General features: G+C 37.1%; 1 long non-coding RNA gene and 1 other non-coding gene across 2 annotated transcripts; one reads left to right on the plus strand and one right to left on the minus strand.

Moving 5' to 3' along the window:
- Positions 1-27,799: 27,799 nt before the first annotated feature.
- On the minus strand, positions 27,800-190,643 carry LOC130830166 (uncharacterized). Its single transcript, XR_009047741.1, has 3 exons — positions 190,304-190,643; positions 186,614-186,724; positions 27,800-27,867 (listed from the first exon to the last, which is right to left on the minus strand). It is a non-coding gene; the product is annotated as an uncharacterized LOC130830166 (long non-coding RNA).
- LOC130830664 (small nucleolar RNA SNORA18) lies at positions 134,288-134,417 on the plus strand. The gene has a single exon (XR_009047836.1). It is a non-coding gene; the product is annotated as a small nucleolar RNA SNORA18 (small nucleolar RNA).
- Positions 190,644-288,358: the final 97,715 nt, after the last annotated feature.

Below are 288,358 nucleotides of genomic sequence, written 5' to 3' on the forward strand. Positions count from 1 at the left end.
TAGCTAAGTTTGGTCATTTATAGTTTTAATTGAATATTAATCCTTAAAAATTTCAGAGTATGTTTTTCAATTACTCAAAACAGAACATCAAAAAAGCCTCACACTAAACACATTGTAAATGGCTGCTTTGCCTCAGAAGCCATGATAAAAGGCAAGATAGAATCACACCTTTAAATGCTAAAATCATTTACCACACGTTGAGATGCTCACATTCAGAGTTACAGGGAACTAAGATCAACTGAAGGATATCAGTTTGATGTTGTCTGTCTCACACTTACATAAAGTCATAAATAAATTCATTGACTGGAATAACAGGAAGACTGTACATGCTATTTAAATTAATTGCATTTCTCTTTTTTCTCCAAGATTATATAGTTGAATTTGTTGATGATAAATGCCAGTTTGATGCAACTTCACTAAGTGCACAGAATATGTGTTTCTGAATACGTGTTTCTGCCCTCCAAAAGTTTTTAATCAAAAGGGAAACACTTCAGCTTCATAATTACATTATCAACATTAAAACTTCCAGAGGTTAATTTATGAAGAACATCTTCGTGACCTTGGGATAATTAAAGATTGCTTTACGACCTGGGAGAATATTTTTATGATCTTAGGGTAATGAAAGATTTCTAAGGAAAAAACATTGTTGTATCATTACAAATTATAGGCTGGGCCTCCCAACAACTTCCTTCTAGAGGCTTACTGAGATATTTTTGTTTTCATGTTGCCCATTAATTCATCTAATGTGACATTTATGCAACATACACTAACATACCTTTGAATAAATATAACCATAGGCTTGGGCTCTGGTTCCCATTTCATCACTAATTGTCTGTGGTCTTGAGGAAGTCACATAATGTTTCATACCCTCAGTTACCTCATGTGTAAAATGAAGTGTTTGGCTAGAAATGACTGAGATGACTTCCAGTTATAAAGAGCCAGTGAATGCATGATGTTTTAACAACTGTAAGAGAATACAGTGATAAATTCCCCAAAGCCTTCTTTCTAAAATCACCTCCCTTATCAGAATTTAGGCTTTACTATATCAGGAGGATTTAGAGATCTTTTCCTGCCTTTTCACTCTGTCTATGACAATCAATGAGGTGGCGAATGTCACAACTAGAACACCCTCACATCACCTATCTCTTATCATTTTATAAAAAATAAAACCTGCAAGAAGTCTCACAGCCTAATCTCAATAGTGTTAAAAAAAAAAAAAAAGGCAATAGCCCTTCCACTTTTGAACAGCTCTGTCTTTCCACAGACAAAAATGGTAAAATTAAAATTACATGAAAAAATATAAATAACTTGCTATTGGTGTTATACTTTTATTTATTTCTCCTTGCATCTATATTTTTGTTTGTTTGTCAAAGGTCTCAAAAGCTTTTAGGAAGCGATAATCACAAAATAAAATAGGCTGCTGGTGATTTATAACAGTACTTTGTTCTGCCTCAAATACATTTTCAACCCTGTTCTCATTAACGTTCATAATTTCTTTTTGTCATGTTGAACTATTTGGGGGATGTAATATTAACCTTCATGACACCACTCTGAGGAATACATTGAAATGAACAGAGCTGCCTTTGTTTTTTAGATGTGAGAATTGATGCCAAGTGGCTAAAAGTTTTTCCTAGGTAGTGCATGCTTGTAATAAATAATATAAAAGGAAGTAACTAAAAGCAGTTCCAAAAGTAATAATTTCTAATATCTCTAACTCAGCTATTTGCTAACAACAAAATTGTGTCCAAAAGTATGACACTTTGGGACATAATGAAATAAGATCCACCAAAGTTTTAGCCAGTTGGATCAAGTAGCATATACATACAAAAGCATTACTCAAGAATTGATGTTGAAGTCAGGGAGAACCTAAAATTTAAATCCTTCTATTTAAGAATTTCAATAAGTACCACATTAATTGTTTCTATTTTATGAATTTAAAAGGTTATTCAGAGATCACTGGAAGTGATTATTATATCAAATCCTTACTCTGAAAATCAGTAATTAAGAGGCAAGAATTATTGGGTCATTTGTAAGACGTGGATGGACCTAGAGGGTGTCATACAGAGTGAAGTAAGTCAGAAAGAGAAAAACAAATACCATATTTAACGTATATATGTGGAATCCAGAAAAATGGTATAGATGATCTTATTTGCAAAGCAGAAGTAGAGACACAGACGTAGAGAACAAATGTATGGATACCAAGGGGGAAATGCGGGGTGGTGGGAGGAATTGGGAGATTGCGATTGACACATATACACTATTGATACTATATATAAAATAGATAAGTAATGAGAACATACTGTATAACACAGGGAACTCTACATAATACACTGTGGTGACCTAAACGGGAAGGAAATTCAAAAAAGAGGGGATATATGTATTTGTATAGCTGATTCATTTTGATGTACAGTAGAAAATTAACACAACATTGTAAAGCAACTATACTCCAATATAAATTAATTTAAAAAAAAATAGGAAGAGACACCAGGTATGCACCATTCCAGACAGAAGAACCATGAGGACACAGGGAGAAGGTGGCCATCTACAGGTCAAGGAGAGAGGACTTAGGAGAAACCAAACCCACGGCACCTTGACCTTGGACTTTCAGCTTCCAGAGCTGTGAGAAAATAAATGTCTGTTGTTTAAAAAAAATAAAAATAAAAATAAAATAATGTTAAAAAAAGAGGAAAGAATTAAGCATTAATCCTGACTTTCAAGGAGTAGCAGTGTTTCTGTTTTAAAATGAAACATCAAAAAAGTTTGTGTGTATGTAGGAAATATGGAAAATATTAAAATTATGCTATTATTTCTATATCTTGTGTATTTGTAATTTACCATAATAAAAACTCAAAATCAAGGGACCTGTTGGTAAATTATTCTAACTGTGATAACTTGAGTAACTCACTTTGCTTCTCTTGGACTTCCTTGTTATCTGTAAAATAAGGACCTACATGATCTAAGTGACTAACTAAAACTGGGTTACAGAACCGTTGAAAAAGGACATTTCACCCTTTATGTAGTAAGTTATGGGGAAAAGGCAGAAATCAGCCTAACATAGGATGAAAGTCAATGATGTTAATTTGGAGAATGAGAGTTCTGAAGGGAGGGACAGTTATCACTTCTTAAGAAGATAGCTTATGAGCTTTTGTGTTTTAAATGAGAACATAATTCTAACAAAATTATAGTCCTGCAATATCCAGGGTTAGGACTATAAGGCATAATTTTAAACACAATTTTTCAGCTCTCGCTCATAAACCAAAACAGTCTCTGGGATCTGACACACGAGACAAGCTCTAGAGATGGCTCTGGGCCACAGCAGGCAAGGCAAACTGTGCTTACAGTGGATCTCAGACAAAAGTAAGTGAGGGGAAGGAGGTGAGAAAAAGGATGTATCATCATGGATGAGATGGCAGACAGTGTTTCATTGTAACTAGTACAGTAGGACCTTTGGCAAATTTAAACATAAATCCTCAGAGGCACGGAGATCCCACCTGTTCAGACTATTTTGGTTAATAGCCTATCAAGAATAGTATGAAAACCAAAGCTCATTGTGACATAAATGTCTCTGACCCAAAGAATCACACAAAATGTGTCATCCAGCAATACATACTTAATTGCTAAGTGAATTTCAATGGGTGTTTAGTTTGGTCCATTTATTGGATGATTCCATGAAAAAGATAAAATATAAATGGGATTTGAAGAAAAGGTGGGATTAGAGATTTCAAAAATATTAAATAATCTCATTTTGTCCTACATGTGATATTGGAAAATCTAAATAGATTAACTCTCTTCACTAAACACAAATCAAAACAATGGAACAAAGAACAGCTTTGTTTTCAAGCTATCTGCACACCCCTTGAGAGCTTTACTGATCCCCTTAGGAGGATGTTATAATCCACAGGCTGTGCTGAAAATCATGGGTTTAGATTAGAAAAATCTTTTGAAATAATTATTGTGCTAGTATATTAGTTTAGTGGGTCAAGAACAACATTTCTAATGAAATAGAATAGGATGGGCTGTATAGGATGGAATGGAATAAACTATTTTTGTAAAATGTATATGTGCTATACATGTATGGATGGATGTGTGTCTACTAAATGACAATGTAAACTATCTGACTATGAGTTATAGTCAAAAGTTTGAAACCCACTGGATTAGAACAAGGTAGAAACATGGTAACCATGGGCTAAATGTCCCTACTTGCAAACATGTTTTGATTGGCCCCAGAAAAAGAAACAAGCAAAAGGAAAATAATAATATAATGTCTGGCTAAAGAATGGGGAGTGGGCTAGAAAGATCAAACTCCTAGCCCTGCTTTGTTGCATCAAACTCACCAGCCATGTGAACCAATTGATCACAGAGCTGGGCAGCACAAAATGAGAACTTTTGAAGGTATCAATATAAATATCACTACTCAAAATTTCATGTTCAGATCTCTAGTTATCTCTCCGCTACATGAGTGAGACTCATCCAACTTGTGAATTTTGTGCAAGAAATTGTAGACTAGTTTCCTCTTGCTCTGTTACACCATCAGAAATCTACTCTTTTAAAGTTGGTGTATGTTTAAAAAAATGATCATTTTAACTTTTAATGGAAATAAGAAGGTGTGTTTACAATGAAAAAAATCTAAAAAGAAATCATTGCAAAACCAAATAAAACATCTGAGGTTAATATTTTGTATCCGTAGCAGAGTTGTCTGAGTAAACCTGAGGCGTTTTAAGAAATACAGAAACCCAAATCCCTCCCTCCACCAATTCTAATGAGTAATATCCAGGTTTGAGAACCATTGAGACAGAAGAATAAGGTTTTGCTACAGTTGAGATTCCATTTAGAGTTGTCTTTTTTTAATTGGTAAGCATATTTTTTTTTCTTCACCATGGCTCCACAACAAGAGTCTGAAAATAGAACCTCCAAGGAAGGACAATGCTACCTGATGCTACAACATGGCAGCTCCTGTCCGCAAGAGTGAGCCAATCAGCAACATAACACATTTGTGAAACTACAGAAACTGAGTTAAGATTAAGTTTTTGTTGCTTTGATATAGTTCTGACAAAGTGAAAGATATTGAATCGGAAGCAAAGCATTATAGGAAAAGAAGTAGGGAGCCTTTTTCCCACTGGGAGACTTTATGCTCTTGCGGCTCTTCTCTGGTCAAATGAAGTTGGATTTTATTTTCCCTCAAATAATCATGACACGTCACACCATGGCTGATGAATTCTACAAACTACCTGATCATATGTCCCTGTTCAAAATCCTTCAATATTTGTGACAACTTCCAGGAGAAAACACAACTCTACATGACATAGTAAGAAAAATCTCCCAAAATGAGATTCCTACTCACCCACCCAACTTCAGGTCTTTAAACTCCCAAACCCAACCTACCCACTCTAGCCTTTGTATAGTTCCCAAAGATAAGAAGTTATTTTACAGAGCCATGCCTTTGCTCACTTTGCTGACTTTGTCTGGAAAGCCCTTCTTTCCAGCTCCATCCTCTCCCTAAAGGAACATCTCCCCATTCAGCCTTTCAAGAATCAGCTCAAACACAGCTCTTCTTTCAAAATATTCCTCTATCAAGACAACCATTCTTGCTTGTTGAGTTGTCAAATTGACCACTTACGCTTCCGTGTTCCCACCAGAGTCTTGTGCATCATTCTATAAAAAGAGTTCTAAAAATGTGTTACACTTAGATCAAGGTTTATCAAAGTCAGCACTGTTCACATTTTAGACTGCATAAATTCTTTGTTGTAGGATGTTTTAACAGCATTGTAGGATGTTTAATAGCATCCTTGGCTTCTACCCACTATGTGCCGGAAGAACTCCCCCTTAAGTCACGACCACTTCATATCTCTAGACACTGCCAAATGTCTCCTGGGGTCAAAATCACCCCTAATAAACCTGTGAGCTTCATGAAGGCAAGAATTTTATATTCACCTTTGTATTTAGGACTTAGCATAGTGCCAGGTCCACTATAGATTCTCAAGATATGTTTGTTAAATGAATGACTATCTTGTTACAAAAGGGATAGTAACACACTGTCAAAATGTAGAAGATCAGGTATATCAACGGCTATCCTGATGATGATAATGCTTCGTTTTTTTTAAGGATTACATCACTATTGAAATTAAAATTTTCAATTCCATCAAAACATCATTTAAAATCCTCAAATCCACCCACCCATCACTAGAAATCATTTGTATTGATTTTTACATGGTTTTAATACAAAAGAAAATGAGATTTGGGGTCTAGAACTTGATTGTATACAAAACTCTTAGAGTAAAAATTGCTTGAATTTAGTTGGTTAACTGATTCTGTTTTTTAAAAAAATGTTCAGCTAATATTTTTACGTTCTCTGAATAGCTTTAAATTAATTACTTCACTTTTTAAAAAAAGTCCAGCTAGTACTTTTATGCCCTTTAAATAATGTTTTCAATTTTTAAAATTTTTACAAACTAAAACCCATCAAACTTAAATATAGCCCCTTCCTAAGTTTCCTTTCACTCCACTAACATTGATGGAACACATTTCTATGATAAAATTGATAAAGCAAGGAATTTTAGAAGCCAGAAATACATTACTTTAATTTGAAGTACTTACTCAAAATAAGTTCCTAAATAGAATTGCTGTGCCAAAATTCAAATATGTGAGCACAAATACACATAGTACACAAATACACATAAGTTTTTTGTGTATGTAATCTATGGATGATTTAAAATCTCTAAAAGATTAGCATTTTAAAATCTACCAATTATTTTAACTTCTTATATCCAAATTATTATGAATTACATTTAAAATAAAAAGAAAAGTTAGTCATGAATTCTTTCCAGTTCCATGATATATCTTATCTAGAAAGAAACAGTTTAATTTGAAAGTACAATTCATGTAATATACAGAAGATTTTCATTCAGCACTTTAATGATGGTGTGTTCAACTAAGAGATAGTGTGGTTATATGAACTCTGGCTATTTATTACATAAGCATATTTGAGTAAATATCATATTTTAAATTCTAACAATTTGACAATAAGTGGTCTTCATTCTTTCTTATTTTCTCTAATGATGTGATTTCATATTAAATGATTATAATGTTATTGAAAATTTAGTTAACCTCATTTTATAAAGAATCTTAACTTTACAAATAAAGCCACTGACATTTTCATTTAGTCTCACTTACCTTTTAACCATACTAAAAATATCTTGTGTATTCAGCACCTGCATTTTTCACACACAGAGCAATAGAAATAACAAAATATCATATTAATCTATCTTTAACTTTGTTGTTCTTGAGGCTTAGCAGCTGCTTTTTTTCTTCTTCTTCAAAGTTTGGCTCTATATCCTAAACAATTTTGTCACTTTAAAAAAATCCATAAATATCCATGTACATAATTTTGGTTTTTATATTTCTTGAGGTATTAGTACATACAACCTACTGTGAGTTCTAGAAAACTAATACTTTAAACTGGGGCTCAGTAAACTATGGCCTGCGGGCTGAATTCTACCCATCACCTATTTTTGTAGAGATCATGAACAAAACAGTTTTCATGTTTTTTAAATGGTTGCAAAAATAACATTTCATGAAAAGCCAAAATTATATAAAATTCAAAAATTCCTGTGTCAGGAATTCCCTGGCATTCCAGTGGTTAGGACTCTGAACTTCCACTGCAGGGGCCATGGGTTTGATCCCTCGTCAGGGAACTGAAATCCTACATGCCTCGAGGCATGGCCAAAAAAACCCAAAAAACAAAAAGCAAAAAATAAACCAAAAAATTCCAGTGTCTACAAATGAAATGTTACTGAAACATAGCTACACTCACTTGTGTATGTATTTTTCTAAGGCTGCTTTTGAGCTACAGTGGCAAATTTAAGTAGTCATGACAGAGATCCAAAAAGACTAAAATATTTACTATCTGCCCTTTACAGATAAGTTTGCAGACCCTGCTTTAAACAATTAGTATATGACTATCACACACACAACATGTAAATCTGGGGAATAGGACACAGTATGTTTCTGAGGGCATTTCTTTCACCCAATATCATTTTCTCAATGATATATTTTTCTGTAAACCTTGGTAAAGGCCATTGGTCATTAGCAATAAAATACTTACTATGATGTTCTTAAGATATTTGGAAAAGTACTACTGAACTCATCAAATTGATCATTTATTTTTTTTTGAGGCATACATTTTTTTACCTCCATTGAAATCTTGAGAGTTTGGAATTCCTATAATTCCCCACTTGAAATCAGATTTGACATCTAATAACAGTCATCATTGATTCTGAATCTGTAAAACTCAACCTAATGTTTACTTGATCATATCTTAGCAAAGCTGTTATGCCTGGCTTCCAGCTACACCGTTTCATAATGAACACAAAACACAGCAAACCAGATCAAGTTTAATTTATAGTCTTGACCCAGTTTACATTCCAGCTTAAATACAGGGGGAAAAAAAGCACAGAAATTTGGTAAATTAACCAAAAAATTGAATTCCTTGCAAGCAAACATTGCTAATAAGTGTTTAAATGATACAAAAAGACTATCATTCTCTACCAATGAACTTAATGTTATTCCAGCTTTTGAAAAAGCTAAAAAACATAAATCATCAGTAATTCTGTTTGATGCCTTAACTAAATAGATAATAGTCTCAACATCTGCTCATGGTTCAAGAGTTACCTTTAAAATAAGATTTCCTAGCAGAAAAACTCAATTTTTTATTATCTCTGCACATTATTATAGGCCTTCTTTAAAGCTAGAAAAAGGTTTAAACGTTTTGAAAGTAATGTAGAATTTGCTGTAATATTTTGCATGATCTTGCTACTACATTACATGACTATAAATAATTATGACTATATTTTATTTTGAGGCCATTTCTGAAAATCTCTAAAATGAATGGACATGGAGCATATTTCTAGGTTTTCATATTTTGCTAAGCATTATAATAATCAGTGAAGAAAAATAAAAATTCGTTAGGGACATTAAAAAATGATAACTAGGAGCAATGGTTCAAATAGTAGTTCTGATATGTGCCTCATAAGAGGGCTAGTGACTGAAAAATAAAATAATAAAGAGAGATTTTCTATTATGTATTAAAAGAAATATTAGGTTTTTAACTGCATTCAACTCTTTTGTTGTTGCTACCAAATTTATTTAAACTGACAAGTTCAGAATTGTTTTTCTTTGGCCCCTAAAACAAATGATAACAAGCCAATTTAGAGTAGCAAAACAAATAATGTCACACTCCTAAGAACAAAAAGATTATTATCTCCAACACATGAACCTAAGAAGTCAGGTCTCTTTCTTAACACCTCAAACAACTGGTTTTACCAAAGGCAATCTTGGAAGGAAGGAGCCTTAGAGATCACCCAAGAAATGGAAATCACAATGTTTCCTCTAAGTCATGGATGACTTCTTCCAGGTTATGTGAGATTCCATGTCAATTCTAACAATACTAGGCTCATCTTTAAAACAATTTTCATTTACAAAAAAAACAGATCATAACTATTTTCAATTATCATATCGTCTTTGTAATTAGAGATGATGCCATATTCAGCCAGCTTTTCTGGTATGACAGAACCCTGATAAGAAATCTCAAATATAAATTGTCTGTTTGCTTCCATTAATGGAACATCTGTGGGCTGAAACTGACTGGTGGCAGACCGTGGATGGGACTGGAGTCTGGAATACAGTGGTGGGGCAAAACCTGTATAACATTTGACCTCGAGCTCTATCCTTAGCATTGAAGAAGCTGCCCAAAGAGTCAGTCCATTCTCCAAATCTAATCAAAATATTTCAGATGGGACTACAATTCACAAAATAAAATTTTGTTTATACCTTTCTGCTTCCAAATATGGGAAGATGTTTTTCACTTCCTTTTGCTACATTTAATTCCCAGCCCAACCGTTACCCGTAACTGGAACCACACAACCAGAAATTTTACTGGAGGCTGCCTTACGTCATAAAAACATTATTAAATTAAGATGAATTTCCCATGCTTACTAAAAAGGAGCATTTGCAGTCACATTAGGTGGCTTCAGTGCTGGGCACTTACCCCAGTCCCTGGTTCTGTGGAGTCAGCTGTCCTCCATGTGCGAGGCTCTGTCGCATGTGACTGAGTGTTCAGATGCCTGGCCTTACCACACTTTTTCAGGAAAGATTCGATACTTCAAATGGGAGATGAGTTGTTCATTATGAGAAGTCTAAGAAAAAAAACAAAAAAACAAAAAACTGGATTTTAGAATTTTAGACAACCAAATGCTTCCACAGGACCCAGAAGGTTTTGCAAGACTAATCATCACCAACATGAAACTTGAGCTCACCTTTTATAGACTTTTGTTTCCATCCAACTACGTCTCTTTCAATTTTCATTTCATTCCCTTACTCTTTTTTTTTTTCCTACCTGCTTTTGATCTTCTATTTTATACTGTACAGAAGTCTTGAGTGGTATGTGTGAAGCGAGCCATCGTCAGACTGATGAGGGAAAGCCTACTGGTCTAGAAAAAAATCATAAAGTAAGAAACAAGGCCTGAGATTGGATCGGGAGTTAATCTGCATGGTTATCAATGTCCTGTTGTGCTTCATGAAAGATGCCTGGTCCTTTCAATACTACATTTCATGTAGTGATGAAAATGGGATATGGAATATCATTGTGAAAACTGGTTTGATTGGGATAATAATGACTAAGAAGCCATCAATGCAAAAACCCAACAGGACCCAATTGTGAAGAATGAGCGAGACACTGAAACTGCTTCATAATCTCTGCTTTTGTTTAGAGGCTCCACCAGCCTTTGGAACCTTGGGATGGGTTTGGATGTCATCTAAGCATTCCATCCCAAAAGCTATTATCATTTCTCATTGAGAAGAAAAGTGGGAAGCTGGGGTTTGGGTGCCACAGGGAAAGCTTTCTGAGATACTTTGACCAGAGTAAAGCTTTCTTTCATGCACTATTTACTTAGGGATGACTGTGGGGAAGATTGGAGCCCATTGTATAGATTTATGTTACTCCATCGGCTGTTTAATAATAATTGCTATCCTGAAAAAGCACATTATTTTATCAGTAATACCACTAGCTCAAACCTTTATAAAATTTCATTTTATTCAGTTGGCTCAGGGTACTTTAACAACATTTACTTTCTCAACTGCTTCTGTGATAGAGGCAAGTTGCCTATGGCTACTGTGAACCGAGATTAAAATACAAGAGTTCAGCCCTTTAAGATTTCTAGTAAATCCCCTGCACCAAACTCTTTCCCTAAATGGTAAGTGAATTTAAAGCTAATACAACTACTTAAAAATAATAGCCAGAGGCTATTCATATTCCCTTCTATCTCCTATTTAGTATTGAAAGAGAGTTTGGTGCTTTCTACACCAGACAAATTCAGGTTCATGTTTTTTCAGGGAAGTGTCACCTCCATAAACAAGCATAGTTATAATACCATTCTACTCATGGGTAAATATGAGATACACGAATCTACCAACATTTTGAATACCATCAATATAAAATTCTTTGCATTTTCTTGGTTAAAAACATAAAAACAAATCTAGGAAACTTCTTTTTAGGCCTTTCTAATTACGCTGACAGAACTGCAGCTTTATTCTCCAGAGGCTGTTTTACTCTATAATGAAGCTTTTGAGCTAGATGTTTTCAAGCGATGTTTCAGGTTTTACTTTGAATGCATCTCTGCCATGTTTTCTACCATGTTAAAAGTTAAATAAAAATGCAACAGGTTCAAGTACCAATTAATAAATTCTGTCATTTATAGCAAAAAATCAGTAGCGTCTATCCTATGAGAAAATGAGCATTTCATAAATATTGAATACCATTACCCACATACCCTACAAGTTGGTTAGCTAAAAAGAGAGTAATTCCATTAGAGGCTTTCAGCAAGGAAAATATAAAATAGTTGAGATAAAGTAGCTGACATTATTTGTTACTACTTTGCTTTAAAAATATAGTGAACAGCAATTTCATACATTACACAAACTTCCAGGAGAAAATTTTACTAGTTCTTTGAAAACTCTGAGCCCTTTATTGAGGGGATTTCTTGTCTTATAGGCTGTGTGATTTGGTTGAATATTTGATTAGTTGTACATGTAGCACATGCTTGTATCAAAGAATAATTTTAGCCATGTAAAATATTCATCAGTATCTGATAGCACCAGAAGTAGAAATCTGACAGTCATCCTGTCCAGAAAAGGTTTTACTTAATGTTTTATAATCAGAGGAAGTGACCAGTGCCCTTTAGTTCCTAAAAAGGCTGAATTTAGACTAAGAAGGTACACTGACTTGTAACTTTTTTCTCAAACTAGGTGGCTCACTCCCAACTTCCTTTAAAAATCATATAACTAAAGCCATCAATAACTGAATTCTTCCAGCTAGAAAATGAAAGTAAAAAGCCCTCTTTGTCACATGGAGAAATAATAGAGCATAGTTCGTAAGTCAGTACTTTAGGATCCTGTTTACGGGAGAGTTACGTTCTGTCATTTAATAAAAGTATCTTTTTAGTGTGGGACATGAAGTTGAGATTTTTGTTTTTTTGTTCTTAGATTCAAACCTAGAATGATGAAATTGACATTCACCAGCACTTTGTGTATTGGGGAAGGGATAAAAGTTGATTTCCACTGTAGTCTCAAAAAGTTCTCTCTCAGTGATGGAACTGCCTCCAGGGCTCAGTCTTTGCCCTCTTCACCTTGCTATGTACAATTGCCTCCTGGATGAGTCCATGTCATCCAGTTTTATAGCACTTATTTTCTAACAGACTATATAACCTAACATTTATAAGTCTTTTCCTTCCAGACACATACCTGAATGAAATCCCTGTTGTGGGTTCTTCTTTTTCCCTAATGTCTCCCTAGTACTCAGAAGAAAGCATGGCCTATAAGAGGGACTCAATAATATATTTTGAATAAATGAATGAATGAAGAAAGACAGTGACAAATTACAGAAAATGTATTTGAAAGTAGGGAAATATGTTTTTCTCAAAGTTAAAGGAAGAGGTAAATAAGACTAGTTTCAGCATAATTTTCTATTAAAGCAAAATTTTCACACTGAAGAACTGTATTATAAAATAAATATGAGAATTTTGTAGCTCCAAACCTCTGTGCTTGATAAAATTTGTAGCATCCAAATGTTTAGTCTCGTTTTCAGAGTTCCTTTTTGTTTTAAGATGGGCCTGAGCTCAATATATAAAGGAACACTATATATATACATATATATACACACACACACATATATATGTAATATATATATAACACATACGTGTGTGTGTGTAGAGGGAGAGAGATTTTTAAACTTTGATTGATATACTCAATTAATCCAGCAGCCAGAAAATAATTTTTTTTTAACTTTTTTTTTATATTGGAGTATAGCCGATTAACAATGTTGTGGTAGTTTCAGGTGCACAGCAAAGCAACTCAGCCATAGATATACAGCTATTCATTCTCCCCAAACTCCCCTCCCATCCAGGCTGCCACATAACATTGAGCAGAGTTCCCTGTGCTATGCAGTAGGTCCTTGTTGGTTATCTATTTTAAATTGGAAAGTAGTTTTTGACATCAGAGATTATCCCCCACAAATTTACATTACTTTTCATTTTCAACTGGCATGTAGGCACCTCATAGACACGCCCTAACAGGTTTCTTACTGCAGAGCTGGATTGTAGGAGTGTAACAGGTTTTTTGGGTACTAACAAAAGCAGTTGTAGCCCATATACTCTTATACACAAAGAAATTGGCTCTATGTCCTAATGGGATTTCAGGCCATGCAGCACTGTAGACAAATTATAATACAGACTCAGCCGCACTTGAAAGAGGACCCAAACAAGGTTTATACATAAATGCAACAAATTTCCCAACTCAACAAGTAATTTAAGCAAATATTTTGAATCTCAAGAGTCTAAAAGCCAAATAAATTAGCCTTACTTCTTGATCAGCATAAATTGTTGGTTGATAAGTTAGCAAGCAGCTACAAGGCTACACTAAAGCTTTATTGTATTGAAGGCATTATTGTACCACAAAAGGGGAAAGTGTTATTAAAGGAATGTTGAATTTATTACTTTAAGACCAACAGTGGAAATACTGCTATATTGCTGCTCGTCTATCACATGATACTTAAACTCTGTTTGTTTTTTCAGGTATTTTTAGAGATTTCCCTTACATACAAAATTTACTAATATATTCTAGATGCTTTCAATGAAGAATGCATGATTATTATAGTATTTATAGTACTATAATTTCTTGGTAGTTATTTATTTACAGATTATCAATTCCAGGAACTAGTTTTACTAGGTATCTGATATTGAATAACTTTAAGAAAGGTTTTAAATCATCCTAGATTTGTAAGGCATTCCCTTGTTTCTTAGATTACTTTGGCACACTCATTTCTGGAAATGCCTAATCAAAAGCATTAAATTTAAAACAATTGTAATTTGGGGTGCCAATGGCTATAAAAGTGCAATTACTGTATCAGTTTACCAATACAGCCCTATTTGCCAATAAAAGCACTGAAATTGTGGTTTGTATTTCCAGCAAATCTGTGTTGAAAGCCACAAATTACATAATGGTAGGAAAAATTGTTCTGATCATATTACTACTCTCATAACAAGATAGGCCTATTCCTTTTATTTTTTTTTAATTTTTATTTATTTTTTTTAATTTATTTTTGCACTGAGTCTTTGTTGCTGCGCATGGGCTTTCTCTAGTTGTGCCAAGCGGGGGCTACTCTTCGTTGCAGTGCGCAGGCTTCTCAGTGCAGGCTTCTCTTGTTGTAGAGCACCGACTCTAGGTGCGTGGGCTTCAGTAGTTGCGGTGTGTGGGCTTGGTAGTTGGGGCTCTCAGATTCTAGAGCACAGGCTCAGTAGTTATAGTGCACGGGCTCAGTTGCTCCATGGCATGTGGGATCTCCCTGGGCCAGGGATCAAACCTATGTCCCCTGCATTGGCAGGCGGATTCTTAACCACTGCGCAACCAGGGAAGTTCTGGGCCCATTCCTTTTAAAACCAAGGATTCTAAGAAATTTCTAAGCTAGAAACATAGTCTACTGCAATAGTTCCAATACACATTCGAGGATGGTGGGTGTTTGTTCCGAACTCTTTAGTTAAATTGAACATCCCCTCTTTTCTAAGACAGGAAACAAACTGCAAGGACTACAAGGGCTAGAAGGTAATGTAAATAAGTGATGTGAACCACCTGGTGAATGGGCACATGGACACATTGAGAAGCTGGAACTGTGTCTAATTAGAGGGCACAAAGCGTTCCTCAAGGCAGCAATGGCTACACTCTTTCAGGAGACTGTTGCCATGTGGGAATACATTGCTCAACATTGCCAGACATTCCAATTTTTCAAGAAAAGAGTAGATCAAGGTTTTTATTTGCAACCACCTGCAATTTTATGTGCTATCTCGTGTTTTTAAATCATTTTCACATATTTGGACTGGATTAAATCTTTGCACTACTAGTTTGCCACCTTATCTAGAAGTCAGAAGAGTCAGTGGTATTTTCTTACTAGAAAAAATTGAGACAGTTTCCTGCTTAATATCTTTTAGACAGTACTGCCCAATTAGCCAGTAGTGGCATTTTCCTGAGTCACAGAGTAAATCACCTATGCTAATTTATACACTTATAATACTGAATGTCCATGAGGCCCAGCATCACAGTTTTATGTATATATTTTTATCATATTAAAAAGTACCACCTTGTGAAGGGGAACAATGGTAAGCCCAAAGGTTCCATCCTGATGTTAGTTTTATTAAAATTCTTTCAAAGTAGATTGGTCATAACATCATAGTTAAGTTTTTGACATATTCAGGAAGGTATTTTGTGGCATTATCCTAACAAAACAGAGGATAGGAAATAAAGAACAAAATTAACTTTCTAGTTTTTTAAACTTATGGTTTTGACCTACAGAAATATATCAATTATGAGTGAAAATACAATGTAGCCATCTGCATGTCTTCTTTGGAGAAATGTGTATTTAGGTCTTCTGCCCATTTGTGGATTGGGTTATTTGCTTTTTTGGTATTAAGCTGCATGAGCGGCTTACATATTTTGGAGACTAATCCTTTGTCTGTTGCTTTGTTGGCAAGTATTTTCTCCCATTCTGAGGGCTGTCTTCTTGTCTTATTTATGGTTTCTTTCACTGTGCAAAAGGTTTTAAGTTTCATTAGGTCCCATTTGTTTATTCTTAATTTTATTTCCATGATTCTAGGAGGTGCGTCAAAAAGGATCTTGCTTTGATGTATGTCATAGAGTGTTCTGCCTATGTTTTCCTCTAAGAGTTTTATAGTATCTGGCATTACATTTAGGTCTTTAATCCATTTTGAGTTTATTTTTGTGTATGGTGTTAGGAAGTGTTCTAATTTCATTCTTTGACATGTAGCTGTCCAATTTTCCCAGCACTACTTATTGAAGATGCTGTCTTTTTTCCATTGTATATTCTTGCCTCCTTTGTCAAAGATAAGGTGCCCATATGTGTGTGGGTTTACCTCTAGGTTCTCTATTCTGTTCCATTGATCTACCTTTCTATTTTTGTGCCAGTACCATGCTGTCTTGATCACTTGTAGCCTTGTAGTAATAGTTTGAAGTCAGGAAGCCAAACACATGAAAAGATGCTCAACAACACTAATTATTAGAGAAATGCAAGTCAAAGCCACAATGAGGTATCACCTCACACCAATCAGAATGGCCATCATCAAAAAATCTAGAAACATTAAATGCTGGAGAGGGTGTGGAGAAAAGGGAACTCTCCTACAGTGCTGGTGGGAATGTAAGTTGGTACAGCCACTATGGAAAACAGTTTGGAGTTTCCTTAAAAAACTAAAAATGGAATTACCATATGACCCAGTAATCTCACTACTGGGCATATACCCAGAGAAAACCATAATCCGAAAAGAAACATGTACGATAATGTTCATTGCAGCACTATTTACAATAGCCAGGACATGGAAGCAACCTAAATGACCATCAACAGATGAATGGATAAAGAGGATGTGGCACATATATACAATGGAATATTACTCAGCCATAAAAAGGAATGAAACGGAGCTATATGTAATGAGGTGGACAGACCTAGAGTCTGTCATACAGAGTGAAGTAAGCCAGAAAAAGAAAAACAAAAAGTATATGCTAACTCATATATATGGAATCTAAAAAAAGAAAAAAAATGGTACTGATGGCACCCAGTGACAGGGCAAGAATAAGGGTGCAGATGCAGAGAATAGACTGGAGGACACGGGGTTGGGGGGGCAGGGGGTGAAGGGGAAGCAGGGACAAAGTGAGAGAGTAGCATAGATATATATACACTACCAACTGTAAAATAGATAGCTAGTGGGAAGTTGCTGTATAACAAAGGGAGATCAGCTCGATGATGGGCGATGCCTCAGAGGGCCAGGACAGGGAGTGTGGGAGGGAGTCACAGGAGCGAGGGGATATGGGGATATATGTATAAATATAGCTGATTCACTTTGGTGTACCACAAAAACTGGTACAAGAGTGTAAAACAATTATATTCCAATAAAGAGGCAAAAAAATAAAAAATAAATTTAAAGAAAAAAAGAAAATGCAATGTATATGGAAAAGTATTCCCTCCCTGAACTTCATGAGTGGAAAAATAGTAATCAATTTCTCCTCATCATTATCTCTAAAATATTTTAAGTGTTCTACCTTCTAACCCCTCTCCATAGAGCCAACAGTAAATAAATATGTAAACTATATATACTTAAAGAGAGAGACAGAGGGAGAGAGAGAATATACTCTACTATTGGTCCTGTTTCTTTGGAGAACACTGACTAATACAGTAAGCTAATTTTATACATGTTGCTGCTAAATTCCATCTCCCATATGTTATAACTTTACAGATTTTTTTTTCTCAAAAGTTTTTATTTGTCTGAACTCAAAAATGAAGGACTTTATATTTATTTACAATAGACATTATCTTATTAGAGTCAACCCATTATGCTTGGCTGAATGATTCTTTTGGAGACTTGACACTGGGCTCCCATATATTCACTGTCTGCCCAGGTTTATCTCACATACAGAGGATAGAATCACGCTTGTGTCATTAAGGCTAGTTTTTGAAGTCACATCAGAGTTATTTTGCTTTCTAAGGAAATGGTCTACACCAGCCATAGCTAATATGACTGTTGGACACTGTGTTGCTCTTGTTTTTCTCAAGCATAAAAAGCTGCCTTAATAACTCTTTTGAATCACACTAGACAAATTATAATGCTCAAATTGAATCACACAGTTTATTCTTACCTAGCTTATTAAATTCTCAGGAGAGACTAAACCCTTTGAATGAATAATCTCAAATCAGTATTGAATTGAGCCCATGTACCCCAAGGAGATTTAGACCATCTGCTAATTCTGCTCAGCAAAGGCTTTCTTTTCCATTCTCTTCGCTTTGGAGAAGTGGAATCCAATTTGCCTCCAGCTCTCATCTTCTCATCCCATAGTTGAATACTTAGTCTATGTAAAACAAACTTTTGCAACCACCTTGTGTTATTTGAACCCAATGTATTCCTTTCTCGCAAAGAACATAGATGGATGTATTAAGGACACTGAAAGAGGATTTTGTAACCAAACACAATTCTTTCTTAGGATCTGGTATCCTTTAAAAATTATTTCCTGAAACATGTGTTAACCTTTATATAAACAATGATTAGGTCAGAAAATTCTTTCTTTTTTGCCCAATAAATATTTTGGAAGGTGAACATTATTACATTTTGAAATGTCACAGAAATCTATTGGTACTGCTATCTGATCACTATTCCTACCCACCCCCCACCCTCTCTCTGAACACAAGCATGTGTAGCAAGCCTTTCACAAACAAGGAATCCATTCAGGACTTCGATACCTGTGCCAATTTCCACTCAACAGGTTTCCTATGCACTTACAGGTGCCAAACAGCAACTCTTATGTTTCTCCAAAAGAATTCTTAATAATAAGAGGGGATTAAACTCTAAGTGGCTTCCTGATTTCACCATTTCTGAAGCCCAGTGTTAGGCTGCTGAAAGTTCACTTCATTTGTACCACCAGGAGCCTAACAGGCTTTAGAAACTGAGTGAGTGATGTAATTTTTTATTTTGTATGTGGATGAAATGTTGGAATAGCTAGCAGTCTGTTGCATTAAAGGCATATACACATTTTTGAGAATACCTTTTTTAAAAATATTATTCTTCTGCAAAGTTCTGAATGTCAGGTTTAAATGAAGACTGTGAGATGAAAATTATTATAACTTTAATAATAATCTGTATGCAACATAAAGACAAAAGTAAAGAAATGCATGTATTTGCCCAATACTGATTCTCAACTCTTCTCTAAGCAAGTATCTACTCATTATCTGAATATAAAAATTAAAATGACTTCACGGTGGTAATGCACTGATAAATGTCCAGTCTGTAAATGCCAAAACCCAGATTGTAGGAATGGTTCCACATACTCATGTGCAGTCAAACCAATGCACAATCAAGATGAAAAAGGTAACATAATGCATACTAAATGGGGAAATTTCCAAATTATCAAGCATGAAATTAAACAGGAGATAAAACACTACAACTATTGCCTTTAAGAATATAATTAGTCATCTGGAAAATGAATTTTATACAGATATAACGAGTTCCTAAGAATAATTTGTGCAATGTCAAATCAGTGGTGTTAGGCTTGTGTAAACTTTGCCTAGTGCCATCCTGGTAGTGACTTTTTCGTCGTAAGCATTGTCCAACATCTCCTGTGTTAGCTAAGGCATGAGACTGCTAAATATCCACATCTGAACCACATGATCAAGCAAGATTTTTTGTGAAGATTTATTTTATTTATTTGTTTATTTATTTATTTATCTATTTGGACCCACGATTGAGCTCTCACTTGAAATCAAGAAGGGGCATGGCTGGAATAAACAACTTTGGTGGAGTCAGTTTATAATCACTACTTCAGTGATATGTGGAAATTCCATAGGCAAGGGCTATTTACTGATATTTATCCTAAGTAATTTTCCATCTCATCAAGGAGGTATGCCTTCCTCCAGTTTTAAGAAATGCAAGCTATAAAGATTCAGAAGAGTCTCTATATAATCTGAAATAGTCTATATAATCTGAAATTAAGGGATAAAATTAATATATTTGATAATTTAGAATGTTTTAAAATTAATTTTATTTTGTATGATTTCTATATTACAAGGATAATAATATTCTGGCCAATGATATTTGGATCTGATTTTGTCAAAAACCATGTATTCTGTTTACTGAGGACTGACCCCAAGGTCCATTGCACTAGATATTTAGTTAAGAAAATCTCTTAAGGATCAAATGCATTTTTCTCCAGACTCACTATATTATTACATTTGTTTATTTTTTTTCAGTCATGATTGAAGTAAGTGGTTTCTACCTACTTCTAAATTGATTTAAGGGATATAATAAGTAAGAAACAGATATAAATATCTGCTTGATAATCAAGCTATTATAGAAATGTAAAGAACAAGAGTCAAACAGTGAAAGAAGGACTTAGTTTAAGAGTCCATTAAGGAAATCTGCCTTGGAAAATAGGCAGATGGAACAGGTCTTCAGATAGTTAGATGTTTTCAGGAGCTGATTTTATGAGCCCAACCCTTGCATCTCCTCATATCTAGAAAAGCACTAAATCCCTACATGGTGACATCTGCTCCTCGTGACTAGCAGAAACCCCCTACAAAAAAATGTGTTTGATGGCATGTTCTCCTCCTTTACCAAGAAAACATATATACTAATTTTGCCCCCTGCCTCTTTGGAACAGTTTCTCAGAGCTCTCTGGGATGCTGTCTCCTGGGCTGTGGTCCTCATCTTGCCCCAAATAAAACTTAACTCCTAACTCTCAAAATATATAAATAAATAAATAAATAAATAAATAAATAGTCCATCAAAGAGCATTAACTAAAATATGAGCACTCCCTTCAATAGCAACTTCACGGAAAATGAAGAACACAGACATTCCTTTTTATACTGTTTTTTTAATCACTGCTCTTAAAAAAAATTAAAGTTGAAAAGAAAAGGTTAAGTGATAGGAATTTTTTCTTTTCTGTTAGTCTCAATGGTCTTCCGAGAATTTTTCTTTCTTTCAAATCTTAGTTCTCACTTTCTATAGAAATCATCCTGTGCCTGACAATTTTAATCACCCTTGAATATCTACTCACTCCATCTCCTTTTCTAAATGAATACAAATTAATTTAGTGGGTAATGTTTCTGTTTAAAAATACTTAATTTTCCACACTCCGTGAATCTGAAGATGGGCATGTGACCAGTTCTAGACAAAGACATGTACGCAGCAGTTAAGGGTTGGGCTTTTCAAAATGTTGACTTCCTAACAGACTGAGCAAACCTAGTCAATGTATCTTTTACCCTTTCCCTTTTCCCTTTCTTTTTTCCTAGAATTGAAGTGATATCCAGAAGGGCAATAGCTTTTTTTTTATAAATATGAGGAGAATGGCCCTGCACTAAGGATGACAATGCCAAAAGGTAGGGAGAGGCTGGGACCTCTATGCTGTCGTGTCACCATAACTACAACCCTGGGTTATTGTCTGCCTCCAGACTCAACGTTACATGAAAAATAAAAAAAATCAAGCAAAATAAAATAATAAAACAAGCACATCAACTGAACTTCCATGGCATAGCTGAATACCACATTAACTCTCAGACCTCCTTTATGAGTACCTAGATGCTCCTCTTTGTTTCCATGGCATTGCCCACAATCCCAAACAATATTTTCTGCCCTTCATTGCAACATAAATTTCAGGAAGACAGAAATCATGTCAATCTTTCAATCAATGAGGTCCTAGAACTTTGCACATGTCTACTTAGCACATAGTAGGCACCCAATACACTTGATAAATGGGGAAACAATGAAGAAATGACTAAGTACAATTTCAAGTTCTCTATATCTACTATTAACAAATAATCCAAAACTCTTCTTGTTTTCACTTAGACTATTGCAGTACCTTCCTCATGGTTCTCTCTGTGTCCCCCTTGTTTAAAAATCCTCCCATAGCATCCCATTACATTTATAATTTAATCCAAATCCTTTACACATTCTGTGAAGCCTAGTATGATCTGGCTATCCTCAACTGCTCTGAATATACTTCTGTTCAATTTTCTTCATTACACTCTAACCATGCTGGCTTTCTTTTTGTTACTGAAACATCCCCAGCTCATTCTCACCTTAAGAACTTTATGCCAGATATTTCATTTCCACAGATGTTCACACAGCTGACTCCTTCTTGCCTTTCAGATCTCAGCTCAGATCACTTCCTCAGATAGGTCACTGACAACTTAACTTAAAGGAACTCATCAAGCACTCTATCCCATAGCCCTCTTGTGGGACTATTGAGAAACCATTTTTGTTTTTGCACAGTTAGGGCTTTCTGAGAAAATTGTACTGAAATTTGGGACCTGGGCTAAAAGGCAACCCTTGGAAAGTAATTTATGACTGAATAAATAATAAGAACTCCAGAGAGATTTACTTTTCCAGACGTGTGCACATTTCAAAGGGAGCTGAGACCAAGGACCATGGAAACATTTCAAAAACTGAGGACCCAGGATTCTCCCCATTACTTTTCCAAGGAAACTCTTTCAAAAGAGGAATGAAGACAGCTGCCCCTCTCTCCTATCTCAATGTCCAGATTCATCTCCTTTTGGGGAAAGAGCAGGGCTTACTCACCTACAATTCAGACCCAGTAAATGTGGAGTGACATCTGGCTCTCACTGCATTGCCCTGAAGGGAGGAACCTGTAACACAAGGGAAACGGCACATTATTATTTGCTATAAATATGTAGTAGTAAATCTTCTCTGCTCTAGAAACATCATGTTGGCATTCAGGGTAATATTAATAAAATAGCATAAAAAAATCCTAATATCTCCTTTATTCTTTTATAGTTCCCATCATCTGATACTGGGTATCCACATTACTCAAGGTGGTCCACAAGTTCAGAGTTTTTGTTAGGTTTACAACTCATGCCTGAAAGAGGTCCTAGTAGGAGATCAATAAGTGCTAGCAGAATGAATAAATGAATCAATCACTGAAATGACAACTTTTTGGAGAACTGGATTGTATAGCTTTCTACTGATTTGACTTAAAGCAGAGGGAGATTAAAAATTTTAAGAAAAATAATTGTTTATTTCAGATGACCTGCTAAAGCATAGTGTATGTAACATATCCTTGAAAATTAAGGTTTTTATAAATGTCTGAAATGAAGGCATTCTGGATTTTTTTAACAAACTGATTTCCTTATGACTTAGCTACTGGCGGGGTAGTTAATGAGATTTATACTTTATACAAATATTTAATAATGTATATTTTATATAAATATTGAATAATTTATCTGTATTCCTGCCTGGCTGCACAGCAATTGAGATAAGAAGGACCAAACCTTCTCTCAAAAAGCAGCTTTAGTTTCTCCCAAAGCTCTGAACAAAAACACAATTAACTCCTCAGAGTTCTGTGTCATAAGTTAACTGGAAAATTTTAAAAGACTGTACTTTAATAATTCTCAATCTCTATCACATGAGTGCTGACAGCAATTTAAATTTGAGGAAGACTACACCTTAATGGCATTTCAAGATAAGTTACTCCCAAAATACACTCAGCGGAACCTGTAGAGTAGACTCACTAAGCATCATCCATGGGAATATTGAGAGATCTTCAGAAAACAATTGTTTTCATTTTGGTGGAGGTGATATTTAGCTCTTACTTCTGATAATACTTGCACAATTTGTTCAAGCTGATCACCTCATTGTAGAAACAAAACAAACATTGAGAGCATAAACTTTTGACAAATGGAATTTTTGAAGATTTCTTTCAAAGAGAAAAATGGGCTCTGAATTATGGTGGTGGATTCAAGAATGGCTAAAACTAACTAGGCATTCTCTTTAAACTTTAAACATTTTAAACCATGGGTTATAGTAAAAATCATTTCTTCTTTAACAACAGCTGAATGTAGTAAGCATTTTTAAAATTTTATGTCGCTTGCAATTACATAGAATTTGAGGAGAAAGTAAGCATAACATAAACTTCTGAAATTTAAGCTAACCATAACCAACACATCTCATCAACTGTTTAGAGAGGTATCCAATCCAAATGATTATTTACAAATGTGTTGCCACTGTGACTAAGGGTGTACAGACCAAAATCTCATTGGGAGGATAAACTATGATTGGACATTGTGAGTCTGCAATACCCAATGCCTTCAGAAGGGTAAAATCTGCATAAGCAAGAGTTAAGAATTAAATATTATATAGTTGTGTCTATTCCATAGAACAGGGTGACCTGATTGGCAGGCATGAGCCTCTCAGCAGGTATATTCCTATAGTAAAGAAGGGTGCATGCCAATCTATTAATGCTGTTTCCAAAAATCATCTAAATAATTTTTTTGAGTTTTTTTTTAAACCATCAGATTTCCCAAATAAATCTCTCTTTTGAGAAGAAAACTCACTGATACCCCAATATCAGTATTTCCAACCACTTACCAATTCAAAACAGATTAATTCATAAGGCTCTTATAGTTTGGTAGACATGGATCAGTCTTTCAGAGGCTTATACCTACAGAGAAAAATAAAATCATGTTCCTGAATCTACAAAATTGAGAAATTAGACTTGGACTCATAGTGATATCATAAATATCATTACATTATATATATAATTATACTTTATCCTTTATAATTATACTATATACTTTATATATTATACAGTATATTAAGCAATACGGAAAGGATCATGCTCGTTAATTTCCAACCCTTGCAAAGAAAGATGTCTTTGAAGGCCTGAGGCAAGGGTTGGATACATAATTTGCAGGCTCAGAGCAAAATAAAAATGTGGACTACTTGTTCCATAGATATGAAAAAAAGTTTTTTCTGTTCTGCAGTCTCTGAACCTGTCATGGTGATTTTCATCTGCTTTCTTGTGTCCTGCTCCCTTGGGAATGAGGATACTGGCAGGGCAAGTATAGACCCTCACAAGTGTCCTCTCCACATCCATCACTCAGCCCCCCACAGGGAACATAGGGCAGCAGAAGTCACTGGGTAGAAGTGAGGGAGTGGGCTACTGGGCATCCGACCAGGGGAGGTAGGGAGGTGACAGAAGGCAGGACCACGTGAGTAGAAGCTCCAAGACCCCAGTGTATGCTCTATCATCCCACGGGATGATTTTGACGACAAAATACATATGTAAAGACAAAATTATTAAGAATTTTATGATGACCACATTGTATTAAATCCTAAGCATTGGCCCTTGTATAATTGCCCTAGTCACAGGCCCATAAACCTGGCCCTTCCTAAGGCAGATGTAGTTACACAGTCTCCCTGTCCAGGCTCTGGCTCTAACTTAGTCTGCCTCATCTATTTCTACCATCTACAGGCTGGTCTGGTTGCTTTCAGGTCTCTGTGCTGATGTGGTCTTGGCAGAGAACCCTAGTTTTTTGTTTGCCATTGCTCTGCCAGTTACCCTCAGGTGTTCATATAGTTCTTGCTACAGAAATTTACGTTCTTAATTACTACATCACAAATTTCCACAACTTGCCAACAGTAGAAGATACAAAACTCCTCTGAAACCCTGATCAAATATTAATGTTCCTTTCTGGTCACTCACAGTACAGGAACGTAGGGTTTGAGAGACCTCTATGACTGAAGTCACATCCAGGCTGAAAGCAGCTTGGGAAAAATAGCCTCATGACTCAAATATCTTCTCCTTATCTCTGACTAAAAAGGACACCACCAAGAAGGGCTATACTGCTAGTTATTGATAAAACTGGGATGTGCATTCAAACAGCTGCCTGAGTTACGATAAACTATAAATGTAAGAAGTCTGGTCTGAGGGGTTAGAGAGACTTCATCTATCTTGATCATCTCTTCAATGAAACAGAGTCTAAAATGTCATGCTATTAATTAGTCCAATTATGACCTTGGACAACTCACTTCATATATCTCTCATTCTCTATCTGTCAAAAATTAAAAGGTTAAAATTAAGTTCTCTAGGTCCTAACCAGTTTCAAAAGTATTTAATTCCATGAGAGAACATAGAAAGAATAGAAGAAATGTAACCAAAAGTCCCTTTTCACCAAAAATAGAGCTACCACATGATCCAGCAATCTCACTTGCGGGCATATATTCATAAAAGATGAAAACTCTAATTCGAAAAGATACATGCACCCCAATGTTCATTGCAGCACTGTTTACAATAGCCAATATATGGAAGCAACCTAAATGCCCATCAACAGATGAATGGATAAAGAAGATGTGGCACATATATACGATGGAATATTTTGCAGCCATAAAAATGATGAAATAATGCTATTTGCAACAACATGGATGGAACAAGAGAATATATACTAAGTGAAGTAAGTCAGAGAAAGATAATTATGATATGATATCACATATGTGGAATCTAAAAAATAATGCAAATGAATTTATTGACAAAACAGAAACAGATTCACAGACATGGAAAACAAACTTTGGTTACCAAAGGGTAAAGGTGGGGGGATGGGAGAGGGGTAAATTAGGGGATTAACAGATATACACTACTATATATATAACAAATAAACAACAAGGACCTACTGTATAGCACAGGGAACTATATTCAATATCTTATAATAACCCATAATGGAAAAGAATCTGATATATATCACTTTGCTGTACACCTGAAACTAACACAATATTGTAAATCAATAGAAAACAAACAAACGAAACCAAAAAGGCCCTTTTCAAATAAACCTGAAAATGTATCTTTCAGTATATTTGTTTCACCTTTAATGTGGCATGGATCCCTAATGTGTCAGTTCAGATCCTTTGGGAGGAGGTGTTGCGATGAAGTGTGAAGTGAAGAGAGCAAGAGGTCCACTGGGGTTGGGGGGCAAGGGGTGGGCAGTGCCTGGGAAAGACTAAAGAGGAGGAAGCAGAAGTGAGCAGGAAAAGCTTTCAGGCACAACACGGATCCAACACTAAGGACCGAGAAAGCCTCAGAGTGCTACAAACCTGAAAAAGTCTTAAGGAAACCCAATGGGGAGCTCCAGAGCAAAGACGGACCTTTGGAGAGTACTCTTGGGTAGGGTACGGGGGATCACCTGGGAAGACTGGCCTCAGATCAAACACTGAGAGCATTCCTGAGGTCCTGTTGCTAGAGGTGGTCGTCTAACTTTAAGTTCTTTCATGATGGGAGATCCATGGTGTACAACTCCATGACTGCCACCCCTGATCATATTAATTACAAAAGCAACCCATAGATGTTAGGAAACCAGGCATTTTTGCCAGATCCCATCACAGAATTACATTCATAGGACTCAGTTCTAGCATTTTTAGAGTGAGGGGAGAGTTGATCATCATTAATGAGTAATGTATAATTAATGAGGATTAAAATAATTTTTTAAAAGGTGTGGAGTAGGGAAATTTAGAGTTAGAAGTAATCATAAAAATTATTAGCCCAACCCCCTTCACTTGACAAAGGGAAAAGTGAGGCCCACAGGGACTAAATACCCAATGTTACCATTGAGCTAGTTAGTGCCAGGGCAGGAACAGAGCCCTCGCCTTCTCACCCCCAACTCAGTCCTCTTTTTTTAAATTTTTATTTATTTATTGGTGCTTTGGGTCTTTGTTGCTCCACACGGACTTTCTCTAGTTGTGGCGAGTGGGGGCTTCTCTTCGTTGCCGTGTGCAAACTTCTTGGTGTGATGGGTTCTCTTATTGCAGAGCACGGGCTCTAGGCGCACCGGCTTCAGTAGTTGTGGCTCACGGGTTCTAGAGCACAGGCTCAGTTGCTCCACAGCATGTGGAATCTTCCCAGACCAGGGATCAAATCCGTGTCCTCTGCATTGGCAGGTGGATTCTTAACCACCGCGCCACCAGGGAAGTCCCAGTCCTCTTTTAAAGGAGCTGAACAAAACGAAAAAAGAGAAACTTTATTTCATCAACAGTTCAGACTTTAAAATAAAATATATTCAGAATTAGGAACAACTGTTCTGTTGCACTGATGGAGCAGGCTGGTAAAAGTTTAGAACAGAATTCAGCACCACAAAAGCCATATGAAGTGAATCATATCACAGTTGATCCTTGAGCAATATGAGTTTGAACTGCTCAGATCCACTTATACACATTTTTTTTTTCAATAGTAAATACTACACGATGGATCTGCAGTTGGTTGAATCTGTGGATGTGGAATCTTGGATAAGGGGAAACAAACTACGTACACGAAGGGCCAACTATAAATTACAGGGCGATTTCCAACTGAGCAGAGGGTTGGTACTCTTAGCCCCTGCATTGTCCAAGGTCAACTGTCCTTGGGTTCCAATGAATAAGAAGCTGACACACTGATGAAAATTGCTTTAGCGTTTATTTAACACATTTTATCTTCATGGATTTGAATTCACAGACCCCAGAAGATGTTCATCTTGTCCTAAAAATGTAAATCCCTGTTCCTTTCAGCAGACAATCCCAAGTCTTCTGTTATTTGTCTTTGCTTACTGCTATTGGTAGTCAACAAGGCTATCTGATTTAACGTAAACATTTAAGTAAAGTAAACATTCTGCTTCCATGAGGCAGAGATTTGTAACAATGAAAACTGAGAGACCATCTTGATCTTTGGACGCGTATGAATAGGATCAGGTAAGCCAAAAACCTTGGGGAGCTGGGTAAAAGAGAGGAATGTACTCCATCCTTTCCCTGCAAACCAGAGAATAAGCCAAATGAGTAGGTCTCAACAAGCTGTTTCTTTAGAGAAATGTACAGACTATAAGATAAATAAGTATGACACTTATTTGGGGATCACCATAATAGTAAATGCTGTTCTCATGCGTCGACTCCAGTTACAATATTATAATACAGAAATAGTAATCCATCATCATTATCATTTTCAGGTAAATAATTATTATGTGTTACTAGCTTGAAAGACACTGATATCTTCCTAAAAATACCTAAAAATATTTTGCTGAAGGACTAAGAAAAGTATATTCTACTAAAGCTAAGTGGCCTTTGAGGGAAGGGTTCTGAGACTATTACAGCTTTGATACGGTACCTTCTGTTATATAAAATGTGACCTTATGCCTCAGAAGATCCCTTGGCTGGAGGAGTTCTTCCTACTGGCACGCTACTATACTGGGTGCTGTCTCTAGGCAGAAAAGTAGAGAGCAACTTTCTTCTATCAAAGCATTTCTAGTTGGAATGCAAATAAAGACCATATATATAGACGATAGCTGAAGGGTTAGTATATCATGCTCTGTCTTGGCTCTGGTCTCCACTTAGAGCTGTGTCACTGCTTAGGTCTAGATCAGTTGAGTTTTGTTGATAGTGACAGAGAGAAATTCTCCATCATGTTATATCGAATCCTAACAAAAAACTCTGGAGCACAAAAGCAAAAGCAGATTTACTATCAACTCACCCTTACCTAAAACATTATCTCGACTCTAACTTTGGTTATCACAAAGTCCCTGGCTTTGTTCTCCGGGACAGTTCCCACACCCTCTAGAATTTAGAATTTCTAACTGAACGCCTGCGTGAGGGCAGAGTACTCAGGCAGCCTGTGCTTCAAAAGACTCAAAATGAAAAAGGCACAATAAAATAAATCAGTTGGACTACTTGGTGGTAAATGCCTTATTTTCTCGTTGTGTTTACCCTTCTGACCCAACAGAACAGTAATGTATATCCTCTCACTGTATTCTTAATAAGGTTATTTACACTGCGTATCCAGTGAGTTTGTGCCCTATGCAATAAACTCTCAGCTCTGAAACGTGTCTGAAAATGTAGACATCATTATTAGAAGAATTAACCTTGTAAATGAGTAGCACGCTAATTGAAACTCTGGGTTTTGATTATTCAAGAGTGACACAGGAATACAGGCAGTTTTATGCAGAGTTATAATGATCAGCCTTGCAAACAGTCACTGATGATGAATAAGTACTATCTCTTGGCAACAAGTGAAGACTTCTGACTTCATTTTTAAAATATTTCTGTGTTGGTTTGTAATTTCCAACGCCAGCATACGAAAAAATATTGTGTGTATCTCCAATGTATAGAATTATTATTTATCAGTAGTGATTGTATTTTGAACTTGAGCCGAACAAAGTCAGAAGGAGGAAACACAGTGTAGAACTTTTTCAAGCCACACTACTGCTTATCACCTCTAATATGCCCCAGATATTCTTCTATGTCTCACCCTCCACTCAATCACATTGATGTCACTTCAACAACCACAGCTAAGACATACCACAATAAATTAGAATTTTACCAATTTCCTGATTCATTAGGAGGTTACAAAAATCCAAGGGTAGGGTAAAGCTACTAAGTTATAGTTCAAAAACAAAGGATCAAAGGAAAAACAAATATTTTCTCAGTTAGGTAAAAGCCTGAGATAGATCACTTGACTTTAACTGATTAACATGGGACTTGGAGGTTCTTCTTCTGCTTCTCCCTCCTCTAGTTCATGATAGCTATCTCCTCTTCCTTGTACCTTGAAGAGGCACAAGGGGATGATACTTCAGAACCTATAATGGAGAAGAATATTAAAAAGCTTTTAGCTTGGAAGCAAAAGCTCATTCATCTAATGTCCTTCAAGCCCATGTATATGATCCTACTGTCAGGTCTAAGCATCAGGGAGAAGACTGAGGGAGCATTTCCCTCTCTTCCATATGAATACCTACAGAATTTATAGCAGTCACAATAACAAATACAAAGCCTACTGCTGTTCATGGTATAGGTGGAGTTACAAGGGTGTACTTACCTGTGAAAACTGTACAGCTAAGATTTGTGCATTTCAATGTCTGTAAATCATATCTCACAAAAAATAACTTCAAATACTACAAATAATAATTTAGTAGGGGTGGGGAGTGGGTGGAAGCAAAGATAAAACAAGAATGGATGAATATTGATATCTTAAGCTGGGTGACTGGCACAGAGGGGTTCATTATACTATTCTATTTATTATGTATGTGTTTGAAATTTCCCATAATTAAAGGTTAAAATGTTAATTGTTTCAACTTTATCACCAGTTCACAGCCACAACTTTTATCAACATGAGGATCGTGATTAAAATACACTCATATGTTTGACATTTATCAATGCGGGATGAAGGCAACACCTTCGCACAATCCAACTTGAAGGAAATAGCTTGATGCTTTTTTAAAAAATTCTGAGTGTTTGCTTGAATAAAGATGGGCATTAAATAAGCTTGTTCATAATCATCAGATCGCCTATTGCCTCGGGAACCAAGGAATACCAAATGAACGGTTCTGCACAGAGTTTTTTCGGTCTGCAGTGTTGTATGTATTCTTTACACCACGTATGGATTTAGCAAAATCCTCTCACTACTCATGTAGCCTTTATTTTTTCTACTATCTCTAACATCCCAGATTAGGAATACTCAGTTTTTGTACCATTACACAGCATCCCATTTGACATACTGAAGTCTTTCTAAAAATATTTACTTGATGTTCAAGCACTGGTACCATCCCAAGCAAAGATGAAACTGCTTTATCAGGAGGCATATTTTCATATTACACAAGAAAGGGCTAGTGCTCAGTAAATGTGAATTGAATGAATAAATGGTGGAAGAGAGATATTTAAACGATTAGAAGAATTTTATAATGGACTTCAAAGACAGAAGTAAAGAAAAGCAGTAAAACACTTAACAAAAGCAAAGCATTTGTAAAGACTTTAAAAATTAAGTTCATTTGAAAGCATTTATGGAGTTACTGTGAGTCAAGAAATGCCCCAATATACTGAGGCTTTAGAAAATTACATATAGTTATCTTTACTCCTAAAAAGGACTATTGGTTTAAGAGCTGCTAAAAGAAGCAGTCAAATGTCTAGGGAAAAAAATTGCCTTTGCTAACAATACATTTATTACAGGGATAACCTTAGTTTCTTAAGTTTGACTGTGGATAAAAGTGGTTTCGAAAGATCTAAACTTCAAAACCTAAAATGAGACAAAAAAGGTTTGCGGAGTCTAAATCACCTGAATAATTACTTTTTATCACCCCTTTACGACAGCCTGCATGTCAAATATTGAGCAGTAACAGCATGAGAACTCAAATAATTCTAACTACTCATAAACAAGGAGATACATCAAATCTGTGCTAAGCCTTCTACACAATGGCTATCTTTGCATAACAAAGAGTTAACAAAACAATAATTACCAATATCAAAGGTCCAACTTAATAAATTAAAATTTAGGCAAAATCAACTAATTTTGGTAATGCCGTGGCTTATGGTACCTAGATGCCTAATCCCTCATTTCAAAGAGCGCTAGATACAGTCAATGCTCTCTTCCTAGGAACAGGCCAAAAGAAGTACCTGCAGCCTTTTAAGGGATCTCTCAGAAACAACCTGTCAATCAAATGGACTGGGTGTCCATAATATGCAAAGCTTCCAGAAAAAATCAGAACAAAATCTTTCTAGAAGTGTATAAACTGTTGAAACATTTAGCTTTGCAGCAGCAAAAAATTGTGCAGGCTTGCCAAACGCTACTGTGCCAGGATATGAAAACATCAATAATGACTGCAACTAGAAATTTAATTTCAGCAGTCTTTTGAGATATATATAAATATAAATATATGTGGATCATATATAAATGGATCACTGCATCGCTCATTATGGAGGAAGCGTACTGAGGCTGACATGGCAGATAGACTGACCATATAACCCCAATTTTCTCTCACTGGCAACTTTATGATGCTTTTTTCCTCCAAGGCTATAGTTTGTTTTCTCCTTAGAGTCAGCTTAACAGTGAGCTGTAATGGAAATTTTGCCCTAAAAATGTTTAGTCATAGGTTCCGTTGGTTAGAAAATAGCTAATGAAGCCAAGTCACAGGCCCATCCTGGAATGAGATTCATATAGAAGGAAAATATTCCACACCTGAGATCAGCTTCTGCTAAGGGCCAGCAGCCTTCTGCTGGATGATCATAGGCCAAAGAGGTACAGATCCTATCAGCTGTTGTGGACAGTCAGTAAAACAATCATTCTTGCTTTTTGTACAGATCTTATCAGCTGTTGTGGACTGTCAGTAAAACAATCATTCTTGCTTTTTGTACAGATCTTATCAGCTGTTGTGGACAGTCAGTAAAATAATCATTCTTGCTTTTTGTACAGATTCTATCAGCTGTTGTGGACAGTCAGTAAAATAATCATTCTTGCTTTCTGTATTAGAATGAGTGAGTTGCTGAATGAGATTTGGAAATAAAAAGAGAGTCCTGCCCTTGAGCACCACACAACCCAACTGAGAGAAGAAAAACATATAAAAGAGATAAATATTATAAGGTATAGCATATTTTTAGGACCAAGTAAATGGTATAGCCAGTAAGTGTGGAAGGAGTGAAGAAAAGGGAAAGACTGCCTTTTAAAAAAGTGTAGGTAGAAGAAACACGAGGAGGTAACCTCAGTGCTAGCCCTTCTGAGCATGGAGAAGGCAGAGGGTGTGTATTCAGTCAATGGAACCCCCTTGCTCATCCCCATAGAGAAGCTTGGGACCCTCCATCCAGGCAAAAATACAGCTCAGGCTTTCCAGTGTGCACAGCAGGAGATGGACTCTTGCTTTTAGGCCATACCACTAAGGCTCTGGCTCATCCTTTAGTTAGTAACAAGGAATGCAGAAGGCTATGTTCAAAAAATAACTCACACCTAGAGACCTGCTGAGAAAAGTGCACATCAAGGAAAATCACTGAAGACAACCAATCCTGAAGGCTTTCTAAGCTCTATCCTTAGATCAAGTTAGAGCTTCATAAAGCTACACATTATGAGTACCTTAGCTTAGCCTTCAAAAATGTCCTTCACTGAATTATGCTTTAAAATTAAAATTTCTGAGTAAAACAGTAGTTAGCAAGGACTGAGTGGGAAAAATGAGGAGACGTTAGTTAAAGGTACAAACTTTCACTTATAAGATGAATAAGTTCTGGGGATCTAATATACAGTGTGATAATTATGGTTAATAATACTATATGGTATGCTTGAAATTTACTAAAAGAATAGATCTTCTACATTCAAACCACACAAAAAAAAGTAAATATGTGAGGTGATGGATGTGTTAATTAACTTGATTGAGATAATTGTTTCACACTGTATGCCTATATCAAATCATCATGTGTACATCTTAAATACACAGTTTTTATTTGTCAATTTTACTTCAATAAAGCTGAAAGAAATAAAATTAAGTAAAATCAAACTCTCTGGCTTGGCAAAATTTATCAAAAATAATCATCCCATACCCTTTGATCTAGGAATCCCAATTCATGCAATTATTTCTATAAATAATCTCCTTGGAGTGTGTTGATATGTACATGTAGTCATTCATATTGCAGATGTGTTTTCTTTTTTTGTAGTCAGAAAACACTGGGCAGAACCTGAATGCCTATTGGTAGGAGACAGGTTAACTGAGTTGAGTTGTATCCATATGATAAATACCATGCAGCCATTAAAAAAAAGAATGGTGCATGTTTACACATACTGGCCTAGAGCTAGCAAGCTAGGAGCTAATATTTGAATGATGAGAAGGGGCTATTCACATGGAGGTCTAGGGGTAAAACATTCCAGGGTTGGGTAACAACAAAAGCAAACCACCTGGGGCAGGATGTACTATTCTAAGAAGGTCACCAATGATTGAAGAGAAGTAGATGAGAAAGGGAAAGAGATGAAGATTGAGATGTGAGTGTGAAACAGATCACATGTAGCCCTGAGGTCATGGTAGAGAGGTCATAACATTGTACCTAAACATACTGGGAACCAGTAGAATATTTTAAGCAGATGCCATGGTTTATGTTTTAAAATATTCACTCTACCCTCTGTATGGAACTTGAACAGTGTAGGTGAACAGTGGAGTGGGAATACAAAGGGAGATGGCCACTGCTGCAGGCCACACAAGAAGCTTGGAGTTGTGGCAGTGCAAACGTAGTAAGTAAATGGTTTGGGGATACATTCTGGAGATAAAATGCCTGTTTACTTCTTTTACATAGGTCTTGTTTTTTTTATTTCTAATGCAATGGTGTTGTTGTACACCTGAATTTTATTGTCCCACATTGTATCTTATTTTTTTAATAATGTATTTGTTTATTTATTTATTTATTGGCTGTGTTGGGTTTTCGTTGCTGTGCCCGGGCTTTCTCTAGTTGCGGTGAGTGGGGGCTACTCTTCGTTGCAGCGTGCAGGCTTCCCATTGCAGTGACTGCTCTTGTTGCAGAGCATGGGCTCTAGGCACGCAGGCTTCAGTAGGTGTGGCTTGCAGGCTCTAGAGTGCAGGCTCAGTAGGTGTGGCACACGGGCTTAGATGTTCCACCGCACGGGGGATCTTCCCGGCCCTGGGCTCAAACCCATGTACCCTGCATTGGCAGGCAGATTCTTAACTACTGCACCACCAGGGAAGCCCTGTTGTATCCTTTTTGAAAGCAGGTGGGGCATAAATATAAAGTTCTAAAGAAAAGATCATATGTATGCGTGCATTTGTGTGTGTGTGTGTGTGTGTGTGTAAAGGTCAGAGCTAAGTAGCAACAGCATGAATATGCATGTGGGAAGAGCAAAAGCCAAGAATTCAATGGGTCTGTCTTCAAATTGTGCTATTGAAGATTTTCTTTATACTTAAAAGGGTGTGAGCATTAATAGCTATGTTCACAGTTGTCTGAAGACTAAGGGTTATTAAAAGTACACAGCACAATGTCTGGCATATTGAAGATGGTTAGCAATTGCTTGGGATTAAAATGGGGAGGACTTTGGATATCATACCATGGGGAAGGTATAGGAATTTTTGAACAGGGGGAATGGGTGCAAAGCAGTGTTTTTCGAAGTTAGTACATAGGTAGTTTCAGGAGGTAGTATATAACTGGGAAAGGTCAGTTAGCAGATTATTGCATTCTTCACAACATCTATATTAGAAAGGGAAAAAAAGAGATCTCATTATCACCATTGACAGACAAAGAAGAGAATGACTCACTTCAGGTCAAGCAACAAATCAGGGGCAGAAATGAGTCCAGGCTGGAAAATCACCCTTCCTCATCTAAGTATGATAATTCTCTAGACCCCTGCTGCCTACATTATTCAAATATGGTACATGAGTCTGACCTTTTTCAAATATTAAAGTTCGCTGCAACCCACTAGATAAATAATATACCAAAGGTCAGAGAATAGCAAAAATAGTGGTTTCTCCCAAGTTTCTAAAATTTTTCCCTTCTTTGAGATTTGTCTCTAATTTCCAATTTTCTTCTAAAATCAAAGCTTTTATTTAAATGGCGCCAAATTACTCCTCTTTGCTCCTGCTGGATCTACATGTATGTGTGTCTATGTAGCTTGTGTGTGCATTCACATACACATTTGTTTCTAAGGTAAAATGATCCATCAACATTAACTCAACCGTGCAGAAAAATGCTTCAAAAGGGACATTTGAAAGAGTTTACCATATCTTTGGAACAAGTAAAGGTTTTTACAAATACATCAGAGGAAGTGTTATAATCAGTCAATGTGAGAATTTTAAAGCCTTATTGTTTAGTGAAAGGGACAGCCTACCCTATAAAAACAAAACACACAATTTTTTGTAGGCCTTGTGGAAATAAAGAAGGCCAAAAAATAAAAAATAAAAATAAAAAATAAAAACACAAAGTCATTTAAGATTCTTCAGTAAAAAAATATTGCTATAATTTCATTGAGATCCAGTGCCTATTCAGATCAGGAAAATGTAAGTGAGGTAGTATCCAGAATAGGTAGTGAAAAATGTCATCTTCTAGATTCACCCAGCCATAAGAAGCTGTAATTCACACAGGCTCCCTGCAATTGTGTTGCCCCAGACCTAGAAACGTATCTTTTGGGACGGACTAGAGGGACCTACATAACAAAGACCAACTATCCCTGCTTTTCAAATTTTTAGACTTTTAATCCTTGAAATACCTCATCAGAGCTCTCCTACTCACTTCCAAGTTACAACTGAGGGAGATTCCTAGATTACTTTTGCGCACGAGGGCAAGACTGATTGGCACACTGATTGGAGAGCCTCCTATCAACCCTCCTTCTCCAAGCATCATTTACTTGCAAAGATGGGGGCTTATATAAGTCTACCCAATAACGGTCTGTCAACAAATATTACATTAACTAAAGCAGTAAGAGGAAAGAGAATATGGAGAGGAAAAGAGGGCCTTCCCTCACAGCTGGCCACTGATTGCCCCCGACAAAGACTCTCTCCTTGACCAAAATTTAGTTAGGCTTCTCTGAGCCTTTTTCTTGATATGGCCTTGACCTTGGCCTTCCATGTCCATCCTTGCTAAACCCAGTTTTAGTGAGAACTCTACTAAGTCATTCCTGTATCCTTGATATCTGATCAGTCTTCATATCTGATCAAGTTCTTATCCCTCACTTTGATATCCAATCATCTTGCCTTCAGCAAGAATCTTATTACGTTGGTTTAGCAAAAATCCCACAACCCTTGATGTCTCCTCTTCGTAATTTTCCACCTATGACCCTGCTCACTCTGCTTTTTGGCTGTAAATCCTCACTTGTCCTTATTGTAATAGAAATTGAGCTCAGTTCCATGGTGAAGGCTCTTTTCCCCTATTGCGAAAATACAGAGTAAACTCTGTCTTTACCACCTTTAACCAGTGTCTGGCTCTGTTTTTTTTTTTGACACCATGTAGAGGCTCTCGCCATTACAAAGCATCTTTACACTTCTTGTAGCACCATTAATTCCTTTGATGTTAGTAAAACTAGCACAAAGCTCATGGTCAAAATATGTTTCCCTACTGTCAATGAATTGAAGGGGATAAAAATTTTATGCCGTGAGAAATGGTAAAAGTTGTTGGAAAGAAAGAAACATATGTGTCATTCTTATTTTCTTCCTCTTATCCTTTTCATTAAGTATAATTTCTTATGTCCCTGGCATTGTTGCTAAATACTTGATTTGTATTATTTCACTTAATTCTCACTGCAAACCTATGAGATATAAACTAAGTAATTTGCATTTTAGAAATGAGGCCGCTGAGGCGTAGTTCGTAAGTGGTGGGGCAGAACTCTAGTCACTTAAGCGTAGGACACATTTCCTTAACTACTCTGCTTAGAGAAGTTGCCAGGTAGAGAAGTGGAGACCATGTGCCCAACCACACAGAGGCTGCAAAGAAGACCACATGTTGATGAATCACCAAGAAGTTTACACTAGGTTGTGAGAACAAGAGAGGACATGAAAGGTGCAGTGGTTAAAAGCCTAGGCTTTACAGAGAGAGAGAGCACACTCTATATGAATGCTACCTCTGCTACCTGCTTTCTTGGGAGAGTTATCTATCTTCTCCCAGCCTCAGTTTCCTCATCTGGATTGTGCTGTGTTAGCTATTCATATTATTACCACATTTCCTGGATCCCAAAAGGGCAAGTTTTTTGTCTGACGTCTCTAAAACTCAAGATGTATCAAATAGTCAATGTAAAATAATCTCAGCTGAAAAGCAGAGGAGTAAGATGTAACCCAATTGTTTTGCCCTGAGTATAGGAAACTAGTCTGCCTAAAAGGTATTTATTCATTAACTCATTTGAATTCTTGCACGGGTAGTGTTACGCGCAATGAATTTTCACTGAAATGTGGATCTAAAATTGTCACTTAAATGTCTTCAAAACAGATTACACTATGAGGCAGTTTGAGTATGCAGAAGACTGTCTGTCACATCCAGGTAATGCAATTAGAGACAAAAGACATTGCCAGTGTTTGAGAATAAATCATAAGACCTTTAAAGGCAGTGAAGCATAGCATGGCTGATTCATGCATCATGAGGACTGTCTCTGGGGCACCAACATCTGCCTGACAAATGCTTCTACTAGAAGCTATTAAACTTCCAACAACATGTAATTCAATTAAAGAAAAAAGGATCTATGAATTAACAAGAAGCAAATGCAAACAGAACACCTCGAAATGACAATGTCTGTCTCTAAAGAAATTGTGAGCATGGGTTGTGAAAAGCAGCATGTCAAAATCAAACTACACAATTTCCAATTGCCTAAAGAAAATCAGAAGAATCTTTAGATTCTGACCATAAGGAAAGCTTGGTTATATTTGATTATATTTAAAAGATAATATTTTTCATTACATTGATTAAGACAAGCAATTAACTCATAAAACAAATGTTTGTGTTTTGTGCCCACCTCCAAGTCTCTTATGAAAGTAGTTTTTTTTGGGGGGGGGGGCGGGGGGGGATGAAAGTAGTTTTATGTCTTACAATAGATGGCATCTTTGAGACAAAGTAACGTTTTTATTATGAGTATTTAGAGGTGTATTAGTTTCCTTATTGCTGTTGTAACAAATTACCACAGAACTGGTTGCTTAAAAACAACACAAATAGGTCAGAAGACCAAATGGTTCTTATGGGGCTAAAATCAAGGTATCAGCAGGACTGCCTTCCTTCTGGAGGCTCAGAATCCATTCCTTGATTTTCCAGCATTTAGAGGCCACCTGCATTCCTGGGCCTACAGCCACTTTCCATCTTCAAAGCCAGCAATTGCATAACTCCAATCTCTGCTTCTAATGTGTGTGTCCTTCTCTGACTCTTCTGCCTCCTTAATTTAACCACATCTGCAAAACTTCTTTTGCTATGTACAGTAACATACACGGGTTCTGGGGACTAGGACGTGGACATCTTTGGGGGTCCATGACTCTACCTAACACAGGAGGTAAACTGGGGAAGACTCTGTTTATGACGTTAGGCATTTGGACTTTACACTGTGAGCAGCAGAGTATCAATGAAGGTTGTCACCTGCTTCCTTAAATCCTTCTTTTCTTTACCCCACTGATGTCTTTGCCATTATCAATTTCTCTGATTTAAATTTATATTCCATTTCTAATCTCACAGCCCAGGTGTTTTTTCTACTGCTGTGCTCTGCGTGGATAGATTTTTACCTATCCTCTCCCTTTTAATTAACCTTAGTAGGAATACTGTTTTGAAAGGGAGTTTCTACCCTCTTAAAAAGCCTTCCTCAAGTCAAAATTTATTAGATGTGGACATATAAATACCTCATATTCCTTTTCAAGTTGTACTTTGTAAAATTTAGAAATTTACAAACATGGCACAGAGTCAATTAATTTAGGGAAGGCAGCTCCATGTTGAAATGAAAGGGTCAAACCACAATATCAGACCCATGCTCAGAAACATGGAAGACCACATCCTGAGGACTGTGGTGGTGATTCTGGTTAATTTTACCAGTCTAATTTTAAAATCACTTCAGAAAGCTCTATGGTGGCTGAGAGTAACTCTCAGCACTGTTAACAACATCAGGGATCAATGGACAACTTTTTCTTTTTTTCATTTTCTTCAAAAATAAAGGAAGGAAATGAAAAACAAAAATCTATGTCAATGTAATTTTAAAGTTTCCAATTTAAACATAAAAGCCAGGAAATGCAACTTAAGTATCTCAAGGGAACATTAGCCTGTTCATATTTCATGTGCTTCATTTTAAGGTATAACACTTAACAGTATAATTAGCAATCAAAAATATTTTATCTGTGCACTGTGGGTGTTTGATGTTATTATGAGATCCTTGATTTTTGCATTTCCTGACTTCTGTGTTTAAATGTATACCCTTAATGTTGCATTACTGTTGTGTCTTACATTAGCTATTGATGGCTCGTAAATGAAATAGATGCCCTAGCAGGTCTTTTCTACCTCCAACTTCCGTAGATCATCTCTGTGCACATTTTATGAACCAATATTACAGAAGCTCTAAAAAAACTGTAATGGAAAACAATACAATTCTTGCTGAAATGTATGGGGGGTTCTAAAAGGTTTTTCACTTTGTAACAATTATGTCCAATCTCTTTGGAAGGTTGTTACTTGTTCTGCTTCTTTATGTCATCACATCTATTTTATCTTTTGCTGAAAACATCTTTCAAAAATTAAAGCTCCACAGCAATTTCCAACCTATCAAGAGCTTAAATGCAGCCTTATAAGATCTGCATTATGTTGTTCTCTCTAAAAATCACTGAGACCCCTGGTAAAGGACAGGGTGAGCCAGTACTTAAATGTATGCTAATTGTGAAAATCATTTCTTTGATATTTGTGATTTTCTATTGACACATTTCATTAGCAAATGGCAAACTGATGGCAATTTAAATGCCAAAGATACTTCTAATTAAAATGCTTACCAACTCAAATCTCTAGCTTTCAAACACAGTAAGTAATTTTATCAAAAAAAAAAAAAAAACCCACAGAACAGATATGATGTGTGGATATGACTCCATCTCCTTATATGTTGAGTAAGAAAGATTTCTGCCACATCTACTTTTTCCCAGACAGCTTCCCACCCACTACCCCCAATTCAATGGACAAGGCAAGCAGAATTCAAAACCCAAAATTTACATTATTTTCCTGTCTAATAGTACACTGATAAAAGTTTGGATACCAGCAGTCATTGAATATAAAATTAGAGATATGATGAAAATCTCTACTGTAAGAGCAATTGTGAGCAAATGACTTTTGGCCCGATTCTGTGATTTTACTGGAACATTGAGCCCATGGAACAGCACAGCTGCTTAGTACAAGTCTGGACTGGCAGTTGATTTTGACATGGTGTCTTCATTTATCAATTCAGTCACCTAAGAAGAAATGCTAAAATTTTTGGTGTTATGTGTTTACATTTTCTAGTTCAATTTCAGTCTTAGAGACCTTTAGTTCCAATACACTATCATAATATACAATACAAATATCCTTCCCCTCAAATTCATATTATTTCAACCTCAGATAAGAAGTTATAGATGTACCAGATGTAGTTATAGATGTAACGGATGTATGTGTTTGAAAGGAGAAAGAAGAGGGTAGTATGTCTATTTCTAAATTTTCAACAAATGTTTTCCAAAAATTGCTCAATGATTTACAATTCTGAGGTATATAACACCCCAAATATATTTTCCTGAACTATGGTCTATTGTATCTTAATGGGGAAATCAACATATTTGCGTGAGGACACTCAAGAAAATGTGCAAATGCTTTTGAAGTTTAAGTTAGCTGTGGGAAGAAGGCTATGGTAGGCTCCTTAGAGAAAGATTTCTGAGAGTTACTACTGCTGCCAAGTTTTTCTTCCAGCACAAAACCAGTGGCACTAATTCACACTAAGTACCTGAAAGAAGGCAGATTATTAAGAAGCAGAGGCCATCAAACTTTTTCTGTCAAGTGTCAAATAGTAAATGTTTTCATCTTTGCAGGCCACATATAGTCTCTGTCACATATTCTTGGTGTTTCTATTTTCTTGTTTGTTTTGCGTTTCCCTTTTTGATAACACTTCAAAAATGTAGAAACCATGCTTAGCTATGGGCTATGATTTAGCCTGCAGAATGAAGTTTGCCAACCCCTGTTACAGAGGAAAGGAACACTGACAAATTTAGGTCCCCGTGAGGTCAAGTATAATTCCTTGGCACAGTGATCTGCGCTGCCTAACAACACTCCCAAAGTCAAAAATACAGTGGTAATGGTTGATGTTGCTCACACACCTGCAATTTGTACCCAGCTCAGTGGGGACAGCCGCTGCACCGCACCACAGGACTGTGAGCTGGGGGGTGGGGGGAGCCCATCTGAACTGGAGGATCAACCTCCACAGCGGCTCATTCGGGGCTGGTGAGAAGTTTCAGGCTATTGGTTTCTTTCCAGTGAGCTTCTCCACCGAGTTGCTTGAATTTCCTCCAGCACAATGACTATATTCTAAGAGGGAGCGTCTCAAGAGAACTAAGCAAAGCTGTATCACTTTTGACAGCTAGCTTCCCTGCATCATCCCCGTTGCAGTCACAACAGAATCAAGGGGAAGGAACATAAACACCCATCGCCTAGTAGGAGGACCATCAAAGAAGGGAAGGTGGGACAGGAGACACTGTTGTGGCCCTTTTTGGAAGGTACAATCTCACAGTACCCAAGCAAATTTTTCAAAAAGATATGCTTCTTCCCTGGCACCTTCAGATGAAGTTTCCTCTCCTTGCTTCTAGTGTGAAGCAGGTTTAGACAGAGTTAAGTAAATTAAAATATACCTCTACAGTCAAAATTAGAGAGAATTTTCAAGTATTTTCATAAAAATTTCTGCAAGTCTAATGTATTTAGTTGCAGGATTTAAGTTTGGAAAGTAGATGCCATAGCTTCTTTCACACACACAACGAAAATGGAGGAAGTTCAGCTCACTGGCTTGTGTAAAATGAGTGAAGGAAGTCAAGAGAGACCAGCACACCAAAAGAGAATCCTGTATTTAGTGGACCCTTTCCTCTTCTGGATGGTTTCCCAAGGAGACTAAAAATGTACTTAATTAATCTGCAACTTTAAAAGGACATGGGGTCCCTTTCTGACATTTTTACTTGGGAGTCTAGGATATCACTGGGCTTACACGTTTATTATTTGAGATGCTTTTCAATTTTAGCAGCTTAAACCAACCTTTACATTGTTTCACTTTTCAACAGCCCAATAATCTCTTATGTGTGGGATACTGATCTAAACAGATGGCTAACTATGGAGAACAGTATGGAGATTCCTAAACAAAACTAAAAATAGAACTACCATATGACCAAGCAATTGCACTACTTGGAATATACCCTGAGAAAACCATAATTTAAAAAGGTACATGTACCACAATGTTCATTGCAGCACTATTTACAATAGCCAGGACATGGCAACCTAAATGTCCATTGACAGATGAGTGGATAAAGAAGATGTGGTACATATATACAATGGAATATTACTCAGCCATAAAAAGGAAAGAAATTGAGTTATTTGTAGTGAGGTGGATAGACCTAGAGTCTGTCATACAGAGTGAAGTAAGTCAGAAAGAAAAAAACAAATACTGCATGCAAACGCATATATATGGAATCTAGAAGAATGGTACTTATGAACCTAGTGGCAGGGCAGGAATAAAGATGCAGATATATAGAATGGACTTGAGGACACTGAGGGAAGTGGAGGCTGGGATGTAGTGAGAGAGTGGCATTGACATATATATACTACCAAATGTAAAGTAGATAACTAGTAGGAAGCTGCTGCATAGCACAGGGAGATCAGCTCTGTGCTTTGTGAGGACCTAGAGGTGTGGGATAGGGATGGTGGGAGAGAAACTCAAGAGGGAGGGGATATGGGGATATGTGTATAAATATAGCTGATCCATTTTGTTGTACAGCAGAAACTAGCACAACATTGTAAAGCAATTATACTTCAATAAAGATCTGAAAAAAAAGCTTTGATTTGATTTTCTCTTGCTCAAGAGGGTGCTGACAGGCTTAATGGAGACATCTATGTCATGGTGAACGGTTAGGGTAATCCAAACACCTTAATAACTTGTTGTTTGCTCTAAATATCTGAGCAAGCCAGAGTTAACTGAATTAAAACTTTCAAGATATGTTTTTATGGATTTTAAAACACATATGCCATATTCTCAGCAGATCGTGAGTACAGTTATGCAAATAAATTGTGATTTATGTTATTATAATTTTTCCATTGATAATATGGTAGTCCTAACAAATTTTCTAAATAGGAGGGACTTACGGGTAGAAATCAGGTTTGGGGTAGAAGTTGGGAAACTTCTTTGAAACTACTTAGAACAGAAAGCACACTTTTCTTATATTGTATGTTTATTGCTAGGGCTTAAAATTATCTTTGTGGGAAAAGTACAGGGTTTTAAAATAGATTGTATATTTATTTGGGGTAGCTTGGGAAAGTCTCATGGAGACTTTTGGGACCTAATTCATCACTTCCATCAAGTCATGCCTTGGCATCTCAGGGGAGGAAAATAATTTTTCTACTACCCTTCTAAGTTCTCACTGGGGCCCCTCTAACAAAATACAGATTAACAAGAGAAAAACAAACAAGTTTATTAACGTGTAACACATGAATACATAGGAGATCCCTTGGGGGTAAAAATAAATAACTTCTAGAGGTGGCTTAGAATTCAGGCTTAAATACCCATCTTAATACAGGAAGGGGAAGAGAGATGCAGGTCTCTGAAGGGACAGTCAATTATTTTTAGGAAAGAGGAATGGGCCCTTAGAAAAATAGATTAAAGGTAGATGGTTTGTGACAAAGTTTATCTGGGCATGATGTCAACTAGTCTCTTCTCCTGTGAAGAGTCAATCCTCCCCCATCCCCCACCCCAGGATGGGGTTCATGATAACTGAGTTCCTTTTAGAGCATTTATCTTTAAGTAAATAAGTGGAAATCAGAGAAAGCCTTTCCCTGAATTTGCTGTTTCTCAGGTGCCTACAACTCAAAATAATCAATAAACAAAGCAGAATATTTAGGGGTGGCATGTCTTGAACTCCTACAGTCATATTTTGGGCTCGCATATTCTGCCACCCTTCAGCATTAACTCTGAAAACTGATAAACTGGCCAACAGAACAAGAAGGGTGTGACAAATTGTATATCACTTTTGGTCTGGTTTATAAGCATTCCTTCAGAGCCCTTCCTCAAGTCCAAATTACATTTACATTTTTTCAATATCCAATATGCTATCAACCCTACCATCATCACATAATGCAAACAATTCTCAATAATTCTTTCTTCAATCAACATCAGAAAACCATGACATTCAAGATCTCATCTGAGAATACAATCATTAATTTTCTGTTGCTTTATCTAAAGGCCTGGCAAGAGAAATGATATCAAAAGTGACCACCACCAAAGAATATGCCATCCATCTGATTCTCAGATTATATATTACACTCAGTCCTATCTTTGGATCAAGTTATGGAACTAGAAAGCTATATAAATGAACGACATTAACCTAGACCCATGAAAAATCACTTTCCCTGAGTTATGTCTCAATTTTCAACCCTAAATTTATGCCTAGGATCCCAATGAGAAAGAAACATGAAGCATGCTGCCATGGAACTGTAAAATCAAAGTAAAATTACTGCCTTTTAGATTATTCAGAGCCTCCTACATTGAAATTTTTTAAATAAGAAATGCGATGTTTGATTTTTGATGTGGTTTGAGGTTGGTCATACATGCCAAGGACATGATTTAACCTAGAATATATATTCATTTAAGGTAGTTTGGAGGACTCTGATGGAAAGTAATAGGACCTAAAGCCCCCCCAACAAGAAATAATACATTTCTTTTAGAGTTTAGTACCTAGAAGGACCCCTGAATCAACATAACAGGCCAACCATATGTGTATATCACTTTGCCTCTGGAAAATTCACTAAATTAATTGTAAAAAAATAAAACATAATAACTGAAACTGAGTAGTGGCAATATCTCCATTCCAGGGCACATCAAGTCCATTTTCAAGGACCATCTTCTTCATTTATTTAATTACCTGCCTGGGCCACATTGGCATTTGGGTGGGCAGCCTGTGTCCACAAGGAAAGAATCACAAAGGGAAGGAAGTGCAACAAAAATGATGTGGGAAAAAGAAGTCACTGCTCAGGAAAGCAGGCTTGAAAAGAGAGACAGCTGAGGGTAGACATTAGGATTTTCAAGCCCTAAGACAAGGGTAAGACTTGGGGGTAAAACTAGGAACATTAATTAAAAGTCAAGCTCCCACCTCTCTTTATTGTCATCTGGCACCCAGATGTCTATTGCTTGGACAAAAAAATCAAGTCTCTTCTCTAAAGGATTTCCTGAGCCCCAGAAAAAAATGTCTCAATTTCTGACATTACTGTTCAACCTTTTCAAACAGTTGTAACACTCACATATCTGCCCAACTGCTCTAAAATAAGCCTACCAAAAGCCCCAACTGTGAACTGAATTATGATGTGTTTTATATGGTTTTATTTTTAAATACGATTAGGCAACAAAGCATAGTGAGATCTTTGAGATAAAGTTGCAACATGAAACAGAGAAATTCATGTTAAATAGAAAAATTTTATTTTAGAGGAAATGGATATAATTCAGGGAGTAGAAGAGAATATTAAAATAATGGAAATAAAATTCTCAAAAATAAATTAGTTTATATAGAAATAAAGATAATAGGTAGGTAGGTAGGCAGATAGATAGATAGACAGATACACTGTTGAGGGGGGAATCCAATAATATCTCTTGAAGTTAAAAAAATTAGCTTAAAAAGTTAATAAAAATCATTGAAATATTTAAAAAATTTAAATAGTACCAAAAAAGCAGTAAAAAGACAGAAAAATAAGAAAATATTAAAGATACCAAGAGTATATCAATGCATTACCCAAGAAGTCCAACATCTAATCAGCTAGAATTCAGATACTCAGACCAGAGTGCACAGAGACAAGAAAAACATCAAAGGAAAAATGAATGAGAATTTCTCAGAACTAAAGGACATGATCTCAGGGTTGAAACAGCAGAGTAAATGTTCAACATAATAAATCAAAAAATACCCACATCTAGACACTTTATTGTGAAATTTTGGAATTCTCTTTGGATAAAGAGAAAATCCAAAAAGCTTCAGAGGAGATTAAAATTTACCTACAAATAAAAGAAAATTACTAGCAGGAGACATCATCAATACTACATGCTAGAAAATGAAACACTAATGCCTTCAAAATATAAGATAAAACAATTCTTAACCTAGATGGAAGTTCCAAGATTGTAGCTTGGAGTCAGGATTTAGTCAAGATTGTTAGAGCAGCTAGTGATTGAGGGTTGTGGTATCTGAAAAAGGGGGCAAGAAAGAATATCAAATATAAACATTTTCCAAATGGGATTTCCAAACCCTAAGACAAGGGTAAGATTTGGGGTCTTAATTTTTTTTTTTTTTTAATGATGACAAGATACAAAAAAAAAAAAAAAAAAGAAGAAGAAAGAAAGAAACAGTGAAGAAATGGGAGCAGAGCAGTTGATGTACAAAAGCCTGATTGGCTCCTCCATTTACTATTCTTATATAGTCAGAATAACGTGAAAATGTCTATTAGCTATCAAATTTTAAAACTAATCTATATGCAAACAGAAAATATATATGTTATAAAATGGAATATGTTTTGTCAACTTTGATGATGCAAAAAGTGAAAATGACAGAAGTTGGGAGATGCGGGAGAGCTGAAGAGAAGGGCATGGGTACTAATATCCTCATCTTATAAAGTGAGGAATCAGGAGATACAGCTCATAGGTAATGTGGAAGAAAAAATGATGCAAATACATAAAGTAAAATTAGAAAAGTAGCCAGTAGAAGATTGAAAAATAATAATGTAATTTAACAGAAGGATGGAGGAAATATTGGGGGAGAATAAGAGGCTAAATTCTTGCTATCATGGCAGAAAATAAATAGAAGATGTCAAAATATAATTTATCAAGAAAATAACAGCATAATCATATTATTTAGAAATGCTAAGATGACAACTGGGACAAACAGTTGAAAGAATTAAAAATGGATACTTCTGGAGAGGGAGATTGGAATAAGTAAGTCTTATTTCCATAGTAAGTAATTCTGCATAACTTTATTTTTAAATAAACATATGTATCTCTTTAACAACTAAAAATAAGATCAATTAAATACAATTGCCAAAATGTAATAATAAAAATACTAACATTTAATATATTAACCTTTAAAATATTGTGATTTCAACTTGTCTCCCACATTTACTTCTGAAGCCTAACTTTCAGGCTATGAGACCTATACACTATTTTTTAGATAACATTTTATCCAACTTATTTCTAATACCTAGGATGACACAAACAACCTCTTAGGTTCTGAAATTGCTGATCAAAAATGTTTCCAATGGTGAATATATTTTTTTTCAAGAATTTTACAAACTATTTCAGAGATTATAAAAATAAATTCACCTATAGTGAAAGAATGAAAAATACTTATGTGTATCCATAGAATTATAGAATGAGGTGTAACTCCCTGGGTAGTTCCTTGAGGAGAGTTCTCAAATTTGGCTACACAACAAAATCAACAGTAGTTTTAACAATATACTTTATTAAATCAACTCCCTGGGATCCACCACCAGGCACATGTATTTCCAAAATAGCATCCAAGTGAATTTAAAGTGCCTCCAATGTTGAAAACCACTATCTTAAAAAGAGAGATTATTTCTTAGTGTTTCCATAAGGAATCCCTTCCCAGCACTTCTGGAGTAATTTATATGTTTCTTTGGGATTAGGAAAAAACTCAGTAGAGAAATGGAGACAACGGGAAAAGGTATCATAATTCTCTTGTAAGAATTAAAACACAACGGTCAACACAGAGACAACAATAGTTCAAAGAAATCTAATTGAGAGATTGGTAGCAGGAAACAATGACAGGAGACTCAGAAGTTGAGGTTGACATTTTTGGGAACGGAACAGGAGCAGGAGGAGAGAGATTTCCTGATCTAATAGGCAATATTGTTTGTGCCTGTGACCACATTCTAAGTGTATGTTCACAGCCTTGTTTGCCACTAAAAATGAATCATACTTGCAAATAAAACAAATATTAATCAATTTACATGCATAATACAATTTAAACAAATCCTATGAATAATGCCCTAAGAAATAACAAGTTTAGGAAGCAATATAAGTCCTTACATTAGCTACTTTGGCACATGATCCTGTACAGTGAGTGACATCAACTTTGCTAGGATTAAGAATATTACACTATTTCAAGATAACCTAACATTCTTCACTGATGTTTACTAGTGTTTAAATATGCACTGTGGCTACAGTTCTTTGTAAATGCTACTAAATCTAATATTTCATTTGTATTTGTAATAATTTTCTTAGATATCCATAAATACAATGAAGAAAGTTGGAAATATTTTAAGAATCATTTATGCTTTGTATAATTCCAAAGAATTCCAATTTCTCATTTGCAAATCCCAAAGACTAATGTCTGTCAGGAATTTGGAAACATTACACCTCTCCTTTATACTAAAAGTATAAAAAATAATAAAAGTATAATGTGATGAATGCTTTAAAAAAATAAAAAGTCTTCACACTTTTTTCAGGTGGGGAGGACTTCTTAACCAATGAGAACAATGGACTTTGGGGAGAGAAAGATGTGTGTGTTGGTGTGGCGAGAGGTAGTATTGATTGAGCATTGGTATCAGATCAATGAGAAAACATCTGGACAATTTCAGGGACTGTTGGAAAAGGTCTGCGTGGATGCAGTGACAATGAAGAAATCGAGGCAAGAAAACAGCAGTTCATCCCACTGAATTCATAGAACTGAAAGAAAACATGTAGCAGCCATTATCTCACTAGTCCTCCATTTAGTCAGCTTTTCTTTTTCTACTATTGCTACAATAAAATAATCTCCAGTGCAAACCTTGCAAGAGTGTTCTAGCAAGATTCCCTTTATTTGTTAACAAAGTGATGGCTATATCTATAGCAGCGAAATGTTCATCCATTCTTTGAGGAGCATCCCTCTTCTCTATTGAATTTGTAATTAAATCTTAATTAAAATTTTAATGAAATCTGAGATATAGAAAAAGAGTAAAGATACTTAATATTTAATATTAAAAACACTAGTACAGAAAAACTTGGTGAGTTCTATTTTCTTTTCTCAAATATTGACAATAATATAACCTACTCTGTTTATCTTGCTACCTCATCCATCAAGAATCTGAGAGCTAAGTACTACAGTTAATCACAGTAAACAATATTAGGCATTTGTTTAGCCTGCTTTACTCTCTTTTTTATTATTTGTGTTTTGATAGTTCTGGTCCAAATGTTTGTTTTATTTCTGTGTTTTGTAGTAAGCCACCTCACTGTACTAAGGAGCAGAAGAGAACACACATTTATTGAAAACATATAAGGTTCCATACAATTTTCTTACTTTACTTAGTAAATACTAATAATAATAACCCTATGAGGTTCGTATTATTATTCCCATTTTACAGATGAGAAAACACATTCATTTGGGTTTAATGAATTTGCAAAGCAGATTAGAGCTAATTATCTGTGAATCCAGAGCTAGAATTTAAACCTAGATGTTTCTTACTACATAACCTAAATTTTTCTACTGTACCACAACACTTGTTCTTTCCACTGGAACTGCAGTTACTGCCAGAGAATTGATGAAGGATGTCTTCCCTGGCTGTGATTACAGTATTATTAAAGTAGACAGCTATTTCACTCACTCACTTGCTCACACACACACACACACACAAGCCTAGACTCTACAAGATGCATGAGCAAAGACAAGGCACAAGAAAAGCAAAACGTTCACACAATTGGTTGTGAGCCCCTGCTTGACTCCTGCTACAATGACATTTCGTTCACTCTTATATCAACCTAGGAAAGCTGTATAAGGTCCAGGGGACCATGCAGAGCAGAGAGAAGGTGAGGGTCCTCCCCATCTATACCCTCTGAAATCAGAGCTGGAGGAGTAGAGAGTGGGATAAGTATAAGTTTTCCCCCAAATTCTGGCATAGAAAAAGACCGAAATCTTTTAAAATTTTCTCTACAATGCTGTGGATCTACCCGAAAAGGAAAAAATAGGAAAATTTCTCTCTGCTGCTTTATTGCCAAAGCTGAATGGGAATATTAAAATTTGTGAGCAGGCAATCAGAATGGGTGACTGTGCAAAATTAAACTGTGAAGAAATAAATCTGAAATGTTATAGTAAGTGAATAAGGGACTATAAAATACAAATTTTCTACAAATGAAACTTTTCCAGATTCTGACTATTATGGCCTCTTCCTAGGGACAGAAAAGGAAACCACATTCACGTAGCTTCAATGATCTTTCACGTTATTGAAAAGATACTGTAAGGTAGATATTAGAGCAACCTGCTAACTATGATAATGATACAATCAAAGCAAATGCTACCAAACACAATGAAAAGTTATAAACCATGGTAATTAGAGAAGCACAATTTAAATAATCCATAAAAGTTTTTAAAATGATAAAACTATTCTTATAGGATTTACAGCTCCATTTGTTCCTCTTCCCCCCTAGCTGGTAAATTTGTCTAGCTACTTATTTATTTATTAAAGTGCTTTAATCGAGGGAACTGCTCCATCGTCACATTTCATTAAAGGTAGTCTTGAGCTGAGCACAACAGAAGGAGGTCATGATTGTGCTGTGGAGCTTCCCTATAATTAGACACTCACTAAACTGAAATGACTCCATCACTGATTAAATAGATTCTTATAATTAAATAGGCTTTACTTAAACTAGCAAAACTGACTGAAAAAAATATGTTCTTCTGCCTTATTCAGCAGTAGCAAGTCCCTGTTTACATCCTGAATTTTTCAGCTAACTATTTTTAAACATTTTAAAAAATTGTGATAGGTTTTTCCTATATGCAGAGCAATTATGTATTTTAAAAGTACTCTATAAGGAAGGCTCAATTAATCATTTTTAGGGGCTCTTCTGAAAAGTAGGTCAAGACCACGCTTTCATTTTCAAATGGAGAAGAGGACACACTAATTTCAAGTGAACCGATCAAGGTCCAATCATAAGAATAATTTATGAATGGATGTTTTTAAATTCCAGGATGCTATCAAAAAGTTTAAAAGAAAGCATTGTGTGAAATGAAGCTACTTCATTTCTCTTCTAATGAAGATGTTTAGTATGATGCCTCAGAACCAAGAAGCTGAAGATAGCCAAAAGATGTGAAAATATGAGAAATTACAGGATTGATAATCAAATAAACTTTTGGCAACTGCAAAGACCAGAACTAAAATACAGTTCCCTCCTCAGGGCCATGGCTTTGTTCACAAGCCATACTTGCATGGTCTCCACATGTATTACTCATTTAGTAGCTTTGTAAGTCAATTTATAGAATACATTACCTATAACTTAAACAGCTCTATCAATGTTGTTAGCTTACACATACGAGTTTTTTTCGAAATTATTCTTATTGCCAGAAATAATGAATAAAATAGTATACAGTAAAGGATCTTGCAGAAGCAATGAAAGCTGTGCTCACCCACCCAAATATGAACTCTGTATTTCAGTATGCTTCTCAGTACACATCTCAGAGAAGTCTTGCTGATCATATCCTGTAAGGGAAAGCAGCCTGTTTATTGATTCATCTCCCAAACTAGCTCCAATTCTTCTGTTAACAATTAGAGCCAACAAAAAGGTATGTAAATTATTGACAAAGAGTGTAGTCAATCCACTAATCCAGGGTTTAGTAATTCTTTAGTGCAGATGAAAACAAGCACAGAAATTGGAAAGATAAGAAAAAGAATGAAAGGCATATAAGAAAAAGCAACTGAAAGTTTTTTTAGATGATTCATTCATTTGCCCCATGAATGAATATTTATTGAGTATCTCTTTTGTACTAGGCACCAGAGATACTATGGAGAGAAAAAACAGGCATGGCCCCTGCTTTGGTGGGCTTACCATTGAATGCCAGAGAAATATTCTTTAATTCCACTTAATTGCTTTTGAAATTACGAATACAGAAGAAAATATAACAAAGGCAAAATTTCACTCCTCTTTCTTTCCCTTTCTTGCTAGTCATCTGAACCCATTGGGAGTGACCTCTGTCAGTTACTTAACTTCTATGTGCCTGTGTCCTTACAATAAAATGGGAGGAAAAATTGCACCTATCTTAAAGGGTTGTTCTAAAGATTAAATGAGTTAGTCAATATAAAACACAATGTAGGACAATGTGTGACATATCGGAGGACTCAACAAATGTTAGCAATTTGCTGCTATGATATTTGTTGTGGTTTTTAAAAAAATTTCTCTGACACATCCTTAAATGCAAAATTCACAAGAAATAGTAACTACCTCAATGTTACAAAGCCCTGGTAAGTAAAGAGTTAGCTCATTTATAGAAATCCCATATCAGGGATCTTAGCATGTGCAGAAAAGGGTATGTTTTACTTGTCAGAGAATTGAGAAAATTTTTCTGGATAACTGGTGGCACAGAACAGCCCAGGGTTATTTGCCGAGGAGGCTGAGAAGCACTTGCAGGGGAAAAAGTAACTCATCATTAGAAAGAAGAACGCTGAGTCCATTTGGTGCAAATCTACTGGGCCAGAATAAGGATGGTGAGGCAATGTTGAGCATTGCAAATATCTCACTCAAATCGCTCATCAGTCTAATCCCTGGGCTCTTGCTCCAGTCTTAGAATGGGATATACTAACAGAGAGAGTAAAACATAAATTTTCCTCCCCCCAGTTGGATCTCCATGAGAAAGTTCAAGGTGTCAGCAATATCAGAATAAGCAGATTCCTCCAAGACGTGGATGGACACTATGGACAGTAGAGGGGCCCTTTGCAGACCTTGACTGGTCCAAACGCTGCTTTCGGTTCTAGAGCCCACAGGAGCTCTTCCACAACAAACCAGTGCTGAGCAAGTACTCCCATGGTGACCAAGAACACTGGTTCCCAGAGGCCGTATGAAACACCTTCTTTGGGAAGCCCAATACATTTGGGTCTAGACTTTCTGCAAAGTAGGCATAGTTTATCCACAAAAATACCAATTTGTGTCTGCTACTTTGATGCTGTTGTTACCCCTCAATTTGTGTGGTTTAGGATATTCTAATTCTACTGCTCTTCAAAAAGCACTTTACAATTTTTTTAATGGGTAAACATTTAAATATGCATTATTAAAGTGTTTCAATTCCTACCTAGTGTTTGGAAGCAGCAATATTTTTCTCATTTATTTTCAGTAGAGAATAAACCTTACTTCCTTTCCTGGGAAGTAAAAAAATTCTTTATGTTGTTTTTTTACATAAGATAAGCTTTCCTGTTGTGAAGCAATTCCCCATCCTGCATCATTTTTGGTACATTGATAATGCTTTTAGTTTGGGTTGTGGCTTAGTAACTATAAGCACAAATAATGTTGCTTTCTAATATTTGTCTCCAGGGTAAAATAAATTAATCCAGGAGATGAACTCTATCCTTGAGCAAGAGATGGCTACTTCTAGACTGGGGGAAAATTGAAAGTTAAAATTAGACACACTCAGCTCAATGCCTAGCTTTTGGTCTCCTGCTAAAATGAGTGATTTTTAAGTAAGTGAATTTTTAACAAACACATTAAAACATGGTTCCCAAGTAAGTGCTTCTTAAAAAATTTCATATATTTGAGAACTAACCGCTTATTCCAATACACATTTTTGTTACTCAAACCTTTATTAGAACTCATTTTGGTAATTTTTAGTGCTAGTTTACAAACTATACAAAGCACCAGACTCATCAATATACATGATATGGTCCATCCTGATCTTCTATTTAACTATCAGATTTAGTTCAAATCCCTTCTGACCTCTTCAGAAGCATGGAACCCACCTAAGTAAGAAAATCTTCCCTGAAGTTTTTCAGGAGGAAATTCCCTGAAAGACATAACTAATGAGACTTGTGGCAATGTGTTGAATAATAATGAAACAGTTATAAATGTTTGTAACCTCCTGATAAATTTTAAAAGTCAAGATTCTCATTTGTACAAGCTTAATGTGCATTACAGAATATGCAATTTACAAATTTCTATCAAAAACATGAGTTTTGGCAAGGCTAAAACAAAAACTTGTATTTTGGAGTTGGTCATTTTGAAAACTGTGACCAATCAATTTTAAAAGTTGGCACCTACTCTACACAAGCCCTTTGTAAAACTTTTTTCTGTGATTAAGTTTTGCAGTTGGGTGTTTTCTGGTAAAAGAAAAAGTCAAACCAGTGACCTACCACTAGCTCTACCCTCCTGTCCACAGCCCTTCTTGACTTCAAGTTTGGTAGGTTGGATCTTGTTAGTGGATTGTCTATGCACGGTGATCTGTGTACAGTCGGCCCTTCATATCTGTGGATTGTGCATCTATGGATTCAACCAACATTGAATTTAAAATATTTGAAAAAAATTCAGAATGTTCAAAACAGCAAAATTTGAATTTTCTGCACACCAGCAACTATTTATACAGCATTTACATTGTATTAGGTATTGTAAGTAATCTAGAGATGATTTAAAGTATACAGAGAGTATGCATAAGTTATATGCAAATATTGCACCATTTGATATAAGGAACTTGAGCATCTGCAGAATTTGGTAATGGAGGGAGCCTCTGGAACCAATCCCCTGAGGTAACCAAGGGACAATTGTATAAATAGAATTGTAGCTTGAGTTAGTTTTTAAGTTTAAATGTTTTCATTTACTTCTAAAAATCCTGATACAGATAGATCCAAGTAGGCTAAAAATCAAACTGACTACAGAAGTTATATTTTACCAACACATTAGATGAACTTTTCAATCACTTTTAATGGGAAAGTGATTCCCTCAACTGGGATACAGTGTATGTACCGACCTGCGTTAGTCAGGAAATGCAGAAAGCCATATTTCTGATAAAAGTCGCATTTTCTTAGAGAGGGGCCCATTCACAAGGAACCTGAATAGACATTTTTCCAAAGAAGACATATAGATGGCCAACAGATATATGAAAAGATGCTCAACATCACTAATCATCAGGGAAATGCAGATCAAAACCACAATGAGCTATCACCTCACACCTGTTAGGATGGTCATTATTTTTTAAAAAAACTTTTATTGAGATACAGTTAACAGAAAACAAGCTGCATATATTTAGAGTGTACAATTTGGTATTTTTTTTCTTATTGGTAATGTATATATGGCAATCCCAATCTCCAAATTCATTCCCCCCCAACCCTCCCCGCTTTCCCCATTTGGTGTCCATATGTTTGTTCTCTACATCTGTGTCTCTATTTCTGCCTTGCAAACCAGTTGATTTGTACCATTTTTCTATATTCTGCATATATATATATTAATATATGATATATTTCTCTTTCTGACTCACTTCACTCTGTATGACAGTCTCTAGGTCCATCCATGTCTCTACACATGTCCCAGTTTCATTCCTTTATACAGCAGAGTAATATTCAGATGGTCATTAATAAAAAAAAAAGAGAGAGAGATGACAAGCACTAGCAAGGGAATACTTATGCACTATTCATGGGAGTGCAAATTGGTGCAGCCACTATGGAAATCAGTATGGAGTTTCCTCAAAAAATTAAAAATAGAACTACCATATGATCCAGCAATTTCACTTCTGGGTATTTACTCAAAGAAAACAAAAACAGCAACTTGAAAAGATGTCTGTACCCCAGTGTTCATTGCAGCATTATTATTATTTTTTTAATTTAAGCTCTTTATTGGAATATAATTGCTTTACACTGCTGTGCCAATTTTTAAGTTACACCAAAATGAATCAACTTTATCTATATACATATCCCCACCCTCCCGTGACTCCCTCCCATCCTCCCTATCCTGGCCCTCTAAGTCATCACCCATCATCGAGTTTGTTTCCTTATGTTATGCAGGAACTTCCCACAAGTTATTTTACATTTAAACCACACATTTTTAACTAGTCTCCCTTATAAAAAAATCCTCCTCAAAATATCCAGGTTTGATGGATCTGTTTCCTTTGGGGACTAAGATTAATACAGACCCATCAGGTATAAGGAAAAAGCTGGATTCCCCCATTGCTTCCTGCCTATACTGGCAAAGTTTTAGAATAGGACAAAGGAAGAGAATCCAAGAAAATAATAATAATAGTAGCTAATATCTACTGAGTACTTAACTATGTGCCAGGCACTCACTGCAGCATTATTTATGATAGTCAAGGCATGGAAACAACCTAAATGTCCACCAGTGAATGAATGGATAAAGAAAAGAAATTATGATATATAGACATGTCTCTTTCACACACACACACACACACACACACACACACACACACACACACACAATTATTCAGCCATGAAAAGAAGGAAATCCTGCCATTTGCAACAGCATGGATGAACTTATAGGGCATTATGCTAAGTAAAATAAGTCAGACAAAGAAAGATAAACATTATATGATCTCACTTATATGTGGACTATAAAAAAAAATCAAATTCACAGAAACGGAGAGTAGATTGGTGGTTGCCAGGGTCAGGAGAATGGGGGAAATGGATGAAGGTGTTCAAAGGGTACAAACTTCCAGTTATAAGATGAATAAGTTCTGATGATGTAATGTACAGCTTGGTGACTATAGTTAACAATGCGTATTGCATATTTGAAAGTTGCTAAAAGAGTAGATCTTAAAAGTTCCCACCACAAAAAATAAAAGGTAATAATGTGAGGTGATAGATGTGTTAACTAACCTTATTGTGTTAATTAGCTCACAAAATGCATGTATATCAAATTATCATGCTGTACACCTAAAACTTACACAATGTTATATGTCAATTATATCTCAATAAAGCTGAAGAAAATAAAAAAAGAAAGGGGCTCATTCATATATAATAAGGGAGAAATAATAACTTCGGCTTCTGCCACAGTCTTTGGATCAGGCTGTCTGACCCAGAGGTCTGATGCATAATAGCTTTATTACAAATAGCAAACTCTCCACCATTTGCCCATGAAAGTCAGTGGATTCTGGCTGCACACATGAAAGCAGAGGATGGGCAGTCTACTATTGACATATGGAAGATGTATGAATGCAGCCCCCGATGATCAAGAGGAAAGCAGGAGCTGGAAGACTACCGAAGGCAAACAGCTTTCCTTCTCCCTGCAGGCCTATACGCAAAATAAATCATTCCTGAGATGGTGATCAATGTTTTATATTTTTCTACTTCTCCTTCCAATAGAATTAAACTAACGTACCTCTCGTTACTTATGAGACAGTTCTTAATACCTTCTCAAAGGCTAGTTTACTATTTATGAATGAGGATAGCTGCTGTGCTTTTTACATCTCTTTAATGGCCTTGATAACGGTGAAGACATAAGACGTTACTGTGTTTTCTCCATTTAGTGGGCTTTATTTATCTTAAATGTCCCTGAGATGTGGGTGGGGGCAGTGATCTGATAAACAGACCCATTCCTGTGCTCCCCACTCCTTCCCTTCCAATGGCTGGTAGGAGTATAGTCCCTACTGCTTTTAACAGAGCGGTCCCATGTGAACTGTGCTGTTCATCAGCTGACACATTGATTGAGATCAATTGAGATCTTTGATTGAGAGTAGAATGCTGTTGGCTGTTCTGCCTCATATCTTTATGTTGCTTTATACACCATCATTTCACCTACTTGATAATGGTACTGAATCATAATCACCTCCAGATTAGATCCTGTTTACATATTTCTAACATAAAATGGTGATATGTAGATGTCCTCAATGTTAATAAGTTATCACCAAGCCTTATTCCTTGGCTCTGTGTTTTGAGTGTTTGAGGTAATGATGTAAATCATGTTTAAAATAAACAAAAACAAAAACTATGAGAGTCAGGCAAAGTCCCAGGTCCCTCCGTATTGTCTGAGTTATCTGGTCAAGATCTTTAATCTCTCTAAATCTCAGTTTCCTCATCTGTAAAATAATTATCTGCCTCATAGTGTGGTTGTGGGGATGAAACAAGTTCACATAGTTAAAACACCTAACATGTAATAAACACTTAACAAATGGTAGCCACCATTAAATATTTTTAATTTCACAACTACTGATATATCAATAAACTGACAAATTCTATACAGCTAATCTTATATTTACTAATATATTGAAAAATTAGTAAGCTCTATAACCTTAATTCATTATAAGTGATATATGAATTCATTGTATACTTACTCAGCAGTCACCTAACTCAGACAAAAAATAATTAAATTGCATTTTCTTAAATGTGCTTTTAGTAGATTGCTGGCAATAGGCATAATGTAGGAAAGAATGGAAATAGCTAAGAATAGAAAGTAACCCAGAGATATGTCTAGGTGTTATCAAGACATGAATCCCACAAATGCTCAGTTTTATAAAAACCAGCCATGACTTTGAACCCATTATGGTGGCAATACATACATAGCTATTGTAAATGGGAAATAAAATTACTAATTTCAGAATATAAGTTTTCTTCTGTATCATCTTAAGACATACTTTTATATTTTCAGGTACCAGATTTCAGTATTAGGTTTTACAGGTTTTCTTATTTTTAATCTTTCTCTAATATTGAGATTTTTATATAGTTATAAATAAATATAATTATAATATATAATTATGATAGTTTGACTAAACAGAACATATTGAAGACTTTGTCAATCTAATAAATGCGTCCTAGGTAATTTTTATGAATGTGTTTTTCAAAATTATGAAAAATAATAGTCCTTGTACAAATAAACGAAGCAGTCAGTATGTTGATATTTCAATTTCCTCTGCCAGCATATTTTCAGGGCTTCCTGAGCAGGAAGATACAAACTGCTATACCCTTCTGGAAAAGGTTTCTTTTATTGGGATATTTTTACTTCAATTTACGCGGCCACTTAGGCAGCTAAAAATGTAAGACCACAGACTTGAATTTAAAGAACGACAGCTTAGTAACAAGACAGACTGAAATGATTCTCAGGAAGATGGATAGTTCTCCTGGCTTGAATAAAAGGATAAAGATTCTTCTAAATCAAATTCCATTCCAGGAAGAAGACAAGGTCTTGCCCACCCAGCAAGTGTGCATCTTTGACTTTGGTGAATAACAGTAGCCACTGATACTCAGATACTAGACATTATCAGAGATGGGGGACTCATGGAAAGCATAGTTGTATGGATTAAGAAGAGGGTGAGATAAGAGTGGCAGGAAGAGCAAAGTGGGCATTCTTAATGATTCTATTCTTTGATGAGTTTCATGAAAAGAAGTTTGTCTCTATCTCAGGAATACATTTAAATTGCTGTGAAACATGATCCACGATCAGTGTTTCAACACATAAACTAAGATATATGTTCTCATATCTAAGGTCTAATCAGCATGGTACAGTTGTGCATTCACAGTAAAACAAGTGATGGGACCTGACACAAAATCCACAGATCTGGGCAAGCATGGACGAATGCTTTGAGGGTGTCAGGATCTGGGAAGGCAGGGCATGGCGGCCAAAAGATCATGCAATCTCAAGCATAATCAGGGTATTAATAAGTACTCAATTTCTAAGGAGTATGAAATGTGTCAAAAAAAAAAAAAAAAGGTGGGTGGAAACCAGCAAGAAGAGAATTCAGGGATAGTGATATTCTAAAACCCAGATTGGCAATAGGCATCAAGGAGGGCTGCAGGATGTTAGGAGCTGGCCTCCAGAGCAAAGCTCCCAGGCTTTAAAGGGTCTCTGGGGAAGATGCAGGATTTTGGCATAAAATGTGAAAGTCTGGGATCAATGCAGAAGCCCATAACTATAAATTGGGGCATATAGAATGATCTTGGATTCAGGAAATCGACTGCAACAAACCTACTTATTCTCTGCAGAGGGAAATGTGATGTAAGAGCCAGGAGAAGGCCCTAGTAATCAGAGAGAGAACAGATGTTTCAGATGAATTAGGCAGCAAAAATGGCTCAATGACTGTATCCTCAGTCAGTGCAGGGAAAGGGTGATCCATTGCAAAGTCCCATCCAAACTGAAATGGATAGATTGGAACTCTTTAAGTTCTTTCCTAATTACAGCATGTGTTTATCAAGGAACCTGGATATCGCCTCTATGGGAAGGTAGGCATGCTAGCTAGGGGCTGAGCAATCTGAAGCAAACAGGGCAAATAATAGATTTAAAATGCCAAGGTCCTGTAAGTGGCAAGATCAGTAAGCTCACCTGTCAAGAAGTTAGAGCAGGCAGAGGCAGGGGGATTGAGATGAATATGTGGATTTGGCAAGAATACATTCCCAGAAGTTTAAGAGCTGTAACATGCAGATATTGTCCCTTCCCTTCTAGGAGCATCGTAGCTAACCCTCCAAAGCCTGTTTCTTGGTACACGCAGCCTATCACTTCCCCATCTTACAGAGAACTTGGAGCTTTACCATGTTCTCAAGGTCTCCTTCATATGACACCACTATGTGTGTGTGTGTGTGTGTGTGTGTGAATTGAAGACTGCCACTGCATGTAGCATTTAGCTTCCATAATTTTTGACAATTGATTAATACTATTTATAGAACCAAGCTTGTATATTGATAGGTTTCTGTCAATATTAATGATCAGAGCAACAAAACCATGCCTGAGAGTGGAGACTAAGAGACGGTAATGAAATCAAAGTGGGCACCACCATAGAAGCCGTTCGGAATGAAGAGAACTTCATTGTATTTCAATGGAGTACTTATCTTATTTGTCACTTCTAATTAAAGCACTGAGAAAGATGGGCAATTTTTCCCAAATTGCTGAGACATTATAACCAATAAGGCCATGTTAATCACCACCTGAGAAGATGCAAAAGCATTCAAAACTCAATGCTTTTTTTTTCTAACTTAAACGTGTCTCTTTGTCCAATGGCATCTTTATTTTTCTCTACACTGATATTTATCTTTGATACATTATATCCTCCCTTAAAAACACAAATGTTAAGAGTTTCATCATTTTCATTATGTTATTGACCATCAAGAGATTATTCAAGTTCATCTGCTTATAGAGGCCATTCTTTCTTTACAATATACAGTCTGTCACCAAAAGTGTTAAAAAAATAAGATTTGGACAAATGTAACAAAGAAGGGAACAGGTAAAGTTTAGAAAAGGAAGAGCTTATTTGTTTTAAGGTGAAATGTAAAGGGAGGTAAGAAAAACAATGATTGAAGTGATGATATACCAGAAGTTGCTATGTTCCTTTAATTTAAACAAATATGCATTTAGTCATAATGTAATATGGAATGAGAAGAGGATATTAGGAGAGAAATTGAAGCTACTACTATGCACTCCTTTTAAAGAAATTGGAGAAAATTTGAAATGATTACTAAAATATACCCAGTCTATATAACAGATACTATGTAGCAGATACCAGATCAGGATCCCTATATTTCCTGGAATTGGAGGCAAAGTCTTCAATACACCTTCAGAGAGAAAAATCAAAGTGAAAATATACCAGAAAAGGTATATAAGAACTTAATTCACACTAATGAGGAAAGACAAGAAATGAGTAAGCAGAGATTAAAGGAATGAATAATGGGGGCAGAAGCCCCATGAAGAGTATGAGAAGGAGGATCTCTACATCAAGGCAAATCTCACCTACTTTATCATCTTATCCTGGGCTGGCCAGATGACCTGGAACTTAGGGGCCTTAAGGAGCAATTTTCAGTAAAGGTGGACACATTTGGCAATAACTGAATTTCTTAAATGCAAATAAGTAACGTTATTTCTGCCCACATACTTATTATTCGTTCACTTAACCATGAACAAGGATAGAATCCATTTCTGACATGAAAATGTATTTTGTTTACTTTACTTTTTAGTCAATACCTCTCACTACAAAGTTCCTAATAGGAAGTCTAGCTTGAGTAATTACTGGGCTAGAATTTGTCGCCATGCAGAACTTGAACGTGCAACCATTACATTTTTAATAAGCAGTTTTAATGTTAAGAGAAGTTTATGATAGTTTCTCAAAGCAATGTACATTAGAATTGCCTCACAGGCACAAGGGTAAATTAGATTAAACAAACAAACAAACAAAATCAGTGGAAAAATAGAATTCAAGTAAATATGGAAAATATGACTTGTAAAACTATTAATCTTTTTTTTCCAAGATGCCTGGCAACTGTTTTACTTGTTGGAATAATTGGTCAAGGAATCTGTAAGATGACAGTTTTTATTTTAAGCTAACAAGTGGTTAGAAATATATGAAATTTCATAATAGTTCCCTTTTTGTTGGCATACACAAGCAACAGAATCAATATGGGCCTTTATTTCTTTAGATTACCCTGAGGAATTCTTTCACTCAACCCTTTTTGCTGCAGAAGGCTTGGACAGAATTAGCTAGCAGTGGGTCACAGATTCTACTCAATCATTTTATCAATGGGTGTTAATTGGGATGATGCCTAGGTTGCTGTATTCTTTAGAGAAAGCCTTTGACAGGTTACACCATGACAAGCACGTGTGAGATGCAGATCACCCATATTTCTGGCTACAAGTACAGCGATATAGCCTAGTTGTGTAACAACTCAATTCCATCAGATAATCTCTTAGGAAGTGCTAAGGATTCCAAGTTCTCTGCTATATGTGAGTTCTACAAATCCTGAGGACATCAGGAGACTCATTATTCAAGCTTATAGATTCTGTTGTTTTTTTTTTTAATGTAAGATATGTCTCTTGATTGGAAAGGAGAAACTAATTTAGTCCACCAAATAGAAATGAAATAAAGAGTGGTCCACTGATAATACTTAAGCCCCCATTCAGATGAAATGCTCCACTGACCTGAGGTACTTGGAGGCAATATGGTTGGTTAGCGTATGAACAAGGACAATTGTGTTAGCAGTGTCGACTCAGGTCAAGTCTTCTGATATAAAGAGTATTTGAAAAAAATAATAGCTTTACTTATGAAACTAGACAATTTACTTTCCATCTTTAATCTCCAGCTTCCTTATCTGGAAAATGCAAGTAATGATACGGCTGTGAGGCTTAGAAATTCCAATCAATGTTACTTACATATATGAGAAGCAACACAAATGCAACACAGATAATAACGAAAAGGAAAAAAAAATTAGATAAAATGTTAGGAGGCAATAAAAAGTAGGACTCCAAAGACTCAATAATATCATTAAAATATAGAACTAGTGGTTAAAGAGAATTGAAAAAGTCTAAAAATGCATATTTTCCTGTTAGAATGAAATTTTCTTTATTTCTGATCTCAAGCCCAGGCTCACAAGGATACATTTGGTTGGAAGGTACATGGTAGTAGAAAACTAAGTAGCATGAATTCATCTGGCAGAGCCAAGGACAAAATCAGGATAATGTATCACTCATCTATTTCCCCAACTACAAGAATAGAGGCCAATTAATCAAACACTCAACAAATATTTAATACCCACTGTGTGTTCAGAAATGCAAATTAGCAGATCACTACCTGCTCCAATTTTAACTCATAGTCTATTGGGAGACAAATAAGATATTTTCTGGTTGTTGACTTTCAATGAATTTATATATTTATACCTACAGGAAGAATAAAATCAGCAATTCTATTCTTCAGCCCACATCTGATGTGATTTAACATATGTGCTGTCTCTTTCATTTGGAATCCTAGGGTTATACAGGGTGTTTTAATGCCATATGGTGTGTGGAAAGAATGCATCTATGTTTCAGTACTCTATTCAATAAAGAAAAGTCCATTTATAGCTCAAAGATAAATCTAACACTGGACTGCAATGTGTTGGTTTTTAGCTTTGCTATGACAATTACCCTTCATTGTGAAAAGGAAAGAAAAACTTAAAAAATTCTCTTGCTGAATTATAAATGAGAATAATTCATTTTCAATTGTGTTCTTTTTGAATATAGTGGCTTATAGAAAGAACAAAAAGTATCCACTTGGCTTACATTAGCTATTGATAAAATTAAATAGATCCATTTCAAAGTAGATTTTCCCATGATAATCATCGGGAACAGTATAAGTCTTCCTGCTAAGTGGTCACCAAAATTGTAAGATTGAAAAAGAAGGAAAATTACCCACGGCATGAAATAATAGCTCTTAAAATGCAAAAGCAGAAACTAATTTCTTAGAATGTTATGAAGACAAAGCAAAACTGGAGAATACAGTGTTTTGTCAAACAAAAGCAAAAATTATCAGTTAGTTGTTTGAATGAACATGTCCAGTGGGATATTGTTAATGGAGAGAAATGAAGGCAGTTTAGAAGAAGAAAACAATGTCTCCTTTGCAGATTTAGAGCATGCTAAATAAAACGCAGATGAAAGGAGAAAGAAGAATTTTAAAATTGACCCTAAGATGAATATTTAAATTTAACATCTCACCCTTCCTTGAGCTTCTTATTTACAGAAAATATAAACTCAAAACATATTTTTCTTTAGAAATATTTGGGGAAAACTAAGGACAAAATAGGATTTTGATCACTATAAACAGAACCCAGCTTAGGTTAAACTTCAACACAGCCAAAACCTAGAGAAATACAATAAAGTAGAAAAACAAACCAGATATCCAACTTGGCCCTCACTATGCACCATTCTTTTTATTTTTATTTTTTTGCATTAAAATATTCATTTATAATTTTGTTCATTGCTGTGTTCATATCGTTCAGGTGTTGTGTGTTGTTTATTGTTCAACAATGGTCAAATTTCTGGGCAAGCTTTATAAACTATGGAAGAGTCAGAAGCATCATAACTTAAATGGGCCTTACACCTCAAATGCACAATTGTTTATTCAGATTTTACCTTCACTAGAGGCCAATGGTGACCACCCAATTTAATACCGTAACTTGCGCCCGCCTTGGCATCTCAATAACTTTATCCTAATGTTCTCTATTTTATTTCTTCCAAAGCATTTGTGAATTGAGACCATCTGCATCCAAAGAGCTTACTTATCAGGAGTGAGAACTGAGGCTCCAATGTGAACATGACACAGGACATTTTTGCCCCAGAAGATAGGCTGTAATCCAGTAATTAACTTCCCTCTTTGCTTCAGGAAATGCAAACTGATAAAGTCAGACAATTTACTCATCTTGTCAATTCTCTCTCCTATCAGGCAATAGATTGTTCACTCTTATCAAACAAAGGTTTACTTTCCAAGAATCTCTCCACCAATCCTGTTATATTAGAAACTCTGTTCAATCTCAGTGGATTCCCTACCTTGAAAGACATGTCTTAAGCCACTTGATCCCAGGCACCAAACATTATAACCACTCTTTATGGATCTGCCACTTTTTGAGATACTACCAAAACTGTATCAAGGTGGTACTCCCCCTAACTACAGTAAGGTCAAATAAACATAACTTTACTTAATCAACAGGTTTTCTGATGGTCTTTTGGAGAATCAAGAGTCAATACATTTATCACTTTGAGATACACTATACATTACTTACTTATTTTATTGCTTATTTGAGATCAACCCCCAAATGAGTTCAATGAAGGTAGGGATCTTTGCCTGTTTTGTTTATTGACATTTTCCAAATATATAGAATAGTGCCTGAAACTTAGAAGGTACTTGACATATTTTTGTTGACTAAATGAATAAAAGTATAAATGAATGACAGGCATATATATAACATTCCACTCAACAGCAGCAGAATTCTCATTCTTTTCAAGCACACATGAAACATTCTCCAGAATAGAACACATGTAAGATCACAAAACAAGTCTTAACAAATTTAAAAAGATTGAAATCATAACAAGTATCTTTTCCAACCACAATGGAAAACTAAAAATTAATAGCAGAAGAAAAACTGGAAAATTCACACATATGTGAAAACTAAACAACATGCTTTCGAACAACCATTAGGTAAAGGAAGAAATCAAAAAAGAAATTAGAAAATATCTTGAGACAAATGGAAGCAAAAATACAACTTACCAAAACTTTTGTGACACAGAAAAAGCAGTACTAAGAGGGAAATTTATGGTGATAAATGCCTACATTATATAAAAAGAAAGAACTCAAATAAACATCACTTTATACCTCAAGGAACTAAACAAAGAATGAACTAAGCCCAAAGTTATAAGAAGGAAGGAAATAATAAAGATTAGTGCAGAAATAAATAAAATAAAGAATAAGAAACAATAGAAAATAATCGACAAAACTAAGAGTTGGTTTTCTGAAACAAAATTGACAAGCCTTTAGGTAGATTTACTAAGAGAAAAAGAGAAGATTCGAATAAATAAAATCAGAAATGAAAAAGGAGACATTACAGTTAATGCCACAGTAATAAAAAGGGTCATAAAATACTCCTATAAAAAATTATACTCCAATAGGCAAGATAACCTATAAGAAATGGATAAGTTCCTAAACAATCTACCAAGACTGAATCACAAAAAAACAGAAAGTCTGCACAGATCTACAACAAATAGAAACTGAATCAGTAATCAAAAACCTCCCAACAAAGAAAAGCCCAGGACCAGATGGTTTCACTGGTGAATTCTACCAAACATTTTCAGAAGAATTAAACATCTTTCTCAAACTCTTACAAAAAATTGTAGAGAAGGAAACACTTTCAAACTCATTTTATGATGCCAGTATTATCCTACTACAAAAGCCGAAGACAAGACACCACAAGAAAAGAAGACTACAGGCCAATATCCCTGATACACATATTTGCAAAAATCTTCAATAAAATACTACCAAAGTAAATTCAGTAGCACACTGGGAGATTCATACACCATGACCAGGTGAGATGTATCCTTGCAAAGAATGATTCAACATATGAAAATCAATTAATGTGACATCAAATTAATAGCATGAAGGATAAAAATCACGATTCCATTTCATTAGAGGCAGAAAAAATACTGACAAAATTCAATGCCCTTTCATGAGAAGAACTCTCAACAAAGAAAATAAGAAAATTACCTCAAAGTAATAAAGGCCATATATGGAAATATTATACTTGAGTAACAATTCAAAGCATTTCCTCCAAGATCAAGAACAAGGTAAGGATGTCCACTCATCACTTTTAATTAACGTAGTACTGGAAGTCTTAGCCAGAGCAATTGGGCAAGAAAAAGACATAAAAGTCATCACAATTGGAAAGAAAGAAGTAAAATCATCTCTGTTTCCAGATAACATGATTTTATATGTAGAAATTTCTAAATACTCCTTTGAAAAAATTGTAAGAATAAATAAATTCAGTAAGGTTGGAGGATATAAAATCAACATACAAAAAATCAGTCACATTTCTATACACTAACAAGAAACTACCTGCAAAGGAAATTAAAAAAGCAACCTCATTCACAATAGCATCAAAATAAGAAAATATTTAGGAATAAACTTAACTAAGGAGACAAAAGACTGTACTTTGAAAACTATAAAATACTGATGAAAGAAATTAAAGAAGGCACAAATAAATCTGTGTTCATGGATTGGAATTCTTAATATTGTTAAAAAGTCCATACTGCCCAAAACAATCTGGGGATGAAATTCTTACTAAATTCCCAATAGTATTTTTTACAGAAATAGAAGAACAATTCTAAAATTCATATGAAACCACAAAGGATACTAAATAGCTAAAACAATCTTGAGAAAGAACAAAGTTGTAGTCATCACACTTCCTGATTCCAAAATATATTACAAAGCTACAGTAATTAAAAGAGCACAGTACCGCCAAAAAGACATACTATATGGAACAGAATAGAGAACCCAGAAATAAACCCATGCTTATACTGTCAACTGATTTTCAACAAGGGTGTCAAAAATACACAATAGGGAAAAGATAGTCTCTTCAACAAATGGTGTTAGGAAAACTGGATATTCAAGTGCAAAAGAATGAAATTAAATCCTTATATTAAACCAAACATAAACATCAACTCAAAATGGATTAAATTTCAGTAAGACTTGAAATTGTAAAACTTCTAGAAGAAAATGGGAGAAGCTTCATAACAGAGGTCTGACAATGATCTCATGGATGTGACACCAAAAGTTCAGGCAACAAGAGAAAAAATAGGCAAGTGGAATTAAAAAGCTTCTGTAGAACAGCAACAACAACCAAGAAAAATCAAAGGAGTGAAAAGGTAATTTATGGAATGGGAGAAGATATTTTCACATCATATGAACTCTGATAAGGGATTAATTTCCAAACTATATAGGGAATTCCTACAACTCAACAGTAAAACAAACAAAAAAAATAAAAAAAACTAATAACCTTTTAAATGGACAAAGGAATTGAATAGACATTTCTCCAAAGAAGAGAAATCAGCATATGGAAATATATTCAATGTCACTAATCATCAGGAAAATAGAATTTAAACCCACAATGAGATACCACTTCATACATGTCAGGATGGCTAGTATCAAAAAGACAACAAATGTTTGGCAAGGATGTGGAGAAAATGGTGCTTGCATACTATTAGTCAGAATAAAAAGTGGTATAGCCATTATGGCAAACCATATGTATAGAGGCTTCTCCAAACATTATAAATAGAACTATCACACGATCCAGCAATGCCACTTCTGGGTGTTTATCCAAAATAATTGAAATCAGGATCTTAAAGAGATATTAGCAACCCCATATTCATCACAGCACTATTCATAATAGCCAAGATGTGGAAATGACCTAAATGCCCATCAACAGATAACTGGGTAAAGAAAATCTTGTAAATGCATACATTGGAAAGTTATTCAGCCTTAACGAAGAAGGAAATTCTGCAATATGCAACAACGTGGATGAACCTTAAGGATGTTATGCTAAGTGAAATAAGACAGTAAACAGGAGTGCAAATACTTCATGATTCCACTTGGAGGTATATAAAACAGTCATACTCACAGAAGCAAAGCAGAACAGTGGTTACCAGGATCTGGGGGAGGGAGAAATAGGGAGTTGCCGTTCAATAGGTATAAAATTTCAGTCATGCAGGATGAGTAAGTTCTAGAGATCTTCTGTACAACATTGTGCCTATAATTAACAATATTGCACAGTAAAATTTTGTTAAGAGGGTTGATCTCATGTATGTGTTCTTACTACAATAAAATTAAGTTAAACTTAATTTAACTTTTCAAAAAAAGAATAAATGGATTGCCCACCTATGGCACTGTGCTTCAGAGAGATGTGCAAAATACGTAGGCAATATTGTCCTTGTCCTGTAAAACTTACCATCTATTTATAATAGCAACTTGGACAGTGTTTAATGGGCACCAGGTATTATTCTAAATATATCAACATATATCAATTCATTTAAAACTCATGGCTCTAGGGCATTTAGTTGTTTCCAATTTTTGGCTATTATTGGGTTGACCAAATAGTTCGTTTGGGGTTTTCCATAAGATGCAATGGGAAAAACCCGAACGAACTTTTTGGGCAACACAATACAAATAAAGGTGTTAAGAGCATTCTTGAAAGACGTAATTTTCATTCCTTTGGGAGTGCAATTGCTGGGTCATAAGGTAACTGTACTTTCAGTTGTTTAAGAAACTGTAAAATGGGACTTCCCTGGGGGTCCAGTGGTTAAGATTCCGTGTTCCCAATGTGGGGGGTGCAGGTTCCATCCCTGGTCAGGGAACTAGAGCCCATGTGCTGCAACTTAAGTCCCAGCACAGTGAAATAAATAAATAAATATTTAAAAAGAAAGAAAGAAAGAAAGAAAGAAAACTCACGACTCTAAAGAGGGTAGTATTAAAAACATTTATTAACATATAACATCATGTCCTGTGAGGACAGATGCTGGGCATAGTGCTAGGGCAGGATCCTGGAGGCCCTCCAACAGAGCAAACAAGCCCTTGCAGAGCCACTGGGAAGAGCAAAATTGCACTGAGGCAGTGGGGAGAAAAAGAGGCCTTCGGGGACTTGAGGATGCAGTTAATTCCAGTCAGTGTGGAAGCATTTCAGTGTTTTAGCAGATGGTACACAGGTATATATCAGCTGAATATTAGCCCCTTAGGTTGGCAATATTATCATCCCCATTTCATAGATGAAGAAATAAGGCCCAAGAGACTTGTTCAAAGTCACAGGGCCAACGAGCAGAGAAGGTAATATTTGAACTTAGGCAGTCTGACACCAGATCAGGTTCTCCTGACTGCTATGTTTTACTGCCTCATATTTATGAAGAAAATAAATAGTTTTAAAAACACTGAATGGTTATCCAGCAACTAATGAATTCCAGGCACTGTGCAAGGCAAGATGCAGAGGGATTCAAACATAAATTAAGTAAAATTTCAGAATAGGTAATGGCTCTAGCAAGAAGTGCTAAAACTCAGGAAAACCTGTAACTAAGAGATGGAGATTTTTCTTCAATAAACTGAAGGTGAAAATGTACTGTTTGCACATATTATCTGAATAATTGCTCCAATTTTCCATTATGTTGTATCAGAAGACAGTAGTTTGGAAACAGGAACTTGTAAAGTTTCCAGGACCATCCCCAGGGATGCAGCAGCAGTAGTTCCAACTGCACCTTGGCCAATTCTCTTTTCATTTTGGAAGTAGATGATTTGCCATGATTGGCGGCAATCGCTAATGACAACAGGGGAAAACTGGATCGGTCATGCCAGGAACTTTCCTAAATCCATAGTGGATGAAAGCAGATAAAACACTTTTCCCTTGTTTTCTCCAGTCCCTAATCTTCCCCACAGTGGCACTCTTCCTGGTGCCGTCTCCAACCACCTGGTACTGGTCCACCAAAAAGCATGTCCCAGGATTTGTGTTCAAGGCTAGCGTTTACCTAAAATAGATTGGTATCACCATGCAGATATAAAATGTGGCCACTGCTGTCCATTGCTAGATTAATCTTTTATTACAGTTAAAATGGCAGTTTGGGTTTACCATACTTTCCTTCCAACCATTTTAAGGTGATGACAGACTCAAGGTGCTAATGACACTGACTTTCTTCCAATTAAAAGAAATAAAAACTACAGACATGATTTCTTCTAGTAGTCCTGTGACATATTCAATAGAATATCATTGAAGCCAAAAGTTATAAAAGTTTATATTAATATTTGTGTTTTTCAAATAGAAAATGACATAAAAATCAGATGAATAATAATTTCAGTAAGATGAGCAATTTGATCAACATGTAGTAAACTGGAAAACAATACCAACTGGAACTGAGAAACTAAATCCCATAACACTAGCTTTCACTTCAAATCTTCTCCAGGTGGCTGTTAGCCAATTTGCCACATGAAAAAGCCTAACACTTGTCAGAAAACAGACTCCAACTATTTTAAAAAAAAGGGACACTCAGTAGAGAATAGACAATGTTGTGCTAAAAGGCTATGTTACTTTGCCAGAGAAGAATTCAATCTGTGCTTGAAATACCTCTTCCCATGTCTTTTGATCTGATGTAGCACTTGTCCAAATGGATGGGCTCCCTAAAGGGAAAACCCATTTCAAACACAGAGGAGATGGAACAAATGCGAAGCACTCAACCTCAGGCTTAAATATCCCAAATGGTCTCTTGCTGGTAACATGAGAACAAAATCAGTGTTTCACTCAGAAAACAGCTTTCCTGGCTTTTCTCTTATGTTCCATTTGTGCATTGATATGAAGATCAGAGTCGTTGACTTGAATGTGATTTAGAATCTTGATGCAAACAATGAGACATTAAACATTTTCTGGCCCTCTAAAATTTGTATTCAGACTCTTCTCTTTTCAGGGTATAATCACAATCCCATCAGTATTCGAGGGATTTGCGCACCCAGGCTGCCTCTGTCAAAATTGTAGCAAGTTAATGTATTCGAATATAGCTTGGTTGTGAAAATTATCGCCCTAAGAGGAAGATGTAACTTGGTATTTTGACATATGCTGTTTTATATGGAGCACGATATCTTTTTTTAAAACAGCCTTTTGGTTTCAACTTAGTGGCTTGAAGATTTGGAAAATTAAATTACACTTTAAAAAAATAAAAGAAAAAACAAGCATGGAAATGGTGATCTAAAGTCACAAAGAAAGGCAGAGACCAAAATCAGCATCGTACTAACTATGGCCACGCAAGAGAAGTGAAGACTTTAGTTCTGAGGAGCAAAGACTTTGGACTTGACTTCTTGTCTTTTCAAACTGACAAATAATGTTGCTAGCATTTATTCATTTCCTGAGACTTAACAACATGTATTGCTTTCTGTCATCACTTTGCCAATTTTCTTCAAAGAAAATTACTACTTCAAACTCTTCATAAATCCTGTAACCTCTGTAAGCTTAGTTTCCTTATGGGTAAAATGGGAATAACAATGCCTACTTTGTGGGGTCAGCGTGAGGGTTAGAAATAATACATGAAAATCACCGAATAGTGCCTGGAACATAATGGAAGCCGCCACAATTATTATTACCCAAAAGCTATATCTGGACATGTAAATTGGAATAAAACACTAAGGCAGTTTTCATACTAATTCAGACATAAGAACACATTTTCTTGCAGATTTAAGGTAATTGAGGTAAATGTTCAAACATTTATTTGAATTATCAAGATTCACAAATTGTTTCAATTTTTCACTTTCTGTATCCAGATATGGCTTTTGTGCATACCCTGAGAGTAATCCACAGATTTGGGAAACTTCACCTATTACTGAAAGCCCTGAGCATTAGATTTAACCAAACGTATACATAGCTGCTGATAGACTGCAGGACAGACTCCATTTTCAGAAAATATCTTTGTTTTGAGTCACTGTAATATAACTTTCTAGGGCATCCTAAAAAAATTGGATGAAAATTTTTTTCAGGGAGGAAAATAAAATCTGTAAGAAAGAAATTAAAGGCGAAAATGACTTTACCTTCCTAAAATTAAAGAAAAAATTCTCTGTTTTTGTCTCTTCAAACAATCTTAACAGTTCTGGGTAAAAGGAAATGCAGTAAAAGCTCTTCTTAAAAAAGGGGGGGATTTTGAAAAGAACATCTATTTGCCTTTTTATGTGTAGGTATTCATTATCAAGTTAAGTTTAAAAGCTATAATATATTGTGTATATATGAAAAATTACTGAATAAAATTTGACTCTGAAAATTACCAACACTGTATTTATATCCTAAAAATAATATCAGAGCAGCAGCACAATCTTAGGGAATTTGTGCTGAACCAAAATCAGACTGTTTGGACATCAGTTCCTACAGGGCACTAAGAAATCTAGAGGGTCTCATTAATCTCATCTATAATATGAGAGGATCAGACTAAATTGGACTCTCCTTATCTCTTCTAGCTGTAACATTCTCTGAATTCTTTCCCATGTGATTCACTTTTGGTCCAGACCAAATAATCATAATACAAATTTAATTTTAGAAACACAATTATTTTCATTACTGGATTGGGTTATGTTGGGACTCCTGGATTATGTCACCAGGTGTCAAATAAGTGAGGGCAAAGCTCAGCTCCACAAAGACGGGAATCAAGGATGGAGGGAAATAGAAAAGCTCCAAGAGAAAAAGGAGCTCAATAGGAAAGGACAGTATGGTTGGGGCAGGTCATATAGGAACCACCAAAAAGAGTATACTATAGTCCAGAGGCAAGTCAGCTGGAAAAGACATGTAAGACAGAAATACATACTTTTTTACACAGTAGATCATATTAGTCTTGCAAAGAGATTTTATTTGGTAGATACTGGGGGAAATCTCTTAGAAACCACTAAGTCAGAATTTAGGTAACAGGAGAATAGATTTGACTTTTACTAAATGTTGAGTTAGTCTGAGAACCAGCAAGCAAAGACTGAGTAGCCCAAACATGTGTGTGAAATGAGTGATCTAACCAACCTGGTAAGAATACTAGAGTATCAGCCTAAGAGACCAGCTACTAAATAAAGTCAATTCAGATTAATTCAAATCATAGATAGTACAGTTATAACATCATGTAATCTACTTCAAATCTTAACACTCAAGATTCTCATTCACATTTCCCATGTAACTTACCCTGTATTTTTATATCTGAGGTTCCCATTAGAACCAGCTGATTATCAGATTCAAGAGAAGTAAAAGAAACAGAACAGAGTTTCAAGAGAAGAAATACAGCCTGTTACCCTTATGCCCTGAGTAATGACAATGAAAAGGAATCAGGAGCACAAAGTCTGCTTGTGGGTTTTAGAGATGTAGTGTCTTAAAGGTGAAAGTGAACTTAGTGAGACCCTAATCCATTCCTGTTTATTTTACATACAAACCCAAGTATTCAACTCCATGCTCTCAAAGATCATCTTTCTCTTGCATCTTTCGGCCTTGACTATTAAGTTACTATAGCCATCCATTCACTAATTTTTTTCAAAATAAACTTTATTTCCTTAATGACAAATAGCATGTGTCTTTTGTTAATAAATTTATTTATTCATTTATTTATTTATTTATTGGCTGCATTGGGTCTTCATTGCTGCACACAGGCTTTCTCTAGCTGTGATGAGTGGGAGCTGCTCTTCATTGTAGTGTGCAGGCTCCTCATTGTGGTGGCTTCTCTTGTTGCAGAGCACAGGCTCTAGGCGCACAGGTTTCAGTAGATGTGGCACACAGGCTCAATAGTTGTGGCTTGCAGGCTCTAGAGCACAGGCTCACTAGTTGTGGCACATGGGCTTGGTTGCTCCGTGGCATGTGGGATCTTCCTGGGGCAGGGATGGAACCCATGTCCCCTGCATTGGCAGGCGAATTCTTAACCACTGCACCACTTAGGAAGTCCCATTCATTAATTTTTACCACTGGTCATGGAAGTACCAGAAGATACATAAAAGAATCCAGAATCTCATGGGCTTCACTCTTCCTTACCACTATTGTTAGTAGCAATCTGTTTCCTCTTTATAACCAGATCAGTCACCCTAGTCAGGAGAGCATCTCCCATATTTGCTTGTTGATTTAGTGGCCTGAGGAGGCTAAAGGTACCAAATGGCAATCTCACTTCCAGTTAAATTGAACCCTTTTTTAGTTTCCTAGTGGGATCATTCCCTTCTTGAGAAATAAGATTTTTTTTATACCAGTGGAACCAAAACATGCAGGAGAAGGAAGTATAAATTTTGTGAGAGGATCTTTTGGGGTAAAAGTGAATAAACCCCCTCTACTTAAATCCTCAGATCCATAAGGATTGTCATGCAGGCAGCTTTGCAACTACAATATGTATCGAATAGGCCATTCCACTATTCTGTTAGGCCCACCTATATATATTTGGGGGTGAAGAGATACATGATAAAAACCAGTGCCTCACCCCCATGAATTTAAGCTCATTGCCTCTATTCTTTTATTGTACAATAGCTTTGCTAGTCAAAAGTAAGTTTACGTGGGATACGTTGAAGCCACTCGGTTAGTCCTGGATAATGGTACTGGAAGAAGCGCTGAAGGCGAGAAAGACACTCTGTTTTCATGAGGACAAATTGCTGCTCCCTCCATGATGGAAGAGACTCACTGTGATTAATATGCCACCTGGTGGCTGCCTGGTCTCCACAAGCAATGGTACATTATCAGGGGGTAAAAAATGAAGCCTGTTGTTGGCAGGCTAGATACTCAGCAGCAATGATTGCCAGCTCAGCCTTGGTAAACGTAAGCCCGTAATTTTGAGCCCATGAATAATAACTTCCCCCTGCAGCCACAGTTACTTTGTTCATTAACTCACTGAGCAAGCACAGGATAGCTAGAAAAAAAGACTGACATCCATGGACAGATCATCTTGATAACCAAAAGCCTCATTTGCAGGGTTTCCCTTTGGTGGGCACTCACATGTGATATAAATATTCTCTAAGTCTCTGTACTATTCTGGGTTCTCTGGAGAAGCAGCACCAATAGAAACAGAATCAACAGAACCAATAGATAGATGATAGATAGATAAATAGATAGTAGATAAATAGATAGACAGATAGGGATTTATTATAAGGAAATGGCTTACAAGATTATGGAAGCTAAGCCCCACTATCTGACTTTTGCAAGCTGGAAACCCAGGAAAATTGATGGTATAGTCCTAAGACCTGAGAACTAGGAGAACCAATGGTGTAAATCATAGTCTAAGTGCAGGAGAAGATCAGTGTCCCAACTGGAAAACATTCAGGAAGAGAGAGCAATTTCTCCCTATTCCACTTTTCGTTCTACTCAATGGATTGGATGAGGCCCACTCCAATTAAGGAGAACAATCTACTTATCTCAGTCTACAAATTCAAATATGAATCTCTTCCACAAACACTCTCACAGACACATGCAGAATGGCCCAATGAATTTGACACATAAAATTAACTATAACTGTCCCCATGTACAAAACCAGTCCCATTTCAAGAGTCCTATTCACATATTCTTTCCCTAGACATTTTTGTCAGTAATTCTCCATTTTGCAACCTCTGAGTTCCTGACCATCTAAACACACTCTTAATGAACTGCCCTGTGGTCATGCTAGATATACACCTTTGGCTATCCATCTTTTTAGGCAGGTAAAACAAAGTGTTCTAAGTTCGGCCCACAGTGCTCAGGGGACATTGGTGCTAAAATAGTTGACTCTTAGTTGTGTCAGCATATTATCAGACAGACCTGTAAACAAGGTCAATTTTTTTTTCTCTGTCATAGGAAATGCCCCATTGGGCCACAGGTATGGGCTGAGGGACAGGCAGCAACGCAGCAAGAGTAGGAGCTTGAGCTTCTGAGCCACCTGCTCCTGCCACTTACACATGCTCTCAGGACACACCTGAGCCTGATGATTGCATATGCGTGATGACACACATCTGCTGCCCAAGCCAGAGTCATGACTTTGGTAGTCATATGACACACAGGGAGCAGTTTTGGTCCCATAGTCTTCCTCAGAGGAAAGCATGAAAGTTTTTCTCAAAGCCTCCAGTTAATCCTTTGCATTCAGCTGCCCGAAAGAGTAACAAGACTATGGAAGATCACGTGGGATATTTTAGGGCCATGGTGGTGTCATATAAGACTATTCCCACATTTCACTTGCCAAAACTTATTTTCAAGGCCCTATCAAAATATCAGTGTCCAATAAATCTCCAAACTACCAGAGTGTCCTTTCTCTCCCCCCTCCCCCCTCACACCGCCTCCCAAACACAGCTCTCCCAAAGACAACCAGAAACAAGACAACCTATCAGTGGTTCTCAAAATGTGATCCCTGGATCAGCAGCAAAAGAATCACCAGGAAACAAACTCCTATGCCACATGCTGGAATTACCAAATCTGAATCTCTAGGAATGAGGCTAAGCAATCTAGGAAGTCTTCCATGTGATTTGGAAGCACACCAATGTTGACGAATCACTGGTCTGAAGCCAAATGAAGAATAAGACCAAACTTCACATTATCTTAGTAGTTTTCCATAATCCCCTTCCAGCCTCCCAGAATTAATGCATGATCCCATTGCCGGGCAAGTCTTTACAATCCTTCCTTTAGCTACCATAACCCTAAGGGAAGCCCTGTTAGGGCTTAGGCAAAGATCTGCATCCTCTTTAGTTTCTGCTCAGCTAGAGGGAAAGGAGTTTTTCTTATGCTTCAAGATACATCACACTCTTCCAGTGACAGTAACCAAAATCTATTTTCTTAATGTAGAAATGAGTTTAGACTAAGTTAATAATATCTGTCATGGGTGGCATAATTTTAAAATCTAAATATCCAAGGAGTAAAGGCTGGTCACCTCAATGTGGCAGAGCAATAATCTCAATTACTCTAAAATTTCATTTTCTGTTGCCTTAATTTAAAAACCAGCCTAAATCACCCCTGAAATTTTTTTTAATTAAGTGTGGTTTCTAAGCTATAATGACTTTGAACTATACTATATATTTTGAAGTTCAAACTAAAGATTACTTGTGAATATTAATTTGAATTCATTTTAATTTCTATTTGCTTTTTCATTAATAAATTCAACAATATAAAATTGACCTTTCATACTTGAGAAGCAATTAAATTTTATTAAATTATGAAATTGCATGTTTTAGTTTGATAGCTAGATTGATGTATATCATAACTTCATTCAAAGGGCTAGATTTTTTGAGTAAGTAAACTATTCTATGGATATAAGTTGGAAATTAAAACATACAAAGTTTTCAGAAATCTTGGTTCTCAAGCAGTCATTAATTAGTATTTCAGTGAAACTGAAAAATTGAGGTGATCAATTTACAATCAGGAATTATTCACTTACTCATAAACTCATGTCTTATACATTTTAGAGAGATCATATATATTGGCTATTTATTTCTGTGTAAGAAACTACCCCAAAATTTAGCAGCTTAAAACACTATTTATTATTTTATAATATCTGTGGGTCAGGAATTCAGGAGTGGCTTAGATCAGTGGTCTAACTCAAGGTTTCCCAGGAGGTATAGTCAAGAAGGCAGCCAGCATACGGACACCAAGGGGGGAAAGCTGTGGCGGGGGGGGGGGGAAGGGTTGGGGTGGGATGAATTGGGAGATTGGGATGGCCATACATAATTACTCATGAAGAAAAAAATATCAAATTGTACACTTTAAATGTATGCGGTTTATTATATGTCAATTATATCTCAATAAAAGTTCTAAAAAAAAAAAGAAGAAGAAGAAGGCAGCTAGGGCTGCAATTTCATCTGAAGACCTAACTAGGGAAGGATATGAGTTCAAGCTAACTCATGTGGTTGTAGGAAGGCCCCACTTCCTTAGTGACTGGTGGCCACAGGTCTACATTTCTCTCTACATGGGCCTCTCTGTGGCTGCCTGAGTACTTTCACAGCATGTCGAACTGGCTTGTCCCAAACTGACTGATGAGAGAGAGAGAGAGAGAGAGAGAGAGAGAGAAAACCCTATATGTACAGAAGCCGCAGCCTTATGTAACCTAATCTTGGAAATGGCTTACCCTCATTTCTGCCATATGCTACTGGTCACAGGAAACAAAACCAAAACAAAAGCACTGCAGAAGGGGCCTTCACAAGGATAGGAATACAATTGGGGGCCATGTTGGAGGCTGTCTGCCACAGCGTAAATACAGGATTTGGCCAACGGCATATTTTTCATACAATGTATTTACCTAAGATAATTATTATATAATTCTTAAATGCAACCCAGTTCATGCCTAGGTATATTCTGAAAACATATTATACCTCTGAAAAGCTTTTTGTGAATAAAATGTTTGTTAACGTCCATTTTTCCATCTCTGTTCTCCTTCTTAGACTGTAAGTTCATCAGGGAAAGTACCCTTTCTTCATCACGTTCATAGTTCTGGCTCCTTCAACAGTGGCTGAGATAGAAGTGCTTGGTAAATACTTATTTTTGTACTGAATTATATTTTAATTCTCAAATTAGTTTACCTTTCTCTTACTTTTGAAAATTAAGGTATAATTTACATAAAATAAAATACCCAGACCTTAAGTGTTCATTTTGGTAAGTTTGGAAAATTGTATACACCTATGTCACCCCAAACAAGATGTAAAACACTTCCATCACCCCTGAAAATTCCTTGTGTCCCTTTTCAGCCTTTTTTCCTTCTCCTTCCACCCTCAAGCAATGTTTCCAATTTCTGTCACCATACAATAGTTTTATCTGTTCTTGAACTTCATATAAATGGAATAATTTTATGCTAAATACTACATGTACTTATGTGTGATTTTTTTCTTAACATATATTTTTGAGAAACAAATTGCTGTTTTATGTATCAGTGGTTCACCAATTTTTATTGCGGTATAATACTCTAGTGTATGAACTGGCCTCAGCTTGTTTTTCCATTCTTCTCTTGCAGGACATTTGCATTGTTTCTATGTTTGGCTATTCTGAATAAAGCTGCTGTGAATATTCTTTTACAGTTTTTTTCTGTGGACACATGATTCCATTTCCCTCATGTAAATACCAGACAGTGGGACTGCTGGATGCCATTGTTTTTGATTAATCAAAAGGCTTCTTTGTCTTCCAGTCTGTTTAGGAACTTAAGACCCAATTTTTTAAAAAATCAGCTATATCTAATTCCCAGAGAGAATGGAGAGCAAGCAGAAATGGAAAGACTAGTTTTCACACTAAGTTTCTGGAGGGACCAAGAGCAACAGACAGCATCCCTTTGTACCAAGGTTGTGTATAAGGTTGTGGGATGAATTCTCCATGCTACCAGAAAGACACCTCTGCAACATGCAGAGACTAGGAGAACTAGGGGAGCAGCACCCTGAGAGAGAGCAAAGCAAGAACAAACTATGGAAGCAGAGACAGAGGTAGACCTGCTTTCCATTCTCCTTGGGAATTAGACACAAGTCAGTGGTGGTTGTTCTTCAGATTCATTTTGTCTATATCCCAGTTCCAGGCCTCTTGACAAAATGTCTCCTTTCTATCATCCATATGCCTCCTAGAGCTCTATATCAGTCCACTCACTCACTCATCTATTTAATAAATATGTATGTGAACATTTACTATTTACCAGGGACTGTTGTAGGAGCTGGGAAAAACAAAACAGACAAAAATTTCTGCCCTCTGATAGCTAAATATATTTGCATACATATAAAACCAAATTATATATTTAACTTGTATTATATTTTTCATCTAATGGATTAGAATCTTAATATATCAAAATATATTGGGATATTAGATCTAGTGGCTGTCATAGCATCTCTCACATAATAGTGCTCATTACATGTCTGTTGAATGCATGAATGAATAAATGTTCCAAAGTTTGGGGAATGAAATAGTGATTATTGTGTAATAAAGATTCATTAGGTGGGTGTACAAAGTAGAACTTTTCAGAAGGTTTTTCAGTAATATATTCAGTAATTCTGTACCAAATCCTTTTTGGAAGTAGGTGAGCGTTACTACAATTTTGTCACGTAGTACACAGTCTCAATCTCAGCTAAAGATGAAGTTTACTTTTCCAAGAAAAGTTAGGCCATATTCAAAATGAAACCAAAAAGCAAATTTAACTTAATAATGTCAGTCATTTATCAATAGTTTAGTAACCAGCAAACCAGATTACTTCATACATGGCTTGTGGTTAAACCTTTAGCACAAATACATTTCTAGATACAAAGGGAAAATAACATTTTACAAAATGCACATCTGATTTTTCAAAAATCATGTCTGAAAATTACTCATCTAAGAAAGCTGCAAACCCTGGACTTGCAAGGTCATGCTGCTTTCAAAGTGAATGGGATCAAAGGGTCTAAAGAACACAAGAAATACTTTCAGACAAGAAGACACCACATCAAGAGGCTATCACAAGTGACCACTGTGAGAGGATAAATCATCATCGCTAAACTGAGCTGTCTACATACAACTTTATTTCACTTTTTTTGATGATAAAAGTAACACTGTTCATTGTAGAAAATCAGGCATATAAAATTGTAAAGAGAAACACTGAAACCACCAGGCATAATCACTAATAAATGTTGGTCAATTTCCTTCTGATTTATTTTCTCAACATATGTTAGTTGAGCTCTTCTATATATAAAAAAAAATTGTACTGTTTTTAATATCTAATACTGCAACACAAGCTTTTCCTTTAGTTTACTAAAAATATCTCATTAATGATGAGATGACATAATTTTTCACCTCTTTACCTATTTTGACTACTGACGTTATTTTCATTTTTTTACTACTTTAAATTACTGCTACTTTAAATGTTTCTGAAATTTGAAGAATTTGTTAGTTGTGTTGGTTTTTGGAGATTGGGTGGATAGTTCAGATTTTTTACTTAAGGTTTATTCTCAGGAGTGAAATTAAACAGTATATATTGCCAATTACTATACAGCCTCATAAATCTGACACATAAAGAGATACCCACTCCCCATCCCATGTATAGAATACACTTTGAATACCAATTCACCAGATGAATGGATAAAGAAGATGTGGTACATATATACAGTAGAATATGACTCAGCTATAAAAAGGAATGAAATTGGGACATTTGTAGAGACATGGATGGACCTAGAGACTTTCATTCAGAGTGAAGTGAGTCAGAAAGAGAAAAACAAATATCGTATATTAACACTTATATGCGGAACATAGAAAAATGGTACAAATCAACCAGTTTCCAAGCCAGAAACAGAGACACAGATATGGAGAACAAACATATGGACACCAAGTGGGGAAAGCCGGGGTGGGGGGCGGGGGTTGGTTGGAGGGGATTGTATATCAATAGTATCTCAATAAAAGTTCTTAAAGAAAAAAAAAAATCTAAGCTAATCTTATCTAAAGTCTAATTTGTTAATAGAGGTCCATGTTCAGGACACAGTGAAACTACAAACCTGTCCTTACAGACTGAGGAAGGCATAGCTACTGAACATTGCATTTAGAATTCTTGAACTACCCTAAGACTTTAAACAGGAGAAACCATGAAGGGAGCACAGCAGGTACAAGAAAGGAGAGTTAGTGAAAAAGTAAGACAGATGAGCACGCAAAGTCATATACCTAGACCAAAATCTTAAGACATTTTTCAGACCTAATTCCAACAAATTGAGGCAATGGGAAGTATTTTTTGGGGGTCATGTTTCCTAGAACTTCATGATGGTTTTAATGCTCGGGTTTTAAGAAATCCTCATGAACACAGTGGACCCATTTAAAACATGTGATAAAGGACTAAAACATGTAGGAATCACAACCCCAAAGCCTTACCCTACAATTTGTAGGAAGTTGTTTTGTGTTTCTTCTTGTTTTTTGTTTGTTTGTTTAATTTGACAGACATATACTGACCACTACCTCTGAGCTAAGTTCACTGCTGGGTACTGAGGATACAAAAATTGGTTAAAATGTAATCTCTTCCTTCAAGGCATTTATTATTCAGCACTGTTTTATAGCTTAAAATAATAGCTGCACTATGACCAATTGGGTATTATCATACATATTTCAGCAAATGTCCATTGATAAGTGGAACCAAAAGATATTTAGTACATACGTAAATAAGTCAATCCATACTGACATTGTCTTACTTAATGCCCACGATAACCCTCAAGAAGTAAATAGTATTGTTCGCATAGAGTAGATAAATAAACACAGGTTTGAAGAGTTATGTGGCAAGTGCCAAGAAGAGCTAAGATTCTAGGCAAAGCTGCATTCTGACAGTGAACCATAGTGCCTGAGATTCAGATAATTACTTCAGTCCATTTTGCCAGTGGAGACAAGTCACCTTTCTGACATTGGAACCACTAAAGTTGAAGATGCCTTGAAAAGTAATGCAATTAAATAGCCTTAATGACTGGGACACATAAAAACATCATCTCTTCTAAACAGTTATTTTAAGCCAACACAGCACCTTCCTCATCATCCACCAACAGCTGAAGAATTTACTCCCATGGTTCTCCCCCCTCTTTCCTGGATTAATATATCCCCTTTACTCATTGTTCCTATCCACAATGACAGTTCTTTCCTTCCTCATTTCTGATTCACTTTCAATCATTTCTAACCTGGCTTTCATTCCAAGCACTATAATTCACTTGCTCTATCAAGAACCAGTAGATACTTCTATGTCTTCATCTTATTGCCCCTCGGGTGCCTTCAACAAAGCTATTCATGCCTTCCTTGACTCACCTTCCATGTTCTTCTTCCACAGCTCTGCCCAGTCTCACTCTATCCTGGCATCCTTCTCCATCACCTTTGATAGCCTTGCCACTAAACATTAATGACTCATTTTTTGGTCCTGAGTCCTCTACCTTTTTCAGTCTATACCCTTGTTCTATATAATCTCATCAACATCTGTAGCTTTATGTGCCATCTTTATGCTAATGACTATGAAATTTATGTCTTCAAAAGGCCTCTCATCTGAGTACCAGATATATATAGCCAGTTGTGTACTGAACATTTCCATCAGGCTATTGACCGAGCATCTTGATTTCCACTAACTTCTACCCCAAAACATGCTTCTCCTCTTAACTTTCCCATTTTAGAAAATGATATCATAATTATATACAGTTGTTAGATAAAACTCTAGGAAGTCATTCTTGAGTCCTCATACATCCCACTTTTCCCACATTCATCTCGGCAGCAACTACCATGAATTACATCTCCAAAATAAAGTTTGAATTTTTCCATGTCTCTCCAACTCCATTCGTACCACTCTTGCCTAAAACACTATATTTATACACACACACATATATATCACATAGATTCTTATTGTGATTTTTTTCTGATCTTATTGCTCTACTTAAGCCTCATCTCGCCCCCCCCCAAAAAAATCCACTGATTAATTCAACAATATTTATTAAAATATACTATGTACTAGGAACTTTTCCATCTGCCAAAGATACAAAAATGACAAAAATGCCAATCCTTGTGAAAAGAACTTGCATTCTAGTGGGAACACAATAAACAAAAAATAAATATATAAAGTATGTTAGATGGTGACGAGTACTAAGGAGAAAAATAAAGCAAACAAAGGCAGTGGGAAATGCCAGATGAGAGTAAGTTGTAATGTACATAGAGTGGTAGGTTTTTGATACAGTAGATATGTGGCTGTAATTTCTTTTAGTATAAATCAGTTTATATCACCGCATACCTTAAAAATCTTCTAATGAGTCACATTAAATCTAGAGTAAAATCTAAAAATCCTTACTTTGGTTTAGAAGATTCTTATACTCTGCCTCTTGTCTACCATTCCTACCTCTCCAGTCACTAGACTTCAGACAGCTCCATTCAATTTCTCAGCACTCTAAATGTTTCTGCCTCAAGGCCTTTGTACTATTTCCTCTTCCTGGAACATTCTCTCTCAGCTCTCCTTTCAGCAAGCTCCTTGTCTTCCTGCAGGCTCAGCTCATATATTACCTCATAAGAGATACCTTTTCTGAGCATTCCATCTCAAGTGGCATCACCATCCACCAAAGCTTTCTTACCTTATTTAGTCCTATTACAGCACCTACCACAATTATCTTGAATACATATTTTCTTACTTTTTATTATCTATTTTTTCCTACTAGAATGCATATTGCTTGAGGGCAGACCCTCATGCTTCGTCTAGTTACTGCTTTATCCCTAACCTAGAGCTGTGTCTGGCACCAGGAAGCACTCTGTAAATACTTGTTAACTGATTGAATGAGTAAATATAAATTCCAATTCCAATTGTTTTTATTCACAAAAATGTACTGAACATCCACTGTGTGCCAGACATTGGCACAATTCTTGACATTTGACTAATCTGTAGAATGCAGGCTAAATATCCTATCTTATTTGGAATCAGAGAAATATGAAATTTTAGTGATAAAAGGACTTTAAAATGACTTTAAGCCAACTTCTCCAGGAAACTGAAACTAAAAGATGTTGAGTCATATGTCCAAATCACATAACTAAAGAGTACAGTAAAATGACTTACGCTAGTTGTATATGTCTCACTCCCAGCACCTTGCCTCTTACATAATGAGAACACTGTAATGAGAACATGAGCAGAAAAATGTCTCAAGCTTCAAAATGATATAAATCTGGGGGATGTCCACACAGAGTGTCAAATGATATCAATGTTAAACATAAAGCATAGATTTCTACGTATATTTTAAGTAAAATGAAAGGTAATAAGTTTCATTTGCAAAATTTTGCTATGAATTTCTGAATGGATATACTTAAAAAGCATTGTGGTGATCAGGTTTTCAACTAGACCAGGTAGATTGCTGATGCTCAAGAACAAAGCTTTGAAACACCAAAAATTTTATGTTTAGAATTACAAGAGGATGGAGGGAGAAAAAGATGGCAGCGAAGTAGAGGGACGTGGAATGCATCCCTCGCCACAGATGCATTGGGAATGCACCGAAGGACACAATAATTCCCACAGAGAACCAGCTGAACACCAGCAGATGGCCTCGGACACCAGAAAGGACTGCAAGGATCCTGACATAACCGGTAGGGAGGCATCTACCATGGCTCAAAGAGGGTGAAGCGGCGGAGCTGTGGCGAATGGGAGGGAGTGAGAAACATACGGAGGGTCCGCATCGCAGCTCAGTATTCCCGGACCAAGACATCAATTCACAGCTGAACAGTGGGTCCGGGAATGGGAGCAGGAGAACCAGGGAGCTGGGTCAGGGTGAGAAAAATTGTAACCAGAAAGGTGACAGACAGAGAGAACAGGAGGGAAGAGGTCTGTGGCAAGGCGTGCCTGCCCCTGAGAGCAGCCCAGCCATGATGGCGACTGGATGCTGCAGGCTCATGGGCGGGGGGGGGGGGGGGGGGAGGGGGGGTGGGGCAGGGAGGAGCCATGCGCATAGCCTCTCTCTTTCTTTCGGCACCTGCAGCGGGCAGTGGAGAGGTGCCCTGTGGGCCACCTAAGGCGCTCAGGGATAACAAGTACCCTCAGGCACTCGGGCAGGGCTAGATTAAAACCCCTTGGAACTCTGGCAGCAGGGAGGCTACCGAGAAAAAAAAAAAACCCTGAGAGAGGCCCAACTCTGAGACTTTCTGTTTACAGCTGAGGCACTGGCATCCCTCTGCAACAGGCATCTCCAAGCCTGATTGAAACAACAGTGCACCACTGCTCACTCACTCCCAGGGGAAGGATCCACTATTGTAGCCTCTCCCTCCCCACACACCGACGCTTACAGATGGACAATAAAGGAAGCTCTGCTGGTCACAGAATAATACAAAAAAAACCAAGGTGAGTAGAAGGACACTTACAGCTGAGACTCTAAGGAAACAGAAATATTAGTATCAATTCTATTGAATTGGTCCATTCTGGGATCAGTTCTGGATTTTTTTTTTCCTTTTTTTTTTTTCCTTTATTAATTACAACCTTAGTCCTAAGGGATCTACAAGTTTTATAACATATTTTTTTAATTCTATTTTTTATTCTATTTTTTTTTTTTGCCTTTTTATATACTTCTATTTCTAGCTAAGTTTTTGGTAGTATGGACTATATATCTCTCATACTTTCCTTTCATCCCTATCTTTTATACATTTCTATTCCTTTCTTTTTATTTGCATATTTCCAATCACACTATGCTCTTCTGTTCCCTGTCTTCCATCCATTTTTAGTTTATTTTATCTTAACATACTTATAAGCAACACTATTGATCTACTCAGACTCCTTGCTCTATTCTCCAGATGACACACTGCCTTGGAATTTAATGTTAGGTTTTTGTCTTTATCTTAGTTGTTAGTACAATTGTCTAATTTCATTCTGAGAATCTCCATTCTGTCTGGTGGTACTCTAGCTCTTTTTTTAAATTTGATCCTAGCTTACAAAATCTCCGTGGATTAGTGTTTGTATGTGTAAGGTGTTATTTGTTTGTTTGTTTGTTTTTGCTTTTGTTTCTGTTCTGTTCTGTTTTGGTTGTCAATTTCTGTAGGGTTTCTCTTCGAATATCTGATAGCATACTGGGGTACTTCTGTCAGGTCTTTCCAGAGCCTCATGTCCTAATGGATTCAGTAATCGTGTGTCTTATACATGTATGTGTTTCCTAGACTTAATATTCGTTTAATCCAATACTTGGACATTAGTCTGAGGCTTGGACAGTCTTCTATAAACACCTCTATCACCAGGACAAGCAACCCCAAAAGTTTGGACAACCATGAGGAAACAAAGAAACACCATGCAGGCAAGGAGCAGGAAAAAATCCACAAGACCAAATAAATGAGGAGGAAATAGGAAAAATGCCTGAAAAAGAATTCAGAGTAATGATAGTGAAAATGATATAAAATCTCGATAACAAAATAGAGAAAGTACAAGAAACAGTTCATAAGAATTCAGAAAAACAAACAGCAATGGATAACAAAATAACTGAAATTAAAAATACTCTAGGTGCTATAACCAGCAGAATGACTGAGGCAGAAGAACAAATAAGTGAGTTGGAAGATCAAATGGGGGAAATAACTGCCACAGAGCAGGAAAAAGAAAAAATAATAAAAAGAATAGAAGACAGTCTCAGAGACCTCAGTGATAACATTAAGCATACCAACATTTGCATTATAGGCATCCCAGAAGAAGAAGAAAACAAGAAAGGGGCTGAGAAAATATTTGAAGGGGTTATAGTGGAAAACTTCCCCAACATGGGAAAGGAAATAATTAACCAAGTCCAAGAAGCACAGAGAGTCCCATACAGAATAAACCCAAGGAGAAATACACCAAGGCACATGTCAATCAAACTAATGACAATTAAACACGAAGAAAAAATATTAAAAGCAGCAAGAGAAAAGCAACAAATAACATATAAAGGAAAACCCATAAGGATAACAGCTGACTTTTCCATAGACTCTGCAGGACAGAAGGGAATGGCAGGATATACTGAAAGTCCTGAAAGGGAGAAACCTACAGCCAAGAATACTCTACCTAGCAAGAATCTCATTCAGATTTGAGGGAGAAATCAAAAGCTTTCCAGACAAGCAAAAGTTAAGAGAATACAGCACCACCAAACCAGCCTTACAACAAGTGCTAAAGGAACTTCTCTAAGGAGCAAAACACAAGAAAAGGAAAACACCTACAAATAGAAACCCCAAACAATTAAGAAAATGGTAACAGAAACACACATGTCAATAATCACCTTAAATGTAAATGGATTAAATGCTCCAACCAAAAGACACAGACTGGCTGAATGGATACAAAAACAAGACCCTTCTATATGCTGCCTACAAGAAACACACTTCAGACCAAGGGATACATATAGACTGAAAGTAAAGGGATGGAAAAAGATATTCCATGCAAATGGAAGTCAAAAGAAAGCTGGAACAGCAATACTCATATCAGACAAATTAGACTTGAGTAAAGACTATTGCAAGAGACAAGGAAGGACACTACATAATGATCAAGGGATCAATTCAAGAAGAACATATCACAATGGTAAATATCTATGCCCCCAATATAGGAGCACCTCAATACATAAGGCAAATGCTAACAGCCATAAAGGGGGACATTGACAGGAACACAATAATAGTGGGAGACTTGAACACCCCACTTACATCAATGGACAGATCATCCAAACAGAAAATAAATAAAGACACACAAGCTTTAAATGACACATTAGACCATCTCGACTTCATTGATATTTAGAGGATATTCCATCCAAAAACGATGGAATACACTTTCTTCTCAAGTGCACACGGAACATTTTCCAGGATAGATCACATTGTGGGTCACAAATCAAACCTCAGCAAATTCAAGAAAATTGAAATCATATCAAGCATCTTCTTAGACCACAACGCGATGAGATTAGATATCAATTACAGGAAAAAAACTGCAAAAAATACAAACACATGGAGGCTAAACAATTCACTATTAAATAACCAAGAAATCATTAAAGAAATCAAAGAGGAAATCAAAAAATATCTAGAAACAAATGACAACGAAAACACAACAACCCAAAACCTATGGGACGCAGCAAAAGCAGTTCTAAGAGGGAAGTTTATAGCAATACAGTCCTACCTTAAGAAACAAGAAAAATATCGAACAAATAACCTAACATTACACCTCAAACAATTAGAGAAAGAAGAACAAAGAAACCCCAAAGTGAGCAGAAGGAAAGAAATCATAAAGATCAGAGTAGAAATGAAAAAGAAAGGAAGGTAGCGATAGCAAAAATTAATAAAACTAAAAGCTGGTCCTTTGAGAAGATTAACAAAATTGATAAACCATTAGCCAGACTCATCAAGAAAAAAAGGGAGAAGATGCAAATCAACAGAATTAGAAATGTAAAAGGAGAAGTAACAACGAACACTTCAGAAATACAAAAGATCATGAGAGACTACTACAAGCAACTATATGCCAATAAATTGGATAACCTGGAAGAAATGGATACATTCTTAGAAAAATACAATCTTCCAAGACTGAACCAGGAAGAATAGAAACTATGAACAGACCAATTACAAGCATGGAAATTGAGGCAGTGATTAAAAATCTCCCAATAAACAAAAGCCCAGGGCCAGATGGATTCACGGGCGAATTCTATCAAACATTTAGAGAGGAGCTAACACCTACCCTTCTCAAATTTGTCCAAAATACTGCAGAAGGCGGAACACTCCCAAACTCATTCTACGAGGCCACCATCACCCTGATACCAAAACCAGGCAAAGATGTCACAAAAAAAGAAGATTGCAGACCAATATCACTGATGAATATAGATACAAAAATCCTCAACAAAATACTAGCTAACAGAATCCAACAGCACATTAAAAAAATCATACACCATGATCAAAGTGGGGTTTATCCCTGGGATGCAGGGATTCGTCAATATACACAAATCAATCAATGTGATACACCATATTAATAAATTGAAGGATAAAAACCATATGATCATTTCAATAGATGCAGAAAAAGCTTTTGACAAAATTCAACATCCGTTTATGATAAATTCTCTCCAGAAAATGGGCATAGAAGGAAATTACCTCAACATAATAAAAGCCATATATGAAAAACCAAAAGCCAACATCATTCTAAATGGGGAAAAACTGAAAGAATTCCCTCTAAGAACAGGAACAAGACAAGGGTGTCCACTCTCACCACTGTTATTCAACATAGTTTTGGAAGTTTTAGCCACAGCAATCAGAGAAGAAAAAGAAATCAAAGGAATCCAAAGTGCGAAAGAAGAATAAAATTGTCACTCTTTGCAGATGACATGATATTACGCATAGAAAACCCTAAAGACTCTACCAGAAAACTGCTAGCACTAACTGATGAGTTTAGTAAAGTAGCAGGATACAAAATTAATGCACAGAAATCTCTTGCATTCCTATACACTGACAATGGAAGAGCAGAAAGAGAAATTAAGGAAACTCTCCCATTCACCATTGCAACAAAAAGAATAAAATACCTAGGAATAAACCTGCTGAAGGAGGCAAAAGATCTGTATGCAGAAAACTTTAAGACATTGATGAAAGAAATCAAAGACAACACAAACAGTTGGAGGGACATACCATGTTCCTGGATTGGAAGAATCAACATAGTGAAAATGACTGTACTACCCAAAGCAATTTACAGATTCAATGCAATCCCAATCAAATTACCAATGGCATTTTTCACAGAACTAGAGCAAGAAATCTTACGATTTGTATGGAAACGCAAAAGACCCCGAATAGCCAAAGCAATCTTGAGAAGGAAAAATGGAGTTGGTGGAATCAGGCTTCCTGACTTCAAACTATACTACAAGGCCATAGTGATCAAGACAGTAGGGTACTGGCACAAAAATAGAAAGGAAGATCAATGGAATAGAATAGAGAACTCCGAAGTAAGCCCAAACACATATGGGCACCTTATCTTTGACAAAGGAGGCACACATATACAATGGAAAAAAGACAGCCTCTTCAATAAGTGGTGCTGGGAACATTGGACAGCTACATGTAAAAGAATGAAATTAGAACACTTCCTAACACCATACACAAAAATAAACTCCAAATGGATTAAAGACCTACATGTAAGGCCAGAGATGATAAAACTCCTAGAGGAAAACATAGGCAGAACACTCTATGACATCCATCAAAGCAAGACCCTTTTGGACCCACCTCCTGGAATAATGGAAATAAAATCAAGAGTAAACAAATGGGACCTCATGAAACTTAAAAGCTTTTGCACAGCGAAAGAAACCATAAACAAGACTAGAAGGCAACCCTCAGAATGGGAAAAAATAGTTGCCTATGAAACAACGGACAAAGGATTAACCTCCAAAATATACAAAGCAGCTCATGCAGCTTAATACCAAAAAACCAAATAACCCAATCCACAAATGGGCAGAAGACCTAAATAAATATTTCTCCAAAGAAGACATATAGATAGCCAACAAACACATGAAAAGATGCTCAACATCACTAATCATCAGAGAAATGCAAGTCAAAGCCACAATGAGGTATCACCTCACACGGATCAGAATGGCCATCATCACAAAATCTGGAAACAACAAATGTTGGAGAGGATGTGGAGAAAAGAGAACTCTCCTGCACTGTTGGTGGGACTGTAAGTTGGTACAGCCACTATGGAAAACACTTTGGAGGTTCCTTAAAAAACTAAAATTAGAACTACCATATGACCCAATAATCCCACTACTGGGCATATACCCAAAGAAAACCATAATCCGAAAAGAAACATATACCGTAATGTTTATTGCCGCACTATTTACAATAGCCAGGACATGGAAGCAACCTAAATGCCCATCAACAAATGAATGGATAAAGAAGATGTGGCATATATATACAATGGGATATTACTCAGCTATAAAACGAAATGAGATGGCGCTATATGTAATGGGGTGGATAGACCTAGAGTCTGTCATACAGAGTGAAGTCAGAAAGAGAAAGACAAATATTGTATGCTAACTCATATATATGGAATCTAAAAATGGTACTGATGAACTCAGTGACACGACAAGAACAAGGACGCAGATGCAGAGAATGGACTGGAGAACTCGCGGTTTGGGGAGGCGGGGGGGTGAAAGGGAAGCTGAGACAAAGTGAGAGAGTAGCATAGACATATATACACTACCAGCTGTAAAATAGATAGCCAGTGGGAAGTTGCTGTATAACAAAGGGAGTTCAACTCGAGGATGGATGATGCCTCAGAGGACTGGGACAGGGAGGGTGGGGGGGGTGTCGAGGGAAGGAGGGAATATGGTGACATGTGTATAAAACAGATGACTGAACTTGGTGTACCCCCAAAAAATAATAAATTAATTAATTAAAAATAATAATTATAAAGATAATACTGAGAAAGCAAAAAAAAAAAAAAGAATTATAAGAGGACATATCTGATTCAATATTGACCACTATTATCTTCTTTCTCTCCCAAGACCATAGTAAATTAAGGTATAGAAATGAAAAAGGTATAAATATCAAAGTTAAGAGAATGGGGTTGCCAATAGAGAAGAGATTGCAAGAAGCCTCTAGAACATGAGGCGTAGATGAAGGTGCATAGCTAAGGAAGGGGGACAGAGGAAGCATGGTATGGAATGCTCCCTGAAGAGCACATAGGAGAGGGAAAACCACTTTCCCTGCAGAATCCCAGGAGGCTGGCCACTCAGAAATGTCAAGACCTCAGGAAGGCAAAGGTAAGTATTGAGGCTGAAAACTGAGAGATAAACTGAGAGTTTGTATATAAAGGAGTTGACGACATCTAATGGTCAAAACTTACCAACTAAACTTCTCCCAGGCAATGAACCAAAACTTTCTTCCCTAAAGAAATTGAAAAGCTCCAGAGACATCCTGACAGGCACAGAGTCCCGCAGCAAAACAGGCAGACTGCCGCTCCGTCCTCTGAAATGACACCACCAGGGGAAAATCTAATCTACCTACAATTGACCAATATCAGCTTTTTATTGTTTCACTTGTAAATATGAACAGCCAAAAGTTACCAAGCTTTTGGGAGAAATCTGCTTGATTTAAAAAAAAAGAGAGAGGGACTTCCTAGGTGGTGCAGTGGTTGAGAATCTGCCTGCCAAAGCAGGGGACACAGGTTCGAGCCCTGCTCTGGGAAGATTTCACATGCCACGGAGCAACTAAGCCCGTGCACCACAACTATTGAGCCTGTGCTCTAGAGCCCATGAGCCACAACTATTGAGCCCATGTGCCGCAACTATTGAAGCCCACATGCCTAGGGCCCGTGCTCCACAACAAGAGAATCCACTACAATGAGGAGCCTGTGCACCACAGTCAAGAGTAGCCCCCACTCGCAGCAACTAGAGAAAGCCCGTGTGCAGCAAAGAAGATCCAATGCAGCCAATAAATAAATAAATTTTAAAAAATAAAAAAATTTTAAAAAAGAGAGAGACTGAAATGAACCGATAGGGAAAAAATGACTCCAAGGAAATAGAACAGTTAATTCAGCAAACAAAATAAAACAAAATACATACATAATTTTTTAATAGTAATATCTTTAGACAGATAAGACAAGCATAATTATGAATGTTATGGAAAAGTTATCCATTTCTTAGAAATAAAAATATCATCACCCAAATTACAAATTCATGAATAAGATAACAATAAAATTGAAAACAATCTCCCTGAAATTAAACAATAAGAAAAGGAGATATAAGCTATCTTTTCTGACTATAGACATAAAGGATTAACCAGGAAACCTAATATATAAATAATAAGACTTTCAGGGAGAGAAGATTAAAAAAAAAGAGAAAGAGGAAGTTATTACAGAAATAATATTTAGAACCGAAGGACTTATTAAGACCCTGCAAATGAATGAAAATGAACCCGAACTGAGGCAAATTTAAGTGAAATATTAGACTACCAAGTATAAAAAGATTTTAAAGGAATCCAGAGGAAAATTAGACCATCAACAAAGAATCATCAGGAAAATGACAGAAGTGTTTTCAACAGTAATACTACATGTTGGAAAGCCATTGCTTTGAAACAATGCCTTCACAGTTTTAAGGAAAAATGATGTGCAGCCTAGACCTCTGCATCTACTCAAACTATTAATTACATAAAAGAGTAGAATGAAAACATTTTTAAACTCAAAAAATTTACCTCCCTCCTGACTTTTTTCAGGGAGCCACTTAAAATGCATCTTCTGCAAAAGGAGAAAATAAACCAAGAAAGACAAGTAAATAGTGGATCTAACCCAGAAAAAATAGAGACATTGTGCAGCACATATAGAGTTTAACGGTGCAGATTGTAAAAAAGCAGGAGAGGATTCCAGGATCATGGAAAAATGTCGTCGACACAAAATACTACCAGATATAATGAGGATTCAAAAAAGCATAGGCTTCATAGTGAGCCTGTGAAGAAAGGCAGAGTGTAAGGTTAAAAAAAAAAAAGGTGATTGTGAACTCCAGAAACAAACAAAAACCCCACAAGAAAAGAAATGTTATAATAGTATTTATTTTTTCAATAAAATATTTATATATTCATAATAATATATACCATTTATCAACTTCACAAAACATAAATTGTATATCATATGAGCAGGATAGAGGACTATGCTAGGATATCTGGGGATTAATAGACACTATTTAGATTGATAAAGAAATGCTTACATTAGCACACTAGTAAAAGATATGGCAGTAAACAATACAGTAAATAAGTAAAAGAAAAATATCTCTGGACAGTGAATCTAAAGGAAGTAAAAAAGCAGGGTCATTTTTCACTATAATTCATTAAATACAGCTTGTATCATCATGCAGATTTATTGCATTTTATACAAAAACTATTCATTTTCCCCAAAAAGGCATGTATTTAAAACTTTCACTTAATCATATACATAAAGGATATCATTCTGCCCTCCCCATTCCCACTTAGTGTCACTTGGAGAGCCACCCACCAAACTCTCTGTGGATATGCTTCCGAGGGAGATTATCTCAGCTCTAGTTTGAGACCTGGAAGTCAGATTAACAGTATCTGGTTCAGGGATCAAACCATGGCTCAGTTGGGGACAATGAGATCACAGCCCAGAATTTAACTGGAAAAAAAATGTAGTTTTAATCAGGTGAACTGCAGGTTTGGACTGATAGTGGCCAACTTTTTCACCCTTTGGTAAAATGAAGCCAGGGCAAAGGAAAGCAGAGTTTAAACATGGAGGAAGCCAAAGTCCTGATAACCTCATAGGAGCACCTGGATACAGATGGGCTTTTAGAGTTACCCACGGAGTTCAGAGAGCCAATTAAATGCATGTCTTGTTTAATGAAAATGTTTAACATCATAGAACAATAATACAATATGAGATAACTTTTCATATTTTAGTTTCATTCTTCCCTATTCTTATACAAATGGGTTATAAGTTAAAGTATTTTTAAATAATAGCAATAAAAATTTTAGAGGCAAAAACTTATGTAAGACAAGAGCTGAGAGAGAGAAAGACAAACCCAGTGGATCTAAAGTAGAGGCATGAGGGAATCAGAAAAGACGTTTCTGAAACATCAGACTAGGAACAAAGAAATGAGGATAACTGATGACAATGCCAAATTTTGTCTGAACCCTGTGATCCTGGAAAACAGCAAGAGTTAAAGAAATTCCTCCACCTTTAGTATTCCAGAAAATGTCTTATTGCAAAGGAACACCCTTCCTCATATGGCTTAGATCTGGCTCACATATGCACCCCTTGTCTACCTATAACAAGACAAGACACAGACCCTTCGAATTCCCACTCTTTGTCTCATAAATGATTAGCTGAACTTTTCACCCCCACTGATAACTCAGAACAAAACGCTTGCTAACCAAATATTGGTGAAATTTCCATCCTCCACAAGAATATACAATGGGAAAAAGACATTATCTTCAACAAGTGATGTTGGGAAAGCTGGACAGCCACATGTAAATCAATGAAGTTAGAACACACCCTCACAAAATAAACTCAAAATGGCTCAAATACTTAAATATAAGTGACACCATAAAACTCCTAGAAGAGGACATAGGCAAAATATTCTCTGACATAAATTGCATCAATGTGTTCTTAGGTCAGTCACCCAAGGCAATAGAAATAAAAGAAAATATAAACAAATGAGACCTAATCAAACTTACAAGCTTTTATACAGCAAACAAAACCATAAACAAAATGAAAAGACAACCTACAGAATGGGAAAATATATTTGCAAATGATGTGACCAACAAGGGCTTAATTGCAAAAATATACAAACACCTCATACAGCTCAATAATAAAAAAACAAACAACCCAATCAAAAAACAGGCAGAAGACTTAAATAGACCTTTCTTCAAAGAAGACATATAGATGGCCAACAGGCACATGAAAAGATGTTCAACATCACTAATTATTAGAGAAATGCAAATCAAAACTACAATGAGGTATCAACTCGCACTGGTCATAATGGCCATCATTAAAAAATCTATACATAGCAAATGCTGGAGAGGGTGTGGAGAAAAGGGAACCCTCTTGGATTGTTGGTGGGAATGTAAATTGATACAGTCACTATGGAGAACTATACAGAGATTCCTTAAAAAAACTAAAAATAGGGACTTCCCCGGTGGTCCAGTGGTTAAGACTCTGTGCTTCCACTGCAGGGGGTGCAGATTTGATCCCTGGTCAGGGAAATAATATCCTGCATGCCGCATGGTACAGCCAAAAAAAAAAAGAAACAAAACTAAAAATAGAGTCGCCATATGATTCAGCAATCTCACTCCTGGGCATATATCCAGATAAAACTATAATTCAAAATGTTACCTGCACCCCTATGTGCACAGCAGCACTATTCACAGTAGCCAAGACATGGAAGCAAACTAAATGTCCATCGACAGATTAATAGATAAAGAAGATGTGGTGTGTATATATATATACACACAAATATATATATATATATACATACACAATAGGATATTACTCAGCCATAAAAAAAATGAAATAATGCCATTTGTATCAACATGGATGGACCTACAGATTATCATACTAAGAAAGTAAGGCAGAAAGAGAAAGACAAATATCACATATTACATGTGGAACCTAAATATGACACAAATGAACATATCTATGGAACAGAAACAGACTCACAGACATAGAGAACAGACTTGGTTGCCAAGGGAGAAGGGGTTGGGAGGAAGGATGGATTGTGAGTTTGAGATTAGCAGATGCAAACTATTATATATACAAAGGATAAACAACAAGGTCCTACTGTATAGCACAGAGAACTACACTCAGTTTCCTGTGGTAAACCATAATGGAAAAGAATACGAAAAAGAATATATATATATATATATATATATACACACACACACATATATACATATTCATATATATGTATGTATGTATAACTGAATCACTTTGCTGTACAACAGAAATTAACACAACATTGTAAATCAATTATACGTCAGTAAAATAATTTTTTAAATAAATTTCCATTCTCCAGCCATTGGCTTTTGATTCACCCCCACCTGAGCTAGCATAGAACCCCTTCTTAATAGCCCTTCCTGAGAATACACTAACTTCAGGGTAAAACATTCTCTAATCTCCTGTCTTTTCACAGCAACTCTCACTCATCCCATTTCCCCAATCTTGTTCTTTCTAGCCTTGTTTATTCCTTTCTCTAAAAGGAAAGCCCTTTCTGACTAACTAATCTTTGAGATGCTTGCAGAGCTTAGGGTCCACATATTATCCCTGTTGCAATATTCTCCCTTCCTCTGTTGCAGTAGTCTCTTTCCTTCCTCTGCAATAAAGTCTCTCCTTAACTAAATCTGGTTTTGTTTTTTTTTTAGACTAATTTGGTTCTCTGGAGAGAACCTAAAAATAAAATCATAAAGAAGTGACAGAAAGAAGACATCATCCCTCAGCGCAACTGGAAAGAAGACAGAATCCCTCACCCCAATTGATGTGTTGGGGAGGGAGGGAAGCTTGCAAAGTTATTGAGATTTCAAACTGATATCAGAAAAAGCATACTGAATGCCTACACAGAACAAAAGTCTTCCTGGACCCCTTGATAAAAAGTAAGGCTAGAGATAGTAGTTCAGTGCAGGATAGGAAGAGAGAAGGTAGGTCAATGGTCAAAGGAAATACAAAGCCAGGGCCTATGGGTAGACCTGGAGTCTACAAATGAGTGACTGTGGGTAGCATCTGAAAAATACTGCACTGAATGTTAAAGCAACACCATCGCAAAAGCCAAAATCCAAACTGTCAGTTCTTGTTAATCAAAATAACTGTCAATCCTCTCCTTCTAGGCAAACAACACAACAGCAACCTTAATGAGAGCCTCAATGTGTGCAGAATCTGAAGCTGTACAGGAGTCATAAGGAAGAACATCTTTTAGGCTGCAATCCTTAAGGTATTACTTCTTAGTAAAAATTGTGAAGCCTTAGGCACAGAAAACTAAGCTTTTCCTTCTGGTCATTGAATATTGTTAAGGCAACTCTGCAGGGGAGTTCCTGATCTTTTGTCCTGGGACACTAATTCAAGAAAGGGGGAAGCAGTGGCCAACTTTTAATGACATGCATTTGCAGCAATCCAAGTAAACTCGGATTATCATGATCACCCTTAGTATTAAGAACAATGCAACAGAACCTTTGTTCTCAGATCTAGTGATTAGCCTAAAGCAGTAATTCTCAACTAGTAGGTAAGGAGAGAAGCTATTCTTGACAGGATGCTCAAGTAGGGTGGATGATTGTCATAATATACCTAATAATTCAAAACAAAATGTATCCATTTCAGGGCCTTATGTCCTTTCTGTTATTTTATGTCATTAAAGCTTATTATAATGATAACTGTAAAAAGAAATCTGTTCATTGTAGGTTATTTACATTTTGAAAATTTAGAAATAACCAATTTGGGGTTGGTTTTTAAAATTGTAATACATAAAATATAATAATAATAAGATACAGTATTAATATATTAAAATTTTTTACTCTCAAGTAAATATGTTGATATGGCAAGATAGTTGCAACATGTTCTTGAGAGTACAAAATCGAGTTACAGGATCAGATGAGACACACAAACAAAACAGATATTGAGCCATTAATTGTGGTTCCCTCTAGGAAGAAAAATTATGGGGTAGAGAAGAGTAAGAGTATGACTTTTCAATTTTTATGTTTCACATATTACTGTATTCTTTTTTATAATAAATGTGTGCTACTTTTATAATTTAAAACCATCAATTTTGATAAAAAATAAATAAATGTCTAAGAGCAGACAAATATTTTTCTCTGAAAGAGTGGCCAGTTTGTATTCAACATGGAAACCCTTTTATAGAGTGAATGATGGGTGGCATAAAATATATGAATCACTGTTTTACAAATATTGGAATAACCACATCAACAAAACAATGAGGACACCACAATCTGGGGAAACCAGCAATAACAGAATTTTAAAATATCCTTTGAACTATGCCTCAGTCTATGAAGACAAAAGCCACTGGCAGTCATGATTTGAAAGAAAACTATATCAGGATTTTCTGTCATGTTTAGAAATGCATTGCTCTTATTTTCTTTACTCTCATTTTGTTATTTATTACACCTCTCCTCATACACATGCTTCATTATCTCCTCAGATCTCACTTACAAAACACAATTTCAAATATAAAATTATTAAGAATTTCAAGAGGGCAATAGCAGATTTTTTTAACAAGTAGGGGGCCCATATGATCATCTTGATACATGCAGAAAAAGCTTTTGACAGAGTTCCACATCCATTTATAATTAAAACTCTCAACAAAATGGGTATAAAGGGATTATACTTTAACATAATAAAGGCCGTATACGACAAGCCAGTGTTAACATCATACTCAATGTTGAAAAGCTGAAAGCATTTCCTGTAAGATCAGAAACAAGACAAGGATGCCCACAGTTTCCACTTTTATTCAACATAGTATTAGAAGTCCTAGCTACAACAATCGAAAGAAAGAAGGAAGGAAGGAAGGAAGGAAGGAAGGAAGGAAGGAAGGAAGGAAGGAAGGAAGGAAGGAAGGAGAAGAAAGAAAGAAAGAGAGAGAGAGAGAGAAAGGAAGGAAGGAAGGAAGGAAGGAAGGAAGGAAGGAAGGAAGGAAGGAAGGAAGGAAGAAAGAAAAGGAATCCAAATTAGAAAAGAAGTAAAAACTGTCACTGCAGATGCCATAATACTATACATAGAAAATCCTAAATACACCAGCAAAAAACTGCTAGAACTCATCAATTACTTCAGTACAGTTTCAGGATACAAAATTAATATACAGAAATCTGTTGAGTTTCTATACACTAACAATGAACTATAGGAAGAGAAATTAAGAAAGCAATCCCATTCACAATCACATCAAAAAGAATACAATCTCTAAGAATAAATCTAACTAAGGAGCATCTGTACTTGGAAAACTATGAGGCACCTATGAAAGAAATTGAAGAGAACACAAACACATAGAAAGATTCATGTGCTCATGGATTGGAAGAATTAATATTGTTACAATGACCATAACAGCCAAGGCAATCCCCAGATTCAATGCAATCCCCATCAAAATACCAGTGGTATTTTTAATAAAAGTATACCAAATAATTCTAAAATATATATGGAAACACAAAAGAACTTGAATAACCAAAACAATATTAAGAAAGAAGAACAAACCAAGAGGAATCATGTTCCCTGATTTCAAACGATACTGCAAAGTTACAGTAACCAAAACACAAAAAAAGACACATAGCTCGATAGAACAGAATAGAGAGCGCAGAAATGAACCCACACTTACAGGGTCAATTAATCTCTGACAAAGGAGGCAAGAATCTACAACAGGAAAAAGACAGCCTCTTCAATAAATGGTGTTGGGGGAACTGGACAGCTACATGCAAAGGAATCAAACTGGACGACTTTCCCACACCATATATAAAAATAACTTAAAATGGATTAAAGACTTAAATGTAGGATCTGAAACCAGAGGAAGCATATTCTTTGACATAGGTCTTAACAATTTTTTTTGGATTAGTCTTCCCTAAGCAAGGGAAATGAAAGCAAAAATAAATAAATGGGAATACATCAAACTAAAAAGCTTTTGCACAGTCCAAGAAAACTATCAACGAAACAAAAAGCTGCTTAATGAATGGGAGAAGATATTTGCAAATGATATATCTGACAAGGGGTTAATATCCAAAATGTACAAAGAACTCTTGCAGCTCAATATCAAACAAACAAAAAACTCAATTACAAAACAGAAGACCTAGACAGACTTCTAAGAAATCATAAGATGACCAACAGGCATATGAAAAGATGCTTAGCATCACTTATCTTCAAAGCAAATCAAAACCACGAGATATCACCTCATACCTGTCAGAGTGGCTATATCAAAAAGGTAAGAAATAACCAGCGCAGGCAAAAATGTGTAGAAAAGGGAACCATTGTGAACTGCAGGTGGTAATGTAAACTGGCACAGCCATTATGGAAAACAGCATGGAGATTTCTCAAAAAATTAAAAACAGAACTACCATACGATCCAGCAATTCCACTCCTAGGTATTCATCTGAAGAAAATGAAACAGTAATTGGAAAAGATACATGCACCCCTTTGTTCATTACAGCGTTATTTACAATAACCAAGATACAGTATTCAAGCATTATTTACAATAGCAAACCTAAGTGCCCATCAATAGATGAATGGATAAAGAAGATGTGGTATACATATGCAATGGAATATTAGCCATAAGAATGAAATTTTGCCATTTTCAATAATACATGGACCTAGAGGGTATTAGGCTAAGGGAAATAAGTAGGAGAAAGACAAATATTATATGAATTCACTTATATGTGGAATCTAATTTAAAAAATGAACAAACATAAGTAAACAGAAACAGAGTCATAGTTACAGAGAGCAAACAGGTTGTTACCAGAGGGTAGGGAGCGGGGAGAGGAGAGAAATAGGTCAGGGAGATTAAGAGGTACAAACTTTCAGTTACAAAATAAATTAGTGACAGGTATGAAATGTATAGCGGGGAATATGGTCAATGCTCAATAATTCTGCAATATCTTTGTATGGTGACAGAAGACAATTAGACTTATTATGGCTATCATTTTGAAATGTATAGAAATAGCAAATGATTATTTTGTGCACCAGGGACTAACATAGTGCTGTAGGTCAATTATACTTCAAAAATAAACAAACAAGCTCATAGAAAGAGATTAGATTTGTGGCTACCAGAGAGGGTTGTAGAATTAGAGGAAGGTAGTCAAAAAATACAAACGTCTGGTTGTAAGTACTAGAGATGTAGTGTACAACATGATAAAGATAATTAACACTGCTATACATTCAAAATGAAAGTTAAGTTCTTGTGATGAGGGAGTTCTCATCACAAGAAAAAAAATTTTTCTGTTTCTTTAATGTTGTATCTATATGAGATGATAGATGCTCATTAAACCTATCGTGGTAATCATTTCATGATGTATATAATTTGCCACACTGCCGTATAGTAGGGTTTATAGGAAATGTAGGAATTTATAGGCTAGGTGTAATGAAATATGGATGGGAACACTACAGTCACTGTGGGTGGGAAGTTTATTACATACCTATTTGTTTTGTTGCTTAGTAATTCTTTTTAGTTTGTTTTTCAATAAACCATATCATTGACAATGATTTGGTGCGTAAGTACACGTTTATATTTTAAAATAAGTACTAAAGTTCTGTTTCTCAAGAAAACTGATAGTACTTGTATAATTTGTAATGTGTTTGTCAGTGTTTACCATTTACATTTCTGATGGTGATACCATTGACTCCTTAAAAACCAGACGATGTTAGAATCTACAGAAGCAGCATCAGTATCCACTTCAAAAGTTAATAGCTGTTTTAAGAAAAATCACTCAGAGATAATAATAATTTAACATGTGCAGCTGTACCACTCTATTAAGCATAACTTTTCATTAAGTTCAAAAGATTATACTTATAAATTAATTTTACTTATTTTTACAAACTTATGAAATGTGAAATGGAGCTGTTAGCGAGCTGGCTCCATGAACTGTAAAACTTTGTAAATAGTTCAATGACACCAGTTATACATGACTGTTATCCATATGCTACAAGCAGAAAATCAGTTAATTCCAATAATGGCTTAATAATTTCATCCAAATCATGGAATCAAAATGAAGTTTCTGTAAGTTCTTTCTGTCAAAGGTGAAACATTTGACCTTATTGTAAATCAACTTTGCTAAAGTAAAATTCAAGTCTAGTAACAGTCACCCATTTTAATTGTATTGACAATGAATTTTGACAAATATGCACACTTCAGTACCCATCATGCTCACAATGAAAACATAGAACATTTTCATTATCCCAAACCATTTGCTACTAATCTTGGAAGTCATCTTCCAGGCCCCAGGAAAGCACTGATCTGTTATCACTACAAATTAGTTTTTCTGTTCTAAAATTTAATATAAATGGAATTATACAGTATATACTCTTTTGTGTCTAAATTCTTCTATCCAGCATGATTTTTGAGATTCATTTATGCTGTTTCGTGTATTCTTTTTTTTTTCCTGAATACTATTGAATTGTGTAAATACACCATGATTTGTTTAGCCATTTACCATGTTGACATTTGGATGTTTTTAGTTTGGGGTTATTATTACTCAAGCTGCCATGATTACTCTCATGCAGATCATTTTGTGGACATATGTTTTATTTCCTCTTGGTTAAATACTTAGGAGTGGGGTTTGGGGGCCATATGTTAAGTGTGTGCTTCATTTTACAAGAATCCAACAAAATGTTTTCCAAAATAATACATTTTTATACTACCACAAGCAATGAGTGCGATTTCCAACTGCTCTACATCTTTATCAACACATTAAAAAATCCTCTTATTATTGCATGAAGTGTATAGTTATATCTCACTGTGGTTTTAATTTGCATTACCCTGGGGACTATGTATGCCCTTCTTACATGCTTATTGGGCATCCCTCTATCTATTTTGTGGGGTATATATTCAAATATTTTGCCAAATTTTGTTGGATTGTTTCTGAGTTCATTATCAAGCAGCAAGTGTTTGCTATAGCCTGCGTATAGGTCATTTATCACATAAATATATTGCAAATATTTCCCCACTTATATTTTTTTTCTTAATGTTATCTTTCAAAAAACAAAGTTTTTTAATTTGATGAACCCAATTTATCAATTTTTTTGTTTGTTTATAACTAGTGAGGGGGTTTTGTATACTGGTTAGAAATATTTATATACCCCAAGGTCATGAAAAGTTTCTCCTATTTATTCTTCTAAAAAATACTGTAGTTTTAACTTTTGTGTTTAGACATATAATCCACTTTGAGTTAATTTTTGTGTGTAGTGTATGGAAGAGTTTGGGGTTAATTTTTTTTCCATATGGATATTCAATTGTTGAAAAGACCATATTTCTCCCTCATTGAATTACCATGACACTTTGACCTTATATGCATGGGTTTATTTCTGGACTTTCTGTCCTATTCCATTGATTTATATGTTTATCTTTTCCAAAATACCACACTGCCTTGATAACTGTAGCTTTATAGTAAGTCTTAAAACCAAGTAGTGTATGTCCTCTAACTTTGTTCTTTTTAAATTTTTTGGCTATTTCAACACCTTTGCATGTTCATCTAAATATTAGCATCATTTGTCCACTTCTAAAAAAAAAAAGAAAGAAAAAAAGTCCTTCTGTGATCTTAATGGGGTCTATCATTCCATTATTAGGTCTTCTTTAATTTGTTTCAGCAATGTCTTAGACTGCTTTTCATGAACATTCGTATATTTTGTTAAAGTTTTTCTAAATATTTTATGTAATTTGATGCTATCATAAATGGTATTTTAAAAATTTATTTTCCAATTGTTTGTTGCTAGTATTTAGAAATACAATAGAATTTGCATGCTGAACTTTCATCCTGAAACCCGTATGAATTAATGTATTAGTTCTAGTAATTGCTCTGCAGTCATTAGGATTTTTTATGTACATGATATCATCTCAGAATAGTTTTCCTCCTTACTTTCTAATATGTATTTTGTTTTATTTTTTTCTTTCTTTATTGCAAGAGAGTGAGCATCCTTGCCTTGTTACTGAGCTTAGGGAAAAGTATTCAAGGTTTTGCCATTAAGCGAAAGTATGGTGCGAGCTAAATAAATCTATTAACATGGAATATAAAAAAACATACATTATCTTAATTTTTTCCCACCTTTGTTATTTTTATTCAGTGATAGTTTTCCATACTGGCAAATTTAATGTTGTTTTTATATCTACTGTAAATACTCAGAAATTTGTAAATGACATGTCTAATTTGTTATAATACTCAAATCATAAGAACCATTGATTGAAAAATTATATTGGCCAGTGTACTTACTTCCAACTAATAAAGTCAAAGTATAAGCTATAAGATTTCTACTATTCTCTTTGAAAGAACTTCTTTAAAATGAATATTTCTGTACACACCACTCTGAACAAGAGTGAATAATCTGAAACATACAGAATATAAAATGCCCATCATAGTTGCTGGTATATAGTCAATGTTCAATAATTATTTAATTCTCACCTGTGTTTTAGTAGGTGAAATACCTTGTGATATAGTCAATTCATTGCTGACAATTGCCTTCAATTGGGGGGAAATCTGGAAGGTATTGAGAAGAGTCTTTAAGGGATACTCCAGTCATATCTTCTAATAGAATGTCTTCAACTCATTCATTGTTTTCCAGATGGGGTAAAATAATGCACCATATTGTTCCTGTCTTAAATGTGTAAAAAGTAACATGTTGTAAGTACTTTCAATTTATTTCTCTTTCATCTCTCCTGTGTAATGAAAATCATGAAGCTCCCACATAGGTGATTTGCCATTGAGTTTGTCTTTGTGAAACCAACAGATGTTAGAATCTTAGAAAAAAGATTACATTTATCTCTGGTAAAAATGAGTGTATCTTAATTTTTATAAAATTAAGAAAGTTTCATTCTACTTCTACTTAACTGAATATTTTTATGATGACTTGGTATTGGATTTTGTCAAAAAAATTTTTACACATATTAAAAAGATATTTTTTCTCTTCTCTTTTTTTTCCTATTAATGTAATGCATTACATTGATTGGTTTTCAAATTCTAAGCTAGACTTGTTTTCTGAAAATAAATTATGGTGTATTGTGCACTGCATATATTTTTTATTTGATTTGCTAATACATTTTTAAGGACTTTCGTATCTATTTAATGAGGAATATTGGTCTATCACTTTTTGTTTCTTATAACACATTGGTTTTAGTACCAAATTACCCTTGTCTTACAAAATGAGATGGGAACTATCGCCTCCTTCTTTACTTTTTAAAAGAGTTAGTATATGACTGGTATTATTTCCTCCTTAAAATATATATTTTAAGTCACCAGAAAAGCAATCTAGACTCAGAGTTCTCATTCCTGGAGATGCTTTCATTATTAATTTAAATTATTTAATTAAAATAGGGTTATTCAGATTATCCATTTCTTCTTGAGTGACTTTTGCTGATTTGTGTCATTCTAGAAATGTGTCTATTTCACCTGAGTTGTGAAATTTATCGGACTAAAGATGCCTTTAATATTTTATTGTCCTCTAAATTTCTGTAGAATATGTAATAATGTTCTCCTCTCTTGTATTCAACATACATGACCATTTCCTTTTTAATCAGGAAAAAGAATTTTTTTTCACTCAATTTACATTTTTCTTTATTCCTCCCTAAATACAAACATATTATTATCATAGTATGAAGTTTCATTGTAATATTTATTAATATTTTATCAGTTGTTTTCAGTAATTTTCTCTACCAAGATCCTTCTCAATGGAGACTACATCTTTTGTTTGTTTTAAACAAAATACAGTTCTCTTTTGGTTTTTACAACAGCTGTGTTAAGACATAACTTATATACCATTAATTTGCTCTTTTAAAGTGTAGTATAAAGCATATTTCAAAGTGATTGTTGTTATGTTCACAGAGGCGTACAAAACATCACCACTATCTAATTTTAGAACATTTTCATCATCCCAAACAAAACTCTGTATCCATTAGCAACTATTCCTTATTCTTCCTTCCCCTAGCCCCTGGCAACCATTAATCTATTTTTTTGGTTCTATATACAAGGGTGAGTCAAAAATTATCTGCACTCTGGCTGTAGAATTTATTTTCAATAACTTTTAGGAAAGACAAATACATCATTTTTTGACATAATCTCCTTGCTTTTCAATACACTTTGTCCGTCTGTCAACGAGCTTTCATATTCCCTCATTAAAAAATGTTTTAGGCAGAGCTGAGAGCCACAAATGCACCACTGTCTTCACTTCTTCATCAGAAGTGAATCTTTGTCCTCGTAGGGCTGCTTTCAGGGGAACCAAACAGGTGAAAGTTCGATAGAACATGATCAGGACTATAGGGAGGATGCTTTAACACCTGAAAACGAAGTTATGGCAGAGTGTCAACAGTGTGGGCAGAAGTGTGCAGACAGTCATTGTCATGCAAGATCACACCCTTGGACAGCAGTCCTCTGCATTTAATCTGAAGTTTAGGCTTCAGCTCTTCCATAAGCATCTCACTGTAATGAACACTGTTGACTGTTGAACATTTTTCCTGGCAATGTTCCAATACAGGCCCTTCTGAATCCCAGAAAACTGTAAGCATCAATTTTCCAGCTGATGGTTGACTTTTGAACCTTTTCTTGGTCAGCAATTGAGGATTTTTCCATTCCATACTCTGGCATTTACTCTCAGGCTCGTAGTGATGAATCCTCTCTCATCACCAGTAATGATTCTCTTTAAGAAACTTTCACCTTCCTTAGAATATTAGTCCAAATTTTGTTTGCAGATATCCAAATGCTTCTGTTTATGTTCTTCCATGAGTTGTTTTGGTACCCATCTAGCACAAACTTTGCAAAACCTAAGTCTGTTGTGGATTACTTCATTTTGAGGTGTTAAAGCATCCTCTCTACAGTCCTGATCTTGCTCCATCAGACTTTCACCTGTTCGGTCCCCTGAAAGCAGCCTTATGAGGACAAAGATTCACTTCTGATGAAGAAGTGAAGACAGCGGTGCATTTGTGGCTTGCAGCTCCACCTAAAACATTTTTTAATGAGGGAGCATGAAAGTTCCTTGACAGACGGACAAAGTATATTGAAAAGCAAGGAGATTATGTCCAAAAAATGATGTATTTATCTTTTCTAAATTTAATGAAAATAAATTCTACAGCCAGGGTGCAGATAATTTTTGACTCACCCTCATATTTGCCTACTCTAGGCACATCATATAAATGGTATATTACAATATGTGGTCTTTTATGCCTGACTTCTATTACTTCTCATAATGCTTTTAAGTTCTATCCATGTTGTAGCAAGTTTCAACACTTCATTCATTTCCATCACCAAATAATATGCCATTGTATGGATATACCACATTTTATTTATCCATTTATCAGCTGATAGATATTTGGATTGTTTCCACTTTTTGGTATTATATATGATGCTGCTATGAACAGACATGTATATGTTTATATGTGGACATGTGTTTTAAATTATGTGGGGTATATACCTAGGAGAGGAATTGCTGGGCAATACATTAACTCTACATTTAGCATTTTAAGGAACTGCCAAATTGTTTCCCAAAGTGGCTACACCATTTGACAATACTGCCAGCAATAAATGGGGGTTCCAGTTTCTCCACATCTTAGAGATCATTTGCTATTGTCTGTCTTTTTGATTTTAGCAATCCTACTGGGTATGAAGTGATATCTCATCATGGTTTTGATATGCATTTCCCTAAGGAAACAAATCCATTATATATCCAAAATAAATTAAAACACTCCACACCTAAGCTTATACACGTCCATTCATAGTAGCATCATATGTAATACCAAGAAGTGGAAACGACCCAATATCTATCAACTGATAAATGGATAAATAAAATGTGGTATATCCATACAAAAGAATATACCATTCTTGGCATTTCTTAGATCTTTTTAAATTTTTTGAACAATGTTTTATAACTTTCAGTGTATAAATTTTGCATTTTTTTGTTAAACTAATTCATAAGTATTTCATTCTTTTTAATACTATTGTAAATAGATTTGTTTCCTTAATTTCATTTTTGTTCATTGCCATTGTATAGAAAGACAACTGATTTTTCTATATTGATCTTGTATTCTTTAACCTTGATGAACTTGTTTATTAGCTATAATAGTTTCTTAGTGTGTAGTACAGTTTTTAGGCAAAGCTGTACAAAAATTTCCTCCTAGCAGGAAGCAGTATTAAGAAGAAATACATATACAATTTAAGTGAATGGCACCACATGTGTTTGCTCACTCAGATATTTTTCAGATCTTTAAGATAAAATAGAATCTCATGAATCTTAAAAAATAAAAGTAAAAAGTCATAATCAAACCAATGCATATAAATGGTTTTGACATCGTTTTTAAAATATTAATTTTTGATACAAGCTGTCATTTCATTTTTTTAATTGAATGTCTTTCAGAAAAGCTCTTTGCCTCAAGTTCCAACACAGAATAAGAAGTTATTCTTTTTCACTGACATCCATTAGAGAACATTTGATAGTGCTTCACAAATATCAGCAAGCTGACTTTTGATATAAAGTAAATTAATCACTTTTAATAGATAAGGGAAATTGAGCATTGAGTTTATAAAAATTGAGTTTTCATAAATTGATCTACATATCAGTGCACTAACAACACATTATTTAGAAAAATTCTACACTAAATCCATGTACAGATGGAAAAATTATTATGAAAATTTGATAATCATTTTCCATTTTATCCATGTTGCAAATTAAGATTTTCATAAATGGAATTTTACTTAGTGTAAGGTATAACCTTAGTTTATATGATTCACTGACATTTTCATCACTAAGAATTCTAGAACTTTCTACAAATATCATTTGTTTGAGATATGTGTGTCCTTCCACATGAATGTAGATATTTTTGATGTTTTATATGTATTTTTAATACATGTATAAAATGGTCAAAAATGAAAAAATAGAATATAAGAAGGGAGATCCAACTTTTATACTGACATTTTTCTGAAAATGATAGCTAGCTGATGATAGACAGGCTACCTGGTGAAGTAGTGACCCCCCTACCACTGGAAATGCCCAAGTGAAGTCTCCTTGACTTTGGCACTGTAGGGACAATTTAAATGTATGACTTCTAAGAAAATATATACTAAGACTGAATACATTTTACTGAGGGTCAGTTTTTTGTCATCTAAAGTATTTTGCCCTCCCAAATAAACAATGTAACCTTACACCTAAAAGAACTAGAGAAAGAAGAACAAACAAAACATAAAGTTAGTAGAAGGAAACAAATCATAGAGCTCAGAGCAGAAATATATGAAACAGAAACAAAGAAAACAGTAGCAAAGATCAATAAAACTAAAAGCTGGTACTTTGAGAAGATAAATAAAATTGATAAACCTTTAGCTAGACTCATTGAGAAAAAGAAGGAAAGGACTCAGATCAATAAAATTAGAAATGAAACAGAAGTTACAATGAACACTGCAGAAAAAAACACTACATAAAAAACTACTACAAGCAACTATATGCCAATAAAAAGGACAACCTAGAAGAAATGGACAAATTCTTAGAAAGGCATAACCTTCCAAGACTGAATCAGGAAGAAATAGAAAATATGAACAGGTCAATCACAAGTAATGAAATTGAAACTGTGATTAAAAATCTTCCAACAAGCAAAAGTCCAGGACCAGATGGCTTCACAAGTGAATTCTACTAAACATTCAAAGAAAAGCTAACACCCATCCTTCTCAAACTCTTCCAAAAAATTGCAGAGGAAGAAGACTCCCAAACTCATTCTACGAGGCCACCATCACCCGATACCAAAAGCAGACAAAGATACTACAAAAAAAGAAAATTACAGACGAATATCACTGATGAATATAGATGCAAAAATCCTCAACAGATTAGTAGCAAACAGAATCCAACAACACATTAAAGGGATCATACACCATGATCAAATGGGATTTATCTCAGGGATGCAAGGATTTTTCAATACCCATAAATCAATCAATGTGATACACCATATTAACAAATTGAAGGATAAAAACCATATGATCATCTCAATAGATGCAGAAAAAGCTTTTGACAAAATTCAACACCCATTTATGATAAAAACTCTCCAAAAAGTGGGCATAGAGGGAACCTACCTCAACATAATAAAGACCATACCTGACAAACCCACAGCAAACATCATTCTCAATGGTGAAAAACTGAAAGCATTCCCTCTAAGATGAGGAACAAGACAAGGATGTCCACTCTCACCACTACTATTCAACATAGTTTTGGAAGCCCTTGCCACAGCAATCAGAGAAGAAAAAGAAATGAAAGGAATCCAAATTGGAAAAGAAGAAGTAAAACTGTCACTGTTTGCAGATGACATGATACTATACATAGAAAATCCTAAAGATGCCACCAGAAAACTACTAGAGCTAATCAGTGAATTTGGTAAAGTTGCAGGATACAAAATTAACACACAGAAATTTCTTGCATTCCTATACACTAGCAATGAAAGATCAGAAAGAGAAATTAAGGAAACAATCCCATGCACCATTGCAACAAAAAGAGCAAAATGCCTAAGAATAAACCTACCTAAGGAGGTAAAAGACCTGTATTTAGAAAACTATAAGACACTGATGAAAGAAATCAAAGATAACACACACAGATGGAGAGATATACCATGTTCTTGGATGGGGAGAATCAATATGGTGAAAATGACTATACTATCCAAAGCAATTTACAGATTCAATGCAATCCCTATCAAATTACCAATGGCATTTTTTACAGAACTAGAACAAAAAATCCTAAAATTCATATGGAGACACAAAAGACCCCGAATAGCCAAAGCAATCTTGATAAAGAAAAATGGAGCTGGAGGAATCAGGCTCCGTGACTTCAGACTATACTACAAAGCTACAGTAATCAAGACAATAGGTACTGGCTCAAAAACAGAAATATAGATCAAAGGAACAAGATAGAAAGCCCAGAGATAAACCTATGCACCTATGGTCAACTAACCTATGACAAAGGAGACAAGGATATACAATGGAGAAAAGGCAGCCTCTTCAATAAGTGGTGCTGGGAAAACTGGACAGCTACATGGAAAAGAATGAAATTAGAACACTCCCTAACACTATATACAAAAAAAAACTCAAATTGGATTAAAGACCTAAATGTAAGGCCAGACACTATAAAACTCTTAGAGGAAAACATAGGAAGAACATTTTTTGACATAAATCACAAGATCTTTTTTGACCCACCTCCTAGGGTAATGGAAATAAAAACAAAAATAAACAAATGGAACCTAACGAAACTTAAAAGCTTTTGCACAGTAAAGGAAACTATAAACAAAACAGAAAGACAACCCTCAGAATGGGAGAAAATATTTGCAAATGAATCAACAAAGGCTTAATCTCCAAAATATATAAACAGTTCATGCAGCTCAATATCAAAAAAACAAACAACTCAATCAAAAAATGGGTAGAAGACCTAAATAGGCATTTCTCCAAAGAAGACATAAAGATGGCCAAGAGGCACATGAAAAGCTGCTCAACATCACTAATTATTAGATAAATGCAAATCAAAACTATAATGAGGTATCACGTCAAACTGGTTAGAATGGGCATCATCAGAAGGTCTACGAACAATAAATTGCTGGAGAGGGTGTGGAGAAAAGGGAACCCTCCTATACTGTTGGTGGGAATGTAAATTGATATAGCCACTATGGAGAACAGTATGAAGGTTCCTTAAAAAACTAAAAATAGAATTATCATTTGATCCAGCAATCCCACTACTGAGCATATACCCAGAGAACACCATAATTCAAAAAGACACATGCACTCCAGTGTTCATTGCAGCACTATTTTCAACAGCCAGGACACGCAAGCAACCTAAATGTCCATCAACAGAGGAATGGATAAAGAACATGTGGTACATATATACAATGGAATTTACTCAGCTGTGAAAAGCAATGAAACTGGGACATTTTTAGAGACATGGATGGACCTAGAGACTGTCATACAGAGTGAAGGGAGTCAGAAAGAGAAAAACAAATATCGTATATTAACACATATATGTGAACTATAGAAAAATGGTACAAATCAACCGGTTTGCAAGGCAGAAGTAGAGACAGAGATGTAGAGAACAAACATATGGACACCAAGGGGGGAGAGTGGGGGGGCTGGGGTCGGATGAATTGGGAGATTGGGATTGCCATATATATATTAATATGTATAAAACAGATGACTAATAAGAGAAAAATATCAAATTGTACATTTTAAATATATAGTTTATTGTATGTCAGTTATATCTCAATAAAACTCTTTTTAAAAGAGAAAAAAGTGTTTTGCCAAATTTTATGTCATCTGTGAAGTAAAACTGGAAGTCTGCATTATGTGGTTACACACGCATAAAAATATGCAGGTCCATTCTAATGGGGTAGAATTGATTTGTGTGTTTGTGTGCGGGGGGGGGGCGCGGGGGGAAGTGTTGTGCAATATATGTCAAATATGTCACATATATGTGCATACATAGACATTTTTTTCTCATACTTTTATCCGTGGTTCAAGATGTATATTATTTCCAAAAGAAAGGAAATACTGTGAGCCCAAGAATTTATTTTAATTTAAAATCATTGCCTCGTTTTCAAAGGAGTAAGAAGAAACTGTTTTCTTCATAAAGATAGAAACTTCTGAAAACTAGGTTTTAAAGTAGAAATACCAGTGTACCTAAAGCACTGTATTAAAAAGGGTTATAAACAATGAAAGAAATTCACTCACATGAAAACTCAATGGTTCCTGATCTCAAACAGCCAAAATAGAAACCAATTTTTTTTTAGAGAGGTGCTAGCTATTGAGAAGTCTGGTTTAAGTACCACCAATGTACTCAACACTGTGAAAGAAATATGAGTATAGTCTGGCCTTACATCTCCTGAACTTCGCTGATTGCATCATATGGAAAGATGCATCTGTTCCTCTCTTAAAACAGAAAGTGGTATCTTTAACAGGGCTCTCAAGGAATCTGCAGGGATCCTGAGGCAGGACTGTTAAGCACAGACCTCAGTGCATGTGGCCGTTTGCTTAATGCTGTGCGTGCTATGCACACACTGCTAACGTGCATCAATGCCATCTCCGAAGCAAGGAAATTGAGGCTTCATTTAGTGCTAACAGCGGCAACATTTCAAAGCCAGATATTACTGAAGATAAATGGACACTTTGTCCTGAAATATTGAGCTTTCAAAAAAGCATTTCTTCCCTAAGCTGAGGCTTGCTTATCTGTTTACCTTTAAGAATAAGTCTAATCTTCATAATACTCTTTAAAGTGAAATGAATATGTGCAATAAAATGAGAAGTCTACAAGGGTTTTTGTGGGATCCCGAGGTTTACTCAGTTTTAAAAAATGTATTTTCTAGAGCTGTACTATCTTACACCGTAGCCACTAGCCACATATGGCTATTTAAATTAAATTCTTAGTTCCTCGGTCGCACAAGCCATATTTCAGTGCTCCATACCATATGTGGCAAATGGTGACCATATCAGACAGCACAAACACAGAACATTTCTGTGACAGCACAAATTCTGTTGGACAGTGCCATTGTAGAGAAGAGCAATCAATGTGCTTGTTACCCAGACTTCAGTTATGAAAGCAACACAAAGAGAAAAGTTGAAAACATTATCAAATATATTTCTCTAAAGCTCTACTACTTAAGGAAGGGAGAAATATTTGACCTCAACTCTCTAAGTTTACTCTTCATAGTTATTAGATTTACTTGATTCTCCATAAAATTGTGGAACAGACAATAGGAAACACCACATAAAAGGGCATCGCACAGATCACAGTCAGCAAAAAAGCTCCCACCAAAAGCGAGACATTCTGAGTAGTTACAAGTGCACAAAAGAATACAGGTTAGGAATTAGCAAGGCATTCTAGAAATAGAGGAGACCGGAATCTTGGGTTTTTTCTTCACTATGAAATAATCTCTATACTTATCCAAACTAAATTGAATCCCAATCTTTTGAAGACATATTGTAATTATTCATATTTCTGTAACAGGAAATAATTTGTATGAAAGCAGCAGTTTACTGAATTAGGTAAATGCAGAAAAGAATAGGACAAATTTAATTTTTTTTTTTTTTTTACCACTTACCCCAACTTGATCTTCTCCCCCCTAAATGATAACTTTGCTAACACCTACAGCTTTTCTAATAACTTTTAGGCAACAAAAAGTCCTAATATAACAACATAACTTTATCTATCATCCAATTCAAAATTCTCCCTCCCTTCCAACTAATGGCCACTTAGGCAGAGCTGAGTGTTCCCCACCTTGCTATTCTACTTCTTCATCTTGTTTCACTAGACTGAACCTAGTCCCTCTAATATTGGAACAGGAGAAGGTAAAGGAAATAAGGCTCAGAAAGTTCTTATCTCACAGAAGCTGGGCATTTTAGATTTCAAAGGTTGGCTTTCTTTTTCACAGAGTGGCTTGTGGGTTCTTAAAAGATACCTACACTATTACTGATCTACTACTCTTAGCTCTGCTAAACTTCCTAGCTCTACAGCCAGCCATTGTCACTGTTTCTGCTTCATAAGGAAACACATTGGTCTAGTGCTAAAAACAAGAGATTTGGTACCAGACCAACAAAAGTTAAAAGCTCTTCTCGTCTACTTCCTACCTATTGAGACTGTGCAATCATTTCACCTGTTTATACTTTAGGCTTCTCTCATATTAAATGAATATTTTAGGGGTTGTTGTGAATTGTAGGATTATTATAAGTATGATAAATAAAACAGTTTCTGTATAATAAGTGTTTACTTTCCTTTTCGTCTATTCTCTCCCTTTTCATGGGCTGTGCTTTGTGTCATATCTAAAAAGTTATTTCCATACCCAAGGTTATCTAGGTTTTTTTCATGTTACCTTCTAGGAATTCTATCATTTGCATTTTACATTTAGGTCTATTATTCATTCTGAGTTAATTTTTGTGAATGGTGTAAGTTCTGTGTCTACATTCTTTTTTTTCTTTTTTCTTTTTGTATGTTGATGTCCAGTTGTTCCAGCACCATTTGTTAAAAAGACTATCTTTGCCCCATTGCATTGCCTTTATTGCTTTGTCAAAAATCAGTTGTTATATCTACATGGGCCTATTTCTAGGCTCTTTATCCTCTTTCACTGATCTCTTTGTCTGTTGTTTTGCCTGTACCACATTATCAGGACTACTGTAGCTTTATAGTAAGTCTTGATGTCAGGTAGTGTCAATCCTCCAATGCTGTTCTCCATCAATATTGTGTTGGTTATTCTGGGTCTTTTACTTCTCCATATAAACTTAAGAATCAGTTTGTTAACATCTACCAAAAAAAATTGCTGGGATTATGATTAAGACAATGTTAAATCTATAGATCAAGCTGGGAAGTAATAAAATCTTGACAAGTATCAGAGTTCCTATTGATGAACATGGAATATCTATCCATTTATTTAGTTCTTCAATTTCTTCTATAAAAGTATTGTAGTTTTCTTCATACAGAACTTGTGCATATTTTGTTAGATTTATACCCAAGTATTTCATCTTTTTAGTTGGAGAGGAATGTTCACAGCAGCTTTATTCATGATAGCCAAAAACTCTGAGCAAACTAAATGTCAAATGGATAAACAAATTTAGTATATCCACACAATGAATTATCACTTAGCAAAATAAAGGGACTGTTTAGACAGGCAAAGCCATGAATGAATCTCAAAATAATCATGTTGAGTCTAAGAAGTCAGGCAAAAAGAGTACATACTGTATGGTTTCACTTATATAAAATTCTAGAAAATGCAAACTAACCTATAACAACAGAACCATGGTGCCTGAGGAAGAGTGGGGGAAGGAAGGAGAGTCAAGAAAGGTGGAAAGGAGGGATAACTAAGGGACACAAGAAAGCCTTTGGATGTGATATAATGTTCATTATATTGATTGTGGTGATATTTTAATGGATGGATATATATATATGCATATGTTTGTCATAACTTATCAAATTGAGTATATTAAATATGTGCAGTTTATTGCATGTTAATTATACCACAATAAAGCTGTACAAAATAAAGAGAAAAATTAGTCTTACAAACATGCTGATGTGATAACAAGCACACTCTAAACTATATAAAAATATTTATTTCTCAAAATTAAAAAGTTTTTGGTGCCTTGAAAAAATAATTAAAAATATTTAATACAAGATCTCAACATTGAGACTTTTGTCGAGTTAATTTACTTCCTAGACCCTGAGTCAGATTTAACTATTTAAACTTAATAGTTTTTATTATTTTCCTAAAGTTTTAACATTTTAGTGGGAAAATATTATTCTTAATAAATCCAAACACGATGCCAAGTATCAGTATTTTGGAAGTTTGGCAACTCCTTCTTCTAGATGTTTGCAAATGAACTTCTTTTCTCCTGAGTAACCCGCATTTTATATACCCAAAATTCATTTGAAATTCTCATTCTCCAATTCACTTTGCTTTGTGAAAACCTAATCAAATATTCTCAGTTAAATCAAAGCAAGTATGCAAGTAAATAATTTTATCTCTATTCTCATTTTCCAAAATCATAAGTCCAGGAAAGTACTATATCAGAAAATTGTCCAAACAGTTTATCTTTTAATAAGAAGCAAGATCTTAAAATTATTAAGTTAAATAAAAAGCAAAATCTTTTATTTTATGATCCCTTTTCATGATCCCTGCCATTTACAGTAATTCTTCTTTCAAAGGATATCCTTTCTTTAATGAATTCAGCATCATTATCTACACTTCCATTCTTTATTATTTCCCACCAAAAACATGATTAGTGTGTTTCTCAACTATCAGTGACTCACAGTACGAATGTAGAACACCGCACCTCAAACCACCAGGAGTAAGCTGACTATTCGTAGTCAGATTTTTTTTAATTCTTTGCCTAGAGATGATCTGTCTTGCTCAACATTTACTATGACTTCAGTTACATTGAAATGAGTAGTGTAGACAATTGAGTAGCTTGTAACAGTCCTAGTATATTCTGTTTTACAGAATTAACTCATTTTCATCTTTAAAAGTAGGTTATCATTCTTTCTCCCTATTCTAATTGAAAGCATTTGTAAGACAACTAGCTCAAAAGTCTTGGATGAATTGGGAGATTGGGATTGCCATATATACATTACTAATAAGAAAAAAATATCAATTGTACACTTTAAACATATGCAGTTTATTGTATGTCAATTATATCTCAATAAAAGTTCTTAAAAATATAAATAAATAAATAAATAAATAAATAAATAAATAAATAAATAAAATAAAAATTATTCTGAGGGAAAAAAAGCCCTCAAGCTCTTTTTAAGATTAACTTTTGTTGGGCCTGCGGTAAAAATAGGAAAACTAAATAGTGGAGAAGTATAATGCCCTGAATGACTAAATCAGGTCTAACACTTAGACCAAAGTTTGCAGAATCCAGCCTACCAATGTGTATTATTTGACAAGTAAATGTTTTAAAAGCAATTTTAATGTAAAGATCTTCAGGCAGACATGAATTCTCCAAATTGCTGTGTCTCCAGCACCCTCTATAGTTAACCAGCCATTTTACACATATTTATTACCTAGCTGGCTCCCAAAGGCACTTAGGTTTTCAACATCTAATTTACAAAGCTTAAGAAGTTTTAGATAGAATTTTAGAGTTTAAAGGATCTTAGAAATATATTGCCCAATCTTACTTTACTAGTGAGCCACAGATAAATGATTTGCTCAACACTAAGCATTGAATTAGTAGCAGAATAGCAGGAAAATCAGACTTACTCCTGATATTGCTTTTCCATTTCAACACTCTGTCTTTTCTTTAAATTTCTCCCCAATATAATGTAAGCCTCAAGAAAGTAGGGCCTTTTAGGTCCTGTAAAATGATGTATTCATAGATACCTATGGACCCATTACACATAGGTAATAGATGTTACCATATTACCATGCTGTCTTAAAATAAAGGAAATAAAATATGATATAGAGAGATATAATCCTTGTCTATCTTGTCAACCCCCTCATTCCCCAGAAGTAGCTAACAGTCTAAAGTTGGCATGTATCTTTAGCCTACATGTTTTAATATTTTTATTACATATTTGTATATGATTTAAGAAATGTATGTATGGGACTTCCCTGTGGTGCAGTGGTTAAGAATCTGCTTGCCAAGGCAGGGGACATAGGTTCCAGCCCTGGTCCAAGAAGATCCCACATGCCACAGAGCAACTAAGCCTGTGCGCCACAACTACTGAGACTGAGCTCTATAGCCCTCGAGCCACAAATACTGAACCCATGTGCCACAACTACTGAAGCCCATGCACCTAGAGACTGTGCTCCACAACAAGAGAAGCCACCACAATGAGAAGCCCACGCACCACAACGAAGAGTAGCCCCTGCTCACTGCAACTAGAGAAAGCCCATGTGCAGCAACAAAGACCTAACACAGCCAATAAATAAATAAATAAATAGAAATGTATGTAAATAGTACACTCTGTATATCCTTTGGCTAGTGGGAAGCTACTACAGAGCACAGGGAGATCAGTTTGATGCTTTGTGAAGACCTAAATGTGTGGGATATGGAGGTTGGGAGGGAGGCTCAAGAGGGAGGGGATATGGCGATATATGTATACATACAGCTGATTCATTTTGTTGTATAGCAGAAACTAACACAATACTGTAAAGCAATTATACTCCAATTAAAAAAAGAGTACAGTGTTAACCAAATCGGTTGTAATGACTTACTCTCTCAACCACAGTACATGAGGGTCACCTTTGCTCCACAGCCCCACAGATTGATGTTATCAGAAATCTATTTTTCTAGGTCTATTGGGTATAGAATGTTATCTCATTTTTATCTTAATTTGTATTTACCTGAGATTACACGTATTGGCCACTGAAATTTACTCTTCCATGAATCACCTGTTCATAACTTTGCCCATTTTTCTTAGAGAAACATTCAACCAGGAGGTCAACTGCTTTGGTATTATGCAGAGCTCTGGGGTGAAGGTAGACTAATTTTCATAGATAGTCCAGGTTCCTTCCAGAGGGAAAATAATGGAACCTTTAAGCTTTGCGACACAGAAATCTGGCAATATTGTTACACTTTTAGAAATGATTACTATAGTACCAATAGTAGTAGCAGTCATAATGGTAGCAGGAGCACACATTTTCTACAGAATCTTGTAGGTGCCAGGTAGTCTGCTGGTTGTATGTTGTCTCATTTAGTTTTCACAACAACTATGTCAGATAAATTCTATTATTATGTTCATTTTATAGATGAGGAACCTGAAGCTCAGAAAGTTAGATAACTTGACTCAAGTCATGCAGCTAAAAAGAAGTAAAGGCATTCAAATCTAGTTTGCATGACTCCAGAACTCAGAATCTTAATGTATTGAACCCAAGAATGTAGGGAAGTCAAAATCTGCAAACAATAAATGCTGGAGAGGGTGTGGAGAAAAGGGAACACTACTACACTGCTGGTGGGAATATAAACTGGTACAGCCACTTTGGAGGTTCCTTAATAAACTAAAAATAGAGCTACCATATGATCCAACAATCCCACTCTTTGGCATATATCCGGAGAAAACCGGAATTCAAAAAGATACATGCACCCCAATATTCACTGCAGCACTATTTACGATAGCGAGGATATGAAAGCAACATGAATGTCCATCAACAGAGGACTGGATAAGATGTGGTACATATATACAATGGAACATTTTTCAGCCATAAAAAAACAAAATAATGCCATTTGCAGCGACATGGATGGACCTAGAGATTGTCATACTGAGTGAACTTAGACAGAGAATAACAAATATCACATATCACTTATATGTGGAATCTAAAAAAATGGTACAAATGAACTTATTTACAAAACAGAAATAGAGTCACAGATGTAGAAAACAAATTTATGGTTACCAAGCGGGGGGTAGATAATTTGGGAGACTGGGTTTGACATATATACACTACTATATATAAAATAGATAACTAGTAACCTACTGTATAGCACAGGGAATCTCTACTCAATACTCTGTAATGACTTACATGGAAAAAGAATCCAAAAAAGAGTAGATATATGTATATGTATAACAGATTCACTTTGCTGTATGTCTGAAACTAACACAACATTGTAATCAACTATTCTCAAAAAAAAATTAATTTAAAAAAATAAAATAAAATCCAAGTTCATGTTACAGGGGGGGAAAAACAGAATGCAAGGAAGTCAATGTAGGAACTAGAAAGGAATTACCATCAAGTGACAAACAACTACAGTAGTGGATAAGACCAATGTTCAAAAGTGATACCACATGCAATGAGAAGCCATAAGGAGAGGACCAATGTAAACTTGCAGTTATCTCTGAAATATCATTGACAGTCTCTGGTATGAGAAAGCCATCTGAACAACTTGGAAAGTAGGGAAGGAGAAGCACTCAAATGGAAAATGCTAGACTTGCCGCTAATAAAGACATGTTATTGCTTGAATAATTATCTGTCAAAATAAAGAAGATATGATATACTGCTACTTCTAGTTGGTAAAGTGAATCATTTTGTATACATAAACTTAACATAATGTGCCGAGACCAGCTCGGCGACTCGAGGCGAGTGACGGGTGCCGCAAGCTTGAAGAAGACACAGACACAGACTGAAGAGAAAAGTGGGACTGGGGGGCTCAAGACCTCTCAGATAAACCCGGTGACTCATCCCAGGTTGCTTTTATTGAGTTCGTGGGCTAACATTCTCAGGTTACACTCATAAACAATCAAAGGCCTCACATGACTGAGGCAATTATCTTTGTTTACTTCCTGGGTCTGAGTTGAGCAGGTGTGGATTTGAGCTGGGGGTGGAGAGCAAAACAGCCCTGGGGGTAGGAGACCTCTCTCAGATATTGGGGGTCTGTGCCCCACCCGTGTTGGCCCCTCTGCAACTGTGCCTGTCTTAGGTTGTTCCTCCCTTGAGGAATCTTACCCGTCTCTGGCTAACCAGTCATCCTCCAGGGCCAAACACGGTGATATAAGGAAGGTTCTATGCACCACCCCTGTTGGCCCCTCTGCGGCTGTGCCTGTCTTAGGTTGTTCCTCCTCTGAGGAATCTTACCCGTCTTTGGCTAACCAGCCATCCTTCAGGACCAAACAGGGTGATATTAGTCTCCACGCCCCGCACCCTCAGCTCCTCCACTGCTCAAGCAGGACATTCTGAATCCCATCGCTCGGCCCACATACTTCAACATTTTCAAGGTTACAAAAAGGTTCCCGAATGTCTTCCCACAATAATGTGTATTCATATACATTAGTGGATTGTGGATTTATAATTTCTTCAAGGAAGAAAGGTAAAGATGTTTGGAACACGGCCATAGCCTTTTGATGATTGTTGATAGAACAAATGGTAACTAGATGGGAATGTAAATTGATACAGCCACTACGGAGAACAGTATGAAGGTTTCTTAAAAAACTAAAAATGGAATTACCATATGACCCAGAAATCCCACTACTGGGCATATACCAGAAAAAATCATAATTTACAAAGACATATGCACCCCAATGTTCATTGCAACACTATTTACAACAGCCAGGGCATGGAAGCAACCTAAATGCCCATCAACAGATGAATAAAGAAGATGTGGTACATATATACAAATGGAATATTACTCAGCTGTGAAAAGGAATGAAATTGGGACATTTGTAGAGACATGGGTGGACCTAGAGACTGTCAAACAGAGTGAAGTCAGAAAGAGAAAAACAAATATCATATATTAACACATGTATGTGGAATCTAGAAAAATGGTACAGTTTGCAAGGCAGAAATAGAGACACAGATGTAGAGAACAAACATATGGACACCAAGCGGGGAAAGCATGGAGGGGTTGGGGTGGGATGAATGAGGAGATTGGAATTACTATATATACATTACTAATAAGAAAAAAAATCCAATTGTACACTTTATGCAGTTTATCATATGTCAGTTGTATTTCAATAAAAGTTCTTGGGGAAAAAAAGAAAAAAAAATGGTAACTAGGCTCTGCCATAGTACAATACAGGAAGTACTGCCAGCTAGAAAGGGTACATCTTAGGGCAGGGCCACTATGATATTTCTTATTTTCTTACTTTACTATGTCACTTTGAATCAGAGACTAGTCAGTGACTTACAACCTATTATAAGCTTTACAGCCTTTAGTTATTTCTATATGTAATTTATCTAGTATTGATTTTAAAACATTTAAACAGCTTGTTTTTCCTCTTTGTTTGAAAAGAACATGAGTTTGGAATGAGCTTTACAATTTTACTCATGAGCTCTATCCATCCTGACATCAATAGTAACTAGTCAATTATAATTAATCATTTTAGAGAACATGTTATTGCTTCTTATAAATCAGCCACTGCTCCTAATTTTACAAAATGCATTTCAATGAATTCCCATCTGTACTGTTGTCATAGTTCCATTTTTTTTTAATTTCCTTCTTAAATCCTTAGGGTTGAGAAGAATCTTAGAGATCCTCCAGCCTAATTTTAATGATAAGAAAATTTCACTCAAAAAAGTTAAGCAACTTATTCAAGATTTTATCTTTTATTAGTGGCAGACCTAGGACAAAAGCCAATTTCTAGACTATTCCATCAAATGTTCTTTTCACTACTTGTAAAACTTTGTCCTAAACACCTACCTAGAATCAGAAAAAGCACATCTCATTCACAATTATGCATTCATCATTTTATTTTTTACTAACTAAAGATAGGAGATATACATATAAAATATCAAGGCAAATATAGTTATATAGATAGAGACAGATATAGAGACAGATGATAGAGGTATGGGTATAGATATATTTTCTTAGATTTTTTAACACTTTGCCTCTTTTCACCTCCCTCCCTTAGTTGTTGCAAAAAGGGAAGGGTAGTCTCAATTCTAAAATGGAAGGAGGATCCCAGCATCCCATCCTCAAAGGATCATTCTGGTTAAGGAAGGTTCTCTTTGAATGAGCGAAAAATAATTTATTATTTCACCCCACGTTTAAGGGCAAAGTATTTTACAAACACTGCTTGGGCCCTGTGGGTACTAGTGTGATTGTAATATCTACACTGTTCTCAACAAGTCCTTTGTCTTGCAAATCCTCATGTATGTTTTGTTTATAGGATTGTCCCCCCAGTAACAACTATGAAAGAGGTAGATTGGTGATGCCATGTAGCATTGATGGACCTACTTCATTACCCCTCCCTATATTCACATCCTTTGCCATATGACTTTCTTGTCTCTCCTTTGGCCTTGTGAGTTGGTGAATGGAATGTTAATAGGCATGATGGGACAAAAGGCTTGAAAAGAACTTGCACATGTGGGCGTGTTTGGGTTTGCTCTCTGTGTCTCTGCCATACAATGAAAAGGCCATCTCCAAGCTATCCTGTTTTCCCAAGGGGAGGATGAAAGACGTGGAACTAAGCCATCCCACCCCAGCTAGAGCAAAGCCTCAGGTGACCCACATGCATGAGAGCAAATGATGGTTGTTTCAAGCCACCAGGTTTGTTTTATTTTTTTATCTTATTTTTTTGTCTTAAGAACATTTAACATGGGACCTACCCTTTTAAAAAAATTTTAAGTGTAAAATATATTATCGTTGACTATAGGTACAGTGTTGTATAGTAGATCTCCAGAGCTTATTCATTTTGTTTAATTGAAACTTTATGCCCATTGATTAGTAACTCCCCATTTGTTCCTCCTCCCAGCCCCTGGCAACCACCATTCCATTCTTTGATTCTATGAATTTGACTGTTTTTAAATACCTCACATAAGTAGAATTATGTAATAGTATCTTTCTTCCTGTGACTGGCCTATTTTACATAGTGTAAGTTCTCAAGCTTTATCCATGTTGTTGCAAACAAGGTGGTTTGTTCCACAGAAGTTTGTGACTATAGGTTACTGATACTTCAGCGTACACCAGATATAAGAAACATATCTGACACAGATTGGAAAAATGTCTGTAAACTGTATAAAAAAAAGAATATTGGGTTTTCTCTTCTATGGGCTCATTTTTGAACAATTTATATTCCAATAATGAGTCAAGGACATAACATTTAGTTTTGCAATTAAGAGAATGGCTGTGAAGTGAGATTGCCTGGCTTTGCCCCTCGCCAGCTGATGACTTTGGGTAAACTGCTTAATCTCTCTGTCCTCGGTTTCCTCATGTATAAATGGAAACAGTAATAGTACCCATCTGGAACAATATCTGGCATGTGATATGTCCTCAAATAAGATTAGCTATTAATAATAGTACACTGTCTGACTATATATTCTTGGGTTGTTATTGCTATAGTCTTTATTGATTATACAACCAATTTTTCCCTTTTCAGCTTAATTTCTCACTTAACATAGTTTTTCTTGGCTTATATTTTTAAAATACATCAACCTTTAGATGTGACCTTAAACACAATAAGATTTTATTACCAGGAATCTCCCAAATGACTACATTAATATTATACTTAAAATAATTCTTCTAATGCTTTTATGCTTCTGTTTTAGGAACTCTTTCTTAACTCTTTCTGCACTGAACTCAAACCTAGTTTATGTGAACAGTTCATGACTATTCAGACATTGATATCATATTCACTATTCAATACTCATCGTTTTCTTTTTTTATTTCCTTTTTCATTTTGCTAGAGAACATCCTATAGCAATTTTTTTCTCAAAGAAGGTCAACTTCCCATGTTTGCAAGTGTCTTTATTTTGTCCTCACACTTGAATAATAGCTTGCCTAGTGGAAAATCCAAAATTTAAATCCCTTAGGATTTTATAGATATTTCTCCATATTTTCTGGCATTGTTACAAAAAACTGTCATTATGATTTTCCTTCCTTAGTGGATCACCTCCTTTTAATCTCTAAAATATTATTAGATTTTGTCTTTCTTTTAGTGTTGTGTTGGCCAAAAAGTTCATTTCTGTAATCTTACGGAAAAACCCAAACAAAATTTTTGGCCAACCCAATATTTCATAAATTTGACCCTGATAGTCCTGGGTGGTTTTTTTGCTATACTGTTGTTTTGTATCCTGTGTACTTTTTTTTTTTAACTAGACACCTAGCTTTTATTGAATATTGACTCTGCAGGAAAGTGAATTGCTAGATCAAAGAGAAAATGCATTTTAAATTTTAATATATGTTTCCAAATTAGACCATAGAGTTGTATTATTTCTATATACTATTCCATTAAATAAAATCCTCAAAGCAATCCCATGAGGTAGTTACTATCATTATCCACAATTTACAGATAAGGAAACTAAGAGATTAAGTGATTTAAGTACAAAGAGACTGACTTGCCCTAGGGCACAGACCTAATGAGTGGTAATATCAGGACTCAGATGCAGGCCCAGATTCTTTTTTTTTTTTTTTTTTTTTTTCTTTTTTCTCTAGTGGGATCTTCCTGGAGCAGGCATCGAACCCGTGTCCCCTGTGTTGGCAGGCGGATTCCTAACCACTGCGCCACCTCGGAAGTCCCTAGGCCCAGATTCTTATCCCCGCTGCCACGCCTCTCCTTCGTGCTGCTTTCTGCAGCCATCACCACCATCCATCCATCTCCAGAACATTTTTGTCTTCCCCAGCTGAAACTCTGTACCCATTAAACACTAATCCTCACTACCTCATGCCCCTGGCTCTTGGCAAGCACCATTCTACTTTCCACTTCCATGCATTTGACTACTATAGGTACCTAATATAAATGGAATCATACAGTATTTGTCTGTCTGTAACTGGCTTATTTCACTTAATATAATATCCTCAAGGTTCATCTACATTGCATAATATGTCAGAATTTCCTTACTTTTTAAGACTGAATAATATTCTATTTTACATATATGCCACATTTTACTTATCCATTTATCCATCAATGGACATGTGGGTTGTGTCTACCTGTGGGTTAATTATGAATAATGCTGCTATGAACACGAGTGTACAACTATCTGTTCGAGTCCTTGCTTTCATTGCTTTTGAGTATATATCCAGAATTAGAATCTCTAGATCATAAGGTAATTCTATGTTTAATTTATTTTGAGGAATTGCCATACCATTTTCCACAGCAGCTCTGCCATTTGACATTCCCGTCAGCAATGTACAAGGGTTCCAATTTCTCTACATCCTTGCCGACACGTTATTTTCTGTATTTTTTTTAAATCAAAAGACAAATATCTTCTCTCAGCTGAGGAAAAAAGTATTCTATTATTATTTTGATTATATCATTCCTTCCATTCTCTCTAGTTTCTTCTTACAGCCATTTTGCTAGGTAGATATTGGGATTTCTGAACATCTCACATGCCTTGTGAATATTTATACCTCATACACTGAGTGACATCCTTTCTTCCAAGTTTCTTCCACAGTTTTCATCTCTGTCTTTTTGTACCGCATTCTGAGAAAACTTCATGGCTTGATCTTCCATAAAACTGACGTGGTATTCAACCGTTTCTATTCTACTATTCAGTTTTTTTTTTAATGGAGATTTTTAGGTAATTCGTGTGACTTACTTCAACAGTTGGGGTTTATGAATTTAGTCACATCTTTTGTATATTTTCAATTGCTTTTTAGCTGACACCCAACAACACTTTCTTGAGGCAGCCCTTTTTCTCTCTAAATTTCACAAGAATCTAGAGTTTGCTCCAGTCTAAGGTCTTAACCCTTTTGTCAATCAGCTGATAGAGAAAACTTAACTGTGATGAGTCTGATAATACTACTGCTTCTGTCACTGACACATGGGAACACTTTTGAAAACTATTCTTTCACCTTGTCCATCACTGCAGTTATGCCAGCAGAAGTACAGTTTCCTGCACAAGTTTCACTGATGCACTAGATTTAAACTCCAAGATACAGGTCTTTCAGCTCACATTCAAGCTTAATCATTACTTGTCTCCATAACCAATATGCCCAGATGGTTGGATTTATAGGTATTTCTGGTCTCAGCTGCATTATATCCCATATTCAAGCCTCTCCAAGTTAATCTTTCACTTTAATAGTGACCCTTGTTCACTCGTCCAATTCTACCTTCTCCTATGGTGAGGTCCTCCCTGGGGACATTGGAGTCCTTTATGCCACTGTTCTTTTCACAGACCTGGTCAATCAGAGTGGTACTAACAACACTGAACCTCAAAAGGGAAAGAGCTGATTTTTCCCCTTGGGTAATTCTTTCTTCCTTAGGCAAATATTCCCATCTCCTCTCCAGTAATCAACTCAGCATTCCAGGGTCAGATTAAAGGCAACTTATTTTTAGCTAAAGAAGCTTGTATTGTCTTCTTTCACCTGGGCAGTGAGTTAATTGTGTCTATTCAAGTGGCCCTTTATTTAATAAATATTTGTTCCAGAGTGACTGGTCTTGTCCATAAGTATGAAGAAGCTTTGGGGAATTAAGAACTTTGCATTCTACATCATCCGTTGCACTGTCACATTTATTTCAATAATCATGTAGGGGTTTTTTAATTTTTATCAATTCTCTCTTACACTTTGCCTTTTCTTAGCAGCCTGTTCTAGCTATATGAATGTAGTGCCCCCCCCAGTCTCTCTGAAGATACTAATTATTTCAATAGTTTCTATATTTCTCCAGTAATTAATTTCCTCAAAAATTACTTCAATTTGTTCAGTTTGGTAATTCATTTTTCCTTAAAAATCTGGAGATTATTAATTATAAGCAAGGGTTTAAGATGATTAATGTAGGTGGCCAATGTGAATGTCACAGTTCCCTTGTTAGTAAATTTAATTGCAAATAACAGACGCCATGCCTATGGTGAGTGAACCAGGATCTGTCATCAACGATACTACTCTGATAGGGTGGATAGGAGCTTGCTGTCAGGATGTGGGAAGGTTTACCATGTTGGCCCCTAATAGTATATAGGAGCACCACCCAGCTCCTCTTTTCAGCACCAATACTCACTTTAAATATCACCTATCCATCCTCAATGGCAGAATCCATTCACCTCTTTATTAGGTCTCAAATTGTGCCAGCTCCGTGAGAGCTGGGTGGCTATGCCTTTTCCAGGTGTCTGGAATGTCCCAGTTTTTTTGGTCTCCCTGTGTCCAACAGATGATTCCTGGCCTTAGCTCCTAATGATTATGATCTTGCAGTTTTTCCAAATTTCTGCTCAAAAAAAAAGAAAGAAAAACAACTGTCTTCTTCCTCCATTTCTATTCTCTTTTGTTCGTATTAACTGCATTCATCAGTTCTATTTGGTTATTCTGTTGATCCAATACCATCTGCTTTATATCTTCCAGAAAGTTGTTGCTTCTGCTGGTCTAACCCTTCACATTTCCTAGTGCTGTTACATTTGTTTTTCTTATTTTTATTTTTATATGTATTCACCCTTTCCAATGGAATTTTGGGGATAGAATTGTGTGTGTGCTTAGTCAGTCATCCAGACGGCACTTAGCTCTCAAATGACTTTGTCTCTTTGTTATTTTTCTTTTTTCTTTTTTTCTTACTTAGTTTTTCATTGCTCTTCATTTGGTTTATTTTGTTTTATTCAAATGTATTTCAAGAAGCAGGATAGGTGACTAGAGCACTGGAATAGGAATTATGATTCCTTTATTCTAATCATGTTTTTGCTGTTATCATTGCCATTATTAAACAGTGCCTGGCACATAGTAGGTGCTCAATAAGTATTTCTGAACAAATGAATGAGCGAAGTCAATTAACACCCCTCTGAAGACTTCAATTTTCTCCAATGTAAAATTGGAGGCCTCTGTAAGTAATAGCAAGTTATGATTCTTCTTGGGCTGGATAGAAAACATTTATCATCACTTAAAAGGAGGCACCAAGAAGAGAGAGGCTCCCAGTATATGAGCAGGAATGTAGGGGGCAACCTAAGACAGAAAACTGTGATCAAAAACCTAAAAGCAGACCTTTGACATCAGAGTCTTAGGGAAGTACAAAGTAATCATCATTAGGCTTAACAACTGACTCTCAGGGGACTGCAGAACTGTGATCAGGCCAGAGGGCATCTGAGCACTGAATTAGCCAAGAGCTAGATCCAAACACAATCTGCCTTTAGAAGGGCACATGTTAACACCCTCTCGCTTTTGCTAAACCCACTTCCTAAGAACCTAACCATAAGGAAAAGCTTCTGAAACCACAGGGCCCAACAATCCTGCCCTGAGAAATCCCCCAAAGTCCTGCACCTTTTATCCAGATTTAAACACCTGCCTTGTTGTCCACTGGCAGTAAGCTTCCCAGGTAAGGTGGTAAGTGTCCACACAAACACACATAGGTGGGGGAACTCTATACCACATGTGGTCATCAAAAACAATTCATTAGCAATGATACTGCTGGGCAAAACTAAAAGTCAGAGTCATAAACAATGTCTTTAGTGGGCTCTTTACATTTTGAATCACCTTGTTACTAAGATTAAAAAATTATTATTCTATTTCTGAGAATATAAAGAAACACAAGAGCTTACAAATTTCACATCTGCTTGATATGCTTTCTGCAGTGGTCTTCAAACATGGTCACCTGGAGGGCTTATTAAATCTCAGGCTGCTGGGTCCCCCACCCAGAGTTTCTTTTTTTTTTTTTTCATCTTTATTGGAGTATAATTTCTTTACAATGTGTTAGTTTCTGCTGTACAACAAAGTGAATCAGCCATATGTATACATATATCCCCATATCCCCTCCCTATGGAGCCTCCCTCCCACCCTCCCTATCCCACCCCTCTAGGTCGTCACACAGCACCGAGCTGATCTCCCTGCGCTCTGCAGCAGCTTCCCACTAGCCATCTATTTTACATTTGGTAGTGTATATATGTCAATGCTACTCTCTCACTTCATCCCAGCTTGCCCATCCCCGCTGTGTCCTCAAGTCCATTCTCTACATCTGCATCTCTATCCCTGCCCTGCCACAGAGCGAAGTAAGTCAAAATACAGTATGCTGATGCGTATATATGGAATCTAGAGTTTCTGATTAGACACATTCAGGGTATCATTCAAGAGTTTGCGGTTCTAACATGGAAGCAGATGCTGCTCATCCTGGGACTACAATTCCAACATTTCTGAGTCTGAGTCTGATGTTTGCTTTGACTCTTTGGTCTGTTTTATTTGGGGGAGGGAGGATGCTGCTTTGTTTTGTGCCTTTTGGCATGCCTTGTAATTTTTTATTAAAAGCTGGACATGATGTATTGGATAATGGGAACTGAGGCCTTTAGTGTGAGGTTTCAGGTTTATCTGACTAGGAGTTAGGCTGTGCATAATGTCTGCTATGGGTATCAGTGTCAGAGGTTTCAATTTCCTTTAGTGAACCTGTTTATTCTGCCCCGTTTTCTTTGAGTTTCCCTAGAATCTCCTCTTCAGATAGAGTCTGTGTCTTTTAGCTCTTTCAGTTGTAATTCACTGTTACTATACAGGAGCCCTGTTGATATGGTGCTAAGGTCCTGAGAAGGGAGTACATTTAATCATCTATATCTTATGATTAAATCCCCATTTTTTAATGGGCCTGATGCTGCAGCATAAACTAGTTGAGATGCCCCCATTGTGTTAACCCTTATTCAGTCCTTATTCTTTCTGCCCATTTTGTTGGTCTCCTATAGATGTTTCCCCCGCTCTTTCTTGTTTAATTGTCCTCTGAAAATGACTGCCCTCTAGCTAAAGTTGTACTATGCAGCTGATGTTTACTTCTCCAAGACAACACTCCTTAACACTCCTTTCCTTTGTGAGCGTTCTTCATTCCAGAAGGAAGGTCACTGGACAATAACCTTGAGGACCACCAGAACCCCTTCCAGAATCACATGACTCCGGCCCTAACGATCTCACTGTCTCCAGGAGGAAAGAAGAATGCAAGACATTAGCCCTGATCCTTACTTTACAGCCCTATTTTCCATTCTGAAACTATAAGACCCCTTCCTATTTCCCAGGAAGTGGGGTACAGTCTTGAGAGCATTAGCCTGCTGTGGCCCCCTTTGCCTGGCAAAGTAATAAACCTACTCCTTTCTACTCCTCCAAAGCTCTGTGTCTGTGTTTCTATTTGGCACCGGTGAACAGAGGCCTGGTTTTTAGGCAACACTGAGTCCCTGAGCTGTGGCTTTCAGAAGTGTTCCTTGGGCTTTTTTCCACTCTTATGTGCGGCAGAAAGGTTATGGGGGGTCCAGCTGTCTAACTGCCCCACTCCATGTTAGATGATGCTCTGGTAAAGCTGTTTTCCTGGATGGTAAGACCTTGCTATGGCGGACACTCTAGGCATCTTTCAAAATCATTACTCTTGCCCTACCCAAAGCACAAAGGGGTTTTTCTCTGATCTTCACCATGAGAAGTTGGTGGGGTTCCTACAAGTAAACTTCATGAAAGTGTGAGGGGTCCCCCTAAGACTGGGTCCCCAGGAGTTTTAACTTTCAAGCTCATCCACAAGCAGCCTCTAGAAGTTTATCAATTACCATATAAATGTTTCTATGCATAACTGGCTCCAGCAGGCTTGTGCTCCTGCTGAGCTGTGATTCTCTGTATTCACATGTCTCTCCAGTTTTCTAGGTGGCAATTGGCCCTGTCACCTCAATTCTGTGAGGCAGGGGTCCCCAGCCCCCAGGCCGTGGACCAGTAGTGGTCTGTGGCCTGTTAGGAAGCGGGCTGGAGATGAGCCTCGGGCGAGCAAGTGAAGCTTCATCTGCTGCTCCCCATCACTCACATTACCACCTGAACCACGCCCCCCCCACCCCTCACACACACACACACACACACACACACACACACACACACACACACAGGAAAAACTGTTGACTTCCAGTTTGTCCAGCTTTTTTCTTGATGTGAGGGGAGGAGTGACAGTTGCTAAGCACACTGAGAAGGAAACCAGGAGTCAGGACTTTGGGAGACTATTTGAGAACCACTGGCTTAGTGAGGAATTAACCACCTTCAATCAATCAAAGATTATGTGGAAGTCTAAGGCTCTATGACATAGTAACTCTAATACCCACATTAAATAAATAAATCTTTGTAGCATTATTTGCCTCCAGTAAATGCCCTTCATATCAAAAACAAGGCAGTAGTATCAGAGCAGGGAAATAAAACCCGCCACCCATGACTGGGAAACAGTCTCATAGCGTACACAATTGAGCCACACCCTCAGGTGTATCTGTTGAGATGCTTTTTGCTGCAAGGATTAAAAAACCTTACTCCAGCTGAAGTCTATCCCAATGGGGCTTTTCTGAAGACCCACATCATTGGAAACATCTCATAGAGTAAATATGTGGTTCTCTTTACTCACAGAAGTATGTATTAGATCCGTGGGAAAGAACCACAAGGCAGAGCTGCAGAAACTACGAAAGACCTAGCAGTCAAATCTTAGGGGTTGGCATATCCAATGATCTGTACTGCTCTAGGATGTGACTGCTTAGAAGTGAATATAATTTCAACTTATTCATGTTTAGAGAGTGTCTGCAATTGAGAACCTGGCATGTCCATCTACTTTGACCATAAACATGGCTCTAAAGTACATTGCTAAAAAGAAATTAGACTCCAAAGAGTACAGGTGGAGAATGTTTTAAGTAGTTCCATATCTAAGTGGAGATCAAAAAAGCTCAACTAAAAGAATTGTGGATGGACATGACAATTGTAGATTAAGCCAAAGTTATTTTTCAAAGGTCTATCTTGAAGATTATTTCTCAAAGTTTAGAGGATCTAACATGACTGGCTGTGGAAGGAATCACAACATGTGAAATTTCTTAAACTTTTATTGACATAATTTTCCTGTGTTACACAAAATAAAAAAAAAAAAAAAACTTTACAATTTAAAAAAAAGACTCACTCCAAATGGCATGAACAATAAGAACTGTTCTAACCGTGAGCACTGGCTAACACAAGGGGAAGTCCAGAGGCATAGCGGACTTTAGAGCAATGGACTCAAAGTCTCACTTATGTTGTCAAAGATCTTCCTACATTTCTTCCTACTATCTGCACTGTTCACTTCATCCTAAGGTCAGTTTTCTTTGTTTCCAAGATGTTGTCAGTAGCAATAAAGGCTATTTGCTTCCCTATCCATGTCCACTGGAAGGAAGAAAGAAACTTTTCTAAGCTATCAAAGAAATACTTTTTGTTTTAGACTGATTGGGACAACTTAAACCATATGCTTAGCTCTAAACCAATAACGGATGCCAAAGGAAGCAATGGGCTGATTGGCTTAGGCCTAGGCTGCTCTCATTTCCAAGAGGGATGAGGTACATGACTGGTTTTAGCTAATCAGGAACTTACCAAGAATTCAGTCAATTCTGCAAACTACAAACGCAAGGAAAGAGGAGTGGATTTGGCAGGGGTGAACTCTAATGTTCATAAAGCAGGCAAGATTTGAAAAGACCTTTAGGGCACAGAACTTTTCACATAATCTTGACATATACTAACGTGAATCTAAATTTGAGAGTACATGCAATAATTCCAACGACTCACCTCTAAAACTGCTGGTATTAAATACACAAAGTGCCTTGGACATGACATCTGTGACCCCCGCTGAAGATATTCCTCTAAAGCCATCCTTATATGAAATGAAATCCCTTCTCCTTCCTTCAAAATAGTCAACTTACTGACTTCACAACTATTTAGCAGGAGAAAAAGCAGATAAACTTGAGCATTCCTTTCCTCTTGGACTCCTTTAGAAAGTTGTAGAGCATTATTTTCCTTTTGTAATTCAACAATTTGGTTAGTGGGCTTCTTTTTTTTTCCTTTCCTAAGCTGATCATTATAGATAAACATAAAATCTCTAAATAGATTTTCCTAGTCAGTTAACTATATTCTTGGGGGAAAACATAAGGTAGAATCATTATTAAAAAGCATTTTCAGTAATACACACATCTTTATTATGTCAGTCTTTTGCCAAAAAAAAATAAGATTGATAGTAAAATCCACTTAATTTTTTTTCTTCACAGAATCAAGCCATCTGCCTCAAAATACACCACCAGCCTCTGTTAGATGAATTCACACATTTCAAAGCCCCGGAGTAACCATTTGAATGAAAATTGGACACTTCTTGTCATTTAGGATGTTTTTTAAGCAGGAAAGGCTTCTCGTTTGTTCAATTAAATGTGTGTGTATGCAATACACTTTATGAAATTTATCCCAAAACAGCGAGGGCTGAAATAATATTTGAAACAGATGGCACAGATGCTATATTTCGAGAGCTACCCATGGACATAGATGGAGACGTTGAGAGAACTCTGAAGTGCAAGTCAAAATATTGTACAATCAAGGCTGTCAACCACAGCCATTAGAGGTGGGTCCACACCTTCCCTAACGGATGTGTGTGGAAAGTGCAAAAATTTAGTCAAATGGAACTTGTGTACTTCTCTGGATGAATTCTTTTCCTCTCAGTTGAGCTTTAAAATGTGAAAATGCTGGATCTGCCGCCTCAGAGTTTTCTCTCTTTGAATACTATTTGAAAACACAGCTACGCACTGCAAGCATTGTTCCCAAAGGAATGTCAGATAGTGGTGTGTGCATAGCAGAGAAAGCGAAATAGAGTGCTCAGAGCTGGAGGGGCAGACGGGGAAGGGAACATAGAGATAGTTCTCTAGGGCTCTAGCTTTGTAAGAGAGGAAACAAAGGCTAAAGGAGGTTAAGAGGCATCACTTGCATCCCACAGAACTGCTCTGCTCAGATTCATTCCAGGGCAACTTCCACCACAGACACTGCTTAACAAAAGGAAAAGAGAGGTTGGGTGCTTTTGAATTTTACTTTATCTCATTTCATTTTGATTGAGTGTCACATCTTTAAAAAAACAGTCATAATTTTTTATAAAGCAGATTTAGAATGGCAAAGTAGAGATCAGTTTTTCTTAAATTTCTGTAAACAACATCTGTGTGTTAACAGGATATTTGGCTAAATTTTTCATTTTACATTAATCACGTAGACACAACTTGCAGCTTTTTTAAAAATGCTAACAATTCTACATCTTAATGTAATCAAGTGAGCAATAAGTTCTGATGTAAAATTCTTAAATTTAGAATTCTTTTTTCTTTTTATCATCCAACAAATGTTTATTAAGTTACCAAATCAAAATAAAAATAAAATCATAGATGCTTATCTCATAGCTCCTAGACTAAAAAGAGGTCCAAGATTATACAAATAACCACCCTACAGAATAAGTGTTATTTCAAAAAAAATACTCTCTTTTTTGAGCCATTTTTTGTTTACAAAAAAAATGAGGGAAAAGTACAAAGCGTACTTAAATAAGTAAAATACATCTGAGCAAACACACATACACGCACAGAAAAAGCATAAACCATGACTAGAAGGAAAATATTTCAACAGTCATAGCAACAATTCTTTTTAAATGCAGCAGTGTCTGGGGGTTGAAAGTTCACACATTTCCCTCTCACTTGTGGTTTTACAGGCATAAACATTGAAAGCAGATGCCTTTAGTTTATTTCAGGGAGATCCCTGAGCTACTGAAAATGGCAAATCTCAGCAATCACATTTAGGCTCCCATATTCTTCTATGTTGAAAAGAAATGGATAAAACCCTTAATAAGAGAAGCAGCAAATAACTAAGTTTATCCATCATCTTCTCTGCAGTAAGAGCTAACGAAACAGAAATGAAACCATGTCCATCTTCAGAGGAACTTTTCCCCAAAAGACTATGTTCATGTACTTCAGTGGAGTCCTCCTGAAGAGAGCAAATTGATTTTCTAAAACATCCCTGGTTATTCCAGGGACAGAATAAAGTCACAGTCTGACATGCCAATCTTCTACCACATTTCTAAGCCGATCTATACAACTAGAACAAAGAAAGAATTAGGGCAACTTCAGGTCACCTCAGCAGAAAGTCTATTTAGACCTGAACTACCCCCAACAATTGGCTCATTTACCACCTTTGCCTCACCAATTATTTCACCATGGCTCTTGTGAATACATGGTGTAGCCCAGTCTTTGCTTCCCAGTAAATCAGAGCAGTAGTTCCTAAAAAGTAGTAACTGCACGTAACTAACAGGCACTGACACTCGCAAGCAGGGGTGGGGGTGTTGTTGGTCTCCCCAGAATAAGGCTCCACTTCTCTACCTTTTGCTCTCAGGGGAAACAAAGAAAGTTCCCAGTCCCTGAGAAGTTTCAGCCTCCCTGTTTCCATTACATAACATTTTTGACAAGTTTCTGTAAAGAATTTTAAAATCAGAAAAGCTCGAACACATTGATCTTAAAATTTCTTTTAAGTTACTGACATTTCCTTTCTCACATAATAAGTGGTGAAAGCCAGTCAACAGCTCAAGAGTTTTTCTTTTTCTTTGATGTGGTCTTGTGTTAAAAAAAAAAAAACTCACTGAAATTCATTTCTATAAAGTTCTACATTAGAATGTGTGAGTCACCCACACAAACATACACATTCATTCATATATCCGTTAACTGGAGGAAAGAGAGAAAATGAGAATTTGATTTGGAAAAAATCAGCACAGCAAACCCATCCTTCAACCATTTTGAGCATTTCTTTCTTCCATGGGTATAGTAGAAGTTCTTCCCAAGGGCACCACGGAGAGCTAATCTACCCCATGTTCACTCCTGCTAGTTCTAAACTGATGGGTGGAGAACTCATCTTAAGGTAAGAGAACTTCCAGGTGCTCCATACCATGCGGGGTCATCTGCGAATGCATGCTGCAAAAGATGGTCTGGGATGCTGAATTATACAGCATTGCTCAAGGTATCTTAAGACTGACTACCCCTGAGAAGCCATGAGAAACTGCAAGAGTGAGCTAAATAAAAGAGTTTTGCACAAGGACCTTTATTTATAAGAAGCAAAGAATGAGGCCCTATACTAGGCTCTAAAGAAAGAATGAAGAGATAGATGGGGAGAGTGTTCATCCTTAATCTGTTTGATGACACGAAGAAAAGCAAGGACCACTCACTATAGAGAAGAAAAATGCCACCAAAATGAGTGTGGTAAATTCCCAAAAACCTATGAAAGTCAGAGTGATATCAGACGGGCCACAGCAGCAGGGATGGCCATAACCAGCTGATAACAGAATTTAAGCTTCCAAACAAAATGAATAGGCTGCCATGTAAAGTTAAAATTGTATTTCTTTTTTTTCTACTATGCATTTGTAAACTGTCTAGTTCTATTTCTTAAAAGCCTGGCCAGACTTCCCTACCCAGACCTTCTCTTACTTCTCCACAGACCCATGCTCCCTTCATACAGCAACCTCCAAACTGAATTATGTGTGATTTTGACAAGTGCACTTTTCTATAGGTGTGTTATACCTCAATACAAATAAAAACGCAGCAACCACAGACAACAACACAGATAGATGAACTAAGTCAGGTCTGTTTCTGAGGAAAACTGCATTTATTCGATGACTTCTTTTCAGCCTCCACTTTCTAACACATCCTCCTCACAGCCAAAACTGAGCCCTCGTGCCCAGAGATCCCTTCTTCTAGGCCTACTACACTATGAACACCACCACCTCACATGGAGCTATGACCCATTTGTTCCTCAATCTATGATTTCCATGTCAGGAGATGGCAAGTGCAATCTAGTAAGACTCAAGGTTATTTGATTCTAATACTCAGTTTTATTCTTGAGTTCAAATCAACATGAGTTACTTGGGCCAAGTTATTTCATCTTAATTTCATATATGTTTTAAATATCTTATAAAGCATATCTCTTATTTCTCTAGTTTAAACAAAAAACTCCCCTCCCACCCCTACACTCATGCACACAATCCTATAGAAGTTAACAAATAAAGGGCAACTTCAAGTGTGCTTATGAATGGAAATCTGAAGCTAACCAAAAGTAAATAAAAATACTGTGATCAAAAAATTCATTTGGGATCATTCAATTCACAATCAGTACATTAAATAATTTCTTAAAAACAAACATCTCATTCCATCTTTCCATTCAATGCCACTCGATCAAATGCATCATTGCATATATAAAGGATTATTTTCCTCTATACATCTTGGATGTCTTTGGCTTTTAAAACAGAAGACAATTCTTGGCAGCAAATGGGTAAAGTTCCATATGGAACTCCTGTCTATTTTTTTTTTTAAATTTCTGTTGCAATTAGGATTCCTTCCCATAATAAAAACATGATGAGACTGACAGTTTTCTGAAATTGTAGCTGGTATTTTAAGAAAACTTACTCTTGGTTTTCTATCACTAGGCAGCATAACAGGCATAAATTGTTGATCAAAGTTGGCCTAAAATTTTAACCACCTTCTTAGGCAATTGTTTTTCCCCAAAGTAGAGTTTAACTTTAGGAAGTGCTCATATATAAAAGCAATGAATTATAAGTTTCTCCACACTTTAGAAAGTAAAATAAACTATTTTCTGCTAAAATTTATTTTTTAAATGTTTTCAATGTGTGTGGATGATAATGGGAGTTATTGAAAGGTAGAAAGTTGCTTATTAGAGACAACATCAGTCTTGAGAATGTGAATGAGACAAATATCATATTTAAAACTATTTTCAGAAAAACTTTAAAATTCCAATTTATCCCAAGATGAGAAATTTGAATATGCTTCTATGACACAAAATTATTTTTTCTACCATTTTCGCATGACTCTCCATCTGCTCTTTCTTGAATCAGGCTGATTATTAGTAGGCATCTTCATCCTCATCACTCAATCATAGATATTTTTCCAATGGACCAAGGAGTTACACTCCAGCCAAAATCTGCTAGTCTTCTTTGTTATGTCCTTCAGACTTTTTCTTTTTTTTGAGACTACATACTTCTCTTTCCCTAAATCTCTTCAGCTTTGACTTCAGAGACACTGACTCTGTTTTTTTTTTAAATTGAGGTAACATTGGTTTATAACATACCATATCTTCTTTATCCATTCATCCCCTGATGCATACTTAGGTTGTTTTCATATCTTAGCTATTGTAAATACTGTTGCAATAAACTTAGGGGTAAGTATTAGTGTTTTCATATTCTTCAGATAAGTACCCAGAAGTGAAATGGTTGGATCATGTGATAGTTCTATTCTTAATTTGAAGGGGAATCTCCATACTGTTTTCCATAGTTGCTGTACCAATTTACATTTACATTTACATCCCCACCAACAGTATATGAGGTTTCTTTGTCTCCATATCCTCTCAGTACTTGTTATTTCTTGCCTTTTTAGAAACAGCCATTCTAACAGGCATGAGGTGATATGTCCCTATGGTTTTGATCTGAATTTTCATAATAATTGGTGATGTCAAACATCTTTTCTTGTGCCTGTTGGCCATCTCTATTCAAACCCTTTGCCAGTTTTTTTTTAATCAAATCGTTCTTTTTGTTGTTGAGGTATATGAGTTATTCACATATTTTGGATATTAACGTCTATCAGATATACCATTTGCAAATATATTCTCCCATTCAATAGGCTGTCTTTTCATTTTGTTAATGGTTTCCTTTGCCATGCAGAAGATTTTAGTTTGATGCAGTCCCATTTGTTTATTTTCCCTTCTGCTTCCATTGCCTGAGGAGACATCCAGAAAGATATTGGTAAGATGTCAAAGAACATACTGCCTATATTTTCTTCTAGGAATTTTATGGTTTCAGGGCTTATATTCAAGTTTTTAACCAGTTTTGAGTTGATTTTTGTGTATGGTATGAGAGTGCTTTAGTTTCATTCTTTTGCACATGGCTGTCTAGCTTTCCCCAACATTATTGAAGAGACTATCCTTTCTCTATCGTACGTTCTTTGCTCCTTTGTTATAAATTAATTGCCTATATACATATGGGTTTACTTTTGGGCTCTCAACTCTGCTCCACTGATCTCAGTGTCTTTTTTTTTTTTTTTTAATATCATGTCATATTGATTACTTTAGCTTTTTAGAATAATTTGAAATCAGGTAGTATGACAACTTTACCTCTGTTTCCCACCCCCCCCCAGGATTGCTCTCACTCTTCAGGGTCTTTTGTGGTTCCTTATAAATTTTAGAATTTTTTGGTTCTATTTCTGTGAAAAATGTTACTGGGATTTTGATAGGGGTTACACCAAATCTGTAGATTGTTTTAGGCAATGTGAATATTTTAACGATATTAATTCTTCTAATCCATGAGCATGGACTATCTTTCCATTTCTTTGTATTTTCTTCAATTCCTTTCAACAATGTAAGTTTTCCATGTACAGGTCTTTCATCTTCTTGGTTAAATTTATTCCTAGGTATTTTATTCTCTCTGATGCAATTTTAAATGGAATTGTTTTCCTGACTTCTCTTTCTGATAGTTCATTATTAGTGTATATAATCACAATAAATTTCTGTGTATTAATCTTATATCCTACAACTTCACTTTATTAGTTCTAATTGTTTTTTGGTGGGGTCCTTAGGGTTTTTTATGCATAGTATCATGTTATCTGCAAATAGTGACAGTTTTACTTCTTCCTTTCTAATTTAGATGCTTTTTGTTTCTTTTTCTTGTCTGTTTGCTGTGGCTAGGACTTCCAATACCATGTTGAACAAAAGTAGTGATAGCGGACATCCTTGTCTTGTTCCTGATCATAGAGGAAAAGCTTTTAGTTTTTTACCACTGAGTATGTTAGCTGTGGGTTGTCATATATGGCCTTCTTATATTGAGGCACATTCCTTCTATAACCATTTTATTGAGTTTTATCATAAATGGCTGTTAAATCTTGTGAAATGCTTTTTCTGTATCTATTGCGATGTTCATGTGATTTTTATTTTTTATTTTGTTTGTATGATATATCATGTTGATTGATTTGTGGATGTTGAACCATCCTTGCATCCATGGAATAAATCCCACTTGATTATGGTGCATGATCCTTTTAATGTATTATTTTATTTGATTTGCTAATATTCTGTTAAGAATTTTCTGCATCTATGTTCATCAGAGATATTGCCCAGTAATTATCTTTTTTGTGTTGTTTTTCTCTGGTTTTGATATCAGAGTAAATGCAGGCCTTATAAAAGTATTCCTTTCTCTTCAATTTTTTGGAAGAGTTTGAGAAGGACATGTGTTAATTCTTCTTTGAATGTTTGTTAGAATTGTCCTGTGAAGCCATCTGGTTTTGGACATTTTGTTTGGATGTTTTTGATTACTGTTTCAATTTCCTTACTAGTGATCAACCTATTCAGATTTTCTATTTCTCATGATTCAGTGTTGGAAGGTGGTACGATTCTAAGAATTCATCCATTTCTTCTAGGTTGTCCTATTTGTTGGTAATATCTGTTAAGAGTATTCTCTTATAATCTTTTGTATTTCTGTGGCTTCCATTGTAATTTTTCTTCTTAAATTTCTGATTTTATTTAACTGAGCCTTCTCTTATTTTTCTTAGTGAGTCTAGCTAATGGTTTGTCAATTTTATCTTTCCAAAGAACCAACTTTTGGTTTCATTGATCTTTTTCTATTGTCTTTTAGTCTGTGTTTCATTTATTTCCACTCTAATCTTTATTATTTTCTTTTTCCTACTAACTTTGGGCTTTCTTTATTCTTCTTTTTCTAGTTCCTTTAGGTGTAAGGTTAGGTTGTTTATTCGAGATTTTTCTTGTTTCTCAAGGTAGGCCTGTATTGCTACAAACTTCCCTCTTAGAACTGCTTTTGCTGCATTCCATAGATTTTGGTGTGTTGTATTTTCGTTTTCATTTGTCATCAGGTATTTATGGATTTCTTCTTTGATTTCTGCATTGACCCAATAGTTGCTCAGTAGCATGCTGTTTAGTCTTCACCTATTTGTGACTTTTTCAGTTTTCTTCTTGTAATTGATTTCTAATTTCACTGTGGTTGGAAAGGATGCTTGATATTACTTCACTCTTCCTAAATTTGAGACTTACTTTGTGTTCCAACATATGGTCTCTCCTTGAGAATATTCCATGCGCTCTTGAGAAGAATGCATTATGATGCATTTGAATGGAAGGTTCTACATAAACCTATTACATCCATCTGGTCTAATATTTTATTTTTGACCATTGTTTCCTTGTTGACTTTCTGTCTGAGTGATCTATCCATTGATGTAAGTGGAATGTTAAAGCCCCTGCTATCGTTGTGCTGCTGTCAGTTTTTCCTTTTAGGTCTGTTAATAATTGCTTAATATATTTTGGTGCTCCTTTGTTAGGTGCCCATATATTACTGACTTATGTTTTCTTTCTTATGTTTCCCTTTTATCATAATATCTATATTTGTCTCATTACCTTTTTTAGCTTGATGGTCTGACATGAGTATGGATACACCACACTTTCTTTTGGCTGCCATTTTCTTGGAGTGTCATCTTCCATTCCTCTGCTTTGTCTTTAGAACTGAGTCTCACAGAGCCAGCATGTCATTGGGTCTTGTTTTTTTTTTAATCCAGCCAGAAACTCTGTGACTTTTGATTGATGAATTCAATCCATTTATACTTAGAGTGATTGTTGATAAATGAGGACTTAGTACTGCCATTTTATCTTTTGTTTTCTGGTTGCTCTACACCTCCATTTTTCTTTTTCTTGTGTTTCTATCTGCCATTTTAGTTTGCTGGTTTTCTAAAATGTTTTCCTCAGTTCCCTCTTTTTTTTATGCTTTGTGTCTCTGCTCTGGATTTATGTTTTGTGATTACCATGAGGTTTGTATATAATGTCTCATAGATAAAATAGCCCTTTTTCTACTGATAACATTTTTTCTTCTTTTGCTTATACAAGTTCTGTCCTTTACCTCTTCCCCTTTTATGTTTTTGTTGTCTCAAATTATTGCTTTTTACCATGTGTTTGTTACCAGACTGAAGTTGCTATAGTTATTCTTACTGATTTCTTTCCCTTTAACCTGTATGCTATAATTGTTTAACAGCCTATTCTAAAATCTAATCAATTTTATGATTCTGTCTATTTATCACCTTACTCAAAGTTTTGTGTATTTTTGCCTTTTCATTTCAGGTAGAAGAGCTCCTTTCAACATTTCTTGTAAGGCAGGTCTAGTGGTGATGAACTCCCTTAACTTTTGTTTGTCTGAGAAAGCCTTTATTTCTCATTCAGATCTGAAGGTTGCCTTTGTTAGATGGAGTATTCTTGCTGAAAGTTTTTCTCTTTTGCTATTTTTACTATGTCATTCCACTCTCTCCTGGCCTATAGAGTTTCTCCTGAGAAATGTGCTGATAGCCTAATGGGGATTCCTTTGTAGATTCCTTTTTTCCTTGCTACGTTTAAAATCCTTTGTCATTGACTTTTTTTTTTTTAATCTTTATTGGATGTCATTGACTTTTGACAGTTCTAATACAATGTGTCTTGGAAAAAGTCTTCGCGTTGAGGTAAACAGGTGCTCTCTTAGCTTCATGGACTTATATACATTCAGTTCTTTCCCCAGGTCTGGGCAGTTCTCAGCTATTATTTAAATAAACTCTCTGCTTCATTCTTTGTCTCTTCTCCTTCTGGGATACCAATTGTTCTTATGTTGACATTCCTAATGAAGTCATATAGTTCTCACTGAATCTCCTCAGTTTTTTTAGATCTTCATTCTCTCTCTTCTTCTACATGTAATTCTATATTTATACCTTTGTGCTCACTAATTCTCTCTTCCATATAGTCTGCTCTATTTCCAATGCTTCCTAATGTGTTCTTCATCTCATTTATTGAGTTCTTCAGCTCCAGAATTTCAGTTTGGTTCTTTAAAAAAAGTTTCAATCTCTCTGGTAAAGTATTTCTTCTATTCATTAATTTTATTTCTCAGCTTACTGAACTGCCTTTCTGAGTTTTCTTATAGCTCACTGAGTTCCTTCATGACAGCTATTTTGAATTCTCTATTAGTTCAGTCACAGTATTCCATGACTTTAAGTTTGATTTATGGAGTTTCGTCCTTTTCTTTTTTCTTTTTTTTTTTTGTGATACCACGTTGCCATGCTTTTTCATGATGCTTGATGATTGTTCCTCTACCTGTGCATTTGAAGTAAAAAACACATTTCTTCTTTAGGTAAAGCTTTTTTTACTTGATTCTGACAATTCAACATTAGTAATTAGAGATCTTCTGTTTTTCCAGCAGGTGGCACTATAGCACAAATTTTTGGTTTCGCTTACATGAGCTGCCTCTGGTTATATTTGAGATCAGCACTTTCCATTGTCACCACTTCTGCCAGAGGTGTTGCCCAGTGCCTCCATTGTTGCTGTTTATGCCTCCTGGGTCTCTTGTGCCTTGCTGCTGCTGATGTTGGTAGCAACAGCTGTTGCTAGCATTGCTGCCTGGGGAACAAGCATGACAGATGCTTCCACCATGACTGGGACTGTGGGGTCTGCTGCCACAGGGAAAAAGGGGGGAAGCCAGGGGTGCCTCTGCTACTTCTGGGTTTGTCAGGTTCACAGGTACTGCTACTGCAGGTTGGTGGGCCAGAGTCACGGGTGCTTCCACAGCTAGAGAGATGGGGTCATAGGCCTTGCTGCTGCTGTCTACTTCCCTATGGCTGTGGGCACTGCTGTGGTCACGAAGCCAGAGTTGTGTGCACAGCCTCCTCTCCTGATCTTGGGTTCTCTGGGCTGACAGACTCAGCTGCTGTGGCTGGGGGGGCAAGATCACAGGCACTGCTTCCACTGTCTCCCCAGTTGTTCCTCCTCTATATGTTCCAGTCCACCCATCTTTGGATATACAGATATGTAGAATTTCCTGGCATCCTGGTGTGTTGGGTGGAGGAATTTTGGTGGACATATTACTGATTATAGATTGAAGGGGACATCTCACACTGCCACGATGCTTATGTCCTGACTGATATTTCTTCAGATCTTACAGCCAGAGTATTCTTCCAAACCCTAATGACCTTAGTCTCAAGTAATATAAATTATTATGATAAACAACTTCATTATATTATTAATAGTAATAAGCTCACCTGCCCCCAAATCACTTTAATACAAAAGTAAAAGAATCACAAACAACATGTTGATAAAGTCGAATCAAGTCCCATCTCAACTTCATTCAGTTATATCTTGAGTCAAGTGGATCCTAAATCTTGTGTCCCAGAATTGCCTTATATGTTTAAATGTCATCTACAAATTATTGACCTGTGCTAACTGGAGACACAGATTTAAGTATCCAACTCCAGCCTAATATATGCAGAATTTATCATGGTGTTTTATTCTGAATAGACAGTCAATTATTGTTGACTATCTTTCGACGTGAAGTTCTCAGGAGAAAACAAGTTAATTCATTATTACCTTATTTAGAATGATGGTAATTGAAAATGAAGCACAAAGAATCCACATCTTCCACTGAGAAGATTTCTATAGTAGTTGGAAAAAGCAAATGCTAGTTTGAAGGGTGCTATGTAACTTTGCAGGGCTATTACACAGTCTTCATGGTAGATAACCCTAGAAGAGAGGGCATTAGTGTCAAGCCATGGGAGAAGAGACTATCTGTAACACTGAATGAAAAGATGTTTAAATCTAATTGTCTTTCTCTTCCACAGGGTCTAGCACAACATAGAGGTAAACAAAGCAGTACTTTTATTTATGAGGTTTTCATCTCCTGTCAGCAGGAAGAGCCTGGAAAGCTCTCAGATCAAGATGCTAATCTAATTCCAAAGAAGCTGATGCATTTTATCAAAGTTCTATGAGAAGGATAGCTTATGAGTATGGCCAGATGGAGAGCTGCATAACTTTGCAGGGGAGACATTCACATGAGAATTACAATGAAAGGAGGGGAGGACCCCTGCAAAGCTCTAATTTCCAACAACTCCTAGCATAAATTTAACCAAATTAAAAGCTTTTCACATGGGTTCAACTGAGCTAGCCATTACTATAAAGAAATATATTAGAGCAAAAGCTATTTGGAGGCATTCGAAGTATTCCCAGAGCATATCAACATGGGTGCAGATCATTTTTTTCATTCACAAAGACTACACTTTTATTACTGACTTTTGCCATAGACTCAGAAGGGAAGAGTACCTGGGTTTTCCCTCTCTGGATTAACTTGGAGAGAACTTTGCTGTGATGTAAAGGCAGAATAGATACCTGGGATGTGCAGCTGAGGTTTGGGACTTTTAATTCTAGCAGCATAATGGCACTGAATGAGATAGACCACTAGAGAATAGATTTGTCAAGCCCCCATATCCTAGGCCAATGACAAGGGCAGTGGGTCCAAGAGTAAGCACAGTGACTTCTGGATGCTAAAAGTTGGCCAGGAAGACACTCTCAGTGAGACAACTAGACTTCTTCCCAATAGAAGGAAAGGAAGACTGTAAAAGATAACAAAGGAAATTTGCCCCTCTCTCCTTCTCCATGTATCTTCTCAAACTCACTCTCCTCACATATTTTGACCTCTAAAATTATCCTCCCTTATGTCTACCAGCAACTTTTACATAGAATCATTATTTCTACCAGGCCACACTGCCATTTCCAAATGTCTGCTATTCAGCTCCACTAAAATGAGGCATTTACAGCCTCAAATTCAACATGTTCTAAAATCAAAGCTTGGCCACCTGAGCCAGTTCCCCCTTAATTTTCATTATCTATTAATGAATCACATTCTCCCAGGCACCCAGGCTGAAATTTCCCAATCATCTTTTTTCTGTCTTTATTCTTCTCATTCCTTCTCATCCTAATCTAATCAACCACTTGTCCACAAAGCCTGTCACCTCTACAATGTTTCCCATCTAAAACGACACCATAAAATAAAGCTGAAGGCTGTTCCATGTGAGATGTGACCTAAACAAAGGAGTCTGTGGAATGACTAGAGAGTGAAGTGCTCCATAGAAAACAGGAGATAAGAAAAAGAGCTGAAGACAGTTGGTAAGAAGAAAAGCACAGAGAGCAAAAGTAAACTCAAGTAAATTGTTTTTACTCCTTCTGGAGAAATTGGCAAGTTTTTAAGATCCTTGATGTATGAGTTGCCCACAGCTGAGGCAGGTAGCATCTAATGATACAGGTAATGGACCTCATAAGGATGGAAGCAGAACCATCTCAGAGATCATAGTAGAGTATTGGGGAGGATTACGACCAAACCAAGGAAGATAGAAAATTTAAGATGCTCTCCTGTGCAACCAAGAAAAGCAGGCAGGCTCTGAAGATCAAAACTATTTCAGCATTGGGGACATTGAAATACTGTGTTTCAAGTTTGTTAAATTTCTTGTAAATATAACTTTATGTTAAGCACATGGGTCTTGAATTTCATATATGCCCAATGGTCCACAAGATAGGGAACTTGACCATAGAGTAATAGTCCTTGAAAGAAATACTACAGAAGTTGGGTGCAAAAATTTGCTGACATGTGATGTATTTTATTTAGATGGATGTCACTACCTCACCTAGACAGGCTTGGTGGCCTCCTAACTATTCTCCTGCCAATTAATTTTTCTCCTCTTTCTTCTTCAGCCAATTTTCCTTTTTAAAGTAATTGTTGACCAAGGCTCTACCTTTTTTTAAAGCAACAAGTTTTTAATACATCTATTATTTCTAATATATGTTAAATAAAAATAATTGACTTTGCCTAATATTCAAAACTTTTTATAATCTGGTTCCAATCTATGCTTCTGTATAGCATTACATTCTGAATATTTTATAAATTTTTGAGTCAATAAAAATATTCAATAATATTTTAGCAATATTAAATAAACCATACCATAATACTGATCTATCCACCTCTTTCCTAACATAGTACATATTTCCACACTTGCTTGCCTTTGTTAATCCCATTCCCTCTGCTTAGAACTTTGTCTTCCCCATGTCTACTTCTTGAAATTGTATTAAACCTCAAAAACGCAGATCAAATGTTCCCTCCTTCTTGAAGTCTTTTTTGTCCCTTATTTTGTGTTGAACTCTTAGAGGGCTTTGATCATTGTCGCTATGGTACTTCCCATATGTTGCTTCAAGTTGTCAAAATTGAATTGGCAAAATATGGGATGTGTCATATTTTGTGCCTTCTCCAAAGTAGGTATATATCACTAATAAACGTATCACTATATATATTCAGCCTCTACTTTATTTATTTGTTATGAGCTTTGTTATTTCCTTACTGCTACTAACTTTGGGCTTAATTTGTTTTTTCTTAAGGGGTAAGGTTAGGTTGTTTGAGATCTTTCTTTTTTCTAAAGGTACCTGTTTATCACTGTAAAATTCCTTCTTAGAACTGTTTTGTTGCAGACCATAAATTTTAGTATGTTGTATTTCCACTTTCATTTGTCTAAAGTTTGTTTTTTTATTAATTTTACCTTTGATTTCCTCTTTGATTCACTAGTTGTTCAGGAGCATGTTGTTTAATCTCCACCTACTTGTGAATTTTCCAGTTTTCCTCTTGTAATTTATTTCCAGTTTCATGACATTGTGGTTGGACAAGATGTTTGATATGATTTCAATTTTCCTAAATTTATTAAGACTTGCACTGTCACCTAACATACAATCTATCTTGGAGAATGTTCCTTGTGCACTTGAGAAGAATGTATATTCTGTTGCTGTGGATGGAATGTATATATTTATTAGGACCATCTGATCTAATATGTAGTCTAAGTTCACTGTTTTCTTATTGTTTTCTGTCTGGATGATGTATCTACTGTTGAAAGTGGGGTATTGAAGTCTCCTATTATTGTTATGTTACTATCTATTTCTCCCTTCAGATCTATTAATATTTGCTCTATATATTTAGGTGCTCCTATATTGGGTGCATAAATATTTACAAATATTATATCCTCTTGATGAATTGACTCCTCTTTCATTATATAATGACCTTCTTTGTCTCCTGTTACAGTCTTTCTTTTGAAGTCTATTTTATTTGGTATAAAAATAGCTATTCCTGATTTTGTTTGGTTTTTATTTGCATGGAATATCTCACCCCATCCCTTCAGTTCCAAACTGTGTGTCCTTAAAACTGAAATGAGAAGGGAGGGAAGATGGGGATATGTGTATAAAAACGGATGATTGAACCTGGTGTACCCCCCCAAAAAATAAATTAAAAAAAAAAATGATACAAAAAAAAAAAAAAACTGAAATGAGTTTCTTGCAGGCAATGTAAAATTGGCTCTTGTTTCTTTATTCAATCAGCCACTCTATCTTTTAATTGGAGAATCTAATCCATTTCCATTTAAGGTAATTATTGATAGGTATTGATTGACTATTGCCATTTTGTTAAGCATTTTCTATTTTGCAGTCCCTTTGTTTCTTTCTTCCTCTCTTTCTCTCTTCCTTTGTGATTTGATGATTTTCAGATGTGGTATGCTTTGACTCCTTCATCTTTTGTGTATCTACATTAGGTTTTTGCTTTGTGGTTACCATGAGGCTTACATGAAACATCATATAGTTATAAGAGTCTATTTTAAGCTGATAACTTCAAATGCATACAAAAGCTCTACATTTTTTACTTCCCTCTTCCACATTTTCTGTTCTTAATATCACAAGTTACATCCTCTTTTATTGTGTATCCACAATGTACAGTGGCATATTGGTAATAGAAAATGGGCATCTTGTCGGCTCCCTCTGCACTGAGCCATGGGAGGATAGCTGCAGTGAGTGTTTGCACACCTGTTAACAACTGCTTCTATGTTCACTATAATCCTGTAGGACTCGTGAACACAAGCCCTATTGGCTTTCACAGCTAGGGGATTTGGGGGACCTTTCCCCTAGGTGTGGCAGCATCCAAAGTCTGGGCACCATATTTGTGGTTCAAACTCTTCACTCCTTATGGAAAATCTGGGAGTTGAGGGTTCTCTCTTAACTATATGGTGCTTTTCTGGGGGTGGGGATTATGGCAAGTGTATGTCTCAGTCTCTCCTACCTATTTCAATGTGGCTATTCTCTTAGTCTCCCAATGTGTAGGAGTCACTCAACTAGTTTCTGGATTCCTGTCTGAAGGAATTGCTCCATGTGTAGCCACATACTCAGTGTGTCAATGGGAGGAAGGAAATTCAGGAGCTTCCTATGGCACCATCTTGGTCCAGAGTCTACATGCATTTCAGGTAGCTACCAATTGTATCTGAGTAAAAATTAGAATTTGTAGTATTTTTGTAATGAACAAGCAGGGGCACTGTGACAAATGGCATTTACACTAGCAAATTTGCCAAAATATAGGTAATATTTTCTTCTTTTCATTCTCTATATATTTCAGAATTGGTAAATCTGAAGTAGTCAGTGAAAAACATGATACAAATTCCAAAAATATGACTGTGGGAACCTCTTAATCAGTCTCTTCTCTGTTAATCCTTCTCCTCCTCTCTCTGCAATTCATCTTGCTTAAACAGAGTTCTAATTAAATGACTTTCCTGGTAAAGATGTCAATGACTCCCTCATTTCCTACTAAATAATGTTGAAACTAACTAGACTGAAATTAAAACTTGCTAGTCTTATCGAAAACTTTGCTTTTACACATTCCAACCCACAATTTTGTGAGTTAATGCTTCAATAATAAATTTCTTGGCAATATGAACTCAAATGGACACTATTGCTAGCTAGAAACCCTTGTCTTCTCAGTGAAAGTTTTAGGGATGCCTTAGTGGATTTATAGTTTGATAAATTTTTCACACAATTTAGTCATTGTGAATTCTTTAAAAATCATTTGTAATGAGATTTCTTTAGACTTCAAAAAAAAAGCCAAAAAAAAAAAAAAACCCAAAAACAAAAAACAAAACAGAACAAAACATGGTTACAGGGATTCCCAATTAAAGGTAGAGGAGTAAATGGCTTTTTGTTTAACAGTCCTCCCCAAAGCACACTGAAAGCAGCAAAATATGAAGAAAGCATCATCTCTAATGAAACTGGGAATGCACAAATCCAAATCTTAAACTAGGAAGAATACCTGCCAAAAATAATGGTAATGCCTCAAAACTGGGTAAGCAGGTCACCAGAAAGACAAAACAGCAGAGAGGGTAAGTAGCAATTGCAATTCTACTGCTGGAGGCAGTGAGATGTGCAGTTAAATACATGCTAGATTGTCCATGGAAGACTTCTGACATTCCAACCTTCCTTGCAACCCCCAAGGACCTCTTGATTGTACCCACAAAGAGAAATATACAAATTAAGGGGAGATATGCCTCAGAGGGGAAGATGATAGAGGGGTTTTGGTAAAAAAGTGTGTGAGACTGCAATCCAAGGTCAGATCATTCCTCCCACTGCTCCCCACACCACTTGTGGGTAAGTAGGTGGCCCAGGCCCAAGAGGCCCCACTGAAGATGAACAATAGAACCAGCACTAGGTCTATACTAAGGTATTACAGGAAAGTTAGAAAAGAATATAAGAAACAAAAATTAGTTGAAAATTAGACATCAGAAGAGGCATTTCAAAGAAACTTACAGAAGAAAATTTCAAAGAAAATAAATTCCAAATAAAGTTAACTTGGACTCAGGAAAAAATACAAGCTCAAAGAAGACCAAGAAACCAAAGGAGAGATAATAAGATAATCTGACATATGATGAATGGAAGCAAAAAATAAAATCATTACAGAAATGAAAACCACATGAGAAGCACCTAAAATTAGAAGACAGTTTTGAAAATACAGAGAGAATAGGATTAAGAAGATAAAAAGAGAGAAGATGATATATCAGGAAGAGACACATAGAGGATCATGACACATATTAATATCAATGAAGAAGACATAATAGAGGAAAAAATTGTTCCAATTCTGTGCAACAATGTCTATAAACTGTTATAAGAAAGAAATTGGACTTCAAAATTGTATATGTAGCCAAGGTTTATTATGTCAGACCTTATGAGAAAAACAAGAATATAAGAGATATAAAATAATTCTGGGAATTATTTTTGTTTTATTTTATTATTTAAAATCTCTATAATTTTTTAAAAACTGAGTAAAATCAAAAATTAATTAAAACAAAGACCTCAGGAAATTTGCTGTATAATGAAAAAACTAGATACGCCTAAATGAATGAGGGGATTGGAATTATAGAACAGAATGTAAATACTCTTAAAGGAGGTAGGTTATTAAGTAGGGACGTGACAGTGGAGTGTGTCAGTTTCTACAAATTTCGTAGTGGTAATTCAATACAAACCATCTAAAAATCAAGACATTGACTTAAGTATATATGCAAATTTAGAGTTAACCATCAAACACTTAAACACAAATTATAATTTTTTAATAGACAAAACAAGAAGGTCATTTAGCCAAAGAAAAAAATAGACTGAATTCTAAAATCTAACTATTTGTATGACAACTGAAAAAACATGACTCACAATGTTTTTTAAAAAGGAATAGGCAAAGGCTTACCAAGAAAACGCAAACAAAAATGAAGTAAGCATTGCAATATTGACACATAATGGGTGAATTCAGGGAAAAATCACTACACAAGAAAAGTAAGAGATCTTTAAAATAAATCCAATCCAAAGTTCTCGAAACTTTTATCCTTAATTAACTTAGCAACAAAGCACATAAATAAAACATGACATGCAAGACGGAAATAAACAGGAAGCAGCGCAGGAGGAGGAATCTTTACCCCAACTTTCTGACTCTTTGACAAACCAAGTAGACAAAATATAATAAGTAAAGATACATAAAATATTTAAATATCATAATAGAGCAGACTTAATAGGTAATTGCATTTTAAAAACATGAATAAGATTGTATCACGCGCTGGTTCAAAAATCTCCCGTGGCTTTCCAAATTCATTGTTGTGACTCCTGTCTGTCTCTCGACCTACCTCCTGCCATAGTCCTCTTCACTCACTCCATGCTGGTCAGATGGACCTTTGTGTTGCTCTCCTCAAATACCCAGGTCTTCTCACCTCCAGTTCTACTCCTCTACCAGCCATGCTCTTCTCTCATGACTAACTGCTCCCTCACTCAATTCATGCCAGTCCCTGCTCAAATGTTACCACTTTAGAAGGCCTTTGCTGAGGACCCTCTAACATGGTGCTCTCCCATCTCCTCAGCCTAGCCATTCCCTTCCTCCTCATATGATTTACTTTTCTTCAAAGCATCGGTCAGAAATGAAAATGTATCTGTATGTATTTGCTTGATTACTTTCTGTCTCCCTTACTAGAATGAAAGCTCCACAAACAGAGATTTATTTTGTCTTATTCACTCCACTATCCCTAATGCTCTGAATGGAATCAAGACATACAAATACTTATATTTAAAATGAATAATTATGCATTCATACATTACTTATTTAGTGAATGAATGATTTACCGATTTCTGTATCTCCCCAAAACAGAATGCAACTTTTTTTCTAAGCCCATGGAACATGCACAAAAACTGATCACATATTAAGTCACAGAAGAAACCACAATAACCTACACAAAGTGGAAACAGTACAGAAAGCATTCACAGGCCATAATACAATAAAATGAATACTATTGTAACAAATGAAACAAAAAGAAAACTCCAGCCACTTGAAAATATTTTTAAAAATCAAAATTTAAGATTGTAGCATATCTGGAAAGTAACAGTTGTAAATGCCCTATACATCAGAACCTATTAAACACAGCTATAGCAATGTTCCAATAGAAGAATAATGGTCTAAAATGTATTTATAAACAAGGTAAAGTAAAAATAAACTAATAGCTCAACAAAAAATTAGAAAAAGAACAAAAAAACTTGAAAATTAAAGGATAAAAATAATAAAAGTTAAATAGGAAAAGGATAGATTAGGCAAGGAAATGTATTCAAGAGCTGATTCCTTCAAAAGTCCAATAAAAACAAATTTTTAAATAGGTAAACTATCAAGATTTTAAAAAACAAACATAAAATTTAAAATGTGGGACATAAACACAGAAAAGAAATTAAATTACAGGAGGATGCATTGTCCCTACTGTGCAATACATTTGGAATGTGGATGAAATTATTGTCCAGATGGTATGAATTTTATCAAATCTTCATGAAATCTTCTGAGGCTAAAGATTCCAGAGCATGAAAAAGAAGGCAAATTCTCTTATTACAAAGAATATCACAGCTACAAAAACACAAAAATAGATGATAGATAGATAATAAGTAATTTCTACACATACATATAATACTGCAGAACAATCTAATCATATGCATACCATAGTGCAGATCAATCTAATTTTGAAATACAATTTAAAAAAATCCAAAATACAGTAGAAGAAAATACCCCATTAACAATAGCTAAAAGGGGGGGAAACTAAAAATAATAAGAACCTTACAAGACTAACATGAAGAAAATTTGATGTCAATTATCCCTCAAATTAATCTATGAATGTAATCCTATTGAATTTTCTGCAATGTCTCTTAATGATCAAGATTATCTAGAAAAATTAACACACCTGTTTAGCTAGGAAGATTTCATGATAGAAGAGCAATGAGGGGAAACTAGCCCCACTAGACAGTTAACATGTTTTAAAGCAACTGTCCTTGAAATTATTCAGTATTAGCATAGAAAAATATATACAGAGGAAAGGAACAGGATGGATAGTATGAAAATAAAGCTAACTATACATGGGAATTTCATTTTTAATTAACATGGAATTTTACCTCATTAGGGAAATGGTAAATTATTCAATAAGTAAGGTATAACACACTAGCCATTTAGAAAAAAAAGAATTAAAATAATTTCCTGCCTCATTCCTTACTACAAAATATATTCTAGATGCTTCAAAGATTTAAATATAAAAATAATTAAAATGTAAAAGAACTAAAATAAAATGTGAGTGAATATTTTTATAAACTTAGAGTGAGGAAAATCTTTCTGTGCATCAAACAAACTCCAGAAACTCTAAAAGAAGAATTTGATCAATGCTGGTATATAAAATTCAGTGTGTAAAAAACAATCATTGCAAAAGTCAAAATGCAAAGAACAACTAAAAGTATTTTAAAAACATGAGAGAATAATTTCCTCAGTATACAAAAAGTTCTGACAAATCAATAAAGAAAAAGATAAGCAACCTATGAGAAAATTAGTTCCAAGGACATGAACTAACATTTCAGAGAAAAAGAACTTAAATGGGAAACAAACATAGAGAAAGATCTTCAACTCACTCAATTAAAGATATACAAATATAGCAATGGGATACCATTGTTTGCTATCAGATAGTGTGATAATATACAATTTCACTGAGGGACTTAGCAAGCAGTTCATTTCCTGCAGTTTTGTTAGAGAGAAGACACTGATACATCCTCTGTAAGGACAATTTGGAAATATCTGGTAAAATGTAATATACATATTCTTCATTTGGCAAAACAAATCCTGCATGTAGGCATTTTTCCTCCAGTTATACTTGCATGAGTGTGCAAATACATACACCAGGAGATCATCTGTAGCACTGTTTGTTTTAGCACACATACACAGACACACACACACACACACACACAGGAGGAATAACCTAAATGTTTATTAATAGAGAATTGGCTAAATAATTACAGTAAAAACACAAAATAGAATGATGTACCATCCTTGAAAAAGGGGTAAGTCCAATGCACTAACTTGGAAAGATAAGATATACAAGGTATTCTGACAAGTGAAAAAGGCAAGGTATAAAACAGTATGCATTACTCATTCAATTTGTATAATCAAAGGGATATGGGATATATGCTATATAATATATAATATTACATAATAATATATAACTATATAATGTGCATACACATAGGAAAATGATCTTATAGAAGCATTAAAAATCATGTTAATTAAAAGAAAGTTAATATTTAACTTCTGGGGCATGGGATGAGGAGGCAGAGAAAGACACATTTTTACTTTCCATTTTAAACTAATCATGCACTATTTGAATTTTTTATTATTTGTATGATTTACTCTTTTATAATTGAAAAAACTAAATAACAAAAATGCTTTTTAATTAACACAGATTTCAAAATGTATGATCTCCAAAATCAGATAATGTTGTATCACACTAATCATTTAAGTTAATTTCTTTTTCCTTCCAATTATTTTGAGAGAAAAATAATTCATATTGTCAGAACAAACAAAGACTATTAGGACTATATTAAAATGTTTTGTGAAGTGAATTCTCAGTTTGTACAAAAAACATTTCAAATATCACATGTGCCAATAAGAGTTTCCATAAGGGGGAAAATACCTGGATTCAAGTCCTAATTTCCCTGTTAACTTTCTCTATCTATAGGTGAGTCAAAACTTCAGTGATTTTACTTCTCTTTATAATATTTCCATATGCCGAATACCCCAGAGGTCCATGCTTTACACTTTATAAAGCACTCTGAGTCCTTCAGAAAAATAAACTGCTGTGTAATAATTCTGCAAGGGGCCTATTAATATTTTTTCCACCCTTTTATAAATTCTTTGGAATGTTTTCTTTACCCCATTACAACCTACCTTGCCGATAGAGCTACTTCCTCTTTCCCTTCTTTCCACAAGTTCTCATACCTTTTTAAATGTAGCCAAATAATGTCTTTTTATGTAGCCAAACTCCCACTGATTCTAATCAGTCCAGCCTTTAGTTTTAGTAGCATGTTACTGATAACATTTCTCAGACATTGCTTTTTCAGTATGAAGCCATTTCTTCCATCTCCTACTAGTGATGCTAAATTATGCCCCAGGGATATGTTTCTAATAATGCCTCATTCTTCTTTCCCAAACATCTATAACACTTGCAATGCAATAACAATTTTCAAACAATAAAAAGTAAATACCAGGAATTCAACTCTTTCTTGGTTTGCAGAGAATTTCAGCTGAATGGGAGTTATTGCAAAATGTATTCCCTCTAGGAAACAGCTTCAGTTTATAGCCAACATCCCCCTATAATCATGCATTGTTTTAGCACCAAAAATACTCAAGAGCTCCAACTATGAAACAGAGCCATCTCTTCATAACTTTTAGGTTGATGTTTCATTTCATCAGAAGCTTATGGTTTTAAATTGTCAATAAGAGCTGATAAATCCCAGCATATGCATTGTTTTATTATTCTGAAAGAGGTATTTGGCTCCAATGTGAAAATTTGCCCCCAACCTGATTTTCATACTTCCTTTGATGAGTTGTTCTAAAATCCCACTGATTCCAAAGAGATGTCTCTTCATGGAACAGATGTGTATCAGTGGGAATTAGGCAGACTCTCTGAGGCCTATTATCAGGAATAATAGGAAACCTCACAGCATGAACAATTCTATTCCAGGAAAGTTTTTCCCACAAATGAATCTTTGTAACTGCCTGTAGGGGAGAAGATCATTTCAATTTGTGAAACTTGGATAAAGGAATTGTCTAGAACAAAGGGAAACTATGACCACATCCTCACCACAACAGGCAATTTAGAAAAATTTAATGGAAAGGCTGGAAACAGATACAAAGAGCAAATTTCCAAGGTGAGCCGTCTGGGATTCCTGCAATGTGCACAAGATTGAAGACATCTAAATCCATTCCCTTGTGCATTTATGACAATGATAAAGCAGGTGTTTTAGGAATATCTGTCTTGTTTAAATCACAAGCCAAACCGAAGAGGAATGCTGTGGCAGTCTGAGTACCCACAGCAGTGACTTGGGCACCAGCAGTGAGGACCTGTACCAGATGGAGACAGAGGCAAGTTAGCTGAGAAATGGAGTTAAGGGAGAGAACATGCCAAATGGGGATATGAAGCCCTGTAAAGGTGTCTTCCATCTGTGGGATGCTTCCTACTTCACAAGAGCTTTCCTGCTTATTTTCTCACAACGATCCAGTGTAGCATTAAAACAGGAATACTGTCCTTTATGCCAAGACTCAGAAAGACTAACTGCCATGCCACAATTATTGGACCTAATCTTGAGGTGGAGGCTGGGTGGCATTTAAAAACGAAATTAAGCATAGCTCTTATTACTCTTACAACCAAATCCTGTACTACACAGTTACACTGCAATTAAACAAACTGCTGGGAGAACAGCAGGTGCTTAATAAATAATTGAATGAATGTTGAATAAATAAATGAGTGAATGAATAAATTAACGGATGAATTCATGTTCAGTTTTTTATAACTGGGTTTTTTTTTAACCTCATTTATAAAACTTCCTGCCCCAATTTTCCATAAAACTTTTGAAGGAATGCACTATGTCCCTATTATCTTTGTATCTCCTCTGGAAACTCAGGGTCTAACCCAACCCACAGTCTTCTCTGGTCTGGCCTACACAGTGATCAATCAAACTGGAGGTTCACAGCACATGACCATCATCAGTGCACACACATCCCCACTTTTACTATTACCTCTCTCATCCTGGCTTTTTTGTACCCACATAGCTACCATCCCTGATCACTTTAGTCTCTTTATTTATACACATAAGTACCCCTAAACTATATATATACTAATATATACATATAAATGTATACATTATATATTAATTTTATGGATATATATTAATACTAATAAATGAGATGTCATGCTACATATTTCAATCTGTTTTACATCTTTACTTAACACGTTTAGAATATACAGTTCCCTGCCTTTGACTAAAGTGTGCATTTTTCATCACATATTTAAATTCATTTACCTTTTTTTGACAGACATTTAGTTTGTTTCCAATTTTTGCTATCACCAACAATACCGTGATGACCACCCTCATATACCTCTATTTCTGTACATGTGCAAGAGCTTGTTTTTGTTTTTGGAACTAATTGCAAATAATTAAATAAAAACAATAACGTTCACATAGAAATCTGTATTTTCACCTTACTTGGAAAATTGAAAAATCTGACAACTCTAAACCTTTATTCCCTCTAAAAAATATTGGCTGGCACTGAACAGGAGTTGTGTGTTACCACCGTGCCACCACTGCATGCTGTCTCTATGACACCCCTTCACTTCTCTGTGTTATTTTCCTGTTGCAACAAACTACCATGAACGTAGTGGCTTAAAAAACAGAAACTTATTATCTTACAGTTCTGGAGGTCAGAAATCCAAAATGGGTCTCACTGGATTAAAAACAAGGTGTCAGCAAGGCTGCATTCCTTTCTAACGGCTGTAAGGGAGAATCTATTTTCCTGTCTTTTCCAGTTTCTAGAACCTTTCAGCCTTCGTTGGCTAGTGTTCACCTTCCATCTTCAAAGCCAGCAGTGGTTTTCTCATATTTCACTGTTTTGACACTAACTTTTCTGCCTCCCTCTTCCATCTTTTAAGGGCTCTTGTGATTACATTGGACCCACCTAGGTAATCAGGATAATCTCCCTATTTTAAAGTCAGGTGGTTAGCAAATTTAATTCCATCTGAAACCTTAATTCCCCCTTGCCATATAACATAACATATTCACAGGTTCCCAGAATTAGGACAGGGACAATGGGGCCAGAGGCGGGGGACAGAGGGCTGGGAGGGATGTTTTTCTGCCTACCACACTTGAGAAACCCATGCAGGCCACGTGAGTTGTTGATTTCTGTCCTACAGCATCTAAGTATTGACCCATAGACACTTAACAGTTGCCTCTGAATTGAATTTGCTAACAACTCAGGCTGCTATTTTAGACACAGTAATCACAAGATTATTCAATACTGAACACAGTTTGTTCTTTACATCCTTTTATCAGTAGCCATGTAATTGGCATGAATCTCAGTCCATATAGCATAGAATCAATCTAACTCTTTTCCAATCTGATATTCCCTTAGCAGTAGATCAAAATGTTACTCATTAACGCAATGTCATTAAGACACCTGCAATAAGCTGACTAACATTTGTGGTTATTTCTGTTCTCTTAACCAAACTAAACTGTTCTTTCGGTGATTGCTTCCATTACTCTCATAATTATAGAGAAAATGTCAAAGAATCTTTACATACTCACTTGTAATGGAAATACAACTTTAACCTTCCCAAATGTCCAGAGGAGTAACTGGACCAGAAGAATGCTAGGTACCTTCAAGTTCCAATAGTCCATGATTCTACAGAACCTTTAAGGATCTGAAACCAAAACAAAGGAAGAGAAAGGTAAGATTGCTTCTGCCAGGGGATGGTCACCAGGTGGCAGTGCACCACAAGGAATGGGGGGACGATGGCTCTTTTGGACCAGAGCTGCCAGAAATCTAGCTGAACCTTATCCGCTCTAAGCCAGAGACAGGGATGAAGGTCTGAAAGTGTGCAGATAGGTCAAATCTTGCAGAAAACCTTGGAAAGACAGCCTCTTGCCAGCCGCACACGTTTGATTGCTGAGTTTGAATCTTGGGTGAGTTTGAGTGCGACGTGGAGTAAGGAGATTACAGATCTCCTGAGGGCAGGGCTGCCCCCTCAGAACACAGCTGCAGCCCCGCATGTGCTTGTGGCACATCCTGGGGCTCTGGGGGGGGGGGGGTGCTCAGCTTCCTTCCTTCTTAATCCACACCCTCTCCCGGGTGATCTCGTTGGCTCTGCAGGTTTCGTTCTCACCTGCACTCCTGATGGGGACCCCAGACCTCACGGCTGCCCACTCGGCCGCCTCCCTTTTGCTGTGTTTCACAGACCGTGTTAATCCCACTGGTTCCTAGCTTAACTTTAATGCCCGCTTCTCTGCAACCCACTCCTCTCACCGTGTCTGCCAGTTTGCCACTTAACCAATCCCTAAACCCAGAAATCGGGGGTCATTTTAAAACTCCTCTCTCTTCCTCACTCCTGATATCCATTCAGTCTTAGGACCTGTTGATTCTCTCCACCACCCAGTGTGTCACTCCTCTGCCCACTTTTACTGTGCCTTCATCCCGGCCCGTGATGCTATGCAGAACTTCTGAAATAATCCCTGCGAATCCATCTTTGCTGCCTTCCTCCCTGCTCTCTGCAGCCAGAGTGCCCTCCACTTTTGCTCTTCCCCTCATCTCTGCCACTCTGTGCTCAATCTCTGGCAGCCAGTCACACTGACCCTCTTTCATTGTTTCCTTTGTTCTTTCCAACTTCAAAGCCTTGGGCCATGGCCTTACCACTGTTTGGAGTGCTATTCGTCTCCTCTCCCTCTAAGTAGCATCTTATCTTTCAAACCGCACCTCAAACATCACTTGCTCAGGAGGCCTTGCTGTTGGATTGTTTGCTGCCTCCCGTGTGTTGTCTGTGTCACACTCGTAATGGCTCATTCACTGTTTCCTGCTAGACTCTCAGTGCCATGAGGAAAGAGACCACAACTGTCTTCTCCATCACTGTACCTTCTGTGCCTACCACAGTGTCTGCGATAGAGATGTCCTTCGATGCACATTCTATGACCTCATGAATGGAAATATTTGGGAGCTTAATGAGTTGACAGACATCATTGCTTCTTTTAATGGTGGCCATTTTGGTATATTTTGGGTGTGCAGGGATGGCGTGGGCGTGCTTCAAGAGTCTGCTGTAAGGGAGGATGTGGGGCGTGGTTAGAAAACTTAAACTGTGTTTCTCCTGGAGTGATCTTTCTACAGCAGTTGGGGAAGTCTCACTAGCTCCCAATCTTGGGGTCGGGGAGTGGAAAGGGAAGGAAGAGACTCTTGAGAGTGAATGTGTAGTTGGCTCACAATTTTCTCTTACTGGGTTTATATTGCTTGTGTTAAGAATAGAAATATGATAAAGAAAGGCCCTTTGCCTCTTTTCCTGCAAGAATTTAGGGAAGGAACACACTGTATTTGGACAATCTGGAGTAGCACCTTCTAATAGAACTGTCTGTGATAGTGGAAATAGTGTATATCTGTATATCCAGTATAGTAGTCCCTACTCATACGTGACTTTTGAACACTTGAAATGTAGAAATGCAAGTTAGGAATGGATTTTTCTTCTGTTTAATTTAAGTGAATTTATATTTAAATTTAAACTTTATTTAAATTTTTTTTTAAGTTTTTCTTTTTTGATGTAGACCATTATTAAAGTCTTTATTGCATTGTTACAATATTGCTTCTGTTTTATGTTTTGGTTTTTTGGCCACGAGGCATGTGGGATCTTGGCTCACTGACCAGGGATCGAATGCTGCACCCCCTGCATTGGAAAGCAAAATCTTAACCATTGGTCCACCAGGTAAGTTCCTGCAAAGTCTGATTTTAGCAAAAATCCTGCTAAGGCCATTTAAGCCAGAATGTTTCATCCTCAGTGTCTAGTCACCCTTAATATCTGATTGGGTTCCTCATACGCCATCATTTTCCACGTGATGGCTGATCACCCTGGCCTGCCTTCAGCAAGAAACCCCCCTTAGTCTTGGTGTTTCCTCTTGGTAAATTTTCATTCATTGACCCTCACCCTGCTGCTTGGCTATAATTCCTAGTTGCTCATGCTGCATTTCGGTTTGAACCCAATCTCTCTCCCCAACCGCAAAAAACCCCATTGCAGTGGTCCCTACACCTACTGAAGTAGTCCCATCTTGAATAGCCTTTCCTACCATCTTCCACAAGTTTCATGAATAATTTTATCTTTAACAGCATCATCAGGAAAAGGCCAGAAGACTGCCTGCTATGAGCCTGAACAAGTAAAATTGAGCTTAATGAATTCATCACAGTTTAGGAATTGGCCTTTAACTTGCAAGAACAGGGCGAGATACATGGTTTTGTTAGCATACTGAAGTAGGTCTGACTCCGAAGGGTGGGCTCTCATTAATCAAGTTCTCAGCGACCACTATTATACACCAGAATGATGATTTATTCATTTAGGAGAGGCCCAACTGTCAGGCAGAAACATTCATGTCAGCACGCCAACACATTCTCTTCCTGTGATCAAGTGACATGAAGAACCAAATTATCATCAGAAGGCCACTTTTTTAATGTTCAATTTAAAAACAGTTATCAAGCAGAGTAGACTCTGATCCTTCAGTGTGATTGTTGAATATCCTTGAATAAATAGATAAGTGAGAAGTTAAATGACTGAAAGATTATTCTTGTGAATATTGACCAGAACAAAGGAATATGAAGAATCTTAAAAACCAAAGGTAATGTGAAGCACTGTCTCACACCAGAGGGATGCTACCTAAAAGACCATGCAATGCACAGCTCCAGAGGGATGTCATTCACACATCAGTACACAATCCAAGCCACCTAATGTCATAGCCCTGGTAGCATACTAAATGCAATATTTACCTTGTTTTTGCATTCACAGTATATATTGGAGAATGTCCCATATCAATGCTACAGAATGATATCATTCTTTTGTAGGGTTGCATAGCATTCCTTGCTTTATATACCTTAAATTGTTTAAGAGTTTCCAATACAGAGAGCCAGGAGACTCTTAAATCTAATCTTCCTTTTCTCCTCTGCGATCTAAGCCCACTAGTTAATTCTTCTCTTTCCTATATTTTGTTTCTGCACTCCACTCACACCCTCTCCATGACCTATACATGTGCTCAAGTCTTTCCCCTGATCTTTTAAGCCTTTCTCTCACTAGAACATATCTCCCTTTCCTTTCACAATCAAGACGCTAGAGAGGAAGGTCTTCATTCAGACTCCCTTTGTTCACCCATTTACTGTTCAACCCATTGCAGTTGGGCCTCTGCCCTCATCATTATACTGAGGCTAAGCCGGATGCCATCACCAGTGTCCCACTACTTGCCCAAAACAATTTAATCTTTTTTTTTAATTTATTTATTGGCTGTATTTGGTCTTCGTTGCTGTGCAGGCTTTCTCTAGTTGTGGCGAGTGGGGGCTACTCTTCATCGCGGTGTGCAGGCTTCTCATTGCAGTGGCTTCTCTTGTTGTGGAGCATGGGCTCTAGGGTGCACAGGCTTCAGTAGTTGTGGTGCATGGGCTCAGTAGTTGTGGTACATGGCTCTAGAGTGCAGGCTCAGTAGTTGTGGCACATGGGCTTAGTTGCTCTGCGGCATGTTGGATCCTCCCAGACCAGGGATCAAATCTGTGTCCCCTGCATTGGCAGGCAGATTCTTAACCACTGTGCTACCAGCAAAGTCCCAACAATCTAATCTTAAAATCCAACTTACTTGGCCCCCTTATTGACCATGCCGCATTTGGAATTCTTTGCCACCCTAGATTCAGTGACAATGCCCAGTCCTGGATCTCCTTGGATCTCTCTTTTTCCTTTCTCAGTCTCTTTTGCTAGTTTCTCATCTCCTCCCAGGCTGATATAAGCCGGAATTCTGCCCTTGACCTTCTTTTCACCTCACTCTACACTCTCTTTAGACTGTCGCAGGCCTCCAACATTCTTCTACATGTGACTGAACCAACACCCACATTTCCAGCCAAGGCCTCTCCGAGCTCCATGCTGTGCACCCCTCTACCTGCCAGGCACTTCCCTCTGGATGTCTCTCAGCTCCCCGAGGCGCAACACACCCACATTGTTAAATGTTTCCTTCTTCCACCACCATATCTCCTTTCCCTCTTTCTCTTTTGTCTCTCCTAGGTGTCAGAGACCTGTAGTACCCTCAACATTAGCAAACGTCTCTTTTTTTCAGGCTCGTCGCTTACCTTTCCAGCCTCCAAAAATCTCTTGCAACATCAAATAGCATTTGAAGGACAGACTGAAGATGAAGCTATGTTGGCTTTCTCTCATGGAACTTGCCAACATGTGGCTCCTGAGAAATTTTCACATGTTCTTTCCTGGACAAACCGGGGAGTTCACATTTTCCCATTTTGACAATTTCTCCTTTGTGCCCTCATCACAGCATTTAGCCAGATGGTCACTCACTTCTTAGATTTCTCAGGTGTGAATCAGAAACTGGTCCAACATGTCATTCAAACCCATAGGGGCATTATTAAATTACCAGAGGTGAGGTGAGGTGAGGTGAGGTGAGGTGAGGTGAGGTGAGGTGAGGTGCAGGCACACCCCATTCATTTCCTTGAAGGAGGAGAAGGGAAACTCACAGCAAACAAAGAATCTGCATGCAAAATTCCCTCCACTGTTCAAATCATAACCCTTTCATGCTCTTGATGTTATAAGAAAGTTAAGACAAATGTAACTGGCTTTTAATAATCTCAAACTTCGGCATCTTGTGTGGTATCTCCTATGGAATATATTATTTCTTGTACCTTGTTACCTCAGCCAAAACATCCATTTTATCATCTCATTATATTATCCTACCCTCTGACTAAAAAACTAAAAATAAAGCAATTTTTTCAATGTATATTCATAAAAGCCCAACTTGCACAATAAATAAATCCATCTCGGTAGTAGGCTTGAGACCACTGTCTTTGAGCCAAAGCCCCATACTGGAATAGACAGAAACTTCTAAACTGAGTCATCTTTCTTCTTTCTCCAAATAACAAAATAAACTGGCCACCAAGTGTTTAATAGTATGAACAAATAAACCTAACATCTGGTAGTGAGACACCACGCTTTCATCTCACAATCCAGGAAGGATGTTTGAGGAATAATTGAAAAATATCAAAGACTGAATAATTAACTATCCAATATTTTCTTAATCATACCAGGTAATTCTCTACAGGCTGGAAAAACACTGAAATTTTTATTTTTAATCAACGCACCAGGTAAGGAAACACAGCTCTGAAAGATAATGAAGTTTCAGCAATTAACCCAGCCATGTTTACCACTTTGCAGAGTTAGTTTACCTGCCAGCCTCTATCTACCAGGACTCTCCTAACTTTTTAAATGTGAATTGTGGCATTTCTGCCACAGAAGCTATTGGGCAGTCTGTCAAGAAATGACTGCTACTGTCCATTACATTTTGTCTTTCCTAATGGAGTTATCGGGGAATATTTCAGGTTTTTAACATTTTTAAATTGACATGTTTATTGATTCTTGCTCTCTTTACGTGCATTATACACAGTGCTGGCATCGCACGTCAAAATGCTAAACTTTACAGCTGGAAACTCACCACCGCAGTAGGTAACTTTCTTAGGTTATTAGCAAATGTCACTAATGTAATTAAATAAAATAAAATGTCTGTCTTTAGACGTTCTTGATAATCTAAAATAGTAATTATATGCATTAGTAATACTTTCTGACAATGAAGCTCTTAATTTTTTAAATCCAAAGTGACCTTTTCTACAATTTCTTAGAAAAAATGGAAAGAAACTGCAATTAGACTATCAGGACCATGTTATCATCATCTTCTTCTTTTAATCCAAAACAGTGGGTGATATAAGACAGACAGTTCTAAAGTTCTTTAATTGGAACTAATTCCTATCAACCTCCAGCAACTTTAGCAAAGCTCAAAATAGCTGATAATAGGATGATTAATGCTTTAATCCCCTAACAAAAGGATGTTGAGCCTGTGACTATTGCTCATTCCCTTCTCAGAATTTATTTTTGTTTTCCTTGATTTAGAACAGTTGCTTTTAAATGGGAGAATCATGTCTAGCCCAATAATGTTCTACTTACAGCAAGAAAAAATATAGTTCAGGAATAAAATGAAAGGACACAAATTCTGTTAGAATCTGATAAATGTTTCCTTCATTTTCATGGTGCTATGATATATAATTTGACATCAATGCCCCCATCACTTAGTGAATACTTGTCTCTGAGGACCTTCTGTTTCTGAAGTCCTTATCACCATCCAAGTGCATGTATTATGTGGCCACAATGTGCTTGTAGAGAAGAGAGATGTAAGATGTCCTTGCCCTCACAGTTTATAATTTCAAGTTGAGATATATGACTACTTAATATACATCTATGAGAGATTAGGAAGTACATGACTCAAACTGGTCCTACTAGTGTGGGGTAGATTATTAATAAGGTAAGAATTCAGAGAAGGAAAAGTTCAAGGGGTTCTTGAGTGGTCTCAGAAAGGCTACCCAGGAAATGTTGAATAGGACAGCCTTGAAAGACAACATGAGTTTGAATGAGTGGGAAGGAAGGGTCTGTGCTAATTTCTTGTAAGATCTATCACTTATCTCACTTTTGGCTATGCTTGCTTTCTACTTGTGTGATTGTTTGTAAGGTTTTTAGATAAAAGAGACCTCAATAAGGAAAGTAAATACTGGAGAAAATTTTGAGGAACTCATAGTCTTAATCCTTCTCTTCTTACATGATGTGCAATTTGAGGAACTGGCTTGGGTCAGGAAAAAAAAAGTTTTGGTAGATGGTCAGTGGGCCAAAGGAGATGTCAAAGAAGCATACCTGTGACCAGTCAATGGTGACAGGTGCCGAGTCTTTCTTATTAATGTTCTGGTCTTTACAAAGGGCTTCATAAGTCTCCACACCCTACTCTTCAACACCAGTCTTAAGATAAGCAACAGCCAGCTCTAACATTCCAGCCATCCACACTGTCTTATTTATATGAAACACATGACAGGCAAGTTAGCACAGTTACTAGTATCAATTAAAAAGAAGACTTTTCACTAGGTTCTTAGGAGCCAGAGGCTACAGAGCAATTGAAAAATCTGCACTAAATATACTAGTAAAAACTTTAAAATATAGTACATCACTTCTCAGACCATCACAGAAAATAATACCTTTGAGTATGCTTTGAGTTTTGCTTTGTTTTGAAGTTTAAAATGGTGTACTTACAATAGCCAGGACATGGAAGCTACCTAAATGTCCATCAACAGATGAATGGATAAAGAAGATGTGGCACATATAGACAATGGAATATTACTCAGCTGTAAAAAGGAACGAAATTGGGACAGTTGTAGAGACATGGATGGACCTAGAGACTGTCATACAGAGTGAAGTGAGTCAGAAAGAGAAAAACAAATATCGTATATTAACACATATATGCAGAATCTAGAAAAATGGTACAAATCAACCGGTTTGCAAGGCAGAAATAGAGACACAGATGTAGAGAACAAACATATGGACACCACGTGGGGAAAGCAGGGTGGGGGGTGTTGGGGGGGGAATGAATTGGGAGATTGGGATTGCCGTGTATACATTACTAATATGAAAAAAATATCAAATTGTACACTTTAAATATATGCAGTTTATTGTATGTCGATTGTATCTCAATAAAAGTTCTTAAAAAAAAAGTAAAATGTTGTACTTCAAACAATACACACTGAAGAAGAAAAAAGCAGCTTAGAGATACTGGTGAAGAGGGCAAAGAGCCTAAGTAGCCTCTGAAGGCATTAGAGGTCTACCTCTCCCTAAGGACACATGGACATGAACGGGAGAAACAGATAGGGAGGGAGTGAAGGTGGAATCCGGCTAGCAATTGAATCAACTTAAGTTTCATGTGAAAAATTCACAAGAATTTAGCCTTCTACTCCATAACGTACTCACGGTTATTTTCATGCACGTATTGTCATATCCCTGATCTCCACCACCACCAAATCATGTCCAGAAAAGAAGGGTCATGTTTATTCTGTGCATTCTCATACCTACTGACATATCCCCTAACTTCTGGAAGCGTGGAGCAAAAGGGCTTAGAAAATGTTTATTTATATTCATTGTATCAGTATCTTCTGTTGGTACAAAGAAGTGTTTTAAGAAATACATTTTTTAAAGATTTAAATCTTAAAAGCACAAACATGTCTGCAAAATCCACTCACCCACAAAACCTCACTCCTTAATGATGCCAGATAAATGAAGCACTGCTCTGCTAGGAAGCTGTGTTAAGACCCTAGGAAATCTATATTGTACATGTATTAGTTATGCATGGGAAAATAAAGTTTGCCCTTTCTTTTTTCTATTATGAAAGGTGTGGGTTTGGCAAATATCCCAATGGTCCTTTTATTTTTTTAAAAGAGTATATGTAAATTGTTCATAACATTAGCTGTTTTTGAAGTGCTTTTAAAATTCTGTATTTGACCCTTTTCTTCTTGAATTCTTGTTAATAGTGTTTTTTGGTCCTAAGGACACTTAATGAACATTAAAATATCTGCTGTTTAAAATATAAAAGCAGGCAACTGCCCTCCCAATCTTCATCCCTTTGCTTTTCTAGAACCTACACGCTGACCTTGGGAACCAGCCCTCTCCCACTGTCAGTGCAAGAGGTTTAGGGGTCTGGCCTCCCCCCTCAGTTCCATGAGTGAAGACTTGACCTGTATACCAGAGTATGGTATCCTCCTGACTACAAAGAAAGCTTTAGACATAAGTCATAAACCAAAGTGGACACAGGAGGTGGGCTCAGCGACTATGACTACAAGGATCAGGAAAGAGCATTTCTCTTGCTGCTGGTGCTGCCAAACTACAAGAAGGAAGCCTGAAGCTGCCAGAGGCCTCTCACCACCCTGAGCGGGACAGCCAGTCTGGGGAGCAGCAACCAGCATTAAGCACAGATTACTGAAGACATCAAAGCCCCAGGATTCAGCCAGGCCTGAAGGCAGTGCATCCCCAGTCATTTCAGTTACATAATCCAGTAAATTCCCTTTTTCGCTTCAAAAAAGTTTTTTTTAAAAAGGATTTTGCTCTTCTGATTTAATCCAACACTTTATATGGAAATAAATTTCTGACTTGGAAAAACAATAGTCCTTTTAGTTTATTCTCTATCCATTTGGTCCCCAGAGTTTATATGATTGGGCTTCCTTCTCAGCTTCTGTCTCTGCTTTCCAAACTATAACCTGAGAATAGTCAGTTCTTTCCAAGCCACTTGATTCTCTCACAAAGTTTCTAAAAACTTCCCCCCACCACCAAAGAAAAAACAATTTTGAAATTCTATTCATGCTTCTCTTGTTTCTCAGAAACTGCTTATGGCAAATTGATTTCTCCCTTTATTGCTAAGAAGTGAAACAAAAGGATTAGGAAGCTCAGAAAAAGCTTTCCAAATTGGGATACCCCAACACTGAATTTTCATCTTTGTATAATGAGTATTTTACCATTTCTCCCTAGAATCCAAGATTCTTCTTTTATTTCCATTATGGTGGGTTATAGTTCTAGTACATTTCCTAATTTTCTTCATTGCCAAATATTGACTTGAGCTTCTGCCTGAACCAGCCTGGAATTATTATATGAGGATATCAAAGCCATCTTCTGGAGAGCTAAGGAAGCAAGGAAGACTGGTATCAACATTCACTGAGTTAAAAAGGTTCCTATTGCTTCATGGAAAATCGAATAAATAAAAAAAAAAGGAAAATCAGAAGGTTGCTATTGAAATTAGACCCTCAATCAATGTTACCTTCCCATGGCAGTTAATAGTTTAAAAGTCTTTTGACCTATAGTTTCTCTTTGGCTCTTCACAACAACTTTGTGGTAAAAGTGAGACTCGTGATAGAAAATTCCCCAAGCTGTGTGTTAACTCTTTCAGCAGATCTGGAGTGCTCAAAATCTTTACTCCCCTGCTGCCACCACTGTATCCTGCTGCCTGCTGTCAGAGCCAAGGCCACAGAAGAGTTGCTTAAGGAGCACAAATGTCTTGAATCACAATGGACAGCCTATGATGCGATCGGCCACCTGAGACTGGAGCCCCCACATCAAGGCCAAAGTGAGCAAAACTGTGCAAGCACATGGAGATATGACATTACTCCTCCTCTCTCTAGGTCTGAGATGGGCAGGGGTACGGGGCGCCCATCTGAGATGCCAACTCATGGCATAAATAGTGCAAGAAAGCTATCTCTTAATCTGTTCTATTTCATATTTCATTGGTAAAGGAAGGTTGTGAGGCAGGTGTTCGGGATTTGTGGCTGTAAACACTCCAGAATTGGGGATTTATACCTGCACGCCGCCTCAGGAGAGGTACAGGTATACAGCGTGGTGAGAGCAGCCCAGTAACTTGGCCAAGGGTACACAAACATCGGAGAAGAACAATAAATGGTAATAATAATAATTAATAATAACCTCTCCTCTCTGAGGCTTCATTTCTTAACATTTAGAAGTCTTCTCCAGATGACAAAGCACTCATCAGGAATAGAGGAACGTGAATTAATTTCTGTTATTAATAATATGCAGAGCGCTTTGAAATGATAAGATCTTCATTCACATGTAACCACTTTTTCCCAGCTTCATTGAAAGGAGTATTGGGAGCTTCATCCTTACTCTTCAGATGAGGCAAATAACACACACACTTAGGCTTATAAATTGATAAGTAAGAAAGGACTAGAAAGAATGGTCAATCTGATGAAAAGTTGAAGTAATACAGGATAAAGGGAAGTCTATACGTTTGAATGCTTTTCAAGAATTTTTCTGCTTTTTAAAGTTCCCTGTCTTTGTGAAGGTGTCACTACTTAAATCTAAGCCAAAGGCCTTGATGATTTCTAAGGGCGAGGAAGGATGTTGTATGAATCACAGAGCAGCGTTCTCCAACTCAAAATCCTCTTTAATTATACAGAAAGTGAAGCACTCTGTCTTTCTCTATTTTTTGACTTGAATAAAAATAAAATCCCTTTAAATTATTCTTCTCTTTCTCCATTATGTTCATATTCGTTTGTCACTTCAGTGATTGGAAGCACACTAATTCTTTTTCTCCCAATTTTATCCTGGATTGGTGACTACTCTGCTTTTGAAAGAAAAAAGTTCAAAATATAAACTATATATTCTCACTGATTATAGATTTTAAGATTGTATATTTTAAGCACCTAATGTGAAAACATTACTTCCATATTCATTCAAACAATACTTCTTATATAATGGACACCAGGAATATTACCAAGTTTTTTATTATGTGAATATTCTGGTTGAAAATCAGAAAAATGTCAAAGGTGGTAAGTGAAACAATTAACCTACTGAAAAATCTTCCACCAAAAGTGGTAAAATAGCCATTGCTCAGACAGAGGGCATATAAAACACAATAAACATGCAGAGGAGGAAAAACTTCTACCGTTAGGAATGGATTCAGTGACATCAATAGGTCTCTATTCTCTTACGAGGATTCAAGATTCTGTCCCCTTTCCTTGTACTTTGAAGGAAAAAAAAATACCTTTTTGTTGCCAGTCATCTGTGATATGATTGCTAGTCATTAAAGTCATTTGGCCCCAAACTAAGACAAGGCAATCAGCCTTGGTAAGGAGCGGGACTCACAGGCCTATGCAGGGGTGGGAGGCAGAGGCATTTCAGAAACCATTTCCAAATGGAGCCTGGTGTAATCTCAACCCTTTTCTAAGAATCATTCTCAAAGGTCAGCAGCACAAACGCCCCTGAAGTGCTGAGGAAAAGAAAAGAATAAGCAGCTCTCTCTGCCTGTACTCCCTACATACACCCTTTGGGCATTCCTAAACCACCACTTTGGACAAGTTAATCCTGCTCCAAAGTCACCTGTGGCTCGCTATTGCCTCTGTAATAAAATAGAAGGCTTGGATGTAAATATCCACCATGACTTAGTCCTACTCTTGCAAATACTTTTCTACACATTTCCTCTTCTATATATTCACCACTCTTTGAGCTTTTCCAGGCATTGGCTCAATGTGTTCCACCTGCTAAGATGGTCCCACCTGTCTGCACATTTCCTTCATGACCCAGCCCAAATGGTAACTCCTCATAGTCTCCCCCAATTGCTGCATTTCATAGTCATCCCACTTCTAAGTATTTGTCCTCACTATTCATTGGCCATTCAGCATATTCTGCTCTCTTATACCAAGGTTTTAACGTTATTGGAGGCAAGGACTATATCTTGGGCAATATTTGTACTGTATTCATCATTGTGCCCAGTATGTGGGAGTAATATTGATACAATACATTTGCGGAGCACTGGAGTATACAAAGCTCTTACACATGCAGCTCTCAAGGTAGCCAAACAGCCAGAAATATAATCACTGGACCCCATTGTCCCAGCCACACCCTGAGTGGCTCCCAAGCTATAGATCCACTGTTCTCACCTTTAACTCTCTATCTGCATTTTAAAGGTAAGGACACCAAGGCTCAGAAAAGATGATTTCCCCTGTATTTATGAGTTTGTGAGAATCTGAAGGCAAGTCCTGGTCTTCTAACTCTAAATTCAGTGACATCTCTACTTTATCACACTACCTATGTAAGAAGCATTCAAAACATTTTTGTGTATTTGGACCTTGGCTATCAGCACCACCATCAACTCCAGTAATTTGGTAAGGAAGTAAAGATGTGTGTATGTGTGTGTCTGTGTGTGTGGTGTCAATAACTGAGTGGGGTGGATAAAAATCATAGAAGTAGTAAAGGTAAAAAATAAACAAAAACAAACAAATAATAGTTATGACATTTAGGAGCTTCCAAGTTCTAAGCCAGAACTAATTAGCTATATATTCTTGGGAAAGTCATCTGAATCTATTAATGTAAAATGTCAGGTTGAACAAGATAAACTCCAAAGTGCCTTCCAGCTCTAACATTATATGATTCCTTGCTTAGCTCTGGAAGGAGGTTTTGCCAGAACCTCATCCCTTTCTGAGCCAACATCAAGCAACCTGGGAGCTCTTAATCCATGCCCTACACTTACATTCTCCATGCTGTCATAGAGGAAGCCCACATCAAACCTGCCTTGATGCTCAACCCACAAGTTCCCCTTTTAGCTCTGCTCCAAATCCTTACCTGGTGCCTCATCCCAGGGCAAAGATGATGCAACCCCAAACACCTTCTCCTTGGTCCCTCAGTCCAAATCAAAGGTCCATAGGCCTGTGAAACATGGCACCACACTTCCTACCATAATCAATACCTAACCAGGAAAGATAGGGATAATTATTACTCAAGATGCCAGCAGATATCAATTGAAATTAAAGCTGAGGCACCGAAGAGTCATATCGCCTCCTTTGGAAATCTTTGTAAAGAGAGATCATTACATGTCTGGAATGCTTCAGGTGTATTTGGTTCTGTTTAAAGCAGAAGTATGGACTTAGCTATAAGACTGTCACCATCTTCCATAAATTCTGATTCTAGAGTTTATATGTGAAAACAATACGAAACTCTGAGCTTGGAAATTGGATTCTAGTGAGAATTAGCTGTGTAACCACATGGGACAATTCACTTAAGCTTTTCACACTCAATAATCCCATCTATGAGATGAGGAGAGTGGCTGGTAGGGAAGAGATATTAAAGTCATTTACATGTATACAAATCTGTCATCTAAATATTATTGATGAATTTAAAATAGCCTCTTCAAATACTTTTTTTTTTAAATCCAAGCTCGTTTTGACTGATCTTTATAGCTACAGGACATGTATGTTAAACAGTATATTCAGTAAGTCCAGCTTTTAAGAACTTAACTGCTGAGCTTAATGAGTGTTATTCAGTCATGCCCAGATATTAACCTGAATCATTACCATGATTTTAGGCAAGTGGTACCTCTCTATGATTCTCTCTGAAAGAAAATGAAAGCCCAAGAAGCCCTCAAGAAGCCTTCTTTCAGAGCACTGTTGTGAGGATACATGAAGCAAAATCCCCTGCTATGAACTTCTATTCCAAGCTATGGCCTCCGGAAAGGCTGGAAGTCCAGCATAAGTCAGGATAATGCACTCTCTTCCCATATTTCTCACTGACCATTGGATAAAGAGTAATGAGTGACAACTTGCCCTTGCTCATTCTTTTCAGCTGTAAAGTAGAGGTAAACCTACAGTTAGGAACTCTTTTCCCCACGAGCATGGGCAGAACAGCTCCATCTCCATCTCTCACATGATTCCCAAACTGCCTGCAAGAGCTTTCTTGCTGTTTACAAACTTAGCAGCTTAAAATAACACATCTATGTTATTTCAAGTTTTCTGTAGCTCAGGAGTCTAGGCGCAGTTTAACTGGGTCCTCAGTTTAGGGTTTACAGGCTGAAATTAAGATGTTGGCTGGGCTGCATTCCCATCTGAAAGCTCAACTGTGGAAGAATCTGCTTCCAACTTAATTCAAGTTGTTGACAGCATTCATTTTCTTTTGGCCGTATTACCAAGGGCCCTGGCTTTTTGCTAGGCATTGGCTGGAGGTCATCCTCAGGTCCTGGAAACTACCTGCCATTTCTATAGGCCACCCACAATATGGGCTTCTCCCACATGTCTATTTACTTCGTCAAGCCCACAAGAAGAGTCTCCAGCTCCAATCTACTAAGAACAAAGTCATATAATGTAAGATAATCATAGGAATGGCAGCCCATCACCTTTGCCATATAAATAACCTAATCATCAGAGTGATATCTCACTGTATTTGCCATTTTCTATTGCTTAGAAGCAATCACGGGTCCTGCCCACAGGCAAGAGTAGAGTATTACACAAATCTGTGAACACCAGGAGGTGGGATTCACCAGGGGTCACCTTACAGTCAGTCTGCCATACTGGCTCCCAACAGTGAAATCAATCATCAGGCCCTGTAACTGAAGCCCTCCACTCTTAACAGGGAATTTCTCCCTCACCACCTCCCAATCACCACTGCTTCCACAGTTGTTCTGACAGCCCTGAGACTTCAAGCCAGCCACACTTGCAAGAGACCCTGTCCATTCATTCTGCAAATTGTATTTATCTCCTAATATGAGTCAGACACTATGCTAACGTGATGGGCAGAATAACACCACACACATATGCCTATAATGTCCAGGTGCCAATTTCCAGAGCCTGTGAATATGTTTGGTCAAATGGCAAATGGGAACTTAGGTTGCAGACAGAATTAAGTTTGTGAATCGGCTGACCTGGAGATGGAAAGATTATCCTGAATTATCTGGGTACATCCAATATAATCACAAAGGTTCTTATAGATGGAAAATGGAGGCAGAAGAGAGAGTATGAGAGTGATACCATGTGAGAAAGACTCAACCAGCCACTACTGGCTTTGAAGATGGAAGGAAACCACAAGCCAAGGAATGTGGGCAGCCTCTGGAGTCTGGAGAAGAAAAGAATGCCGAGTCTTCCCTTGAGTGTCCAAAAAGGAAGTCAGCCCTGCCAACACCTGATTGTAGCTTAGTTAGCTGAATTTCAGGCTTCAGATCTCCAGAACGATAAGCTAATAAATTTGTGTTGTTTTAAGCCACTAAGTTAGTAGTATTTTGTTACAGCAACAATGGAAAACTATTGCTACTAGGATCTGGGGACACAAAGATAAAAGAGATATGATCCTTGCCCTCAAGGAGCTCATAGGCAAATGGGGTGGGAGACATCACAGATAACCTCAGGGGAGGGGACAGAGCTGCTGCTGGCCTCAGCACCACTTACAGCTCACAACCCACTCCTCCTGAGTCCACTGACTCGCCTGCTTGTGGCTCTGGGGCAAGAACTTTCCCTTATGCAATGCAGAGGTGGCAGCTTCTGCCTCACATTTTAAAGGTGGGAAAAATGACAAGGTTTGACACATCCAATTCAACACACAACTATATTTTATTAAGTGCCAAGGACAGGAGATGCAAAGATGAATAAAACTGATCCTCACCCTCAGAGATTTTAAACTCCTGAAGAAAGCAGACACATACATTCATAAATTTAATTCCATGATAAGTGCTATAATAGAACTATGTACACGATCCCTTGGGAATAGAGATAAGAAGGAATTAATTATGCTGAGAATGATGGAAAGGGAGGGAGTGATAGAAAGTCCCAGGAAGAAGGTGACCTGTGAAATGGATCTTGAAGAGTCATTAGGAGTATGTCAAGTAGATTACAAAAAAAAAAGTGAAGCAGAAAGAACAAGATGAAAATGCATGACAAATAATGGAACACATTGTGTTCGAGAAATCTGAAGTGGCCCGAAGTAATTAGAACCTGGGATACAAGCGAAGGGAAGGACTGAGAAGATATTGAAAGGAGAGTGGTGAGGTTAGGAAGAGTCAGTGGAGAAGGGAGCTTTACGCCCGCAAGCATGGACCTGAGGTCCCATAAGGGACCTTGCCATGAGGGGCATCACCCCACATGTTTTACAGTTACTCTATTTGCAGTATGGAGATTGAACTGGAGGGGTGAGAAAGGAAGCAGAGCGGCCTGATTGGAGGTCAATGCCATGGACCAGGAGAAAAACTAGGAAGACTTAAGGCAGTGAATATGGAAATAGAGAAGAAAAAAAGGGATTTTTGAGAGCTATGTTTGAGGTTTGAGCAAATAACTTAATGTGAGACATAAGGGAAAGGAATTAGAAAGAATTCCTTCCATGTTTCTGTTTAGGCAACTTAGTGGGGCATGATGGTGCAAACCATGCTTCCCAAACATCAGAACGGAGCAGGCATCAGAGTGCCCTGTGGTTCTTGTTAAAATGTACAACCGACCCAGCTCCAGAGTTTCTGATGCAGTTGCCTTTGTTGACACATAGCTGTAAACTGAGCTAGGAAAGGCAGGTGAAGGAGTAGGTTTTAAGAAATGATAATGCAATTAAATTATTTAGTAAGAGAAAGGAGGATCAGTCTGAATTCCTTAAGGGAAGGAGATATATAAATTTTTTTAAAGCTCTTCATTGGAATATATTTGCTTTACACTCTTGTACCAGTTTCTGAGGCACACCAAAGCGAATCAGCTGTATTTATACATATATCCCCATATCCCCTCCCTCCTGCGACTCCCTTCCCCTGTCCCTGTCCTGGCCCTCTAAGACATCTTCCATCATCAAGGAGCTATATAAATTTGAACTGTTATCTTTAAAAGAAAACTTCTGTCAAAAGCTAATCAGGCTAGGATTAATTGGCTCTGTATTATTTGAGAAATTTGCAAGAGAATAAGTTACTGACTAGAATCTAGCAGCTACTTCAAATCTAGAGCATCCTAATGTCAACTGTAACAAGACCTCATCAATGTGGAGACAAACAGAAAAGGAGAAATGCAACAACATTATTTTAGCTGCTAAAACAAACAAAAAAAAGTTTTAATTAGTTTCATTTCCATCAGTTACCAAAATAATCATCTTCTCTTATTTAAGGGGAGGGGGATGGGAAGAGAGAGAAAACCAGAGAGTGAAATTTCTCACGGGAATTATCCAAAACGTATTTTTAAATCTGAGATTATGGAGACCCTGCATAGTTCACAGTTAAGCCTCACTGATCATCTCTGTTCCCACTTCTCATTGTTTAAATGTCCACACGTGTGTGCTGACTCAAATGTTCACATTTGCCTGTGCAAATGCAGGGCTGGACCTTCATTTTCTCTGGTTTGTTTTATTGTATAAGCAATAAAGAGATTATTATTAACTGGATTGTTATGGTTTAAGGTCCTAATTTTACTGATGCTACTGAGAGCTGAAGAAAAGCCTGACATTCTGGAATAATCCAGGCTCATTTGTCACGTGAATGTGGTTGTGAGGACACAGACCTTTGTCACCAGCGCATAAAACTCAAGGGAGCATCTTAGCAAATTTACAAGTGCTGAGAGGCAGAGAAGAAGAGAAAGCCTGGAAGATAAATACGTTGCTGTGAGAATGTTGTAAGATCACAGGGGGAGATGCAGCAACTTCTCTGCTGATGGGGCTCAGCTCAGAAAGAGAAAGGAAATCTGCTGCAGCTCCACAGCCACAATCATCTGATCCATTCTTTCTGCTGACTACTGTTTATTGTACACCTACTATGTGCCTGGCTCTAGGCTGTGATCACAGAATAATTTCTACCATCATTATCACTATTGCCAAGAATTGGTAAAGTATGCACTTTTTACCTGGGACTAGGCCAACTGCCCTTACACTCACGGAATTAACAGATTGGAATTTAAGTAAGTAAATCTACAAAATCCTGAAGCACAAACCTACTGTTACTGTTATTTTCAAATTGGTTCTTTTTTCTACAAAGTAGTCACTCTCCTCTGATTACAGCCCAACTGGCTGCTATTAAGTAGCTGGCAGCTCTCCACACACATGCATGACATTACAAATACCTGTGTTAAGAAGAAAAGTAGGGGCTTCCCTGGAGGCACAGTGGTTAAGAATCTGCCTGCCAATGCAAGGGACACAGGTTCAATCTCCGGTCCAAGAAGACCCCACATGCCACAAAGCAACTAAGCCCATGTGCCACAACTACTGAGCCTGCGCTCTAGAGCCCATGTGCCACAACTGATGAAGCCCGCATGCCTACAGCCCGTGCTCCAAAACAAGGGAAGCCACCGCACCCCAACAAAGAGTAGCCCCCACTTGCCACAACTAAAGAAAGCCTGTGTGCAGCAACAACGAACCAACACAGGACTTCCTAGGTAGCGCAGTGGTTAAGAATCTGCCTGCCAATGCAGGGGACACCGGTTCGAGCCCTGGTCCAGGAAGATCCCACATGCCGCAAAGCAGCTAAGCCCGTGTTCCACAACTACTGAGCCTGTGCCCTAGAGCCCGTGTGCTGCAACTACTGAAGCCTGTGCCCTAGAGCCCGTGGTCTACAACAAGAGAAGCCACAGCAATGAGAAGCCCACACATGAGGAGTAGCCCCTACTCGCCTCAACTAGAGGAAGCCTGTGCGCAGCAACAAAGACCCAACGCAGCCAATAAATAAACAAAACAAATTTATTTAAAAAAAAAAAAAAGAAGAAAAGTAAAAGAGTTTGCTCTTCCACAGTCAGTATGGATCATGTTTGAAAGATGACATATGGGGTTCAAAGAAATGTAACGGCTTCCCTACTGCAAGTTAGCCAGTCACAGGAGAATTAGATCTAGAACATACATCTCCCAATTCCTGGACCAGAGTTATTCCCACAGTTGCTCCACCTTGATCATCAGAGGTGGGCTTTCCCTCTGTTTAAAAAAATAATTTATTGAGGCTTAAAAGTGAATTGACTTAGAAATATTAAGCTAATGAATCCTGTGTTTGTCTGATTCGAAGCACGCTATTCTAACCTGTGTATAGCTTTCCACTGATAATGTAAACACATGACAACCAGCTACCCATCAGTGTGTATTGAGCTGTTTTTCTAACCCCAGAAAAGAGCTTGAATCAATGTTTTCATCCACTCTTACCTGGGCTGATACCATAATATCACAACTGGCAGAACATAAGTTTTGTAGTGATGGAGGAAAACTTTTCAATGCAAAACTAACCAAAGTATAAATCAGACTTGTGCCCTAGCACCTCACAACTCAAAGTGCAGTCACTGGACCAGCAGTATTAGTGTCTCTTGGGAGCTTGTTAGAAATGCAGGATCTCTGGCCCAGTTGCAGATCTACTGAATCAGAATCTACATTTCAGTGTGATGTCCAGGTGTCTCACATGCATGTTAGATTTTAGAAGCATTGTCCTAGACCTCATGAGCACCAAGTCAACAGGGCTTCCCAGTCCCAGTGCGACAAATGCCTTATAGTGGTGCTGAGTCAGCAGCTTCCTCAGTTCGCATCAGAGGTGGGCGTAGCCTAGATTCTTCAAGGCCACTGGGCCAGCTGCGTCCAGTCATGTGCAGCCTGTCCATTGACCCTGCTGTACCACATAAACACAGGCTTGAATTTCTTGTGTGTACTACATGCACATAAGAAAAGTTTATGTACTTTTCATGTACTCTCTGTGTGAGAAAGATTAAGCAAGTACTGTTCTAACCAACTGAGTGAACTTAAAGAAGTGTTAGAAACAGGAATTCAATTTTTTAAAGTGCTTTGATGTCATGAAACATGCCATAAAAGCATCAAGTGGTTTTTTATCAACACTAACAGTACACATTGGGATTCTAAAAGGAGCATAGCTGCTGTTTTGTTCTGAAGACTTTCTATTTGGTATCCCAGGAGGCAGGACGACATCCCAACCAAGTGCTCTCTGAAAGTGACTTTTGAAATAGGTTTGAGGCATCTCTTTTTATCTGATGGGAAATGACAGCCATTACACTGACTTATGAGATTCTAGCACACCTTAAAATGAGAAGAAGCTGGGCTTATAAAATAGCCCCTTACATTTTCCTATTGAGAAAATATCCGCAACTTACTTTTTCTCCAGAAATATTTGATTTTACATGCTTATTAGAAAGGGAGCATTAGTATAAATAAAATCATGTCAAATCCATAACTCAGCTTCTATGTAATGCAAGGCTCTCCACAGCGAAACATTCAGTGTACTCAGCCGTCTTCATCTGAGGAAAACCCATGTGCTCTCGACCCACCTAACACAGTGCAGTGTAGCTGTCATTAGCCATATTTGAATTTAAATACAAATTAGTTGAAGTTTAGATTTAAATGTAAATTCATTTAAATTAAACAGAAGAAAAATTCAGTTCCTAACTTGCATTTCTACATTTCAAGTGTTCAAAAGTCACGTATGAGTAGGGACTACTATACTGGATATACAGATATACACTATTTCCACTATCACAGACAGTTCTATTAGAAGGTGCTACTCCAGATTGTCCAAATACAGTGTGTTCCTTCCCTAAATTCTTGCAGGAAAAGAGGCAAAGGGCCTTTCTTTATCATATTTCTATTCTTAACACAAGCAATATAAACCCAGTAAGAGAAAATTGTGAGCCAACTACACATTCACTCTCAAGAGTCTCTTCCTTCCCTTTCCACTCCCCGACCCCAAGATTGGGAGCTAGTGAGACTTCCCCAACTGCTGTAGAAAGATCACTCCAGGAGAAACACAGTTTAAGTTTTCTAACCACGCCCCACATCCTCCCTTACAGCAGACTCTTGAAGCACGCCCACGCCATCCCTGCACACCCAAAATATACCAAAATGGCCACCATTACAAAGAAGCAAATGATGTCTGTCAACTCATTAAGCTCCCAAATATTTCCATTCATGAGGTCATAGAATGTGCATCGAAGGACATCTCTATCCCAGACACTGTGGTAGGCACAGAAGGTACAGTGATGGAGAAGACAGTTGTGGTCTCTTTCCTCATGGCCCTGAGAGTCTAGCAGGAAACAGTGAACGAGCCATTACGAGTGTGACACAGACAACACACGGGAGGCAGCAAACAATCCAACAGCAAGGCCTCCTGAGCAAGTGATGTTTGAGGTGCGGTTTGAAAGATAAGATGCTACTTAGAGGGAGAGGAGACGAATAGCACTCCAAACAGTGGTAAGGCCATGGCCCAAGGCTTTGAAGTTGGAAAGAATGAAGGAAACAATGAAAGAGGGTCAGTGTGACTGGCCGCCAGAGATTGAGCACAGAGTGGCAGAGATGAGGGGAAGAGCAAAAGTGGAGGGCACTCTGGCTGCAGAGAGCAGGGAGGAAGGCAGCAAAGATGGATTCGCAGGGATTATTTCAGAAGTTCTGCATAGCATCACGGGCCGGGATGAAGGCACAGTAAAAGTGGGCAGAGGAGTGACACACTGGGTGGTGGAGAGAATCAACAGGTCCTAAGACTGAATGGATATCAGGAGTGAGGAAGAGAGAGGAGTTTTAAAATGACCCCCGATTTCTGGGTTTAGGGATTGGTTAAGTGGCAAACTGGCAGACACGGTGAGAGGAGTGGGTTGCAGAGAAGCGGGCGTTAAAGTTAAGCTAGGAACCAGTGGGATTAACACGGTCTGTGAAACACAGCAAAAGGGAGGCGGCCGAGTGGGCAGCCGTGAGGTCTGGGGTCCCCATCAGGAGTGCAGGTGAGAACGAAACCTGCAGAGCCAACGAGATCACCCGGGAGAGGGTGTGGATTAAGAAGGAAGGAAGCTGAGGCCTCCCCCTCGCCCAGAGCCCCAGGATGTGCCACAAGCACATGCTGGGCTGCAGCTGTGCTCTGAGGGGGGCAGCCCTGCCCTCAGGAGATCTGTAATCTCCTTACTCCATGTCGCACTCAAACTCACCCAAGATTCAAACTCAGCAATCAAACGTGTGCGGCTGGCAAGAGGCTGTCTTTCCAAGGTTTTCTGCAAGATTTGACCTATCTGCACACTTTCAGACCTTCATCCCTGTCTCTGGCTTAGAGCGGATAAGGTTCAGCTAGATTTCTGGCAGCTCTGGTCCAAAAGAGCCATCGTCCCCCCATTCCTTGTGGTGCACTGCCACCTGGTGACCATCCCCTGGCAGAAGCAATCTTACCCTTCTCTTCCTTTGTTTTGGTTTCAGATCTGCTCACCTTTAAGGATGCCTCCTAAGGAAACTAAGCTATTTTTAGCTTCTTTCATGGTGTCATTGAACTTGAAGCACATGTAATTGATCATGAAGGTCAAGTGGCAGTAAAAGCAATGACTCATTTTTTCCCTCCTCTCTTCAAATATTTTTGTAATACATGTGGGCATTGTTAATGGAGACAGGAAGTATGGATTACAGAAGTGCTCATAAATTGCTATAACACCATAGACATGCTCCTACTAGTGATATTAATCACTTTTGTAGTTGCTTTATAGAATTTAATTAACTCATGGTAGTTTTTTTTTTTTTCCACTAGCATTAAACCAAATTCTGGGCAACAAAATATATTTAATGGCTGAAAATAAACCAACATGGTTCTTTTATTTCTTAGTTTCAGTGTCAGTCACAAGCTTTAGAATATAGAATATTATTTTAATAGTCAATAGTAAACTAATTCATAGTATACTTTTCTATTTTTACCACACTTTTCCTCTAGTAGATAATATGTAAAATTATGAAAAAAGGATGCACTAAGTTATGATGATGGTATCATCTGTGCAATTCTATCTAACAAAAAGTTTTCAATTTAGGTTAGATTTCAACCAAATAACAATAAACTAAGATGGAATTATCTTAAAAAAGTGATTGCATCACAATTATTCACTGCAATTTATTAAACCACGAAAAATTTTTAATGCTAATTTTTGTTTTTGTCCAAACTTCCCAACTATACATCACATGAAATAGTTACATAGGTTCTAATTTTCTGAGAATTTCTAATTGACAAGAGATCAAACACCCTGTATTACCTGAGTCTTATAGACAACATTCAGTTGTTCTAAGAGAGATGAAACTCAACCAAAGACAAAATTTAAAGCAAAATTAAACAGATAACAAAATCATGAAACAAAAGAACCAGTATTAACCATGTGCTTTCTTAATTATCTGTCTTTCCTTCAGTTCATATGTTTATAAAAACTTATCTTTGGAATATATTTGGTCTTCTTTCAGAAAGATGCCCAGAACTTTAATTTCTCTAAATCCTATCATAACCATCGAATGAGTCATCAGTGAATAAATGTGGAGCGTGCTGGGCTGTGTAGTGCTAGAAGGTGAATGATATAAAACAATTCCTGACCTTGCATTATCTTGAAACCGGATGTAACCAATGTATAAGTCAAACCAAATAGAAGATGGGAAAGCACTCCAAAAATTATACATCATGCAAATCTAAATAAGTATCATTCTAATAATAGAGTTACCTCACCAACATTATTGTAGAGGAGAGCTCCATCACAAACACACATGCACAATTTGACCAAGTTGACAAAATAAATTAGATGAGGAAATACACAGCAGAAGTTAAACACTTATGGCAGCTGCAAAAGTAAGACTCAGCTTTGAAACTTCCCACTAACACTGGTTTGAAGATTCACTGTTTATGAGGCAGCTTATCTTTATTTTTTAACATCATAATTCTCTGATTTTCTTTCTATCTTAATTCCGAGAATAAATACGGAGCAGCAACCAAACAGAAAACAGAAGGCCAGATTGCCAGCAGCACCTTTCTGAATACTGTTGTGCAGAGAGCAGTGATGTGTGTCCAGTCGAAGCACAAAGTAAATTATGTGAAACATCCGTCCCCCCAGTGTTCTGTGCTCCTGTGTAGGGAAACTCACGGTGCATATCTGAAGGATCTCTTTGCTCAGGAAGGTTTAAGCAAAGTTCAAAACAAAATTTTCTCCCCAGTGGATAATCTTAAGTCAAAATCAGGATGCCACAGACTTGATTCATGAGCCTATAAAACCCTATGAGTCCTGACACATAGGGACACATTCTCAGATTCCCAGCAATCCTTTTGCTCTTTCCTCTAACAATATCAGCTTCCCTGGGCCATTATCACATCCCAGCAGTTTGTGTAGGAAAAGTAGAATAGCAGGAGAAATTTTAAAAGCCCTTCTTATAGGCTACATTTGTTTAAAAATACGTGGATGTTCTCTCAGATGCTTATTGGGGAATAAATCATTAATATCGGTCTCTGGTCCACAACCAAAGATTCGCTTTCTCGCCACTCTGTTTTTGTCACACAAAGTTTGAGATGATCTGCAGCACCCAGTACCCTAAAGGAATTGGTAGTGGCCTTCCATGGCAGTGGCTGCTAGAGACAACACACCACGTTTCCCCAGTTCAACCCTATGTTGGTCAGCTCAGGCTGCCTTCACAATACATCACAGGCTGCAGGCTTCAACAACAGAAATGTATTTGCTCACAGTTTTGGAGTCTGGAAGTCCACAATCCAGCTGCCAGCAGGGCTGGTTTCTTGTGAGATTCCTCCTCTTGCAGACAACAGCTTCTCGACGTCCTCACATGGCATTTTCTCTCTGTGAGTGCATGGAGAGAGAGAGCTCTGCATCTCTTTCTGTTCTCATGAGGACACTAGTTACATTGGATTAGGGCCTTACCCATATGACTCACTTAACTTAATTACTGCCTTAAATGTTGTGTCTTCAGATACAGTCATATCAGAGGTTAGGTCTTCAACATATGAATTTTGTGGGAACACAATTAAGTCTGTAACAAATCTATATTTATTGACAACCTAGTAGAAGAAAGATATGGTGCTAGACTCAAGAAATACAAAAGTGAATAAGACACTATCCCTGGCCTCACAAAGTACACAAGTTAGTGTGGAGAGATCAATGTGTGTACAACTATCTAGGACCCAAGTCAGCCGTGAAAGTGCAGATATTAGAATCTAAGAGAGTGATAAAATGCTATAGAAGAAAGAGACCATGGATGAGTTTAAACAAAGACTGTGATACAGTTATATATCCTTTAGAATGATCACTCTGGTGGCAGTAAGGAAAATGGACTGGGCTACTGAGACTGAAAGCAAAGAGGAAACGTAGCAGTCTCCTATTAACCTAGAAGATGAAGAAAGAAAAGTTGAGCTATATCATAGAAATATGATTAAAGGCAAGGAGGCAGATTTGAGAGACTTTTAAGAAATAAGGTCAAGATAATTTGGGAAAATAAATTATTTCTATCACGAAGGACTTCTGGGGAGCATTACTTTATTTTTAACTTTTCTCAGTTCAATCAGTCAGCATTTCCACATCTCCTTGATTTATATCTCTGTTAGTACATGTTGCAAAATAACTTTAATTCAATCTAACTTGCTTTCTAACATATTCTGATCACCTTTCCCAAGTATACTTTAATTTTACAAATTTAAACATGCTAGATATTATCAATGGATATTGAGAGTGAGACCTATTAATAAATCTCTAACAGCCTTGGCTACTAATATATTCCTTAATATATACTTAGGAATTACATCTCAGAGTTAATCTGTAAACTCTAAATATATCTTACCCTCAAAGCCAAAATTAGCTGGGCACTCTTTTGTTCTCCTTTCGTGGCTGTGATACACTACCATCTGCTGGGTACCCAGCTCTATGCCTTGGAACCATCATAAACCTCTCCTTCTCCCCAAATTCTTTACCAGTAAGTCACAGAGACCTGCAAGCCTTCCTTTAGATTCTAAAGTTTAAAACAGCTTGATCAGTCATCTTTTCCTTTCTATTTCCAGGCCCAGTCCTCAGAGGCACCAGAATTATTCCAATGCATTCTTCTTGTAAGAACCACATGCCTTCCAAAGACATGATTCCATCCAGGCACTCAGATTAGGGCCTCCCCTGACTCCTTCAGAGCTAGCACCTTCTCTGAGAGGTTGCATCACAGCCATCTGTACATGTCTCCCTCATACTAGAATATGGGATCGTTAAGTAGAAGACCCATATCTTGTTCAGTCAAATCCACGTCATGTGCTTCGGACCCTGTATATACTTTATGTGTGTTGAATTAACTGTTTGATTAAGAGATTCCTTGTGTGAAGGGAGTTTACATTAATTGTGTTAAACACAGTGTTGCATGAGTCAATGCTGTTTCTCCCACTCACATGTAAAGTACTTAACTGCCAGGCCAGGGTGTTCCATTTCTTTATACCCCAGAGAATCTAAGGCAATGCCTTAAACTCAGTAAGTGCCTAGGTGATACTTGTGTTTGATGTAGGCAGCATCTCTCTACTCACCGCAGCACAAACTGGAACCAGGTTGTAGCCAAAGCACATTTCCCTACTTCCACTATATTGATAAGTTTCATTCAAGAGATCATTCAAGACAACTATTTCTCAGATCCTCTTCCAAAATCTATTAAGCTAATAAGAAGAATTAGCTGGTCCCTGAAGCCTATTTGGCTTCCAACTCTGCTTTGTGTGGGAATATAGTCATTGCAGGAGGTTAGAAACCCAACTTAAAAACTGAGTTCTGTAGCCAGAACCAACGACTCTTCTGTCTTCCTTGAAATGCTGTCTTGCCCAGGTTCCTAAACGCTTATGGCAGCAACCAGCTGTCAGATGCCACAAATTCCGATCACTGCAGAGCCAAGAAGTTAAGCTATGGGAATAAAATATAAGTCCTGTCCTGACCCCACTCCATTTCTCCAAAATGATGATGTTTTATTTATATAGGTTGCCTTACTGAAAGAGGCACAAACCGCAAGCAACAACACTAAAGCCACTCTGATATTTTCTAGGCTGCCTTTGCATTATAGAAAGCCGTTTTAACTTGGCACTATTGAAAAGACCAGACTAAGTTTACATGCAGCAAGTGAGAACATATGGATAAGTCCGTGCGGTATCCAAATGTCTTGTTCCTAATAATGATGATGTTTACATGTTTCCTCTGTAGCTGGTACCATACTAAGTGGTTTAAATACTTACTATCCTTTTTGTGCACATTCTATCATTTAATCTTCACAACAATCCTATGTGGTCACAATTATTCCTTTTCATAGATGGGACAGAATAAGGCTGAGAGAGGCCAGCTTGCGCCTGTGATACACAACTAGTAAGCTGGAGGAGCTGAGATAAACCTAGTTCAGTCTGACTCCAAAACTTACCATCTTTTTACCACTGCTCCTGCCTAAGCTTAACTGAAAAATTCAAATGTGAGAAGTAACCATTCACATAGCCAGAAGGACTCAAAGTCACAGGACAAACAGGATGCATCGTCCTGGACCAATTTTACACAATGACAAAATAATGAAATACACTTCAATATGTTAAAACAAACATGAATGCACATAAGTGTAATGCAAACTTTGTACACATTTTTAAAATAGAAGGCACCAAAAATATCTTTTTTGAAACAGAGCCCCACTTGAGGTTTATGTCTCAGACTCTACCTGCCTCCCTTCTCTCCCTCCTACTCCCAGCGGTATTTATTTGGCCCTATGTTTCATTAAAAGGTTCAGGTGTGACCAAGACAATGGCCCGTATTATGAGATACATTCTAGGGGCAGAGGCATATGGACAAGACATGGCAGTGTTAGTTTTATTTAGGTGAGCTGTTTGTGTTCATAAGACTGTAGCCTCCAGGCACAGGACAAAGGATTGGGTACCAAGGCTTCCATCACCAGGTGGAGTTAACAGGACTGAATAAAATCCTAGGCACAGTAAAACCAGAGAGAAAACAGAGTAAGAGAATCCAAAGCTGCACCTTCAGGTTCCAGATTCAGTATCTTCTAGACAGTAAAGAAAAGAAAGAGAGGAGAGATGAAGAGAGAGATGGGGAGAGAAAGGGTGGGAGGAGACATAAATAGGGAGGACGCGGTGGAGAATGTGTAGGAAAGGGGGAAAAAGGAAGAGAGGAAGGAAGCTGGGATACTAGATAGTGCTCAAGTGTCTTACCAGTTATGGGTGACCATCTGAATTTAGTCTTGGTCAATATTCCAGTATCATTGTCATTTGTCACTTGAACCAGCATCTAAATCCTTTTCCTGTTTGATGAATTTCTTACCATATGACTCTTGGTAAGAGGCAGAAACTAATCCCCCCTCAGAAGCTGGAAGTGCCAGTCCCTCCACCGCACGCCCGCAACTCTGCAGATCAAGCGCACCTGCACAGAGGCAGCTACTATCCCTCCTGCCGTGGGAGTTCCTTGAGACTTGGGGCTGGCATGGGCTGAAAGTGAAGCCCATCAGTAGATCCACCTGTAAAAAGCTGAAAAATGCCCAAATCAGGCAAAGTTAGGGACTGCTGTGTGAGGATGAAGGAAGGAATATAATTTTTGCATAAAATCAAAAGGTCTTACCAGCAGCGTTAGATCTCAAGTCAATGTTTTCCATTAGTGTTCGAAGGTATGAAATTCATCAATTGTACCTGTGAATCTTACCTAATGACAGATAAACTTCCCCCTTAGCTTCTACACAGCCTCATTAACAACCCAAGGTGATCTTTTTCTGTGCTCCTCTACCTCCATCTAGTGGATGAAGAGTCACCTGCAGCTCTGACTTCCTTGTCTTCAACCGGTGCAGGCTTTTTCCTGCATCTCTAACTGAAAATCTGTTCAGGATTTTATGGCTGGAAAATACCCCTACCTCTCATGGCACAGAGTATGCATTGAGCTATGGAAACACCAAAACCTTAACGTATCTTTAGAAGCCGCGGGCTAGAACTACACATTCTGAACTTGTTGATTTAGCAATGACTGATAAAAATTGGCTTTGTGTTTATAGTATTTCCTATTGAAAACTCTACCTTTAGAATATTTTGATCTTGCCAGAAGTTTCTGCTGCACTGCAGCACACAAAAAATAAAGCACAGAGAACTGACAGATGAAAGAGAAGTGTTGCTAACAAATAAATGTGCTCTCTGGGATCTAATTTGCATAGAAGTCAAAAAGATATAGTAACAGAGAATCTAAGAATTTTGAGCTGAAGGACTCTTAATGACCATCTGATAAAGATGGAAAATAATGCAGAGTAAAGCAAAAACAGGAGATATGACCCAAAGACCTTATTTTGGGCCACAGTCCCCAGTGCAGATTCTATGAGCTGCTCTGTCTGCTACTCTCCTCTCTCTCAAGGTCATTCCACCTGCCCATCTAGCCCCTTCCTCCCTCCCAAGATTTATTATGGATTTTTTTATTGGCAAAAAGTTAACCTTTTCCACTGACAACATCGTTAAAACATAGAACCACAGACTGAGCAAAAACGTTTTTGCAGATTATGTAGTTTCACTTCTCTCATTCTATGTATAGGATCTAGGTACTTTGAATAACTTGGCTACAGTCGTAAACCAGCTAGTTACAGAGCTGGTGGACAACAACTGTAACACACATAAGCCGCACTCTGAAAAAGAAGGGCCGTTACAGGGTAAGGACAGCTGTGTGTAGCAGTGTCTGTGTTCTGACTGTGGGCTGGAGAGAATCTTTGAAAGGAGTAATAGACAGCCTTTCTTTCCTCACTTTTTTTTCTGCATACCTGTTTCTACCCTGGAGAAATGCCTTCAGGGAGCTGGTGGGTCACAGAAATGTCTGGAACCCTACATATGTGATGTCCTACAAAGTGGTAGGTATTACCACTGGGAAACCTACAGACTCTTTGCCCACTTGAAGGCATGAACCTTAAAAATTGTGAACCCTATGCTACCCAAGAATACTTCTGAAGGCCCTACTCAGCTTGGTGACAGCCTGGTCATGGCCTGTAATTTATGGCATCACCAAGGGAGATTTCCAGAGTAAGGCTCCCAGAATGACTATCAATGAATCATTTCCAATCAAGGAAACTGAGTTCTACTGCACCTATCCTCTTTAAGCCATGTTGAAGAGGAATGATAAAAAGAGGAGGGAAGCAAAACATATAGGGCCAAATACAATAGTATAGGGACTTCCCTGGTGGTGCAGTGGTTAAGAATCTGCCTGCCAATGCAGGCGACAAGGGTTCAATCCCTCCTCCGGGAAGATCCCACGTGCCACAGAGCAATTAAGCCCGTGCAACACAACTATTGAGCCTGTGCTCTAGAGCCCGTGAGCCACAACCTTTGAGCCCATGTGCCACAACTACTGAAGCCCATGCGCCTACAGCCCGTGCTCTGCAACAAGAGAAGCCACCACAATGAGTAGCCTGTAAACCACAATGAAGAGTAGCCCCTGATCTCCGCTACTAGAGAAAGCCCACGCACGAAGATCCAATGCAGCCAATAAATAAATTAATTTTAAAAAAATACTACATTTAAAAAATAAATAAATAAAACCTTATAATAAATTCAGAAAACAATACAGTAGTATATTTTTAAGTGTATCTCCCAGGTAGATCAAGCCCATGGCTGAGTAGAAACTGTAAAACAAGCTAGACTTGAATATAATGATCCTTCCATTCAGCACACACTTTATGTGCCATCTGGTAGACTTGTGTAATTGATTGCCACAGGACATAATCATTTTAAAAGACAATTAATTTGATTACCAGTAATGAAGTTTTTATCTATGCAAACTAGGAGCCAGGCAATGAGATGAAGAAAGTAACCAAGTTTCCAAAATCAGAATGCAAAATGGGTCATTCAGGAGGCTGGAGAGAGGAGACCATCTCCTGGAAAACATGGACTGAGAAACACAGCATTTCGGGGATTTGTGGTGTCCACCTCATGCACCAGATGGTAACCCACTTCTGGACACCGATCTTGAACTACACTGAATTTGTCTCCTCTTTTATGTGCATAATCTGCTGCTAGGGATTTTATCTATTGATTAAATGAAGGGACAAAAAGGGAATATTGTTGAGCATCTGTTGAGTACCAGGCAGCCTGCTAGATACATATTATCCATCCTCTATTTTAATCCTCACACCAATTCTAAAAGGGAGGTTAAGATGATCAGACCAAGATCACACAGCTGGTAAGAGATTGTGGCAGGCAAATAATGGCCCCAAAAGATGCCCATGTCCTAATCCCTAGAACCTGTGACTGCTATATGGCAAAAGGAACATTGCAGATATGATTAAACTAAGTATCTTGAGATGGGAAGATTATCCTAGATTACCCAGGCATCCTCTAACTGCAATCACAAGTATCTTTATAAGAGGGAAATTTGACTACAGAAGGGAAAGTGCCATGGCCAACCACAGAAGCAGAGACTGGGATGATGCAGGCAGGAGCCAAGGGATGCAAACAGCCTCAAGAAGTGAAGAGGCAAGAAATAGATTCTCCCCTGGAGCTTCCAGAAGGAACCAGCCCTACTCATACCTTGTTGCCCCTGGAGACGCACGTTGGAATTCTAACCTCCGGAGATATAGAATAAATCTGTGTTGTTTTAAGCCACTCAGTTTGTGGTAATGTGTTACAGCAGCAATAGAAATTAGTACAGAGGTGAGCCAGAGTTCTACCCAGGTCTGCTCAGACTTGAAGCCTGCATTCTTTTCACTACTTTACACTGTCTGCAATTTGATTAAAGACTGGAACTAAGTACACAAAGATTCATATCTCGTCCCAATTTGAACATTCCCAAGATCTGAAACTGAGTATTGAATCAGATGACTGAATGTTGGTCTGATTAAATCATCACAATCATCTCTTTTGTTGATTATTGCCATGATGGTTCTAAACAGTAGATTCAAGGGAAAAACATCAAAGAAATTCACCATTTAAGAATGGCTAAACTGAAGTCAGTAATTTTGACTGAGTTATTCCACATACTTTGAACTAAAATATTCAGATATTGAGCTGAAAGTGCTTCGATGCTTTTGACTCATAGTATTCAGAAAGCCATTAAGTTTACGTACCTCAGTGTATCCTTATCAACATTTAAACATATTTGCATATAGGTTTTTCTTTGATTGCAGTGTCACATTTGTATGGAAATCTAAAAACCCGGGTTCTATCATTAGTGTCTTTACCATCAATTAGCTCTTCAACCTTGATCAAATCACCCAACATTTCTGGACCTCAGTCTCCTCATCTGCAGAATGGGGCAGTGGGTGGGAGGTTTGCCAAGCTGTTCATCTTTAAGGTTTCTTCCAGTTTTAAGATAAAACATGGCAGGATCCCCACAGCAAAGCTTCTGGGTATGATTTCAAGTATGCTCATTATTACAAAGTGCCACTAGAGGTCAGATTAAGCTTGGTAATTCTATCTAATCTGGCATGCACATTGAGCCAATGCATAAGTTTACCTTATACTGATGCCTTGCCAGCCTTCACCTAGATCCTTCTGAGCTAATGAATGTCGATCCCAGTGTTATAGAGTAAAATAGGAAAATCTATGGAAACAAAATTGCATTCATTAGTCTGTAATTTGCAATTGCCTGGTACCAGGATGCTTATCTTTCCTTGCTTGCCTGAATGTTGTTAATTGAACGTGTCATCTGAAGCCCTGGGGCTTAGTGCTTGCTCATGTTACTGTGCTAATCAGTCAGCTGCAAGAAAGTGGGGCTGCGAGACTAAAAAATGTTTCCTGTATCCTCTTTATGCGTCTAGGTATAACTGTGTTAAGAATATGTGACTGGGCTTCCTAGGTGGAGCAGTGGTTAAGAATCCGCCTGCCAATGCAGGGGACATGAGTTCGATCCCTGCTCCAGGAAGATCCCACATGCCATGGAGCAGCTAAGCCCAGTGCGCCACAACTATTGAGCCTACTCTTTAGAGCCCGTGAGCCACAACTACTGAGCCCATGTGCTGCAACTACTGAAGACCACACGCCTAGAGCCCGTGCTCCACAACAAGAGAAGCCAGGGCAATGAGAAGCCCACGCACCACAGCGAAGAGCAGCCCCCACTCACCACAACTAAAAGAAAGCCTGCACACAGCAAAAAAAAAAAAAAAAAAAAGAATATGTGACTGCCTGTGTATATGGCATTTGACCCGTTGCATATACTCCTAGTGAAGTGTAAAAGAATGTGTGAAAAAGAAAAAAATGAATGAGTGAACACACATCATCCTTGGATAGCTGCCTTGTCAAGCTATCAATCAGGACCAGCTCTAGGCACAACTGTGATACCTGTAAAATCAGATTTTTTGTGGTTACCATTCCCCCCCATCCCTTCATTACTGCCACTTTCTTTTCAACATCCTTAGTCTAACTCTGCTCTCAGGAGAGATCCAAAGAACTCAAATGCAGTAAAATATAAGAATCTGATGATGCAGTTTTGCTCTCCTGGGCACACTTGGATTTTGCCAGAGAGCAAAGCCATTTAATGGGTGGAATTCCAAAAGCAGAATCATAATCATGCAGGAGGGTAGTCAGTGGCGGGACAGATGATCTTGATAGCACCTTCAAAATCATCGAATGGAGCTGACGCCACAGGCCGCTGACAACATCTGACCTTGCTTCCCACTAATGCACGTGAGGTTCTGTGTGAGGATCCAAGGTCAGGTTGCTGCACTCGAGAAACACACTCAACTGAGTTCCTGATCCTGAGTGCTCTCCGTTTGCTTTCCTAATGTGTGGGATCGCTGCTTGAGGATCTAATGATTTCTCCTGGTACAATGTACCAAAATGCAGCTGGAGCCTCCGCACCATCTCCATGGCAAGGACCTACAGAATGGGGACCATCCTCCTCTTTCCTTTACCTCCTCTATACAGCAATAAATGACAGGGACAGGGGTGGGGGCGTCCGAAAGTCACATTGGGGGACGGGTGGACAGGGTCCTGAACTGGCCACCCAACAACTGAGGGCTTCAGAGTATTCATAATTTCCAGATAGCTCTGTGATATGAGGACAAGGCAAACGTTCCTAGTGGTTATAACTTAATAACACCAGAGGCAAGCAAATCTTAAAGCCTCAGGGACCTCTCAACTCCTAAGGTGCTGATGCACTAACACTCGGGATCACAGCCTTGACGATCCTGTCTCCAGGTTCTTCTCTGTGGGATCGCCATCATGATTTTGTTTGCCCTAAAGCTGCCACAAGTACACAGCAAAACTTCTCCTTGACATTTACTGCCTTGGTAAACAGAAATGCCACCTTATATTTACCTAGTATGTGGTAGTTTACAGAGCTTCTCAGAAGATCCCTTCATCTGTCCCATAAGGTAAAATATTCTCACCCCTCAGATTTTTAGAGTTGATAGAAGCATCTACACCACCTTTTCCTCACACTTACCCATCTTGCAGTGCTGGATGAAATGCCTAGCTCTTCCTGAACCACACCCCTTCCCCCCCACCTCACCCCACCCTGCCATCCAACACCATCTTTCATAAGCACTATTTTGCAGATGATGAAATTGAGACTCAAATATGTTAGGTGACTCTCTTAGCAGCAGAAATTATACAAGTGGAGGAGCAGGGTCTCAGACTGGCTGAGGGATTTTTCCATCCTCATCCCATGAAACCTCCCAGCAGCACTCAACACTGTTGACGCCTACTGCTTTCCTGAACTCTCTCTCTCAGGGTTTCCACTGCACTACACCCTCGATTTTTCTACTATCTCTGGTCCCTTCTTCTCATTCTCCTTAAGGACTTAGAATCGGCCAGTCTTAGTTCTGAGCTCTCTTATCTTACTCTACATTCTCATCTTGTTTTGTCTCTTATTCTCATAGTTTTAAATATTATCTATGCTACATCTATTCCCAAATTTATGTCTCTCTGCCATGCAGCCAGGCCCCTTTTTGACTTCCAAGTTTATTCATCCAAATGTCAACTTACTATTTCCATCTTGACACTTCCATACATCTTAAACTGAAGTCTTCATTTTCTCACTCTCACCACTCCTACACTTCTCCTCATATCAACATACAACACCCCTACTCACCCAGAAAATTTTTATCTCCAAACTCTTCTTCTCTCTTTTCTCCCACATTCAACCAAAGTACTGTAGAGTCTACTCCCAAAATGTATCCTCAACATATTGCTTTTATCTTTAAAAAATAAAAATAAAATTGTAAAACAATAGGAGAAATTTGACCACTAAATATTTAAGAATATTTTAAGGTACCACTAATTTTTAACATGTTTAGTATTATAATCACTTTCAGAAGTACATATGAAAATATAGGTAAAATGATAACACTGTCTGAGAATTGATTTAAAATCATCTGAGGTGAGGTGAGTAGGAAGATATAGATGAAATAAGATATACTGTGATGTGATAATTACTAAAACTGGTGAAAGGTACATTAGGTTCATTATATTCCTCTATTTTTTATTTATTTGCAAAATATCATAATAAAATTATGGAAAAAAACTTCAATGGTTTGCCTCAAATAATGTAAGGCAATGACACAATGTCAGACTTTATACTTTTATCCCAGGTAAATTGTCAGCTTTATTAAGAGGTAAAAGCAATGCAATTTAACCTAACAAGAATTTGCCCCAAATGATTCAAATTATCAAGAAGATTCTGTGAAACACACATTTGTAGCCACCATCTTTAAAGGTCAACCTTGCCATAAGTAGATATTGTACCTTGAAACATTAGTTAATGATAGTTTGAAAGCCATCGTAATTACTAAGACACACACTACTCATGCAGAACATGAAGACAAGTGTCAACAGCTTTTCACTAGTGGTTCAAAATACCATGCAATATTTAACCTAGGCCTTTAACTATTTCACTGAATGTGTAATGCATATTAAATTTCCTAGTTAAGCACAAAAGAAAAACCATATACCATTAGTAAAGATTGCCCTCCCTATAGTAAAAACAGCTGACAAAATACATAAGAAGGAATATGGCTACAAATTAAAATATACTCTTTTGTCAGAGTAAACACTATTGGAAAATACAAACATATTGCATATTTGAAGAAATAAGTATTACCCAGTATGGGGGGGTTACTATACAATTGGATAAACGTATACCTGTTTTTCAGGTCTATACTTAAGGTATAGTCTAGATTTTTTCCAATAATGACACATATGAAGCACTAATTTTCCTGTGAAATGTAAAAGTGTATGCAAAGACTTATTCTACTTAGTAAATTACTTCTCTGATGTATGAATGAAAATAGTTTAAGCTAAGTCTTGATAGAGTGGACGTTTTGAATGTAATAAAAAATAATAATTTAAGTCACTGGAGTAAGTTATGGAGAGAGCAAGTCAGATGAGATTTATGCACTCTATCACTAAAAGACAAGCAATTACAGCAAAGAAGGTGAAACAGAAGTGTACAAAGTACTACAGAATGTCACTGATGCAACTGATTTTACAAAAACAAGATCTCAAAAATACTTTGTAATGAGATGGAAAGTAATGATGAAAATCTTCTGTAGTTCTAGAAATTCCCTGGTTATTTCATACCAAGTACTTAAAAGGTATCAGATTAACTGATGAGATACTTTTCTTTTACAAAGACAAGGGATCCAAATCTACTGATCTTTCTTAATGCAGAAAGCACCTTTGCAGATAATTTTTTAAATAAGTAAACAAAACCTGTCTCTTCAAGTAAGGCAGTGGCTGATTTTCAAAAGAAATTACAGAAAAAAGATTCTGAAAGTAAATAATAAGAAATATTTTCATCATTGTGGGTTTGTGTTGCTGTAAATGATGTATATCACTTAACAACTTTCATATCTGCACACTTTAAAATATAGGAACAGAATCAATTAACCCAGATAAAAATCCTCGAAATGAACTATTTCAGTAGGTATTGAATTCATTTTGATTAATTTTAAAATACTAACTGATTGTTATAAGGGAATATGGATGTTACAAACTGGATTTCAATAAAACTTTAGCATAATTGATGTGTTGAGATTAAAAAGTGAGTATCACATAAAGCAATAACAGGTAATGACATATTTCTTCATTGGGGTCTATATGTCAATGTGAGGTATCTTTTTCACCTACAACATTTTATCACTAAAACCAAGTACTGAAATGAATTGTACTTGAAACTAGAACTTTGAGTCTCAATATCAAATTGTTTCAAAATAACAAAGATATTCAACACAATAAAATATTATTATTATTACTATTATTGGCAAAATTATTTAAAATATGATTTATTTCATCTTATCCCTTTTTACTTCAACTCTTGTATGTGTTTTGTAGTGCATATGTCAGTACTGTAGTACATTCATATAAAATAAGTATACATTTGGGGGAAGAGTTGGCTACTTTCTTTTATCAGATGGAGTGCCCCCAGGAATTCAATTTTTGGAGGGTGGAAGTTTAACGTAGCTTCATGTTCGACCTTAAACAGTTCTTCAGGACCTCTTTCTCTCTCTTTATAAAAGTGAAATCAAGACTTAGAACTACAAGGAAGAATAGAGGATGTCATGAAAGTTCAGGTTATAGAATATGTTTAAGGTATTTGTTGCCAGGTAGCCAAAATATGGGCCTTGGTGAGCACTGATTGAAATGGCATGAGGAAACTTTCCCCACATGGAAGAATAAAGAATTGTTAACTGTTAAATCCTCTCCACTATACTAACAATATAAGCTATGCATAATCTCAAACTTTCCTCATGTACATGGACTAGAACCAGAAAAAAAGATTTATTACACAAGGTTATTATTTTTGAAAATATGTTATGATTACATCACCCAGCAAATCTCCTGGATGACAAGTCTCTTACACAATCCTCTGGTAATGGAATTTTCCCTGAACCTTTGACAAAGTGGTTTGTTAAGAAAATAAATAATATAAAGAAGAGACTTCTTAAAAGAATTTAGAAGTATTCTATTAAGTCAATTAGTAGTGTCAATTAAGAATTATTGCTGTCTAATTATTAAGATACAAGATTCTCTAGCACAGTGGCTTTCTAACTTTTAGATGAGGACTCACAGTAAGAAATTCATTTGTCATCCTATCCCAATACACACAAGAATATGCAACTGAAAAGGCTCTCGCAGATCAACTTTTGCCCTGGTTATATAGAACAAAATGGAATACATCTATTTTACTCCATTTTTTACAACTCTAGTCACACCTTCCTCAAGTGATTTCTGTTTCCACTAATGAGTCTACCCCTGCAGTTTGAAACACACCACTCTACCACTGATAGCCCAGCTCAGCAAGCCCTGATCACAGCATTATTCTGCATATCTGAAGTAACACCACTGCATTTCTTCTTCTATAATATTATTATTATTATTCCATACTTTTAAAATTCCAGACAAGTTGTCCTTCCAGATACGAGTGAATCTGCAAAATTTCACTGTCCTTGAAAGTTCTTCTGGTGGAGAATGCAGAGTCAGAGATTTGGTGCTTGGGGGACAGAGCGTATACACCCAGGTGAGTGAGGGAGCTGCACACAGACGGCAGGAAGGGAATACAAGTGGGCTAAGCTTCTTGGTTCTGAGTGGATATCACAACAGCATGACCGTAATAATAAGAGTAGATGATAACAGACACATACAGCACTTGCTGAGTAGCAGGCACTGCTGTAAGCAGTTTACACATATTGCCATTTATTCCTCTAAATTCCTAACTCTTCCACACCCACTTAGTAAGAAGTCTAACTGGGATTTGAACTGGGGCTCTCAGCACCTGGAATCATGGTCTGTCTACCTCCAGATCTTTCCTAAAATCCTCCATTTTTATATACAGTAAGTTCCCTACATAAGAATCTTCAAGTTGCAAACTTTCAGAGATGTGAACGGGCATTCTCGTGTCCAATGACATGTCTGGGGAACATTGTCACGTGCATGCATCCCCTATAAGTGGTTGCGCTTTTGTGTACTTTATTGTACAGTACTGTATAGAGTACAGTACTACAGCATATTTATTTCAAGCTCAGGATGTCCAGAAGCAAGTATAAAAGCAGCAGTGATGTGGCTGGTACTGCTAAGAAGCGCCAAGCAATGAGGATGGAAACAAAAGTAAAAATAATTTCTTTATTTTTTTGTTTGTTTATTTTTTATGTATTATTTATGTGAAAAGTATTATAAACCTACTACAATACCATACTATATAGCCAACTGTGTTAGTTGGGTACCTTGGCTAACTTTATTGGGCTTACGGACAAATCAGGCTTAGGAACATATTCTCGGAACAGAACTCGTTCGTGTGTAGCAGACTTACTATAATAACAAATAAATTTTTATATGAAGGGCAAACAAAGGTTGCCCATGTGGCTCCTGAGTAAGCTCTGCCTTAGAGAAACAGAAGAAAAGAGAGCCCTCTGTGACGGGGCACTGACTTGGGAGTCAGAGGATGGCACTCATTCCTGTCACTGCCTTACTGTGGGCTTTGGGCAAATCTTGTTACCTGCCTGGGCTTCAGCATCTTTACCTTGAAAATGAGAGTCTTGAAGCAGATGTTCTCTAAGGACCTGCTACTCCCAACATACTATGAATCTAAGGTGCTCAAGAGAAAAGGAGGTCCAAATCAAGATAGAACGTTGAAAATAAAGAGCTGTCTACCGAAGGAAGTTCAAAGGAGGTAAGAACAGGTGCAAAGAAATAAAATGGGGGGAAGAGAAGTGAAGAAATAGAAGATCAACAATGAGAAAATTTCATGGATGTTGAGATTGGATTAGTGAGTTCTTCTAGGATCCTATTAAAGAAAGTAAAATGTTGCAGATAAGATTATAGTTGAAGAATATTTACATGACTTTTTTCCTTTAAAATAAGGAAGGGGAAAAAAGACAACAAAGCCAAAGAGGCATTATAGATACAGCATGAGTGTAGAACAGGAAATGTCTAACGTAATCTTTACCAGTTAATTGAGAAATTGGCCCAGCGTAGGGGTTTGGAGATGGAGGTCGCAGACAGTGCAATACGAAGCCGCAAAAAGATCCTGGGCAATCTTAAAAAAGTAATATGTCTTACTGGCTCAGAATCAGGGTCTGAAGATATTTCGCATGGCCAAAATAACTCCTGTCACTGAGCCATCTGTTCTAAATCACTCCATTTTTCCTCACAAATTTTTTTGGTAAGATGGAGATGAAATTGTGTGCTGAAAATCAGCCATGGAATGCCCAGAACTGAATTCATCCTGGAAATTAATTGCTTTTTGAAATCCATCTGTCTTGAAAGGTTTTGAAGAGAGCCTCCTAGAAACAGGGAGCTATGAAAATAAATAAAGGAAATATGTAAAATAGAGTAATAAAGGAGGCACTTTCACTAACTACTCAGACCCCTGAGGAGAAAGAGGTCTGAAGGAAGAATTTCTCCTTCCCCAGCAACAGCCCAGCCATTGAGAAGCAGTTACCACCTTGGTTTCCTTGAAATAAATCCCCCCAACTTCCTCTTTTCCCCTATAAAAGCAAGTCCTTCTCCTCTACTCTTTGGACTTGTGTATGGTCACCATAATTTGCTTGTCCCAAATTGCTATTCCTGAATAAGTTTGTTTTGTTGGTAAACAACTCTCGTTTTTTTAAGGTCAAAAGAATTAAGCAGATGGTCCCTGGACATTCCCCACTGCCCAGGGAAGCCTATCCCACCTCCTCCTGGGAATGTAGCAACCTTGAAACATGTCTTTAAAACCCCGACTGGACATGAATTTCCTGTGAAAACTAGTGCCCTTGATTTGTACGTAAATTAGACCAGTTTTCCCTTTAATTGTGGCTCTTGTTTAAGACAATTACAAGGATGCCAAATTAAAATGCAGATTCATAGGCCCCACTCTCAGGGAATGGAAGTTTCCATTCTTACCAAGTTCCCAGGCACAATGCAGGCAGAAATTTCTGGCTAAGTCCTTTGCCAGACTGCATTCTGAGGGGCTAACCTGAGATCCACAGGCACAAGGAACTGCTCCAGGAAACAATACAGGCCAGAGACTCCAAGTTCTGTCACTTGCTTCACCACTTATAACACTGATCCACCTCACATATTTGAGAAGTGAAAATTTCCCACCATGAGAGAATATACTTTTGCACCCAAGTGCCTGAAGACCTTCCTTTCTCTGAATCATTAAAGATTATTCCAGTGTTATATGCCAACCTTCACATTTTCCTTTTAGCCATCATCATTGAGTAACTGCTATGTTCCAGGAACATTTCTTTTTACTGGAGACATAAAAAAATCACCCTCATGGAACTCATGTACTATTTGGATAGATTATAAACAAACAAAAAATAAATTATATATAATGTTAAGAGGTGACGAGTTCCATGGGGAAAAAAAGGAAATAGAACACAGTAAAAGAGGGACCAGAGTGCTGAGGGCATTGCAATTTTGAATTTGGTGGTCCAACTGGCTTCATCATGAAAGTAAGATTTGAGCAAGGATTTAAGAAGGTAAAGGACTCATCTGGAAGGAAATTCCAGGCAAAGGGAAGAGCTAGTGAAAATATATGTACTTAAGTATTAATGTATTTAGTTTAAGGGGGAATCATGTAGGAGGCCAAGGTGGTTGGAACAGAGTCTAAGGTCAGTAATGTAATGATATCAGGCATACCAAGGTCATAGGGACTCTTTAGGTCATTGTAAAGAATCTTGATTTTACTCTGGATGAAATGAAATTACTGTAGGGTCCTGAATAAAGTGCTATGACTGACTTGCTTTCTTTTATTATCACTAGAGCTATTATAATTTATTAGATTGCTAGATTAGGTACAGAATTTAGTGCCCAACAGGGCCTTAAACCATAATCTTTGTGTTCCACTGGGGAGATATTATTTACATTTCTACTGGACAAAATTTACAACCAAGAGTTGAGGTTATTTTCTCTGGAATGTATTTTTTCATGATTTTATTTTAAGTATCAAACTAGCAGATACGTTTTGAGTTTCACAAAACTCTGGCAATTAGGTATGGTACAACAATTATATCCCCATTTTATAGTTGATAAAGTATAGAAAAGAAAAGTGACATGCCCAAGATTTAAATATACATGTGCATATATATAACAAATGTATACATATACATATATTTATCTAATAAATATATATATATTTATCTAGTAGATGGTAGAGTTATGTATTTTATTTATTTATTAACCATATAGTTTACTCAGAAAACTTGGAAATGAACCTTTAAAGGAACCAAATATGTTCATTCTTATACTACATTTTGGTGGTATCTTTTATGAATATCTAACATGTGATAGGAATTAACTTACTTTAGTGGTTTAGACAAAAAGGGGTACATTGTGGCTTATTAATTCTAAGGAGATTGACCCAGTGTTCATTGTATATGCAGAGTGAAGAGGCAAAACTCTCATTTACCCATTTCACAGATGCAATAGTCACATGCTTATGTGTTTTGATGTAGGAACCATGTTTTGTTAACTTCTCTATTCCTTGCACTTGGAAGCACAAAATAGGCATTCAATGGACATAATAGTTCTTGTTCTCTAAATGGAATCCTCTTCATATCACCAGATTTGGAGTTAGCAATTTAAGCCTCTGGTTCTCCAGGGCATTGGTGGTGCCTCTGTGTTCAGGCTAACTTGGCCTCAATGTCAGCCTTCATGGACAACTTGTATGTACAAGCGAGGTAGTAAATAACAGTAGTTGGAGTATCAGGCTGCAGATTTAATGCAACCCCCATCAAAATACCCATACATTTTTCACAGAATCCTGAAATGTATATGAAACCATGAGTGACCCCAAATTGCTAAAGCAATCTTGAGAAAAAAGAACAAAGCTGGAGGTATCATGCTCCCTGACTTCAGACTATACTACAAAAGTATAGCAATCAAAACAGTATTGTACTGGCACAAAAACAGACACATAGATCAATGGAACACAATAGAGAGCCCAGAAATAAACCCACACACTTTATGGTCAATTAGTCTATGACAAAGGAGGCAAGAATATACAATGGCGAAAATACAATAGTGGTGTTGGAAAAACTGGACAGTTACATGTAAAAGAATGAGATTAGAGCATTTCCTCACACCATATATTACAAAAATAAACTCAAAATAGATTAAAGACTGAAATGTAAGACCTGAAACCATAAAACTCCTAGAAGAAAACATAGGCAGAAAACTCTGACTTAAATTGTAGCAATATCTTTTTGAATCTATTTGGTAAGGCAAAGGAAATAAAAGCAAAAATAAACAAATGGGACCTAATTAAACTTAAAAGCTTTTGCACAGAAAAGAAAAAAAAAAAAAAACATTGACATAATGAAAAGACAACCTACCGAATGGGAGAAAATATTTGCAAATGATAGGACAAATAAGGCGCTAATATACAAAATATATACACAGCTCATACAATTCAATATCAAAAAACAAAGAACCCGAGTTTTAAAATGGATGGAAGACCTGAATAGACATTTTTCCAAAGAAGATATACAAATGGTCAACAGGCCTATGAAAAAAATGCTCAACATCTCTAACCATCAGAGAAATGCCAATTAAATAGAGTATAATCTATAAAAATATTGAATCACTATGTTATACACCTGAAACTAATATAATATTATAAATCAACTATACATGAATTGAAAAATAAAATAAAAATGAAAATAGTGGGACTCAGTGGAAATTCTATTTTGATAGTTTCAGTTTTCTTATCGATGCAAGAAACAAAGTCTTCAGCTAAGAGGGAGGATGGGGAGACAGTATTCACATGTTCAAGACTAATTCTGACCTGCCAAGAAGCAAACATCAAGATGGAAGTAAATGTGCAAGAGATTTATGGGAGAAACACCTGTGAATAATAATGGGGGAGAAAAATAAAGACAGTGGGGAGAGCCTTCAAAATGCAATGCAGAAAGAAGAGAAAAGGAGGTTTGGGTAGGAAAAGCCTCAGACTACAGTACAGTTCTGAGAAAGTCTCAGCCACAGCAATGAATTATCCCCAGGTAAACAGTCTCATGAGAAAAGTCCCATATCAGACAGGAATGTCCCAGCTCCAGTATTACCACTGTACTCAGCCACTGGCTGGGAGCCATCCAGGGGGCAGAGTGGCCTTGGTATGAATACCACAGTGGACCTAAATGTGCAGCAGCTAAAGGCTGTCCATCACCTAAACCCCACAAGTACTCTTGACAGGAGATCTGAGTGGCACACTTCCATAGCTGCCAAAGTTTTGAGGAGAGCAGAAGGTGTGAAGTAATCGTCTGGAATAGAGGGCAATAAATGGTCAAGAAAATACAGTCATTTTTTCAGGCAGCATTAAAGGCCTTTTGAAAGTCATGTTCCGGACTCAAGGGGCTGTATTTCTGCCCAGATGTATGCACTTGCTCAGATTCAGGTGTGGAAAAAGCAGAAAAATTGGTTTTAATCAGGGTTGAAGTTTTCACAAGTGAGTACAATAAAGCAACAGAGGGGCTCAAGTTATTTGAGGCTGTATGCGTGGAAGTGGGTAATAACTGACATGCAATTTAATCTAGGTAAAGAGGGAAATAAAGGCATGGACAGTAATAAGCTGTGAAAAGGCAGAAGAAGAATCATTAAACTGAAAACCATGCTGGGTTGGAGGGACAGATGAAATTGAGTACTAGAGAGAGTGAGCTGGAAATATAGGGCACTAAAGGGAATAATCAGATCCTGGGATATGTAGAACTAAAATTGTGAAGTAGTTGCAGTTATTGGAAATAATAAGGCCCAGGATATTACCAAGGAAATGGCTGGTTAAGGTCGAGTAGAAGGCAATATTATCAGCCAAGAGGAGTTCCAGAAGTGGAAAAGGCAGAATGTTGGAGGGATTGTTTACGTGTGTGTTCCAATCACCAAGAATTAAGACAGGAATCACACTGAAGAGAGTAATAAAGAGTCAATAGGTAAAATCATCCAGAAATGAATGACCCAAGGAGCAGAAGATGAAGGAGAGTAGATGACATAGTCTAATGAAGTGAGTTGAAATGGTTTAGGGAGAATGGAAGAACAGTATGAAAATGGCAATAAGAAACAAGGGGGAGGACTTCCTAGGTGGCGGTTAAGTGGTTAAGAATCTGCCTGCCAATGCATGGGACACAGGTTCAAGCCCTGCTCTGGGAAGATTCCACATGCCACGGAGCAACTAAGCCCATGCGCCACAACTATAGGGCCTGTGCTCTAGAGCCCGTGAGCCACAACTATTGAGCCCGTATGCTGCAACTATTGAAGCCCATGTGCTTAGAGCCTGTGCTCCACAGCAAGAGAAGACACTACAATGAGGAGCCTGCGAACCACAATGAAGAGTAGTCCCCACTCACAGCAACCAGAGAAAGCCCGTGTGCAGCAATGAAGACCCAACACAGCCAATAAATAAATGAAATAAATTAATTAATTTTTAAAAAAAAAGAAAAAAAAGAAACAAGGGGGATACTTAATTCACATTTGGATTCAATAGAAGAAAACAACTGTCCTGAATAGGAAGGGCTACAGGGGAAATAGGATCCTCAGAGGCAGATCTTGGTTTTGGTCAGAGCAGGAAGGTGAAAAGAAAAAAAAAGTGTATTTTGCAGGAGAAGAGAACCCACACAAAGTAGCTCTTTTTATTTAAGGAACTAGTTATAAAAATATTGGAAGAGCTGAAGATACAGTAAAGAAACTCAGAGATTAGCGAGAGAGTGCCCTGCCACTGATTTGGCTAGGGAGCCCAGAGGGGGGGGCAATGGTACCAGAGCCCAGGAGCTGGACCACCTGGCAGGAACTGGAATAAGTGGGATCTGGAACCACATAGGAAAGTCATCCAGAAGGAGTCAGAGCCAAAGAGAAGCTGTAGCCACTGCTGGAGCCTAAAGGGTAGAGGATGGGAAGGGTGCCCTGGCCTCTCCTTTCCTGTCACCCTTTAATGTCTCATCAGTGCTTTCTATTGGCTGAAACTAGATGGCAGCCAGTTAACAAGGGAGGCTCTGAGGAGCTCTGCCCTCTGTAATACAGAGCACAGGAGGGGAGGAGTGGAACATGGGCCTGAAAACATATGTGCACAAGAATTCAAAGAGCTGATGCCTTAAAAGTTTGGCTATAATGTCCCATGAGTTCCAAAAGATATAGGGGAAGTTCAGGACTTGAGAAGAATTGGGCATGGTACAATATTGGGAATTGGAAAAATTTTATGAGAATTTATGTGTGGCAGATAAAAGTGGACCTGGGAGTCTGGTGTTCCCTATAGTAACGGACACAAACAGAATTAAAAGAATAATTAGATTATTTGGAGCCTGGTGGGCTCCAAACAGACAGTATTAGTGAGGTATGGGTTCTGGGTTTTACTGTTTTGGGGCATCAGTGTTATAAAAGGCCTGAGCACGTACATAAGCCAAGGGGAAAGAAGCAATGGAAAGTAACAGAGATGAATAATGCAAAATGCAAAGAAGGAAGGGAAAGGAATGGAAGGGAAGGGAAGGGAAGGGAAGGGAAAGGAAGGGAAAGGAAGGAAGAAAAAGAAAGAAAGTGAGAGATAAAGGGAGAGAGAAAAAAGTCAAACAGAGAAAGACAAACCTACTATGTTATCACTTATATGTGGAATTGAAAAAAATAGAAAAAGCTAGTGAATATAACAAAACAGAAACAGACTCAGATATAGAGAACAAACTAGTGGTTACAGTAGGGAGAAGGTGGTGGGGAGGGACAAGATGGGGTAGAGGGTTAAGAGGTATGAACTGTTATTTACAAAGTAAATAAGCTAAAGGATATATTGTACAGCACAGAGAATACAGCCAATATTTTCTAATAACTAAAACTGAAGTATAATATATAAAAATTTTGAATCACTATGTTGTATGCTTAAAACAATAATACAATACAAAATAATGTAATACAGTATTGTAAATCAACTATACCTCAATTTAAAAAAAGAAACAAAGAAAGGAATTTTTAAAAATTTGTAACTATGTATGGTAACAGATGTTAGCTTATTGTAATAATCATTTTGCATTATATACAAATATCAAATTATTATGCTGTATATCTAAAACTATGTCAATTATATCTCAAAAAATAAAAGAGAGAAAAAAATAGAAAGGATAGCTAATAAACTATGACATATATGTATATAAGTCTACAAATCCTGATGCATAAGAAACACAAATTTATTTTTTCTAGAATACAATCTCTTTCTTGGTTCCCCAGTTCACTGGGGTAGTAGAAATGTAATCTAATTTTCCCTGAGTTTTGTTTTCATCTAAATTCTGGAATCATACCTAGTGCTAAGGTATGCATGTATGTGTACATGGTTGATGTGTACATGTGATGCTGGTGTGTGTGTGTCTGGGTGTCTATGTGTCTGTGTGTGCCTGCAGTAGGGGTGGGGGATTGAAGGAGCACTTGCATTTGAACCTCAAAGGCTGACTCATCCATTATCACATCACGCCCTTGGTGGCTGGTCCATCTGGGTGCTTGAAAACACATCCTTTGTTTCTACCTGCCTCGTCCCTTCAGAAACTCCTTCTGCACCATTTTTGAATACAAAGGCATCACCTACTATTACCCTCATCACGATTCACAATAGTGTGAGACACTTTATGAGGCTTCCTATATAGCTAGAATGGGACCAGGGAGCCATTTTCTCTAATGTCTCACTACCTACCCAGAGCTCTAAACGGAAATGAGTTATAGGCCATTTCAGCTCTCAGGTCACACAGGCTTTCCGGAGCTGTTGCCAAAGCAGGACGCAGGACACAGGACTTTCCTCAGAAACCCCCCAGTCTTTCCTGCCTTTCCTCATCCATCTCTATTCTGACAGCCCAAGGAATCCTTAGTGGTGAAGGAGGCAAATGGTGAGAAGTTAACATTCCTTACTCTTCAAGCCACCTCTGTCAAGGACTCTCTCTTCCTCTAATCCTTAAGAGGAAAACAAAAATCTCAAAGCTTTCTCCCTCTCCTGAGACAGTGAATATGGGCTTGTTATTTTTATGGAGGCAAGGAAGATGGAAAAGTAACTACCCGAGGAAAGAACAACTAACAACACTAGTTTAATATTTCAAAAACATCACACTCCACAGAATCAAGTTCTGAGAAAAGGTGGCAGATTGAGCTCAAAATTATGGAGAAGAGGAGAAAGGTTGGGAGTAAAGGAACATTTTGAGACGGAGATTACAATTCAACCAAATGGCTATATTTTCTTAGAATGTTTCCCTTTCATGGGATGGATCTTCTCAATCAGGAAAAAGATGATGTACACTCTGGGAGTAAAATGAAGTAGATTTGGAGAAAGCTTACAAAAAAGAAATCAACTGTGCTAGCCCTGTGTACCATTATCACATGAATTTCTCACAACAAATGGTAAGGTTGGCATCATAATTCTCTTTCACAAATGAGGAAACTAAGGCAAAGAAAGGTTTGGAATTTGTCCAAAGTCACACAGACCAGTGGTGGTTCTGTGAAGGCTTGAGGTGAGTGGAAAGATTTAGTCCCCAAAATGTATGGCTTGCTTCTTCTTTCATACTGGACTTAAAAAAAAAACTTGTCTTCAAGCATGTAAAACTAGTTAGTAATAAAATGTTTTGTGTCATTGACAGTAGCTGTTATCTGACTTGAGAAAATGAAAGCAGAACATGACTCAGTATGGAAAAGTAGGAAGTGATTTTGTGGGAACATGTTTCCTGTAGTAACCATAGCAGACTCCAATTTTGCTGGGGCTTCAACAGGCTAATTAGTCAAGCTTCCTTAGAAACATCTATGTCTCCATCACATAACTCCCAAATACAGTACCCTTGCCCCAGCCCGTCAAGCAGCTGGCACAAGCATACACTTCTGCCGGGATTTGTGTCCCAGGGGTCAAGCCAGATGGGTAGAGGTGGAGTATGTTACCAAACAGCCTGCAGCAGGCAGCGCCAGGGCTGTGTAATCGCACAGTCTTTGGAGAGCACCGAAAATCAGGCACAGGAAACAAAGTTCAGCCCTGCAGTTTAATGCAGATGGGAAACTGGGAGCAAGGTCTGAAAGTCAGAAGCTGGCAAAAGCAGCACACAATTAAAAATAATAGTCAAATACAGATGGACAATAAGCACACAAAAAGATGTTCAACTTTGCTAATCACTGGAGAAATGCAAATCAAAACTACAGTGAGGTATCACCTCACACCAGTCAGAACGTCCATCATTAAAAAGTCTGCAAATAACAAATGCTGGGGACTTCCCTGGTGGTGCAGTGGTTAAGAATCTTCCTGCCAATGCAGGGGACATGGGTTCAATCCCTGGTCCAGGAAGATTTCACATGCTGTGGAGCAACTAAGCCTGTGTGCCACAACTAGGGAGCCTGTACTCTAGAGCCCATGAGCCACAACTACTGCAACCCACATGCCTAGAGCCCATGCTCTGCAACAAGAGAAGCCACCACACTGAGAAGCCTGTGCACCGCAATGAAGAGTAGTCCCTGCTCGCCACAACTAGAGAAAGCCCACACACAGCAATGAAGACCCAACACAGCCAATAAATAAATAAATTTATTAAAAACAAATGCTGGAGAGGGTGTGGAGAAGAGGGAACCCTCCTACATTGTTGGTGGGAATGTAAATTGGTGAAAGGCACTATGGAAAGTAGCATGGAGTTTCCTTAAAAAACTAAAAATAGAGTTACTATGTGATCCAGCAATCCCACTCCTGGGCATATAACCAGAAAGGAAGAAAACTCTATTTCAAAAAGATATATGCACCGCAATGTTCATAGCACCAATATTTATAATGGAAACAACCTAAATGTCCATTAACAGATGAATAAATAAAGAAGATGTTGTGTGTGTGTGTATATATATATACCTACCTACACACACACAATGAAATACTACTCATCCATAAAAAGAATGAAAGAATGAAGCAACATGGATGGACCTAGAGATTATCATACTAAGTGAAGTTAAATCAGAGGGAGAAAGACAAATATTATATGATATCATTTATATGTGGAATCTAAAAATATGATATAAATGTACTTACAAAACAGAAATATACTCACAGACATAGGAAAAAAAAACTTATGGTTTCCAGAGGGGATACTGGGGGGGGGGGGAGGGGAGGAGAGAAATTAGGAGATTGGGATTAGCAGATACAAGCTACTATATGTAAAATAAACAACAACATCCTACTGTATACCACAGGGAGCTATGTTCAATATCCTATAATAAACTGTAATGGAAAAGAATAAAAACTAATAAATAGAATGAGAAGCAAATGAGAAAAAAAATTATAGGGGGAAGCTTGGAGTTCCATTCTTCATAAACAATCAACAATTGGTGTTACCAAAGAAATTATTATACTTTAAAGACCATCATCATTGTAAAAATTTCTTAAATCTCCTTTCATTTTTTTAATACACATGGGTCATACTAGGTACATGATTTTGTAATCTGATTTTTCCTTTAATATACGAATACGACCTTTTATTTTTCAACCAATGGCCACCACTGATCCATTGCCTGCCCTGACCAAGGAAACCAGTGATATAATAATTGCTAGATTTAATGACCACCTCCAGCTCTGGCTCACTTGACTTATCTTCCTTGCCCACTTCTTCCATAATCAAACATGCCTCCTTTGATTTCACCAACATTCCTCTATCCTGGTTTTCCATTTATCTCTGGCTGCTCCCTCTGATCCCCTTCATGGTCATCTTCTTCTGATAATCCTTGAATACGGAAGACAGATATCCTGGAAAAATTGCTTCTCCTCTCATCTCAAATACTCTTCTTGAGCATTCTCTTTGACTCATCATCTCTGCATTTTGACACACAAATTCAAATCTTCTGTTTTGTCCCTCTCCTGAACTCTAGACCCTTAGCTGTAATTCAACCCAGATTTCTCACTGACTTGTTAAACTCAACATGCCCAAAGCAGAACTTATGTCTTCTTCTCTCTCAAATATGAAGATATCTCCCTTAAAGCTAGGAGACAGAAAACCCTCACAGTGCCATCTTGCCTCTTCACTTTGATAACATTAATAAACACAGAGCTAACACTGATTGAACTCAAATAGTATATAAAGAGCTTTATTGACATTATCTCATTTAATTCTCACAATGCACTTTACAGCAAGAACAGGGAATCTTAGGAAAGTAAAGACACTTGCTCAAAAACACCCAGAAAGTAAGTGCAGAGCTAACAGTCTTAGCAGTTTGTCTACAGAGCCCATAGCATGTGCTCTTAGCCCCACACTTTTACGAAAAAACTCAATAAGTCTGGACTTCTGTAAAGGAATTTTTACTGAGAAACCATGTGAAAATAAGACAAAATTCAAAATGTAAAAATGGATTAAGATATAAAGCACATATTGTTTGTTCAAATGTGATAGTGTCTACCTGCATCAACCTAGCCAGCTCAGCTTGGTTGATGCGGGTAGAAGCAACCAGCCCTGCTTCATTCTCCTCAACACAATCCTCTCTTCTGGCTGCTAGACCAAATCAAGCATTCTCTTTGCCCAAGGAAAGACCTGGGCAAAGAGTTCAGCTTTTTCCAGCTCGTTCTTTGAAAAGATAAAAAAAAAATTGATAAACCTTTAGCCAGAATCATCAAGAAAAAAAAAAGGGAGAGGGCTCAAATCAATAAAATCAGAAATGAAAAAGGAGAAGTTACAATAGACACCAAAGAAATACAAAGAATCATAAGAGACTACTATAAGCAACTATATGCCAATAAAATGGACAACCTAGAAGAAATGGACATATTCTTAGAAAGGTACAATCTACCAAGACTAAGCCAGGAAGAAATAGAAAATAGGAACAGACCAGTCACAAGTACTGAAATTGAAAGGGTGATTTTAAAAAACCCTAACAAACAAAAGTCCAGGATCAGATGGCTTAACAGCTGAAACCTACCAAACATTTAGAGAAGAGTTAACACCTATCGTTCTGAAACTATTCCAAAAAATTGCAGAGGAAGGCATACTCCCAAACTCATTCTATGAGGCCATCATCACCCTGATATCAAAACCAGACAAAGATATGACAAAAAAAGAAAACTACAGCCAATATCACTGATGAACATAGATGCAAAAATCCTCAACCAAATAGTAGCCAAAAAATCCAACAATACATAAAAGGATTATACACTACGATCAAGTGGGATTTATCCCAGGGATGCAAGGATTTTTCAATATCTGCAAATCAATCAGTGCAATACAACACATCAACAAACTGAAGAATAAAAACCGTATAATCATTTCAATAGATTCAGAAAAAGCCTTTGACAAAATATGACACTATTGATGATAAAAACTTTCCAGAAAGCAGGCATAGAGGGAACATACCTCAACATAATAAAGACCATATATGGCAAACCTTCAGCTAACATCATATTCAACAATGAAAAGCTGAAAGCATTTCATCTAAGATCAGGAAAAAGACAAGGATGTCCTCTCTCACCAGTTTTATTCAGCATAGTTTTGGCAATCAGAGAAGAAAAAGAAATAAAAGGAATCCAATTTGGAAAAGAAGTAAAACTGTCATTGTCTGCAGATGATGCGATACTATACATAGAAAATCCTATAGATGCCACCAGAAAACTATCAGAGCCCATCAATGAATTCAGTAAAGTTTCAGGATACAAAATTAATACACAGAAATCTGTTGCATTTCTATACACTAACACAAAAGATCAGAAAGAGAAATTAAAGAAACAATCCCATTTACCATCACATCAAAAATAATAAAATACCTAGGAATACACCTACCTAAGGAGACAAAAGACCTGTACTACAAAAACTATAAGATGCTGATGAAAGAAATCAAAGACAACACAAACAGATGGAAAAATATATCATGTTATTGGACTGGAAGAATCAATATTGTGAAAATGGCTATACTACCCAAGGCAATCTACAGATTCAATGCAATCCCTATCAAATTGCCAATGGCATTTTTCACAGAACTAGAATAAAAAAAATCTTAAAATGTGCATGGAGACACAAAAGATCCTGAATAGCCAAAGCAATCTTGAGAAAGAAAAACAGAGCAGGAAGAATCAGGCTCCCTGACTTCAGACTATACTACAAAGCTACATGTAGTCATCAAAACAGTACAGTACTGGCACAAAAACAGAAATATAGATCAATGGAACAGGATAGAAATCCCAGGAATGAACCCATGCACCTATGGTCAATCTACAACAAAGGAGGCAAGACTACACAATGGAGGAAAGAGTCTCTTCAATGAATGGTGCTTGGAAAACTGGACAGCTATATGTAAAAAAAAATGAAATTACAACATTCTTTAACACCACATACAAAAATAAACTCAAAATGGATTAAAGACCTAAATGTAAGACCAGATACTATAAAACTCTTGGAGGAAAACATAGGCAGAACACTCTCTGACATAAACCTCAGCAATATCTCTTTCAATTCACCTCTCACAGTAATGGAAAAAAAATTAATATAAACAAATGAAACCTAATAAAACTCAAAAGCCCTTGTACAGCAAAAGAAGCCATAAACAAAACGAAAAGACAACTCACAGAATGGGAGAAAATATTTGCAAATGATGAGGCCAACAAAGGATTAGTCTCCAAAATTTACAAACAGCTCATGCAGCTCAATGCCATAAAAACAAACAACCCAATCAAAAAATGGGCTTAAGATCTAAATAGACATTTCTCCAAAGAAGACATACAGATAGCCAACAGGCACACGAAAAGATGTTCAACATCACTAATTATTAGAGAGATGCAAATCAAAATTACAATGAGATATTACCTCACACAAGTCAGAATGGCCATCATCAAAAAATCTATGAACAATAAATGCTGGAGAGGGTGTGGAGAAAAGGGAACTCTTCTACACTGTTGGTATGAATGTAAATTGGTACAGCCACTATGGAGAACAGTGTGGAGATTCCTTAGAAAACTAAAAATAGAGCTACCATATGATCCAGCAATCCCACTCTTGGGCATATATCCAGAGAAAAACTTGGTTCAAAAGTATATATGGGGAGGAGAAAAGATGGCAGTGAAGTAGAGAGACGTGGAGGGCATCCCTCTCCACAGATGCATTGGGAATGCAAGGAAGGATGCAGTAATTCCCACAGAGAACCAGCTGAACACCAGCAGCCGGCCTCGGACACCAGAAAGGACTGCGGGGAGCCTGACATAGCCGCTAAGTTTTTGGTAGTACGGACAATATATCTCTCATACTTTCCTTTCATCCCTATCTTTTATACATTTCTATTCCTTTCTTTTTATTTGCATATTTCCAACCACATTACGCTCTTCTGTTCCCCTTTCTTCCAGCCATTTTAAGTTTATTTTATCTTAACATACTTATAAGCAACACTATCGGTCTGCTCAGAATCCTTGCTCTATTCTCCAGATGACGCACTGCCTTGGTATTTAATATTAGGCTTTTGTCTTTATCTTAGTTCTTAGTACAGTTATCTAATTACATTCTGAGAATCTCCATTCTCTCTGGTGGTACTCTGGCTCTTTTCTATATTTGATCCTAGCTTACAAAATCTCCCTGGATTAATGTTTGTATGTGTAAGGTGGTATTTGTTTGTTTGTTTGCTTTTGCTTTTGTCTCTGATTTGTTCTGTTTCAGTTGTCAATTTCTGTTGGGTTTCTCTTTGAATATCTGATAGCACACTAGGGTTCTGTCAGGTCTTTCTAGAGCCTTATGTCCTAATGGATTCAGTAATTGTGTGTCTTATACATGTATGTGTTTCCTAGACTTAATATTCGTTTAATCCAATACTTGGACATTAGTCTGAGGCTTGGACAGTCTTCTATAAACACCTCTATCGCCAGGACAAGCAACCCCAAAAGTTTGGACAACCATGAGGAAACAAAGAAACACCATGCAAGCAAAGGAGCAGGAAAAAAACCCACAAGGCCAAATAAATGAGGAGGAAATAGGAAAAATGCCTGAAAAAGAATTTAGAGTAATGATAGTAAAAATGATACAGAATCTTGATAACAAAATAGAGAAAGTACAAGAAACAGTTCATAAGAACTCAGAAAAACAAACAGCAATGGATAACAAAATAACTGAAATTAAAAATACTCTAGATGCTATAACCAGCAGAATGACTGAGGCAGAAGAACGAATAAGTGAGTTGGAAGATAGAATGGGGGAAATAACTGCCACAGAGCAGGAAAGAGAAAAAAGAATAAAAAGATTAGAAGACAGTCTCAGAGACCTCAGTGATAACATTAAGCGTACCAACATTCGAATTATAGGCATCCCAGAAGAAGAAGAAAACAAGAAATGGTCTGAGAAAATATTTGAAGAGGTTATAGTGGAAAACTTCCCCAACATGGGAAAGGAAATAATTAACCAAGCCCAAGAAGCACAGAGAGTCCCATACAGAATAAACCCAAGGAGAAATACACCAAGACACATATTAATCAAACTAACAACAATTAAACACAAAGAAAAAATATTAAAAGCAGCAAGAGAAAAGCAACAAACAACATATAAGGGAAAACCCATCAGGATAACAGCTGACCTTTCTACAGAAACTCTGCAGGCCAGAAGGGAATGGCAGGATATACTGCAAGTCCTGAAAGAGAGAAACCTACAGCCAAGAATACTCTACCCAGCAAGAATCTCATTCAGATTTGAGGGAGAAATCAAAAGCTTTCCAGACAAGCAAAAGTTAAGAGAATTCAGCACCATCAAACCAGCCTTACAACAAGTGCTAAAGGAACTTCTCTAAGTAGGAAACACAAGAGAAGGAAAAATACTACAAATACAAACCCAAAACAATTCAGAAAATGGTAATTGGAACACACATGTCAATAATCACCTTAAATGTAAATGGATTAAATGCTCCAACCAAAAGACACAGACTGGCTGAATGGATACAAAAACAAGACCCTTCTATATGCTGCCTACAAGAAACACACTTCAGACCAAGGGATACATATAGACTGAAAGTAAAGGGATAGAAAAAGATATTCCATGCCAATGGAAGTCAAAAGAAAGCTGGAGTAGCAATACTCATATCAGACAAATTAGACTTGAAAGTAAAGACTATTGCAAGAGACAAGGAAGGACACTACATAATGATCAAGGGATCCATTCAAGAAGAACATATCACAATGGTAAATATCTATGCCCCCAACATAGGAGCACCTCAATACATAAGGCAAATGCTAACAGCTATAAAAGGGGACATCGACAGTAACACAATAATAGTGGGAGACTTGAACACCCCACTTACATCAATGGACAGATCATCCAAACAGAAAATAAATAAAGACACACAAGCTTTAAATGACACATTAGACCATCTCGACTTCATTGATATTTATAGGACATTCCATCCAAAAACGACAGACTACACTTTCTTCTCAAGTGCACACGGAACATTTTCCAGTATAGATCACATCTTGGGTCACAAATCAAACCTCGGCAAATTCAAGAAAATTGAAATCATATCAAGCATCTTCTCAGACCACAATGCCATGAGACTAGATATCAATTACAGGAAAAAAACTGCAAAAAATACAAACACATGGAGGCTAAACAATTCACTCCTAAACAACCAAGGAATCACTAAAGAAATCAAAGAGGAAATCAAAAAATATCAGAAACAAATGACAACGAAAACACAACAACCCAAAACCTATGGGATGCAGCAAAAGCAGTTCTAAGAGGGAAGTTTATAGCAATACAGTCCTACCTTAAGAAACAAGAAAATGATCGAATAAACAACCTAACATTACACCTAAAACAACTAGAGAAAGAAGAACAAAGAAACCCCAAAGGGAGCAGAAGGAAAGAAATCATAAAGATCAGAGCAGAAATAAATGAAAAAGAAAGGAAGGAAACCATAGCAAAAATAAATAAAACTAAAAGCTGGTTCTTTGAGAAGATTAACAAAATTGATAAACCATTAGCCAGACTCATCAAGAAAAAAAGGGAGAAGATGCAAATCAACAGAATTAGAAATGAAAAAGGAGAAGTAACAACGGACACCTCAGAAATACAAAAGATCATGAGAGACTACTACAAGCAACTATATGCCAATCAATTGGTTAACCTGGAAGAAATGGATATATTCTTAGAAAAATACAATCTTCCAAGACTGAACCAGGAAGAAATAGAAACCATGAACAGACCAATCACAAGGCAGTGATTGAAATTGAGGCAGTGATTAAAAATCTCCCAACACACAAAAGCCCAGGACCAGATGGGTTCACGGGCGAATTCTATCAAACATTTCGAGAAGAGTTAACACCTATCCTTCTCAAACTCTTCCAAAATATTGCAGAAGACGGAACACTCCCAAACTCATTCTATGTGGCTACCAACACCCTGATACCAAAACCAGGCAAAGATGTCACAAAAAAAGAAAACTACAGACCAATATCACTGATGAATATAGATGCAAAAATCCTCAACAAAATACTAGCTGACTGCAACAGCACATTAAACAAATCATACACCATGATCAAGTGGGGTTTATCCCTGGGATGCAAGGATTCTTCAATATACGCAAATCAATCAACGTGATATCATATCAACAAATTGAAGGATAAAAACCATATGATCATCTCAATAGATGCAGAAAAAGCTTTTGACAAAGTTCAACATCCATTTATGATAAAAACTCTCCAGAAAATGGGCATAGAAGGAAATTACCTCAACATAATAAAAGCCATATATGAGAAACCAAAAGCCAACATCGTTCTCAATGGGGAAAAACTGGAAGCATTCCCTCTAAGAACAGGAACAAGAGAAGGGTGTGCACTCTCACCACTATTATTCAACATAGTTTTGGAAGTTTTAACCACAGCAATCAGAGAAGAAAAAGAAATCAAAGGAATCCAAAGTGCGAAAGAAGAATAAAATTCACTCTTTGCAGATGACATGATATTATATATAGAAAACCCTAAAGACTCTACCAGAAAACTGCTAGCACTCATTGATGAGTTTAGTCAAGCAGCAGGATACAAAATTAATGCACAGAAATCTCTTGCATTCCTATACACTAACAACAGAAGAGCAGAAAGAGAAATTAAGGAAACTCTCCCATTCACCATTGCAACAAAAAGAATAAAATACCTAGGAATAAGCCTGCCTAAGGAGGCAAAAGAACTGTATGCAGAAAACTTTAAGACATTGATGAAAGAAATCAAAGACGACACAAACAGATGGAGGGACATACCATGTTCCTGAATTGGAAGAATCAACATCGTGAAAATGTCTGTACTACCCAAAGCAATTTACAGATTCAATGCAATCCCAATCAAATTACCAATGGCATTTTTCACAGAACTAGAACAAGAAATCTTATGATTTGTATGAAAACGCAAAAGACCCCGAATAGCCAAAGCAATCTTGAGAAGAAAAAATGGAGTTGGTGGAATTAAGCTTCCTGACTTCAAACTATACTACAAGGCCATAGTGATCAAGACAGTATGGTACTGGCACAAAAATAGAAAGGAAGATCAATGGAATGGAATAGAGAACTCAGAAGTAAGCCCAAACACATATGGGCACCTTATCTTTGACAAAGGAGGCACGAGTACACAATGGAAAAAAGACAGCCTCTTCAATAAGTGGTGCTGGGAAAATTGGACAGCAACATGTAAAAGAATGAAATTAGAACACTTCCTAACACCATACACAAAAATAAACTCCAAATGGATTAAAGACCTACATGTAAGGCCAGACACTATCAAACTCCTAGAGGAAAACATAGGCAGAACACTCTATGACATCCATCAAAGCAAGATCCTTTGTGACCCACCTCCTAGAATCATGGAAATAAAATCAAGAATAAACAAATGGGACCTCATGAAACTTAAAAGCTTTTGCACAGTGAAAGAAACCATAAACAAGACAAGAAGACAACCCTCAGAATGGGAAAAAATAATTGCCTATGAAACAACGGACAAAGGATTAACCTCCAAAATATACAAGCAGCTCATGAAGCTTAATACCAAAAAAGCAAATAACCCAATCCACAAATGGGCAGAAGACCTAAATAGACATTTCTCCAAAGAAGACATACAGATGGCCAACAAATACATGAAGAGATGCTCAACATCACTCATCATCAGAGAAATGCAAGTCAAAGCCACAATGAGGTATCACCTCACACCAGTCAGAATGGCCATCATCACAAAATCTGGAAACAACAAATGCTGGAGAGGGTGTGGAGAAAAGGGAACTCTCCTGCACTGTTGGTGGGAATGTAAGTTGGTACAGCCACTATGGAAAACAATTTGGAGGTTCCTTAAAAAACTACAAATAGAACTACCATATGATCCAGTAATCCCACTACTGGGCATATACCCAAAGAAAACCATAATCCCAAAAGAAACTTGTACCATCATGTTTATTGCAGCACTATTTACAATAGCCAGGACATGGAAGCAACCGAAATGCCCATCAACAAATGAATGGATACAGAAGATGTGGCATATATATACAATGGAATATTACTCAGCTATAAAAAGGGATGAGATGGAGCTATATGTCATGAGGTGGATAGAACTACAATCTGTCATACGGAGTGAAGTAAGTCAGAAAGAGAAGGACAAATATTGTATGCTAACTCACATATACGGAATCTAAAAATGGTACTGATGAACTCAGTGACAAGAACAAGGATGCAGATACAGAGAATGGACTGGAGAACTCGAGGTATGGGAGGGAGCGGGGGGTGAAGGGGAAACTGAGACGAAGCGAGAGAGTAGCACAGACATATATATACTACCAACTGTAAAATAGTCAGTGGGAAGTTGTTGTATAACAAAGGGAGTCCAACTCGAGGATGGACGATGCCTTAGAGGACTGGGGCGGGGAGGGTGGGGGGACTCGAGGGGTGGGGAGTCAAGGAAGGGAGGGAATACGGGGATATGTGTATAAAAACAGATGATTGAAACTGGTGTATCCCCCCCAAAAAAATAATAATAAAAGAAAAGAGATTCAAAAAAAAAAAGAATCTACAAGGGGTTTGCTATAGAAAAGAGAAAGTACTTGAAAGAAATAACTATAGTTCTTTTATGTGTTAAGAATATTGGATTAAATATAATATTTAACTTTTGACAGATAATAAAATACAAAATAGCCATACATAAAAAAAAAAGAAAGAAAGAAAGTATATATGCACCCCAGTGTTCAATGCAGCACTGTTTACAATAGCCAAGACATGGAAGCAACCTAAAAGTCCATCAACATATGGATGAATAAAGAACATGTGGTACAGATATTCAATGAAATACTACTCAGCCATTAAAAAAGAATGAAATAATGCCATTTGCAGCAACATGGATGGACCTGGAGATTATCATACTAAGTGAAGTCAGACAGAGAAAGACAAATATCATATGATACCACTCACATGTGGAATCTTAAAAAAAACATTACAAATGAACTTATCTATAAAACAGAAACAGACTCACAGACTTGGAGAACGAACTTATGGTTACCAGGGGAAAGGGTGGGTGGGAGGGATAGACTGGGAGTTTGGGATTGACTTGTGCACACTGCTATATTTAAAACAGATAACCAAGGACCTATTGTACAGCACAGGGAACTCTGCTCAATATTCTGTAATAACCTAAATGAGAAAAGAATTTGAAAAATAATGGAAAAAAATTAAAATAAAAAATTAAAGTTAAAAAAAAACTTTAAAAAGCAGTTCAGCTTTTTCCAAATACTGCTCATTAGAATTAGCCTGTGCTCTTTGAAAGTGGGTATAAGGGCTCCTCTTACGTTCTGATTTGGTCCTCTGAGCCCCATCCCATCCCCTGCATTAAGGAAAGAGCTTCCCTACCTTAGCACGAAGCCTCAGACTGCTCTGAAACTACCTCTTCTTTCTCCCTCTTGATGACTCAAACCCTGGAGTTCTAGTGCTTCTACAGCTCATTCTTATATGTGCCATTGGGTACTGAATGATATGTTTGATTCCTGATGCTGGTGAGACCCCTTAGTAAAGACCAACTTCTTAGTCATGGCCTGTCTGGTGGCTTTGTTGCCCAGACACCATCATCCTTGAGCCAATCTGGCTTTGTCAGCTCCCCCCCCGCCCCAATCCACTCCTGCTCCCATCCCCAAGGACTAGAAGGAGACTTCTTAATTATTCCTCCAGTTCTTAAGCCACTGTCCCTCCACTGCTCTTCCTTAGGATTTCTTCCGGTTCTCAACTAATTTGCAGAGGATTGTTAGTTATGTTTATAAAGTAATCCTCCCTTATCTGTGGTTTTGCTTTCAACAGGTTCAGTTACCTGTGGTCAACCACAGTCCAAAAGTATTAACTGGAAAATTCCAGAAATAAACACTCATAAGCTTTAAATTGTATGCCATTCTGAATCGCATGATGAAATCTCACACCATCCCATTCCATCCAGCCTGGGATATAAACCAATGATTTGTGCAGCATACCCTGCCTTTTAGTTACTCAGTAGCCACCTTGGTTATCAGACTGACTGCCATGGTGTCACAGTACTTGTGCTCAACTAACTCTTATTTTACTTAATAATGGCCCCAAAGCACAATTCAGATTTGCCAAAGGAAGCCATAAAGTGCTTCCATTAAGTGAAAAGGTGAAAGTTGTCGACAATAAGGACAGAAGAATATCACGCGCTGAGGTTGCATCCACGAACTCGTGAAGAAGGAAAAAAGAAATTCATGCTACTTTTGCTCTTGCAAAAGTTAAAGCCACAGTATGCTATAAATGCTTAGTTAATACAGAAAAAACATTAAATTTGTATAATAATATATTTTGAGAGAGAGACCACATTCACATAATAATTTTGCAATTGTTACAGTTATGTGAACATGTCAGTTATGTGAATTTCATTACAGTATATTGTTATAATTTTTCTATTTTATTAGTGATTGTTAATATCTTACTGTGCCTAATTTATAAGTTAAAGTTTATCATAAGTATGTATATGCATGGGGGGAAAAAATAGCATATATAGTGTTTGATACTATCCAAGATTTCAGGCATCCACTGGGGGTCTTGGAACATATCCCCCTCAAATAAAGGGGAACTATTAACACTTCAAGTTAGTGTTTTGGTTTTTTTTTTTGGTAAATACCAAGAAATGGGATTGCTGGATCACATGGTAGCTCTATTTTTCATTTTTTGAGGAACCAGCATAACGTTTTCCATAACTGCTGCATCAACTTATATTCCCACAACAGAGCACAAGGGTTCCCTTTTCTCCACATCTTCACCAACACTTGTTATTTGTTGTCTTTTTGATAATTTGTTCTAACTTGTGTGAGGTGATATTTCATCATGGTTTTGATTTGCATTTCCCTGATGATTAATTATGCTGAGCATCTTTTCATGTACCTATTGACCATCTGTATATCTTCTTTGGAAGAATGTCTATTTAGATCCTCTGCCCTTTTTTTAAAAAAATATTTATTTATTTATTTAATTTATTTATTTATTGGCTGAGTTGGGTCTTTGTTGCTGCACACAGGCTTTCTCTAGTTGCGGCAAGCGGGGGCTGCTCTTCACTGTGGTGCACAGGCTTCTCATTGCAGTGGCTTCTCTTGTTGTGGAGCATGGGCTCTAGGCATGCTTGGGCTTCAGTAGTTGTGGCACATGGGCTCAACAGTTGTGGCTCATGGGCTCTAGAGCGTAGGCTCAATGGTTGTGGTGCATGGGCTTAGTTGCTCTGCGCCATGTGGCATCTTCCTAGGGCAGGGATAGAACCTGTGTTCCCTGCATTGGCAGACGGATTCTCAACCACTGCACCACCTAGGAAGCCCCCTTCTGCCCATTTTTAATTGAATTGTTCAGGTTCTTTGACTGAGTTGTATGAATTCTTTGTATATTTTGGATATTAGCCCCTCATCAGATATATGATTTACAAATATTTTCTCCCATTCAGTAGGCTGCCTTTTAGTCTTATTGACAGTTTCCTTTGCTATACAGAAGCTTTTTAGATCAACGTAGTCCCACATGTTTATTTTTGCTTTTGTTGCTTCTGCTTTTGGTTTTTAAAATCATTTTTAAAATCATCACCAGGACCAATGTCAAGGAGCTTACCATCTATGTTTTCGAGAAGTTTTATGGTTAAGGCAGAGGGAAGGGGAGGCTACTGTACAAGCATTTATTGAAAACCTACTATTATGTCAACCACTGTGCTTTGAGATCCTACAAACATTCAAGGACAAAAAGAAACATTCCCTGCCCTCTAGGAAATACCTGTCTGAAGAACTAACAAGCATAAAGTTATATAAGGAAGTGAACCAAATGCTCAGTGAAGTGTGAGAATGGAGCCTCCAAGCTGAAATATGAGCCTTGAAGTACGGAGGCCCTATGAGCATGATACCTTGGATTCCTGAGGACAGAGACTAAATCTTGTTCATTACTATGTTTCAATCCCTAGCAAGTACTTAGCACAGAGCCAGTGCTCAATAAATAGTCTTAAATAAATAATTAAGCCCACTTACAAATTCCAGATGATCTAAGTTATATTTTTCAGGTGTCACAGAGCCAGACCAGATACATTAGAACACTTTTAAATTGCATTCAAGCAGTGTGATTCAAGGAGAGAATTCCAATGTCAGGCTGGCTCTGAAATCAGTGAAGCATCTCACCCCTCCTGGCTGCCTCGCCTGCCCACACTGCTTATCTCTGATGAAGATGTCTTATCAATCCACAGGTTCGACCAGGCACTCAACCATTTGTGCAATATTTGTGCAGACTGTTTGAATACCTCCAGATACAGAAAATTTACTTCTCTGCAAGACTCCATAGAGATCAGACAAATTTAGAAATCCTTCTTTGCAGTAAGATAAAATCTGTCTTCCTGAAACCTCAGCCCAATTGCCCTAGTTTTAGCCCCTGCAACCACGAAGAACAATTCTTGTACCTCTTCACAGAATAGCCCCTCAGATACTTGAAGACTGAAGCTCATTGAACCTTTTCTTAGGCTGACTAAAAACATCCCCGATATTACCAATTATCCCTCACACTCCAAATCCCCTTATTTCTCTGGCTAGTCTCCATTAAACACACTCTTATTTACATAAATACATCATTTATTAAGTGCAGCATACAGAATAGAACACAGGGACTCCAATACCACCTGACCAGCATAAAGAAGTCAAGTACTATTACCTTCTCTATTCTAGATATCATATCTTAATTAATGGGGCTTGTGATCATATTAAATTTTTATCATAATCATAGCACACTCCTAATTTATGTTGTGGTTACTGTCAACTAAATTTTTCACATACGATATCACCAACTTATATCTCTCCATCTGGGGACCTTTTTAAGTTGGTTTTTGAACCCACAGCAGGGTTTTCCCTTTTTTCCTATTAAATTTTGTCTGGTAGATTCAGCTTATAGTTCCAGCAGATCTCTTTAGATCCTAACTCTGTAATTTAACAACTTCAGTTTTCCCATAAGTTTAGATTTATCTATTTATTAATTCAAAAATATGTTATTTATTGAGTGCTCACTGGATGCTAGGCACTGTTCTAAGCACTGCAGATTTAACAGTGAATAAGACAGACAAAACCTCTGCTTATGGGGAATTCACATTCTGAAGTGGTAAGCAGATGGGTAAATGGAGAAGGGCTGAGAAGGGGAGAATTGTAGGGTGGTGGGGACAGGAACGCTTCTCTTTGCATCAAGAGTGAATGAGCATGCCTTCTCTGTCTTATGTTTTCCTTATAAGTTAGGCTGATCCTTCCCTCCAAGTCGATAAAAATATTCCCTGGATGTCCTCTCAACCAGTTGTACCTCTCTATGTTCAACAGTAATGTCCCCTGAAAACCTGGCATAAACTGTCGGTTGCATTTCCTTGATTTTCCTCCAAGTAGTCACTCAGGAGCCCTAAGATAAACTTTCATAATGCCCTTGGGAGTATAACTGGGCTGACCCACTTCACCAGTCTGAGGTACATACACAATTACATTTATTTTATTTTTTCTACTTTACCACTTAAACCCCAACTAGCTTTCCTTAGAGAACTGCACATCAAGAGACACTGCCTTTATAAAGTCCACAAGACTCCATGGGACCCTTTCCTTAAAATATCAGCTCCTACGTTTACATACCTGAAGGGAACCACTTGTAATTTTTCAAGTGTAAAAAACTGATCCAAAGGTAACATGTTATCTCTTCTTCCATATTTAGAAGAGGCTAGAATGTTAAATAGAAAGTATACTCTTTTCCTTAGCAGTTAGGGGAGGGGGCCATTGCTTCAGGAAAAAGTTTTAAAAGCCTTGATTTATGTATATAGTAAAGATGAAAAAGAAGGTAGAGGTCAGGGATCTGAAAGTCTGATCAACTTTCCCATCAGGAAAAGGGAGGAAATGCTCTTTTCCTTTTCCACATCTTCCATTTTCTTTCCCTTTTTAACTTCACCTCCTAGGAAAAGCCAAGACTGAGAGGAGAGATATTAGGCTGAACTGGAATAACTATACAAGCTGGATTGGAAGAACCTGAGCTGGCCAAAAGTATAAATCATTTTTAATTTGCAGCCTTCCAAACTAGTCCTGACATCTCTCCTCAGGCATTGGCACGCTACCCCACAGCCGGAGAGCTACAGGCAGCCTGCTGGGAATTTTAGTGACACATCGCCCATTCACCCGCCCTCGGCAAAATACTCTTCCACGCCCTCCTCCCTCCGTCCTGCTCAACCTGGTCCTAGAGGCACCTAGAGTTTGGCACCTCACACGGCCATGCCTCCCAACAGTCAGTCTTTCACCAATGGCCCCAAGCCCGAGATTCCCCTTCTTGCCCACCCCAGGTATCAACACATCCTCATGCTTTATCTAATCTTGGTTAACAACTCTGGATGAAAAAACAAAACCCAGCTTACGTACAGTTTAGAAAGGAGTTTGTTACCCAAAATACATCTCTTGGAAATGGGATATGATGTATTAGGCTTCAAATTCCTCCACAGTTATTTTGTCCTATCTAGTCAAAAGTGACAAACACAGGAAACCCGCATTACTCAGCTGAACACAGCTGCCCCATGATAGCTCTGGCAAGTGACTTATACCAACGGCATGGGACTCAATCAAAACAAAAAAACGCTTCAGTTTCACACGTGTATGCGTACATCCAAACCCATCAAATTTCGACATTAAATATGTGCTGTTTTTTGTACATCAATTATACCTCAATAAATCTGTTTTAAAAGAAGGAGAGTCATCACTTAAAAGGAGGTAAGGTTTGACCAGCAAATTCTTCAAACCCTGATGGGAAGTGTAAGGACTTCATGTGCATATGGTAATAATTATAACATAATAATAACAGTAGCTAACATATACACATTTACAATGTACTTTACATAGATTATCTCATTTAACATATGCAACAATCCTATGAGAGAATTACTATTATCACAATTTCAGAAACTAGGGAATTTCTGTTTTAACTAGTCCTGCAAATATCCACGCACTTACTCTAATTTTCTACTCTTAGGACTGGAAAGATGGGACTTTAAGGCCAGAAAGACTCATAATTAGAGTGGTTGGGCCATTTTTCCCACACACCACACCCACAGGCAGCTACCTTCCCTTTCCTGCAGCAGACAGGCTCCATCACATTCCATAGATGGGTCCAAATGATTTCACATTGCTTTCAAAAATTATATGAAGAGATATATGGATAAAACAGCCTTTTATTCCCATTTCTCAATGACTTCCACAATATTGCATTTACAGAACTCTCCACTTCAACAAGTCTCCTTTAGTTTAAACTTTTCTGCAAGAAATACTGCCTCAGACACATCAGGATCATGTGGCCTTCCTAAAATAATCCAGATAAGCACAGGTATTTATTAAAACAAAGACCATGTCATCTGGTATTAAAAGCCAAGGCAGGGTATGAGAATTTGATCTCCAGCTAGCTAAAGACAGGACAACCCTAAACATGTATCTGCAAGTAAAATACTACATAGAACACTCCCTAATCAAACTGTTTCCTGGGTGGCAACTTTCAAGAGAAGCCAATCTGAAGTGTCTTATTATAGTTTATACTTATGCATGTGAATTTATGTCACCTGTTAATGCATTGAGCTTGCTGTGTATTGTCTAACAAGAAAGTGTTAGACAATACACAGCAATGGTATAAAGTAGAGAAGTAAAGTGTTTCAATGGGCTAAACATTTTGAAGAAGAAAAAATAAATTAATAAAAAGAGGGAAGTGGGAAAACCTTCTGAGGAAATACATTTGTCCTGAGTCACATTTCCTCCAGAATTCAATTTCCATTTTCTGTCTCCTTGTAAAGGATTATCTTTGAAAGTACTTGTTGTACAGTGAGTATAAGAGATTTCTAGAGGCATCTGAAAACAGAGGCTTGGCTGAGGAAGCTTCTTCTTCTCCCCTTTTTTTCAAATTTTATTTTATTGTGGTAAGAATACTTAACATGAGATATGCCTTCTTAACACATTTATTTTTAAGTGTACAAGATAGTATTTTTGATGATAGGTACTATGTTGTACATTGCATCTCTAGAACTTATTCATCTTGCTTAACTGAAACTTAATGCCTGTTGATTAGTAACTCCCGATTTCTGCCTCCACCCAGAACCAGGAAATCACCATTCCAGTCTTTGATTCTATGATTTTGACCATTTTAGATACCTTACAAGTGGAATCATGCCATACTTTTCTTTCTGTGACTGGCTTATTTCACTTAGCATAATGTCCTTAAGGTCATCCATGTTGTTGCATATTGCAAAGTTTCCTTCTTTTTTAATGCTGAATAATATTCCATTGTATATAGATACAATATTTCTTTGTCCATTTATCCATCGATGGAAATTTAGTAGTTCCATTGCAAATAGTGCAATGAATGTGGGATGCTAATAGCACTTTGAGATCCTGATTTCAATTATTTTGGATAAATACCCAGAAGTGGTATTGCTGGATCATATGGTACTTTAATTTTTAATTTTATTTTTAAACAACAGAAATTTATTTCCTCACAGTTCTGGAGGCAAGAAGTTCAAGATCAATGTTTCAGCAAGGTTAGTTTCTTCCCAGGTCTCTCTCCTTGCCTTGTAGACAGTCTTCTTCTTCTTGTTGTCTTCACATGGTCATCTCACTGAACATGTCCGTGTCCTAATCTCTTATTTGTATAAAAATACCAGTCATATTGGATTAGTGCCCTTCCTGATGCCCTCATTTTAGCTTAATTACCTGTTTAAAGACACTACTGTATCTCCAAATGCAGTCACATCCTGAGGCACTAAGGGTTAGGATTTCAACATATGAATTTTGGGGTGATACTATTCAGCCCATAACACTGTATGACATACAAAATGGAATATGATTACATGAGAAATGAACAATATATACAAAATCTTAAAATACCAACAATTTAAAGGGGTGAATCATCTACTCCACTTTTTTTTAAAGTATGTATTCCCTTGGTTTTTGTTTGTTCGTTTTTAAGCTCTTTATTGAAATATAATTGCTTTACATTCTTGTACCAGTTTTTGAGGTACACCAAAGTGAATCAGCTGTATTTATACGTATATCCACATACCTCCTCCCTCCTGCGACTCCCTCCCGCTCTCCCTGTCCTGGCCCTCTAAGGCATCACCCATCATCGAGTTGATCTCCCTTTGTTATACAGCAACTTCCCATGACCCATCTATTTTACAGTTGGTAGTGTAAATATGTCTATGCTACTCTCTCACTTCATTCCAGATTCCCCTTCGCCCCGTGCCCCCGCAACCCCATGCCCTTCAGCCCATTCTCTGCATCAGTATCCTTATTCATGCTCTGTCACTGGGTTCATCAATACCATTTTTTTTTCATTCCATTATATTAGTTAGCATACAGTATTTGTTTTTCTCTTTCTAGCTTACTTCACTCTGTATGACAGGCTGTAGGTCTATCCACCTCAACACATATAGCTCCATTTCATTCCTTTTTATGGCTGAGTAATATTCCATTGTGTATATGTGCCATATCTTCTTTATCCATTCATCTGTTGATGGGCATTTAGGTTGCTTCCATGTCCTGGCTATTGTAAATAGTGCTGCAATGAACATTATCGTACATATTTCTTTTTGGATTATGGTTTTCTCTGGGTATATGCCCAGTAGTGGGATTACTGGGTCATATGGTAGTTCTATTTTTATTTTTTGAGAAACCTCCTAACTGTTTTCCATAGTGGCTGTACCAACTTACATTCCCACCAACAGTGCAGGAGAGTTCCCTTTACTCCACACCCTCTCCAACATTTATTGTTTCTAGATTTTTGATGATGGCCATTCTGACTAGAGTGAGGTGATACCTCATTGTGGCTTTGATTTGCATTTCTCTAATCATTAGTGATGTTGAACATCTTTTCATCTGTTTGTTGGCCATCTGTATGTCTTCTTTGGAGAAATGTCTATTTAGGTCTTCCGCCCATTTGTGGATTGGGTTATTTGCTTTTTGGGTATTCAGCTGCATGAGCGGCTTGTATATTTTGGAGATTAATCCTTTGTCTGTTGCTTCATTGGCAAGTATTTTCTCGCATTCTGAGGGTTGTCTTCTTGTCTTGTTTATGGTTTCTTTCACTGTGCAAAAGCTTTTAAGTTTCATGAGGTTCCATTTGTTTATTCTTGATTTTATTTCCATTAGTCTAGGAGGTGGGTCAAAAAGGATCTTGCTTTGATGGATGTCATAGAGTGTTCTGCCTATGTTTTCCTCTAGGAGTTTTATAGTGTCTGGCCTTACATGTAGGTCTTTAATCCATTTGGAGTTTATTTTTGTGTATGGTGTTAGGAAGTGTTCTAATTTCATTCTTTTACATGCTGCTGTCCAATTTTCCCAGCACCACTTATTGAAGAGGCTGTCTTTTTTCCATTGTATATTCGTGCCTCCTTTGTCAAAGATAAGGTGCCCATATGTGCTTGGGTTTACCTCTGGGTTCTCTATTCTGTTCCATTGATCTTCCTTTCTATTTTTGTGCCAGTACACTACTTTCTTGATCACTGTAGCCTTGTAGTATAGCCTGAAGTCAGGAAGCCTGATTCCACCAACTCCATCTTTCCTTCTCAAGATTGCTTTGGCTATTCAGGGTCTTTTGTATTTCCATACAAATCGTAAGATTTCTTGTTCTAGCTCTGTGAAAAATGCCATTGGTAATTTGATAGGGATTGCACTGAATCTGTAAATTGCTTTGGGTAGTATAGTCATTTTCACAATGTTGATTCTTCCAATCCAGGAACATGGTATGTCCCTCCATCTCTTTGTGTCATCTTAGATTTCTTTCATTAGTGTCTTATAGTTTTCTGAGTACAGGTCGTTTACCTTCTTGGTTAGGTTTATTCCTAGGTATTTTATTCTTTTTGTTGCAATGGTGAATGGGATTATTTCCTTAATTTCTCTTTCTGATCTTTCATTGTTAGTGTATAGAAATGCAAGAGATTTCTGTGTGTTAATTGTGTACCCTGCAACTTTACCAAATTCATTGATTAGCTCAAAGTAGTTTTCTGGTGGCATCTTTAGGATTTTCTATGTATAGTATCATGTCATCTGTGAACAGTGACAGTTTTACTTCTTTTCCAATTTGTATTCCTTTTATTTCTTTTTCTTCTCTGATTGCTGTGGCAAGGATTTCCAAAACTATGTTGAATAGGAGTGGAGAGAGTGGACATCCTTGTCTTGTTCTTGATCTTAGAGGGAATGTTGCAGTTTTTCACCATTGAGAATGATGTTTGCTGTGGGTTTGCTGTATATGGCCTGTATTATGTTGAGGTATGTTCCCTCTATGCCCACCTTCTGGAGAGTTTTTATCATAAATGGGTGTTGAATTTTGTCAAAAGCTTTTTCTGCATCTATTGAGATGATCATGTGGTTTTTATCCTTCAATTTGTTAATATGGTGTATCACATTGATTGATTTGCATATATTGAGGAATCCTTGCATTCCAGGGATAAACCCCACTTGATCATAGTGTATGATCTTGTAATGTGTTGTTGGATTCTGTTGGCTAGTATTTTGTTGAGGATTTTTGCATCTAAATTCATCAGTGATATTGGTCTGTAATTTTCTTTTTTTGTAGTATTTTTGTCTGGTTTTGGTATCAGGCTGATGGTGGCCTTGTAGAATAGGTTTGGGACTGTTCCTTCCTCTGCAATTTTTTGGAAGAACTTGAGAAGGATGGGTGTTAGCTATTCTCTAGATGTTTGATAGAATTCACCTGTGAAGCCATCTGGTCCTGGACTTTTGTTTGTTGGGAGATTTTTAATCACAGTTTCAATTTCATTACCTGTGATTTGTCTGTTCATATTTTCTACTTCTTCCTGATTCAGCCTTGGAAGTTTATACCTTTCTAAGAATCTGTCCATTTCATCCAGGTTGTCCATTTTATTGGCATATAGTTGCTTGTAGTAGTCGCCTATGGCACTTTTTATTTCTGTGGTGTCTGTTGTAACTTCTGTTTCATTGATAATTTTATTGATTTGAGTCCTCTCCCTCTTTTTCTTGATGAGTCTTGCTAGAGGTTTATCAATTTTATCTTCTCAAAGAACCAATTTTTAGTTTTATTGATTTTTGCTACTGTTTTCTTTGTTTCATTTATTTCTGCTCTGATCTTTATGATTTCTCTCTGTCTATCTACTAACTTTGGGTTTTGTTTGCTCTTCTTTCCCTATTTTCTTTAGGTGTAAGCTTACATTGTTTATTTGGGATTTTTCTTGTTTCTTGAGGTAGGATTATATTGTTATAAACTCCCCTCTTAGAACTGCCTTTGCTGCATCCCATAGGTTTTGGGTCATTGTGTTTTCATTGTCATTTGTCTCTAGGTATTTTTTGATTTCCTCTTGGATTTCTTCAGTGATCTCTTGGTTATTTAGTAGTGTATTGTTTAGTCTCCATGTGTTTGTGTTCTTTACAGTTTTTTTCCTGTAATTGATTTCTAACCTCATAGCATTGTGGTCGAAAAAGATGCTTGATATGATTTCAATTTTATTAAATTTACCAAGGCTTGATTTATGACCTAAAATGTGATCTATTCGGAGAATGTTCCATGTGCACTTGAGAAGAATATGTAATCTGCTGTTTTTGGATGTAATGTCCTATAGATACCTATTAAATCTAGCTGATTTATTGTGTCATTTAAAGGTTGTGTTTCCTTATTAATTTTCTGTGTAGATGATCTGTCCATTGGTGTAAGTGGGGTGTTAAATTCCCCTACTATTATTGTGTTACTGTCGATTTCCTCTTTCATAGTTGTTAGCATTTGCCTTATGTATTGAGGTGCTCCTATATTGTGTGCATATATATTTATAATTGTTATCTCTTCTTCTTGGATTGGTCCCTTGATCTTTGTGTAGTGTCCTTCCTTGTCTCTTGTAACATTTTTTAATTTAAAGTCTATTTTATCTGATATGAGTATCACCATTCCAGCTTTCTTTTGATTTCCATTTGCATGGAATATCTTTTTCCATCCCCTCACTTTCTGTCTGTATGTGTCCCTAGGTTTCAAGTGGGTCTCTTGTAGACAGCATATATATGGGTCTTGTTTTTGTATCCATTCAGCCAGTCTGTGTCTTTTAGTTGGTGCATTTAGTCCATTTACATTCAAGGTAATTATCAATATGTATGTTCCTATTACCGTTTTCTTAATTGTTTTGTTGTTGTTTTTGTAGGTCCTTCTCTGCTCTTATGTTTCCCACTTAGAGAATTTCCTTTAGCATTTGTTGTAGGGCTGGTTTAGTGGTGCTGAATTCTCTTAGCTGTTACTTGTCTGTAAAGCTTTTGATTTCTCTGTCAAATCTGAATGAGATCATTGCTGGGCAGAGTATTCTTGGTTGTAGGTTCTTCCCTTTCATCACTTTAAATATATCGTGCCACTCCCTTCTGGCTTGCAGAGTTTCTGCTGAGCAATGAGCTGTTAACCTATGGGAGTTCCCTTGTATGTTATTTGTCGTTTTTCCCTTGTTGCTTTTAATAAATTTTCTCTGTCTTTAATTTTTGTCAATGTGACTACTATATGTCTTGGTGTGTTTCTCCTTGGATTTATCCTGCCTGGGACTCTCCACACTTCCTGGACTTGGGTAGCTATTTCCTTTCCCATGTTAGGAAAGTTTTCAACTATAATCTCTTCCAGTATTTTCTCGGGTCCTTCCTCTCTCTCATCTCCTTCTGGGACCCCTATAATGTGAATGATGGTGTGTTTAGCATTGCCCCAGAGGTCTCTTAGGCTGTCTTCAGTTCTTTTTATTCTTTTTTCTTTATTCTTTTCTGCATCAGTGATTACCACCCTTCGGTCTTCCAGCTCACTTATTTGCCCTCCTGCCTCAGTTAATCTGCTATTGGTTCTTTCTAGTGTATTTTTCATTTCAGTTATTGTGTTGCATATCTCTGTTTGTTTGCTCTTTAATTCTTCTAGGTCTTTGGTAAACTTTTCTTGCAACTTTTTGATCTTTGCATCCAGGCTTTTTTCAAAGTCCTGGATCATCTTTGCCATCATTATTCTGAATTCTTTTTCTGGAAGGGTGCCTATCTCCTCTTCATTTAGTTGTTTTTCTGGGGTTTTATCTTGTCTCTTCATCTGGTACAAAGTCTTCTGCCTTTTCATTTTCCGTATCTTTCTGTGGGTGTGGTTTTCAGTCCCACAAGATGAAATACTGATGATTCTGCTTGATACTGCTGTATACCCTCTTGTGGAGGAAGCTATCTAGGAGGCTTGTGGGTGCTTCCAGATGGGAGGGACTGATGATGGGTTGGGCTGCGTGGGCAGAGCTCAGTAAAACTTTAATCTGCTTATCTGCCAATGGGTGGGGCTGTGTTCCCACCTTGTTGGTTGTTTGGCCTGAGGCTACCCAGCACTGGAGCTTACAGGCTCTTTGGTGGGGTTAATGGCTGACTCCAGGAGGGCTCACGCCAATGAGCACTTCCCAGAATCCCTGCCACCAGTGCCCCTGTCTTCTTGGTGAGCCACATCTGTCCCCCACCTCTTCAGGCAACCCTCCAACACCAGCAGGTAGGTCTGGTTCAGTCTCCTATGGGGTCACTGCTCCTTCCCCGTGGGTCCTGGTGAGCACACATTTTTGTGTGCCCTCCAAGAGTGCAGTCTCTGTCTCCCCCAGTTCTGTGGAGGTCCTGCAATCAAATCCCACTGGCTTTCAACATCTGATTCTCTGGGGATTCCTCCTCCCATTGCCAGACCCCCAGGTTCAGAAGCCTGATGTGGGGCTCAGAACCCTCACTTTAGTGGGTGGACTTCTGCAGTATAACTGTTCCCCAGTTTGTGTCACCCACCTAGCATTTATGGGATTTGATTTTAACACGATTGCGCCCTTCCTACCATTTCATTGCAGCTTCTCCTTTGTCTCTGGATGTGGGGTGCCTTTTTTGGTGAGTTCCAGTGTCTTTCTGTCATTGATTGTTCAGATGTTAGTTGTAATTCCAGTGCTCTTGCAAGAGGGAGTGACAACATTTCTTAAAAGAAGACAGAAGTTGCCTCTTCTTGCTCTACCTTTTATATTAGTGCTGAGAAGTAAGCACCTGTAGGGTGAAGCATCAAGTGGTATTTTAATGTCTGGAGAATCCCTTAGGCTTTGACAACTGCCATCTCTTTTAAAACATAAACTTTATCCACCTTTCTCATCCCCAGCCCTATCACAATGCCTGACATTCAGGGAGGGGATAATTATTTGATTAATTTACTTGATTCAAAATTAATACCCATCTGATCTATGAACCCACCCAGGAAGATAAGAATTTTGTTGGGATACAGGGAGTCAGCACAGTAGTAAAAGACCCAGAAGAACTATCAAGTTCTTCCCAAGCAGCATAAATAGGATGTTACTAATTAATAAAACTAAACACAAAATACTTCTTGCTCTAAAGACAAGGGAAATTATTTTCAAAAAAACAGCAGAAAATAGAAAACAAATAAATTAAGGTAGTCATGCATATACCAAGGGAAGGTTATTAGTTAAGTTCTTTGCTGCTGACCAAGGTTACTACAATGGGCAATGTGAACACATGAGGTCAACAGAAATTTGTTACTGAATGTTTCAGAACTGGTCAAAAAAGAAATCAACCACATCTCTGGAATCTAGAAAACTTGTGTGTTCTACCTGCAGGATAAATCTAATCTTTTGGTTTTGTTTTCTTTTATTCTTAATTTTACAGAATGCTGTTTTAGTCATTCTGGACTTAATAATAGCTGAAGCAAACAGCCATCCTGAGGAAAGGGGGATGTTAATTTCCCTCTGCAAACTTCCTACTTTGAGAAAGACAGCTTTTGCTGGAATACAAGGACATACCTTGGCATAGCTTTCCTCAACCTAAAGTTTGGAATCTATAGGAGGTTTCTCTCTTATTTACTATTCAAGCAAAAATGAAAACCTTTAATTCTCTCTTCATGTTTGCCCTTCCTCTCACTCCCATTGCTACTTTGCAAAACCTGGTCCTCATCACCTCAAGAATGAGTCTGGCAACAAGACTTCTTGTTGCTCCAGTTTTTTTCTCCCAGGCTTCCCCTGTAGGCTACTTGTGCTTAGATTTCAGTTCCTTAAGTGTAGGCACGATGTTTATTCATTTGTACTTCAAGCACCTTATGCAACCTCTAACACACAGTGAGGCTCCTTTAATGTTTAATTCACAGTGAGTGAATAACTGAGTGAACTTCCTAAATATTACTCATTGTGTCATTTCTCTGCTCAGATCTTATTAATGGCTGGCTACAGCTTACCTCACCAATATACAGTACAATTCACAGATTTCATATTTGCAAATTTGCCTACTTGCTAGAATCTATTTGCAATCCCACAATCAATACTCAGCCACTTTCAAGATCGTGCACAAACATGTGCAAAGCAGTGAAAAATCTGAGTCACTGAATGCATGTTCCCAGCTGAGTTTGAACAAGGTGATGCTCTTCTTATTTCATCTCTTAGACTGTAAAAAAGTATCCTTGTGTAGTCTATTTAGTGCAATTTTTCATGTTTCTGTGCTGTTTCTGTGTTGATTTTGTTTTTTAAAAGGGCGCCTAACGAGAGTGCTGAAGTGCTATCTAGTATTTCCAAGCCTAAGAAGGTTGTGATATACCTTATTGGGAAAATACATGTGCTAGATAATCTCTGTCCAGGTATGAGCAATAATGCTCTTGGTAGTCCAATGTTAATGAAACAACAAGATATATTAAATTTTGAAGTCTTTAAACAGAAACACACACCAAAAAAGGTTGGGAAGAAAATGTTGTAAACAGAGGCTCACAGAAATACACTGCATCCCCCTATGACAAACAGTTCAGTATTTGGTAATTCATTGTTCATGCTGACTTACAAAACCTATTTGGCACACATAATTAGAATTAATTATAATTGTCTCTGATCGCTTCCCAGGGACCTGACTGTGATTCCCTATTACCTCAGCCCCTCCCTTCCTTTGCAAGCAGGATGCTTCAGTCACCTTGCCACCACCAGCCCATGCTTCTGTGGTCTGTGGTCCTCTAATCCTTCTTTCATGTTGTTCTACCACATGGATCACCAAAGTTCTCTTCAGACTTCACCTTCTCCATGAAGTCTTCCCTACAGAGTTCAGTCTTAACTAATAGGCCCATCTTAGAACTTTTAAAACTTGTCTATATCACAGCACTTAGCATTTAATCACATGCAATCTTGATTTATTCCCTACTTAATGAATGTTATTTGCTACCCAGTTTGATTATAATCACCTCGAAAGCAAGCATTCACTTCATATTTATATCAATTCTGTTTATTTATGCTTATTTATGCATATAGTTCCTACCTAATATGCTTAAATGGTTTTAATCTGCCCTTTAAAATTATTATTATAGAATAATAGAGCTATAAAGAGACTTAAAATTCCTCTGTGCCACCTCTCTAATTTTACAGAAACCAAGATCTACCAAGTGATTTGCCCAAAAACATGTCATTTTTATGAATCATTTTATGATTCCCAAAACTGGGCATTTATGCCTCTAACCAGCTATAATAAAGCTCTTTCCATTGCCAAGTGCATTTATATAAATAAATTTTTGCAATACTTACATTTATGAAAGTGAAAAATAGGAATTAAATGAACGTTGAACTCAATCTCATTCTAGAAAATATCTATGATCATCTATAGACATGTAAACCAACTGAGGCAAAAATAAATAAATAAATAAACAGCTCCATGAAAGATTCATTTCCAACAAGATTTTACTTTTACGTTAAATGATTATGTCTCAAATTATTTTTGTTTTGGTGATTAGTATGCTATTTACTTTTTGCATTTAAGTCTTGTAGTCACAGGAAACTTTAAAAATAATCTAAGTTCCAGCATATATTTTTGTAACAGAAAAGTGTGATAAGGTAATTAAGACTTTCAAAAATAAGACAATATATTAGCACAAATATAGGAAGGAAGAGTGGAATAGAAATATAAGTTCAAGAAACTAACAAAATAACATCAGACAGAAGGAGAGACCAAAATGGTGACATAGTAGGATCCCAAACATCCTTTCTCCCACAGATGCAGTGAATGTACAGCTACATAAGGAGTATCCCTCTGAGAGAAACTCGGATACTAGCTGAGTGATTCCTACACGTTGGGTGAAAGAGAAAATACTCATACTGAAACAGGTAGGAAAGGCAGAGGCATACTCTCACCATAAACCCCACCACCAGAATAGTGCCATACAGTTGAGAGGGGACCCTCAACTCCTAACTTCTCCCTGAAGACCAAAGTGTTTAGATCACACACCTAGTCCCCCAACTTTTATCACCACCACATGAGAGACGACCTTCAAAACACTTAGCTCGGAAAGCCAGTGGAGCTTGAGTCCACAAAAACCACAGGACTAGGGCAAACAAAGAAGAAATGCCTAATGGGCATGCATCACAGTTGGTATCCCCTCAGGGCTCAGTGCAAAAGGAACAGGCAAAAACGCCTATCTCCCAGGGCATTCTAGCCTTTACCCTGGAAAGGGTTAGACTGCATACTTTACAAGATGCTGCCTGAGGGTCTGACTTCCAATTAGCATGATTCTGGATGCTGGCCATTATTCTTCATGGAGCCTAGGGGATCCAGTGGGCACTTCTGCTGCCTTCTCCCTTCAATTCACTCCAACAATAAAACCAGTTCACTAGCATCTCTAGAAGAAGCTTGTACAAGTCTGGTGTGCCAGCTTTTGCATCTGCCACCAGAGAAACAGGCCCCCAGATTGCCTAACCCTGATAGCCTGAGAGCCAAAGGGGCTTGTATTCATGAACACCACAGGACTGTAGCAAACAAAGAAGCATTCCTTAATGGGCATGCAACCACTTGCCAAAGCTATCCCCCCAGGGCTCAGCACAAAATGAGCATGCAATAATGCCCATCTCCCAGTCATTCACTGGAATTGCATAGTTCACTAGTTACTGCTAGAGAGTTCAGCTTCTAATTAGCACACATTTTGGTGCTGACTGTGATCCTCCCTAGAGTCCAAAAGAGCCAGTGGGCACTTTCTCCACCCTCTCCCTCCTGCTCACTCCAATAAAAATAACCAAGTCACTGGTACCTCCCTATAAGGTGCTTGTACACATATCTAGCACCCCAACTTTTACAGCTTGCACTGGAGGAACTGGCTCTCAATTTACCTAGCCATGATAGCCAACAAGGCTTGCAATCATGAGTTCCACAGGATTACAGCAACAAAAACAGGCTTTAAATAGATGCACCCCCAGCAACTATACACTCAGGCTCAATGCAGAGGTAATGTGCAAAAATGCCCATCTCCCAGTTTCTCAGCGGCTGCGTGAGGATTTGGTTTCTAATCAGCTTACATCAAAGTGCTAACTGTGACCCTCCCTTCTGGGACACTCATGGGTCTTGGCACACCCTCTAATACTCAGAGATGCTAAGAACAAAGATGAAAGATTGGACCATTGCAAAGGTTTAAGAGACAACGAGGAGCTCAGTCTGGGCTAATTGATGAGGTTACTCTCCTACACAAGACTGGGAGAGGTGGCTGTTTTATCTAATGCACAGAAACCAATGCAGAGAGTCAAGGAAAATGAAGAAACAAGGGAATACGTTCCAAGTAAAAGAAGATAAATCTCTAGAAATCAATCTTAATGAAGCAGAGATAAGTGATTTACCCAATAGTTTAAAGCAACAGTCATAAAGATACTCACCAGGGTAGAGCATAAATGAACAAAGTAAGAATTTCAACATAGAGATAGAAAGTATTAAAATGTACTAAAAGATACCATAGAGCTGAAGAATACAATAACTGAACTAAAAAACTCAATAAAAGGATTCAAACAGCAGACCAGATCAGTGGAAGAAAGGATCAATGAGTTCAAAGATAGGGCAGTGAAATTCATCTAGTCAAAGGAGAAAAAAAAAAAATTGAGTGAAGATAGCTTAAAGGACTTATGGGACATTGATGTTGTCACATCAATGGGACAACGTCAACTGGATCAGTATACTCTTCTCCCAGAAGAAGAGAGAGAGAAAGGGGCAGAAAGCTTATTCAAAGAAATAAGTCCCCAAACTTTTCTAAACTGGGGAAAGAAACAAACATCCAGATCCAGGAAGCCCAAAAAGTACCAGAAAAGATGAATCTAAAGAGACCTACACCAAGTGGAGAAAAGGGAACTCTCCTGTACTGTTGGTGGGAATGTAAGTTGGTACAGCCACTATGGAAAACAGTTAGGAGGTTTCTTAAAAAATAAAAATAAAACTACCATATGATCCAGTAATCCCACTCCTGGGCATATACCCAGAGAAAACCATAATCCAAAAAGAAACATGTACCATAATGTTCATTGCAGCACTATTTACAATAGCCATGACATGGAAGCAACCTAAATGGCCATCAACAGATGAGTGGATAAAGAAGATGTGGCACATATATACAATGGAATATTACTCAGCCATAAAAAGGAATGAAATGGAGCTTTATGTAATGAGGTGGATAGACCTAGAGTCTGTCATACAGAGTGAATTAAGCCAGAAAGAGAAAAACAAATACTGTATGCTAACTCATATATACGGAATCTAAAAACAATGGTATTGATGAACCCAGTGACAGGGCAAGAATAAGAATGCAGATGCAGACAATGGACTGGTGGACATGGGGTTGGGGGGTGCAGGGGGCAAAGGGGTAGCTGGGATGAAGCTGAGAAAGTAGCACAGACATATTTACACTACCAATTGTAAAATAGATAGCTAGTGGGAAGTTGCTGTATAACAAAGGGAGATCAACTCGATGATGGGTGATGCCTTAGAGGGCCAGGACAGGGAGAGCGGGAAGGAGTCATGGGAGGGAGGAGGTATGGGGATATATGTATAAATACAGCTGATTCACTTTGGTGTACCTCAAAACCTGGTACAAAAGTGTAAAGCAATTATATTCCAATAAAGAGCTTAAACAAAAAAAGACATATTATATTTAAATTGTCAAGAGTTAAAGACAAGAAGAGAATCTTAAAAGTAATAAGAGAAAAATAATTCATTACATACAAGGGAATCCCATAAACCTATACTCAGACATTTCAGCAGAACTTTGCAGACCATAAAGGAATGGCATAATACATTCAAAGTGTTGAAAAAAGAAAAAACTACCAGCCGAGAACACTCAAACTGGCAAAATTGTTAAGAATTGAAAGATAGGGTGGGGGTGGGATGAATTGGGAAATTGGGATTGACATATATACATTAATATGTATAAAATAGAGGACTAATAAAAAAATCAAATTGTACAGTTTAAATATATGCAGTTTATAGTATGTCAATTATATCTCAATAAAACTCTTTTTAAAAGGGAAAAAAAAGAATTGAAAGAGTAATAAAGAGTTTTCAAAACAAGCAAAAGCTGAAGGAGTTCAGCACCACTAGACCTGCCTTATAAGAAATGTTAAAGGAAAAAAAAAAAAAGAAATGACAAAGGGAGTTATTCAAGCTGAAGATGATAATACATGAAAGCATAAAACTCACTGGTAAAGGTAAATACATAGTTAAATTCAGAATACTCAAAGATTGTAAAGGTAATGGGTAAATCACTTAACACTCTAGCACAAAAGTTAAAAGACAGAAGTATTAACTATATAACAATTTGTTAATCAATACACAATATGAAAGATCTAAATTGTGACATCAAACACAAAAAATGTGGGGAGGGGAGTGTAAAGATATAGAGCTTTTGAATGCATATGAAGTTATCTTAAAAAAGACTTAAAAATAGACTATTAAAACTATAACAATTTTAAATGTTAGTAGGCACAACACACTAGAAATTACATTTGCAACTACTAAAACATATAATGAAAAATTATGGGTATCAACTTCAAATGTACGGTGAGGTGCCTAGATTTACCCAAGTATTTTAAGGGTTACGTGAGCAAAAACATTTGACAACCATTGCTCTAAGATGCTTGAAGTTGTATCTTGGCTAAAGGCACTCAGATTGTCTATTGGATGCAACTTGTTTGATGCCACCTGTTGCTCCTGCTCCAGCATCACACCTCCCACTTGCCTCAATGGACCTCCCCTCTGCCGAGCTGCTCACCTGAATGCACCCAGACTTCGGGAGCAAGGGCAGAGAAAACAAAAAAAAGGATTACGGTAATTTAGTAGCCCAGAACCTAGAGAGACATGAGAATGTGGGTGGGGAGATTTCTGTGAGGAAGTGGGATCTGAATGCCCCTGTGACACCTGAGCATCTTGTGCCTAGCAAGCAGGCTTTCATGGTTACAACAATAAACCTCGTCTTTAAGGATCAATTTTTGAAGGGTGCCTTGCACCCAGCTGATCAAGACTTCTGCGATCAGGAAATAGAAGAGCTGAGTTTTCTATCCTATCAGGGAAAATCACAAGGTGATGAAGGCTTTGAAGTCTCTCAAGGCAGGTAGTGCACAATCTTGGTGCAAACTTAGGGCCTCCTTTTCAAGGCATAGAAATTGGCAATGCAAGTGATGATTACCAGAATGCTATTTTTAAAATACAAAATCATGCATTTCCGTAAATTAAATCCTTTCAATGATTTCCTGTAACTTTCAGGCTAACATTCAAACTCCTTAATTTAGCACTCAAGAACTTCACAGGCTGGCCCCTGCCTTTCTCTCTAGCTTCATCTCTCAACACTCAGTGAAATACTCTGCATTCATTCCAGCCATCCCAAATGACCAGCAGATCTCAGCTGTGTCTGACTATTGCCCCAACTCAGTGACTATACAAACGCTGGTGTGTCTGCCTGGAAAGCTCTTCTTACTTCTTCACCTAATTTCTCTTTCTTCAAGACACAACTCAAGCATCATCACCCAGGCCTCAGATTTTGATATTTTTTTCCTTCTTTGTGTCCTCAAAGCACTTTACTCCAGCATTTATTACATTGCACTGTATTCACTCATTCATTCACTTGCTAGCTCTCCTTGTATAATTTCCTAGCAGACAAGGCCTGCTACCTTAGAGGTAAATCAATGAGTGAAATAGGAAATAATATACAAATGAAAAAAAGAATATATACAAGAAACAGGGAAATAGAGTTGTGACTTTAAAAAATAGCAAGAAATGAGGAAGCAGGAAGAAGAAGCAAGTTAGAAGTTGAAGAGACAGAGAGACAGAGGAAAGTGATGGCCTCTTCTTGCCTATTTTCCATCACAACACACAGGCCTCTGTCCTTGCTCAGATGCCCATGGCCTGCCGTAACAGACCAGCAGGACTCAAACACCAGCCCTGCCCCACTTATTAGGTATGTGACCTGGTATAAATTACTAATCCTCTCTAAGCCCCAGTTTCCTCATCTCTGAAATGGAGATAAGCATATTAACCTCCAACATCGAGTTGTTATGAAGATTAAATCAGGTAATGTTTATGATACACCTGACATAGTGCAGTGTACATAATAAACACATGACAAATGTTGGCTGAAAGTGCATCTCTAGCTAATGTTGAGGAATAAAAGAAAAGCGTGTTTCTCAGGCCTTGTAAAGCACATAGCCTAGACTAGGACCTTGGACTAGTCTGATTTGGAATCATTCTCTGATCTAGGACATTTTAGCTCAATGCTGAATGCAGCAAAAAGCAAACCTAAATCAGCAATGTTACCATGATTTGAATCCATTCTTTAGCTGAAAGATTCATTAATTGTAAGCTTGAGGTTGAGGTCAAGAAGATTTTTATATTTCTATGTTAATGATATAGTTTTAGTGTTTTGAGTTTAGAAAGGAAGCAAAAAATCTTATGATACTGCCACACAAAAGATTAAAGGAACATCCAGCACCACAGCAAACGAAACTTCACTTAATGGACCCTATTCTTCTCAAGCCTCCTGAAGTTGCAGAAATATTCTTCACAAATGAACAGTAATAGTATTTGCCTATGGACCCAACTGCTGGGTTGGATTTGGAGGTAAGATATTATCCAGTTGGATTAATTATTATATGACATTAGACCAGATGCCTCTACCAGGCACCAGTTTTCTTGGTTGGTCACATATTAACAATCATCGTCTTGACATTCTAAACATGCTGCCTGATTAGTAGTTCCTGGCAGCAGTGACTGATAGCAGTTACTGGAATCTCAGCTTACTGAGTGATTACGTAACATCCACACCTAGCTGCATGGCTGGTCACGATATTTCATGATGTTTAGACTAAGGAGTCTTGTATTCACCAGGCTGATCTTCTTATTTGTTTCACATGTTTTGCTTTTCCTACTTTTTTGTCTTTGCTCACTCTCTTTCCTCTACCCAAAATGATCTTTCTTCCTTTGCAACTGTTCAAATTCTAGAAGTCCTTTTAAGGTTCTAATCAAATACTCCTTTTGTCTGTCAACCACCCAAGTAAAAAAATAGTTTGCTTCTAAATTCCCACTGTACTTTATTTTATTTCCCGTAGAGTGCATTTTTCTTTATATCCTGTATTCTCCTTACTAGCACAATGCCTTACCCACAATTGGCACTAAATAAAAGTTTACTGAAGGCATGAACTAGTGACCCCCTACAACTAAGGATACTATAGATTACTTGAAAATGTAAATAGACATATCATTTAATGAAAACACCTTCCTCTCTATGAGGAAATCTTGCTTTTTAACCAACAGCTAAGTTCACTTCCTGTTCATGTGCCTCCCAAAGGGTTGGGAAAAGAGACTCTAGGCAGAATAAATTCTAGAATTTCATCTCCTTCTTATTATAAAGAATAACCTAGCCTTGCTCTCGCTTCTTGGATATTGAAACACTATTCTAAGTAGTGGCAGCAGAATTCAGAACTAGGGAAATTTGGAAAATATGGATTTAAGTTGGTGCTTTGGAGAGAAAAAAGAGCAAAGATGCGCTCCATTTGTTCCCTTTATTGATCTACTCATTCCCAGAAGTGAGAGCCCTAGCAAGGTTACAGACAATGGAAAGGGTAAAATTGGGAGGAAAATAGAGGATATTTATATGGAGTCAGTATTAGATGATATTAAGGAATTATTTTCAAATTTGCCAGATTGAGTAATAGCATTTTTATTGTGAAATATAAAAGGCTTATCAGTTAGAGATACATGCTGCAAAATGATATGATTTCTGAGATTTGCTTTGAAATACTCAAGGGAAAAGAGGAGAAATAGAGAGAAATAACAAAATTGGGAAAATGTTAATAATTATTGAGTTGACTGATCAGTATATAGAAGCTCATTATACTATTCTCTACAGTTTTGTGTGCTAAACCATTTCTACACTGGAAGTTCTAAAAGAAAAAACATCTTTTAAGGTAATAGTTATCCTCATATAGCTGATCTCCAAACTAGATGTTTGTCCGAAATGACAAATAAGGGTATGAAAGGGAATTTTTATTATCTAGATCATCAGTCTGTGCCATTTGATTTAATCCATACTACTCCAAATCACTGCTATTGGATGTTCTCTAAGTCAGAAAGCTATATGTGTGTAACCTAGAAAAGATATCTGTGATTTTAACTTCAAATATACTACAGTTATTTACATTGTGTCCTCAATCAAAATTTCAGACATCCCAGTTAACCAGTTCTTTGGTGTTTTTTTGTTTCTTGTTTTTTGAAGTCATAGTTATGTTTTTTTAAAAATCAGTTATACTAAAAAGGAGGGAGTGGGGAGGAGGGTGATGGAGGGAAAGGGAGATCAGAAGTAGTCTGTAGGTTAGTAAATTTCCTGGCAGGGTATCCTAGTAATAATCTAGGTGAGCACCTAATTAGCCACTACATCTGGCCCTAACTAAAATTCAGCTCTGAATTATTAATCAAATGGTGAATTCTGCAGAAGTTAATTAATAACTCTGTACTTTTCTCTACCCTTTTTTTTTCTAACATCAGACAAATACCAAAGAAATTCGGAACTTTTTCCCTTAACTTTAACCAAAACATCCCCAAATTTCTACTCACTCAGTAATCTAAGGCACCAAAAGTCTTTGTCATTTTAAATGTTGCTTGCTGCCTTTTACCAATACTACCAAAGATTGGAATCCTCAGATATCTGAGGAACATATTTCTTCATTTCTATTTTCTCCTGGGATAAGCATATATTCTCCCCAAAATCTATGCATTTTTGGTCCCAGCTTTACCAAGTATCAAATGGTAGACATTGGTAAGAGTAATTGTATTGATTTGCCTAATAGGACTGGCTTGAAAGAAGTAAATTTATTGATTTGCTTAATAAAAATAGAATTTGCCTAATAGAACTTACTTCAGAAAAAGTAAGTTTAAAACATTTTAATATTCCAGTTTAAAAAAAAAATTTTTAAGCCTTAGTAAGCCCCTTTATTGTTGGCTACTTGCATAGAAAGGATTTTACAGTTAGGTGGCCTAACAGTGCTTTAGCAGATCAAGGCTTTTAAAAGTGGAATTGACTAAGCTAAGCTTAAAGGACCCAGCAAAAACTTTGAAACTGGTATCAGCCTACATTTTCATATCCTTCTGTATATCTCTGGCTATTGTAGACAACCAAATCCTTCAGAAAAAGTATCTAATTCAGCATTTCATAAATATGTTTACTTATAGAACTAAGATATTATTAATCATTACCTTAACATAGGACTTCATGGTCAAGTGAAGTTGGAGAAATTCTGGGTCAAACAAAGTTCAAATATTTCTTCACTTTGGGACTTTTTAGTCTCTTTAATATAATAATAGTATTATGAATCTTCAAGAAGGGAAATATCATTCAGAAAGTGCAATATTCAGAAATTATCTTGTGAAACTAGTGTTCCAAAAATACGCTGAAGGCTATGATCTGAAAATACACCCAGGTACGCATACAAACACACACACACACACACACACACACAGAGATGTGAACATACTAGACATGAGAGAACCATCTTTTGCATTGGTGTAAACCAGTATAAAAGCAACTAAAATTGTGTGCCAGCAAGACAAGGAATATCTCCCTTTCATTCAAAGAAACAAGAGAGATCTATTTTCCTATCAGCCCTTCAGACTGTGGATTCGGGGCAGCTACTTCCTTCCTGCTTGAAAAACATCAAATCCAGGAACCAAGAAGCTGATAAGGAAGGAGATGTCCTTCTTGCTGCTTTTAGGTTAATGAACATTTAGTACTGTGGTAAAGAAGCAGGCTCCCTATAAACTCCAGGAAACTTACTAAGATCTGGCCCTGACTCTGTAAAACCTAGAAATCAATTTGTAGATAAATTACTTTTTTTCTTTAGTTTCCTCAATTAAAGCAAATCTCTCTTAACTATCTCAAAGGCCATGGTTATCTACTCAAAGTACATTTAGTTTATACTGTGAGTAATAAGAATAACACAAGGACACCAGAGAAAAAAAGAAAATTACAGGCCAATATCATTGATGAACATAAAAGTGAAAATCCTCAACAAAATATTAGCGAACCAAAATCAACAATACATTAAAAAGATCAAACAGAATTATCCCAGAGATGCAAGGATAGTTCAATATATTCAAATTGATCAATGTGACACACCACACTGACAAAATGAAGAATAAAAAATCACATGATCATCTCGATGCAGAAAAAGCTTTTGACAAAATGCAATATCCATTTATGATAAAAACTCTCAACAAAATGGGTATAAAGGAAACTTACCTCAACATAATAAAGGCTATATATGACAAGCCCACAGCTAACATCATACTCAACAGTGAAAAGCTGAAAGCATTTCCTGTAAGGTCAGGAACAAGACAAAGATGCCCACTCTCATCATTCTTATTCAACATACTATTAAAAGTCCTAGCCATGGAAATCAGACAAAACAAAAGAAGAAGAAAAGAAAAAAAGAAAAGAAATCCAAATTGTAAGGGAAGAAATCAAAGTGTCACCGTTCGCAGATGACATTATACTATATAAAGAAAATCCTAAAGAAGGCACCAAGAAACTACTAGAGCTCATTAATGAATTCGGTAAAGTCACAGGACACAAAATTAATATACAGACATCTGTTGCATTTTTATACACTAACAACAAACTATCAGAAAGACAAATTAAGGAAACAATCCCATTTACCGTCACATAAAAAAAAGAACAACCCTAGGAATAAACCTACTTAAGAAGGTAAAAGACCTATACTTGGAAAACTATAAGACGCTGATGAAAGAAATTAAAGACGACACAAACAAATGGAAAGATACACTGTGCTCATGGGTTGGAAGAATTATTATTGTTAAAATGATCATACTCCCCAAGGCAAGCTACAGATTCAATAAAATCCCTATCAAAATATCCATGGCATTTTTCACAGAACTAGAATAAATAACTCTAAAACTTGATTGGAAACACAAAAGACCCCAAATAGTCAAAACAATCTTGAGAAAGAACAGTGCTGGAGGAATCACGTTCCCTGATTTCTGACTATAACACAAAGCTACAGTAATCAAAACGTGATACTGGCAAAAAACAGACACAGAGATCAATGGAATAGAATAGAGAGCTCAGAAATAAACCCACATTTACATGGTCTATTAGTCTACCACAAAGGAGGCAAGCATATACAATGGGGGAAAGACAGCCTCTTCAATAAATGGTGTTGAGAAAACTGGACAGCTACATGCAAAAGAATCAAGCTGGACTACTTTCTCACACCACATACAAAAGTAAACTCAAAACAGATTAAAGACTTAAATATAAAACTTGAAACTATAAAAATCCCAGAAGAAAACAGGCAGTACACTCTTTGACATTGATCTTAGCAATATTTTGGGGGGTTTGTCTTCCCTAGGCAAGGGAAACAAAAGCAAAAATAAATAAATGGGACTACAACAAACTAAAAAGTTTTTGCACAGCCAAGGAAACTCTCAACAAAATGAAAAGGAAGTCTACTAAATGGGAGAATATATTTGCAAATGCTATTTTCAATAAGGTGGTTAATATCAAAAACATACAAATAACCCATACAACTCAATATCAAAAAAACAAAGAACCTAATTTAAAAATGGGCTGAGTACCTAAATAGACATTTTTCCAAAGAAAACACACAGGTGGCTGACAGACACATTAAAGATGCTCAACATCACTAATCATCCAGGAAATACAAATCAAAACTGCAATGAGATACCACCTCATACCTGTCAGAATGGCTGTATTCAAAAAAGACAACAAACAACAAGTGTTGCCAAGAATTCGGAGAAAATGGGTCCCTCTTGCACTGTTAGCGAATTTGTAAATTGGCGCAGCCACTATGAAAAACAGTATGGAGGTTCTTCAAAAGATAAAAATAGGGCTATCATATGATCCAGCAATTTCACTTCTGGGTATTTACCTGAAGAAAATAAAACCACCAATTTGAAAAGATACATGCACCCCTCTATTTATTATAAACAGCATTGTTTATAATAGCCAAGATATGGAAGAAACCTAAATATCTATCAATAGACAAATGAATAAAGAAATATGGTACACACACACACACACACACACACACACACACACAATGGACTATTACTCAGCCATAAAAAAGAAAAAAATCTTGCTATTTGCAACAACATGCATAATCTAGAGGATATTTGCTAGTGAAATAAGTCAGAGAAAGAAAAATGCCACATGATCTCTCTTATATGTAGACTCAAAAAACAAAACAAAACAAAAACAAAAACAGACTCATAGATACAGAGAGCAAACAGGTGGTTGCCAGAAGGGAAGAGGGTAAGGGAAGGTGGGCAAAATAGGTGTAGGAGATTAAGAGGTACAACCTCCAGTTATATAGTAAATAAGTCATAGGGATATAATATACAGCATAAGGAATATGGTCAATATTATAATAAATATGTAGAGACAGATGGTTAATAGAAATCATGGTGAGCATTTCGTGATGCATACATATGTCAAATTATTATTTAGTACACCCAAAACTAATATAATATTGTATGTCAACTATATTTCAATAAAATTATTTTTAATTTTCACATTTTTTAACTTAAAAAGTGAATCTGCAAGTTATAAGTTCTAACAATTTCAAGTATCGCAGTCCCTTTAAAGATTCTAAACTAGTAGTAGTCAGGACTAACTAGGAGAAAGGCATACTCAGCTAACCCCTGTGGCTTTTGATGGAAAAATTCTGTTTCACCTTGATGCTGGGGTGGACAGGTAGGTATGTTTACAGAGAGTCACTAGTTACAGAGAGTCACCAGCCCTTCACAACCTCTCTTCTATCGCAGACAAAATGACAATATATCTAAAGACATATATTGATTCATGGGTTTTCACCTTTTCCACTCTCTTTTCTCACAGTTTTACCTCTCTTCCATGCAGCCCATTGCAACCTCTACCTGGATCATTCCACTGCTGTCTGGGTGCCAGCTTCAGCTCTACTTATACTATTGCTGAATCAGAGTCTAAGAGGGAACTATGTTAGCAATGGTTGCCAAGCTAAGTGTAGCAGCTACCGGGGAAAGAACTGAGAGTCAATTCTAAGCTCATGAAACTTAGGTAGGCAAAAGTTAGGTGCTGTCCTACAGGATGGAGGAACGGAGTTAAGGTGGAAGAGCAGAGGGTGGATTTCAACATGACCAGAGGTCAAATCCCCTTATGACAACAATCTAGTACATTTGCAGAAATGGAAAGTGGGGAGGGGGTTAAAAGCAGCCAGAGACCTCAGAGACCCACCATCAAACTTGATTTATTATAACAAATGGAAGCCTCTAGTTATGGCACACCCGTGCAAACAGTAGGTTATCCATAAGAATTGTTAAGGCATTCTTATGCTATTCCCCCATGCTATTCTTCTAAGCAATATGTATCTACAAATAACCTCTTCTAAAGTTTTCTAGAATCATTCACATTGAGGAAACTACCTGGAGGTCATAATAAAAAAGATATGAATTGAATCTTTGTCTTTTGGGAGTAAACATCCTGATATGGATGAACTGGAAATGATTAATACCTTTTCTTCTTTCCTTGCCAAAAGACAGGCATTTGCTTAATTGAATAGAGACAGAAAAGCCTGTTCTCCATATATGGAATGGAACCCAAGCTATTTTTACAGGCAGAAAAAAAAAGTCAAGTTCTCAGATTATCTATGGAAGTAAGCCAACATTGGAACAATACCATTCTCCTCGTGGTTTTCCATGGAACTATTTGACCTGCATTTGTTACATGTCAAATACAAAGCTGGTTCAAGTGAATCCTCTGTCCCAGAAGTCCATGGATACCATTGAGGTATGGGAATATGATGGGAACAATAGATAAATGTGGAGAAGTGAAAAGGAGAGAACAGAAGAAAACAAGGGGAAGATTTTGGTGGGATATTTAAAACCAAGGAGGATTTTTTAATTTATTTTTTGATAGAATATTGAAACCCTGATAGAGTCTGACCATGCCGTTGTGAAGGCAGCAGTGTCTGTGCCGTCTTTCTGCCCAGTCTGCTGCCCTTGTGGTCACATTTTATTCTTACACGCATGAGAACTTTAGTCTAGTCTAATCCAGTTAGACTTCTGGCATGCAACCCTTGTTTATTTAGTACAGATTATGTTAAAATCCATATTGAAAGCATGAGTAATTGAATTAATGTGTAGCTTAAATATTTATCCTTTTTACTTTTCTACCTCTTTCCTTTAGTCATCCTTTTTTTTTTTTTTTTTTTTTTTTTTTTTTTTTGCTGGAATGTTTTACAATTCGTTTTGCACTTTGCAGATTATATGTAAAACTATTTTGGCATTGCTAAAAAACAGAGTCCAACTGAGTACATTTTAAAGATCTTATTGGCTTTATTCAACAGTTCATGAATTGGGCAGCATCCCATCTAGCAGATAGAAAGGAGTTCTGAGGAGCTGTACAGAATGACAGACTTTTACAGACACAAGGGAGCAGGAACAAGGAAGTTAGACTAGCAAAAATGTGGATTGGTTATATCACTTTCTTTTAAGGGGTGACAGGGGTCTATCAGGAAGATTACCTCACTAGTGCAGACCAGGTGATTCCTGATTGACTGGTTTAAGATTCCATTTCTGGGAGAGGATGAAACTGTAACTAATTAAGTATCAGTTTGGTGACATGGGGTTTAGCATAAGTGACTCCATTTTGGACCTGTTTTCTTGTTTTTAGCAGTTACATAACAAGTGAGGTTTTGTTGATTATTTGTATTTTGTGCACTCTGGATTTTCTTGAGCTTTTTTTCTATCTTTCACATTCAATGAAAACCCCCCAAAAATGTATAGGTCATTTTATATTTGTTAATGAAATTCACAAACCCATCTTTATAAATCCCTCTTTTTCCCACTTTACATGAGTGTGGAAGTCACAATAATGTTAATGTTGTCTTAACTTTAAGTCTTAGTCCAAAAAATTATAGCTTATTTGTTGTGAATGCATATTTGATGTGTCTCTGTTGGTTTTTGTTAACAATTAAACCAATACAGAAAAATACAAGTAGGAGGATGAATATCTCCTCAAGTTCAGCATCCAGAGATTTCCAGTATTAGCATTTTACTGAATATACACCTCAAATTTTCTCTGTGCTTTTAGACATATATGGAAATGAATATACAGTTTTATATGAAGGGGGTCTTTCTCCTCAGGCTGTTCAAAACAATGTTTTTTCACTAAAGCATATCTTGGGCATAATTCCACATTCATAAATATAAAACTACTTGCAGCCTGCAAGGCTGAGTGTAATCCGGTGCCACCTACCTCCTATCTCACCTGCAACTTCTCTCTCCCTTACTCATCCCACTTCTACTGACCTCCTTTTTATTCCTCAAGTACAAAAAGCTTCTTCCTACCTCAGGGCTTTTATATTTTCTGTTTGCTCATTCTTGTAATGGTCTTCCTCCAGTTCTTTGAGAGGCCACTTCATATCTGTTATTTATGTCTCAGCTTTAATATCCTCTCTCAGAGAGATATTCCACAACAACTCTATCTGAAGAGGCCACCCAGTCACTCTACATCTCATTACCCTGAGTTATTTTCATCACAGTTTTATCTTTGTTTGAAATTAACTTAATAATTTGTCAAATGACCAGGGTACTTTTTAGTGAATCCTTTAGACAGCAATTAGGAGATTAATAAACTGACCAAATAGCAATACCTTAAGCAAAAACATCCCTTTTCTGACAATTTTGAGTCAGTGTTCTCTTTTCCTTCATTTTGGCTGTGTGCATAGGAGTAAAATAAGATCATGAAGGACAAATCTAATCAATATGGCTTACTAAAGTCAATCTATTTAATCTACACAAAATTTCATGATATATGTTAATTTGTTAAATATAATACAACTTGTAATTTGTAAAGTGCTTGTTACTAAAGTGATACTGTACAAAGTGTGAACTAAGTGAAATGTATCTTTGTTTCTCCCACATGTTGCCTTTCTGCGATTTTTTTTCCCATCCCCCATATCCTTCATCTAGATATCACTATACAATATGAGGGCCACAAGCCACATGAAGCTATTTAAATTTTAATTAAAATTAAATAAAATTTAAAATTCAGTTCCTCAGTCTCACTAGTGCTCAGTCGTCACATATATCTAATAACTACCGTAGTGAATCGTTCAGATAAACAACATTTTCATCATTGCAGAAAGTTCTAACGCACAATGCTGATCTTGACTCTTCAAGTTTTTGTGATCCCCTCTCTGGCCAGCCTTCTCTGCACCTGGGCTATGCCTCCCCAAGCATTTCCCAAGTTTTCCTTCCTTCTACTTTGGTTACTCTCATTGCTTTTCTGAGCCTTCTTATGGTTCTCCGTAGAAAATACTGTTTTATAATTCCTTCTTTGAGGACCTTCCTTGAAATTTAAATAACTGGATAAACTAATCCATGCTTAGGCAATTTGTGGATGCACAGAGTTAACATGTTGTTTCTCCAAAGCAACACATTTGCATTTTTGTAGAAAGCTTCTAGAGATTTCATGTATTTACACAAAGGGTTGACTCTAAAATGTGTGGCTTAAAGCACCATGGTAACCTGGAACCTTTGGTGAACAAACCTCACAATGCAAGAGCCTTTAGAGCACATTTCAAAGCACATCATCCTGTTGGCCTGCTCGTCTACAGTGGCCTTAGGTCACTATGTTGTTTTGTCTCCTAGGAGTGTTGGGTGATCCCTAAATGTCACCACAGAAGAGGTAGCATTATGCATCTAAAAGGAGTAGGGATAGTAGGTCAAAAGATGTTTGTTTTGCTTGTAACCATGAAAATTTTCAGAGCTCGGCCGCGAGGGAGTGGTGGGCATGGTTTGGGTACCATAATCCATTTATTTTTTGTCCATTCTGGGCTTCCTGCCAAGGCATCACACAAACAACTAATAGCAAAATAAGAGATAATATAAGGTTCTTAATAACAGCTTAGCAAATGTTCCCTTCTTCCCCGACATAGGGCTCTGGTAAAAACTGAACTGGCAAATGCAGCTTAAGCTAGAAGACATTTTTAAAAAGAAAATAAAGACTGGATCAGAGAGGCAAGGAATTGGCCACTGTGCCTGGGGCAACAGTCTTCTTTTTCTGCTTGCCCATGCTGCAAGAAGTAAAAGTAAATATCCACCTCCTCAGAAGGCTTTGGTTCTCTTAATGTATTTAAAAAAAAAAAAAAAGTAGAAGAGAAAAAGAGGGTAGCCAGCCCTGCCTCAGGAACAAGGCATGCACAATGCAGTGTTCCACTTTCTGGATTCAGCTGACTCTTTTCTTGCAGTGTCATTTACCTTGATCTCTAGGCACAGAAATTTTCATATAACTAAAGTAAACTGCATCTTCACAAAAAAAATAATAAATTCAATAGCATCTTTCCACTATTTTCTTTATTTGGGGTTTTTTGAATAGTATTTCTTGTTCATCAAAGAATTAGATGCACATAGCTTTAATAATGGAGTAATGCTAAAAGGATAACAAAAAAGCAGTACTCTCGCCTCACCGTAATCCTCCCCAGAGATTACCACTTTCATCTCTTTTTAGCTATTTCTTCTGGTAGTTAACCTGAATATGTCTAAATACCATTTTTATATTGATACTACTATCACTCTAAATACATTTCATTATGGAAAATTTCAAACACATACAAAAGTTACAGTAGCATAATGAACCCACCCCATGGATGCATCACATGGCCAATCTTGATTCATCCATACAACCACCCATTTTTTTCACCCATGCATTTTTCACCCAACTGCATTTTTAAAATAAAAAATATATCACTTTAATTATAAATATCTATATATATATCACTCAATGTACATCACTTTTTAAAAGTCTTTAAAAAATATAATCACAGTACTATTATCACATATCCAGATTTAACAATTATCCCTTAATATTATCAAATACCCAGTTACTGATATTTTTCCAATTGTCTCATTATTTTTTATATTTGGTTTATATAAGTCAAGATGCAAACAAGATTTTTTTTTTCTTTGTCATTTAGGTCTCTTTTCTTTTAATCTATGGCAATAGTTCTGAACTGCAGGCAACTTTGCTCCCACGGAATATTTGGCATTGTCTGGAGACATTTTTGGTGATCACAACTTGGAGGCAAGGGCTCAAAACTCCAATGGCACCTAGTGGGTAGAGACCAGGGCTGCTGCTAAAAATCCTACAATGCACAGGATAACCCCAATAACAAAGAATTACCTGGCCCAAAATGTCAATAGTGACAAGACTGAGAAACTCTGATCTATTCAAAATGGGATTCCATTCTTCCCCTCAACCCTGCTTATTTCTAGGTCATTTGACCCCTAGAGTTTTCCACCTTCTAGACTTTGCTGATTGTATTCCCATTTTGTTTTATAACATGTTCCTCATTCTCTGTAACTTGTGTAAATAGAAATAAAGAGGGAACAAATTAAAATATTAAACCAGAGGAGAAAGATGGTGGCAAAATAGAAGGACGTTGAATGCATCCCTCTCCATAGATGCAACAGGAATACATCAAAAGACGCAATAATTCCCACAGAGAACCATCTGAACACCAGCAAACAACCTCGGACACCAGAAATGAGTGCAAAGATCTCGACATAACTGGGTAGGACAGAGGGAAAAAAAAAAGGAGAAAGAGGAGGAGAAGAAAGGAAAGGGACAGGTCCCACACACTGGGGCGGGGGGATCTGGAACAGAGGGGAGATTGCCGAATTCGGGGAAACGTCCCTTATCTGACGGGGAAACCCCAGCTCTGTAGTCATTCTGTTTACACCTGAGCCACCAGCGTGCCTCTGCAAGACGCACCACCCAAGCCACCCAAGCTGCCACAACACAGGCAGGGCGCCACTGCTCACTCACTCCCAGGGGAAGGAGCCACTATTGTACCTTCTCTCTCCCCACACATCAGCACTTACAGACAAACAATAAAGGAAGCTCTGCTGGTGGCAGAGTAACACAAAAAGCCCAAGGCAGGTAGAAGGACACTTACAGCTGAGACCCCAAGGAAACAGATATATTATTATTAATTCTATTAATCTGCTACGTTCTGGGTCAGTTCTAGTTTTTTGTTTTGTTTTGCTTTGTTTTTAATTACCATCTTAGTCCTAAGGGATCTACACATTTTATAACATATTTTTTATTCTATTTTTATTTTTAGCTTTTTTATATATTTCTATTTCTAGCTAAATTTTTTGTAGTGCTAACTGTATCTCTCCTACCTTCTTTTCATCTCTATCTTTTATACATTTCTATTTCTTTCTTTTTCTTTTCATATTTCCAGTCACACTACGCTCTTCTGTTGCCCTGTCTTCTATCCTTTTTTAGTTTCCTTTATCTTAATATACTTATAAGCAATATTATCACTCAGCTCTGTTTCCTTGCTTTATTCTCCAGATGACACACTGCTTTGGTTTTTATTATTAGGTATGGTCTTTATCTTAGTTCTGATTATAAATTGTCTGATTTTGTTTTGGGAATCTTCAGTCTGTCTGATTGTCCACTCACTCTTTATTATATTTGATCCTAGCTTTCAAAATTTCTCTGGATATGTGTTTGTGTGTGTGTGTGTGTTTTTTTTTAATTAATTACGATCTTAGTCCTAAGGGATCTACATGTATTTTAACATATTTTTCTATTCTTTTATTCTATTTTTCTTCTATTTTTATATTTAGACTTTTTACATATTTCTATTTCTAGCTAAGTTTTTTGTAGTGCTAACTTTATCTTTCCTACATTCTTTCCTTCTCTATCTTTTATACATTGCTATTTTTTTCTCTCTTTTTCTTTTCATATTTCCAGTCACACTATGCTCTTCTGTTACCCTGTCTTCTATCCTTTTTCAGTTTATTGTATCTTAATATACTTGTAAGCAATATTATTGGTCTGCTCTGTTTCCTTGCTTTATTCTCCAGATGACACACTGCTTTGGTTTTTATTGTTAGGTTTTGTCTTTATCTTAGTTCTAAGTATAACTGTCTGATTTTGTTCTGAGAATCTTCAGTCTGTCTGGTGGTACCCTCACTCTTTATTATATTTGATCCTAGGTCTCAAAATCTCCCTGGATTTGTGTTTGTTTGTGTATGGTGGGGTTTTGTTTGTTTGTTTGCTTTGGGGTTTTTTTGGTTTTGAATTTATGTTGGTTTTTTCTTTGATTGTCTGATGGCATACTGGGGTTCTTCTGTCAGGTCTTTCTACTGCCTTATGTTCTACTGGATTCAGTATTTGTGTGTCTTATACATGTGTTTCCTTGACTTAGTATTTGTTTGACTCAACACTCTGCCATTAGTCTGGGGCTTGGACAGTCTTCTTTAAACCCCTTTATTGCCGGGACAAGCAATCTTTGAAGTCTGGACTACTACACCAGAAGTCAAGTAGCAGGCTCTGGGGAGGGAGCATTGAATCCAGGATGCTAGACTACTAGCAAGTCTTCAGACACAGGGAAGAGTAACTGCAGAGAACTCTCACAGAGCCCTGTATCAGAGTCTAAGACTCGGCTTCATCTGAATGTCTGCAACTACAAGTGTTGGACACCTCACACCAAACTACAAACAAAACAGGAACACAAACCCCCCCATCAGCACACAGACTACCTAAAGCCATATTAACCTCACAGATACCCAAAAACACACCACCTGACATGGCCCTGCTCATCAGAGACAAAAGACACAGAGCCACACACCGGAAAGCAGACACCAGACACCCCCCACCAGGAAGCCTACTCAAGACACTGGACAAACCCCACCACAGGGGGCAGAGAGCAGAAACAAGAGAAATTACTACTAGGCAGCATAGGGAAAGGAGACAGCAAATGCTATAAGTTAGACAAAATGAGAAAACAAAGAAACACCATGCAGGCAAAGGAGCAGGAAATAACCCCACAAGACCAAATAAATGACAAGGAAATAGGAAAATAGCCTGAAAAAGAATTCAGAGTAATGATAGTAAAGATGACCCAAAATCTTGACAACAAAATACAGAAAATACAAGAAACAGTTAATAAGGACTCAGAAGAACTAAAGAGCAAACAAACAGTAATGCACAACAAAATAACCAAACTTAAAAATACTCTAGATGGCATAAACAGCAGAATAACTGAGGTAGAAGAACAAAGAAGTGAGTTGGAAGAGAGAATGGGGGAAATAACTGCCACAGAGCAGGAAAGAGAAAAAAGAATAAAAGGAATGGAAGACAGTCTCAGAGACCTCAGTGATAACATTAAGTGCACCAACATTCGAATCATAGGCATCTCAGGAGAAGAAGAAAACAAGAAAGGGTCTGAGAAAATATTTGAAGAGGTTATAATGGAAAACTTCCCCAACATGGGAAAGGAAAAAACCATGTCCAAGAAATGCAGAGTCCCATACAGAATAAACTCAAGGAGAAATACACTGAGGCACATATTAATCAAACTAATGAAAATTAAACACAAAGAAAAAATATTAAAAGCAGCAAGAGAAAAGCAACAAATAACATATAAGGGAAAACCCATAAAGATAACAGCTGATCTTTCTGCAGAAACTCTGCAGGCCAGAAGGGAGGGAGGATATACTGAAAGTCCTGAAAGAGAAAAACCTACAGCCAAGAATACTCTACCCAGCAAGAATCTCATTCAGATTTGAGGGAGAAATCAAAAGCTTTCCAGACAAGCAAAAGTTCAGAGAATTCAGCACCACCAAACCAGCCTTACAACAAGTGCTAAAGGAACTTTTCTAAGTAGGAAACACAAGAGAAGGAAAAGACTTACAAAAACAAACCCAAAACAATTAAGAAAATGGTAATTGGAACACACATGTCAATAATCACTTTAAATGTAAATGGATTAAATGCTCCAACCAAAAGACACAGACTGGCTGAATGGATACAAAAACAAGACCCTTCTATATGCTGCCTACAAGAAACCCACTTCAGACCAAGGAACACATATAGACTGCAAGTAAAGGGATGGAAAAAGATATTCCATGTAAATGGAAGTCAAAAGAAAGCTGGAGTAGCAATACTCATATCAGACAAATTAGACTTGAAAGTAAAGACTATTGCAAGAGACAAGGAAGGACACTACATAATGATCAAGGGATCCATCCAAGAAGAACATATCACAATGGTAAATATCTATGCCCCCAACATAGGAGCACCTCAATACATAAGGCAAATGCTAACAGCCATAAAAGGGGACATCGACAGGAACACAATAATAGTGGGAGACTTGAACACCCCACTTACATCAATGGACAGATCATCCAAACAGAAAATAAATAAGGACACTCAAACTTTGACACATTATACCATCTCAACTTCATTGATATTTATAGGACATTCCATCCAAAAATGACAGAATACACTTTCTTCTCAAGTGCACATGCAACATTTTCCAGGATAGATCATATCTTGGGTCACAAATCAAACCTCAGAAAATTCAAGAAAATTGAAATTATATCAAGCATCTTCTCAGACCACAACGCCATGAGATGAGATATCAATTACAGGAAAAAAGCTGTAAAAATACAAACACGTGGAGGATAAACAATACGCTATTAAACAACCAATATATCACTAAAGAAATCGAAGAGGAAATCAAAAAAATCTAGAAACAAATGACAATGAAAACACAACTACCCAAAACCTATGGGACACAGCAAAAACAGTTCTAGAGGGAAGTTTATAACAATACAGTCCTACCTCAAGAAACAAGAAAAATACCAAATAAACAACCTAACCCTACACCTAAAACAATCAGAGAAAGAAGAACAAAGAAAGTGAGCATAAGGAAAGAAATCATAAAGATCAGATCAGAAACAAATGAAAAAGAAAGGAAGGAAACATAGCAAAGACCAATGAAACTAAAAGCTGGTTCTCTGAGAAGATAAACAAAATTGATAAACCATTAGCCAGACTCATCAGGAAAAAAAGCGAGTAGACACAAATCAACAGAATTAGAAATGAAAAAGGAGAAGGAACAACAAACACCTCAGAAATACAAAACATCATGAGAGACTACTACAAGCAACTATATGCCAATAAATTAGATAACCTGGAAGAAATGGATAAATTCTTAGAAAAATACAATCTTCCAAGACTGAACCAGGAAGAAATAGAAACTATGAACAGACCAATCACAAGTACGGAAATTGAGGCAGTGATTAAAAATCTCCCAACACACAAAAGCCCAGGGCCACATAGATTCACAGGTGAATTCTATCAAACATTTAGAGAAGAGCTAACGCCTACCCTTCTCAAACTCTTCCAAAATATAGCAGAAGGAGGAACACTCCCAAACTCATTCTACAAGGCCATCATCACCCTGATACCAAAACCAGGCAAAGGTGTCACAAAAAAAGAAAATTACAAACCAATATCACTGATGAATTTAGATGCAAATATCCTCAACAAAATACTAGCTAACAGAATCCAGCAGCACATTAAAAAGATCATACAGACGGAAAAAGATGGCGGCGAAGTAGAGAGACGTGGAGTGCATCCCTCTCCACAGATGCATTGGGAATGCACGGAAGGACACAGTCATTCCCACAGAGAACCAGCTGAACACCAGCAGACGGCCTCGGACACCGGAAAGGGCTGCGGAGAACCTTACATAGCCGACTGAATATTCGTCTAATCCAATACTTGGACATTAGTCTGAGGCTTGGACAGTCTTCTATAAACACCTCTATCACCAGGACAAGCAACCCCAAAAGCTTGGACAACCATGAGGAAACAAAGAAACACCATGCAGGCAAAGGAGCAGGAAAAAAACCCACAAGACCAAATAAATGAGGAGGAAATAGGAAAAATGCCTGAAAAAGAATTTAGAGTAATGATAGTAAAAATGATACAAAATCTCGATAACAAATTAGAGAAAGTACAAGAAACAGTTCATAAGAACTCAGAAAAACAAACAGCAATGGATAACAAAATAACTGAAATTAAAAATACTCTAGATGCTCTAACCAGCAGAATGACTGAGGCAGAAACACGAATAAGTGAGTTGGAAGATAGAATGGAAGAAATAAACGCCACAGAGCAGGAAAAAGATAAAAAAATAAAAAGACTAGAAGACAGCCTCAGAGACCTCAGTGATAACCTTAAACGTACCAACATTCGAATTATAGGCATCCCAGAAGAAGAAGAAAACAAGAAAGGGTCTGTGAAAATATTTGAAGAGGTTCTAGTGGAAAACTTCCCCAACATGGGAAAGGAAATAATTCACCAAGTCCAAGAAGCACAGAGAGTCCCATACAGAATAAACCCAAGGAGAAATACACCAAGACACATATTAATCAAACTAACGACAATTCAACACAAAGAAAAAATATTAAAAGCAGCAAGAGAAAAGCAACAAACAACATATAAGGGAAAACCCATCAGGATAACAGCTGACCTTTCTACAGAAACTCTGCAGGCCAGAAGGGAATGGCAGGATATACTGAAAGTCCTGAAAGAGAGAAACCTACAGCCAAGAATACTTTACCCAGCAAGAATCTCATTCAGATTTGAGGGAGAAATCAAAAGCTTTCCAGACAAGCAAAAGTTAAGAGAATTCAGCACCACCAAACCAGCCTTACAACAAGTGCTAAAGGAACTTCTCTAAGTAGGAAATTCAAGAGAAGGAGAAGACCTACAAATACAAACCCAAAATCAATTAAGAAAATGGTAATTGGAACACACATGTCAATAATCACTTTAAATGTCAATGGATTAAATGCTCCAACCAAAAGACACAGACTGGCTGAATGGATACAAAAACAAGACCCTTCTATATGCTGCCTACAAGAAACCCACTTCAGACCAAGGGATACATATAGACTGAAAGTGAAGGGATGGAAAAAGATATTCCATGCAAATGGAAGTCAAAAGAAAGCTGGAGTAGCAATACTCATATCAGACAAATTAGACTTGAAAGTAAAGACTATTAAAAGAGACAAGGAAGGGCACTACATAATGATCAAGGGATCCATCCAAGAAGAACATATCACAATGGTAAATATCTATGCCCCCAATATAGGAGCACCTCAATACATAAGGCAAATGCTAACAGCTATAAAAGGGGACATCGACAGTAACACAATTATAGTGGGAGACTTGAACACCCCACTTACATCAATGGACAGATCATCCAAACAGAAAATAAATAAAGACACACAAGCTTTAAATGACACATTAGACCATCTCGACTTAATTGATATTTATAGGACATTCCATCCAAAAACGACAGACTACACGTTCTTCTCAAGTGCACACGGAACATTTTCCAGGATAGATCACATCTTGGGTCACAAATCAAACCTCAGCAAATTCAAGAAAATTGAAATCATATCAAGCATCTTCTCAGACCACAACGCCATGAGACTAGATATCAATTACAGGAAAAAAACTGCAAAAAAGACAAACACATGGAGGCTAAACAATTCACTATTAAACAACCAAGGAATCACTACAGAAATCAAAGAGGAAATCAAAAAGTATCTAGAAACAAATGACAACGAAAACACAACAACCCAAAACCTATGGGATGCAGCAAAAGCAGTTCTAAGAGGGAAGTTTATAGCAATACAGTCCTACCTTAAGAAACAAGAAAATGATCGAATAAACAACCTAACCTTACACCTCAAACAACTAGAGAAAGAAGAACAAAGAAACCCCAAAGTGAGCAGAAGGAAAGAAATCGTAAAGATCAGAGCAGAAGTAAATGAAAAAGAAAGGAAAGAAACCATAAGAAAAATAAATAAAACTAAAAGCTGGTTCTTTGAGAAGATTAACAAAATTGATAAACCATTAGCCAGACTCATCAAGAAAAAAAGGGAGAAGATGCAAATCAACAGAATTAGAAATGAAAAAGGAGAAGTCACAACGGACACCTCAGAAATACAAAACATCATGAGAGACTACTACAAGCAACTATATGCCAATCAATTGGATAACCTGGAAGAAATGGATACATTCTTAGAAAAATACAATCTTCCAAGACTGAACCAGGAAGAGATAGAAACCATGAACAGACCAATCACAAGTACAGAAATTGAGGCAGTGATTAAAAATCTCCCAACACACAAAAGCCCAGGACCAGATGGATTCACAGGCGAATTCTATCAAACATTTCGAGAAGAGTTAACACCTATCCTTCTCAAACTCTTCCAAAACATTGCAGAAGGTGGAGCACACCCAAACTCATTCTATGAGGCTACCATCACCCTGATACCAAAACCAGGCAAAGATGTCACAAAAAAAGAAAACTACAGACCAATATCACTGATGAATATAGATGCAAAAATCCTCAACAAAATACTAGCTAACAGACTGCAACAGCACATTAAAAAAATCATACACCACGATCAAGTGGGGTTTATCCCTGGGATGCAAGGATTCTTCAATATACGCAAATCAATCAACGTGATACATCATATCAACAAATTGAAGGATAAAAACCATATGATCATTTCAATAGATGCAGAAAAAGCTTTTGACAAAGTTCAACATCCATTTATGATAAAAGCTCTCCAGAAAATGGGCATAGAAGGAAATTACCTCAACATCATAAAAGCCATATATGACAAACCAAAAGCCAACATTGTTCTCAATGGAGAAAAACTGGAAGAATTCCCTCTAAGAACAGGAACAAGACAAGGGTGTCCACTCTCACCACTGTTATTCAACATAGTTTTGGAAGTGTTAGCCACAGCAATCAGAGAAGAAAAAGAAATTAAAGGAATCCAAATTGGAAAAGAAGAAGTAAAATTGTCACTCTTTGCAGATGACATGATACTATATATAGAAAACCCTAAAGACTCTACCAGAAAACTGCTAGCACTCATTGATGAGTTTAGTAAAGTAGCAGGATACAAAATTAATGCACAGAAATCTCTTGCATTCCTATACACTAACAATGGAAGAGCAGAAAGAGAAATTAAGGAAACTCTCCCATTCACCATTGCAACCAAAAGAATCAAATACCTAGGAATAAACCTGCCTAAGGAGGCAAAAGATCTGTATGCAGAAAACTTTAAGACATTGATGAAAGAAATCAAAGATGACACAAACAGATGGAGGGACATACCATGTTCCTGGATTGGAAGAATCAACATCGTGAAAATGACTGTACTACCCAAAGCAATTTACAGATTTAATGCAATCCCGATCAGATTGCCAATGGCATTTTTCACAGAACTAGAGCAAGAAATCTTACGATTTGTATGGAAACGCAAAAGACCCCGAATAGCCAAAGCAATCTTGAGAAGGAAAAATGGAGTTGGTGGAATCAGGCTTCCTGACTTCAAACTATACTACAAGGCCATAGTGATCAAGACAGTATGGTACTGGCACAAAAATAGAAAGGAAGATCAATGGAACAGAATAGAGAACTCAGAAGTAAGCCCAAACACATATGGGCACCTTATCTTTGACAAAGGAGGCACGAGTATACAATGGAAAAAAGACAGCCTCTTCAATAAGTGGTGCTGGGAAAATTGGACAGCAACATGTAAAAGAATGAAATTAGAACACTTCCTAACACCATACACAAAAATAAACTCCAAATGGATTAAAGACCTACATGTAAGGCCAGACACTATCAAACTCCTAGAGGAAAACATAGGCAGAACACTCTTTGACATCCATCAAAGCAACATCCTTTTTGACCCACCTCCTAGAATCATGGAAATAAAATCAAGAATAAACGAATGGGACCTCATGAAACTTAAAAGCTTTTGCACAGCAAAGGAAACCATAAACAAGACTAAAAGGCAACCTTCAGAATGGGAAAAAATAATTGCCTATGAAACAACGGACAAAGGATTAACCTCCAAAATATACAAGCAGCTCACGAAGCTTCATACCAAAAAAGCAAATAACCCAATCCACAAATGGGCAGAAGACCTAAATAGACATTTCTCCAAAGAAGACATACAGATGGCCAACAAACACATGAAAAGATGCTCAACATCACTCATCATCAGAGAAATGCAAGTCAAAGCCACAATGAGGTATCACCTCACACCAATCAGAATGGCCATCATCACAAAGTCTGGAAACAACAAATGTTGGAGAGGGTGTGGAGAAAAGGGAACTCTCCTGCACTGTTGGTGGGACTGTAAGTTGGTACAGCCACTATGGAAAACAATTTGGAGGTTCCTTAAAAAACTACAAATAGAACTACCATATGATCCAGTCATCCCACTCCTGGGCATATACCCAAAGAAAACCATAATCCCAAAAGAAACTTGTACCATAATGTTTATTGCAGCACTCTTTACAATAGCCAGGACATGGAAGCAACCTAAATGCTCATCAACAAATGAATGGATACAGAAGATGTGGCATATATATACAATGGAATATTACTCAGCTATAAAAAGGGATGAGATGGAGCTATATGTAATGAGGTGGATAGAACTACAATCTGTCATACAGAGTGAAGTAAGTCAGAAAGAGAAAGACAAATATTGCATGCTAACTCACATATACGGAATCTAAAAATGGTACTGATGAACTCAGTGACAAGAACAGGGAAGCAGATACAGGGAATGGACTGGAGAACTCGAGGTATGGGAGGGGGCGGGGGGTGAAGGGGAAACTGAGAAGAAGCGGGAGAGTAGTACAGACATATATATACTACCAACTGTAAAATAGTCAGTGGGAAGTTGTTGTATAACAAAGGGAGTCCAACTCGAGGATGGAAGATGCCTTAGAGGACTGGGGCAGGGAGGGTGGGGGGGAATCGAGGTGGGGGCGTCAAGGAAGGGAGGGAATATGGGGATATGTGTATAAAAACAGTTGATTGAACCTGGTGTACCCCCCAAAAAAATAAAATAAAATAATAAAAAAAAAAAAAAAAAAAAAAAAAAAAGATCATACACCATGATCAAGTGGGGTTTATCCCTAGGATGCAAGGATTCTTCAATATACGCAAATCAATCAATGTGATACATCATATCAACAAATGGAAGGATAAAAACCATATGATCATTTCAATAGATGCAGAAAAAGCTTTTGACAAAGTTCAACATCCATTTATGATAAAAGCTCTCCAGAAAATGGGCATAGAAGGAAATTGCCTCAACATAATAAAAGCCATATATGAGAAACCAAAAGCCAACATCGTTCTCAATGGGGAAAAACTGAAAGCATTCCCTCTAAGAACAGGAACAAGACAAGGGTGTCCACTCTCACCATTATTATTCAACATAGTTTTAGAAGTGTTAGCCACAGCAATCAGAGAAGAAAAAGAAATCAAAGGAATCCAAATTGGAAAAGAAGTAGTAAAATTGTCACTCTTTGCAGATGACATGATATTATACATAGAATACCCTAAAGATTCTACCAGAAAACTGCTAGCACTAATCAATGAATTTAGTAAAGTAGCAGGATACAAAATTAATATGCAGAAATCTCTTGCATTCCTAGCAACGAAAAAGCAGAAAGAGAAATTAAGGAAACTCTCCCATTTACCACTGCAACAAAAAGAATAAAATACCTAGGAATAAGCCTGCCTAAGGAGGCAAAAGACCTGTATGCAGAAAACTTTAAGACACTGATGAAAGAAATGAAAGACGACACAAACAGATGGAGGGACATACCGTGTTCTTGGATTGGAAAAATCAACATCGTGAAAATGACTGTACTACCCAAAGCAATTTACAGATTCAACGCAATCCATATCAAATTACCAATGGCATTTTCCCCACAACTAGAACAAGAAATCTTACAATTTGTACGGAAACGCAAAAGACCCCGAATAGCCAAAGCAATCTTGAGAAGGAAAGATGGAGTTGGTGGAATTAGGCTTCCTGACTTCAAATTATGCTACAAGGCCACAGTGATCAAGACAGTATGGTAGGGCTTCCTAGGTGGCACAGTGGTTAAGAATCCGCCTGCCAATGCAGAGGACACAGGTTCGATCCCTGCTCCAGGAAGATCCCACATGCCATGGAGCAACTAAACTCGTGCACCCAAAAAAAAAGAACTAGTGATAAAAAGACAGTATGGTACTGGCACAAAAATAGAAAGGAAGATCAATGGAACAGAATAGAGAACCCAGAGGTAAACCCAAGCACATATGGGCACCTTATCTCTGACAAAGGAGGCACGAATATACAATGGAAAAAAGCCTCTTCAATAAGTGGTTCTGGGAAAATTGAACAGCTACATGTAAAATAATGAAATTAGAACACTTCCTAACACCATACACAAAAATAAACTCCAAATGAATTAAAGACCTAAATGTAAAGCCAGACACTATAAAACTCCTAGAGGAAAACATAGGCAGAACACTCTATGACATACAGCAAAGCAAGGTCCTTTCTGACCCACCTCCTAGACTAATGGAAATAAAATCAAGAATAAACAAATGGGACCTAATGAAACTTAAAAGCTTTTGCACAGCAAAAGAAACCATAAACAAGACAAGAAGACAACCCTCAGAATGGGAGAAAATACTTGCCAACGAAGCAATGGACAAAAGATTAATCTCCAAAATATACAAGCCGCTCATACAGCTGAATACCCAAAAAGCAAATAACCCAGTCCACAAATGAGCAGAAGACCTAAATAGACATTTCTCCAAATAAGACATACAGAGGGCCAACAAACACATGAAAAGATGCTCAACATCACTAATGATTAGAGAAATGCAAGTCAAAGCCATAATGAGGCATCACATCACTCCAGTCAGAATGGCCATCATCAAAAAATCTAGAAACAATAAATCTTGGAGAGGGGGTGGTGAAAAGGGAACTCTCCTGTACTGTTGGTGGGAATGTAAGTTGGTACAGCCACTATGGAAAACAGTTTGGAGGTTTCTTAAAAAATAAAAATAGAACTACCATATGTCCAGTAATCCTACTACTGGGCATATACCCAGAGAAAACCATAATACAAAAAGAAACATGTACCATAATGCTCATTGCAGCGCTATTTACAATAGCCATGACATGAAAGCAACCTAAATTCTCATCAACAGACGAGTGGATAAAGATGTGGTACATATATACAATGGAATATTACTCAGCCATAAAAAGGAATGAAATGGAGCTATATGTGATGAGGTGGATGGACCTAGAGTCTGTCATACAGAGTGAAGTAAGCCAGAAAGAGAAAAACAAATACCGTATGCTAACTCATATATATGGAATCTAAAAAAAAAAAAAAGAAAAAAAATGGTATTGATGAACCCAGTGACAGGGCAAGAATAAGGATGCAGATGCAGAGAATGGACTGGAGGGCACGGGGTTGAGGGGGCAGGGGGTGAAGGCGAATCTGGGACAAAGTGAGAGAGTAGCATAGACATATATATACTACCATCTGTAAAATAGATAGGTCGTGGGAAGTTGCTGTATAACAAAGGGAGATCAACGCAATGATGTGTGATGCCTTAGAGGGACAGGACAGGAAGAGTGGGAGAGAGTCGCGGGAGGGAGGGGATATGGGAATATACATATAAATACAGCTGATTCACTTTGGTGTACCTCAAAAGCTCGTACAAAAGTGTAAAGCAATTATATTCCAATAAAGAGCTTAAAAAAAGAAAAAGTCAAACAAAAAAAATAAACAAAATAAAATAAAATAAAATAATGATCATATTGGGAAAATAAATATTAAACCAATAGGAAATATACTGAAGCAATAAAACTTCTGTGTGAAAATGTGAAGCAGGCAGTTGGATCATAGATTATGCTAAAATAGTCTATGAAAAGGGCCTCAGAATAATGCTACTTAGTATGGTTTAAATATGAAATTAATGACCAACAATATAACTCTTGAATTCTCAGTGTCAGACTGCATAACGTAGAAGTCCATTGTCCTCCCATTCCCTTCTGTGTGACCCTCTCCTGTAACATGCTGGATATATGCTCTTTTCCCACGTAAGTCTACTCTTCACCCTGCTTTGTGACCGGGAATGTGTACACAGCATCAATGGACTCCCTCGCTCTCTGTCTCTGGTCTGGCTCAGTCAATTATCAGACCTGTTTTCTATTTACACTGAGAAAAAATTCAAGAAAACATGCTTAAATTTTCAGATGTCCAGAAGTTACATCACTTACCTTTCTTACCCTTTCCCCTTTTTTTCTAGTTTTTATTATTGCTCCTCTTTAACTCTTACAGCTTCAGGAATGTAACCAGACATAATTAGAGAATTACATCACTAACCAAAAGTTATTTAAAGGGGAAAACATTTTTTTCCTTTTGACTCACAGCTGATGAAGAGAGCTGGAGCAGCAGCTCCAGCTGGACAAGGAACAGAGTCTTCCTCATAGTAACTGGACATGATTCACGGGCGTTGTTTGTGAGCACATATGAGACACCCCCTGAGTACACCTCAACACTTTGGCAGTCAGGGGACACTTTAGGTTAATAGTGTCCTATATTATCAGATGAGGTATAACAAAGCAAAACTGAGGTTACTTAAAGAAAAGCTCTTCCATCAGTGTGAAGTATCAAAATATGGGACAAGCTGCCTAGAGAACACTCCCTCAGAGGGGCTCACATCCTCATACCTAACCCAGCACTGAGTGGGCTCTTATAAATATTTGTTGAATGCAAATTCAATATACCTTACTGAATTTTTTTCTCTCTCAACAGTCTGAGGAAGCATAAAAGAGAACCCTTAACCTATCATTCTTTCACTTTTGACTCAATTCCATTCAAAAATGAAGAACTGCTTGGTGAAGCAGAAGTGATAGGAAGATGTTAAAAAGTGAGCGCTCCTTGGAGAAATGACTGATTCCAGGGCTGGGGCAGGGAAAATACAAGAAGAGCATAAATTATCTTGTGGTCCTAGACATGTGAAGATGGCACGGGAGCCTAAAAAAGTACTCAATAGCCAAAACTGAAAAACAAATTATCAGCCAAAGCTAAAATTAATATGGAATTATAACTCTAATAATAAAATTAACATTTTATTTATAAATAAATTATTGAATAAATAAATAAATGAGAGAGAGGAGACAATTCTCCCCTTATGAAAGCATTTCTTGAGATATCACCTCATACCTGTTAGAATGGCTATTATCAAAAAGATAAGAAATGAGAAGAGTTGGGAAGGGTGTGGAGAAAAGAGAAAACTCATGCTTTGTTCGTAGAAATACAAACTGGTGCAGCCATTATGGAAAGCAGTATAGGGAGTCCCTCAAAAAATTAGAAACAGAACTCCCACATGATCCAGTAACCCCACTTTTGGATATATATCCAAAGGAAATAAAAACAATATCTGGAAAAGATATCTGCATCCCCACATTCATTGCAGTATTCTGCACAACAGCCAAGACATGGAAACAACGTAAGTGTCCACTGATGGATGAACGAATAAAGAAAATATTATATATATTTATATTTATTTATATGTTATATAATTATATAATTCAGCCATATATCTTGCCATTTGCAACCACATAGATGGAGCTTGAGGGCATTATTCAGTGAAATGTCAGACAGAGAAAGGCAGTACTATATAGTATCACTTATATGTGGAATCTAAAAAAGCCAAACTCATAGAAAAAGAAAGTCGATTGGTGGTTGTCAGGGGCTCAGGGTGTTGGGGTATGGGGAGATCTCAAAGGATGCAAACTTCTAGCTATACGATGAATAAATTCTGAGGATCTAAAGTACAGCACAGTAAGAGAATAAATCTTGAATGTTATCATCACACACATACACAAATGGTAATTATGTGGGGGAATACAGGTGTTAACTAACCTTATTGTGCTCATTATTTTGTAATATATGAATATTAAATCATTGTTTAGCAAACTTTTATTACTTGTCAATAATATTTCAATAAAGCTGGAAAAAACTTAGCTCAGTTTTATTGCCTTAAGTTTGGTTTAAATCAGACTATTTTTTTAAAAAAGAAACATTTTAATTAACAAATAGAAAATAACCATTAGAACATCATACTAATAATTGCTGCAAGTAAGGTGCACTGAAGGATGCTAAAATTAGTGGGTGAAAGTTTAAGCACAAACAGGATATTTGCACATTTTCAAAGACCCTCTCACAAAATACTGAGTAGTAAGAAGGGAAAAACAGTAACTTTCTAGTGGAGATCCTGAAAGGCATAACCCTAGATGAGTGATCAAACTTAGCATCACTGGTAATATTTACTGACATCACATACCTCCTGATGTGAAGTACTAAGAAGGAAGCATCACATCTGTGATATCCTTTGCAAAAACACATAGCCTCAATCTAATCATGAGAAAACATCAGACAAACCCAAGTTTAGGGGTGTTCCACAAAAATAACTGAGCAGTACTTTCCAAAATCATCAGGGTTATAAAAGACAAGGAAAAACTAAGGACTTGTCACAGATTGGAAGATACTAAGGAAATGTAACAACTAAATGCAATGTATGATCCTTAATTGGGTCTTGGAATAGAGAAAAAAAAAAAGACTTTCATGGAAAAATGGATGAAATCCAAATAAATTTTGTAATTCAGTTAATGGTAACTGAATTTAGGTTACTAAATTAAATATCTTAGTTTTGGTAATTGTTCTATGGTTATGTAAGATGTTAACAAATACAAGCTGGTGATGGGTATATGGGAACTCACTGAGCTATTTCTGTGACTCTACTGTAAGTCTAAAATGATCTCAAAATAAAGAAGTTTTTAAAATGTGATGAGCACATCTTGGAATTCCTAGGACAGGAGGATTGGAACACTGGATAAAATCAGCACACACTCATTTGCCATTGGGAAAACAGTTTCCAAAAGTTCAGAGAAAAGACAGACATGATCTCATATCCAGAGATTCTGAAGGGAAAGTGATTCAAGAGAAAAAGTGAACTCTAATAAAAACATTAAAACATATGAGAAACTTGTGAATCATCTTCCTGCCTCTTCCTTTCCCCCACACTCAATCAGCCACCTAATCCTATCAATTCTACCTTCTAAATGTCATTCAGTTGGAACCCCTTCTCTGTATCACTCCACACTGAACTGATTGTACTTTCATCGTCCTCTTGACTAATGATTTCCCCTCCACAGATTTTCCAAAGTCTAACATATCCTAAGTTGATGCCACCAGAATCATTTTTCTAAAAGGAATCTATTTCTCTTCTCTGCTCAAGAACATTCAAGTGTATTCCATTTGGAATAAATCCAAATCCCTTAGCACACATTCACAGTCCCTCAACATTTAGCTGTTCCTTAACTCCAGTCTCATCTCTGTTCACTCACCCAAGAAGTACTCTATACTCCAGCTGCAGGACTAGTTATGAAGCCCAAAATCTATCATCTGGCTTATGTTCATGTTGTTCATTCATGAATAGTATACCACATTATCTAGCTTCGCTGTCCTACAAACTCTTACTCATTCTTGCTCAGACATAATTTCTGTTTCAGACTTCTCTGATTTTTCACATCCTCCTTATCCCATTTTACATGCTCTGCAAGCAGAATTAATCCTCTCTGCTATGTTCCCCCAGAAGATTGTGAGTGCTCTCAACAAGCATATGCTGTACCACATGTGGCTTGTAGTATATAAGTTTGATTGCCTTCGCTGAGTAAAAGTCTTCCGATGGCAAGGTTCATGCCTAATTCACCTAAGAATCTCCAGTCTGGACTCATGGCCTGGCACTTTAGGGTTAGTCAGCACCATTGGATAGGTTGAACCAAATTAAAATATAACAAATCTGATTCCCAGGGGATACAAAGAGAGAAACAGAGAAATATATAGTTACACATATTCCTGTTGAACTTAAATTTTTAAATGACATCAAAAAAAGACTAGGAGGAAATAAAAACCTCATGATTGTGTGATTGTGGATAGACATAAAAGAATGATATATTGCTACAATTATTCTAACAAGAACACTAATAACCAAAATATTCTAGGCTTGTGAAACAAAAATGTCATTGACAACATAAAGGACCACATTAGCTACATCAACTTTAAGAAAAATAAGTAGGGGGAGAGCCAATTGTCTAGGAAAGATAAGAATAATGTCAAAGATGAAAAGTAGAAAACAAAATTACTCAACTCTTTTTTCACTTACATGTCTTTCTATCGAGGAGAATGATGTTCACGTTATAAGAAAAATCTTGTTAAAGGAAATGAAACCAGGTTGATTTGAAAGAACCAGTTATCAATTATATCCCAGATTCAATATCCCAGCGTCTGAAAACAACCTGCTAATTGACATAGAATCATTGTCAGAAATCTTTAAAAAAATTTTGAGTTGGTGTAGTGAAAAAATTGCATTTAAGAGCAAAGAGAGAGAAAGAGAAAAACCAATGCATTTCAGGAACCATGAGTCCCTCAGCTTAATATTAAACTCCAATTAAATTATATAACAGTTATTAGAAAGATGGTTTGCCAGATATTATAAAGCTGTGCTGTCCAAAATCATAACCACTAGTCAAATCTCACTATTTAAATCTGAATTATTAAGAATTTTAAAAAAATAAAAATCAGTTCCTGAGTCACACTAGCCACATTTTAAGTACTCAGTAGCCACATATGGCTAGTGGATGCCATACTGAACAGCACAGGTGATAGAATGTTCTGTCATTGCAGACACTTCCATTGGACAGTGCTGTTAAAGAAACTGTTGAGCATTGAGGAACCAGCATCATTAACAGAGACTGTTATACTGAACTAATGAAATTTCTATTATTTCATAGGATTGTTATACTGTTGGAGACAGGGAGTATGTAGATACAGACTATACTGATTTCAAAATAACATCCAACAAAGTTTCTTATGAAACCTGAGTTGATAAAATTATAGAAATATGGACAAAGTATAATACGACTGAGTAAACAATTGTCCCCACAGAATGTTAATTAATGAACTAATATAGTTTTGGAAGGACAATTTACTAGTTTTCTCCAAATCTTGTCATTGGTCCTCTTTTGCTCAATGTTTTTATCAATAATTTGCTGACAAATAAAAGGAACAGTTATCAAGTTTTCAAATAACTAAATGACAGCAAGATTATTTCATAACTTTCTGGAGGATGGTTTACTAAAACATATCAAAACCTTTTATAACTTTACTTACTCCTTGCATCACAGTTCCATTTCCTCAAGAAGTAGTCACAGAAGTTTGCAAGGATTTAGACACATGGGTGTTAATTATAGCAAAATATTTGGGGAAAATCTAAACATCAAAAAATAAAAGACTAATTAAATAAACAGAAATACATTTGCATGGATCATCACTATATTTCCTACAATGCTATGTACTTCATGGGTATTTTAAAAATATATGAAATAAAAAATGAAGTGAGGAAAAAAGAAAATTATAAAACAAACTATATGGTGTGATCATATGTTTCATACACATCTGGTATGGCAATAAATGCATATGTACTGCATGTATGCATATAGGGATATACACATGTACATAGAGAGGAAGACTAGACAGTGATACTCTAAAATGCTAATAATATTTAATCTCTGGTAATGAGCTAGTGAACATTTTTGTTTTCTCCTTTTAACTCATCTATACTTTTTAAAAGTTCTGTCATGATTCTTTAGCATAAGAACAACATTTTGAATAAAGAGCAATGGATAATATGTTTGATAAAAGAATCAATATTTAAAAGGAAGAAAACACATCCAACAAGCAGAACAATGGACCATAATTAACAAGAGGAGGGTTAATAGGCATATGTAGAAGGTCTAGTTTTTAAATTCAAAAGTCCTCTGGAAAAAAATAAACAGTTTGGAGAAGACTGACCTAACAATAAGTTTGTTAAAGTAAAGGCAAAAATTTTAAATGAATTTGGGTAGTACAATTTCCAAAAGAGTGAATACAAACTTCAGTTACATTAACAGGATATCATGTCCAGAACAGGAAGAGCGATGGTCCCTCTGTTCTCTTGGACTGATATGGCCATATCGGTTCACTGGTCTCCATTTTTTATACAATGGAGTTCACCTAGGGAAAAAACAAGTAACCAGGAAACTGAAGGGACTGAAAATCCAACAACATAAGAAAAAGTTAGCAGAATTGGTGCTCTTTAGCTTAAAATAGAAAAACTGTAGGGACTCCTGGATAGCTATCTTCGTGTACAAAAGAGGGACTAGATAGATGTTAGGTCACCAATGCAGAGAAGTTACAGGAGGTCACATTTCCACTTAACATAAGGAAAAACAGCAAATTGTTACATAATACTGAGCAGAGTTCCCTGTGCTAGACAATAAGTCCTTGTTGGTTATCCATTTTAATTTTTTTATGGGAGTATAATTCCTTTACAATGTTGTGTTAGTTTCTGCTGTACAATGAAGCAAATCAGCAATATGTATACATATATCTCCTCCCTCCCACTGCCCCCCATCCCACCCATCTAGGTCATCACAGAGCACCAAGCTGAGCTTCCTGTGCTTTATAGCAGATTCCCACGTGCCATCTGTTTCACTCATGGTAGTGTATATATGTCAATCCCAATCTCCAATTCATCTTACCCTCCCCTTCCCCCGCTGTGTACATGTGTACTCTCTACATCTGCGTCTCTATTCCTGCCCTGGAAATAGGTTCATTTGTACCATTTTTCTAGATTCCACATATATACGTTAATATACTATATTTTTTTCTCTTTCTGGCTTAAATATAGCAGGTGTACATGTCAATCTCAAGCTCCCTAACTATCCCCTCCCCCACCCTTCCCCCGCCCCCGCCCCGGTAACCATGAGTTCATCCAAGTCTGTGAATCTGCTTCTGCTTTGTAAATAATTTCATTTGTATCATTCCTTTTAAGATTCCATATATAAGCAATATCATAAGGTATTTCTCTTTCTCTGTCTGACTTACTTTACTCAGTATAACAAAAGAATAGATACGTGTATTTGTATACCTGAATCACTTTGCTATACACTTGAAATCATCACAACATAAATAAAAAGCTTTAAAATAAGGGCAAGTAAAAACTGCACTGAACTCACAAAAACCTGCACACAAATGCTCATAGCACCTTCATTCATCACTGCCAAAACGTGGAACCAACCAAGATATCCTTCCACAGGTGAACAGATAAATAAACTGTTATCCAGACAACAGAATATCATTCAGTGCTAAAAAGAAATGAGCTATCAAGGCATGAAAAGACATAGAAGAATATGAAATGTGTATTACTGAATGAAAGAAGACAGTCTGAAAAAGGCTACATACTATGATTCCTACTCTACAACATTCTGGAAAAAGCAAAACTATGAAGATAATAGGAAGATCAGGGGTTACCAGGTGTTAGTGGGAATGGACTAAGCACAGAGGATTTTTAGGGTAGAGAAATTATTATGCATGATAGTGTAGTGGTGCCTACATGCCATTACAACATCTGCCAAATCCAGAGAATGTACATCATCAAGAGTAAACCCTAACGTAAACTAGAGACTTTGATAATGACGTCTCAATGTTGGTTCATCAGTTATAACAAGTGTAACATGCTAGTGAGGATGTTGATAGTGGGGGAGACCCTGTGTGTGTGTGTGTTTGGAGGCTAGTGGTTATGTGAGAACTCTTTGTATTTTCCACTTAATAATGCTTCTATGTTTTGAGCATAAAACTGCTCTTAAAAAGTATATTAACTTTTAAAAATTAATAATAACCAAAAATACATTGAACCTCTTTGAGAGGTAGTGATCTGCTCGTCACTGTAAGTAAAAGCTGAGAGAATGGCTGTCAGGAACACTGCAGAAGGAATTGTAGATTACAAAAACTGTATTCCTAACCTCTACATGTCCTCCCAACTCTTAAGTTTCTATCATATGCTTATTTGACAAGTATTTCTTGAATACTGCTGTGGACTGAAAATTTGCACCTACTTCATAATTCACATGTTGAAGCCTAAATACTCAATGTGATGGTATTCAGAGGTAGGCTCTTTGGGGGACAATTAGGTCATGAGCATGGAGCCTTCATGAATGGAATTAGTGCCCTTTTCAGGGAATGAAGAGAACAGAGCTCTCTTTCCAACAAATGAAGAAATCAGGACGAGGGTTCGAGGGTTCTCACTAGAACCCAACCAAGCTAGTACCCTGATCTTGGACTTCTCAGCCTCCAGAACTACAAGAAATAAATGTATGTTATTTAAGCCACCTGATCTATGCTGTGTTGTCATAGCAGCCTGAAATGACTAAGACAAATACTTTCTGCTTTTAAACCTGAAGTATTTTTACCTCTGGGAATATACAATGGTAGGCCAGTAGATACCCAAAGCCTCAGTGTAAACATAATGCATCTTTCAAGGGCATTGATTTTATTTGAATTTTTAAAAAATTAAAGGGATATATCACTATTTAAAATACAAAACAAATAAATTTTAAATATAAAATAGAAGAGAAATATTATGTGTGGAATGAAGTGCTTCTAAATTTGCCCCCAGACCTCACCAAAGCTCTGGAAATACACACTGCTCTTAGAATACTTTAGTGGAAAAGTTAGAGAAATTATTCATTATGTGGCAAGAACTATATGCTTTGCAAGGGAGGATACGTGGATGAATAAAGGCCCAGCTGTACCTTCAAAGAGCTGGCAGTTCAGAGGGATGACAGGCATGGATCCCTCATAGCAAAAAAATACTGATCTCTGATGGAGGACAAATACGATGAACTTCCTGTATGAAGACAAGCATGGATTTCTTTCCTAGTTGTGGAAATAACTGCCATCCAATGTACCATGCCAACCCTGAGAATGTGACTTCATAAATGTCCTAAATAGATAGCAATACCCAGGATTTGCTTTCTAGTGGGGAATTGCATGGTTGACCTTAACTGACATCTCTTAAGGGAAGATGATGTAAGCTAAAGCTTATTTAATCCATGGAAGGTCCATTCTTTATAGGTGCTATGGAAACAAACAGATATTCTGATTACTTTCCCTTTTATGATTCCCTTTTTGAAGTATATTAATTGTCACACAGTGTGTGCAGAGAGAAAAACAAGAAAAACAACTTATTTGCATTGTTGAAGAACTTGACACATTTTGTATATCAATACGAGCCAAAGAAAGAGAGAGAGGCAAGATGCAGTGAGCATGTGAGACAGAGAAATGCTAAATATATACATAATTAAATATATCTTGAAAACCATGGACTATCATAAAAACTAAGGCATTTCTTTTGCAAATTCACATAACCAATAAACTGAAACTAGTCATACAGAGACATATACCCTGCATGTCAGTCCACTTAAATCAAGCATGATGACAAACTTAAAAGCGAGAAACATCAACATCCTTGAGGTGTCTGTCATTACACTGCCTGACACAGGTACACATTGCCTCAAGGCTCCTCATTCAGTGGGCAAAGTAATTGCTCTCCCCCCCCCCCACTAAGTTATTCAGAGAAACACTTTCCAAATGATAGCAAAGTTGAGAGCAAGAAACTAGTGTCGAAATAGAGCCTTGCACTGCCAATGGCTCAAACAGGTCCAGTTTTCAAACTCACTTATTCATTCTTTTGTGTATTTATTCAGAAAACACGTATTGTGTTTCTTCTATGTGCCAAGTACTGTGTTGTGTGAGTCCTTCTCCAGCTAGTTCCACTACAGTTCATTCATTCATCCTAAAAACTCTTACTCACATTGCCCTTCAGATAGCCATCTTTGACACCACAGCTTACAGGGAGAAACCAACGAAACTTACTATTTGACTTGCAAAGCCAACAGCTCCAGTGCTGGAGCTTGGTCTACAACCCCAGGGCTGAGGCCAGATTGACAGGAAAGGGCATACCAGTCCAAGCCTCAGGGACTAACTCATCAGAGGCCCTCTTTCCAGAAGGTTCTGTTCATTTACACCAACAGATATAACTATATCTCTTTCTTATGTCCATTTATAAAATTCTCCTAACAGCCAATTTGATAGTGAAAGAGAACCTGGCACATCAAAAACCTAGTAACCATATTTACAAGGTTCAACAGAAAGCTAAATACACAGAATCTAGAGAATGCACTTGGCACCTCCTTCCTGTGTTTATTTGAGGTTTCTATTTTTATTTTAAATTTTGGGGGAGATGCATCTGTTTTCTCTCAATGTCATAGAAACAATTTATCTACAGGAAATCTATGGAAGTCAAGACTCCCACCTAATGAATAGAATCAGATAATAAGAAAATAGGGCTTTTTCTTCTAGAAATGATGCAGAAATATGACTGTATTTTTGTATTTTACTGGTGATAGATTTGATTTTTTTTTTTGGTTTGGTTTTTGGTTTTTAGTACGGGAAACTTTCAATTTAGAAAAAGTAAGGCTAGAAGGTTTGTCTAGTTCTTACTGAATGAAGAAGCAAAGAATCAGAATCTCCAGCAAACTTGGGATTAACTGCAAGCGCACAGTACTTCTTATAGAGAATGGTCTCCTGGGCAATACATGATGAATGCTCCCTCTTTCACAGAGGAATCAGAAAGAGTTGAGTTGTGGAAATGTAGCCAGGTACAGGAGGCCAAGCTCATTACCCTCTAGTTCAAGTCCTGCAGGTATCTTTGTCTTTGCCTGTTTGGGGGTCTCAACAACTATCTAGGAGAAGGCAGGGTTTATCTGTTACACAGCAGTGGTTAAGATCAGGCCAACTGAGAAACAACAGATACACAGTAGATTACCTAGGTCTCTAGGAAATTGGCAGACACAATGTGAGGAGTGGCTGGTTCTCAGAGGGGTTGGCAAAGATTTTTTTCATCTAATTTTTCATTCACTCAAAAATATCTTCTATGTGCCTGGGACTATCTTTAGTTATACAACAGTGAACAAAGTCTTTTTCCTTAATGAAGCTTACTTAGTTCTAATGGAAAATCAGGAAGGAGGAAAGAGGCTTCCCTGGTGGTCCAGTGTTAAAGAATTCACCTTACAATGCAGGGGACGCAGCTTTGATCCCTGATCAGGGAACTAAGATACCATGTACTGCAGGGCAACTAAGCCTGCGTGCTACAGCTGCTGAGCTCATGTGCCTCAAATAGAGAGCCTGCGTGCCACAAACTACAGAGCCCACAAGCACCCTGGAGCCACGTACCACAACTAGAAAAGAGGAAAAAAAAACCCCACACGCCACAATTAGAGAGAAGCCTGTGCACCACAATGAAAGATCCCCCATGCCTCAATGAAGATCCCATGTGTGCACTGCAACTAACACCCAACGCAGCCCAAAACTAATTAAATAAATAAATAAATAATTTAAAAAAAAAAACCAGGAGAAAAAGAATGAATAACCAATAGCTGCTGACAAGAGGTCCCAAGGTCCTTTCAAAAAGTGTTCTTCATTCTAGCAGATTTTATCCTCCTGCCCTCCAGTTTCCAGTTTTTGGAAAGCCTATTTAACTGGTGAAAGGCTCAAACTGGATTTTTGAGACAAAGGGCTATTTCCCAGCAGCATCCCCAAATTCAGGCTATCATTTGGGAGCACACCAGTGTAACACCATTATTAATTTCTGGGTTCGCTGGATGGTTTGTCTGCACATCTCCATCATCCAACTTTCTACAAGTAGAGGGGAACATAGTGGAAAGTAAACAAGCCACACCAACGGAGGACATTGGATGACCTTGAACAGGTTACTTAATCTGAGTTTAGTCATATGTAAAATGTGGAAAATACCTACCTCATTATATGAAGATAAAATGAGATAACGTACAGAAAGTTATAGAGTGTCTGGCACATGGTGGGTGCTTTTGAAATATAGCTGTTATTAATTGCTATTACTGCTACTACTACTACTAATAGGGCTTGTCAGTCCCTCCTCAACAAACTGCCAAATGACTTGCCAAGCAATGCCAAGAGATGTACGTGGGGCTGGGCTACCCCCAGGTAAGTGGGAGGGAGTTATGGAAACCATCCTCCAGAGGCCATTGGAACACACAGGGATGGGTGTATCCAGATATATCCACAGGAAGATCTATATGGGTTTTAATGACCTGACCAAGATTGTATCACCGACAAAGCCCAATAACATTTGCCAGGAAATAAAAATAGAATCTGGGTAATAAAATAAAGTCTAACCTTTTCTTCTCTTTTCCTTTGTGCTTAGTCTAGCATCGCTTGCTCATAGGGTGCCGTGTGCAGAGGCCTCACACAGACCTTCAGACCAGAGTCCCTCCCGCAAAAAGGCTGCAGGGACACCTCAGCTCGGAGAGCCGTGCAAGACACTGCAATTCAAGATGGCGGCGGCAGGCTGCGTGCAGAGGTGCTGCGTGCAGAGGTGCTGCGTGCAGAGGTGCTGCGGCAGGCACCCAACTGCACCTGCGCCCTCCCGCGAGAACTTGACCCTTCCCTGAAGAGATCCCTATAAAGCAGCCCCGCAGGGCCTGTCGGGAGAGCTCATGCTCTAGAGTGTGAGCCCACATCTCTCCATTCTCTGTTCAAAGAATAAAGCTTTCCTTTGCTTCTGAACCAAACTCGGCCTCTCTCGTCCTATTGGTTAGAAAGACAACAGGCAGAAGGATCCTTGTTGGAGTCTAACTCAAGAGGGTCAGTAACAATTGCAAAACATTGCAAACTCCTTCCCAAAATGACTGAGAAGTAAGCCCTGGAAGTTTAGTTGTAAGCCCTCCTCTATGGGCTTTAAGTCTGTAAAAGCTACTGCATGCTTCCTCAAAGTGGTGTAAGATTCTTGGCAGGCAAGGCTGGGTTCATCTAAAAGCTACCAAAACCATCGCAGTTACCTTCCCCTAGTGACTGACCAATAACCGAGGAATGCCATAGACCGACAGCAGCCCACTCTCTACAGGTCATCTGACATGAGGCAAGGTGAGGTGGGGTGGAAGTGAAAGCGAGCAAAGGGGCGAGGAGGGTAAGTTAAAGTGTGCCAAGGCATTGGTACGTGAAAGCATCGAGGCACTGCTCTCTAAGACTAAAGGTTGCTAGGGAACGTAGAGAAGAGTAAGCTCCCTTTCTAAATCCACACCAAAAGGCAGGGAGAAATGCTTATAGTTCTGTTCAGGATAAAACAGTCGAAGGAGGGGGCTTCCTAGGTGGTGTAGTGGTTGAGAATCCACCTGCCAATGCAGGGGACACGGGTTCGATCCCTGCTCCAGGAAGATCCCACATGCCATGGAGCAACCAAGCCCCTGAGCCACAACTATTGAGCCTGCGCTTTAGAGCCCGTGAGCCACAACTATCGAACCCATGTGCTGCAACTACTGAAGCCCACGCACCTAAAGCCCGTGCTCCACAACAAGAGAAGCCACGGCAATGAGAAGCCTGCGCAACACAACGAAGAGTAGCCCCCACTCACTGCAACTAAAAAGGAAAGCCTGCACATAGAAAAAAAAAAAAAGACCCAACACAGCCAATAAAATAAATTAATTAATTAATTTAAAAAAGCAGTCAAAGGAGAAAAGAAGCAAGGACATAGCAAAATGGCACACAGATGAGACCCACTTAGATCAGAGGGTTGTAAAGGGTGTTCACAGTGAAATGCTTGTGAGGAAGTTCAGGCTTTCAGGGAGATAGGAAGGATCACCAGATCCCTGGTGAGGCTATGCAGTAATACTGAGGAGAAAAGAAAGTGGTCATCTCAGATTTTATATGAAAATGTGAAAATTGCCTGAATCATAGCAAAACTGTCACTAATGCCTTTGTGGAATAAACAGATGAGAGTGTGGTCAAGAAATCTCAAACCTATCCATAAAGTGAAATATTTGGGAATGAAGGAAGCTCTGCTTTCACCAGGATGAAGCCTCAAGGCTCAACAAGCCACATATATTTAAGTTTTTATTACCAGGGTAGGGCAGATGGGCAAGTCAGACTGATCACTACAACCTGCCAGAAACTGGTGATGTCTGGAGTGTAGCCCTGAGACCCTGGCTTGAGTGGGTGCAAATCAGAAAAGCAGCTTGATTTTCTCCTGCCCCTCTGGGTTGCATGGAGTCCACAGCCACTACGGGAGTCTTAGAAGGAAGGCTCTGATTTGTGGGAACCAGTGGTGTCTCATGGGATGGTACTGAGGGTTCTGAGATGCTACTGAGATTCAGATTTACTGAATTATGTTTAGAAACCTGAAGAATGTGCTCATAGAAGCCCATTTTACGTGTGCCTGAGAAGCCTCTAAGGAGAAAACCCATGTTGAAGAAAGAGTCATGCACTAATGACAAAGAGTTTTATGAAGGGATGGATGGCATGGGGGGTGAGCCCAATATGGTGGCTCTAACTTGGAAAGTCCCAGTTGGAATCATGTTTAAGTCCGGGAGAGAGGAAAGAAACTGAGAAAAAATTAAAATTCAGCAAGACCTCAGCACAGCTTTGAGGCCTTGCTTCCACAGTATGACACAGCAAGGAAAGGGCGTTTTCCCCTTTGCCACAGCCTGCCCCTTTCTCAAGGATTCCATGATCCCTTAGTGCCTAGAGGACATGGAAGGATCCAACAGTAGGGCCCTTTTAATAGTTAAGTAGTTTGTGAGCACACGTGACAGTCCTTGGTGGCAAAAAATATTCAGGGCACATTATAAAAATTTGAAGTTCTATGAGAACAGAGGGACAAGGGCCTGTGTAGTGATTATTCTATTATAATGAGAAAATATCATGTTCTTGTTAATCAGGTGGGCTCAGGAATCAAATGACCTGGGTTCAAACTCAGGTTCTACACTAACTAGCTCTGTGACCTGTGCAAACAACTCACCAACATCTCTGGGTCTCAATTTTCACATCTATTAAGTAGGGATAACAGCAGGACCCAACTCACAGAATTGTTGGGAGGATTAAATAATAGAAAGCTTGGGAAAGTTTCTGGCACATAAAAAGGCATCAACAAATACTAGGTTTGTTTCTTGTGTTTTGACTAATAAGTGTACCCACTGGCTGGTGATAGCTAAGAAAATACGTGAAAGACATCATTTCTTCACCAAAACCAGAAAAGATTTCTATCGCTCAAATCAAATCCTCTTCCATGATCAGTCTTGAGAGAGCGTCTGGGAGCTCTACTAGGGTTTACGGATGCTTACACAGGTACTTCCTGTTCCAAAAAAGTCACTTAAAAGAGCTTACGGTGAGATATGTGATCTCTAAAATATTTAAAATAGGTTTAAATAAATAAGGATAGAAGCATAAAATGGCACCAAGATGGAGCTAGAAAACATTCAAACTTGCTAGCTGAGCTATCTAATAGAGAGGTGAAAGATGCTCCAAGATAGATAGAATCCTGTTTTGATGTGCCCTAATCTGGAAAGGATGATGGGACAGGGAAAATTGGTATTAACATTGCCTCTTTTATATTTCAAGTGCACAATTGTGATGGAGATAACTGTATAGCTACTGTCCCACTACGCAGCCCATGTACAGAGCCCTATCAAAAGATGAGAAAGAAGTAATGAACTCCAATTCTGTTTCCCTGCCTCAATAACACTCTATGAACCCAACTCCTTGGACCAACTTAAATACGGAAACCTAGGGAGTTAAAGACAATCTTAAAGAAGCAATTAGTATGGGTGCCTATCAGAGGAGTCAAACATTTTCATGTATTTTAAATACTCTATATCACCTAGGAATGATTCATCAATTGTCAATAGAAATCTCTACAAAGTGGATATATTAAAGAATTGTCATCAGAGTGTGTGCAGGTTGCCATGCAAGCAATTTGTCCATAGTGATCAAAGCCAGTTGGAAAGTGTTGGATTAGTAAAGCTGGGTAGCAATTTGGCAAACATAAAAAGATGTCCCCTGAAACCTGAAAGAGGTCATGTTATTCTACAAATTTAAAGAGAACAGTATTTAAAACATGAAGCTTAATTTTCCTGGAGTATGTGATCATGCAGGCTCAGGTATATGGAAGAGACCAAAAGAGATGGAATAGTGATGAAACACAAATTCTCACCGTGTTTTAATGTATAATGAGTTTTATGCACCTTGCCCAATGGATCTGAATTCAAAACTCAGATCAAATGCTGTCACAAAGTGATTGGGAAGAGATTTGCAACTAAGCACTTTAATAACCATACCAGACCCTCAGTCTGTCTATTTAGCCAGACTTTCATCCCCTACCTCCTCCACAAAGTATATGGGAGAACACAGACAGAGCACATCATCCCTACTATTGCCCCCAAACATATTTGACTTTGGGTTTCTTTAACCCAGTGGCAGCTCCATTCTCAGACTCAGTGCCTGAGTCAACTTTGACTCCCCTCTGCCTTCCCCTCTCCCTCTCCTCCTTCTTGTACATCCAGTCAATAGCCACAGCCATGCCTTCTATCCCAGCCATGCTTCTTGCATGAATCTTCTGTTTGCTCTCATAAGACTTCACCTGACTTACTATGATGCCCATCTGAATATCCCTGGCTTCTGCTCCATACTATACATAACTCATGCATTGGGACCAGAGTGATCTAGAACCCTAGCTTTTTAAAGAGGCAGGTAAATTTACTTTCCATCTTTCTTACAGCATAAAGTGGAGCAGTTATACACTGATTTACAAATTTGAGACAGAAGTAAAGAAGTAAAGAAATGAACTCCAGTTCTGTTTCCCTGCCTTAGTAACACTCTATGAAACCAACTCCTTGGACCAACTTAAGTATAGAAACCTAGGGAGTGAAAGGCAAACTTAAAGAAATAGTTAGTACATGTGTTGATCAGAGGATGTCTGTCTCTCTCTGTAGATTATGGAATACAACATAAGAAACACTGAAAGGAGGAAATACAAATAATGCATCTCTTAATGCCCTACTCTTGATTTGCAGCAGCTCAGTGATTTTCATGTCCCTGCATCTCCTTGGATAACCTTATGGAAAACCCAACAAGGAGCCAACTCAAGATGAGTAATGGCGTAGTGACTCAGACAAGAGCAAGATGTTTCTGAATGAAAGAAAACAGTGTGCTCCAACCACAGGAAATCAGAAGCAGGAATCATTATGAGAGCCAAAAGGCAGCCTTGAAGTAGCACATCTGCCAACCACCAAAAACTTTTTTCAGGTTACAGCTGGATTAAACTAGTGGCTGTCCTCTGAGTAAAGACTCCAGTATCTAACGTATGCTATCTTCTCTGACCTCTTACGTAAGGTTTCCTTTTAGTATATTGTTTAAACATCCTTTTGTTTAAATATCCCATTTCCTAAGCTTTGCTATGTGAGAGAACTATCTACCCGTTGAGGAAGGGTCTGTGAATTCATAATAGTTTTTCAGCTCTTGGGATGCAGTTGTGGTACATAACGCTGGCTTCCAACCGAATATCCCTATTTTTCTTCTTGCTTTTTAACACAGTCCACATGCTAGAGGGCACACTAATATCCCCAGATAAAACTTAAACAGGTATCCCCCACTTTTCAAAAGTTCGGTTTACCCAACTTTACTTTTAAGAAAGACCTGCATTAATATGTATTTTCACTAACCAAAAGAAATCCCAAGAAAACTTTGCTTTTATGAAAAATGGCAAAAAGTGAAAATAGCATTCAGCGTTTGTTTTGCAGCAGCTGTTATAGAGGCAGAGAGCACCCAAACAGTGAGTATCCCCGCCAAGCTCCTTCCCTGTGAACTACACTCTACATCTCAACATCAATCCACCACAGCTTTGAATCCTCTGAGCATCTGTGCTTTGTCTCCAATTATTTTGTGCAACCACTAGCAAGATGTGTCCTAAAGTAATTGTTTCTTTGCTTCACGCCATTTTAACTTAGGAAAAGTTTCATTGGAATGCCCTACTTTCAGAAAGCGTAAGAATCCCAGTAAATGACACTAGCATCAGGTTTTGCATAACTTGTTAAATTCATAATACATTACAGAGCTCCCCATCTTCCTCTACCTGCTATTCCAACTTTAGCTCAGATTGGTAAAAAAAACAGTGATCCTTTGGTCGCGTTCCCCAAGTGTAGCTTCACTAAAATGACCTAGCAAATGTAATCTCATTCAAGAACAAATTCTCAACAACAAAAAGACTCAGAACACTGAAATTAAATTAACTGCTCCTATTGGGCTGATCAAGCTTCAA

The sequence above is a fragment of the Hippopotamus amphibius genome, chromosome 10 (genome assembly GCF_030028045.1).
Source record: "Hippopotamus amphibius kiboko isolate mHipAmp2 chromosome 10, mHipAmp2.hap2, whole genome shotgun sequence".
Taxonomy (NCBI): domain Eukaryota; kingdom Metazoa; phylum Chordata; class Mammalia; order Artiodactyla; family Hippopotamidae; genus Hippopotamus; species Hippopotamus amphibius.